At 37.1% G+C, this 281599-nt stretch overlaps 9 protein-coding genes and 2 long non-coding RNA genes across 12 annotated transcripts; 4 read left to right on the forward strand and 7 right to left on the reverse strand.

Annotated features, from left to right (window-relative positions):
• Positions 1 to 3037: 3037 nt before the first annotated feature.
• On the reverse strand, positions 3038 to 4123 carry LOC115924177 (nociceptin receptor-like). The gene has a single exon (XM_030986045.1). The coding sequence runs from the start codon at positions 4121 to 4123 to the stop codon at positions 3038 to 3040; it is 1086 nt and encodes a 361-aa protein (XP_030841905.1).
• A 7444-nt stretch (positions 4124 to 11567) lies between these two features.
• On the reverse strand, positions 11568 to 19676 carry LOC115918657 (C-C chemokine receptor type 8-like). Its single transcript, XM_030986144.1, has 2 exons — positions 17717 to 19676; positions 11568 to 15409 (listed from the first exon to the last, which is right to left on the reverse strand). Exon 2 carries the CDS (start codon positions 15342 to 15344, stop codon positions 14196 to 14198), a length of 1149 nt encoding a protein of 382 aa, XP_030842004.1. The 5' UTR covers positions 15345 to 15409; positions 17717 to 19676; the 3' UTR covers positions 11568 to 14195.
• Positions 19677 to 34410: 14734 nt separating this feature from the next.
• LOC115924178 lies at positions 34411 to 35686 on the reverse strand. The gene has a single exon (XM_030986046.1). It carries the CDS (start codon positions 35684 to 35686, stop codon positions 34769 to 34771), a length of 918 nt encoding a protein of 305 aa, XP_030841906.1. The 3' UTR covers positions 34411 to 34768.
• Positions 35687 to 48479: 12793 nt separating this feature from the next.
• Positions 48480 to 68510, reverse strand: LOC115918658 (E3 ubiquitin-protein ligase RNF4-like). Its single transcript, XM_030986145.1, has 6 exons — positions 68436 to 68510; positions 67418 to 67604; positions 66533 to 66676; positions 65643 to 65799; positions 60374 to 60479; positions 48480 to 51304 (listed from the first exon to the last, which is right to left on the reverse strand). The coding sequence occupies exons 1-6, from the start codon at positions 68442 to 68444 to the stop codon at positions 51155 to 51157; spliced, it is 753 nt and encodes a 250-aa protein (XP_030842005.1). The 5' UTR covers positions 68445 to 68510; the 3' UTR covers positions 48480 to 51154.
• Positions 68511 to 71877: 3367 nt separating this feature from the next.
• On the forward strand, positions 71878 to 122666 carry LOC590497 (protein FAM193A). Of its 2 annotated transcripts, XM_030986146.1 has the most exons (19): positions 71878 to 72183; positions 76723 to 76785; positions 90381 to 90536; positions 95918 to 96007; positions 99273 to 99576; positions 100847 to 101112; positions 101841 to 102025; positions 102398 to 102485; positions 103045 to 103250; positions 103789 to 104037; positions 104219 to 104435; positions 104958 to 105972; positions 106633 to 106777; positions 107527 to 107677; positions 108334 to 108408; positions 109316 to 109480; positions 110153 to 111440; positions 111923 to 112001; positions 119348 to 122666. In XM_030986146.1, the coding sequence occupies exons 1-19, from the start codon at positions 72046 to 72048 to the stop codon at positions 119442 to 119444; spliced, it is 4977 nt and encodes a 1658-aa protein (XP_030842006.1). In that variant the 5' UTR covers positions 71878 to 72045; the 3' UTR covers positions 119445 to 122666. The 2 variants fall into 2 exon arrangements, with proteins under 2 accessions (XP_030842006.1, XP_030842007.1); XM_030986147.1 differs by lacking the exons at positions 71878 to 72183; positions 76723 to 76785 and adding an exon at positions 83224 to 83538.
• LOC115924220 lies at positions 91040 to 94603 on the reverse strand. Its single transcript, XR_004064219.1, has 2 exons — positions 93685 to 94603; positions 91040 to 92961 (listed from the first exon to the last, which is right to left on the reverse strand). It is a non-coding gene; the product is annotated as an uncharacterized LOC115924220 (long non-coding RNA).
• Positions 122667 to 140659: 17993 nt separating the features above from the next.
• LOC115924179 (meiotic recombination protein REC8 homolog) lies at positions 140660 to 158741 on the reverse strand. Its single transcript, XM_030986047.1, has 17 exons — positions 158599 to 158741; positions 157550 to 157618; positions 156816 to 156958; positions 156321 to 156417; positions 155675 to 155786; positions 155083 to 155167; positions 154391 to 154473; positions 153308 to 153444; positions 151581 to 151884; positions 148246 to 148413; positions 147803 to 147863; positions 146222 to 146454; positions 145337 to 145448; positions 144712 to 144787; positions 142924 to 143181; positions 142108 to 142214; positions 140660 to 141645 (listed from the first exon to the last, which is right to left on the reverse strand). Exons 1-17 carry the CDS (start codon positions 158652 to 158654, stop codon positions 141560 to 141562), a joined length of 2187 nt encoding a protein of 728 aa, XP_030841907.1. The 5' UTR covers positions 158655 to 158741; the 3' UTR covers positions 140660 to 141559.
• Positions 158742 to 163361: 4620 nt separating this feature from the next.
• On the reverse strand, positions 163362 to 177691 carry LOC115924180 (alpha-L-iduronidase-like). Its single transcript, XM_030986048.1, has 14 exons — positions 177580 to 177691; positions 175624 to 175764; positions 174228 to 174421; positions 173159 to 173254; positions 170324 to 170535; positions 169764 to 169864; positions 168962 to 169040; positions 168320 to 168578; positions 167819 to 167894; positions 166640 to 166755; positions 165848 to 165981; positions 165358 to 165483; positions 164137 to 164335; positions 163362 to 163930 (listed from the first exon to the last, which is right to left on the reverse strand). Exons 3-14 carry the CDS (start codon positions 174322 to 174324, stop codon positions 163818 to 163820), a joined length of 1608 nt encoding a protein of 535 aa, XP_030841908.1. The 5' UTR covers positions 174325 to 174421; positions 175624 to 175764; positions 177580 to 177691; the 3' UTR covers positions 163362 to 163817.
• Positions 177692 to 182674: 4983 nt separating this feature from the next.
• On the forward strand, positions 182675 to 197792 carry LOC105438451. Its single transcript, XM_011666268.2, has 12 exons — positions 182675 to 183010; positions 188648 to 188705; positions 189450 to 189688; positions 190094 to 190316; positions 190652 to 190745; positions 192770 to 192909; positions 193726 to 194198; positions 194730 to 194840; positions 195055 to 195184; positions 195660 to 195761; positions 196473 to 196625; positions 197173 to 197792. Exons 1-12 carry the CDS (start codon positions 182994 to 182996, stop codon positions 197359 to 197361), a joined length of 1929 nt encoding a protein of 642 aa, XP_011664570.2. The 5' UTR covers positions 182675 to 182993; the 3' UTR covers positions 197362 to 197792.
• Positions 197793 to 215947: 18155 nt separating this feature from the next.
• On the forward strand, positions 215948 to 224549 carry LOC105442180. The gene is made up of 11 exons (XM_030986049.1): positions 215948 to 216004; positions 216672 to 216910; positions 217338 to 217560; positions 218205 to 218298; positions 218810 to 218949; positions 219549 to 220063; positions 220605 to 220715; positions 220946 to 221075; positions 221617 to 221718; positions 222138 to 222290; positions 223832 to 224549. The coding sequence occupies exons 1-11, from the start codon at positions 215948 to 215950 to the stop codon at positions 223955 to 223957; spliced, it is 1890 nt and encodes a 629-aa protein (XP_030841909.1). The 3' UTR covers positions 223958 to 224549.
• Positions 224550 to 239034: 14485 nt separating this feature from the next.
• On the forward strand, positions 239035 to 247482 carry LOC115924297. Its single transcript, XR_004064272.1, has 3 exons — positions 239035 to 239137; positions 246621 to 246684; positions 247357 to 247482. It is a non-coding gene; the product is annotated as an uncharacterized LOC115924297 (long non-coding RNA).
• The last annotated feature ends 34117 nt before the right edge of the window (positions 247483 to 281599 follow it).

Here is a 281599-nt window from a genome sequence, read left to right on the forward strand (position 1 = left end):
TGACACAATGCTTCATGCTGGTCTCGATTTATGTTGATTGATACGATGTCAAAGTATATAGACCATGTAAATTAATTATGAATATTTTTAGCCAAAACGCCGCAATTTAATAACCTTCTTTCACCTGTTCAACCTTTTGTAATTGTTTTATAGGTTTGAAATATCAGTTGTAACGGACTAGCGCAAACGACTAATAATGATTTATAGTCTTCAAACAGATTCAACTGCAATCGCAATTAATTGTGCATATTTTCTATGCAGAGTATCATCTCTGACACTTCATAAAATTTAACAAAATGGCAATTCTCAGTTTTATTGAGACCAACCTTATATGGATACTTGCTCTCAGCGGGTAATATACATTTTCATTATTCCTTATAACACCAAAGTTCACCTTTTAAGCGTTGATATATACTCTGTATAGTATGTGTTTTTTTACCTGTGAAAACACATAAAACAAAAACGATTTATGTGTAAGGTATACGTAGGACACAGTGTAAACATAGCTTGTTATATATATATACCGCTTTGCAGTGTGGAAGCAATATGAAAATATTATTTGTTTACATAATACAACAGGGCTCCAAATTATTTGATTGCTCATAATGTATACGTAATACCGTGGTTGTCTGCTTAACCAAAGAGTGTCACGCTGCGTAACATTATACTGCGTGCCTGAACAATTAGCATCGAAAGCAATTAGTATGTAGGTAAATTCCAATGTTTTTATGACATGGTTCCAAGTTGCTATTGTGTCACACGGATAAACTTCAATATGATAATGGTTTCCCTGCTGGAAAGAACACACTCATTCACACTCATTCACAGAGTGAATCACACTGTTAATCACAGTGTGCTCCACAATATTAAATTGGGGCGTTTTCACATTGTGGTCGATTCGTTTCAAACTGTGGTTCACAGTGTGGATAACCGGAAAAGGAAAGAACACACCCATTCACACTCATTCACAGTGCGAATCACAATGTGTTTCACACAGTGTTAACAGTGTGAACTATGATTTCTCACTGTAATTAACACTGTGAATGAGTGTGAATGAGTGTGTTCTTTCCAGCAGGGTTCTCTATTAGGCAAAAGTATACCACAGTGTAACACAGTAACATAAAGTGTTCAGCAGTGTTTCACATCGTGTGTCACGGTGTATCATACCGCTTCCCACATTTGCATAGTTTGTGTTATGCACCATTATAACAGTGTTGAGTATACAATAGCAAAGAGAGAATTTGAAAACCTCGTCATAGTCATGACGGAATAAGCTACGAGTATGTGTGAACATTCTATACTTATTCTGTTTTCACCATGTGAAACACTGCTAAACAGAGAATCATAGTTTACACTCATCTATACCCTATCAACGTGTAAACTCTATGTTTACTCTGTTTACATTATCCCCACACTGTGAAAAGCGGTGTTATATGTGGCTACACTGTGTGAAAGAATCATGCTATATAAACAATCATGATGTATCACCCTCATCTAATTTGATCATACAAAATTATGATTAATGAATCATATTATAGTGTAAACTAATTCATATGAATATATTTCTATGTTCAGTGTTTCCACACTGTGTAAAGCGACGCGACACACTTTTGATACAGACTGATTCACAGTATAGCCTATACGCATACAACCGTATTACCACAAAGAGCATTTGAAATACTTGCAAGTATTTATAATGCGAATTCCTTTGGTCGTCTGTTTTAATTTGGGCTGTATTTTTGTCCTTAACAAAAAGAAGTGTTCCATGATCTTTTCTAGGCCAATTAATACACAAGCCACACCTACGAGCCTCACTACAGACCAAACAAAACACATACATTACACCAAATGGCTGTGAATCGGTTGGTCTCGAGTTCTTTTGGTGGTGTGCCAAGCTAATTCTTTTGGTGACTCAGTGATAACTTATTCTAAAAACAATCTATTTGTCGGGTTAATAAACACACTATAAAATTCTTAGTAGTGCACTAAGTGAAGAACGTGACTTGATTTGCAATTAACTTCAAATTTATTACCGCCAACCAGAATAAGGGCGTCTCCGCATCTAACAATTGTTTTGCTCTAATAATAATAATTATAGAGTATTTGTAATACGCCAACTCCACATGACTAATGTGTTCGAGGCGCATGAATATGAAAAAATACACAAAAATACACACAACAATACACACACAAATGAACAACGACAATGTGAAAGTAAAGCTTAATCCACTGGAAAGCCGCTTTGAACAAATAAGTTTTGAGGGCATATTTAAAGCAATCTACACTTGAAATACTAGTAACGAATATGTTATTGCAATTGGTATAGGTGAGGTCCAGCGCATGCAAATGACCGATCCCCCCATGATTTCTTATTTTTCGGAACAACAAGCAATTGAGAATCGGATGATCTTAAGCGTCTGGGAGGATTATAAGACATCAACAAATTAATATTGTACTCTGGGGCAGATCCATGTATATATACAGCGAAAAACAAGCAATAATAATTTAAATACAATACGTTCGAAAGAAGAAATCAGGAGTCGTGAGCCCAGTCTTATTGATATTTTGAGAATGATTAAAGAAATACGATCATAAGGATTTGCGAAAAAACAACACAAGGTTGTTTCAATAGTCTCGTCCATGACATTTAACTGTGAGAACATTACAATGATGATTAACGTGATCTGAATATGATTTCTATTGGATATATATACAATAGGGTACTGAAATTCTTTGCGATAGTCTATTCTAAAACATGTAAAATTAGAAAATGATGCAGCAGTAGTAGTAATACGGAATAATAATACGAAATATAATTTAACCTTCAAAAGCAAAAATCTGGGTGACGTTAAAAATATAAACACGCCATAATGACGTTCCTATCTGGTGTTTTACCAGGGAGAGTGTAATGGATGGAGATACCGTCTCGAAAGAATTTACCGAGGGAAATATATTCAGGATTAACAAGAAATGAAACCCTCTCCAGTCATCAATTACGGTAGGGGAAACAAAAGACGCGCGGTGCTACGAATGACTTTTAAGTTGCCTCTTGGACGGTATCTCCATTAATTACACTCTCACTGGTTTTACTAAGCGTATCATTTCCTTTGGCCTCTTCCGTGGGTACAATCTTCCTCGGGCAATGAACGATCTGAAGTGTGCGCACAAAGAGCCTCTTGAAGAACTTCTTGAAGACGGGGTGTCTGAAGGCGTAGAAGACAGGATTGATGCAGTTGTTGAAGAAGAGGATGGCGGTGGTGTATATCCCCGCTAGTCGTACCCCAGGTATCGCAAAGGTCACAGCCGTCGGGACGGTACAGCAGATGAAAGCGATGACAACGCTGAAGAGGTTCTTGGTGACACTGACCTCTCGTTGACTGAGTCGCTTGATGTGCTGCTGTAGTTCAACTTGGCTACGACTGCTCCCGAAGCAAAGGAGGAGCTTTCGTTGCTGTCGGACATGCACCAAAATCTTGATGTAACAGCCGAGCACGATGAGGATATGACTCCCGATTAGTACAGCCAGGAAGTAATGATAAAAGTCACTCGTTTCTGTAAGACTCGTGAAGCATTGTTTATAGGGAGGATAATAAGCGTATTCGGTTAATTTAAAAACGTAAATTGGGATGTAGTTATATAAACACGCTAGAATCCATGATAGAATAGCCAAGAAGAGCTGCTGTTTCTTGTGCGTGTTAAGACCGACTGGTGTGTGTATGTTTTTGGTGATGACGTAACATCGGTTTATGGCTATCAGAACCAGAGTGACAGCACTACAGGTAAATGTCACATAGGTCACAGCCCCTACGAAGCCGCATGCACGCATAAATGTATTTCCATCCTTAAGGATACCATACATCTGGAACGGAAGAACCATGCAGGTCAGGAGGTCAGCGATGGCCAGGTTGACTACCAACACATTGGTCGGGGTTTGCAGTTTAGGAGTGACGATCACGCCGACGACGACGAGACTGTTTCCGAGGATACCAAATATAGACGTGAAGAGGTAGATGGCTGCGATGACGATCGAGTGAGGGTAGATATCATAGATATCAGTCTCATTATCGGTACAGTTGGTACAATTATTGTCAAATATCGAGGACATTTCTGTGTGAAGCTCCATTTTGAGATGCTGATCGATGTCACTATCCAAGCGTTGTTATATCACACCTCTTAAAGATTCAGAGACTGCAATGAAAAAAGGGAAGACATTATGACAGCATTATCTACGGAAATAATTGGTTAAATAAAATAAATTTTCCCATTGTTTCGGACCTTTTATCTTTCATGAAAATCACATCTGGACCGCCAAGGACAATGTTTGAGAACCCTTGAGATATATATAGACGATCCTACACAAAAAAATCTTCCTTTACCGCGGCGCCAGCCATCCATCAACAAACTACCCGCATACGATCTTTCCTCCGAATTGGCTCGACAAATTGCGAAGTGTGCGAATTTGAGAATATATCCGGCTTCACAAACGGGTAGACACGGGTGGGGTTTCATTCTTTTCCTCGCAAAACATCGATTATTAGAATACTATAATGTGTCCTATTGATTTGTTCTAAACATAGTATTCTATGTTCGTTATAGCCATACTTTATATTGTTCATTTCAAGCTTCATAATAAAAAGATAGCTTAAATTTGTAGGTCACGGAAAGTAATTTGTTTTTAATATTTCTTTTCATTTCATTTATTTATTCAGTACTTAATACATAATAAAAAATCAATACACATTGAAAGATATACGAAGAGATATAAACGTGTTTGAACAAAATTGGCAAAGGCTCCAATGAATGAATGAAGGAATGAGAGTACAAATTACCCATTTATTTCTATGTATTCAAATTAATTGTTATAATGACAGTGTTATTTTTGTGCGTGTGGATATTTTTAGTACATGCGCGACCATAAGAACATGAAGGACAGTCACTTCGTGAAAAGTGACGTTGTGTTCATTGACAAAAAAAACAACACTTTTTAAGAATGCAGTATGCAGCATATGAAACTACAAAAAATTCAATTTTCATGGAAACATGGTTCTGGGCTAAACATAACTGCTTTTGTAAGAGCGAATTTCCTTTGTGATGAGGGCGACGAATTTAGCCAATATTTCAATAAAATTCGTTCATATTGGGCAACCAACAAGAACTTGATTCTCATTTATCAATTCTCTGAAAAGTTATGGCAAAACTTGTGACCTGTGAAATTATATCTGAGTATCTATTATGTTTGATGCGGATATATATGCATTTAATATGCATGGAATCGAACAGAATATCCCTCGAATACAAGGTACCTGCAAGGGAACTTACCCCCAAATATATGTATACCTCTAACTTTTATGGAATTACCTTTAGTTGGCCAATACCCCTTTGTTCAAGAATACTACGCACAGTTAATTTCTTTGAAAAGTTGAAAATGCAAGCTAGGTTTCACAAAATGCATCAACGAACACTTTAGGGTTTTCTCTTGAATCATTGTGTATTTTTATGAAAGAGATAATATAAGAACACAATCTCGTTTTTTGCCATCCTGCATATAGGTTTTACTTTTATATGTCGTTTTAAGATATCCTATATATTCGTTAAAGGCTAAATAAACTTTCAGTGAGGTCATTTGAAATTCAGCCATTTTTCTGAAATATGACCGCAAACAGCACGAACCATGTTTTCTCATGTCCGATATGGAAGGAATACTATATCATTCCAGTCAGACATAGCTAGGTGATATAATTATGTGACTTGATATCACTATCGGTTGGTATTTAGATAACAGTAAATTATGTGGGTCGAAAAATATAAATATCCCGATTAAAACATAGAGCATGTACAGAGTTTACAGTGTACAGTGTTTTACTCACTGATGGGGTTACCCTGGGTAAATAAAACAAATTAAATAAATAAATAAATAAATAGTTACTGTGTGGGCACTTCCAAAGGGGTATTGGCCAACTAAAGGTAATTCCATAAAAGTTAGAGGTATACATATATTTGGGGGTAATTTCCCTTGCAGGTACCTTGTATTCGAGGGATATTCTGTTCGATTCCATGCAAATTAAATGCATATCCGCATCAAACATAATAGATACTCAGATATAATTTCACAAGTCACAAGTTTTGCCAGAACTTTTCAGTTATTTGGTTTCTTGGTGTCCTATATACGTTATAAAGGATCATAGAAGATGACAAGTGAACATCAAACATATTACATGTACCTTATGCCCTGATGCTAAGCTTATCTGTACGAGTTTATCGGAGGGATTAGACCACACTGCAAGGTCACTGGACAGGTGATTATCTCATCAACTCAGCTCTCAATTAACATAAGAAAAAAAGGATCATGGAGACCAATGATTAGGCATTGTTTTCTATATAGAGGGTGCAAGTAGCTACAAGTAGTGCAGTGGGCCTTAAAGTTCATCCGACCTATGCTCAAGTAACGTTATCAACTTATATCGTAAGACAATTATCAGAATGGGTAAATCCAAATTATTTTGTCTAGTAGGTTACCGTCCATATTAAAGGTATTACAAAGTTTTGGGAAATTTTGAAAAATGGGTGGATAGTGATTCTTTACAATTGTGATATATTTGGATGCCCCTGTGGATGTATTAAATTCATCAGAAATTTTAGCCCCTAAAACACTTCTGCTTTCGAGAAGCATTGAATATAAAGATTAACCGGTGCTCCCGGTAAATTTTGATAATTTTCAAATAGCTCCTACGGTCGTACAATGGTAGCTGCGACCATGAAAATCTCAGAGTATGTAGTTTAGGTATATAATTTCTGAACGAGAATAGCTTATCGGTCGATTTTAGTCAATGAACATTGTTTTATAGCTTAATTGATATCTTGACCTTGAGAGGGAGCTATTCAACATAAAGTGTTTATTATTTACAATTTCATAACTTTAGAGTCGATTTCGACCGCGACAACGATCACTGGATATTGTTGGATCGTATATGCTTCCAATATGTTCATTTGAACCAAATTCATGACCCCATACCAAAACTTTGTATTACCTTTAAGTATAAATATATATATATATAATTTATTTGTCTTGTCTTATGTTTTCACCTCAATTATGAATGTATAATATCATATATTCGGCATGTGCCCGGAATAGAATCTTATTAATAAACCACTTCAATGCCATTCAATCCAATTGTCTTATACCTGGTTCTATGAAGTAGATAGCCTTACACTAGCTCGGATCAGATACATACAAGCTATGCTTTTTAATAAGGCTCCCCACATGTTACATTGTATTACCTTGTATCCCCCAAAAAGAGAATTTAAATTGTTTTTTTTTATGTAAGTATGGAATAAATAAACTTCAAACTTCAAAATTCAAATTTGAAGGGAAATTATACTCTGAATATGTCGATTACAATTAATATCCCACGATACTCGGTAACGTTGGTGACACAAAATGATCAAATACCATGGATTTGTCCAAATACCTAAAACGTTTACAGGTTGTCCGGTAACGAATGAAATACTTTCCCAGAATTAATACATACCAGTAAGATGTGAACAATATACAGCATTAAAAATAATTAAAACAATAATTAAAATAATTAAAAAAAAGCAGCCTCGTTTTGAAATGAAACTAAATACTGTACAATTCAGCCAGAATTTCCACACAAAAAATCGTTCATATTGGGCAACCAACAGGAACGTAAATCTCATTATCAATTCTCTGCAAATTTCTGGCAAAACTTGTGACCTGTGAAATTATATCTAGGTATCTATTATGTTCGATGCGGATGTGCAAAATGCCTGGAATTGAACAGAATACCCCCCAAATACATATACCTCTAACCACCAACTTTTAGGAAATTACCTTTAAATGGCCAATTCTCCTTCGTCACATTTTGTTCATGATGCCTACTAAGGATTAGGGCCTTTGCGATATACATGGATTGTGTAACTCTATTCCGATATATAGTGGCATTTGCTTGTATCAACAAAATGTAGCGTTAACGAGTCACAAATAATATCTTATACTCACTGTTTGCCTAGATTCTGCTAAATGCGAAATGAGTCGTCGAATGAGGCGTCGAGTCCTCTCCTCAGAAACATTTATCGAATTATAGCCGAGCTAAAAGGATTCACACTAATCTTACACAGTTCAAATAAAAGTAACGGGCAACAAGTGACAGAAGAAGTCTCTTCAAGAACGTGTTATAAGGCGTTTACAATGCCTCTTTCGCGGGATAAGAGGAAAATTTGTTTCTGGCACATGGATCCGGTTTAACAGATGCCAAAACATGCAGTGTGTCGAATATAACGAGTTAAAATCAATTCAGTGCAGATTCCCTTTGCACAAAATTTAATGTGCTCCGTTTTGTCATATTTTCAAGTAGAAATGACGGATAAACCCGTATGAAATGAAAGACAACGGCTGCGGGAGTCTGTATTTCACCGTCTGGTGTCATGGCATTGAGCAGGTACCTGATGCAAGGGTTAGTCAACCTTAGATCTTGTGGTCCAAAAACGAAACCAGAGGAAAACACATTACTAGATCTAGCTCACCAACCGAACAAAAGAATACATATCTCTCGCTCAATGATGTATAGATCCTGCTGTGTATTGTGATGCATTATAATACCATATTGTGATAAAACCGGCCTGGGGATTCCGCTCAACAAGTAGAAACCTTAGTCTGTTCCCAAACAGAAAGTGACTCACCCATCACATTATCTGATCATTTCTTTTCTGTGTGTGGCACGACAACATTATATTAACTGTTTAATCAAGAAAATGTGTTTCAATGGACAGCTTTATGGTGTTAACAAAAACTTTGAAATATGATTAGTTTGGATAAAAATGATTTGTTTTGATAACCCCTATATTATGAATAAATCACATTTTTCATCATATAATATTTTTATCTGATTTCGGAAATAAAAACAACAACAACAGCTTTAAGGTAAAGACCAGTATTAAAAAAAGCCCCAATTTCAAAAAATGAAATGGAAGCTCTCATTACCAATCATGTGAAAGAATATGTTTTGACTAATACATGATGATACAAAATTTGCCGGGAAACCGCCTACTAATTCATATAGTTGGTAAATTTGTTTCTCTCATGGTCTGTGAGAGATATAGGGTAGTCCCGTATACATCTTTCTGTGTATAGTGTTGTAACTTTATGAAGAATGGGCCAAATTTCTTATCATTTTGATGATTCCAGAACCTTGCAGATGCTAGATGCTAGATGATTAACCTTTTCTGATCGATTCCACAACGTTTCTTTCACAATGCAATCGCATGACCATAACTGGTCTTTACCTTTAACGGTTAAAAGCCTCTTAGGCTCAAGTATATAGCATGCCATAGCTAAATGCATGAATTAAGGTTTGAGGGTTTTCACATATTTCCTGCATTACATTATCATATATGTGAAATCTTGCTAACGATGGTGGACCTGAATATCAGGTACAATTAAGTTTCATAAACAGAAGCCACAATATTGCTTCCATTTCTACTTCATTTATATGTCTGTCTGTGTATTTTGGCGAAGAATGTTTGTATCAAAGAGGAAAGAAGTAATACCCAAATTTGGACATGCTTACACTTCAAATACATTTCCATTGTAATTTTACTCTAAAGAATTCATTCGACAAACGCATTTTGAGCATCTAATCACCCACCCACGCTCCCCGGGGTACAATCAGTGTTCATAATTTTTTTTGGGGTTTTAATGTAAAGCCTGCCTGCGTGAACATCATTACAAACATTTTCAATCGAGGTACGTTTTCCATTCAGAATGTTTCTTTCAAATGTGTTTTTCTTTCTTCTGTTACCCTTGTTAAAAGCCCAGCCCTATGCAATATCCTATTCACCTACGATACTGTGACGTGATAAAGAGTGTGCCAGTCCGCACACAATGGTATAACTAATGGGGTCGGTCATAGATTTGTGTGGTTTCCAGGCAAAGTTATTCGTTTCTCTCTCTCTCTCTCCCTCTCCCTCTCTCTCTCTCTCTCTCTCTCTCTCTTTGTGTTTAAAAAAAAAATCCAGGTTCCATGAGTAAACTGATGTCGTTCACACAATATAAATTAAGAAGAAGAAGAACAAAACAAAAAATACTACACAAACAATCAGTTTCATAACACAATAATGGGGTGTTTAGTTTGGCGTTGGGTAGTAAGGGAATGGGTCATAATTTGTTTCATATTATGACTGATTTCATTCCCCCCCCCCAAAAAAAAAATCGATCGTAATTTGTGAATCGTACATGTATTTAGTTAATCGAATCATGTTATTATCATGAAAAAGATTATATTTTGAAGAATTATTTGTAATTTTCTAATATTTAAACAAAAAAACAAAAAAAATTGCGGAAAAGCAAAAGGAGAATGTGTGGGTGGGTGCGCCTGTAGTTTTTTTACGGGAAATTTGAGATGTTTACTGTTCCAAACACAAAAAGCAAACAATCAGCGAAACCAGACGTCCTTTTGACATTCTTTTCAAGATGGAAATTCCTGCAAGACTCATTATTGTATATTAGTCCGCTAATGACATAGTGGGCAACGGGGGGGGGGGGGGGGGGGGTAAATTAACTTAATAGTGTGCTTAAAGTAGATCATTGGTATGAGAGACATGGTCTGATTGGCAATGTTGACGTGTAAGAGAGATAGAGAAGGAGAGAGCTCTGAGAGAGACAAAAGAGTGACCTTGCCTGGAAACCACACAAATATGTACGTATATGTTAACGAGGGTAAACAGAAGTAAGAAAACCACATTTCTGGCCAAATGTGGTTTTCGCCCGATGGGTTTCGAGGCGACCAAACAAAATTGGTGGGGGGAGGGGGTGGAGTTCGGCAAGGATCAATCTAAAGGAAACATACCTGGAATGAAATTATTTGTAATAATTTCATTCCAGGTTGGTTTTTACTTTTTTTATGATCACTGATTGTATAGGTTAAAGATAAACTCCAGTACTGGTAAAAAAAAAAAAAAAAAATTCTCACAGAATCAAACGAAACTTACACTGAATGTTCAAGATTACAAATAAATGACATGTGCCAAACAATTTTGGAAGAAAATGTATACTGGCTGAGTAATGAGCATAGAAAGACAAGGAAATCAAGGTAGTACGTACTAGCCCCGACACCATGTGTGTTGTCCCATATATAGCTTTCTATGTTAGTGCTTGTTACTTTACCAAGACTCGGTCAAATTTATTATGATTTTGATGACTCCAGAATCTTGCAGTGCACACCAATACTTACATGCTACATGATCAACTGTTTCTGATCCTTTCCACACCTTTTCTTTCACAATGCAATCGCATTACCAGTACTAAAGTTTATCTTTAAGTATGGGATAGAACGTAAGGGGCGCACCCACTATTCTTTTCCATCACAAAATATTTCTGAAATTAAAGGGCACGTCGTTAGGTTTCAAACCGTTTGTCGACTACGAAAGCTGATTCTATATATCATATAACATGATGTATATTCTATATAACATGATTAACATTTGTGATAATTATTCGAAGTTGCAAAAAAATAGAAAAGAAATAATCTCGTTTGTGCAACAAGGTTTGGTATCATGGATTAAGAAGTTTTATTACTACATATATATTCAAACTTGATCGATTACATTCACGATACTTATTTCAAATTACTAGCATGCAACTGAACATTATGGAAACTAACAAGAATACAGTACTTCGTTGTAATTCAGCAAAAATGTGTACTTTTTGTATTTCTTCTCTGTCTTTTCTTAATCTAATAATGCGCTTCGGAATAGTTTTTCTAGATAGATGGGGCAGTATAAGTGCGTTATATTACTAGTATGATTACTGCGAGTGCCCCTTTATTAAATCAGTGGTTTTAATTGTTACCTTTCAACACAAACGACTGGACAGCGCGGTGTGTGATCACATTATAACTCAATATAAAAGAGATATAGTGACATTTGGTGCACATCTATCTTTTGAGCGTTCCCTGAACCCTGTTGCTTGACGATGCTTCATTCACATGTAAAACAGGTGCAGTGATTGAGGAGTGGTAGGAGAGGGCTGGCAGGGGATGGGGGACTGGGGTTACTCCTCTTTCCATTGAGAGATGAGAGAGAGAGAGAGAGAGAGAGAGAGAGAGAGAGAGAGAGAGAAGGAAAGGGGGTGGGGTGGGTGGGAGTCCTGCAAATTAGGCCTACTTATTCAGACTTCATGTGTCATTATGTTGGGTGAAGACAATGATGATTTTATAGCAAGTATGGCCATTTTCTCTTCTAAAGTAAACCCAATGGCCCGAATTCACAAAGCAAGGTTTGAGCTCAGACCAAGGTTTGAGCTCAAACCTCCTTTTGTTTCGCCAAACCTCCTTTTGTTCTTTACAAACCAGGTTTGTAAAAAACGCGTAAAACGCGTCATATGACGTACGAAAACCAAGGTTTGTCGACAAACCTCCTTTGTGAATTCGGGCCGTTGGGTGCGTCATATTCTGTCTTGTTTTAAAAACCAATATTTCCGGCTGATTGGCCATTCTATTAAGTTACATGAAAGTGTTATGCTTTGTTCTTGCTTAGGCCCTTCTGTTTTCGACACTGCAGTTTTTCTGTAGGAAAGCCTTTTTCGAATGATATATTTAACCGTAAACTTCTTCTGTCCTTTACGATTGGTTTCAACGGTTCTGTGATAAAACAACAATTTGTTTGCTCTAGGTTCGATACAGGAAATCAAGAGTGGTGAGCCCAGTCTTAGTGATATTTTGAGAATGATTTAAAAAATGCGATCGCAACTTCACAAGTAGTTTCGAAAAATCAACACAAGGCTGTATCAATAGTATTGTCCATTACATATAACTGTGAGAACAATAAAATGATGTATAACGTAATCTGAACATAATTTCTATGGGATATACAATAGGATACTGAAATTGCCCTTGATTTGGTTTTTCGAAAGTCTTTGCGATCGTCGGTTCTAAAACATGTAAAATGAGTAAATGATGCAGTAGTAGTAATACGGGATCGTAATCATGTAGGCATAGATATACAAAGCAGGAGAGGACTGGAATGCGAATGTATAAAGTCGATAATCGATATTAATTTGTGTACTCTATTCATAAATCCTTCATTTCTATAATACCTGTATTCATAAATCCTTCATTTCTATAATACATGCATTCATAAATCCTTCATTTCTATAATACCTGTATTCAAAAATCCTTTATTTCTATAATACCTGTATTCATAAATCCTTCATTTCTATAATACATGTTTTCATAAATCCTTCATTTCTATAATACATGCATTCATAAATCCTTCATTTCGATAATACCTGTATTCAAAAATCCTTTATTTCTAAAATACATGTATTCATAAATCCTTCATTTCTATAATACATGTTTTTATAAATCCTTCATTTCTATAATACCTGTATTCAAAAATCCTTCATTTCTATAATACATGTATTCATAAATCCTTCATTTCTATAATACATGTTTTCATAAATCCTTCATTTCTATAATACATGCATTCATAAATTCTTCATTTCTATAATACATGTATGTTGATACTTAAAATGAGTTGGCAAGCATACATTACTTTATACAACTCTCTCCCAGATCCTAATCAAATGATTGGTCATGCGCGGTCACGTGTGATTCATTTACTGAGCCTATTGCACGCTTTTTCATGAAAAAGTGTGCAATAGTTTCCAGTACTATTGCACGCTTTTTTAGCGCATGTACATGATGCGCAGTAGTGCGCGTAGAGGTTAGCGCTTAATACTGTGTGTGCATAGGCCTATTCTTGCGCAGCACTATGCGTAAATGGGTATAGAGGTAAGTGCGCTTTCTATATCTATGTGTGCTCACTAAATTAAGCCCTAAACTTGAGATTTATTTGTCAGCCATACTGTAACAAAACAATCTTGAATGAATTATTTTTACGTCAAATAACAAGGATCTAGGAGTTTCGTTGTATAAAACAAATGATGCATGTTTACATTCGTTCATTAAACGATCTACCCGCCCTCGTTGATGCTGTATGTATCTATCGCACTCGGCCTAACGGCTTCGTGCAATAGATACACACAGCCTCAACTCGAGTGCGGATAGATCGTATAATGAACTCATGCGCATGCATCATTTGTATATTATTATTAGCAATGAATACATTATTTTTAGTTATACATTTTAAAATAATTATTCATCCGATATCTTATAAGTTTATAACGTGTTTAACACCTCCATGGAGTCACATTTGACACCTTCAAAAGCAACAATCTGGCTGACGTTAATTGCATATAAACACGCCATAGTGACGTTCCTTTCTGGCATTTTACTAAGCGCAACGTTTCCTAGGGCCTCTTCCGCGGGCACCATCTTTTTCGGGCAATGAACGATCTGAAGGGTGCGCATTAAGAGCCTCTTGAAGAACTTCTTGAAGACGGGATGTCTGAAGGCGTAGACGACAGGATTGATGCAGTTGTTGAAGTAGAGGATGGCGGTGGTGTATATCCCCGATAGGAGTACCCCAGGTGTCGCAAAGGCCACAGCCGTCGGGATAGTACAGCAGATGAAAGCAATGACAATGCTGAAGAGGTTCTTGGTGACCCTGACCTCTCTTTGACTGAGTCGTTTGATGTGATGCTGTCGTTCAACATTCTGGCTACGACTGCTCCCGAAGAAAACATGGAAGAGCTTTCGTTGCTGTCGGACATGCACCAAAATCCTGATGTAACAGCCGAGCATGATGATGATATGACTCCCGATTAGTAAAGCCAGAAAGTTATGATAAAAGTCACTCGTTTCTGTAGGACTCGTGAAGCATTGTTTATAGGGAGGATAATAAGAGTATTCGGTGAATTTAAAAACGTAAATTGGGATGTAGTTGTATAAACACGCTAGAATCCATGATAGAATAGCTAAGAAGATCTGTTTCTTGTGCGTGTTAAGACCGACTGGCGTGCGTATGTTTTTGGTAATGACGTAACATCGGTTTATGGCTATCAGAACCAGAGTGACAGCGCTGCAGGTAAATGTTACATAGATTACACCCCCTATGAAGCTGCAGATACGCGGAAACATATATCCATCACTAAGGATACCATACATCTGGAACGGAAGGATCATGCAGGTCAGGAGGTCAGCGATGGCCAGGTTGACTATCAACACATTGGTAGGGGTTTGCAGTTTGGGAGTGACGATCACGCCGACGACGACGAGACTGTTTCCAAGGATACCGAATATAGATGTGAAGAGGTAGATGGCTGCGATGACGAGCGAGTGAGGGTAGAGATCATAGATGTCAGTCTCATTATCGGTACAGTTGGTACAATTCTCAAATATCAAGGACATTTCTGTGTAAAGCTCCATCTTGAGATGCTGATCGATGTCACTATACAAACGTTGTTATATCACACATCTTTAAGATTCAGAGACTGCAATGAAAAAAAGGGAAGACATTATGAAAGCGTTATCATTGTATGCCATATTAATGAAGCTTTTCTAGGCAAAGTATTAGATCAACTTGACAGGACGTTGTAAAGTGCTAGTTCACTTGAATCTCAGTCCATTAGGGTTCGAATCCCAGCCCGGCACTAACTTCCTTTGGGTTGGAGGGTACCTACATGTAGCAATATTATGTTAAGGGTAATAGTAACTGTAGGACCCTCAAAAGGAACAGCTTTGATGGTTGATGCTGATGATGAGCCTTCCCTGGGTTAACAAAATTTGTTAGTTCAAATTTCAGCAAAAAAAAAATATATATGGGCGTCCCAGATGAAACGATAATTTAGTATCCAACCCCCTGAAAGTAGAATGAAACAATTCTAAGTTAATGCTGGAGGATAGGCACTTTTATGCAGGGTAGAGGGGCAGGGGCTGTGTGGTTGCTGCCGTTCCATATTCGGGCAACCGCCATCTGATATTCAGGAAGAGAGGCGGTCTGTTTTTATTTCCATATCTTTTCTGATGTATGAAATCAGATTGTCACTTGCAATAGTGTTAATATTTTTGCTCGGTTGTTCGCAACATTATGAGATTAGATTTCAGGCCCAGGAAATATTGTGCCAATACGCAAAAGTGTCATCTAGATTTTAGATGAATTTCTGACTGATTTTATAAGGAACAAGGAAGATTCTGCTGCTTCTGTGTACGACCTTGCATTTGTCAAACATTAGAAAGATGAATAATGAATAGTATACACCTGAACATAATTATCTGCATGGCAAACAGTTCAATGTAATCTACTCCATTCCACTTTTTTGTATTGATAAACTCGACATTTACACATTCAAATCTGATTTCATTTGTTAGATGCTATCAAATAATTGCCCAAGATTATTATAGCTCAAGAACCGGCACAAATTAATAGCAGTGTCGTGGTATAGTGGTTCATTCACTTGAATCTTGAATCCAAGGGTTGAGAGTTCGATAAAAACTTCCTTACCTATTATTCAATTCATTCTATTAATTTTCGTATTCAATAAAAACAATACAAAGGTATATACCATGATAAGTATTTGCAATATATAAGAAAATGAAAATAGGGAACTAAAAAGTAAGGGCTAATGTGGAGGCATAGTTCCCCGAACAGTAGTTAAGAGATTTACATATACAAACAAAACTAAAAAAGAAACATACATGACGGATCATGACAGGGACATCGTTCATGGCAGGTAATAAAAATGGAAATAATCATTACAAAATCAAAGGTTTTAAAACAGTTATAGGTAATGCTGTATAATATGAATATGGGTACAAGAATTAATGATATTTGGTTATTTATTATTATTAATTACCTTTAAATGGCCAATACTCCTTCGTTCAAGGATACTACGCATTGATAGTATCTTTAAAATGTTGAAATGCAAGCTAGGTTTCACAAAATGCATCAACCTACGCTTCATAGTTTTATCTTAAACCATTGTGTATTTTTATGCAGGAGATAACATGAGAACACAATTACGTTTTTGCCATCCCGTATAGAGGTTTTACATGTCGTTATGAGATGACTCATTCAACATTATATTCGTTAAAGCCTAAATAAACTTTCAGTGAGGTAATTTGAAATTCAGCCGTTTTTCTGAAATATGACCGCAAATAGCACGAGACATGTTTTCTCATGTCCGATATGGAAGGAATACTATATCATTCCAGTCAGACATAGGTGATATATGTGACTTGATATCACTATCGGCTGGTATTTTGATGACATTAATTATGTGGGTTGAAAATATAAATATCCCGACTAAAACATAGTTTACAGAGATTACAACGAATATACAACTCCAAAGTTATTTGGTATTTTGGTGTCTCATACGTTTTAAAGAATCATAGAAAATGACAAGTGAACATCAAACATTACGTGTATCATTTTCCCTGATGTTAAGTTCATCCGATTTATTTGTTTACCTCAATAATTATATAATATCATTCGGCATGCATGTGGCCGGAATAAAATCTTATTAATAAACAAACCACTGCAATGCCATTCAATCCAATTTTCGTATACCTGGTTCTATGAATTAGATAGCCTTGCTCTAGCTCGTAGTAGATAAAATATGAAGGGATAATATACTCTGAATATGTCGATTACAATCAATATCCTACGATACTCGATAACGTACGGGACACCAAATGATCAAATGCCACGGACTTGCCAAAATACCTAACGTCTACAAGTTGTCAGGACACGTATGGAATAAAACACTTTGAACTTGCCAATAATCTAATCAATATCTTACCATTCCGTCAACTTCTCAATATCTTGGTCCAGACGGCACGGGTTGCTATGCAAGAAGTAATTGTCCATGATTCATTTCCGACGCAGACTAATGGTATCTGCCTATAAGAATTTCCACAAACATTGGCAGTGGTGGAGAATTGTAAGTTACAATGGGTACGTAGAGATTAGTACTGGTCGAACCTTCCCTTTCAGTACGACCCCCAATCTCATTAGTCTAGATTCGTTCTGGTATCGATGGCGTCAAAAGTGGCATTGGTATAGGTCATTAATGGAATCCATTGGCCCGACAACAACCACCCTGTTACATAATCCTGCCTTCCGTGTTAAGATTATAATTAGTTTGATGGAACGTAGGCTGTATTTACAGTGTATGAATATATCCGCTTCCAGGAATGGGCGTCAATTGATTAATATTCGTCGCAGGTAATCAATCGAATCCATTTACAAATCCGTTATGGAGAGAGAGAGAGAATGAGGCCAGAGAGGAGTTGATCAATCTAATGCTAGGAGATTCACATCGTGAGGTTAAATGGCACATTATGACTAAGCATGTCCTGAGCATGCCAATATCGACAAGTTGCTTAGATGACCATTTCTATAGAGCCATGAATCACGTCACTTTCTTTCGATCCAAACTCTGTTTTAAACTGTCCTCATTGTGTAACTATAGCCGGATGTTGATTGTTTGAGAGGGGCAATGAAACTCTCAATCGGATTGCAAGATATACGACCTCTTCCCTCTTTATATGGGCACTAAAGCCGAAGTGAACTTTCCAACGGACGCGTAGAAATTATCATAGGTGGGCATTATTATGGTTTATGTCTCAGCGACGAAACCTGTATACAAAGACCGCTAGCGCTCAAAGGAGACAAAACGTGTAGTCTCTGTAAGCAGGAGGTCTTTATGAGAAGGTTATTTCAAGAGCCCCCACCGTTTCAATGCAAAACCCTGTTCACGGGGGATATTGTAGTCTGTATACAGGTGGTCTTTCTACACAGGTGGCCCCTAAAGTAGCATCATGTTTGAAATAACTGATTAGGCTTCCTCGACAACACTGCTGAATTGCACAAATTGAAAATAAAGATAATTTTTGCCCACTTTATAAAGAGAATCACGTCTGCATTTTACCACCTTCGAGTGAAAATACAAAGATTAAAATTTCAGCAAAGTTGTTGTTCCTCGTTTATGGTGATAACACACGTGAATCACAAAACGCTCATTTTGATTGATGCCATTCCAATCTCTTCCTCTCCAGTAAAATGCAGTTATCCGTTGACGTATTGAGTAATGTCCAGGTATGGTATGGTATGATATTTATTTTCTAAATCAAGATATAAAAACCATACATCCGAGGTAGAAAAGTGCATTACAAAATCAGGAATAGGCCTAGGTTAATGGCTGGATACCAACTCGGCTTTGTACAAATGTCAAAACTGCCCTTCCGTGGGACCCTGCTAAAGCCAAAAAATAGTTCTTTATTGTATTCCGAGACGTTGACGCACATCGGTGGAGCCTATACACAGTACAGACCACGATCTAACCACTTGCTTAAGGCGATGCCACTTCAGTTCAGGTAAAAAAAAGGGTCTCAAACTTTACGTTCTTAAGGCTTCTTCACTTCCTTTGTTTAAGCGCTTCCGACTTCGGAGATCTGTTGCAGATGCATGCTTACATGACACGAACAGCCTGGTAACATTATGAGCGTGATGAACTGTTTTCAAGAATATAGCAGAAAACTCATTTAGCACCTAGATCCAGCATGTTGATTATGTAAAGGCCCCCTAGTATGATTGTTATTTCAACAAGAATAAAATGTTTCGAGGCAGGAGTCTAGACGTAGGGTACGTTGCATGACTTGGTACAATGCCTTCCACACCCATGCTCTTTCTTAGCAGTTGATCGACTGTTACTGTAAAGAAGGTTTGATGATATGGATTTTTAGACATAATTGTCTTTCAGTCTTTACCTCTACAATACTTCAAGGTGATTGCGTACATACCTGGTATAGACCTATAATCGATGAACCGTGACAGATCTATCTCGCCATGCAAGTGAGGAAAGTACCACAAACAGTTGTATGCCATTGTTGAGCATCATAATAAGTCGGCGGTACATCATTGTGCTCAAATGTCTCAGATTAGGATGTAATTGGGGGTCCTGCACTGATAAACAGGTAGTTGCATTCGGTTATCGAGTGGATCCTTTGTGATTTTATCTGCCCCCCCCCCGACAGATTTCAGATCGAGGAAACACTGCTGTCATTTTTTGTTTTACATTAGAAGTATTCATAGGTTTACCGAGGGAAGCCCATCAGCTCCGGTGCTATTCTTCACGACGGCCCTACAATTATTATTATCCCAAACCATCATTATCGCAACTATTTTCGAAAAATAAATCAAAGGCAATTTCAATACCCGGTTGTACATCCCATGGAAATAATGTTTGCATTGCATAATACCTCATTAACATGTTAGCACATTGCGCTAGGTGAGGCACAAGGCTATTCATTTATATTGCCTTAGGCCGATTTTTCGAAAGTAGCTGTGATCGTGTTCCTAACAATTGCCATGTACTCATTCAGACCTGGGTGGAGAGTGGCAAATGTGCATAAATGTCTTGCCAATGGACGTTAGTACCAGGCCGGGGTTCGAACCACAAACCTTGGATTGAGCATCAAGTGAACGAATCACTATTATAGTGATTCATTGACTTGACGTATAATACTACACAACCTAGCAGTTAGGGAATCATTTTGGAAATACGATTAATAAGATTGCACATGGAATCGCCCAAAAATATAGAGACATTCTTAAAAGATTTACATGTACCCTTTCTTCCCCCAATACGTAATTTTTAGGCGACACCCGGTACTGCAATGCAAATAACCACTGCTCTCACAAACTATTTTTTCTTAATGAACGGTTTGTATTCTATAAAAAAAGACAGATGAGATACTTTGATACCTACTGGGGCCCAAGATCTGCATACGCGACATCACTAAAATTACCCTAAAAAGTAGTAGAAGAAGAAAAAGGAAAAGAAGAAGAAGGAGAAGAAGAAGAAGGAGAAGGAGAAGAAGAACAAGAAGAAGGAGAAGAAGAAGGAGAAGGAGAAGAAGAAAAAAGAAGATGAAGGAGAAGAAGAAGAAGAAGAAAAAGAAGAAGAAGAAGAAGAAGAAGAAAAAAGAAGAGGAAGGAGAAGATGAAGAGGAAGAAGAAGAAGAAGAAGAAGAAGAAGAAGAAGAAGAAGAAGAAAAGACACAATAATCATGTATGGATTTCATAAGGAGCTTGATTTCTATCTTTGGTACTCAACAATGAGCGCCCTCACCAGTTCATGTATACTGTCCGATTCAGTCCGAGAACCAGAGCTATATATATATACACACAGAGTTCGGCTAACTTGCTACAGTTGGACATAGTAGGGAGCATATTATTGCTTTATTCAAGTTTACTACTTGTTGTGTCCATCTGCAAAGGAGTTGGCTAAATCAAAAGTCTTTGCTCAGTACTTCTAGATCAGTTGTTCATAATCTTGTTAAATTCCCACTTCCCCATCTGACATTTCATGTCACTGCCGTTATACCGTTATCTGATTTGATAAAGTACACTTTTGTTGCCAATAGAGTTCGATAACTTCTTTGTCCTCTTTTCATGAAATTATTGTTAGAATATGACTATAAATTTTTGTTGGTACATGTTCTCCGAAATTTCTAGATCCATCTGTAGTCGTGGAGATTTCATGAGAAGAGGTAAATAGAAAGTTAATACAGCCTTCCGGGCTACAGTGTAAATCCACCCCTCCCCATAAGTACCTCCATGCAGATCAGGGAGTAGGAGGAGAGAGGGAGAGAGAGAGAGAGAGAGAGAAAGATAGAGTGAGAGGGGAGTAGGAGAAGAGGGAGAGAGAGAGAGAGAGAGAGAGTGAGAGGGTGAGAAGAGAGAGAGAGAGAAAGAGATATAGAGAGAGAGTGAGTGAGTGAATGAGTGAGAGGGGAATAAAGGGAGAGGGGGAGGAGATAGAAGAGAGAGAGAGAGAGAGAGAGAGAGAGAGAGGGAGTGTGTGTGTATAATTATGTGTGTGTATGTGTGTGCGTGTGCGCGCGCGTGTGTGTGTGTGTGAGAGAGAGAGAGAGAGAGAGAGGGGGGGGGGGGAGAACGGGAGTGTTATATTTGAGTACTTGTGAAAGCAAACTATGAAATACATGTACGTATAAATACCAAAATTAATAATTACATTGATCATTTGATCACAATTGACCTGCAAATTACGAATACTGCACCTTCTCCATCATATTTTCATTATAGATTGTTTTAATTCTTCATCTCTCTCTCACTCTCTCTCTTTCTCATCATGCCTACTTTTCCCTTTTCTTCTCTTTATCCCTCTCCCTCTCTCTCTCTCCCTCTCTCATCTTGCCTACCTTTCCCTGTTCTTCTCTTTACCCCTCCCCCTATGTCTCTCTCTCTCTCTCTCTCTCTCTCTAATCATGCCTACCTTTCCCTTTTCTACTCGTTATCCCTCTCCCTCTCCGCTATATATATATATTTCTTTCTATCTATCTTTCTTGTCCCCCCTCTTTCTCTCTGTTGCGTCTTAATAATTTATGCCTCTTTTACTCACTTTCTTGCCATTTCATACCATATTTCATATACATTGTACATTTAATTTAGATGTCGATATGATTAATCAGAAATGAAAATACAATCATCGAGACTGTATAAATGATACATAAGGCTTTTAAGATACCAAACTACTGCACCGTTGAAGTTGGACTGAAACCTAAGAAAAATACGTTTTTACCATAAATCAAATAGGTCTATGTTCTTACTTATATACATGTAATTACTAGACAGTTAAACTACATACATAACAACTGTACCATTGCTTGTCGTATAATGTCATACATTGATGCATATACTATAAGGCAGCGGATGACTGTGCATGTACAGTGTGTTCAACATATGACATTCCAAGGATGCCAAAGCCAATTGGGCCGTGTACATTTCAACAGCGAGCGAACCCGAAGTTGATTTGGACATTGACACCGCATTAGAAACCCCTTTCCAGGACATTTCACAGGCACCCAACGAGAACAAAGAAATGGGCCAAGGAAACAACAAGAGCGTGAAAGCAAATTATATTTATTTTATTCTGTTTTTCTCTCTGTCTGTCTCAATCTCGTTGGAACTTCCCGTTCGGCTGGAGGGTTGACGTGAACTTTATATCTTCAGTAGACATAGGAGTTACAAACTCTAGTCGATTATAACACAAGAGATATAATTGTGTTTAAGAAAGAAAAAATAAATCGTTTCAAATACTACTTTAAAATCTACATTTATGGTCGATTTCAAGCCATTCAGTGAACAATTTTATATTCTCTTGATATCTCAATATTTGGTTTGACTTTAATTCATACTAATCCGATTAATAAACATTAATTAACCAGGGTGTCTGGTCATATAACGATTGAGATATTATTGTAGAGCAATTTAGTTTCATATCGTGTACAAGTCATGCAAGCTTTATCACTTAACATTGTAAAGACTGAACTATAATATATTGAAAAGCAGCATGATAAATGAAATGAAATGATGAGAAACATTTATGCAGCTATTCTCTGCATCTGTTCAAAATAATATATGACGGAAATAGCCTATGCAAACTAAAAAAAAACACTAACCAACTTCCGCGTGATTTAGTGAAAATAACAAAATTGCTACCATTAATTTTAGTCATTTATTTGGTAATTACCAAAGAGATTTTGTAACAATCACAGTGTATCAAAACGATTTCAAGAATGTAACTATTTAACAGATTTGTCTACTTTTTTCAACAAGATTTTCTGTTTTTTAGTTTCCTTGGATAACTTGCATAGTCACTTCAGTATATTGGGTGTAATATCAAGCAGATAATATACTTCCAGTGAATTTAAAATTGGAAGTCAGTATAACGGTATGCAAAATAATAATGTAGTTCAAAATTGTATACACAATTCTAAGTGGAAAGAACATGCTATTTTGTATCGTTTGTAACACAAACACAAACAACCCCTCTATTGAAAACACAAATTTACACATGATTTTACTTAATTAATGTTTCTAGGTATTTTACAACTATTTACATATAATTTGTACATTATTTTCTTGGATACGAGTTAAATAGCGGGCAATTTATTTCTAGTGGTTTAAACATACAAACATAATGATATGATATAAATACAGGCACAATATTCAAATGCAAACTGTTTTTTATAATTTGATTTGTTTTGTTTGTTTTAATTTGCACGTTGCATTATTCAATATAATATACATTTCAGTTGATCACTGCACATGCTTCAAATTGGCAATTATTCATCGACGTCATTACACATCAATCACAGCAACCAATAGAAATATGACACGTGTACATGTGAAATAATACGATGATCATAATACCGCATTGCTAAAAAACCATAACAAATTTCTAACTGGCATACGATGGAACTATAATGGCTTTCAATTCAGGCACAGTATTTTATTTTCATGTTATGACCTGCATCATTAATTACACAAGCATTTCAATAACTTGGCACGTCTGATAATTTACACTTTTAGATTTACATTTATCTATATATATATACATGATAATTATACAAAGCTAGCTATGTGCACGATTTTCACTCATTCATAACACTCAGAAGTGAATATCGTTGCAGTAACAAACACAATGCTGTTTCATTTCGATAAATATTAACCGTAAGACAATTTATAACGGTCGAGAAGTATGACCACTTGACGAATTCGCCATTGTTATATATAATAGGGGTGCAAAATGTATCCACATTCATCATTATCATTATTCCTATGAATATGAACAAGGCACGGTTATAATTCACTGTGAATTCTTTGATTACAGTTTCACTCGGCAGTCGGCACATCAACTGTTTTCTTAATCTAAACTGAAATGTTGCTATTAATAGCACCTTTCAAATCAAATGTAGTTACGAGTAACAGCACTTACATATCTGTTTGTACATTATGCAAGTAATTTGATTACCCAAAATAAACCTGTCATCTCTATTTTGACCACGCAATTTTTACAAGAGTCTCGTATAGGTCGAGCATGGGGTAGAACGTAAGGGGCGCACCCACACAACTATTCTTTTCCGTCACAAAATATTTCTGAAATTAAAGGGCACATCGATTCCATATATCATATACATGATTAATGTTCATGATAATTACTCGAAATTGAAGAAAAAAAAAAAATAATAATCTATTTTGTGCAACAAGCCTTGGTATCATGGATCAAGAAGTTTTATTGCTATATCTTCGGCTTGATCAATTGCATTCAAGATACTTATACATTAATAACATGCAACTGAACAGAACTAACAAAATACAGTATATTGTTGTAATTCAGAAAAAAATTGTATTATTCTGTAGTGCATTTTGTATTTCTTCTCTGTCTTTTCTTAAATTAATAATGCGCTTCGGAATAGTTTTTCTAGATAGATGGGGCAATATAAGTGCGTTACATTAATAGTATAATTAATTCGTGTGCCCCTTTATCAAATCAGGGGTTTTAATTGTTACGTTCCGACACAAACGACCAGCCAGTGCGGTCTATGATCACATTATAAATGAGATATAGTGACATTTGGTGCACATCTATCTTTAGAGCGTTCCCTGAACCCTGCTGCTTGACGATGCTTCATTCACATGTAAAACAGGTGCAGTGATAGAGGAGTGGTAGGAGGGGGCTGGCAGGAGATGGGGGACTGGGTTTCTTACCCCTCCCCCCTTTCCATCGAGAGATGAGAGAGAGAGAGAGAGAGAGAGAGAGAGAGAGAGGGAAGGTGGGGTTTATGCAAATTAGGCCTACTAATTCAGACGTAATGTGTCATTATGTTGAGTGCAGAGACAATGATAAAAGAGCCCACTAGGCAATAGGAAGGGGGGGGGGCTTCCTGTGAGTATACCCCCTTCCCTGTTACTCCAACCTCTTTCTCTTTCCTACCACTACTAAATCATTCTATATGTAACTCTTTTACATATGCCATCATGACAGAATAACCTTAATTCTCTGTCTTCTTTCACTATGAAATAGTCATTGCAATTTCCTACAATTATTGTAGCAATTATAATGGTTTCAGACTCTCTCTGTCTCCTTTCTCTATAACATAGTCATTCTGATTTTCAACAACTGTAGCAGTTATAATGGTTTCAGATTCTCACTCTTTCTCCTTGGTACATTTTCACCTAATTTACGCCCTTATCCGATCAATCTTTTCAAATCAAAAACGTTTCCTTACAAATCAAAGATATCAATCACCCGTTCGTCATCTCACCCAGCCCTTTGCCGACGCACATCCAGTTTACCGCGGATGCTTCCGCATGTTTATTTTTGCGACGCTTTAAATACGTTGTTTACAACATTAGTGGTGTCAGCCAACTGTCATAGCCATGGATCACATCCACTGTCACAAACACGAAGGCATAACAAATAAATAATGAGTCTAGCCTGAACAGCAGACGATCGTCTGGAAACCAACAATATATTATTTGCTGCGTATTCCATTCACCATGCATCGTATGCTAGCACACATTTGAAACATCGGTTATAATTAAACTCTTTAAAAGTATTAGAATGAATATGGTCTTTTTATCATCTAATAATTCCAGTCTGAATAAAATGGTATGAAAATGCTTTCTCTTTTAGCAGTATAAAAGGGCTTCGACAGGAGTTGCTGCGAGTATGACGGTTAATGATAGTCGTTTTTAAGTATACTTCGTCACCCCCAAAGTTCGTCAACCTTTTTACATTAATGACCATACAATGGTATTACCCTCTTTAAGTGCCCCAAAAGATTGGCTTTCCAATTGTCACCCATCAATTTTCCGTTGGAAGCCAATTAATATTGCGTAGAGTTCTGGAGAACATGAAGAAGTGATGGTGAATGAGAAAAGGCGTCTATGGATGATGCTATACGAATCGATGAATGCTTCGTCATCCCAAGTCTGCGAACTGCCGATCTCTTCCTTGTCATGTCATTTCATATCATTTCATATATTTTCATTTTCTAAAATTAATTTAAACAATATCAAATGTTGATATGTGTAGGTAATGGTTGATAATCAGATTGTAGAAACTAACATCAGTTTAAAGTAACTTATTTCCTTTCTTTGTCTCTAATTCATCTGTTTCCCAATCCCTTTCTAAGTAGCCCTCTCCCCTCTCTCTCCTTGTCTCACTCTATCTCAGTCTCTGTCTCTCGCTCCCTCACCTCCCTCTCTCTCTCTCTCCATCTCACTCTCTTCCTCTCCCTCTCTTCCTCCCTCTCTCTGCCTGTATTTTTTCAGTTGCCTATCTCTCTCGCTCTCTCGCTCTCTTCCTCTCGGACAGACTGGTAGCAGGTTAATGCGGCTATTTGTCACGCATTATCCTTGTAGGAGTAAATAATGTTTGAAAGCCATCAAGAGTCGTCGGATGAAATCCCTAGAAGACCCATCAACTTCCAATCTGGCTTTCAATCTACGTTAGCTTTCCCAGGTCCCGATAAACACGTCTCAGATTAACGAACCTACTCATTTGTCTCCTATACTGTACTGCTCATACTTGACAACAGTAGACTCTCAAGGATTACAAACTGTGCATTACTACTCAGACCTCCACCAGGTAATTAATATGACATGCACGTTTTGCACGTATTATTTTGTACAAAACGTTATGATGATTGTCACAAAATGTAAAGAGCACTCATCAACACTCAACGTGGAAGTGTCGTGTTAAAGTGGGTCATTTACTTCACCCTCAATCCAAGGGCTGAAGGTTCGAATCCCATCCCGGCATTAACTTCTTTCGGCAAGATAAATCCGCATTTGACACTCTCCACCCTGTTGTAAATCGATACCTGGCAATTGCTAGGGTAATAATAATTGCAGGGCCCTCATGACAGGAAGAACAGCATCAATGCTGAGGAGGTTTTCTTACATATCATTGGTTATCATTACATTATTAACAATAACAAAGAGATTCCAAATAATGATAGACTAATGGAACATTGAAGTTAAATGGTCATTACAAGGTTTGCCGATTTAAACGGATCCAGGATGGTTGGAAAGCGTGAAAAGTTTTTTTTTTTTAACCCTGCAAATTTAAAGTCTACACTTCCTGTGAAGCAAATAAATTTACCACAAATAACACCAGCCTGTGTAACATTGTTTCAAAGATGGCCGCTTCTATTCCTTTTTACCTTTTACTCCTACATGACTGTGATGCCGGAGCTTTCACTTCAAATATCCAAGTATTTGAAAAAGCACTTTGCGGTTTCATCATTTACACGACACAAGCGACATCGTTTGTGATGTGAAGAGATAGGCAATGACAAGCGATGCTAAATCTGTACAGGCTCTGCCTCCTCACTGGAAGTACCGTCTGGAAAACATATCAGTGGGGTAACTTCGACCTTTCCTACCAGTGTCATGGTCGCTTCTCCTATCTTTATACCATCGTTCCAATGCAGGGGGATAATTGGACGCGATGGGAGTCTTTTTAACGTTGCTTAAAGAGACATGTGCACTAAAGAATAGTAACAAAGAAACAATTGAAGAATTAACATGATCGCAAAGACTTTCGAGAAATCATCTCGAGGGCAATATCAATGCCCTGTATAGTACATACCATAGAAATCATTCACGAATTATGTAATACGTCATGTTAATGTTCGCAATCTCATGAGGTTATGGAGAAGACTATTTAAATTGACTTAGTGAGATTTTTCGAAAGTTTTTGCGACCATGTTTAAACAAAAATAATGTAATCCAATCCAATCCAGGTATTTAAAAAGCTCCAATATCTAGTTGCCTAATCAAAGGCGCTGATGAGACTGAAAACTACCTAAAAATGTCTGTTCATGATTCTAACTGGGAAAGACCAAAAAAGCAGTGACTGATATTTGTAAGTAATCTGAAATAGGTATGTCTTTAGTTGAGTTCTGAAGGTGGATAACTGGTGACAAGAGCGAAGGATTTGGGGAAACCCATTCCACAATCTAACTGTCAATCTGTGAGACACATTAATCAATTAGACTATATGAACGAAACCAGTCAGACGAGATCATCTGTGACCCCAGTTATCTACCATCTGATCGGCCTATGTTATCTTAACATTTCGCGTAACATCGTGACATATACTGTATACGCTATTACACATCGCGAGACCGCATTTGTCTTCATGATTCATTATAAATATACTACAATGCATCTCTGCTTACTGCGACTAATTGATTGAGATTCGATGGCTCATAGGTCATGTAGATTTAGATCATGAGAACCTCACTGATAGATAACCAAATAGATTCTTAATGTTCGAATAAAATCACACTTTCCCTCAACAAGGCAGTCGTGATTAGCTTGATAAGCATTATTGACAGGGGTAACGGCATCATCATGAAACTCAAAGGTCTGATCACTTTTCATTAAACGCTTTACGACTGTACGTATAATATCTTAATGATGGCTGTCCTGTTGTTATTATTGTGGTATTTACAGGAAAGTTGTCAAAATATGTTGACAAAAACTATAGTTACCTGGTCTTATTTACCCAAGGTGCTCTTCCTACTGGCCTTGTAAATAATTAATGTCTAAGTAATTGCCAGGTACCCATTAACACCTGGGTAGAGAGTGACAAATGTGGATTAATGTCTTGCCAAGGGGTATATTAGTATTGCGACAGGGATTCGAACTCTCAACCCTCTGATTGAGATTTAAGTGAATAAACCACTCAACCACGACACATTATTGAAACCAGAGACTGACTTCTAAGGAAAGTGAGGGATGTGGGCTGGAAGAGGAGGGGAAATGAAAAGAAAAGGTGACATCAAGCCGGCACACACACCACTCAATTTGTTCCATTCGCTATAATCGTCCAGAAACAAGTCTCCAACATGCTGAAAGGGTTAAGTCCATACAGCGAATGTCTCTTTGCTGACAATAATGTATGATCTATATGAACTTTACCCTCAGTATGTTGCCGAACACTCGTTCTATCACTATTCTATTTTCTACCTAAATAGTTCAATGTGGAGCCTTGCCCGCCATATCGCCGCAATGGATGGTTAATTATCTGATATAACCTCCACTCTTTGCTCTAGACCATTTGCCGAGACTTAATAAGCCTTCCATTTCTTTATGATACGTACAAACTATCAAAGATTAATGAGTTAACCAAAGTTTCAGATATACTACATTTATATCTTCAGTAGATAACATGTTAGTGAAACTCAACCAAACCACCATATATCTTTAAGTGGATCTGGTATTTTTGTCTCAGATTCTGAAACAAAATCCTCGATTTAGCTCATGCTACAATGATAATTATAAACCTTTGAGTCAGTTAGGAACCCCATGACTTTTACAAGCCGATCGCCTGTCCGATTATCAAGATATTTATGATTGGAAATCGAAACCAAATGTTGAATTTGCCTAACGGTCTTCATAACACTACAGTCTATTGGGGAAAACGAGTATGGTAAAACCGGTCACTCAAAGATTTTTACGTTTTTCAGACACTTCTTGTTCATTCTGAAGCGCGATTTTTGTTTGGGCTTCAATATTACACCATATCACAGACACTGATAACACGTAGGGCCATGCATCTCAGATTCAACATTGTTAAACGATGCCTTTAAAGCAAGGATAAATCACACAGCTTAAACGCTATTGCAACTGCCATCTTGTTTATGGCAATAAATCGAATCCATTGACGGGACAATTTGCTGACATCATCCGCTCATCGCGCCAATAGATTGTAAAATGCACCACTAATTTAATCTCCGTTAATTGGGGGGGGGGGGGGGGGAGGGGGTAATTTCTCCCCACTAACCCCTTTGTCAAGGATAAAGCTACTCCACCCTTGACAGATCACTGTCGGTATGACCACATCAATCTCAAATCGGTCGTTATACAAACTCTGAAATAATTTTACAATATATTCTCTTGGATAAATATGACTTTTTCATACTCCTAACCCTTTTCCCAAGCAGACCTTATCAATCTTATCAAAGTGATGTTGTCCCTCTAGCTTTCTCCTTCTCCTCCTCCTCTTGATAATCAAAACGCAGGCACAACATCCATCAGACGACAATTGATCATCATCACTTTTCGTCAGGCGGGGATCTTGTGAGATATTTGTTTTGATCTCTCCACAAAGGAAGATAAGATAGAGAGGAATCTCCCCGCGTTCGTCCTTGTCTTGTCATACTTCGCTTGACATGTTGTGTCCCCATGGGAATGTTGGCGCGAAAAAAGTTTTTTGTTGATTTCGTTTTGCACATCTGTTCGTCTGCAACATTCGTCTCTCCCGTGAGACAACCAAGCGGCATTGGTAAAATGAATAACAGACGATTCTGCACAGGCTGCTACCAATTCTTTACCGTCTTATTTTGTCACAGAATGTATCGTATCGACATGATAAGCTTGAGGAAAAAGGTAAATAATTTGGCGGCAACGGTATGCCAAACGGAAGGAAGTAAATATTGGGTAAACCCTTTGTTATTCACTGAAATTCAGGATAATAAGTTACCTAAAGCTGCCAATAAACAAATCAAATAGAACTTTCCGTTTAGAAACTCTAATTATTCCTTCTGAAAGATGAAACCTCTAGTCCCTAGTTATCATGGTAATATACAGCCTCATGAAACAAAATTAAATTTGGCTTGGTTTCAAGATTTAAAAACTATCGAATCATGAGCTATATTTGTAATATTAATTGTCATTTCTGTCTGACCGTATTTGCGACCAAGCTGTAGTGCTGCTGGCTACGATCACGCGATGTGTTTTCGTCAACCGACTTTTGTCCTCGGCATCATTTTCGTCATCCGCCTTTGCCGCGAGACCACACTACCCTGTTCAAGGTTTTAAGTCCCCTGGTATGCCTGAACCACAATACCTAATACACATCCACGTTTTAATTCAATCAAATTTCCATTAACCACACATGATATGAATTATATACCAGGTATGGACAGATCTGAAATCATCCTCAAGCAGACAATGAGTTCGCTGTTTTTGGATGCGAACGCTGCTAATCAAACTAACTACATGGTTTGGAGCAAGAAGAGCGATATATGATATACTTAAACATAATAATGAGCAACTTCCGCCGTATACGAATATGACTTATCCTGCAGGCATATCTTGTGTAGGCTCAGGTCACGACAGAGCATTACTTGGATGGTGATTACCGTATGAACTGCTTAGGTGTTTTAACAAACTACGGGCTACTGTAAGACTGTAAGTTTCGCAAAATGGTAAATCAAATATAACGGACAACTGTGTGCCTTACTCTCCTCAAAGGCATCCACAACGACCGAATAAGGAATATGGTATTGTTGTCATTTTGACAGCCTACATTGAATCATCTACAGACCTTGCCCTTTACCTTCAAGACACGCGATGTTACAATCGGAACTGAATGTCTAAGGAACGTGACATCCAAGTTTCAATCTAACCTCCAAGGTCCTGCTAAAGGTCAACTGAACATAGGTTTTTTTTTCCATCACGGCCCCAATCTCCGCAATATTTCAAACGGCGAAACACAAGGGCATTTCAATTGCCCACGCGTTCAGACGGCACATTATTTGTCTAACCATGTCTAGTGCATGCTGGGACAGCGGAAGTCGCTCACAGCTGTTTGAGGAACGGACACTGCCCTGTCAAGAATTGGGTTACTGATGATGACGTCATTACAATCAAAACAGCCGTCTTGGGATAGATAGTCCACCATTTCAGTCGAGCCCCCTCCCCCTTTTACCATCTCATGGAGCAGAAAGTAATTCTCTTTACTGTCTCTGTCATATCAGAATCACCCCCAATAGTTTGCCATCATGAATGGATATAATTTATAAACTGAATTATTTCAGTTTTAGATGGTCGTGATTTAGAAATCAAGTAACAAAATAAATGGATGCAATCAAATATAATCAGTGAGCATTTGCAGATATTATCTGACTAATGTGACGCATATGATGATATGTCTGATGATGTTTTCAATAATATATTCTCTATCCAGTGGAGTAATATACACACCCAGTGATGACAAAGCATATAGAATACATTCAGAAGATAGGCTTCAGAGCAATTTCTTCTAATCACGTGAGACCGGTTCTCATAATTTGGTTTAAATATCAACAGAAATGCGTTTTACAATTCTCATATAATAAGTTCGACAATATGCAACATCTATCAATGCCAGCAGAGCCTTTCTTTAGACAAAGCACATGAGGACTAATTCGACAACGTACAATACCGCTATGTCCTTACCTTTTATCCCAAAGACCCTTCACATGTAACCTGAATGCCAACAATGTTTGCTAGCCCTGGGACTAAGCTCAGAAGAGATTACACCCCATACTCAAGACATTAGAAACACTCTTTTTACTCGAGGCGAGTCTCTCTCTCTCTCTCTTTCTACCATCTGATGAAAGCTCAAGATTACATTCTTGTTGAATCAGGTTTGGAAGCTACTTCAACAATGTGCATCCCAAAAATTCCGTCAAACTGGACAAATATTAGTCCGGTCTTGAACGGTCTCTTAAGAAAATGGAAGGCTTTCAAACCTGAACAAAAGTCGAGCAGCATTGTAAGGGGTGGAATAAAAGATGGACCTTTTAGACCTTCAATGGATGGAGAAAGATTTGGTCAATTTCGTCTATATCCAGGCCAGGGAGCTCCGACATATCTCTAAGTGATAAAAGCCGGCCGGCAAAATGCGAATTAACTGGAGATAACTGGAGATTGTCAGTGATGTATTGACGATGGGAAAGTCTTTTCGCACCTTGTGTTGCAACCCTTTGTGGCAATTAGTTTCATGTAGAAAGGTATGCATGGAGCTAATTTTAGCCACATATATATTAGTCTTGATAGATTTAACAGTCAACCTTATGAATGCAGGTCACTTATATGACTGACTTGACTATCTGCCCCCTTCAGTACATAGCATTTTAATGAGTCAGAGTCGTTTTTCACTGACCAGTACCAAGTCATCTATAAAGGTCAAACTCATTTTTGTTGACAGATGCAAAATCTTTGACACCAGCATCTCCTTAAATAATCCATCAGTGGTTTCAAATTGACATAAATCCTGTCTGTAATAATGAGTATTGTGCAGTGTCCAGTATGTACATATTTTGTACACACCTCCGACCGAAATCTAAAATGTCAAAGTTGAAAGCAGTCATGTTTTCTTCGGAGCATTATCTGCCACATACCATAGGAAAGTCACAGGTTACCAATCACAGATCTGTTGGTGAAACTTGTTTTTAATTGTTCAATAAAGTGGCTTCAAACGCATTCTAATTCTATACAATGAAAGCTCTGATTCGTTCCCCCATATGCTCTAAATCAACCGAGCACAAACATACTAGGAACTACATAATTTCTCAGCGTGCGTCTAAACGTATCAATTTGAGAAAAAGAAACTACAGGTGTACTTACAGAAGAGGTCAACTTTACAAAATACATACATTCTTAAGGTATGATAATAGGCAGTTTCATTCACGCAGCCATTGTTGTCTGAGATGTATTTCCCCCCATAAATATTTACACTGCTTTCCTTCTCAAATAAAAATTCTTAGAGCTTCGTCAATGAGACACATTCATCAATATTCTATCTACAATAATTAACATTACGATCCGAAACCTGTTACCTTAGACTGTTATTTTTTTGCTCATAAAACAAATCAAAATCAAAATCACTCTTAAAGACGTACAGGAAATCCGTTGTCAGTGCTATCGCTTCTCCTGATGAGCGAAAATGTCGTCATGATTACATTTCAAGTACGTTTTCTATTCTGATATGATTCGCACACATTTTATATCAAACAATTTCATAACTGTCATCAATTTTAGGAGTAACGAAGACTCAAAATACAGCAAAATGTTATCGAGATAACTAATTTGAATATGGGTCACACACGCAAATATAATCAAATTTCATTTTCAGAATACCAAAGCTGCCTTTAGTAGATTACAGTGACTTCAAGATGTCCATCAAGCAATTCCGAGCTTATGATCTCCTGAGGGACTCAGCATCACTCGTGAATTCTTCCACAATGGGTCCAGTCGGTGTTCCTTTGCCGCTAGAACCCTCTACATGTGGCCTGACTTGGATGGGGATGGTCCGCTCATTGGCCTGGGCTAACTGTAGCTTGGGAGCCTCCAGGGTCAGGATGCCTTTCTCAGACAGGTAGCTTTTGACTAACCTCAGATCGACGTCATCAGGCAAGGTGTACTGACGGTAGTACTCTCTTTGAACGAAGCCGCCTTCTGGTGTCCCTTCACGGTGCTCAGCACGAACAGTCAGTTTATTATCCTTGATCTTAACTTCAATGTCCTCTGGTCGGTATGAACTCACATCAAGGGTCACCTGGAACCGTTGACTGTCGTACTCGATCTTACTCGTCTGGCGTTCACCAAGGCCCTTCGGTGGCCCTGATGACTGGCTCGTCAGAGAAACGGGTGTGACGTAATATCCTTGGTAGAGGGTCGGAGAAGGTGAAGGAGGATCGGACGAATAGATCGATGATCCCGGTGACATCCCGGGGTCCTCGTAAACGCGTCGCTCGGTTGTTTTCCTGGTCGTGGTGGTGGTCTTGACGCTAGATTGTCCTCCTGGTCCTCCAGATTGACTTGTTGTGACGTATGTGCTAGACTCGGGCTGAGAGTGTTGCTGGAGGTATGGTGGTGGCGCTTGGTTTGGCTTGATAACCGTTGGTTCTGCATTCGGGGAAAGAACAGTGATAGTTGGCATTCCCTGGTTACCTCCACTTTGCTGCTGCGGCACCTTGTGCACCTCGACTGTGGGCTGACCGAACTGTGGAGGACCGCCAGATATCACTGTCGGAGTTATTGACCCACCTTGTCCAGAATTGACGCTATATTCCACCCGGGGATGCGAAAACGGAATTCTAATTTCGATATTCATGATCGCTGTTTAGTTTCCAGTCAATGGAAAGACAAACAAATAACAGAAAACCGTCTGGTGTTTGATAGTTCGAGCAGGATTTTACTTGCCTATATCTGTCAATGTCACGTTTCCGCGCGGTTGGGTATCGTCTGCTCTTCACACAAACACGAAATGAAAAATAAACAAATCCTCCTGTCTGGGTTAGATGTGAAGTCACTGCACGCTCGTCCACGCCAACCTTTGCACACTGCTGGCTAGTATAATCCGCAACTGAACATTCCAAAGTATAACTCCTCAGTCTCAGCAAACCACGAGAACCTTCTAGAAACTTCCGGGTATTCTTGCCTCCAGCGAATATGTAAATCCGAGCTTAACACGTCCACTTCCAGTTTGCCACAGGTGTTGAAGGCGACACGATGAGATGTGTCTGGCCTATTTTGGTCAGCTATCGCCTCATGAACAGAACCAGCATTCGTCAGCTATCACAAGACTCCAAGCTAAAAATGCTGCACTGTTGCGATCTGAAATTATCTGAAAGTAAAGCGTCAAGTACCGTCCAGAGTTTACTAGCGAACTACTTCACTCAGACTTAGGAGGAATGTTCGGGCTCAAGTGCAACCGGAATGATTACACTAGAAATGTTTATCTCGAGAAATTATTTCCGCTTGAGCTTTAAAAGAAGTATAATAAAAAGTCAACTCCGTGGGCACACTGGCCGCTGCCGCCCACTAAGTGACATACACCGGCAATCGCAAAAATCTTTCACGAGATGGTGTAGAGAGTGAAAGAGTGCATCCCTTATGTCGTCTGCGCGAAAAGAATATATCCTTTACATACAGTATTCCATACGCCGGGTATACGTTGACGTGCATTCCTTGCTGCTCGCCTCATGCTACACGCTGTGGTAGCAGCGCTGGATACGGGGTGACGTGGTCCAAGTTGGTATGCGATCTATGTATGTGTCTACCGCATCATCTATCGCTCACCCGAAGGCGAGGAGGGAGGGAGGGAGGGAGGGGTCGTGGGGAGGGGTGGTCGGTGGGGTTGGTAAAGGGGCGGGGAGTAGTGTTATCGCACATGGATAGGATATTGATACACAGAACTTTACTCCCTCACTACTCCTTACTCCAAAGTTTATATTTGAAAGTGCTAAAGATCGCAATCCTGTGTTTAAAAGGGTGATGAATTCCAGTCACGGTAATGTAAAAATACTGACTATACATTGATCCTGTTAAGCCAATTAAATTAATGATTAAATAGCTGCTATGATAAAATAAGCTAAGACCTGTGCAACGTGCAATGAAACCATGCAAAGAGAACGTGTATGTAATAACTTTGCATTACAAAGGAAATTTTGACCTACCGCTCAAAAAAAAAAATGATTAAGGTGTACTCATAAGACTATAACTATAGGCCGAGATCGGTACCGACATAGCCATGTCTTGTCTTGGTATTCAACTTTTTTTTTAAAGTCGGCCAAAATATCTTGTTACATTAAGGCTTCTATCTATTGTATCGTAATTATTATCTATTAATAGCGTGAGTATTAACATTTCAACAACTCCTCGTTACAGACTTGACGTAATGCTTCTTTCTGACGTAACAAAGGAAAAGAAAACATATCAAATGCCCTTTTGTTACGGCTCATAGTAATGTTCTACTATCAAGTAACCTTGAAGAGTAGTGTAAAGAAGTTCTCCTGGTTTGAATACTTGTTTTTCCACCAATGCACAATAATTCATTAGTCGGATAGGAGAAAGGCAGTCATCTTTAAAAGAATTAGAAAAGTAGTGGAATAATTCCTTTAACAGTCACAGAAAGTGAGTAAAGATTGACCGACACTGCATGGACGCATTGAGTGTGTGAACTTGGAATGCGTCCAATGACTGTCTTCATACGAATCCCATCCTTGGTAAAACCCACTTACTTAGACAATTTAAAAATAGCTTTTAAAAAGAGCGCGAGCATGAGCAACGCATCCTTATGGGTAACTTGAACTATCAATCGTATATCATCATGATCATTTCTTTCATCTTGTCGTAACTTGACCATATCCTACGGTCAGTTTGGAAAGTAGGAATCCATTGTCTATTGAGAACAGAAAGGACGATGACACAGTGTTCAATGATGTGAGCTAACGCCTTTCTTGCTCTCAGTTGAGCCTATCAGTGAACCGATTAGGAAAATTAGTTTGACCAACGACCTCCAATACTGCGACTGGCGTTTACCTGTTAGGTTATACAAAACCCAAATAAAAAGATGATCTGTGTAGTACCGTTTCACAATGGTATTTAATCGTATTTGAATCCACTTCGTAGGGCAGTCTGAACATGATCGCAAATGCTTTCCAAAACTCAACCTTTACTGGCCTTGCACGTTACCTTAATGTTGCGCGATCTGAACATGATATCTATGGGACAGATTATGGAATATGAAATCGCCCTTGAGTCGATATCTGGGAAATCTTTGCGATTTTTTTTCTTTTCTTTTTTCAATAAATAGTTAAAAAAGCAAGATCTTGATAACTTTAGAAGTAATAAAGGATAAGGTAAACAAAGCATACTGATAAACTTCATGTGTCGCATCTAGATACTTGGTATTTCTTACCCTACATGCACGTCTATTCTCCTTTCGACGCACCATCCTAACCGATCATGTTCCCGATTAATTAGGTTAGGGCAAGGACATTTAAGGCTGGTGCAGTAAGAAGGAGGGGTAGAGAAAAGGTAATGGGGATGGGGAGGAGACGGGGAGACGGGGAGACGGGAAGGAGAGATTCACCTTAAAAATAAAAGATACAGCACAACAAAAGCACGCCGAACAGCCCCATCCTTTTATCTGTTGATATAACACTTTAGATTTATATTCTTTAAAAAACAGATAACGTAATACTTTATTGTGATGTTCGCACATTTCATTTAGTGAAATGGACATTGGACAAGGCTATTGACATTGCAGCAAGTTCAATTTATTGGGGGAGGGGGACGGGAGAGGGAGGGGAGGGGAGGGGGGGGGGCTCCAATGTAACCGAAGCTAGGGGTGATGAACGCATACATCCAAGTGTAAGTCACGCCTGGTGCATAGGAGGCATCTATACCCTATAACTGATCATCGATACAGGGTGATGATGAATAATCTTAATGGAGGGCTCAGGCCAACGGAAGATAAGAGGGGCATTGTCATCACCAACACCAATAGATCATATCCATTTTTGTTTTGCCTCCAACAAACCACCACTGGAAGTGTGGTGATAGAGCAGTTGACTTAGTATTAACTTGTCCCTCGTGTATTATGATGGCCATCGGCTGCTTATCTGGATGCATTATACACTGTTGCCCAAAACATTGTAATAAATTGTCTTATCTCTTTTCATTAAGGTATTTTGATAAAATGGTTTGTTCTTGATAGATAAAGTTCATATTTTCTCAGAACTTTATTGTTCAATCTAAAGAGTCATAGAGATTGAAAGATAACGTTCTGAGAAGAAATGCACCTTGTCTATCATGAATAAACCATATTGTCACAATCATTTCATGAAAAGAGCTAATGCAAAATTCTTGTATTCAACAATCGATATAATTTTAGCGATTTCAATATATTTGAGGGAATGGATATGAACTTTTGAAGAAAAAAAAAATGAAAAGCGTTCCTTCGAATGTAAATTTGTTTTTTAGGCATGTTAAGTATGACTAAATCATATTTTTACTAAAATTATGATGATAGAATGGTAAATGTACACATATGATTTTTATTTTATTTGAGAAGGGGGCTATTACCTTCCCCTTTCTGCCTATTTGGCTACACCACTGCATGTATACCAGGCATGCCCACGGCTGACCTGTTTCGTGTCCTGGTATCTGAGTGGTATATAGGAGGAGACACACAGGAGGATCCAGTCAAGAGTGCCACTGATTTTAAGGCTGATGAGTCCTCTCTATTTCAACAATATGATAGCCTTCTAGCATTCTCATCCGGTCGGTGGATGATGACGGATGGATAGGAAGGTGTGCCTCCCCCTCTAAGGGGCATCGCATGGGATGGGGCGTTTAGAGCCAAGGCAGGGGGAACATATGATAGGGGGATCGATGGGCCCTAGACGGCGCCCCCTCAAATCTTGCGAAAATATAGATTCTAGCATTAATGATACTACATTATTTTGATTACCCAGGGAAGCCTCATCAGCATCAACGCTGTTCTTCATTAATAATAATAATAGCTCACATTTATAATGCGCCTAATACTACGTTTCTATGCGCGGAATTATTATTACCCCGGTCTTCGGATTCAGGCTTACACGCATACAAGGTATGCACATTCTCCACTCCCTGGGGAGCATTCCAGCCATTGCTAATCAAACCACATTAGCTTTCGCATCCTACCGGGTACCCATTTTAACACCTGGGTGGAGAGTGGCAAATGTAGGTTCCTGCATTTACTACATATACCCCAGCAATTGCCCCGATTTAAACCTGGATAGAGAGTGGCAAATATGGATTATACAGCTTGTCTTGCCCAAGGACGTTAGTGCCGGGAAGGGATTCGAACAATCAACCCAAGGATTGGGAATCAAGAGAATGACCCAATACAACACGACAGATCCACGACGGTACATGACGACAGAATGAAGATTAATAGGATGGTATACCCACGTGCTTCCCGAAGGTATACCATGGGGTGGGGCATTTAGAATAGGGGATGGAAGGCACATAATTATGCTAGCCGGGAGACCTAAACGGCCGCCCCCACAAATTTCGAGAGAGAGAGAGCGAAAAAATATGATAACCTTCAAGCATTCTCACCAGGACGGTGGATGATGACGTAATGAAGACAGATGGGAGGGTATGCCCCTCCCCGTTCCTCCCAAGGGTATCCCATGGGATGGGGCATTTAGAGCCAGAGTAGGGGTAGCTCTACCCCTTTTTAGGGGGATCAAAGCAAGAAAAGCATTTTCAGGCGTTAACAAATAAAAACAACGCCTTTCATGGGCCGAAAATCGCTGGACGTATATTTCTCTCAACATTATGTTGAAATAGCAATGACAATGACCTGTTTATGCAAAAAGTCTTCTAACATTGGTCACCATCATTAAAAAGGCTGGGGAGTCGACATCGAAATTTAGAAGCACAAAAAAAAAATGACTATGGGCATTAACGAGTGTTTTTCTGTTTGTAATCATCGTCATCAGCATCATCGTCATCATCATCATCATCATCATCATCATCATCATAATAATGATGATGATGATGATAATAATAATAACAATAGTAATGATGATAATAATGATAGTAATATATATATATAGTAGTAATGCTAGTAATAATAATACTAGTAAAACTACTACTACTAATAATAATGATAATGATAAAAAAATTAAGTCCTACTTCTCTCAGTTTTATGACAACATTTCTTTATTCTAAAAGCTGTGCAAGTCATATCCATTTCTTGGGTTACAGCGCTAGAAATAACGAAGAGCTATATATATAAGCGTAGATCGAAACAAATTATTACTCTGTATTTGAAGGGCACAAATTATGAAAATCAAAACTATGACAAGGTAATTTACCACCGCTGCTTGGCTATGATACGAATTACAAGACCCAACCCTAATATTATTAAGGAATGACGTCGTAAACTCGCTGTGTTTGTTAGTCGTAACCCGGCACGCGCTGCGGGGGCGGCTTTGGAAACATAGCTAGTCCATTCAGAAATGTGAAGGGAGTTGGTTGGGAGTTCATATCTAATTTAGAAAGTAAAGAAAGAACAAAATTTCGTCGGCTGTCCGCAAAAAGGCCGTTTCTGTCATTGACGATACGTATATATCTATTACGGCCTTTTTGCAGGCAGCTGACAAAACATTACGAGGCTTGAAATTACAAGGGCTAAAGGTTTTTTTGAAATTGCAAGGGGCTAAAGATTGAGCCAGACCTTATTTTCTTAAATTGATGTATGAAAGGTTTAATGATGGTTGTAAAAGTATTTGAAATATTTATGTGTCGTTTGTCTTAGAACACGTTAAACAAAACAAACAAATCCTGCAATTTTTTAAAGAAAACGATTAGACACTAAAAAGAATAACGATTTCCAAATGAATGTGAATTATACGCAGCATAAATAACTATAAATCGACTTTTACGCATGAAGTAATTTAAAACAAAATGAATGCCAAAGTATATTTATAACAGATAACAGGATGGTTTAAATTTACATCTGCCTAATTTCAATTGTCATTTTGTTGTTGTATTTTCAACATCATGCACATTCCTTAACCAAATGTGTCGTGGCATCTATCATACGTAAATGATAACTAGGTTACTCACAGCAGGAGATGTTTTGAACCTCCGAAACATTCGGACTATGTGAAAAAGAATAGATTAAATTTAGATTAGTCATAATGTTATTACAATCGGCGCGCGTCATTTAAAACAATAAACCCTCACTGAGAAAAGTTACATGTCTCGGGTTAACATTCGGGCGGAATATGAGACAAATCGGGTACTACGCATCATTACATAATATTAGCACCACCGCCACTATAAGAATAACACTTGCTAATTGAACATCATGATATAATTTCCTCAGTAAACATAAATTCCCGACGCACACTAAATGTTATTTTATATGCAACGTACGGCATGTCCTTTCAAAATCAGATTCTGACGAAGACCCTATTCATGATAGTAATTGTGTGTGTGTGTGTGTGTGCGTGTGTGTGTGTGTGTGCGTGCGTGTGCGCGCGTGTGTGTGTGTGTGTGTGTGTGGGGGGGGGGGGTGGACTCTCAATATGCCTATTACTTATGATTTATTTGCATTTTATAAATACAATGTACACGGATTATGCACTCGATCCACTGCCCTCTTCCTTATCGTTTATTATCGCTTTATCCAATGACATGCTTCTTACTTTAGCTAAATATTGGGAATCAGTTGTGTGATGGCTCCAAAATGATGATGCCCCCTCTCTCTCTCTCTCTCTCTCTCTCTCTCTCTCTCTTTCTCTATCTCTCTCCCTCTTTTCCTCCCTCCCCCTTCTCTCTTCCCTCTCCCTTTTCTCTCTCTGTTCCCACCGTGGTTCCTACCCCTCCCTCCACCATTCTCTCTCTCTCTCCCCTCCCCCTCTTTTCCTTTCTCTCTCTGTTCCCACCGTGGTTCCTACCCCTTCTCGCCATCATAGCTCTCCCTCTCCACTTCTCTCTCACCTTCAACACTTCATCAATCTGGTGTAGTCATCACATGGATCATATTCACGTAATAAATAGGCCTACTGAGGAACATTGGAAGAGTACGAACATGTCACATCATACAACATTACCAGGACATGATAATTTCATATCCATGGTCATCTCTCTCTCTCTCTCTCTCCCCTCTCTATATGAGCCACATCATTATGTAGCTATAATGTTAATTACTCCAGTTTATCATAGTAGGCATAGGTCTTAACCTGTCAGATGATGGGACTGACTGACTGACCAAAACGAAACGAATGGATACCGTATATCCAAGATGACCGTAGTCCGTACTAATGACCTTATTAAACTAGTCTTTGCACGTCACATGTCAAATGCCTCAATGAAATATCATCGCATTGAGAGGTGGAAGTTGGACCAACAGTCACCAATTGTCGAAGATTAGCATACCACTGTGGTCAAAACCATGGATGGCCGAACGCTTTCCTTTAAAGATGAGAGAAAGGAGTGAGTGTAGGAGAGAAATAGGCTGAAGGAGGGAGGGAGGGAGAGAAAGATAGAAAGGAGAGAGATAGATAGAGAGAGAGAGAGAGATAGAGAGAGAGAGAGAGAGATAGAGAGAGAGAGAGAGATAGAGAGAGAGAGAGAGATAGATAGAGAGAGAGAGGGAGAGAAAGATAGAGAGGAGAGAGAAAGAGAGAGAGAGAGATAGATAGATAGATAGAGAGAGAGAGAGAGAGAGAGAGAGATGGAGATATATGGGGATACTTGGCTTTCCCTCTTTCATATTTCATAGAAACAAAGCTTGGTATATATAAATGTACATGAACAATAAGAGCGAGATCACTGTTGTCATGATCTACGGATTAGTCTGGCTCCATATTTGGTAATGATAAAACAAAAAACTGTTTTCAATTGATGTTAACATGATTTACTACAAATATCAATTGTTCAGGGTTACTATGGATAAAACACTGAGATACTGCCATCTGGGCCCCCGTTTCATATAACTTGTAATCAATAACTGCTGCCACAGATCTATATGATAACTCTGCTCTCAGCCAATCAAATGTCACAATTTCAGTAGCTTATAACACTTATTGTAACTTGTTATTGATAACAAGTTTTATGAAACATGGCCCTGGTGTAGGAGATAGCTGAGGCAGTGATTACACACTGTTTACCTTGCTACTGACAGCCACTTGGTACGCTGTAGGCCACACTAAAACAATCAAGTATAAACCCTTCATACTTTTTTTTATCTACATATATTTTATTCACATAATATTCATAATATTCTGAATGAGAAAACAAAAAAAGTAATGTTAAAATTAAAGAACTAGCATCATAAATCTGCTATTTGATAATAACACAATACATATCATATAATCATATCTAAAACTCTGACATTAGAAATATGGAAGGGTTGATCCACTCCCATTATCGCCTCTATTCACAATTAAACATAACTATTCTTTAAAAACAAGGGAAACGCTCTCGGCGGTCTCGCCTGCATAACGCAATTCAATATGATAAACCAGAACGTCAATGACGTAGCGCTCATCCGCATCTCACAACAACAAATATCGTAAATTTTATGTGGTACACTTTTGAACTGGTCAAAAATAGAAATTTGATGCCCTGGAAGGGACATAATTTCATTTCATTTGCATAAAGTACCATAAATAATCAATGGAGCAAAATCTCACAATTCTGTGTAGAAGTTTATTGTTCCAAATTTAGCTCTACCAGATAAGGCAAAATCGGTCAAGAAATGAGGGAAAAGAAGCAATTTTTGTTATTTTTGGAATAAATTTGCATAAATTACCATAATTAATTAATGGAGAACAATTTCAAAATTCTGAATAGAAGTGTAGTGTACCAAAGTTAGCTCTACGATATAAAGCAAACCAAATCAAAATCGGTCGAGAAATGAAGGAGAAGAAGCCTTTTTTGTGATTTCGAATAAATTTGCATAAATTAGCATAGATAATGAATTTCACGATTCTGTGTAGAAATTTTAAATCCCCTCCTAGCCCTATCATATGAAACAATCAGAATCAAAATCGGTTGAAAAATAACGAAGAAGAAGCATTTTGAAAATCTTAATGTTGATGCCACAACAAAGTCTAAGTTTGTTGACCTTCAATGGCCTTTGACCTTAACTTAGTGACCTGAAATACTCACATGATTGGAGAGACTTGATAACCCTATAGTCCAAGTTTCATTGACTAAGAACTTATACTTTCAAAATTATATCAAAAATTCAAAAACTTAACCTTAGGTTAAGTTTTCGATGATGATGCTACAACATAGTCCAAGTCTGTTGACCTGAAATGACCTTTGACCTTGACTTTGTGATCTGAAATTCTACTCACATGATTGGGGATACTTGATTACCCTATAGTCAAAGTTTCATTGACTAAGAACTTATACTTTAAAAATTATACCAAAAATTCAAAAACTTAACCTTAGGTTAAGTTTTTGATGTTGACGCCGTCGCCGTCGCCGCCGCCGTCACCGGAAAAGCGGCGCCTATGTCTCGCTTTTTGCTACGCAGGCGAGACAAAAATCAACAAATCTATTTGATCAATATAAATAACATTTATACCAACTACTATCAAGTCTTAAAAAAACTAGCATATTTCTCATAATCAACATAGATTTACAATAAGTGATGAAGGTAAACCACTCCTCTCCCCCTCCCCATTAGTAATTTTATTAAAGTCTTTTTTGTTGTTTTTGTTAACATGTATGAACGAAATGCTTGTACCTTTCATCTTGAAACTTTATCCATATATGACTCATTTTTTGATTATGGAAAAATTAACAGTCTATGTCCAGCAATCAAGTTTTGAAGAGATTTGGTAGGATTTCTGAATCTGTGAATACATAATATGCCCAGGCACTAATCCAGGAAAACTAAATTTTGGAAGAAAAAAAATATCCTCAAAATTTGATTGTGAGAGGGTAAATTCAAATTCATTGTTGCTTAAATAAAATAAAGCCACTTTTCATATTATTAATTTTCAAAATTATCATTAAATTTCATACCATGAAAAGTTGAGTTACCCCAGTATTTAAATCTTTCATGAATAACTTGTCAAAATTGGGCGATTTCTAGTCCGACCAATATGGTAAAATGTGAGGTTCAGCTCAGACTCGGAACAATAAGATAAACATACAAAATATACATATGTCCAAAGTACAGATATTTTGGAGGTTGGCATAACACGGACAGCTTGTACTTGTGAGGAGATGGTAAAGGCTTTCGAGAAATCAACTCAAGGGGTGATCTCAATACCCTATTGTATGCCCCATAGAAATCATGTTCAGATGATGTAATATGTCATGTAATGTTCATACATTGCAAAAAGTGACGTACAAGGAAATAAAGATCCCCACGGGTTGATTTCAAAACAAGGAAATGCGACCATCTATTGTTGGAAATCTCCTGCAATATTTATTCCGTACATAGTATGGTATTGCTAAAACACACCAATGTTGTGATGGTTATGAATGTAACAATTAAAATCAACAGCTACAGTATGTAGCATCTAAACAGTTACCCTTCGTTACTTACATCAATCAGAATTTCTCTTTAAATGCTAAAAAGTAAGTTGTACAATGACAGAAGATAAATAATGCAAAATTATTGTAGTAAATACATGGAATACATCAATCAAGTTTTAAATTCATGAAATGTAATATACATCTGTAAGAATATGATAACTAGATGGAATTCGACTGCGCGCAGTCGAAAATGATGCCTCCGTCATAGAGCAATTTTACCAACCAAAACAGAAGAAATATTTCAAATTCAAGTTCATTTGTAATCCATTAACAGGTTCTCAAAATATCGTGATTACAAGCTATTTTTGCATACATGAGCCATGACCTTTGACCTCATGACCCAAGAATCTACTCGGTTCATTGGCTCTGCAAGATACATACATGATCTAAGTTTGGCAGGAATCCATCAATCTGTTCTAATGATAATGCGATCACAAGCCATTTTTGCATACATAATGAGCCACGTGACCTTTGACCTCATGACCCCAAAATCTAATCAGTTCATCGGCTCTGCAAGTAACATACATGACCAAAGTTTGGCAGGAATCCATCAATCTGTTCTTGAGATAACGTGATCACGAGCTGTTTTTGCATATATAATGAGCCCTGTGACCTTTGACCTTTGACCTCGTGACCCCAAACTCTAATCAGTTCTTTGGCTCTGCAAGATAAATACATGACCAAAGTTTGGCAGGAATCCATCAATCTGTTCTTCAGATAACGCGATCACGAGCCGTTTATGCTTACATAATGAGCCCTGTGACCTTTGACCTTTGACCTCGTGACCCCAAAATCTAATCAGTTCATCGGCTCTGCAAAATAAATACATGACTAAAGTTTGGCAGGGATCCATCGATCGGTTCTTCAGATAACGCGATCACGAGCTGTTTTTGCATACATAATGAGCCGTGACCTTTGACCTTTGACCTCGTGACCCCAAAATCTAATCAGTTCATCGGCTCTGCAAGATACATACATGACCAAAGTTTGGCAGGAATCCAGCAATCGGTTCTTCAGATAACGCGATCACGAGAACGGGACGTACGGACGTACGGACGGACGGACAACCCGAAAACATAATGCCTCCGGCTACTTCGTAACGGAGGCATAACAATGTAATATTCTCATTTTTATCATAACTCAAAATTCATACACTTTTCAATTAGAATAGCCCTGCGAATTAAAGTAACAATTGCTCTTTCAAAACCTCAAGCACAATCTTATATTACCATAAGATTCCATTTCAAGTTGTACTTCATCACAAAACATGTAAAGATCACTTCAATAGGATGAAAATGTAATAATAACAGTATGGATATAAAAGATTGGATCTGACTACATCACAACTTTTCGTATAGTAGTTTTCCCACAACTATCTCTTTATTTTCTTTCTAATAAACCTTGGACCGTGACTCCCATAAGTTTATTTCTGATTTTAAACCACAGACTGAGACATACAATATAACTGCGTCTTTTATATTTAAAAGGAAACCTAATGATCTTCGGACATTTGTGTAATATTTTTTCTATAAAATGACATCAGATAATGATTGTACTGTAACGTTAAAACAAAGCGGATAATGATGCACAGTATTTGAACTTAAAAACGAAGGCAAGGAAACAAGTGGAAATGAAAGAGATAATTGAACGAAAAGACACAAATAGAGAAGAGAAAAAACAGTCAAGATAATCTAGAAAAAAAGGGTGATCTGACATCTAAATTGCACTATAAGGTACCAAAGTGTGATGTCATACTGGCCAAGTTGTCAAAGTTGCTGGTTCCAAACAAAGTGTGCTATATAATGGTGTGGTGATCACACCAGACCCAAATACTAAATTTGCCTTGCTGCAGCCCGCTGCTTGAATGATCTCGCGGTGAACCTCTTCGCAGGTTCTGTTACTTAGAACCAATAACCTGGACGACAAGCAAAAATGACATTAGTACTTTAATAGGTACTCTATGGTATCAAGGTTGCTACTGGGTTTTAGGTTAGGTTTCGGTTCAGGGGTAGGATGAGGTATGGACTGCAACTTCGCAGTTGAGACTTTGACTAGAGTAAGAGAGTGATTGAAAAGCAATGCATTTTCACTAGAGCATGAGTCATTTAAAGATAAAAATATAGGAGAAATTGTACTTCACAGAAGCACAAAATATGAAAAGAAATGAGATTAAGAATGGAAAGTAAATGTCACGACGAGATCAAGCATTACTGTACATGAACACAATGAGGTAGATGTATATTACTCAATTAAAAAAAAAATGCCCAGAAGGAAAAAAGGAGACGATCAAGAAGGGAAAAAGAGAGAAAAGATAGAGATAGTAGAGATGGTGAGAATTATGAGAACATCAACAACAACCAGACAACATTGGTTAATGATAAAACGAGGAGAATAGGATAAAACTGAAAAAATACTAATGATTAAGAAAGACAAATAAGAAAAGAAAAAAAAAAACAGAAAATAAAAGCAGAACAACAAGAGAAACTCAAAGTTTGAGCAATATCCGATTGAAAAGATATATGAATTTTTCATGTTGTCATCCGTGAAAAACCCATTGGCAACACTCTGACGTATCATGCGAGCTCTTCTCCAATTTTCCCCGTACAGAAAAGTTCATAAAAGTTCATTTTCTTAGTTATTGATGATGGAATAGATTTGTTTCATACAGGGGTTGTATTAACATTTTCGACTTTTAATCATTTTTTGCTCAAACTTTCACTGACCAGTTCCTCTCATGTTTCTGCTTATATTAAAACCATTTTAATACCAGGGTGGAGTTCCCTTTACAATGATAAAAAGCAGGAAAAGAAATAAACAAAATGAAGGAAAAGCTGAAGAAGAAGTGACACGCTTTATACTCTATCAAAACTGCCTTTGCCATCACACAAGTTGAAGAATGTGAATGCGACAAGTCTGACCGTAAATCTTTGCTAAATTGGCAATCACAGCTCGCCGGAATACCATCATGTGCACCAAGCTAATTCAGGACATTAACACTGTTTCCAAAGCATGCTGGTCCAATAAACAAAAGCAGTGACGGAAATAACTAACCACCTCGTCAGGAATAGTATAGCACGATTAAATGATTGCTCATATAAAGAATTGCTGCACCGGCGTGTAAGAATTTTGCAGACCAGTGCAAACAAGATAAACAAGCTCTATATCAAGTTATACCTACATGACTTCATGTAGAAAGAAACATATATCAAGTACCGGTAGACATTTGAGATGACATTAAGCGATTTGAAATTCCCCATAACTTGCATATTCTGCCCTTAACACGATAGCAAATACTTCCGATAACCTAAGGTAACTATTGAAATGTACGAACATGACAATGACGTATGTAATCCTAATATGATTTCTATGGGACATACAAGGGTATTGAAATGATGTTTTGAAAGATGTACTAGTTGCGATCACTTTTCTAATGAATTTACAAGAATTGTCAATAACATATTAAGAGGATCGAACAGGCGGAAAAAACAACAACTCAACTGTCTCATGGATGCATTATTACATACCAATTACAAGTATATATATAAGTTATAATATCTGTAAAGCGCTTAGACACAGTATTCCATATCAAGCGCGATATAAATCCAGATTATTATTATTATTATTATATTCTTGAAAAATGATTTGATAGAGAGCATCTAAAACACAACTTACAATTACTCACTTGAATTCATGGCTTAGGCAACCCCCAAAATAGTTTCTACAAATGTTATATGCGATTTATTACTCATATAAATATGCAGATTTATTACTCATATAAAGATTGATCACTAAGATAATCATGACTACCACAATGTATTCTGATAAGCAGACAACATATAGTTTGAGAAGCTGGATTACAGGGAATAATCTACACTTTCTGAAATGATAACCATCTCCATTCAAAAGTCTGTTTGTGGGACAGAAGTTTCTACCACCCTGATTAAAACGTGATGCAATGACATCCGGAAAATAACTTTTTGGAACTATTCTTGATATACTCTGCAGAGCTTCTGTATTAAACTTCCAGAAGATGTTATAGGAGTAGTATACACTCAAGGTATACTTCATTGTATAAACATGCAATGTTCACCTTATGCGCACCATCTTCTTCCCCTTTGAGGCTAATATGAATTGATGTTTTAGGTGTTCACAAATTGACACCATCAAAATCATACGCAGAGTACACTATAGCTCTGGGAGGGAAGGGGTGAGGCTCAACTTGTCCTCTTCCATATGCCATTTAAGTCTCATTCTGGCACAATATTGCAGATCATACCCAGCTATACATGAACATGGTTAAACTGTATCCTAGGCCCTTAGTAACACTGCACAATGACAGAACAAAAGCATCCTTAGAATATGACAAATTCATTCTTATATAGCAGTCACCTCTGTATAAAGGTTGCCTATTTGCAGCGGATCGGTGGCCACACAAGTGACACAACTCCAACCTTAATTGGAGCTGTCGCACTCTATGAGAATCATAATTTCCATAAAATGTTTAGACTGATTTCACGTCAACATTAAGTCACCAAATCTTCTGGTAGTAGTGATAAATACATGTAGCATAAATAAACTACAAAGTGGTTGTGACAAACCTTCATAGAAAGTTCACCTGTAGATATGAAAACCACTTTTATTTTTCACCCTTGGGTGACCTTTAACAGCAATATACATTGTACATATATAAATATATAGATATCATACATCTTTTCTTCTGGTTATTCCCTCATAGAAAAATTGGGTGTATCTGCCTCATGGTGAGTTTCTTACGACAGGTCGGGCATCGGTGCTGTGTTTGGATGCTCGCACGGATGCAGTGACGACAGAACACGTGACCGCAGTTCGTTGACATCAGCTGCTGACCGTTGTTCCGTAACTGAAAAGAATAATAACAGAGATGATTGATAAATCATTACTGAAAAATCAATATTTTTAGGGGAAGTTTATGGTGTGCTTTCATGACAGTTATAATATGATCATAATTTTGTCTATCCAGGGAAGCTGTTCTTCCTGAAGTTATTATCACCTGAGCAAATGCAGCGTAGCCTTTTACACCTGGGTGAAGAGTGGCATATGTGGATTAATGTCTTGCCAAAGGACATTAGTGACAGGCTGGAATTCAAACCCTCATCCCTGAAACTATATCTTCCCCAAATCAATGGTATCTCCTGTAATCATTCAAATCTCCTACAATAATTAAACAGGATCTTACTGTTTAATATACCCTGTTTATTCACAAGAAATAGCTTAATATTATTTTACTTTCACAGAAACAAACAATTCATGGTAAGAGAACACCAAATGTAGGAAGAGGGAGGGAAGATACTATAGACTTTAGAAATTGAAAGTAGATCAATTTCTATGTTACAATATTTTTGAATTCATCATATCCTCTCCTCCACAAAATACAGAACTATAAGGACTCATCTTACATAAGTTGTAGTTTATCTAAAAGTTCATGCAGTTATCAATATATCATTACTTCCACTAAAAACCAAAAATATTTATAATTTCTCACTTTAAAGCCCCCCTGACAGTACCCACCTTATGGCAAGCACATGTAGTCAGATATGAATGTGACCCATTGCCTAAATATATGTCAAGCTGCTTGATTGAACGTAACAAAGTTACTCAATCATCACACCTCAAAATCAAAGCAATGCATATTGTTGGAGTTCATTGGTCTGTCATCTTATTATCTTATTATCCCTTAGTTCTTCAATATAGCTCCTGGAGAGCTCAAAATGGCTTTCAACATAAGGAGCACTTCGCAGGTATTCTTCCAACTGTGTTCACAAGCTATGCACAGGTGAACACAGGAGGTGTAATAAGTAAATGTAAAGAGTGACAGAACATGAGGGTGTCGTAACAGAGTTATCAGTCTATCACATCTCACAGGTCATGGGGTCATCGTATGCCATGGCCTGAGGCATCGTTTAACAACGTTTCCAGTTTTACAAATCTGAGATGCATGGCCCTACCTGTCATCAGTGTCTGTGATATGGTATAATATTTGATCCCTAAAAAAAATCAAAATGATCATAAAGTGCCGCAAAAAAGTAAAAAATCTTTGAGTGACCGGTTTTACCATACTCATTTTCCCCAATAGACTGTATTATTATAAAACCGTTGGGAAAACGGTTTTTGAAATTTCGATTTTCCAATCATCAATATCTCAATAATCAGACAGAAGATCGGCTTGTAAAAGTCACGCGATTCCTGACTGACCTAAAGGTCTATGATTATGAGCTAAATCCAGGATTTTGTTAACAATCTGAGGCAAAGATACCCAATCCCTACTTTAAAGCCAAGCTTCAAGATAAACTCCAGTTCTGGTAAAAAAAAAGAAAATTAATTCTCACAGAATCAAATGAAACTTACACTGAATGTTCAAGATTACAAATAAATGACATATGTCAAACAATTTTGGAAGAAAATGTATATTGGCTGAGTAATGAGCATAGAAAGACAAGGAAATCAAGGTAGTACTACCCCCGACACCATGTGTGTTGTCCCATATATAGCTTTCTGTGTAAAGTGCTTGTTACTTTACCAAGACTCGGTCAAATTTATTATGATTTTGATGACTCCAGAACCTTGCAGTGCACACCAATACTTACATGCTACATGATCAACCATTTCTGATCCTTTCCACACCTTTTCTTTCACAATGCAATCGCATTACCAGTACTAAAGTTTATCTTTAATTTCTCCCATGAATTCTCATTTGAAGACAAACTGTCTATAATTATTTGATATCCAATGAAAAACAACACATATAAAACTACTGCAAGAAAATCGAGCTTATTGGATAAATGGAAACACCAAACTGGGGGAAAAATTGTGAAATTACACAGATACCTAAAATTAAATACAATAAAAAAAACAAGCAACAAAAAAAGAAGGTAGATAAAATGTTGCTCATTCTTGTTAGCTCTTGTCATTGAATCAACATAGAGGTACATGTACACCCCATATAGTATGCCTAGAAAACATCTCCATGTAAATTATAACAGAGATTGCTGGGATTTCTCCTTTGACATCTCTGACCTGCTTTCAGGATGACCCACGCCCCACTGACCACTAAATTGGCAACTCCACACCTTCTGACCAGGTGTGTGCGATGACAGGGTCAATCTGACCTGTTATTTGATACCAGGCTTTTGATTTGTATAAATCGAGTGAAGAACTACCTCTCAGATATAACACATGGTGTTGATGCTACCTACGGTCTATTTTATTCAATTTGAGGCAGGACAGACTGAGCATGGTAATTGATTGATATAACTTTCAATTCAATCTACTTATTGCTTTGAGGTCATATGTTGTAGGTCATGAACTCTGACCTTCTTTTATAGGAATACCCACACATAAATCTGTACTTGAAACCCACCCTTTCCATCTTGCTCAATTTCTTTTTAATTTGAATTACCATAACTAATGTATTTGTTATTGTAGTTGTAAGTAATATGTATCATACCAATAATGTTTTGACCTCTGCTTGTATAATCTTGAAATAAATAGCATATAACATCTACATGTATTATGTTTCACATTTCGCTAGCACGTGTACAGTACATCACAAATAGAAAAATTATGTAAATCACAAGCCTATAGCATATTTAATAAACAGGCCACAGTCACAGTGGTATTTTCTACTTCCTAAGAGGTCCTCAATCAAATCAATACTTCATACAAGCTAGGTGAAGAAAGTCTGGAAGGAAAGTGAGAAAGCGAAAGAGAGATACGGTAGGCTTGTGGTTGCACCATGTGAGAGAAATAGAGAAAGAGAGAGAAAGAGAGAGAGAGAGAGAGAGAGAGAGAGAGAGAGAGAGAGAGAGAGAGAGAGAGAGCAAGAGCACATTTAAATTAGCACAAGTTTGTTCTAGTTTTTTTTGTACTGTATGTAAAGTACTATGGAATCTATGGTTCATCTATAAGCCACACATAGAGGACAATGTTTTCTTACAAAAGGTTTGTCGTGTATAAATGAAGAATAGATGTGCCTGTTGTATAGATCATGATGTACCTATGTCTTTAGCCTATGATGTAGAAACCAGATACTGCTCTCCCCCTCTAATTGCAACGCCATACCTATATCCCGTCCACCTACCCCACCCCACCCCAATACCTATATCCCCCTCCCCCTGTCCCACCCCGATCCACAAACAGCTATACAAATGTAGATGTTAACTAAATTCAACTTACCGGTAATAACTTAAGTTAACTACTTTGGCTGTTAACTAGACGTACCAATATTTGTGTGTACCAGTATTTTTGTTCTAACTCCACTGATCTATGTTATATGCAACTCCTTTTAAAAGTGCATTTAAAAAAGGCCTCAATTATCTGCTTATGTTCAACAAAATGTTTCAAAGAAATATTTTACTATTAGTTGGAGGCTCAGCAAACAGATTTCAGCCTTAAAACACACCTGGATAACAGATGTAAAACTCCTTAGGATCTAGGGTGAAAGACCATGGCTGACTCCTTCGTGTCTAATTCTCAACAACGTTCTTGTCGTTCTACCTCCATCACGGTACACGTACATATCACTTTAAAGTGATATAGGAGATATTGCAGTAAAAGTTCAAAGAATACATGGAATTAGCTGAATTTGCAGATTTTAGTCATTTGGAGGAAACTGAATGATCCTACATTCATAAGACATTTTGATTTACTAGTGACAAGGAAGACCCAAATTGTGGGTTTACTTGAGCTCATGGTATAAAACATGGCTTAAACTGTGATCATGTATCATGACTAATTTGTACAATTAATAATTTTAGTCAATTACTGCCCATATACTGGGCATGAGGACCCTCACGTTTAATCCCTTGATTAAGTTGCAAGATAGATCACTTATTTTTAGTGACGCTTCCTTTAAGGTTGAGGAGTCTGCATCTGCATCCCTCCCCCTCCTAGGTACCTCCATGAAGGCATCCCTTGACTGCGGTATCTCGGGAGACGGATTGGAAGAGACAGATCTGGGATAAAACCTTGAGCCAAGATGGAACTCACATTAAAGCCACATCAATATTGACTGTTTGCATACAGACCGGAGAGAAAGAGAGAAGGACAATCAAGGAAAAGTTTCCAAGCCTCGATCATGAGATGATCCAACTCAGTATGTGGCATGATCTGTTTTGGGTTGGAGATGCTCTGAATTGTTGTCTGTTTAGGCATGTGAGGGGTGTGGAGTGGGGTGGGTGCGGGGAGGGGGGGGGGAGGGGAGGGGGGGGGGAGGGGGGGGGGGGAGGGGAGGGGGGGGGGAGGAGATGGAAATGAGTGGGTGGGATGGGAGGGGTAGAAAGTGTGTACCTACATGTATAGATTTGAAATAAAGCATTCAGGCCTTGTTTTTAACCCCTCCATACATGCAGATAATGAATGAATGAATGAATGAATGAATAGATGATGATGATGATGACGATGTGCATGATGGTGATGGTAGAGATTGCAGTGGTGGTAGTGACAATGATGATGATACTGATTTTGATGGTGGTGGTGGTGGTAATGATAATGGGGGTAGTGGTATTTAATAATTTGAATACGGAAAGCTGTGAATATTCTTGTCAAAATTATCAATTAATCCAAACAAGTACGATATTGACAATCACAGGAAGTAAAACAAAATGCCAAGGAATAAGATGATCAGAATAATATCACTTGAACACCAACATCAAATATGACAGAAAATGTCAACACAAATGCAATCTATGAACAGATAAGATTGTACAAAATTCAAAATTCAAACCAGGTGAAATCCACTACTATACATGTAATGTGAAAGGTTACTGAAGCAACCTTCTCACTTCCACTCCTATACAGGCCTAAATAGTTCAAACAATGTAACTTGCTGCTAAATTGCCTCCCTGCCCGTCTCCTTAACATGTTTCATGAAGCCGACAAGACGTCCACGCCAGGAATGTTAGAATGTAAGCCCTTGATGGATGGATGCCTGACAAAGTTCACACCTTCGGCTTCGAGGTCATTGCCAAGAAACCTGCCCAAAGCCTGATAAAAGCACCCTCCACCTGACAATTAACCAACGACCCAGGGGAGAGGACATGAACGCAACATTCCATGCTGGATTCTCACTCAGTCCAGGTAACTTATATGTTATAGAATAAAAAAGATTTTATAGGAATATTAATACATCATTGTTATATCTATGGATAAGGGAGAGAACATGAATAGAATATTTTTATACTGGGTCCTCCCTAGAGCTAATGCTAGAAATAGCAAAGTTGAGATTTGCAGGAATGTTCCTACATGTAAATATGTATATGTGTTTATTGTGTAATGACTTTTGAGAGGAGATGTACGACAATCTTTACTGGGTTCTTACTACTAACTTCTAGAAAATCAACGTCTGGAAGTTAGTTTACAAGGAAGTGGCAGAGTTAAGATTTTGTATGAATGTTCCTGAATGGTTTTACGACTAGACTCTAGGAGAATACATGAACAGAATTTCACAGGAATTTTTACTATACAATTTACTGTATGATGTGTAACATCAACGCTCTGTCTTATAAAGAGTTGATATAAATCGCAACTTATTCGCGATTGATATCAATTGCAACTATGTACATAAGAGATAGGTGACTGTAAACTTGGGATTGATTGGAGGACTTACGATTGATTTGGATGATTGGACCCAATTGTAACTCTTAACTCTGTAACTGATTCTGCAGGAGGTGGAATTTCTGACTTCCTAGGAATATATTCTTAATGTAATTGTGGCACAGATGCTACAAGATAGGCCTACTACAAGAGCCATTCACACAGGAATACATTTCCTAAGAAGTGGGTATCGTTCACAACAAATTCTTTGATCAAATGTATGGATAGATACTCTGCAGTTTGAATCCATAGTGATACAATGATGGGTGGAGATGATGCAAGAGATATTGTGTGGCCTGTCTCTTAAAATTCTTGCTTTAAAAATTCTGCATTGAGGTAATGTTTAGGGGTTCATCAGTTTGTTTTAAAAATATTATATTTGTGGAGGAACTGAAAATGGGGTAAATTTTTAGAGAGTTTATGAACTGTATACTCAGACACATAAAAGAGACAGAGCTCTCTAAACATTTAATAAAATGTCCTCTTTGTAAAATCCTTAAACATAATACCACAATGCATAAGACCTTGACTGCAGTCCCTCCATCATAGATCATGTTTATATATAAAGCATTACACTCCATTTAACAGTTTAAAATATTTATGGTGATAGAGCATTCCCAACCTCTATCACTGCGCTAAGATAGCCAAAATAAGAGCCTCCCGACTCCTCGTACCCATCCCATCATTGGACAAACAGTCGTCCTCGCGAAAGGCCTGTCTTCATCAGCTCGAGATTGCCAAATATCCCACTATTTGAACTATCCCGATCGCAAATTATCCAGTTAATTTGCGTCTTCATCAGCCCGAAGTTGCAAGTAGCGGGATATTTGGTCGAGATAATCATCCCAAGATATCTTGGGCTAGTTTGCAAAATATCCCGCTATTTGTCCAGTGCGTTCTCACCGGCCCGAAGACTCACACTATGCGCAAACGCTGAGCAAAATATCTCTAGCTAATTTCTCGAGCTCGAGTTTCAACTTTCGAGGAAGACGCAATTTGTAACTTTGGGATTATTTACCAAATCAGAAATAGCGGGCTATTCGGCAATCTCGAGCTGATGAAAACAGGCCCAAGGATTCCCAGACCCCCCTGGGACAGAGAAGACAGGTGCATGTCTTCTACATCATCTCATTCTTAACCATCTTGTTGTACCATCATGTCACGCAGCTTCATGTGTTTCTAATTGCTTCATGATGTCAAGAAGAGTTCTAAGGCTACATTCATGCCTTGATCCCCCATACTAGTCTACCTAGTCAATAGGCCCATTTAGACAGCAATATTTTTTTTCTTCTTATAGCACACATCTCCACAGGGTCTACTTATCATAGACAATTAGAAATGAAATACATGTACATGTAGTCCTATAGAACATTCAAAGGGTTAAACGCAGACTCTCACAGAATATTTAACTACTTGCCTTGTTAGGAAAGTCATATTACCACAATTTGAATGTTAAATATTGGAAGAGTCATTATGTCTCTACACGATAATAATAATAATAATAGCTCACATTTATGATTCGCCTAATACTTTGTTTCTAGGCGTAGTAAATATTATTACCCTGGTCATCGGATTCAGGTTTAACCGCACACAATGTATGTACATTATCCACTCCCTGGGGAGCATGCTTGCCAGTCGCCATTTTACAAGTGCCACTCACTCATACCAGTTCTTTAAAAAAAAATCTCTTACATGTATATCTTACAAAACAAAACAAAAAAAGTAAAAGAGAAAATGTCACTGAGTTTCACCTCATCTCATTCAAACAAATGAACAAAACACTAACAAAACACAAACAAAACACACACGCACAAACACTTAAAAATAAAAGCTATTGACAAGTTGAACTGAAAGATAATTAAAAAAACATCTGATTCTGCATGCAGTACCTACACACTAGGATAATCTTGCAACTTAGATCTTTTCAATCTCTTACTTTATAAAGAAGATGTAGATTCAAAATTAAGACAGAACGAGGAAGTGGCTTGGCATACCAAAGAAGAACTACAAAACTAAAATAAAATATCCTATGATGTGTTTTACCCTAACATCGTTTTATTTTCTTCACTGGACAGGCAATGTTACATGTAAAATAGCACCCTAGCAATGACCAAGACTGAACCACAGATGGCAGTATTGCATTTAACATGATGCAAATCTCTAAGAGTGCTCAATCTCTACAATGGCCATGGTGCTCTCATCTCTTTAATAGCACACAACAAATCACGTCATGAAATTCTTCAATCAAGAACCTTAACATTATCTAACCTTTACAATTTAAACCGATATAACCATTTAAAATTTATATGAGTTACGTTTGTTGTGTACTCCAAAGTTCCTGAAAAAATGGAAGGGCCTAGGGGCTCCTTCTCTTGAAAATTGGTTAACTACATAACAAAGTTTAAACAGCAAAGAGTAGCCCCTGAAAAAAGTAGCCCCTGAAGTGCAAAAAAAAGCCCCTGAAAGTTGAAAAAGTAGCCTCCGATTATTTCCCCAAACTTGGATATAGAGCCCCAGAAATATATATTTTTTTTGGGGGGGGTCACTGTCATATGGGGCGTAGTACTGCTCTGTAGCACAAGCTGCAGATCTACATTCAGCTGTATAGTATTATGAGGCTGTTTAACATCTCTTCTGGGAACCTAAAAGCTTGCCATGCACTCTCAAAGCTTTGTTGTGAAATAGGCAAGTAAAAAATAACTTTATGACAACATCATTTCATGTAAACTTTATGCGATTCAAATGACCACCAAAAGTTGATTTTGAAAACTTACTCAAACTAATAAAAGCAAGTATAGTTTTCCCAGCTGGCTATGCAAATGATCTAACTAGAAGGAAACTGAACTGATGAACTTTCTGCCCTAGTGTACTGTTTATTGCACAGCGCCATGGTCACCTTGCCAACAATGCTCAACCCAAAACCTAATTTCCACTTGGCAAACAGTTGTTACAGCCAAACTTGAGATGGCGCTTGAAGGGATTTTACAGTGGTGCTTCTAGAACAGCTGCTTTTAATGGCTTTTAGTAGTGGTGGTAGTCATTTTACCTGACTGCTAAGAAAGCATCTAGATACTTGGTAGTAAGCAACCAGAGGACCGAAAGCTTTAGGTCCTCTCCGCGGGACCTGGTAATGAGGATTAATGCAAAGGTCAATAGCACATCAAATTGGTTTCGAACCTGGGTCGTCGGATTACGAGACCACTGCTCTACTAACTGAGCTATTGCGCTTTTAAAGCAAGTCTAGTTTTCCCTGCTGGCAATGCGAATGAAACAGTCAAGGAAGAGGCATGTAATTAAGGTAGGACGTCATGTTACTTACTGTTGTCTCATCTTCCATACAGATAGGGCATGTGATGACTCTCTTCTGTGGTGTGGCGTGTCGCCCTCTTCCTGGACCTGTTGCTGTACTGTTAGGTGTCTCTGCCCTGATTTAAGAAAAAAATAAAAGGTTTGTAATCATTAATTTTTTATTAATCATTAATTTTTATTATCATATATGCATGATTTATTGAATAAAGAACAGATTTATATTTTGTGTGTTTATTATAAGTTTTGGTTGGTAATTTTTAGTCAGACAATGGTACCCTTAGAAACAACCGTATTAAGCGCCTAAAAAATGTTGTGTATTATCATTATTATTATTATTCATTTATCTATTAATCAATGCATTCAGCCCGCAAAATGAGACTTTGGGTGACTGTAACACATAAGTTTGCATTCAATTGGAAAATGGCAATGGCCAATCAAAATCATTAATGCATGTACACACATTTTGTTCAAAAGGCTGACCATCAAGGGATCAGAAATACCATATCAAATTTGCAATTGATCACAAAACCGTTGGGGTACAAGGCCCTGGCCTCGGGATAATCCCCAGGGGCTGGAAACTCTTTCAAGGGCAATGTCGTCCTGGCTCGAGGGCTATAAAAATCCAGCGCGTTTTTGGCGAAATCATCCAATGACGATGGAAAACGCCATTTATTCAACAACAACAACCTCCATTCCTCATTCGCGTTCAACGCTTCAAGCTGTGCAAATCAAGACATTCAAGTATACTACTACAGTTGCCTCCTGTGTTTCATCATGCCTCTTAAGAGAAGTGCCAGAAAAACTACCAATGGGAAAGCAGCCACTAGTACTACCCGAAGACCCCCAAGCTCCAGCTCCTCTGAAGGCCAGCCAGATCAGGCCCAAGTTGCTAAGCCTCCTGAGCCTGTCCCCTGTAGATCTCCACACTCTGCCTCAGTAGATGATGGAGAGTCCCTGGGTTTTGTTTAGCTGACGTTGTCTTCCTCTCTCTTTCACCATTAATCTTTAAAAAAACCTTTATATAGTCTTATCCTTCTCTTTTTTGGACTCTTGGTCTGTGCCTGATTTAGTTATTGCACAGCATAAGAGTCCTCTAATGATGTACTTGTAATGATGTATACTTATTTTTGTAATTTTTAATATGTCCTTTTTGGAATATTCAATGATGATAGTTATTTCATATTTGATATTTTAACTTATGTGACTTATTTATGTATTCGTTACTACCATTTTATGATGTATATACTTGATTAAAATTTAATATTATACCCAAGAAAGGTGTCAGTCTTCGGACTGTTTGTTCTTGATTTTTGATGTGATTTGCTTTGATTTCAATAAATCCTATATATAGGAAAACCAAGACTCACACCCATCTAACCCTGAGCAAGAAGAAGCCATGTTGGAATGGCTCAAGGCCAATGAAGCTAGTCCTCTAAAACAAAATATTTGAGGCCTATAGGACACAAAGAAAAAGGAACTTCCTGTGGCAGAAGCAAGCAGAGGTGATGGGTGTTAACAGTGAGGAGCTGATAATCTGGTATACCAGTCTGAAGACACGCTACACCAAGCTAAGGAAGAAGTACATTGACGGCTTTGGAAGAGCCCTGAAAACCTATTTTTTTTCGAGGATCTCCTAGAGCTGCTTTGTCCGTTGCTGGTTGGGAGGCTGATTCGACATGATGAGTGTCTGTTTGTTGAATTCGTTATATGTAATGTCAATTAATTTTGTAGGTGCAATTGTAGGTGCATTGGTTAACTTTCTCATAAATATCTATTTTGTTATTTATTGTTGTATTAATGTTGTTTATATATTCAAATTTGTTATGATTGTAAAGCGCATAGAGAAATTTACAATTTATTATGCGCTTCATAAATATTCTCTATTATTATTATTACATTATAGGACAGCGAACATGAACGCACGCGGCTAATTCAGTCTCTGCTTTTTAACCAAATGCCATCAAAAAGCACTGAATTTGCACATATCTTGCCAACACAATATCACCAGTTGATTTCTTCACATCTCATTGAGTTTTGGACCATCAAACGGACGCCAATTCATCTTGCCTTCGTGATATTTTGCAACTTCTTTTGCAACTATGACGAAAAAGATGGCGGCAAAGACCAAGCACTGCGTAGCAGCGTCATACAGTTATCCGGCCGCGCCTAGCCTGGGACCTTCGGCATTCGCTAGCCCCATCTTTCACAAGCCTGACAAGGAGACCCCGCAAAATTAGCGCAATGGCAAAGCCACACCACCATCAACCGTGGTGTAAAAATCCACGCCAAGCGTAGCCCTGACGGAGGCCCAGCCGACTGAAGGGTCTGATTTGACGACAGCGATAAGACAAGAATTACATAACCTTCTCTCTGATACTAGCTTCGTTACATACCTGGTCTCTGCCATCAAAACAATGCTCATGGCAGGCTCGAGCAAACCATTGCGGAACGGGTAGCTGAATACCTACAGTTCGATGCCAACATCTACACCAACAAGAGCACATCATTGGAGCAAGAGATGGAAACTACAAGTTAACATGGATGATGCCGAGCAGTATTCGTCTTGGAATTGCTTGATTTCTTGCGGTGTCGATGAGACCGTCAACAAAATCACGAACGAAGTTATCGCTCAAATATGTGAGGATAGGCTTGGGGTGAAGATCGACACCAAATCAGACATCGATCGCTTGCATCCCCTTGCAAGCACACACTAGGCGAGAACCATCCCATCCAAAAACTAGATCGGTTCTAGTGCAACTAATAAAAAACGTGAGACACCACAACGCATCATCGTTAAATTTGCAAAATATCATAGTAGAAACAAGGTCTACCGTGCCAGGATATGCACTGCCAGCTCATATAAAATCTACATGCTCTCAGAACGTTTTCAAGAATCTCTTCTCTAACTGTTCTGTCATAAAATATGCTGATGACACAGCTATATGCGGTTATCTAAAGCATGGGTCTGAAAACTAATTTCAAGAAGTACAGTTTTGTAAAATGGTGTGATCAATCAAATCTAGTCCTCAAGGTACAAAAGACAAAGGAAATCATCTTTGATTTTCGTCGCCCTTTACATTCTCATGAGCCTATTACTATTCACGGACATACCATAGACCAAGTCCCAGAATACAAATATCTAGGGAAAATCATCGACAACAACACTGAATTGGAATTCAAATTCACAAGTACTCACAAGAAAAGCTAATCAACGGTTGTATTTCCTTCGGAAATTAAGGGAATTTAGAGTTGACAATACCATCCTGGTACTATTCTACCAAAGTTTGATACAAAGTATCCTTACTTTCAGTCTCACGTGTATGTATGGGAACCTGTCAGATGAGAATGTGAAGAAGCTTGATAGAGCTAGGAAAGTTGCTCAGCGAATTACTCACACAGAGTCGCCACAATTGGTGCTCTGTATGAAAAGAAGGTTCTACTGAAGATTCCTAAAATAATGCAAGCTTCTTCTCATCCACTACATGAGCTTTTCAAGTTCAACCGTTCTGGTTTATGTCTAACATTGCCTAAAACAATACGATGTAGATTCAGACAATCTTTCATTCCAAATGCCACACACATTTTCAACAATTCATTTTGATTTTGATTTTCTTATTGAGTGTATGTACTATGTGGATGGTTTAGGTGCATGCATGGAGCCAGGTCATAATCTTTTCTCCTTCTCAGTCTTCTCTCACTTCACCTGAAGCATTGTTTTGGGTGTGCATCTGTACCATTCTACCACTTTTTTTCCTTCTTATTCATTTCCTTATTTATCTCCTTCCTCTATCTCTAATGCTGTAAACATGAACCTGACTTCACGCATGCCTGCACACATACATGCATACCGTAATTAACGGTGTATTAACCGCCCTCATGTATTTATCGCACCCCTCTTTTTCACCCTAAAAAAAAAAAAAAAAAAAAAAAAAAAAAAAAATCGGCGGCGGCAAAAGGTGCGGTTTATACACCATTAATTATGGTACATGTAATTGGTATGTTATGCTATGATCACAACCTTATTGCATGCCTTGTCATGTTAGCAAGGTCACTTTCATGATAACTATTTTTGAACAATTGTTGTCTTTTGCCATGCTTATTTTGATCAATGTTAATATTTCAAATGTTGCTATTAAGTGCAATAATGTAACCTATAGCAGTAAATGTCTTCAACTCAACAAATTTGTATATTTGAGAAGAGGTGCATTTATCTATTTAAAGGAAATAATTGTCTTTTATGATAGTTTTTAAATGCCATTCACTCTGTCCACAATGATGCGAAAACAGTAATCTTTTAATTGATGAATAATTTAGTTTGAGTGCATGCATTAATGCCAGCTGCTTGTTCTTTCTCCTTCCCGTCTTCCCTCACTTAATGATAATAATAAGAAACTTTGCTTATAAAGCGCTGACCTCCGAAGTCTCTAACTTCACCTGCAGCCTTATTTTAAGGTGTTTATCTCTCCCTTTTCTACCAATTTTTCTTATTTCTCTCCTTTCTTTTACACTGTATCTCTATTGTATTCATGTACCAGACTTCATGCATGCCATCATACATGTTTTTAGTATGTTATGGCCGCTGTCCCATCACACTGTGTAATAGCTAGGTTCCTTACTCAACATAATTTTAATTTTCAATATCATTGGGTCTATATCTAGCTTGCAAATGTTGAATGTCGATGAATCATTGTTTGTCTTTATACCACGGGCAGTCACTGTTCTTGATAGCCTGTACTCTACCTCATCTCTTCCCTCCCAGAGCTTGTTTTCTGTCACCTTCGCTCTCTCCCTCACATTTCCTTTTTTTTCTTCCCCATGTGACTCCTCTCTCTCTCTCTCTCTCTCTCTCTCTCTCATTATAAATGACATATATGCTTCCAAAGAGAAGGACATCGTTTAACAATGTTAAATCTGAGATGCACGGCCCTACGTGTTATCAGTGTCTGTGATATCGTGTAATATTGAAGCCCTAAAAAATTGCGCTTCAAAATGATCAAGAAGTGCCTCAAAAAAGTAAACAAATTCAAGTAACTGGTTTTACCATACTCGTTTTCCCCAATAGACTGTAGTCTTATGAAAACTGTTTGGCAAACGTTTTTCAAAATTTGTAATTCCAATCATAAATATCTTGATAATCAGACAGGCGATCGGCTTGTAAAAGTCATGGGGTTCCTTCCTGACCTAAAGGTTTATTACTATCATTGCAGCATGAGCTAAATCCAGGATTTTGTTTGAGAATCTGTGACAAAGTTAACGGATCCCTTTAAGCATCTACCCACCTGGCTGTCCTGTAGCTCTGCCCGATGTCTATCTCTGGAAGGACCATGATGTCGTTCTCCTCATCGCTATCGTCACTGAGGATAGGTATGATGTTACCACGTTGAGAGCTCCTCATCGGTCTCCCTCTCCTGCTCCGTCTCCTTCTCCTCCTTGGTGCTACAGGGAACAAGAAGACGTTCATTCATAAGTCATTTTGACATTTCAGTAGATTGATAGCATGTATCTATGTCAGAGAAGTACACAACTGATTTTTTAGAGGTTTTCTTCATGAAGCTCCACTGCATAAAGAGCTTCTTTAAAAAAAAAATCTACAAAGTGGCAATTTCTATATGTTTAAGAGATTTGCGAATATGAATATCTGTTGTCATTTATACCATTTCCTTGCTCTGAACTGGTCTATTGTTGGGTAGGACAATAGCTGACAAACAAGATGCCTCCTGGTCAACTACCAACTTGATGTTGGTAGTGGAATGTTGTAGTCGAGTGGTTTCAGCACTTGACTTGAAATGCAAAGGTCATGGGTTTGATCCCCGACATGGCACTAATGTCCTTTGGCAAGGCATTAATCAACATTTGCTACTCCATACACAGGAGAGAAATGGGAACCTGGTATGACGAGAGCCTTTGTGTGTGTTAGTAATTCCACATGCCCTAATGGTGACCATATGGTAGGAATACTCCCCAGGGAGTGGAGATGGTGCACATTGTACATAAATGAATCCGATGACTAGGTTAATAAAATTTGTAAAGGGCTTGCAGACGATATTTCGTTTTAATCTCTATATAAAACCAGATTATTATGTGGTAGTATTCAAATATTTATTGTTCCCATCAAACAAATTTCATTATTTAGAACTAAATAAAGGAATATGGAGGAACAGTTTTCTACCTCTCTCTTCTACTGGGGTATCTACGACAGACGTAAGATCAACGATGTCATCCTGAGAAAAATTTCTTCGTGGTCGATTTCTTGTGGTTTCCGTCTCATCCGTCAGGTCCACAATGCAGACAGGTATTGACAAATCAATCGGTTCTGTGTCAAAGAAAACAAAGAAAACAAAACAAACATTTCAAAGTAATTATTTACTTGAGGCAGGGTTTGTCCCAGGGTAAACTAAACATTTTGTGTCGTTAATTTCACCAGTTGGCCCTGTTGCATAAAACTTACCAACGGTGGTCATTTTGCCAATGATGGTAACTTCCATGAAATTTACATGTAGGTTTGATTGGCTGTTGAGTGATGTTGCCATGGTAGTTAATATTGAAAACAAAGTTACCATCAGTGGTAAGTTTTATGCAACAGGGCCAGGGTACTAAAATCTGTCATTTGTAAAGGGCTTAGAAACGATATTTCGTATTAAGCCAGATTATCATTATTTCTTCTACCGGTAAACCAAAGCAGAACAAACTCAGTAATGGTTTTAATGCAGGCTCAAGGGCATGTATGAACAACATTTCAATTGTAAAAAGCTAATATTGTTTGTTTTAAGAAAGCTTAGAGAACGAGGAGGAAATTAACATTGTGTAGGAGTCAATGCCCTGCAGGGGCCAGTTTCTCGAAACCGCCACAAGTCTTAGTTCCTGGACATCCCATAGAAACATGTGTAAATTCTGTAACACTTATGACGGTTTCGAGAAACGGCCTCCTGGCTCCCAGCAGAAGATATAGTAGAAGCCCCATCTTCATTGTGTTGAAAAAGCAAGAAGAACCACAGGGCAAAATACATGTAGAGTGTAATTCACTTAGCCTTGAGTTCTTGCCCATTTATCATACCATCTTCAGCGATTGGCGGTGTGGATGTCTGTGGGGTAATGTCCACGATCTCGACTGAGCCGGAACTTGTTCTGCTTGTTAACCTTGATGCCCGTAGCCTCGAGCGAGGGGGGTGTTCATCTTCGTCATGGCTTGTGCTCGCACCCATACGGGATGAGTGTCTTCTTTTTCTTGAGAGAGGTTGAGTCTGTGATAAAGAGGAGAGGGTTATTATTATCAATTTGGCGCAACCTGTGCCTGGGAGACGAAAAGTGAACTGAATCACTGTAACCCTCTGGTCTCTCCTCCTGGTATAACTGATTGGGGGTAGAGGGCAGATATTAAAGCCAGACTACAGGAAACAGTAACATTCGACTGAACAAGAACATTTTGCCAAGGCAATAGGCTTAGAATCTCAGGCTTCTCCATTAAATGTTGTGATTGTGATTGTAAACACAACTTGATATTGAAATGCGTGTATCTTCTTTAAGTCGGCCAAATTTTGTATTTTAATATTTCAGCACTTATTCACTCTGCACAAATCGAGTACCATTGACATGACATATATCACAACGCACACCTTTCCACAGATCTCAAATGGCATGCACACAGAACAAAACACACACACACAATAATAAATAAAATTAAAATACCAAAATAAATTATAGATAAATTAATGAACCCAAAGTAGACAATGACAATGACAAGGCCTAAATTTTAACTACCAAATATTCCTCAAATTTTGTTCATTTATCCGATCTGTGACTGTTCTACAAAATGTTTACTCAAGTCATGCATTGTCTTTGAAATTTGAGTCTTGCTCTCGATCGTTACCCGAACATGTCAATGTTACGTTGGGGCCTGGGTTCACGTTAAACTCGGTCAGTATTGACATTTTGTTCATTTGAATTTGTTAGGTGTAATTATCTCCCGGCGATGACGTCGTATTCAAATCTGACAGATCTTTCTCTCAAGTATACGCTCTGCTTAAATGTTAACTATTGTAGTTAAAACAATTCTTTATAACGATAGAACTTACCCTATCCATATTTTTCTGAGTCGGGGCCGTTCCTTCGGATTCGGCGAACTGTTTTCTCTGATCTGGCCGCGCCAGCTGAGTCAAAGTACAGTGCGGAGTGCAGTGAGAAGAACATGCTAAGTACATTTTATCGACTGTAGAGGGCATAACTCAAACATTAAAATGCAAAATTTAAATGCTAAAACTCTCTGTGATAAAAGTGCTAAATTATTGTTTGCTGCTTTTTGAACCCGCATTTACTTGTACAGTTTTGTTTGTTTCTCCTTTGTTAGAATTCAAAGGTATATGTCTATCTAAAAAAAGGGGAAAAAGTTAATTATGTATATATAGCCAAAGACAAGCAGAACGTTTAGAAACTGAGAAATTGACTAAATGTTTTAGTTCAGTCAAAATAAAAAATAAATAGAAAATTGGTAAAGGTAAATTTGTTCGTTGTATTATAGGAAAACAATGATTGGTCTTTTGAATTTTCTGTTTTCAAAACATCTTATTCATCACAATGTTGTCAGAATTTGGCTAAGTGCATTTTCCCCTTTTTCATGACGTCTTTAAAAGATTGTTATAATATTTTTGGGGGCCAAGGCACTTAGTGTCCCAAAGTTCACTGTCTTTTAAGTCTACTTTATCATTTCTGTTCCTGTTCCTAACAATTTTCCCCAGTCTCTCACTTCAAGCACGAACCTAGAAGGTCCACGCTTCAAGCCACAGGCTCATCTCCTTCGCATTCCTTATTCGCATTCCCCTCAAACAATTATTTTTTTCAGTGCAGATTTTCCAAACCTTCCCTACTCATTCTCTGCAGTTTGAACTATCAATAATGTTGGCATTTCTGGTGCGAGCGTCATAGGCGTATTGTAAATGCCCTGATGATGATTTCAATGTTAAATTTGTTTCTCTTTATTCCATATACAAGATATTGCATACTTGCAGTTGGGTGTGATGGTATGAATATTCACTTGCGAGCGAGCGAAGTAAATTTTTAAAGATTTGTGAGGTTGCAGGGCCAACAAATTACACCTTTTATTAAGAGGAAAAAACCCAATCCTGATGGAGTTATAAGCACATTCTCATAACGGAAGACTGAAAAGACCTTTGACAAGTTTATTGTATCATTAATAAATGCGAGCGAGCCTTGTCAAAAGGGGGTGATACAATTATTATTAGAAAATAAAAGGGGCATGGTTGTGTCAAAGTACAAAGGGTGGTTATCAGAGGTGAAAATGAGATTTTTCTTACACCTGAAAAGAGGCACTCACCGGGGATGAAAAAAGGCCCTTATGATAATGAGAAATGGGCATTTGTCGACGGAAAAGGGGCACCCATCAAATTTTGATAGGGGCATTTATAAGAGGTGAAAGGGGATAGGTCCCTTATCAGAAAGGAAAAGGGGCACGTATCATTGTTAAAAAAGAAATTATCTGAAGTGAAAATGGGCCTTGACCAAATATGAAAAGGGGCATTTATAATAAAGGGAAATGTGCATTTGTTGAAAGAAAAGGGGTACCGATCAGATGTTAATAGGGGCACTTATTAGAGATGAAAATGGACAATTATAACCAGGCACGTAGCCAGAGTTCGATGTTTGGGGGGGGGGGGGCACATGCATGTAATCGATCGAGGTAAAAAAAGGGGTCTAAAAAAGTTCAACCGATCTTGGAAATTTTAGGGGGGGCACGTGCCCCCCCCCCCCCGTGCCCCCCCCCCGTGGCTTTGTGCCTGTAGGAGGGAACACGCATATACGTACCCTAAATAACACTGAGTGGGGCGCACAAACCCGATTTCAGAGAGTCCAAGGGAGACTTGTACGTGCCTCCCCCCCCCCATTTCAGACAACCCTGTTTATATGTTTTTGAGTTTTCATCCCCGGTAAAAAACTTTAGAAATTTTAACGAAAAGTGCACCGTGTTATGAATTTGACTCAAAATATTAAATCCTCGTCAGTCTGTATCATCAATATCATCATCATGATTACTATTACATGATTACATGATTAAAATGATAGTTATGAAGGGAGATTTTAAATTTTAACCCCCCCCCCCCCCACTCCGGGGTCGGAATGACCGCATGCGGGTTACCAAAATGTCCGGTAAAGGGGTACTTTTCATGCACCAAAGTCCGGCTCGTTCATACACAAAATTGACTTACACACCGGACTTAGGGGTGTTTTCATTACCAGGCAAGTAGCCAGAGTTCGATGTTTTTTTTTTTTTTTGGGGGGGGGCACATGCATGTAATCAATCGAGGTAAAAAAAAGGGGGTCTAAAAAAGTTCAACCGATCTTGGAAATTTTTTTTTTTTTTTTTTTTTTTTTTGGGGGGGGGGGGGGGCACGTGCCCCCCGTGCGCTCCGTGGCTACGTGCCTGATTATAACGGAAGGGGAAGGGGCACTTGTCAAAGTAAAAAGACCATCTCTCAGATTTGAATAGGGGCATTATCGGAGGCGGGGGCACTTTTCATTGGTGAAAAGGGGCAATTATGAGCATGAAAAGGGGATTTTTTTTTTAATCGGGTAGCTTATCATAATGAAAAGGGGTACTCATTTACAAATAAAAGGTGCGCTTATCTGAGTTAACAAGGTTAGTTATTAAAATGGGAAGGTGCAACTCTCTGATAGGAATAAGCAATTATCAGAGGTGAAGGGGGGCACATATAAAAAGTGAAAAGTGGTAGTTCTCGTACCTGAAAAGGGGCACTTACTAGAGATTAAAGAGGGCACTTATGAGAATGGAAAATAGACACTTCTTGCAAAGGAAATGGGAACTTGTCGAAAAAAGGTGCACTTTTGGGGTACTTGGGAGCGCCGCCTCTGATCCACATGTCGCCGGTGTTATTGTCCAGGGTCTCATCTTATAAAGAATTGTGACTGATCCGAATCAATCCAAGTCCTCTAATTAATCGCAAGTTTGCAGTCTCTTATCTCTATCGATCTTTTATACCGTGTGAGTCGTTTTTTTTCAAATGTAAAATATACGTTACAATCTTTAAAAAAAAAAAAAACTGTATTATGCCCCCCCCCCCCCACCGTGGATCCGCCCCTGATCCCGACCATCCCATGATATATGCATCATAAAAACAGAAACGAGAATTTGAGAGATCGAGAAAAAAAATATATGATCAGCAGTAGTAAATTACTTACACTGTCTATTTAGCACATCCTGATTCATGTATCAATTTTCGACAGAGCCCCAGTAGTTTTCGCTGATCTCTTCTTTGCGTTCTAGTATTGGTAGCTGCGTAATAAAATTGATAGTCTACATTCCAAGTAATTCATCATTTGCATGAGTATATAATCGCCAAATTGTAATTCAAATATGCAATAACTCCACAATTTTTTTTTCGTATTTATTGATAGATATATTAGTAACATAAAAATTGTAATTACATGTTTAACATATTCTTTTTCAGGACTTCTCCAGTAATGTATTAATCAAAATGTATGAATCGCAACTATGTAAGTGTAGGCTGCCATATTGGCGAGGAAAATGCTAAGGAGCGCCTCTTATGTTTACAGAAAAACATTACGAATTTACGTCGTTCATCGAAGTAAATCGAGTCTTGAAATATTTCATTGTATAACTATAATATCACGGAAGTAGATTGAGGATTAATCATGAGTTCTTCTGACAGCAAACGCTCCAAAAGACGGAGAAATAAACGAGGTGGTGGGAATAGTCGTCCAGCACCTGCTACTGCTAGCAGCGGCAATGCTAACAACACACAGACTGCTAATGCGAAGGCAGATGGGCAGGTAAGCGAATGTGCGCTGTGTCTGTGTGATTATGATAGAGTGACTGACTGAGCTGAGCTGAGCTGTGTTAGGAATGTTGATGTTTCTATGATTTGCCGAAAACTAAAGGCTCAATTTGACACTCCTTGATAAAGTAGAGTCGTAGTTTAAATTGAATGACTGAGGCCAGTGAGGGATGAAAACGGTATGGTAAAACTAAAAAGTAATAAACGGTCAACAGTAGGGCCAGGGGCCAGGGGCGCTGGTCCGAGAATGAGGATCGTCCGCACAAACAAGGGTATCCTCGTAAGCGCGGACAAATCGCGTCCTAAAAAATAAGGGGCGACCGCATTTGCACCCACGATCCTTATTACCTATCTGCGTATTGGCAATGCGAAAAAAGGTTCCGTGATGATGCTCCATGAGTCGACACTTGTCTCACTTACGCAGCAGAGAGACTTTCACGTTATGAACGATAAATCCTTCAGAAGACGGACATCTCATAAAAGTAGATTGTTTTTCGCATTGCTAGCGCATGGATCGGTAACCCTACACCTGCAGAATGCCGAAGAAAAACAAATGTTCGCAGACGATCCTTATCCTCATTAATGCGGACGATCCTCATTCTCGGACCAGGGCCCCTACTGGTCACTGCAATTTAATGGAACTTGTAGTTGGACATATTGGAAGGAGATGGAACATGTCAATGAAAAGAGAGCTTGGCTCCTTTTGCTTTGCAGTGGAGTTCCACACTTATTGATATCGTTTCATGTCATCGTTTTCCAAAGTCTTGTCAAAATATCACAATTAAGAGCAATAATGCAGACTATTTTGAAGATGTGTCTAAGTAAAGAAACTTTTAAATTGTATCATTCTATGAAATAATGAGTGATGGTGTAAACTTACAATTTAAAGATTTTTTAATGAAAAAAAGTATTATCTGAAAGTAAAATGATCTGTTCTCATGTTTCTCTTTGCTGTAGCGCTGGACATAATGACTAAAAAATATGTATGTTTGTAGCAATCTGGGCAGCATTTCAAGTAGACCAGCAATTTTGTAGACATCCCTTTGAAATTGCGTATTAAACTCACACACACTTCAAAACTTCAATGGGATGTTACCAAACTTGTTCTTGTGACTATTTCGTGAAGCGATGCCCTGGTAGGCTGGTACAGGTATCTATTTTGATACCTGTACATGTAGGCTGTGCAGAAAGACTTCTGAAAATATGCTATTTTGCTAGCTGATTTACCGATTTAGTGAAGAAATAGAAAATGAAATTTACTTCCTGTTATTGCATGATTATTTTGATGAGTCTCCTGTATCTGTAAGCAGAAAATTTTGTAAATTCCTGTCTTTCTTCAATTCATGGTTCCTATTTATTTTTCATCAAATAATTTGTGTCCTTTTTCTATCTTTTCTCTCTCTATCTGTTCCCCATTATAAAAACACAACAACAACAACAGAAAAGTTATGGAAGGGGTTGGGGGGGGGGGGGGGGGAAGAGAGGGAGGGTGAAAGGATTTTGTAGATGTTTGAAACATGTAGGGAAATGTTTAAAAGAAAGCTGTCAACATTAGCGGTACCCAGATTTTTATTATACATGTACAGTCAGACCGCAGCGCGCGCGTTAATGAGGCTGAAAGCTGATTTTTATTCAGCGATATCTGGCGATCACATAACATTTACGTCTGCTGAATTTCCATGCGCTTTTCAGTGAGATTTGTAGGGGTGTACATGTAGCTGCGTTTTTGGTCGTTAACTTCATTCAAAATGGCAGCATGCAACGGAAAGTCACTCTCGAGATTTTCAGCATCAGTTTGATATGTAATTTGCCATATTTCGCAATTTGTAAACAATAATTTTTCACAACTTTTATTGACGTTATTTTTGTAACATTTCAACTGCTGTTTTGACCCGGGAATTTCACTTTTGGTTCCTGACTTTGGTACAAAATCAATTTGTCCACTTTGAGATTCGTTCGAAAGATGAAAAGTCACTGATCAAAAATATGTCAAAACCTAATTGACGCAAAATCATGTTCTTTTTATAATCATAGTAATTAAGACCCTAAAAACCCGGAAATTACCAATTTGTTCTTTTTATGATAGCGCGAAATTGTGTGATTTCCTACTCGTGCATGCTCGCCGTCTGAGCAATGGCAATGCATAACTGATTATTAAACTCCAGGGAGCTCCGCCGCGCCATCGACTGGCCAAAAAAAATTAGAAAAATGATTAAAAAAGAATTGTTGTAAATAAAATACGATGTCATGGCTTGTGAGGTATTTGATCTCGGTTCCTTAGATTGTTGTCAAGATGGCTTGCGCGCACGTGCATTACAGGCGCACGCCACAACGCATGGTTACCAAAATGTGGTATTCAGAATGTTAATAAACCAAAGCGAAACATATGTGACGTAGTTGACGTAGTTGACCAATCAGAACTCTCTATTATCACATCGGCAAAGTTGACTACTTTTTTTAATTATTCATGAACATGAGCGTGATCTTTTTTGGTTCCTGACTTTGGTACAGCGTAAAATATAATAATTTTGATATCATTGTAAAGAAAAATATTTATGCTTTATGCTGATTATAACATCTTCTTGACGCAAGAATGATTTCTATGTGAAAATCAGCCCTACTCTTTAGATAGATTTATCGTCGAAAAACCCCATTTTCAAGGCGAAATATCTGTTTCCAAAATATATCTAACATGATTGACATATAAGTATATAGAAAGTGCAACTTCTTATCTTTAAAATAAGACCCATTTCATGAGAAATGAACAATTATAAAGGCAAAAACTGCCGATCGGGAAGACCGTCTGCACTACTCATTACCTATGCGAGACACGTAAATTCTTGCATACGTGCTGAATAAAATAGAGGGTTTTCGCACCGGCTGCGGTCTGACTGATGTAGGTGATTAGATCCTAGACTGGGAACCAAATATTATATTTAAAGATAGACTGTCTGGAGTTTCTCTAGTTCTACATTGTAGGTAGTGAGTTAGAATTCACTCACTCAGGATTTGGTCACATTCACGTCTCATTTTATGTCTCACCATTGCTTTGTAACACTCACAAATTTCCTTTGCCCCCCCCCCCCCCCAGAATACAATATTGACCACCCCTACATCAACACAATGCATATACCGGTACATGTACAAGTATAATTCTTGCTACATCAACTGCTTTATTTTGCCATAGAGGGCAGCACCAGCCATGGGTATATTTGGCAAAGACACTTCCGGTTCCCACTAAGCACACACAAATACCATGGGTCGAGAACTGGAAAGATAAAACTATATTTTTGAAACCAATAAATTATGATTATGATGATGCAGTCAACATCAACGATCAAAGTCTGTAGAACTTAGCAGGAATTATAAATATGTTCTATCTGTGAAATTTAAACGTTAGCAGTGTCCTAGTATCAAAATTATGCAAGGAAACCTGTTTGCTTTCTAGACTTCACTGTCAGACATGATTGATTAACTGACTGACATTCTCTTTCCTTTGTTAATAACATACATGTACATAAAATGATCTGTGAAGGGTACACTTTTTGTATAAAGTATAAGTTTTTCAACTGGGTGCTCAGAAAGAGATTTGAAATCACTCAAAACATCGACATCATGGTAGGTAGAGAATAAGTCTTGGGTTCATTCCTTGCGTCTAGTCTTGTTTCAATATTCATGTGGATTTTCACGACTTTATCACAAAAATAATCACCTAGGTCATTCACAAACTTATATTTATCAGTATTACAAGGTATCAAAGGTTGTTTTTTTTACATGCTCATCAGAGACTTGACAACATTGAATAGCTCCTTTTGATTATCCTTATTTTCCATGATAAAATTTCTGTGATATTTTCTACAAGCTTTGCATTTCGAACTGACTTACATGTATAGTTGTCCCAACCACTATCGGCCCTAGTTTTCAACCAATGCTTTTCAGCCTTTCTGTTTTTCCTTTTTCTGTCCTGACACCGTCGGTATATCACGTTACTTGGGGACTTATAAACTATATATGTGCCTGTTTAGTAAAAACATGTATACATACATTGTACATGTACAGTACATGTATGTAGAAGTGTCGTGGTAGAGTGGATATGTCACCGGACTGTTGATCACAAGGTCCGCGGTTCAAGTCCTGCCGCAGCACTAATATCCTTTGGCAAGACATTTGCACTCCCCACCAAGGTGTTCTGTAAATGGGTACCCGGTAGGATGCGAAAGGCTAATGTGCTTAGATTAGCAATTGTGCGCTTGTAAAAATGAGGCCTGGCTGGAATGCTCCCCAGGGAGTGGAGAATGTGCATACAATACTTTGCATGCAGGTACATTTGTAAGCCTAAATCCGATGACCGGGGCAATAATATTTATCTGTAAATATATCTCTTTGAGAGGGCCTGCGGTCCAGGAAAGCGCTATATAAGAACAAGCTCTTATTATGTACATTGTTTTTGTAAGACTTGTCTTTAACATTTCATGTTCATTATGTAGTATTCCTTTTATTTAATTTCTTCTCATTTTTTCTCTCTTATTTGTAGGTACTAACTACCATACCAGTTCCCAGTTCATTGACAGATTTGGACTTAGATAACATTCCACAGGTAAGAGCAATGAGAAATAACCATCATTTATTGCAAGTTCTTCTTCTCCATGATGAAACCAAAGATACAATGGAGATCCATGTTCTTGATGTAAATTTCTTGGTAGTTCTTTATTTTTAGGAACACTTTACGTATCTTTACACAGTAGATAGTAACACTTGTTTAAGTATCTTTACACAGTGGATATGAAATAACAGGCTTACAGAAATTATGTTTTGATGTAAATTCTCATTCTTATTTTGACTCCACCCATCACTGTGTGTTGGCCTTTGAAGTACTAAAGTACTTTTGAGTTACTTTTGAGTTTTGAAAATGTGAAAGTCCTTGAGTTTTTGTCAGTTCAAGCTTATTATGACCCCTGTTTCCTTTAACTTACCCTCTCTAGACAGAAAGGGAAATAGGTTTGTAGTTGCACCTTGTGTGTTATGATGATGCCTTTAAAGGTAAAGACCAGTTATGGTCATGCAATTGCATTGTGAAAGAAACGTTGTGGAATCGATCATAAAAGGTTGATCATCTAGCATATAGCATCTGAAAGGTTCTGGAATCATCAAAATGATAAGAAATTTGGCCCATTCTTCATAAAGTTACAAGCTCTATACACAGAAAGATGTATATGGGACTACCCTATATCTCTCAATGACCATGAGAGAAACAAATTTACCAAATATATGAATTAGTAGGCGGTTTCCAGGCAAATTTTTTATCATCATGTATTAGTCAAAACATATTCTTTCACATGATTGGTAATGAGAGTTTCCATTTCATTTTTTGAAATTGGGGCGTTTCCAATACTGGTCTTTACCTTTAACACAAACACTTCCATAGTGCAGTTTCATTGTACAGTATGTATACGGGGCCCTGTTTCACAAAACTTTGTATCAATAACAAATGCTAAATTTCTCTGAATTTTTTTCTCTCAGCCAATCAAATGCCACAGTTTCAGTAGCTGATTTAGGTATTGTAACTTGTTACTGATGAGTGATAACAAGTTTATGTGAAACAAGGCCCAGAGATCCAGAGAAATGTGTTTGAGAAGAAAATGGGTCGATGGAGGAATTTGACATTAAAACACTGAATTAATTCATATTGTGACAAATAACACTTTACCTCTTGGCAGCCATCGTTCCTGCGTGCTTTCAATCAATATAATATTGTTGCATAATGAGCTCAAAAAAGGAAACCGACAGATCAAGAGATTCTGGACCCTGCCAAACAGGAAATAATATCTTGTCTGGGCAGTTCATGTGAAAGATGATACGCTTGTAGAGCCAAAATTCAAATTGTTTTGAATGAAAGGAAACTGAGAGTTGGTCAAAATGACCTAGAGATAGTCATGTAGACAGAAAGAGGAAAAAAGGGGGAAATGGGGAGGGGGCATGTTGATCTACAGTGTACATGGCATTTCTTGGCTAAAGAGAAATAGGCTCCCACAGTTTTTATGTTCTGTGCCTCTTTATTCAATAATATTGATGTCTGAATGCGAGATAGTGGGAATCATATTTTCTCTGAAAGACTTGATTTCTACACATTGTACGTGTACTTCACTTTTCAGCCTTTTAGAACAGCATGAGAAGAGTCTTTGCTCAAGGCTCCTCGGTGGAAAATATGTATAATTTTGTAACTGGTTTTCCCTCACATACTGTACCTCCTTTTCTAAAAACTCCTTTTGCAAATAATTTTCAGGACAATCATTCCATATTTTGTTGTTTGGCTTAATAACTTTTGATTCATTCAGAGCTCTAAAGCAACATCTCTTTTTCTTGGAAGACCATATGGTGTGTGATGAAAAAAAAAGAAAAATGAGCTTTAAAATCCTCTCATCGGCAACATATACATGTATGTTGAGAGGTTCAAAATCTTTATTTTCCATTAAAATTTACAATTTTTAAAACTTTTGGCAAAGATCCTACTCATGGTTATTGTTTTTAGAGACATTACAGTTTTTTAGAACAATGTAGCATTACATGAAAACTATTTTTGTTGCCAATTTGAAGAACAGCATGTGACCAATTTAACCCTGGCTTATAATAAATCCTGTCCTGAAAGTGAAAGAGTGAAAGAAAAACCACTGATTTCAACAAAAGACACAATGAACCCCTTAAAATGAATCCAAAGCCAGGTGGTATATTTGCTTGACATTCAACAATGGCAAGCTGGTGAACTTTGCTATCAGTCATGTTGATGATACACGCAAATCCAGGGACGTCATCACCACATCTACATGTACATGTAAATTTCACATCAAAACACAGAAAGTAAATACTGGCATATACATGTACATGTACATGTACATGTAAGACCCAAGAATTTTCTTTCACTAGGTTCTTGTTGCCCCCTCCTACATGTATTTTTCAGTATTTTTGTTTGAACATTATAATGATTTGAGGAAATCTGGACAATAAACAAAGATGAGTTTTTCCTCGTCTCGTTTTAACCATAGCAGTTCAGTAATTTAATTTAAAAAAAAATTAGTGTATAATCGACCAAGTAGGATTTGCATACTCTTGGGAAAACAATATCAAATAACATTGAATCCCCTCCTCATTTTTGAAAAATCTGGACGAAAAACTATGTTTAGAATTCAATTACCTTTGGTATACATGAAGAAAGTAATGGTTGCCCAATGCCAAGAGTTGCTTGTGGGTAAAATAAGTGTGTTTCGGTTATGTAGACATGTTTCATCATAAATGTATGTGTTGTACATGTAGTCATACCAGGGGGAAAAAGATGGAGAAGAAGAGTTCATCTTTTATGAATTCTTCTATGACGTCATCTAGTCAAGACAGAAAAACCAGTTGTCATGGATACTTACCAAAGAGAAACAAGTCACACAGTAAACATTTGTGTTGTGTAATAATATAAAGAACTTAGTGCTGCCTAAAATAGAAAAGGAAAATGGCATTGAACATGACAGCAATATTTCATTACAATTTAAAGGGACCTTGTTCATGGAAAAACGGTTGGGAAAATTCAAAAATGTTTGAGAGGATTTATTGTTAGAGGCTGTCGCACCATACAGTGTAGATATCTTTGTGGTTTGAGAATTTTTCCCCGGATTTGTTGCATGTTACAGGGTTAGTACAGTAAAAGGAATATAATAAGTCACATTTCATACAAAAGTTACAGTTTTTTGTCAACCTTCAACAATGTTACCAAGTCACTTTAAGGCCAAACGTGAGGTGTTTTGATTTAACCAAGCTCATATATGTGAAAAGCCAGCATCGAGTTAGACTCGTTCAGTACAATGTGCAGGACGTTATTCATCTCGTAATTCTCATGATTTAATTACATTGTAGATTATACATGTATACTGTACATGTATGTTGTTTCACTATTTCTTTTCCTGTTATGAGAGAAAAATATGAATAAACAGGAAACATGTTGAGATGAAAACTGATTAAAGGCTTATTTACACGAGAAGAAATATCATAAAAATAAAACCAAAATCAAAAAATTGTATGAAGATAACATTTTAACAAATTCATTTTGTTCCCAAAGTCATTTTGATTTGCTGTATGAAATTCACACAAAATTATGATCTGCAATGAATATGTATGAAATTGGTGAAATGTCAAGAGTTTATCCATATGTCAGAACAGACACTCTGTAATGTTTAATCTTCAAGGTTTGCAAATAAGGGGGATATATCTTGTATTTCTTTTATGAACTACTGTAATATTAAAGTGAAAGGTAAAAATCAAAGTAATTTGCTGTCATATGATCATGCACACCCAGGACAAGGACATTGTAATCTTACCTGGAGGCATACATGTGTTGTGTGTACGCTATATATTCTACACTCTTTTGTTGAGTGTACATTGTACATTCTTTTGTCAGTAATCTCCTAGATAATGGGTACAATGGTCAAGCTAGTCTAAAGGAAATTCCCCTTGGTAAACACAAAATCCACAGGTCATGCATTTTACAAGGAAACATTAAATTTACTGTACATAATGTCTGTGCATAAAGACTGCTTACGCATGTACATACTGTACATGTTCCTCCTTGAACTTGATGATATCAGTGGTACTGTGAAAAATATAATGACATTTTTGAGGATGCTACATGTATGGACAGAGGATGGTATCAAAATTGTTCAGACTTTTTGTTTTTCAAAATTTCAGCTTGCAGTTACTTTTTTTTTAATGGGAAAAGTTTGGTGGAGCAGTTGAGGAAGGGAAATTATTCATTACGTGGAATATGAAATCATATCATAAACAGTCGGATTTATTCCAGGGGATTTTGCAGGAAGTTGTGTTGTATTAAAAAAATAATATAGTTTCATGTGTATGATATTAAGCAGTATTAACAAAATCTTGACTTTAGACTTGTTTACGATTTCTCTATACAAGTATATGTAGCTTTTACAATTAACTTTGTGGGTAAGCTTTAGAGAGCAAATTATATTTCTAATTATACTGATACAATGAGAGTTTAGCGAAGTCAAGTGTAAAATTGCATACATGTATACACTGTACATGTATGTGTTGTAAGGTAAGGTAAGCCATGTTTGTCCTACCCTAATTTACAACTATTGTTTTCAATTTAAATTTTGACTAGTAATGTAGTATCAGTTACAATATTCCTGACAGGTGAATAAATATTTTGTATCGGTGCTTCACAGAGGCATTTTTTAATACATGTACATGTAACTACATTACAAAAATGGCCTATTATCCCAGACAAGATCTTACCATTTAATTTTACTAGGTCTTGGCCTTGTAACAAAGGAACTTGGAAGCATTAGTTTTTCCAAAATAATCTAACATTTTGCATGTTCGTGTGAATTAAAATACATGGCATGTAATTTGTGGGGCCTATCGTTTGTTATGCATTGTAGGCAGATAGGCAGACATGCACAATACTTCAGATTCTGAGAACATTTTCTGATGTTCATGTGTTCATGTTTTGTGAAGAGCTGTGCATGTTGCTGACTGTATTTTGACAGGACTTCTGAAAATCATGTGCTCCCTCAACACACAGATATTGCTGTGTATAGATAGATACATTATGTGTGTACGTAGCACAATCAACAATGTACTTGTCGTGCATGAATGTTTCAGCGCACATTGTGCACAATACACTGCACTCTCTATGCTAGTATACTGTGTGTGTGTTAGTGAGTGTGCATAACACAATAGCTATTGGAAGGATGACACATCCCCATACAGTTCCCACATGTCCAAATAGTACCGACTCTACCATGTAACATTGCACATGAATGATGAGCTTGTGGTCTGGTGAGCTGAACACCTCTCTAGCCACAGCCCATGTGTACTTGTAGTAGAAGCCCTCTTTTTTCCTTTTTTTCCTTTTTTTCCTTTTTGAAATCAAATTTGTATTGTTGGGTTGGTGGGTGTGTACATGTACAAGTGCATGTCATTTTCCCCCCTCCATCTTTGTTGACTATAACATTTGCAATATAGGCTGTCGTAAACATGTCATACTTTACATGTACAGATATATATATATATATATATATGTCAATTTAGTATTGGAATGATTTTTTTTTTTTGGGGGGGGGGGGGGGAGGTTTGGTGTACATGTACAGTATGTAGTGCATGTTACCATTTAACTAGCAGCCCTGTTCAGAAGCATATAAGCTGATATTCAATTATATTCTCCTTTTAAATCCAACTCATATTTTCTAAATTCTATCATCTCGCTTATTATAAAGTCTTGCATGCAAATGTGATGTGATAATTCAGTCACCACCACCATCAGGAACAATCTTAACTTAGGGATATACATGTACATGTAGTCATTACTAGAGTACAGTATTTTTATAGGAAAATTAGAAATTAAGAGTTGAGGGAAAATATTAAATGAACGCAAATATTTTTTTCATTAATTCAAAGTGAATAAAAATTAGGCCTACATTACAAATACCTGCTATGCATTTAGGCCTATACATTTACCTCCGTTTTCACGGCGTAGCCATATCATAGGCAGTATGCTGTATCTACTATCACATTAATAAACAAAAATCCATGTTTTTATCAGCAAAATGTTCTTTTTAAAATCTCCTTGTGGACTATAATAAACTCCTTGCTTTTTTCCTTATAGCCACATGTGCCCTATAGAATCCTATATTTAGCATTCAGCATTTATCCTTACTCTTTAATTTTTTTTTCCTTGAGCCCCCCTCAGTCCTCCCCTCTATGTTTTCATCCAAAGCACCGAGATTTTCCCACGACCCTAGCTGCTTTATACCCGGGCATTCGCAGACACTGCTACCCACACACCACAATACATACAGTGTGTGGCAGCCTGTATCATGCACCATACACACATTCCTAAGGGGCGCGAGTGCTCCAATGTACATTACACATGGCATATACAGACTATGCAACAACCAACGCAAGTCTCTGCTTGCGTGTATGTGTGCAATGCATATGGGCTAGTTCATGTGTGACCGTTATTTGCACTTGTGTTTACAAGAGAATCCTAGCTGGCTCGCTAGAGAGGCTGAGGGTTGTACTGTATCAGCAGTGAGGGAAGTATAATACATGTAGACATGCATTGAATGGTTCCATAACCTTTCCTGCAAGTGCATAGATATCTACAGTGCCATCGGAACGAGATACATCATACAGGGCTCCAGGAAACACCCATAGAACACTGTGTGTAAGGAACGAGGTCGAGTCTTGTGGAAACAGGAATTAAATTGATCATTCTTCACGTGAATCTTCAGTTGTACTTGACAACATGCATCATATACTGACTAGGACGCTCCCTTTGGAGTACATGGTAATACTTCTTTAATTGTAACGTAATATTAGTTTGTCTCTCTTCTGGCTTCTTGAAAATGATCCTTTTATTATTTCTACATGTATTGATGTATGGATTATTCCTGATGTTTTTTTATTGTTTCGCATACATTATTAGCTTACATTGTAATTGTACTTGTAAAGAATAAATACAACTCATGAAATTTGCTAACACATAGTTTTGACGTGAGTAAGAATCCTTGATATTAAATTTTTATATTCCAATTTAGACTGATCATGAATGTTGAGTACACATACAGTACATGTACATTTCACAGTGTTTTTATTTATTGAAGGTATCTCCAACTCTTGAAAGTCTCCAACAGCGAACAGACCCCTAGCACTTCTATGTTGTTGTTTGCATTGGAGATCATCAGTGCTAGTTTAAATATTGAGTTTGTCCTAGTTTATGAAATACACATACATGTATGACTCTAAATTACACTGCAAAAATGCAGTACACAGGTACGTCTATGCAATACATGTACATGTATGCTCTCATGAATGTGGCCTGCCAATATGTGCATATTTTTCACATTGTGGGACCCCAAATGGAGTCTGAATATAGGCACCTTGCATTTACCCATCGGAAGAATAGCAAGATGCTTGTCTGTAGTGTGAATTACCAATTTGTGTGAATCGCTTCTTCAGGCATACCAGATGGTCATTTTGTTTCCATCACATCAGGTCGTCAAGTGTGTTGACCTTCATTAGAGGGAACGGTCAGACATCTGTGAAATGCCAAGAGGAAGTGTGTGGGTTAATTTACGTAGAAATAGAACAGATGGACACAATACCTTTCCAAATAGCCTTCATTCATCATGTTTTGTAGGGTCCATGCTTACAATCATGGACGTATATTTACATTTACAAGTAGATCAATGTTTATAATATATGTATTGAGGACAATTTATGACAGCATTGTTGTTATACTGTACTATTTGCCAACCATGTAGGTTTCACGACAGATTAATTTTGGTGCTACCAACTACTTGTACATGACTGCTTCCAGAGTTATTGAGTTGCTCATTCTTTCAGCTTCAGGGAAAGAAAAAAAATCGGAGGCTACTTTTCAAGCTTCCCTGCATAAAAATAAAATTTGTTTTGCATTGAACTCTATGCAAATTTACGGGGGGCTCTTTTCTGATTTTCGGGGGCTCTTTTGGGCATTTCGGGGGCAAATTCGCCCTGAGCCCCCGTGTGTTTTTTTCACTGTTCAGCTTCAAAGCAATATAAGCTATGTTCACAGGGTACCGTCTTACTAAATGTTTGCGGAACCTCAAAAGTTATAAGCAACGATCCACCAACCATGACGAGAGTTGGCACAGGACCCCTAGTACTCAGAGCTAACCAAAAGCTGGGGAAAGCATTCAATTAGCTCCAGGACTTAAAGCTCTCCAATTTAGCAGAAACTTGCTGCAAGTTCAAAGTAATTCCCAAGTAGGCATCAAATTTTGCTACTGTGTGTGCATGATATGTACACACATGAATTCAATGTCCCACCAAGTCTGGTGAAAGCCAGTTACAATGTGTGATAAGATGCTCTTAGAAACTGCCAATTGTATATAATGGCATACCCTGCAATGGAAATCCTCTGCATTGGTAATTCCCACACTTGTCATAGGGCCAGGAATTTGACCTCACTTTTCAGTCGGATCAGGGATACTACCGAGAACTGAAACTATGTGTATATGTTCTTGTACATGTACATGCAGCTCTCAAGTAGAGGCATCTGAACATGGTCCTATCTTCTCATTTCCATTTCATTAAAGCCCTTTCCTATTGCCCTGTATGAAATAATAAATCACTTTCTTTTCCATTGCGGAGTAGAGTAACATAACATGTACAGTACTGTACATGTACGTGTCATAGACCCACCCCATCAATAATGGTTCCTTTTAGTTGTACAGTAGTCTCTTGGCGCAGACTTGAATTTGATAATTCAATGATTTGATATGATCCAACTACTCCGGAGTAGGTTTGTCGCTTTTATTGTATCTGTGGACGAGAGACCCACCCCCTTGACACATTAAAAAAAAAAATGCTACATGTAACGTTGCTAATGCAGAATGCCTCACCCACAGTCCCACACCAAATGAAATTATTAAATAAACTAAGCATGTGTATGTAGACTTAGAGTGCCCATCTATCCCTTGCCCTCAGCTCATCTACAAGTACATGTATGTTTGTCTGTCGCTGTCTCTTTCTCTGTCCCTTTCCCTTTCTCTGTCTCCCTGTCTCTCTCTCTCTTTCTTCTTTCTACTTTATGTTTGTCTTCCTGAGATGTGAAGAATCTATTCTAGTGCGAACCGCCGAACCGCCGAACCGAATGGAAGTTCGCTGAACATGGCACTTCCGAACCGAACCGAACCGAACCGAACCAAACCGAACCGAACCGAACCGAACCGAATGCAAAGGCCTGGTTCGGATGTTCGGCAGAAAAATATAAAAGTTTTTGCAAGCTAATAAACTTGTCATTTTGTACCTAATTTTCATGTCATGATTGCTCATTTTATATTTACTTTTTTCCCCATTTTCCGCCTTTGTGATTTATGCCTATCCGGTGGTGGGCGCGACTTCACTGGCGCCATTTAAATCCCAAATCCTGACCACGCTACGTCGCGATTGTAAGCCATAAACAAGAATACATGTGCGTGATCAAAATATGTTCAGCTCAAACCCCTTCAACAAAAAATTAATATTTTAATTGTAACAATATCGGACAAATTTTACAATATAAATAATGAAATATACTGTATATATATTATAGTATGGTATTTATTTATTCAGGAAAATAGGGATTTTATATTTTTCCTATTAAAAATCAAAACTTATACAAAACAGTTATTGACGAGCCTGAATTTTTATTCACGATGGCAGCTTTCATGACTCTAACATTAGACAACAACCGTCTCGGAAAATCTTTAAAAAATATCATTTATTGACAAATTGAAAACATGATTCATTTAAAATTGAAAATAAAACATGATTCAAGACGGAAATACGATTGTAAGTTGTATTTTTCTTCACAAATAATTAGGTTTAGAGCAGTTTTAATGTGAAATTCGTACTGGTCGGAAGCAGCGTGCAGAGGTCCTCCGTGCTGGTCGGGCCCGGCAGGCTGGCCGGCCCGCCCAGTGCCGACCGCCGTGGCTATAACGCTGCTTTCTATTATATTACCGAACCCCGAACCGAACCAAGTTCGGGTGAAAAATTGCCGAACTCTGCCGAACTGAACCGAAATGAACACGAACATGAACATAGCGTCGGACTTACACTAATCTATTCTTAGGCCTTTGTTATAGTCATTGGAAGAGCAATACTAAAAGTGTATTTTTCAAGGTCACTTACAGTACATGCACTATGTCTACTTTGCGTTAGTGATGTATGCTCCTTGAACTATAATGCCTTCGAATGATTATTCATTATTTTTCTGCAAAACAATGTAACGCATATTTTGTAAATCATTGTGTTTTCTGACCAATAAAACAAGATAAAAAAAGATTACACAAAATAATATGCCTTCGAATACATTTGAAGATCTGTATTTTGAATTAGGCTTCTGAGTTCCAGATGGAATGTCATCGTAATATTACAGGTAAATGCCTGATTAAAGCGTGTGCTGTATTGTGCAAATGTCAGAGGTACCTTGTTGCCTGCCACTACAATTTTCCATTTTTGTTTTCTTTCGATCTCCCTCCCTCCCTCCCTCCCTCACCCTCTCTCTCTTTCTGTCTTTAGATACATCTTTTGCTTTATGTGACACGTTCCTTTTCATATATGATTTCAATGGATATTGTATAAGATATCAGAATTCCAAACGAATATGAAAATGAATAATTCTGTATAGCCTCTTCTCCATACAAAGTGCTTAAGAAAGAGAAGAGGAAGAAAAAGAGAAATATCTGTACTGTATTAGTATTTCAAAGCGATTTACTTTTTTTGCAATTGATGATAAATGAAGTTAGCAAGTTCATGGATATTACATTGTATGTATTCAATCTACACAGGTTTGAATCAGTTAGACCTACACGTGGTTATACTGTTTCCTTACTACATGTATATTATTACCATCCTCCTGTTCCTACATGTACTCTGTACTGTAGTTCCATCGACACGGAGATGGATGATGAAATATTGATTGGAGACCGACCTTTGAAATGAAGGGTAAAAGTGAAGTATAATTTGTTGCAGAAGGCTAAGGTCAGTTGACTGTAGAAATAAGACGCAATTCTGAGCTGGACGGCATCAGTTTATACAGCTCCATCTCGTCATCTTGAGGGTAGCACTGGCATATATCTTCCTGTAGCCCCTCCCATTTTGCTTTATATCTGTCTACCCCTCTATACTTATTGTATATTTTACTACATTTGTTAGAAAAGCGATGCTAGATAATTTTTGTTTTAATAAGAAATAAAATCAGATTCACATATTGCAGTGTACATGTGTATTTGCTTATGTAGGCAATAAATATTCATATTTATGTACAGTACATACAAAGTGACAGTGTACATGTACATGTATGTACCCCCATTGTGTCGTAGCTCTGAATTCATGACATCACCATTGTATCATTTGTTTAAACTGGGATTTCCCCAAATGCAAAGGATTGCATTATTACCAACGCAAAGGGGAAAATATCTTTAAGAGTACATGTATGTACAGGTGTACATGGAAGGAATTGCATTATTCCTCATTAGTATGGCCCCATGTTAAGTTTAAGGATTCTCATGAATTATTCTGACCTATATGTACTGTAGATGTAGATATTCTCGTGCACCCCCCCCCCCTCCCCCAATCAATTTGCTGATTGCTCCCTGCACAGCCACCCTCAAAGGTTTGTGCAGATCACGGACAGACAGGTGTCTATGTTAAGCCTCGGTCACAAATGCCATTACGAACTGCTACGAACGCCTTACGAATGATTTTCAGACAATGGAAGTTCGGGAAGACAATGGTAAAACAGAGATTTGTACGAAATTATCGTTGGTACGAACCTTTGTGACCGTAGCATAATGTACATGTACATGTAAAAACTGTACAGGCACATGGAGGCTCAGGCATAGGCCCGTGGATTTTTTGCTTGTCTGATGCATGCTGGGGTTTACATCCTGGGCCTGGGACATGAATTATGTGTTACATTTCATTGTTCAATATTCTATTAGACTTAGAGGAAGGGAAAAGATAAAAACAAAACAAAACACAAACTGATAACTTATATTTACACCTATAGAAACCCAGGCCCTGTTTCATAAAACTTGTTGAATCAATAACAAATGCTAAATTTCTGTAACATCTTTGCTCTCAGCCAATCAAATGCCACCATTTCAGTAAACTGTCATTGTAACTTGTCATTGATAACAAGTTTTATGAAACATGGCCCAGGTGCAATATGGTGTGAACAAGTACACTGAACCACCACAGCACATGGAGATTTACTCATTCCTGTACGTTTCTCCTAAGGAATTTTAGAAATGCAACATGGGGGAAAAAGAGCTGTCAGTCATAGTTGAGGTTGGGGGCAGAAGAAGGGTATAGGAGAAGGGTACAGGGAAACTAAGGATACATAGTGTAGGAGGCTGACATTATTTGCTTACGGATGAGATTACGTATACAGTACATGAACGTATACATGTTTGTAGGTTAGGATTGGGGCGATGAGGGGCAACATTAATCGTCAACTTTGCAGTCTTGACCACAGATTTGACATGTAAATATATTTGTTAAAAACATTTTTGAGCATTTTTAAAACTATGTACATGAACGAGTTGAATTTAATTTGTCCTCAGTAAAATGAGTTTGTATTCAGGAATGCCCATCTTTTACTTTCCATTATATGCATAAGCCTGTAATGAAAATTTTCATAGAAAGAATTACTTGTAAGCAGTTTTGAAATGGTAGCAGCCATGCAATAAAGCAGTATGTGTACAGTACATTGTCAAATTTAAGAATTGTAGGAAACTCAAAAGTTCTAGAAACAGTGCTTTACATGTAGGAAATGTGAAAACAATTGTAGCTGATATTTGTTTTAAATTTCAAGAAATCTTGGAAAAAAACTTGCCAATTTGCAGGAGAAAACAAAAAGAGGACAGACAGAAAGAGAGATTGGCCTTGCTGGTATCCCTTTAATTTGTTGTCCCAGACGGCTTCCTGTTTGGCAGGAATTTTGCCAATGAAGGAGAGAGGATGAATCAAACATTACGCCAAGTGCCAATGTTTTCATCTTATTAAATGAACCGTAGTCTACTTTTAACTGCCAGATGTGTTTTTTTTTTTTTTTGGGGGGGGGGGGGGGGGAATCAAGGTGCATCATGAAATTCATGTGTGTAAATAATACAATCATTGTTTACAAGGGGAAGAAATTGTGCACTAACTTCGTCATTAGTGTTTATGCATGGCTAATATTGGGCATTGATATGGATTGGAGATTCGGAGGAGGGCTGTGAAATTGACACTAACATTCATGATGGTTAATTTTGTTAAATGTGAGCAGCATTTAATAAGGCTACATACATGTAGTACATTTGTAGATCAATTCAGAGAGACTATTTTCTTTGTGTTGTAAACAATTCACATTGTAAACAGCTTTGCATGACTTTACAAGTTGTAGCATCTAGGCAAGGAAGGAATAAACTATTACATGTATGATTGATGAGCAATGTTTTTTCCAAAGTTATTTTTTATTTTCTACATTTCATGCAGCACTACCACGATTGATAGCGGGTGCTGATTGCTTGATTTATGATTTAAAAAAAACAACTTTGTCTGATGTTAAAACAATTATCATTACAATAAAAATTTCTTTTCACTTTTGTCTTGCAGCCGATGAGCCAGATGCCTCGCAGTCACAACCCCTACCTGGACAGAGAGCATTGCCTGCTATGTCGCCGTGAGAGGCCAGACCCTCCAGCTAATCGCATCCCCCCTGGGGTCGGAGGAAGTGAGAAGGAAAACAACAGGCAGTTACCCATTACACAGGTAGGAAGCTGTGAGGGATGGAGAGTGGAATGGTTGGGGAAATTTCAACCTTACTGACAAGTTTGACCAGATGCCTTTTGGGACGCATTTGAACCTTTTGGTGACATTCATGCTTATTAAAGATTTGCTGATTTGAATATGTTAAATATGTGGGCATTTCCATGTTAAGTGGGTACTTCTGTGATGTAAATATGGTCAAAATTGTTTTCACCCCTAGAGCAATCAAATTTCTCCCTTTGCTTGTCCAATATCTATATTCTATATTTTTATGAGGGAAAAGATAAGTGTGATTTCATGTTAACTTTGCAGAGGTCGTAAAGTAGGACATGTATTGGGGGGAACGTATGTAACATTGGACAGAAATTTGTAACTTAAATTACCTCTGATTTATTATTTGCTCAATATATAAATGCAATGTTCATTCATGTGAGTTAAGTATCAATAAAACATCAATTTAACAATCATCTCAGATTTTGCTTCTTTTAAAAAAAAATTTTTATAGCTTTTTTTGTGAATCAGAAAAACAAATATTTAAGGAATGTTTGCAATGTATCATGTATTATTGAATGAATAAATCTTTCACACATGTTTTAATGGTGCGTACTCTATTAATTTGGTGTCACTGTGTACTGGATGTTGATGCTATGTTCATATATTCCAGGATAAAATAAAATCTAGAAGTTATAATTGTTGATGCATGTTGGAACCAATTAATAAGAATAGGGAACGTATGTAACGGTTGGACAGAACAGGCATCTAAACGTTTGTTTGAATTCTGTTTTGGGACACATATTTCATAATCAATATATTCATAAGCGTTGCATAGGTTAAAATGTTTCATTGTATTGATCATTTTAAATTGTTTTGTGTTTAGGTCATTGTAAATTCATTTTGTTTCAAATCACTGCCTGGCCAATGTTACATGTGTTCCGTATCAGAACTTCAAAAGCTGCAGATTTATGGAGAATAAGTGAAATGTGAATGGTCTTTAATTATTAAGTATAATGAAATCAATGAATTTGCCAACTGATATACGGTTTGTAAATCTGTAAAATAGATTAATTGATAGTTTTGAAATCTTATCTCACCTCTCATTAATCTTTTGACCAACTGCAAAAGCAAGCAACAAACTTCAGTGTACAACTTAAATTGTCCATGGATGAACCATTTATATAAATTTATAAAATTATGAACACCTGAATTGCAAATTCAAATTTAAAAATGATAAGATAGTAACTATAGTCACATGGAAAGAAGTTGGCACAATATAGAATAAAAGGCAAACACTAATCATTTCATTGAAATTGAAATTTCACAAAACCTTATATACAAATTTAAAAGTAGTCTAGGTGATGTCTTTAATAGTCAGTAGCCAAAATGTGTCTCGGACACAGAGCCCAATAATAACAGACTGTTAAACAATAATATTGAGCATGCATTTCACTACATGTAAGCATTAGCTTGTAATCAATTCCCATCAAGACTGGGAAAGTAGTTGACACAATATAGAATAAAAGGCAAACACTATTCATTGATATTTCACAAACATCATGTCGTTAATTACAAATTGTCTATACAGGATTTGTATGCTTTTATTCTAGAGTTCTTTTATCTGCTAACTACAATGTGTATGATATTTACCTTTTATATTTCTTAATTTTTCATAAATGCTCTATTTAATTCTATTTTTGCTCAAAATTATGATCATTCATTTCAAGTAAGTTCAAATCAAATACATGTATTTATAACAATCATTTTGATGTAATTCAGATCTGAAATTCAAAAAAGATTTGACACTGCATACTCAATGGGTTATTTTGCATATTATAATGCATCAATTCAATTGAGCATTCATTAAATATTTTCAGTAAATAATTGTGTCTTTGTGCCAATTTTCCATGAATTTTATTTGTTTTCATAACACACAAGTCTATCGAGGTGATTAAAACCTTACTGAAGTACAACGTGAGAACAATAAATTAGCACGATCCAGCCATTTAATCATGTCTCCTTTTTAACATCAATACACGCAGTTCTAGGTTTTCCTCTTACACGAGAGTCAGAGAATATTGTAAGGATTTTAAAACCGATGGTTTGGGACGATATCGGGTGTGCTGGACTTTACACAAGTTCTCTGAAGAAGTTGGAATGACTCGATTCATTATTAACCAATCTATGAGTAATAAGACATTCATAAATTGTATGGAACAAGTCATGATTCTGGGGAGAGTTCTGCAAAGGTGAAAAATTGTAATCTAGTGCTGCTGATGTCTTCCCGAAGGACAGGGTTAGGCATTTTCTTCACTATCTGTTTTCTACATTCCCGAGACACATCCTCACGTGCTGGCCATATAAATAGCCCCGGATGAGACTCCGACTCGGCCATGTACTTGATGACAAGATCTTCTCCCACAACATCTTTCACCTGAAATCAAAAGAATTAAAGATGAAAAAAATCATGAGTTTAAAATCCATTGTGCTAATTCAAATTTAAATGTATTTGTATTTTTTTTTCTTTTTTGACTTGTTAAGATTTTCTCACGTTAATAGTAATCATGCACATTTTCACTCCAAACAGATAGATATTTCCTGGTTTTGAAACATGAAGGCATTAAATGATTAACAGAAGGATTGTAAAATATCAATGCAATGATATGACTCAGGTAATGTAGATGCAATATTTTGTATAATTTAGTGTAGGCTCAATAATGAAATAATTCTTGTGTATAAAATGTCATCCATTGAAAAGTAAAATAATTTTTTTTTTTAATGCGACCTTTTGAAGAAAACACAATTTATTGAAGATAACCAACATTAAGTAATCAAGCAAGCTGTTGGTAAGTATAAATTTGTTTTTTGTTTTTCCTGATTTAGGCAACTGCAGTTGCTTTTTTTGCGTGAGCTAAATTGGGTTGCGGTTGCACCTATTGAAAATGCGAGATCGGCGAGAGTTACCAGTGTTGCATACATGAAAAGCTACATATGGGACTGTAATGTAATAATATCACTACACGTTAAAATTTAGCACTAGCAGACCAGAAGAGGAAAATATAATCGTACACCACTAAAGTTACACATGACTCATTTTCGGAAACATATTATGATCTTTTACTGTATTTCAAAAAGATTTTGAATAACAAATACGTACCATTCCACGATTTTCAAAGCCTAATCTAATTACGATCGGATGTCGTCTGCTGCTCACGTCCGACACGTACGTAAATAGGACAGAAAACATGTTCTGTCATACGTGCGTACGTGTCGTTCTAACTACCAGCAACCGTGAACGTACGCACAAACTGGACAGAAGTTATATAGAGCTACACGGCCCCGCGATTGTAGAAGTCAGCGCATGGATTGCAAGTACAATCAAACGTTGCAGTGCCTTGGTTCACTTGACTGATACGTGGATTATCCATGCGTCATATTCGCGGACGCCACGGTCCGGTTTTTTAGTTGTTACGTACGTTCGTGAGTTGGACCGAATATTGCACTCCAAATTTTGAATAGATTTTATCTCTATTTGCGTTTATTTTGACGATTTTTTTCTTGGTCTACATTTCAACCTTCATCAAAAGAGTTGCAAAGCACATAAAACTGTTGGGTGACACAACTAATAATTGTGGGAAAATTCACTCTGAACGTACGTAACACAGGTGGACAGAATCTCTCATTCAGCCAATGTAATTTTCAACTCTCTCACTCTCCCTCTTTAAAGCTCAATCGCCGTAACTATGATCAATGCCGTAATCCACCCGCATCAAAATCTCTTTTCAAAACATGAAACATCAATTTCTTTTTAGAATTTTTATTTGCATCACCCTCAAAATCACACCACTCAACATTTACTGATTGTACTTTGGAATTTTTAATAATAATCATTAAAGAAAAGAGGACAACACAACCAAATGACATTATTAGTGCATGGAATTGTCTTTTTTATTTCTTTATACCATCAACAATGAAAATAAAAACACAGAAAGCCACAGGATATTTATTTAATTTTTCTGTAAGCGCTTTATTCTTTCACACACAGAAGTACCCTATTACCGTGGAAATGCCCATATGCTAAAAATATTTAGCAAAGTGCATTCATGATGCACTGTGAAAATATGGAATGTACAGTCATTTTCTTGGAATTTGGTTTTGAGGAAGTCATACCCAGTTTGTACATCCATCACTGTAGGTGATAACACACAATCAAGGAAATATCATTTAGGAAGGTGTGATCCTTCAGTTTTCTGTACATTTCCTTGTATTCGTTTACCAAGATGATGGAGGGGGAAGGGGGGGGGGGTGGGAGGTAAAAAGTGGAACAGCTCACACATGTACAGTAAACCACATTATTCATACCCCTTAAAATTTGTTTCCCCCACTATACATGTAACTCAAGAATGAAAGATGGACTGGTTAAATTAGGGCCTTTGTTGAATACTGCTAGATGTAAGCTTTAAAATGTCACATCACAAGAAACATAAACACATACAGTACTTAAAAAATTACAAAACTTGGTAAGGGTATGAATAAATATAATTGTTGACTACAAACTCATGTATAAAATAGTATGGTTACACATCAAGAAAAAAAATCTTTGGGTATCAGTTGTGACAAGAGAAGGTGTGAGATTGAGATTACAGTGAAATTGAAGCTGTCCCTCCCTAAAAAAATAACAGAAAAGGGGAGGATAGCTCATGAATACATACAAAACCAGGAAAAAGCATGGTACCTGTAGAACCTTGATTATGCAATATGCATGCATATTGTGAGTCATATTGCATTTGCCATGCAAAGTACATCTTCATCATTTTGGCAGTGTACATTAATGCTCCCATGACTTATGTGTGAACTCTCCTTGTGAGTTGGCTAGAGCTTGCCTGTTGTGAATTCAATTAAACAAATTGGCACAAATATGTATAGAGGAGGGAGTGTACTCTCTGAGAGATAAGGAGAGTGTATTTTTACTACTTGATGCAGAGAGGTCACAGAACATTGTGATAATGTGATCACACAAACAATCTAAACGATGCAATATATCTTTAGAATGTTCAGCCTGAATCAGAGAGAATTTGCATAAATTAGAAGGATTGTACAGCCCCCCCCCCCATTTCCTAAGAACATGCCCCTTCCCCAATCAACTCCTCCCCATAACCAGGGCTCCACAATTTTATTATTTAGGGTCTGGACTTGATTTTTTGTGTGGCCTATACTGTGCCCTTTGAAGAAATTCAGATTTTTTTTTTTTTTATTATTTTTTTTTATGGAGGGGAGGGGGGGGGGGGGCCTGGACTTTGATTTGGGGCACCTGTTTACAGTGTCGAGCTCTACTATAACGACTAGTTACAATTTTATACCTTTTTCTATGTTCTTGTCTTCATGTAAAGATGCCCCTTTGGTTGTGTCCCGACTGCCGTCGTACTGTAGAGGAGGAAGAGGCTCATTCCACCAAAAACTTTGGTCCATCAGCCATTGGGGTAAGTCAGAGGATGGCTCTATCCTCAGCAAGATTGTACTTGCCACCTTACTAAGAGCAACATAATCTTGTTAAATACCCTGTTATGGGCTAGTTGGATTCAGTTACTTTTTAAAGTTTTGCTAAGAAAGAGCTTTTGGTCTGGGTATAACATTTTAGTAGGATTTGGGCCAATTTGATTTTGAAGAGAGAAACAAATTGCACTTCAGGAGTTAACCTCAAGAGTAATAAATCTTTCTACCTGTCCATAGAGGGAGGTATTGGTCTAGATTTAGTATAAATCTTAGAACAAGAGTGCAGGTATAATCTTGAAATAGGAGGTAGGCCTACATGTATGTTTCTTTACAACCATTATTAAAATGCTCTTTTGTTATTGTGATCTATTTACATATTTCTCTAGCTAGACCATTATGCATCTCTAAATGACTGCCGTATGTTAAACGTACATGTAAATTCAAACAGTTTGGTTGTGACGTAAAGCAGATTGATTGAATAAGACATTAAATTGGGGGAATACCTCTCAATAGGGAAATATGTCCAGAATAGAAAGACTACTCCTTTGAGTCATTACAAGAAATGGGCTCAGTAAACTGCACTGGTCAGGCCACCAGTGAAAATAAACGTTGATTTGATAGTAAACATATTCTTTTGTAATGGCATTTACAACATGCTTGACTGTTCATTGGTTTGTACCTGTAGTTGAACTTAATTAGATGCAGTTACTTTTCAAAGTTGACCTGAAGTTATGAGATGGCTCATATTGTGTGACAAATACATCCATTTCCCCCAAGCATATACTGCGAGCCTCTAGTACCCACCGATGAAGCATTTGTAGAGAAACCCTCCTGAACCTGAAAGAATTGTCTCGGCTTTTGTGTTCTCATTTCATTGACATTCAGGAAGTTACTTTGACACTATTTATAGTTAGTAATCAGGGAGTCACAGCGTCAGGTTTCCTTTTTCTTTTTTCTTCTTTCTCTCTGATTGGGAGGGTTAAAGCTTTAAAGTTCTTGTTGATGAGTCAACTCAAGTGCCCACAGGAGGCCGATTCCCACTCATAAATACTCTTTTAAAGAAGACCTAAAAATCTAGCATTATAAGCACACAGTAATCTTGCTGTTTGGTACTGTGAGTCTTTTCACCAAATGTTTGCAACATTGATTGTACCAATGCCATGTATGCATTTCAGGTAAAGCAAGAAGATTTATACTTGCTGTTGTAAAATTCTCCACTCACTATCATGTCTATACTGTGCTTGCTGTCTTATTAAAGACCCCCCCCCCCCCAGAATTAGATTCTTTGAAGTCATGGGTTTGTGTGATCCAAAGGAGTAACGAGCGATATAGCTCTGGAAAGCTCCTAAATAGCTCTGGTAAACTGATCAAAGAGCCCTAGTAATTGAAAAAAAAACAACATAAAATCACACTTTGTATCACGCCGAATCCTAAAGTAGCTTCTGTGGACAGAAAATCATTTTTTACACTAGTGTGAATGTTTGCAAGAGTGCTTTAAAGGTACTGTGTCCCATTTGCAGGCCCAAAAAATGAAAGTTAAATTCCAACTGCATTTGAAAGATAATACTAATTTAGAACTTCCCCAAAAAAGGCGGGGCTTGAAAATGTCTTCAAGTGGGAAAATAACGACTATTAGTTGTCAAATCAACTTTAGGGCTATAGAGCCCAAAAGTAATAGTCTTGATTTTCAGATAATTGTACCGAATGGTCATACGTTTTATGCTGCGCAAAGATTCTATCAGTTTAATCTTGGCCATCACAAGAAGTGGGTTATTGATGTAGACAAATACTCATGTACCCTTTACAACTCTTTTCATGTATGTTATTACCAAAGAAGAAAAAAAGCCAGTCAGTCACTCAATAGTGTCTGACAGTGAAGTCTAGCAAGTAAACGGGTTTCCTTGCATAATTTGAATATGAGGACACTGCTAACGTTTAAATTTCACAGATAGGACATACATGACATATTCATAATTCCTGCAAAGTTCTACAGAATTTGAGGTTGGCTGCAAAAGGGACATAGTACCTTTAACAGCTCTAGATTTATGTTGGCAGTGCACCACCTCCTGTGTTTATCAACATGAATTCAGAATAGTAGACAGCAAACTCGATGTACATGTATCTTGCCCAAAATTGAGTACTTTTCATGGAACTATCTCCATGCTCCATGTATTGTGACATTTGTCAGGTGAGGGAAATGAATTTGTAATTGACAGTGGTTGATAATTGGAAGTGCCAGTATAACCAATATCTTGTGGTATTTTCTTAAATGTAACAACCTTCAGAGGCAAAAAATGGCAGTGACATTAGCCTATGAATATGTATTATATGTCACATGTACTGTAGAACAAGGGAATGCTTGTACATGTACATGAAGTGTGTAAATTATTTGATCACATCTTCTACACAATTTTAAAAAATTAGTGTTTATGATCTGAGAGCTTGGCAAAGGCTAGTCCATTATTGCCTAACAAACCTTTTCATAGAAAAAATGCAAAAACCTACATTCTGGAAATTTGTGCCAGATATATTTCCTGTGGAGTATAAAGGAAGTTGAATTAAAAAAAAAGGAGGCTGCTGTACATTAGCATTTTTCTTATTCAGTTTCTATCCTATTGCTTGTTGGGCTCAATGTGGAAAAAATGTGTTTGATAAAAACTGTCTGTTTTCAATGTACTTTAGTCAAGTGTGGAGAACATACATGTTCAGAAATGGAACTAGGTTTTACTTTCTGATTAAAATGGTCTTGTATACTTTCATGTTATTCATCTGAATGGTACTTCTTAATTACAACAATCTCATATTCTTTAGTCTTTATGATGTGTTTTGGACTTTGTGATCTTAATTATTTTATATTCTTTCAGCACAATGGTCTCTGTTTTAATAGACCAGTTCATGGTTAGCACATGTCCCAAATGACCCTGAATATCCACATATCTTCAAAACATGAAGAGGTCCCATTTTGTACATTTTTAAATGATCACTCTTACAGTGATGGAGGTGCTACATAATTAGCCTTTGTTTCCCCTTTTCAAAGAATACTTCCACCTGTGTATCATGGAGTGCACTGCTTGTGCATAAACAAATATTGATTACATAATTTTCATGAGCACGTACGTATCCAGTATTTTGTTTCCGTTTATTTCACAACTTGGTTCGCAATGAATTTTATTTGCTCATGCTCAGACTGCAACTATGAACTGGCTTATTAACAATCCTAATTGTATTATTCGTTATCTTTTATGTTCTCAGGAGTTGTTTCTACCTTCAGCGCCAGCCCTCATCACCGGTCTCCAGAACCTGGACGGAGCATTCAGCTCCTCCCCTGGGATGGGAGGAGACTCCTCGTCCGTGGTAACCAGTACCAGTGGAGGCAAGGGAGGAGTAGGGGTTGGAGGAGGGAGCGGAGACGGGCCATGCCAGTGCGAGCCGTGTAGGGAGAGGAGGGAGATAGCAGCTGAGCAGGAGCACTCTCGTCAGCAGCTCGGGGAGTGCTGGACGGAGCTGAGTCACCTGGTGCGCTGTGTCTACTGGGAGGCAGGGACCTCCCTAACAGGTAGGCTGGCTGAACAACCTTTATTAATTTTTATACATGATACAGTCAAACCTGCTTTAGAGACCACCTGTCTACAAAGACCACCTATCTCCAAAGACCATATGTTTTGTTTCCCTAGAAAATGGTTTCTCATTGAAACAAGTACTAAAGGAACCTGTCTACAAAGACCACTTTTTGTGTTTCCCTTGGGCAGTCGCTGTAGACCGGTTTGACTGTGTAACTAAGCTTTACAATCTGCATTTTCTCACTGTATGTTGTTTTATTTACCTGATCACATCATACCTAAATTGATATATTTCACAAAATTAAACACAGGGAGTATATCCTACTAGAGCCAATGTAGCTTGAGCATAGGTATAAACTTGTTACAGGAATTATCCTTGCTCTTGCTATCAACACATGTATCTGTATTACATGAATATGCTGGTATCCTATAACCAGACAGTTTTTCAAAATTGTTAATATGTGAGGGTTGCCATAAAGTATGCCAGCTGTCTGTTTCATATTCTTGAGACAGCTCATGAGATTTTTCCAGCCAAAACTTGTAAACCACGCTGATCGCATTATCAATTAAAAAGGAGCTTGAAGAAAGGCCTTTCACCTCCTCTGACACGCCCTAAAGATAAAGTGGAGTACAGTTCATGCAATTGCATTTTCAAAGAATCTGTCAAGAAGTTATTACATCGTAGGAAAGGTTGATATGTATGCGTAGTACATTGCGAACTTACTACATCGAGCTGAAAATCAGAGTGGAAAAAAAAACCCAAAAAACAACACATTTCCATGTATAGTAGGATTACACTAATGTGGCATCAAATTTGGTCCAAAGTTTTAAAATATGGGGCATTTCAAGAGCCAGCCTTTTGATGTGACATTGCTTCTATGATAACTTCTACACAGAAATAGAAAGAATGAGAAAGTTTACAAATGTTATTTCACCTCTACCACAACTTCATCTTCTCTTTAAATGGTGGTGGCTTCCTATATGGTGCATTTCCATCATGCTCCTGGTGCTCCCACATTATTATCTCAGTCATAGCGGAGCAGCAAGGTATGTTGTGCTCCAGTATATGGGGTATCATTTACAATGTAATAGAGAATAGCAAGCATGTATCACTGCCTTGTCAAAGGATGTTAGTGAAAGAAAAGGACGTTAATGCCAGGCTAGCCTTTGAACCCTCGATGCTTTGATTGAGAGTCAAGTGAATGAACCACTATACCTCGTCACCTCCATTTCAAAAGCCACTTCTTCTGTTATCATTTTTCATAGGTGAGGAGAGCACAACCAAGCTGAGTCTGCCACGCATGAAGGAACTCGTCCATCGTCTCTGCGCCCACGACCCCCATCTACTCTACACGAGGCTGGAGGCGGAGGTGGAGGACTTCATCAAGGAGATGAGGGAGAGGCTCCTCAAGCAGCTAGACGGGGGCTTTAGGACCCCGCCTCTTGCCAAGCAGTTCATCACCATGCTCCTGGAGGAGTACGCGGCGCTATGTTCGGCTGCTCAGACGCTCCTCGCTATCTTAGAAGAGTTGGTGAGTTTTTTTGACAAAGTTAGTAATGAGGAAGTTCTTAGAAGAGCTGGAGTGCAAAGGAAAATGATACGTGAGATGTTGATTACGCAGTTGAAGTTCATGTATCACATTATATGTGAAGAAGGCCTAGAGAATCTTGCTTTGACAGGGAAAATTGTGGGAAGGAGGAGTAGGGGAAGAAGGAGGATACTTTGGATGGACAGTCTGCAGAGAGAGAGGAGTGAAAGAACTGGGAGTGGTACTAATAGAGAAGGCTAGGAGCCGAGGGTTGTGGAACAGCATGATCGCCAAAGTCAATCGATATAATATGACACTTGAGAGAGAGAGTGAATTTTATGTCTTTTCATTGAAATCATGAACTTGGTCAATTGTGATTGGTTTGCTCGTTTGATATTTGCTTTTACCTGAAAGTTTAAAAGTTATCTTAAGTTTCAACCATAGGCAAGTGGAGATTGTTGTTTGCAACAGTGCATTAACCTGGTCTTGAAGACCTTTGCTCTGTCTGCTGAACCACTATGTACAGGTACATCTGTAATGTCTAAAGCGGTTGAATTGATTTCTTACGAAAGAATTTTGTATACCGGTAGCTCCCAATGTACATGTATTCCAAAGCTTCCTGTGAAGACTGCAAAAGAATCAGTCGGTCAATTCAACCAGATCACCCATATAGTTGTCTAGGAATACAAATCTGTGAGTTTGCAGAGTTTAAATATTTCTTGGTCTTTCAGGAGAAGGAGCACCTGCACAAGTTCAACCTAACGTGGCCGCTGCACAACAAACACCTGTTCCACTCCCTGATCTACATGGAGCCGGGTCTTCATGATAATCTGGGCACGCTCATCAAGCAGCTGAGGGCCGTCGCAAGTCAGAAGGAACCCTACCGCGAAGAGAGCTACTCTAACCTACTGCAGAGGTTAGTAGTACCAGTACAAAGATACCTAGGCTGCCTTTTGAATAATATCTCAAAATTAGAATAAATCTATAACACGGTTGAAAAAGCCTTAGAAAATTCAACTCAACAGCAATTTCAATAACTTTTTTTTTTATTGCTTATGGAATATTATGTTCAGATTATATGATATGCTTTCATATTGTTTGACCGTTTCAATTTGTGGTGTATGAGGCTTTTGTTTCGGTTTTACCATCTTTCATATTATTACTGTTATTATATTGTCTGAACATTCTTAAATCAGCAATTATATAACCAATGTATGGATGAATAGTTAAACGAATAAGGATTACATTTTTATTTTTTTCTTTAAATTCTTTTTCTTCATTTTTCCAGATATCTACAGTTTGACAATGACATGTCAGTGGTAGCAGTGGTATGGAGAGACTGCCTGCAGCTTATAGAAGACTATACAGATGAACAGGTAATACAAGACTCTCTCGCTCTTTTACATCACTGAAATATATTCAAATCGTCACTTTAATAAGTGAAATTGGGTGTAGAGATGTAAAGCTTTGGTTTATTTGATCCTCATCACATTTGGTAGTGTTTGGTTTGCTGAGTACTTCAGTGTGCAGTCATTCCCATGTCTCTCAAGACATTGAGCATGTCCGAACTTACATAATGAATACTACTCATGTAAGGCTGCTAGGTATGCACATTTACCATTTGAAACCTTGTGTAACCATCGATCTTTGATTGAGAAAAATAAATAATGACCTCCCATCAGAATTTCTCTTTTCACTCAAGTTGACTAGATTTGAATTTTACTTTATGCATGTGTTCTAAAGAAAGAGAATGTAAAGGCTAGGCAAATCATGGCTGCTTTTTCTTTTGTATTTAAGCTTATTGATGAAGGTCCTTATGTGAAGGTATGAAGTGACAAGAAAATTTACCACATTGTTTGCACAATTTTATTCAGTATGCACATTTTTTTTAAGCAGAGACTTATTATCACCTATCCTTTTCCCATTATCCCTCAGGAGTTGTACAAAGGGAAGGAAGCCCTCAACCGCTCATGGGATACGGGTGTCACGACGACGAGGCCACGCCCACTATCCTGCGAGGCCACCAAATCGACCAATAACAGGAATCTGTTCCAGTGCCACTCAGCATTGATAAATCACATGGCGAATGGAGGAGGGAATCAGGAGAACAATACTAACCACAGAGGCTCCACTAAGAAAAAGTAAGTGATGACATTTTAAAACCTTATCCAGGGCAGCGTCTTACGAAACTGTCGTAAGTACAAGTCCGGCAATATCCCATTGAAATGCATGTATTAAGTTTAACACACGTTTTAATGGGATGTCGGTGAACTTGAACTTCTGAGGGTTTCGTGAGATGCTGCCCTGGGGATTTCTAGTTTTGACAAAGTTGAAATGATCAGGTTGTAGAATTGGAATACCATAGATGAGACTGGACCTATTTGTAATGTTTTGTTGTAAATGACTTTGATGTGGCTGCTTTTTGGTCATGATACATTTTAATTTAACTCTTGAACCACTATTAGAGAAAAAAGGTTAAAAGTTATTATACAACTATAATTGAGAAAACAACAATAGAATGGTACAAATAGTTTTAAGGGGCAAACAAAAGATTTGAAGAATTTTTGTGTGTGGATGTTGAGCCTCCTAAATATTACAATAAAATGTGAGAACAAATGCTAGGTAATTATCCCCCTTAGTCCAAGACAAAGAGCTATAACTATCGTTTTTTGTCTTCAGGTGCCTGTGTGATGACTGCAGTCTAAACAGACTGACCTCCAGCCTCTTGACCCCCGACCTCTACGAAGAGATTGGTCTGAAGCTGAACGAGGCAGCGCCCGGGGGCCAGCTGTCAGCCCTGGATACCTACCTTCAGTCCATCAATCCGCCTGACCTGTCTTCCACCACCTCCTCATCGGATTGCTCTTCCCAAGGCGACAGTGAAGACGTCATCCCTATCTTCTCTCGTAGTGATCTCATTCACTCCGGGTAGGTCACTTCATCTTCTAATCCACAATGCAAAAATCATAATAATTATAATAATAGTAATGATAACATTATACGGTTTTATTTACTCAGAATAGCCTCATTAGTATTAAAACCTTTGTGAAGTCAGTAAGATTACATCTCAAACATTCTAATCATATCATCTCACTATCCTGATTTACAGCTTCTGTTCTCCAAGAAGCGATGACTCTGACGACTCGGACGACCTAGACTCTGAGTCGTCGCCTTCACCGTCCCATGAGAATGCCTTTGAAGATGAAGATGACGACGGAGAAGGAAGACCGAATGAGAACTCTTCAAGGAGGGGCAGGGCGAGGTGTAGAGCATCTTACTCTGGTGGTGGGGACAGACAGAGCAATGGTGGTGGTGATGTCAAAAAGGTGCGTTTGAGTTTCACATCCTTCTTAGTCAAGGAAGCTCTCATATTTTGTTGCAAAATGCATTCTTCAAGGTCAACTGCCGAGGTAAAAGAGTTGATTCTCTGTAAAATGATATCAGTTAATGCTCATGTAGCTCTCAGCAGTTGAAGTGTTTCAGAAGAATGAAAGCAAGTTGGAAACAAAGACTATGAAGCGTGCAGTCTCATGTAATAGAGCTCAAAACAAGTACCTAAAATGCTTTTTTGGGGGTATAGGTTGTATAAGAGAAGAGTGTACTTTGAGAAACGTTTGCCCACATTCGATGATGTAGAGATGACGCAAGCAATCTAACTTTGGACGAACACTAATTTTTTCTAAAAATGTCTATTGTTTTTGTAGTCTATTGATACAGTCTTTGCGAATTGTTTCATATTCTTTAATGGATCAGATATACATTAGCAGTCATTCAAGTTGAGATAATATGAGTCACTATTGTTGGCGTTTGTGTCAAATCCAATGTTTTTTCCATCTTTTTTTTGCTAGGATTCCAATATTTCCAGTAGTCAGCCATGCGAGTGTCATGTATGTGCTGCCAACAGTCCACACCTTCCTGCTGCTGCCATGATGGCGGGCAATGTCGGGGACACCAAACCCTCGTACCTCTTCTACCCCAACCTCCAGACCCACCAACCACTAGACCTCAGCCACCCGGGCATCTCGGCCAAACACCCTCTCATCCACCCCCATCTCTACAACCTGACCTCTCAGAAACCCAACAAGATCCCCAACCACTCCCAACAAGCATTCCAGCTCAACCTCGACGCATCCGACGGGCTTCAGAACTACGGCGACTGGAACAGTGCCTACGAGAGCGCCAAGATGGTACTTCACACGCATTCTCACTCTCACTCTCACTACGGGCACGACGAGGCGCCAGACCTCATCCAGAGTGCAAAAGCAGCGATCCAGTCCAACTGCCGCGCGGAGAAGAGCGAGAACCGTTCAGCTAAGATAGTACCAGTACACCAGGGGCATCACAACTCTGAAGGGAAGACGACCAAGGAAGAGAAAGGGAAGAAGCATAGCCATGACGGCTCTGGGTCAATCAGCAATGGCATCAGCGAATGGACCAAGCAACAGAGACTAGGGCAACACCTCCACAATGACAAGGGCAAGAACTCTAGTCTAGTCGCCCAGGAGCTGTGTGCCAAGCACAATTTCCCGACAGTACCGAAGCTTCCCAACAACAATATGTTCATCTCCCCAGCCCTTCTCCAGGGTACCGATGCAACGAGCGGAGCGGTGACCCAGGAGAGTCTGGCGCAGTTCAGCTCCGGGGTTCTAACCCAGCAGGCTCTTATGACCCAGGGCATGCTGGCTGCTCAAGGGGCGGGGCTGCAGCTGCAGAATGCAGGCATTCATGTGGCTGATGTGCACCATCTCCAACAGCAGCAGCAGCAGCAGCAGCAGCATGTGCCAAGTGATGGCAAGAAGAAGAAGAAGAGTCAAGGTTGTGGGGAAGAGACGTTACCTACTGAACCCACAGTCAGATTACCTGGTAAGTTTACACTTTGGATGTCCCGTATTTATTGTTTTAAGTCCAGTAGTTCTTTACTTCTGCTCATAATCTGCTGTTATGATAATGACTTGTTGGCATGAAATTAGCATCAAGTGAAGTACAATACATACCGACATTTCTTCATGGAACACCACATACAATGCATGCAATTTTAGTTTTACTCTTATTAACATTCACACATTTAAATGACCTTGATTTCAATCAAATTGGCACATAAAGGCATAGCTTGAAGGTAGATCTAGGCCTTGTATTTTAGAGAGGGCAGTTGTGCTCAATGAACAAGGCAATGCACAAATATCTGCTAGCCCCTTCCTGGAAAATTTGAGCCAAGCAAAGCTTTTACTTTATTATGAGTATGACTTTCATACAGTGTCCTTCAAGCTCTAATGTCTTTCAAAGTCAAGTCTCTCCTTATTTAAAGCCCCACTGTACTACTTATAGCTACTTGCGCCCTCTATATAGCAAACAATGCCTAATTGGTGACCATTGGTTCCCATGATCCCCTTTTTCTTATGTTAATTGAGAGCTGATTTGATGAGATAACCAACTGTCAGTGACCTTGCAGGGTGGTCTAATACTTCCAGTAAACTAGTACAGATGGGCTTTAATCATGTTTCCTTTTGATTTCCTCTTCTCCAGATTACCTGAACGAGCAGCACCTGCACGCCTGCTCCCATCAGAACCAAATCTCCCATCCATCCGGTGTCTTGGGCGGCAATGCTGGCTTGTGTAATAGCTCCATGCAGACTACGGCTAGTACCCCAACCTCGGCCAGTGTCTGCAGGTATGTACTGCACTCAGACAACGTCCATTACTCACAATAACATGATACAGTCAAACCTGCTTTAGTGACCACCTGTCTACAAAGACCACATTTTTTGTTTTCTTTAAAATGGCTTCTCATTGAAACATGTACTAAATGAACCTGTCTACAGAGACCTCTTGTTGTGTTTCCCTTGGGCGGTCGCTATAGACAGGTTTGACTGTATTACCATATTTACAGTCAAACACACTTATACAAAACCACTCAAGGGAAACAAGAAATGTTGCCTTTGTAGCATGGGGTCTTTCTGTGTAGATGGTCTTCCTGTGCAGATGGTTGCTGAAGCAGTTTTCATTGTGTTTTGATTGTTGAGATTCAAACTTGTTTAACTTCTTTAAAATGTAACAATATTTAATAACAGATGGAAACATTGAATTCAATTAAACTAAAAGAACAGAATTTATATAAATTATCTTAAACCAAGTATAGATTACAACACCATCTGCTGGGTACCGCAAAGGTGTAAGCTCAATGTTAAGGGTCAGAGTTACCGCCTCTTGAGTTCTCAGATGGTATAGTGTAAATGAACTGAAAAGATGAAAAGTTACTCGATAAGTCGAAAATGATAGTATGTCTTGTTCATATGAACCCATGACAAATTATCAGCTGTTGACAAAAAACTCTTCACTTGTGTTACTTTGTCATGACCATTGCCACAACCATAAATCTGAGCATCACTTTTTTTCTATCAATGTCTTTCTGTCTAACAGTAGTGAGCCAGACTACGAAACACCAAACTACCAACATGACGATGACACGCCCAGTAACTATGACGACAAGGACTCCAACGCATCCAGCACTACGAGGGAGAGGGAGTCTAAACATTGTGAATGCTGCTATTGTGAATTCTTCGGTCAGGGGGTAAGTGGAAAATGTTATCTTAAAAAGCCCCACTGCACTACTTATAGCTAATTGCGCCCTCTATATAGCAAACAATGCCTAAGAGGTGACCGTTGGTCCCCCATGGTCCCCTTTTTATTCTTATGTTAATTGAGAGCTGATTTGATGAGATAACCACCTGTCAGTGCAGGGAGGTCGAATTCCTCCTGGCCAAACTAGTGCAGAGGGGCTTTAAGCCTGTATTCTTGAAAGTGGTGCGAGGCAAACCTGGCTAAAATCATTTCACTGAATCATGGAAGACTTCTTGTCAACCTTTCCATTCCATACAAATCATTGTAGTTATATGAAGAGCTGAATAAAAAGAGAATGTAATTGTAGGTCTTTTTCTTGCATATATTTGTTTCCTGTTGTTTTTGTTAATTTCTCCGTCATGGTTGGTGCCCGAACCACAAGTTTGTTTTCAAACTTCTTCAGGGGCTCCTAACCCCATGTTTTTATATTTTCATGAATTATTGTATATGTATTTTTTATGGTTGAATAAATTGAAATTGAAAATTGAAATTGTGTTGTCTTGGACAAAAGATACACTATTCTGGGTAGAGATGAAATGTCATTTGCAAACCTATTTACTTATAATATATTTTGTCAACATCAATTTCTTTCTATTCTACCCTTAGCCTCAACCTGCCCCAACGAGTCGAAACTACACAGAAATCAGAGACAGGCTGCGACTAAGACTAAGAGAGCGAAAGGTAATCTATAGTTGTTATCATTAGCATGAAATACTTTCTATATCAAAAAGGAAATCAGCATATCGACTGCTGAGAGCCTGGCTCTCAACAGATGATGTATACTGCATTCAGGCCTTCATGTAAAGCCTACCTGTGAGCGCCATGTATGGACTATTAAAAAAAAAAGCCAGGAGCTATGTGGCTTCCATGGTGCCACGACGACGAGACTGCCAGTCACTCACTAGTTAAGATCCTTGTATCACAAAAATGGCTCTTACGTGATGATCACAGCTAGGCTTTATGCTAAAATTATAACTAGAGTTATGCAATGCTTATACATGCCTATTGATTGAATGAATATATAATCAAATGTGCTGTAATAAAATTAGCACTAGGGTTTCAACAATAGCGAGCTAGACTTTTCTTACATATACATGTACCAACTAGTACAGCTTCATGAAATTCATTTAGACTTTTGACCATTATTAATTTTTTTAATATAATGATTCAATTTTAGTCCCGACAGAACCAACAAATATTTTTTCTTCAACTCTAGTGACTGCATCCCAAAGATTACTTGCCTTCTTTTGAACTTGAAATTCATTGTGAAGAGATTGTTGTTTGATCACTATGAAATGATTTTCATGTCAATAAACTATTAGCATCTTTTAAAGTAAAATGTTGATTCAAATAATTCATATTTTCTATTTTTATGGGAGATTTCATGTTCTTGATGTGGAATTTATGAAAAGTCTAAAATACTTGAATTTTTGCTTTTGATTATATTTCAAAATAAGGCTACAAATGGCTCTCCATAATATTTAAGTCCAGCTTAGAGTTAAATTCGACTTTGGATCTTTGTGAAACACCCCCTGCATGTAATGTTCAACTGTAGTCGTATCTAACCCTATTGCCTTCACTACCGCAGCCCAAAGACCATTCGCCTTCCCATGAGCCGCCAATCCAACCTCCCAATGACCTGCTACATGCGGACGAGCGCAAGGTAGAGGACTTACTCTCCTTCATAGAGGGCGCTAAGAAGACCAAGAGCAGCTCCAAGGCGGCTAAACGGCAGCGGCAGAGACAGAAAAAGGTGAGCTCCTCAGTTTTTCTTGTTCGGTCAGCCCATTTCGTAGTTTGCACCAGTTTGTGCCAGTTTGCACCAGTTTGCTTCTGAGTAGACAAAAAGTCATGCCTATCAAAGTGCGAAATTCTGTATGGATCAATCAGCCTTTTGTAGGTGCCCCAGCTTACTTATGAGTGGTTATGTATTAGAAAGGTTACGTATGACTATGAGAAATGTGAAAACCACAGAGTTGAAAGACAGATAAGCATTTGAGAAAGTTGTTATACCATTATTACATACATGAAAAAGCAAAAGACACCTAAGTGAGGTAAGATTGGTTAATACATAGGGAAATACAGTATTCCATTGTTAAGTTTTCTTTGGGGGGAGGGTCGCTTGGAATATTTATTAACTCTGATAACTCAAATAGTTAATCTATATATCATTCCTGCTTCTCATGATACTTCATGTAATTTATCAGTATATCATGTCTGTAATTCTTAGCCTGTTTACTCATTCTCAAAACTTAACTTTTTGTATTATACAAGGATGTGTTTAATGGCATATATAGCTTTCTACCGTCTCTGTTTGCTACATCCAGCTCTAGACACACCAAAAAGAATAAATGTTTCTGATTGTGGGTAATGATTGCTCATTAAAATCCAATATGTCTTTCTGTTTTCTTTAATGTCTGAACAGGCTGAGCAGAAGTCCAAGAGTGTGCCTGATAACGGTCACAAGAAAGACATCCATGTCCCTGTATTTTCTCACCATCACTTCCATCACCACCACCACCATCATATGGAGCTTACCAGAGAGAAGCAACTTGAGGCAGCATCACAGCACAACACCCACTGCAAGGCGCAACCTTCCCATCCAACCAAACAACTACATCAGGCACCTGCCAAGCAACAATCCCAGTCTCGAGAAACCCAGCAGTCAGAATCTAAATCCGTACCCACATCCAAGGGTCAACCCAGACCACAATTGGACCAAAACACCAGCTTGGTAGCTTCTCAACCTTCGTCCATGCCGATGACCTCTTCTTCTTCACCATCATCATCGGAGCTGTCCAAGCAAGCTTCCTCAAACTCCCGAGCAGTGCCAATGGTGACTTCTCAGGAGATCGTCCCCAAAGATGACAGTACCAGCAAGAAGGGCAAAAGCTCTGGAGCAACCCAACCGCAAGTCCAGGCTAATGCACTGTCATCGAACGCTGGTAATAAGAGCGTAGAGAGTAAGGCCAAAGGTAAACAGAATGGAGCTGGGAAGCAAGGCCCATCGTTGGCTCATCCTGCGGAGGCTAGCACAGAGGGCAGAGGAAAGGCAGATCAGGATACAGGGAAATCCGCCAATAGACGTGATCAGGGAGCCAGCAATAAGACAGGCAGCCAATCATCACAGCAGAGACTCACCCAGAACCAGAAGCAACAGCAGCAGCAGCAACAGAAGACTGACAAGATGTCTAGACATGACACCACTAATGCATGGAAGACACCTACTACAGGAGGACAGGAGAGGTTACTCAATGGCAATGCTAGTGACAGCAGCAGTGGCAGTAGCAGCAGGTCTAACAGTGTTGGCAACAAGAGCATCAACAGCAGGACAAAGCAGGTTGGGGCAACTTCCACCAACATTGATGATCCCCATTTGAAGAAGCAGGCTAATCTCAAGCCCTCACAGGGTACAGCGATGTCAGCAGCAGCACAGGGTAATCCAAAGGCCACTGCCACCATCCACACCAAGAAGGCCAACCAGACTTCCAGCAGCCTCAAGGAACAGCTTCCACAGAAGATGGAGGAGACAGCCACTGCCAGACTCGCCAGCAAGCGATCAGAGACCAATCACAAAATGGACACCAGGACGTCACATAACGGGGGTGGCCATGAGCAGATGACAAATGGAATTGCTCTGTCCAATGGAAGTAGCACCACCAACAAGAGGCGCAAGAAAAAGAAGAACTCTGACAATCCAAATGCATCCATTGGTGAGTTGGTCCAAAGTTTAAATTCTCATTAGTTTCATGGGATAATTCAACCACTTCCAACTTTACTTACAAACAAAAGAATAGGTGAACAGGTTATCAAAGTGAACAGTGTACTGGGGCGTTACCATAAGCACTGAGACTCATTGGTTTGATTTCTTTAAATGGTTGATTGTAACATGTATAAATGGAATAGTTGTGATTGTCATGAATGAAAAACTAGTACATGATAATCGATGAAATTTATTATATGAAATATATGTCGATATACTGTTTACCAAAAAAGTGAGGAACAAAGATAGAAACAAAAATGAGAATAAGAGTTACAATGACATGAGAAAAATCAGCAAAAAAGTTCTTCAGGGATTTGATAAAAAGTATAAAAGATTGTAAATGACTGCATCATGTGTTTCTTTACATAGATAAGGTCTTATGTTTGACTAGCGAATGTGAACAAACATTGTTGATTTTGATTCCCTTCACAGATGAGATATTCCTCCCCAAGGAGAATGTTGACGTGAATGAAATGGACGAGACTGAGAGAGAGCTAGAAGCCTTCAAAAGGTGAATATAACTACCCTCCCCTAACACTTGCACCCTGCTGTTCAGTCATGTCTCAAAAAGGATTGTACAGTCAAACCTGCTTTAGTGACCACCTGTATAGAAAGACCACCTGTCTACAAAGACCACATTTTTTGTTTTCCTTGAAAATGGTTTCTCATTGAAACATGTACTTAAGGAACCTGTACTTAAAGTCCACCTGCCTATAAAGACCACTTTTCTTGTCTCCCTTGGGTGGTCATTATAGACAGGTTTCACTGTACCAGACAGTCTGTCCTATAATCTCACATATTATTTCGTCTGTCATCCCTCTTGCTTTCCAATACACACAAATAACACAATAATACACTTCAATTATTGTGGAATAGCCTGACAACGACTACTGAGAGCCGGCCGTTTATTCAGTATGAATGTTTAACAAACATTTCTTCTCGTTTCCTTCACTGGAAACCGTTTCCTTCACTGGAAACCGTTTCCTTCACTGGAAACCGGACCTATCATGGTCCAGGATAAAAAACCAGAGATAAAACTCAACGAGCATAAAAACTCTGGAAAACCTTATTCAAACACAGTCATGTAACAGTACATGACACAACGCACTTTTATTGTAAATAAAAGTTGTCTCGTTGAAAGCTCAAGCTAGAATGATTCAATTACAAACTAATTCATGCCACGCCCTGGTCTCCGTGGCAGAATTAGCTCGCACACCTGTACGAGCTGCTTATGCAAATTACATTCCATCGGGGCACAGCCCCGGACCCAACATAAGTATGCATTCATTAACGATACAAACAACATTTGTCTGCTATACAATCGTACCGCAGACAAATAATAGTCTGTCCTATAATCTCACATATTATTTCGTCTGTCATCCCTCTTGCTTTCCAATACACACAAATAACACAATAATACACTTCAATTATTGTGGAATAGCCTGACAACGACTAGAATTCAAAGAACGGGAGCAAAAGAGAACAGAAGAGAAATAAGCAATCTAAATTTAAGTCATGCCAAATAGACTCCTAGTTAAATATATTTTAACATTGTTGAATAATAATGGCATTTCTATAGCGCCGTCTATCGAGAAATCCTATTCTGAGGCGCATTAATTATTACCCCGGCCTTACTCTTGCTGCCGTATATTACAGAGCCTCCAGCATCTCCAGGAACTAATTCATGCAAGGTATCCATTTACTTCACCTGGGTGTACTATAATGAAATCTGAAAGTTAGTACCCAACTGACAAACGAGTCCAATTTGGACTAAAACCACAAGCTCGCTCGTTTAAACTTGTTACCTTGTTTGAATACAACCGATTCTAAAGTCTTAGCATATGTTTCAGGAACTTGCCTTTCCCACTTAATACATATGCGTACAGAACACTGTCATTGAATAATTTGATTCATAACCATGACATTCTAGATCCGAAACGTTCTCTTTCAAGAAAAAGTTGAAATTCGAACAAAAGCTCGTTATAGTCAAATATGAACAGGCAAACCTGTGTACGAGACAAGACCTCGTTTTCTTTGCCCTTCTTTTGATAATTTTTAAAATCATGTCCGTAAGATGAAAACACCATCCATGCTAATAACATGTCATTAAATTCAATTGACACAACTCTTTGTTCCGGCAACACTTTGTTGGTGGTAAATAAAACAGCGACAACAAGAACGAGTGTTAAATCTGCACAAAACATATTCATCTATTGACAAAGAGAAACGATACATGTATGTATAAATCTACTGCTGTTACAAATCCTCACGAATAATTGAAGATTCCTTGTAAAATAAAAACACGAATTTCACTACCTACGTATATTTGCGGTCTTCTTTAAACCAGCTCTGTGGAAAAATATCTTTTGTAATTTCTCCCAATCAAAGCTTATGGAATAAATTGTATCACTTACATCCAAATGAATATCATGCATTTTGCGTACCTACGCTCACTTGCAGGTCAATCCAATTTTCGCCCAAGGCACAAACATGTTCTGAGAATGAACAAAGCAAAAATTATGCTTATCCTATATTTATTTAGCTGCACGACACTCTGTGCTATTTCTCAAATCTAACAGAAAAAGCCCTTTTCACAATTCCAAAGACTTAACGACCAATAATTTGTGCTCCAAACTATCGTCAACATTGCCATCTTTTGACTTCTCACTGCTCCTTCGCCCGTGCCTCTTCCAAAGCCTATTTGACACGGAAGCTCTGGCCTCCGCGGTAGCCCCTCCTGCTCTGAGGGAGTAGGCCCAAATTAAACTAGCCTCTTCCACGCATACCTTCCACAAACGAGCAACAACTGCCTCATATGCACTGGTATAACTTGACCGTTTGCTTTCTATGACAAACTCTTATTACCTTTGTTCCAATAAACTGGTCTGAATTGAATTTGTCAGATTTCTTGGAAATACCTTCCTTTGCCACATATGTTCTCGTAGAATTTCTACTGGACAATTAAGTACTTCATTAACTATTACTCATCAAGATGGTATTGCGCCTGCGATACTGATCTGACTTTCACTTCTCCGCCAACATATTACGGATAAATATGAGCTTTCAAACACAATGTCAGAAACGAGAATATAAACGAGATCTCTTAAACATTCAAACATCATCGCAACCTCCGTACTTATTGCATAAATCACTGAAAAAAAAACGCCGCGTCCTTCTTGACGACGAGTCTTGAACGTCCCTTCTCCCCTTTGCTTCGGCTCCGAAGATTGTCAAGCCATGACGATAAGATTCTCAGATCAAACCCTCGCTTTGTCCACCGCACCATGTATGGCCTTCTTGACTCCTAAACCTGGAGAGTGTAAATAAAAATAACATGGTACAACTAAAAGTCTTCAATGCGACAAGCATAAATCTGCTTCGAGGGCTTCCAAAATTTCAGTTTTGGCCCTGCATCCTCCTCACCAGAGGGCAATATTTCAAATTCTTCAATAAAATGAATAGAACTCATCACCATCCCAAATCATGGGCCCAAATGAAGCAGACTTCAAATATGGGACTATATCAGTGAGCCCTTGCTTTTAATATCCGGCACCAATTTATCAACAGTTTTGGCAATGAATCGGGGTGGTGGTACCTACCCACCAATCGATATCTCACTCTCAACTCTGAGAAAAAACATCCATACAACTTTTCCCATTACACCATCTGGAATTAAACTTCCTACTTTTGGTATTATAATGACAAACAATAATTATTCTGTCAAACACATGAGTCCCCCACTTCTGATCAAGCCTATGTTACAAGCCTCAGTTTACATATGCCAGTCGTCACTGTCTGACGTCCTACTCAATCTATCAACCTGCCTGTTCTCACGTCCAAGCCGGATACATTTTTACATTGTTTTCTTCACAAACAATTCGTATTTCCAAAGCCTTTTCTGGCAGGCGGAGTTACCACTCCATTTTATTACGATATCCACAACATTCTTGTTGTCCGTGTACCAGCGTACACTTCGCCCTTCCAGGCGATGCTCGAACAATACTTGCCGTTCTCACGACGGCTTCGAGCACTCTCCACGAGGAGCTTTGAATCTTCTCAGACTCGGACCTAACTCCCATGAGTTCTATGTTACTATTTAACTTGTCTACACTCAATCTATCAACCTGCTTGTTCTCACGTCTAGATACCCAAGCCGGATCAATTTTTACATCGTTTTCTTCACAAACAATTCGTATTTCCAAAGCCTTTTCTTGGCAGGCGGAGTTACTACTCCATTTTATCACGATGTCCACAACATTCTTGTTGTCCGTGTACCAGCGTACACTTCGCCCTTCCAGGCGATGCTCGAACAACACTTGTCGTTCTCACGACGGCTACGAGCACTCTCCACGAGGAGCTTTGAATCTTCTCAGACTCAGACCAAACTCCCATGAGTTCTGTGTTACTATTTAACTTGTCTACATTTCCCCTGCAAAAAACCGAACCCTGCCAGCATATCTCATGTTTACCGAGATAGGAGCATTCCAACTCTTTCTGTTCACACACTTGAACAACTCCCTTGTCTTTAATAGACCAGTTCACGGTTATCCACGGATCCTCAAAAAATGAAGAGTTTCCACTTAGTACACTTTGAAATAATCACTCCAATAGCGATGGAGGTACTATATAAATAGCCTTTGTGTCCCCTTTTCAAAGAATTCTTCCACCTGTGTATCGTGGAGTGCACTGCTTGTGCATAACATGAATAATGATAACATCACTTTCATGAACAATATTCAGTATTTTGTATCCGTGTATTTCACAATTTGGTCTGCAATGACCTTTATCTACTCATGCTCGGACTGCAGCTATGAATTGACACACCGATTATCCAAACACGATGTGCATTGACACTATCTTTCCAACTACCTTCGCTAGAGACCTAACGAGCCAAAAAAAATACCAGACCTTCGATCTTTAGAAATTATAGTGGAAATAGAAACCTTAAAATCGGTTAATGCGTTTCTTTGCGATTCGCACTCGTTCGTTCAGAAAATCCCAATTTAGTCCTAGCCAGGAAGTATCGCCCACTGACATTTTTCTTCAGCAAGAAGAAGACCTAGACCTCAGGTTCCTTTAGCACTGAGACACGTAGAGAAACAGCCCCTTTCCTGCTGTCATGCCCTGCAATTCCGTGTTCAAGAAACATGATTGCATTATGACCATGACCACGCCAATAACTTGACAACAAATCTCATCACTTTTAATGGTGAACACATACCCCGAGGTAGAAATGCCCAAAAGTAAAACGTTGAAAACGTGATACCTTATTTCACCGAAACCCCAGGCAAAGCCTAACATATGGCTTTCCACATTGACCATACCAATGTGAAGGTATTAATGCCAACTTTAGGCCGAACGTGAACACATAGTCACCCTTTTTATCTTTCACAATTAAACATCTTCATGTTTCTCTTTGTATTAATTGAGATTGACGCTCCTTCAATCTCGAACTTATCTGCACTGTCCTTTGTAATCGGACACAGAATTTATTACAAGAAGTCTCTCTTCAACTTCGTTAATTCATTTTCTACTCTATTAATACCTAAATGAGATGTAAAGGGAACTCGTACCCTTGATCTACTATCACAGACGTATCTATCAGCAATTTTCTTTTTTCTCCCCGAAAACAATTTCCTTCTTCTCTCGTAGTCTCCCTACAGGAAATGGTATATGCCAGCTACGAAACTCGTTTCACACTCCAATGCACGATGATCTTTACTTTCCTTCAACCTCCTCCTCTTATTCAGTTATACAATCCTTCTCTACCAATTTACCCATCTCTCTCTAGACATATTTCGAATGGTCTTTGGCAGAAAGATTATAGGGCAAATTAATCCCTAAAGGAGTTGAATGTAAGAGTAATTTGTACCCTTGTTCGATTATATCAGACATAATTATCAGCATGTATATATATATCAATACATTTTCCAACATTCCTTCTTAATTTTCTCGTAGTCTCCTACAGGAGGTGCCATTTTGACAGTTACGAAACTCATTTAACACACCGTTTTAGTACATGGAGAATCTTTCCTTTTCGTATTACCTATAGTCTTCTTCTTTACCAATCTACCAGTCTCTCTCTCTCTCTCTCGAGACAAACCTTTCCAGAAAGATTATTGGGTAAATTAACCCCTATAAACGGGTGAATGTAAGGATAATTTTACTTAGCTCTGTATTGTAAAGAAGATAAATGAAGACCTCTCTGTCGTCAACTCTCCAATGCCCTGCTTTTCCACACGAAAAACACGAAAAACACGATCCCGGCTTTCTGATTGCTATTAATATAGCTGCTGAAAAAACTTCTTAGAAGTCAACGAATCGGGCTGGCCTGGCAGTCCCGTTTGGTTGTCTCGCATGTCCGCGTTCACGAGATCGACAACCTCGGTCGGCTCCACGGTAGTTGTCTCGTTGAAATCTCAAGCTAGAATGATTCAATTACACACTAATTCATGCCACGCCCTGGTCTCCGTGGCAGAATTAGCTCGCACACCTGTACGAGCTGCTTATGCAAATTACATTCCATCGGGGCACAGCCCCGGACCCAACATAAGTATGCATTCATTAACGATACAAACAACATTTGTCTGCTATACAATCGTACCGCAGACAAATAATATTCTTCTGCAACAAATGCTCCGCAGTCAATTTTTATACGCTAACCAAATTCCTAACGTCAGCCCTGATCCAAGCATGTTACCTGACGGTGACCATGACCCTGATCCTAGAGTTGACCTAAAACCGTATTTCAACTGCAACCCTAACCCTATGTCTTTGACAAAATTTAGCTGAATTAATTGTTGCAGGAGCAAATGTGGGCTCACCCACAAAATCTGCCTTTCCAGTATACCTCAAATATTCTAGATGGGAATTGTTACCTTTAAACTTTATCATGGCCTTTTTTTAAGCCAAGTTATTATATCCTTTTATTTAGAAAATGTCTTGTAGAATAATTTGCTGCAGTGTGGTTTACTGATGCAGTTAATCTTCTTAAGTATCCACCTGTCTATAAAGATGTTTTTTTTTTCCCCCTCAAACAATTTTTTTCATGGAAATTTGCACAAACAGAACTTCTACCTAAACACAACCTGCAAGCAAAAGCCTGATATTTCTTTTAGCTCTTTTGAGATATTGTACGAGATATTTCCTCGGGCTTCATTCGCTCTAATATTGTGATAATCGGCTGTAATCACTTTTCTTCGGCATATAATGAATGTTAAGCACAGTAGACACTGATCTACAATGTAACTGCTATCTGATCTTCTAAGAATTCCCAATGATATCAGATATGGAAATTTGAACAAAACATACTCTTCCTGAATAATTTTATTATTGTCAGCTTCAAATCCTAGATAAAATTGTACACAATTGTACGACTTGTCAAATGTCACTATGATTCAGAGCCTATTTTGACTTTTTCTATTACAAGCTAGCTTGGATTCCCCTGCTTTTTCTATTGTTCTATTCAATTGACTATTCAGAATTCGATCTTTAAGAATTTGGACGCTTCAATGCTCATATCAAATGCCTCAAATTCTTCTGTAAATTGGGTTGTAGTTGGGTTGTGCAGTGTGGGTTTATTTGGGAGCAAAGTAATAAATGGTGTAAAATAGGTACCCGGTAGGATGCGACAGTCATTGTTGGTCATACAGTTTTTGAGCGTCAAGTAACGCCTGGATTGATCCCCAGGGAGTGGAGATTGTGCACACAGTGTGTGCGGGCAAGTATTGAATCCAAAGGTTATGGTAATATTATACCTGTAAAAAGTGCTTAGAGACATTTGTATTAAGCTCTATAAAAAAGATGAATATTATTATTATTATAACCTTTGTCTCTTTGTTTGTTACTTGCTCTCAGGTTCTGCATGGCCTCCACTCCCCAGGAGAAGAAGGAGAAGGTGGTCTTTAACGTCAAGGACCTGTCCCTCAAGAAGAGCAGCCTTCAGGCCCACTAAGAGAAGAGACCAGAACCATCATTCCATACATTTACCAACTAGACCAAGACAATAGGCCCAAAGCAACATGTTCACTTCTATCAACCAAGATGCTAAGATATTCTGCACTTGTGATATGGCCCAAAGACTCGAAGAGTGCGACCCCAACGAACTGTCACCAACTAGACCAAAACAATGGACCCAAACCAAAATGTTCACTTCTATCAACCAAGATCTTGCACCAATGCTAGATATTTCACACTATTGATATGGCCCTAAGACTTGAAGAATGCATCCAACTAGACCAAGACAGCAGGCCCAGAGCACATTCATCCCTTCTATTCGGGAATGGTTCCAAGATTTAGATAGCACTGATGCCAGTAATCTTCAGCACTATTGATATGGCCCCCAAGACTGGAAGAATGCACCAACATACAGTCACCAACTTGATTGAGACAATAAACCCAAAATGAACCGATCACTCCTTTAGCTGTAAAGATCTAGCTAAGATCTAGCATTAATTCCAGTCATCTTCCAACATCTTTCATACAACCAAAAGAATTAACATGTACCGGTACTCCTCAATACTTTAGTACTAATTTGACCAAGTCCACAGGCCCAAAATGAATTCCTCTTTGTTTCTTTCCCTGTTCCAAGATCCCCAAGTCTAACCACCACCACCAGCAGCAGCACTAATTCAAATTATTTGCTCAATCTTGATATAGCTCCAATACTTGAAAAATGCATGTGACTTCTCTCTCTCGATTAGGATGTATCATTCGGCTGTGCAATACATGAATAGCATACATTTTCTCAGAAGGGCATTGACTCATGTAATTTTACATCAAGTTAAAACCCTTTTGACTCCAAAACAGATGGCATTGAACATATAACAAATTGTCAGGTACTTGAATTGTGATACGATAATAGGTATGAAGGTTTGGAGCAGTAAAATTGCTTTCAGGTGCACATAGCTACGGTAGACATTTCCTGTTAAAAATAGTGATGACAGCACATTGACTTTGGTATTGTTGCCATGGAAATTGTGACAAGATGAAGAGCTGCAGTTTAGTAATTTCACAGATACTAAATTTGAATGACAATCAATTATTGTAATGTCCGATGAGGTTCGCAATTCTAGAAAAGAAAATAGGTATTTATTTTAAAAAGATGACCGCTTTGAAAATATTGAGCACTTTTAATCTAGGTCAGACTTCAAAATGACAATAATGACTAGGCCGATTTGTGTGAAGATCTGGAAAGGGAGACAGATAATGTGCATAGTGGTGACAAGTGTAAGAGGGAAGGGGTTGGATTGAATTTGCTTTACTGCTGCATCTGTCGCAAGACATATGAGAAGAAATAGTGTTGAGTTGCAGTGTGCCCACACAAGGTTTTCAATGATTTACATTCGACGATAGACTTGTTGAGTAGTTTGAAATTGAAGAAATAGGAAGATGCAGTTTGGATGGATAATTTATGAGGTTGTGTGTTCAGGAGGTTAACAGCAAATAATAGACTGTCGTCTTGTAGCCAGGTGTACATTGTTGATTTGGTTGTATTACCACTCTGTGTTTGAGAGGTGAATTGTGATGAAATGAAGCAATGGAATACGATGGTGATGTTTATTATACAGATAGAAAGAGAGAGATTGGGACATTGAAGTATAGACATTGGTGCATCAAATATATTTGCCTGAATCCCCTTGGGAAATCAAAATGTGCCGATTGGCTAGGAGACGAAACCCTTAATTGATCCAAATTATGAGGAAGCATTTCATTCCTATGGATTGTATCCCTTCCCCCTCCTTACAGCGGTGTGCCTCTGCTTCATGCTATGGGCAAGTTGATGGGAAGGTCTCTTGGTACAATCTTGTGGCAGGGTGACATTTTGTATTACGACTATTGTGGTAAACACATACTTTCGCAGTCGGGTAGGGTTGAATCCACTTCAGCAAATGTGAAATGGAATTTGTTACACCACACGTGCAGGTGGAGTTGAAATTATAGATAATTAAAGAAGTGAAGCAATTGATGAACAGGAAGATAGAAAGTGGCAAATAAGATACTGGTAACAAATTACAAATGTTTTGTTTCACTCAAACATGCTTGCACCTTTAGAAGATGATCAAGAAAAACCAGAATCATAATATTTCCTGAAGAAAGAGGAAAACAATTTTGGTCTATAATATGTGGTTGGTTAGTTGGTCTATAATGGAAATCAATATTTGAATTTTTTGATAAAGTGATTAGCAATGCAAAAATTGAATATTACACAGACACCAATTTTAGAAAATTGATAATTCTCTGTGATTTGAAGCTGGTCTTGTAATTGTTTGTAACCATTTTTATTTTCAATGGGTAAGATAAGTAGTTGTATGCCCAAGCACATACTTTCTACAATGAAATTGGGGCATTAATAAGAGAATTTCATGTTTTCCAGTAGACCTTACGATTTGAAAACTTAATCAAATTTAACATTTATCAGAAGTGTAGCAATGCGTAAATTTCTTTGCTTCACCAGTTTTTGGTAAAATTCAGTTTTGCTTGGCTGAAGTAAGATTTCTTTTTTGGTATTCATCAAAAATATTGTGACAATTTCATTTTTATTGTAGGAACTTCGAAAAATGTGATTTATTTGTAGAAATTTGAAATGATGTAAAATGAATGTGACCAATAATGCTATCATTTGTCTCTTGAAGATCCATGTTGTATGGTGTATATCTGTGAAGGGCCAAAAAGAAGCCACGCTTTTGCTCTCTTTCGGGTACACAAACGTTTCTTAGAAGTGGAAGAAATGAAATCAAAATCGCTCAGACAAGAATGGAAGGTTCCAGAGTACTTTAAGCACTTGTCATTTCTAGACGAAAAAAAGAAAGAAATGATTTGGCAGACTTGACTTTTTAAGACTTGACCACAAAGAAGGAATTTAGTCAAGAATGATGGCCTTGTGATGTGTGTTTTAGTGATAATTTGATTTGTTGGAAATGAAGATTCTGAGAATGTACTTGTCTTGGCCCGTGTTTTTAAAGCCAAGACTTCAAGTTTGTTGCAGACGTACGTACGTTTCCCTCTCTATATTTTTTTTTTCTTGACGATGACTTTTGTAGTGTGGATTAGATGATGCATATGACAAGAAATGTTGCGTTTATTATTAATGCGAAAAATTCCAGTGCATATTAGCCATTTTCATGATATGTAAACAAAATGCTAACAATAAAAGACATTGATATTGCAATGAAAATTTGGCTTCTGTATGTCTTACTTTTTTTTCTCAATTCAAATAATGAAGCAGACGATATATATTTTGAAAAAAACACATTTATTTCAACGTAGCTGGATATGTAGGCACAATAGTATATACATTTTGAAAAGAGAATATCCACATGGTTCAATGAGAATCATTTGTTAATGAGATAAATACATGGTTGAATGAAATTGGAATGCCATCAATAACAATATTACATTCACTTTGACATTCTTTTTGAATTATGTAACTATTATTTATATATTACAGTTCTGATGATAAATTACATACAAATAACATTAAACGGCTGAAACTAAAATCTTGTAGACATCCTAAAGTGATTTATCTGATATATATCAAGTATTTAAAAAAAATATATAATCAAATACACATATATTACTCTTACCTTTCATAAATTACTCTTTTATGATGCAATCAAATTTGGCATAAAATGTGACCAAGGTGAATTTGAACTATTAACACTTAGCTTTTTACAATAATACAGTCAAGTATTACCTATGTTATTAGAGATTAAAAACGACATATATTTGGCAATAAGACAAGTACTGCAAAAGTTTTTATCAAAAACTTTGTCAGAAAAAATACAAGGTAATCAACACCATTTACTAGACTAAGAATACCCCCTTACGTATCGTAAGAAGAGTCATCGTACTATTGAGAGCAAATTGACAATGTTGAGATCTTCTCATTCTATAGTTATTTCAATTATTCCATACATTACATTCAGACTTTTTTTTGTTTTGAACAAATAGAGCACTGCGGGCTCGTGATTCAAATTCACAAATATTTCATAACTTCTAAACGCACAGTGAAAACAGAAATCTTTTGTCAGGCAATCAAATTTCGATCTCTGGCTCTGCTAGTACAAAATAAAAAGTATTTGCATAACCGTCTGCATTTAAAGTCATCTAATATGACAGCAATTTCACTTTAAAATCTTGTCATGTTGAACAAGTCAGCACTGTACGCGGTAGCTTTTCTGAATCTCTTATCACTCCTTCTTTACTTTACTTTTTTTCCGATTCCTCTTTTCAGTTTCACTTCATTTTGGTGTACAAACACAATAAACAAAAACCATAGATGTGTTTAAATCCATAAAAAATGATGTTAACAAGAGCCTTCAATCGTAAAGTCGGGTATTGTTTAACCAAATATTTATATCATCGTTAGTGATATAACCGACTTTTTAAAGCAAAAGATCAATATTAAAAGGTGTACAATTTTCGAATTCTAGTCCAAATATTATTTCCCAATGATAATTTCCTGAATAGTTTGCAATTAGATTACCGTATATTCTTTGTCCCCCAATACAAGTACACACGCACTACGTCGTGTTTTCAAAAGAGGACAAGGAGAAAGAGTGAAGTAGAGAATACTAAAGAATAGAAGATGAAGAATTCATGAAGGTTGTCATCATCGATACATATCAAGGATATCGAAAATGTCAATATTGATTGATTTGTACTTTTAGTCTCAATTGCGTACGAAGGGTGCATTCACTGTTTAAAAAAAAAGTAGCTGCGCCGTGTGCCGACATATCGTGAGGTTGACAGGAAATAGACCGACAGACAATTAGCTTTTGAAACTTCTGATATCTTGAATACACAGTTATGATGACGACAGAAAACTAATTATCTTTTGTTTGGGTTTTTCCAGTGCTGTAGCCCACCAGTTCGGAGAATGTTATTGATATCGATGTTTTGAGGATAAAGAAGTACACTGTCGCTCATAAAGTTGGAATATTTTTGTTTTACCCCAATTTATAGAATTATTTTAAAAATAATTTAAAAATAATAGATCTAGATAATAGTATACATTCTCAGCATTTATTGAACAATAATTTGACAATGTATGTTTTGCGTGACTGCTAAAGCATGTGTATGCTACTTTGCTTATCAACTAGGGGACCTACGTCCTTAAGTCATAAATGACAGTAATGAGGATTAATGCCCCACAAAAGGGCACTAATATAGCACATCGACACGGTTTTGATCCTGGGGCCTCACAGTTACGAGGCCATTGCTTTGTCACTGAACCATGATTGTACGCAGCGGGGGCTAGGGTAGGGGGCGGTTTCCATAAATTAAAAAAAGAAAAAAGAAAATGCAATAAATTTTCAATAATTTATTGCATTTTACCCCGGTTCCCAACATAAAAAATCCTCTGTGTGCACATGCCTTGAGCCATAATGCATAATGCATGGCCGATCCTAGCCCCCGCTGCGTACATTCATGGTTCAGTGACAAAGCAATGGCCTCGTAACTGTGAGGCCCCAGGATCAATATCGTGTCGATGCGCTATATTAGTGCCCTTTTGTGGGGCATTAATCCTCATTACTGTCATTTATGACTTAAGAAAAATCGCAGGTTACTAATTGGCGGGGAGTCCAGGTATTTTATTACGGTCAGATGAGCATCCAGGGGCCCGTCCTAGGGCCATTGGTGGGGGCAGAGCCCCCGGAAGCTCGTTTTTTTTTTTTTAGGTATTTAATAACGGTCAGATGAGCATCCAGGGGACCGCCTTAGGGCCCTTGGTGAGGTCCGGTGGCGGAGCCCCCGTAAGCTCTGGAGTTTTAGGCATTGAATTATGGTCAGATGAGCATATTTTGATACCTCATTATTTTGTGACATTGGCAGGTCACTTATTTTTTTCTTTCTCTTTCTCTGTAACATACTTTTTTTCAAAAAGTGAGGGGGCTCGAGCCTCCGAGCCCAGCCGTTTTGCAGGCCCTGACATAAAGGCTTCTAAATAAGCATATATTTTGCCCGACTGTAAATTTGGGAATTTTTTATTTTCCAACAAATGCATTAAAAAAGGTATGACTTACACAAAAATTGAAAAAAAAATACCGGAAAATCATGTCATTTCAGCAACATTTGTAAATCACTGGAATCGAATAAGAAATTACCCCCCCCCCCATTAGTACGCCAGCATTCAGGGGCTCATGTCTTCTCACCCCTATAACATAAAACACACACACTTTCCCATTCTCTCACAATAATACTTCCACGAGATGCGCGTATCGCCAATATAAAAACCGTCATTGAATATAGGTGGCATGCGGAATGTTTAGGAAATTTAATTCCTGTTAACTTTCCTTTCCTTTTCTTTGAATGGAATTTTATATGTGATTTAATTCATGTTTTTATTATTGTTATGTTCTTTGGGGTTAAAAATGCAAACCATCTTTACTCCTTAACTGCTTCTTTTTTTGAGGGGAGGGGGGGGGGGGCAAAAATGCGTTTTGCCCCCCCCCCCCCCCCCCCTGCCACTCCACTTCCGGCGCCTATGGTACCAGCATCATACATGCGTCAAAGTCAAGTCGTGAAATGTATCGAAATTCAAATAAACACTTCGTAAGGGGAAATAAGGTGGAGAAATAAAACCAACATATTATTTTAACAGGAGTTGACATAGCAATTACAAACACCTCTTCCACTGGTTAACATGCAGTTAACAGTCAATGCCAAAAGCAGATTACGTTATCGTGTCGGGTATTTCCCTTTTGCAAAAATTCAGTTTGAGGAATTGAAGTTGAACAGAACTTCAGACTGCGAGCACTTGAGAGCTCATTTATTTTGTAATATAAATATCGTTGAGTGAAGGTCTGTTTCGGGTACTATAGTACGAGAAAGAGGAAGTTCTGGTATGTTTAAAGTGTGACTTAAAGTGAGTATTTATCTACCGGCCCGTCTATAAAAGGAGCTACAGTTCATTGTTTATCGAGAGTGTTTATCTTTATATTTTTTTATTATTTTTTAAAATTTTGTATTATACTAATGGGTGACCTAAAAAAGATGACCTTACCCCCCCCCCCCCAGCGGCTGGCTGAGTCGTTGCGAATTTTTTGGACCCAAAAAAAAAAAATGTCCCTCCTAGCCAAGCCAGTACAGACGGCCTTTAAGATGTATTATTAGAAAATTACGAATAACGAACACAAGCAAAGCAATAACAATAGCCAACATAAAAATCGGGCACGTAGCCAAGTTCGGGTCGGGAAGTAAAAAAATTAGGTTCTGAGAGATTTGGAGACATGCCTCGCTATTATTTTGTAGTCGCTCTTCTGAGCCAGAAGTAGAATTCAGGTGCATTGACTTTGGAATATTTTTACCAGCCCGTCTATAAAAGCAACCAACGAATGAAAAACAGTTTGGATTTCTGAAATGAGCAGAGGATGAAGAGTGATGCTCTAACTAAGGTCAGTTTAATTCTTATTCGTCTTTTAACAACAAAAATAAGCTTCCTTGTCGGCCTATGGATTTTTAAACAATTTTTTTCTCGTCTTTTTTTGTTCATGTGTTTGATAATATGAAAATAAAATGAAATAACTTATTTTCTCGTACATTATGAAAAACGTTATTGTTATTCTTTTATGATCTATTAAAGTCTTGATTGTGAGTTAGTTTAAACTGATTATAGATCATGTAGACATTTTGTATTGTTTTGTCTTATGTTTGGAAATGGAGAAAATGAAATCCCACTACCCCCCCCCCCGGTGTTTGTGCGTGTGTGTGTCTTTCTCTCTTGTAACAAAACATAGATTTTGTCAAAGCCCATATAAAATGTTTCGTAAAACATTCTTAATTTCTATATCGGGAATCTCAAGATCAAAGAAACATCTCCAGTGGGTTCTAGGACACCTACCCCCTGGACATCCATTCCCGGATAAGCACCCCAGTCAACTACTCCCTAGGACAACTACCCCGGACAACTACCCCGGACAATTCCCCCCCGGTATACTACCCCTAGAACAAATACCCCCTTGGACAACTACCCCCGGACAACTACTCCTAGGACAACTACCCCCAGACAACTACCCCCTACGACAACCATCCTCTAGGACAACTACCCCCGGAAAACTAGGGGGTAGTTGTCTGGGGGGCAGTTTTCCGGGGAGTAGTCGTCCTAGGGGGTAGTTGCCCTAGGAGATAGTTGTCCGGATACGATTCAGTTGCCCGCAAAATAATATTTCCGAAAGATTTGAAATATTCCAACAACAAAAAACTGTTTTGGGCCTACCAACAACAACAAGTATGATCATGGATAATAACGATGATGAAAATGATAAGGCTGATAATGACTATTGTGACACGAGGTATATAGTATCATATCCAATTCAGTCATTCCATATCACCCAGCATGCATGCACTATTCTTAATGTTGAAATAACCACCATAATTCGTCTCTTATGTCAAGTTACTTTCCTCATAGTTAGTTTTCGTGAAAAACCAGCTTTCTTTCTTGTTTTCTTTCCATTTTAATGGCAGGTATAGTGCCCTCTTACCCCCTTTTCTGATACTAATCGTTATTTCTGCTATAAAATTTTCAACATAGGCCATGTCGTGGAGTTAATATAGTTTTTAAAAACAGCATTAACAATCCATTATCTTCATTGGTCTCGATATAACAATTTGTTAAAATTGTAACCTACCCTATTTTTTTTTTTTTTTTTAGATATCCAACAAAACGACCGCACGTGATCAGAAGCTGGTAAAGGTACGTTCTACCTCTTTCACCGTGTTCGGAGAGATTATCCTCTAAGCCTTATTCCACCATCACTTTATCCAAAGACGAGTAATTTTTAATCATACAACAAGACAAGTACAGTTTGTTTGAAAGAAAAACAAAAAGATTATACATTTTCATGGAGCCAGTCCTAAACCATTTAAAAAAAAAAGAAGTAAAACGGGCTGTCTATTTTCATCAGTTCTGTACGAAACATAAAAGACGTTTAGAAAACTACATGGGGTATGGACTATGTTGCGTGTTAACTAGTAATCCCACATAATTCCCTTTTTTAATTAAACTACTAAAAAGCAGTATCCCTCCAGACAAGAAAACACTTAATAAATGATCACATCCAGACAAATTGATTATGGTTAAAAACTGGTTCTATATTCTATAATTTCACATAAGATACAATGATTACAGAATTATCAGAAACCTCTTCTGTCTATCTCAACAGTGACAGACAATTAAACTATCACTAGGCCCTTGGTAGTTACTATTAATAATCAAACATAGATAACTTCCAACAGCACATTAATGTAAAGGAGACTCAACTTAGTCACTATGGTATTAATGATTACCGCTGAATACAAGTCTCGAAATATCAGGAGTCTAGCTGTTCAGTACAACTTAAAACAGTAACAAGTCAGTTAAATATCATTCACACTGCATGAATAATAACAGTCAAGAAAATACTACTCAAATCTAAGCTAGACAGCGTTTAGATTTACTTACATAGGCACGAAATATTGTGGTTCAAGAAACCGCTAAACAAATCTCTACTTGTGTATGTGTACGGAATGCACAACACGAGAATACAACAATATATCGGTGGATCTAGACTATAGCAGATCTAGATCAGTAGACCAGGCATAGGCCTAGAACTAGTGCAATTATAAACATGTAAAATATGTGTTAGTAAGCGTACGCACTCAACAACAGGCACTCAGTCAGTCAAAATAAGGCCTCACAATGATAAACAATGCAAAGCATAAATCACAATATAATTAACGTTACGTGAGTCATTGGAGTTGAATTCAAAGTAGATCTTCTTCAAGTTCTAGGTAGATGTAGAAACTAGCTAGTCGAAAACAGTGGTCGACGAGCTGGTTGTCGATCGCGTAGGATATGCAGACGATGATCGACGCTAGGTGAATACCACGATGATGAAGACGATGTTGAAGACAACGATGATGACAACAATGATGAAGACGACGCTGGTGAAGACAGCGATGATGAAGTCGACGATGAAGACGACGCTGGTGAAGACAGCGATGATGAAGACAACGGTGATGAAGACAACGATGATGAATCAGTTAACAGATGAATACAATGATGATGCAGTCAATGTCAATAGATCAACTTCAGTGACTTGCGATGCAGGTCGAAGAATCAAATGTCGAGACAATATATATGAAGTCGATGATAAAAGGTTCTCAAACAATAATGCAGGTGAGAAAAACGTTAGATCATATTAAATGTTCTATTCTCACTGCTGGTGAATTAAAGTGTCGTCAATGTTGAACATCGAGAGAGTCAAAATATATCTTGCAAAACGTACAAGATGTAAATAGGTGAGCACGTCCACCGGGAATGGTCCGGGCACGTAGCAGTTCAATCCTCGTTGGATACAATTTTCTAGGTACAAATATCAACACAATAACAGCATGTGTGTATACCAATATTAAAACAGCTCACTGATTCCCGCACAGGAAAATCAGAAGAGCGCCAATCAACTACAGCGCGATTGGTTCAAAACAAGCCCACATGTATGTTAATAAGGCACGTGATCTAAATACTTATGAATAAATACGCGTACATCTATGTTAATTGGTCATGTGATCAAAATACAAATGAATAAACATCGTTATATAATAAATCGAGTTAAAACCAGTTCAGAGGACATGGCGTAATACCAAATCCTCGAACTCTCAATGACTTCTTAAGCGGCCATTTTGGATTAAAAACACAATATGTATACCAGTGAATTATAAATGAATGCACTGTAACATTTGTCGCTACATTAACCCCCTACTAGACCCGAGCTTGCGTAAGCTCCGAGGGGCGAAAATACACACTTAAAAATATAAAGGAAACATATGTACAAAATACATTAATATACATGAAAATAACCACTATTTATGCGACACGTTCAATGTAGTGAACCTGAACGTACCTTTGCGGCCAGTGGACGTGGCGGCCTGAACGTGTGACACGCGCAGCAGGTTGCGATTTCACCAGAGCAGGAGCAGGCGTAGGAGCAGGTGCAGGAGCAAGCGCAGAGGTTGCGCGAAGTGCTGTGCGCAGAGGGGAGGAGACGGTAGGCTCTCCCTCTAGAGGCACGTCAGCCGCGGTAGTCCTAGCCGAAACGCTTTCCAAAAATGCGGGTTTCAGTCGATCAATGCTTACAGAAACATGCTTGCCCTTTTGCTCAATAACGAAAAACTTCGGGTTTCGTTTGAGAACCTTGAACGGACCCAAATACGGAGGCTGTAATGGCTTACGGACAGCATCGATACGCAAGAAAATATGCGTACAAGTATCGAGAGACCTATGTACAAAACTGGTCTGTGGTGACCTACGTGTCGCTGTAGGCGCTAAAACAGACATATGGTCCTTCAAGCGTTGGACGTAGTCCGCGGGGTCAACAGTATCGTGTCGCGTAGGCACTATCAGCTGGCCTGGAAGACGCAACGCCGTCCCGTAGACTAGTTCGGCAGCGGAAGCTCCGATGTCTTCCTTAATAGCTGCGCGGATACCCAACATGACCAAAGGAAGGTATTCTTGCCAACGGTTCGGCTCGGGTTGAGATTTGAGAGAGGCTTTAAGTTGCCGATGGAACCGTTCCACCATACCGTTGGCCTGCGGGTGGTAGGCCGTGGTGGCTATGGTCCGACAACCTAGCAAATGAGCTAATGCAGTGAAAAGCGCAGATTGAAACTGACGACCTCGATCATGCGTAATCGTGGCTGGAGCTCCAAAGCGAGCTACCCAGTTCTCCACTAGAGCTATGGCTACTGTCTCGGCAGTGGCATCCGCTATCGGGATCGCTTCGGGCCAACGGGTGAACCTGTCGATACAAGTCAGCAGATAAATGTGCCCTTTCGAGGGCGGTAGTGGCCCAACAAGATCAATATGAACGTGTGCAAAACGGGCATCGGGGTTGGCAAAAGTGCCAAGCGGTGAGTGCGTATGACGTTGGATCTTTGCGCGCTGACATGGGATGCAAGTACGCGCCCATGTACAAATGTCCTTGTTCATACCCCGCCACACAAAACGGGCCGCGATAAGCTTTTGCGAAGCTTTAATGCCCGGATGCGCGAGATTGTGCAGATTGTCAAACAACGATCGACGGTGCGCTACCGATACATACGGCCGCGGATGCCCTGTGGACATGTCGCACCAAATGTGCGCGTCCCCTTCCGGAAGGAGGACCTTCTCAAATTTGAGCGAGGTTGACGTGTCTGAGCGCAGAGCAGCGAGCTCAACGTCATCGACTTGGTCGGTCGCGACTACACGCAGGTTAATCGAGTTCGGTAATTGCACTGAGTCAATCTCGGTGCGAGAAAGTGCATCAGCTACCTGATTATCAACGCCTCGAATATGGCGTATGTCGGAGGTAAACTGTGACACGTAATCGAGTTGCCGCGCTTCCCTAGGGGAATGTCGATCGGGCGATGTCTTGAGTGCGAAGGTAAGAGGCTTGTGGTCTGTAAAAACAAAAAAATCACGCCCCTCTAAGAAGTATCGGAAATGGCGTATTCCGAGGTAAATGGCTAGCAGCTCTCGACCAAAGGTACTATACCTAGTCTCGGGAGGCTTGAGGCGGCGAGAAAAGAACGCAAGCGGTCGCCACTCCCCTTCATGGAGTTGCTGTAACACACCACCTATGGCGAGATCGGAAGCGTCTACCGCGAGGCTTGTAGGTAGCTCAACAGACGGGTATGTAAGCATCGTGACGTTCGCGAGGTCCTCTTTGACAGCCGCGAAAGCAGAGTCGCACACAGGGGACCAATCTAACGCCTTTCGAGAGCGCTTAGGTTGCTTGCGCAGCAAATCAGTCAAGGCGGCCAGCGAGGATGCGCACTTAGGCATAAATCGGCGGTAAAAATTAACCATGCCTAAGAACCGGCGCAGCTGGCGTAGCGAGGTAGGGCGCGGAAATTTGCGAATTACCGCGACCTTGTCATCCATCGGGGAGACGCCCTGGGCATTCACATGGTGCCCTAGAAAGTCTAGTGCTTCGACTCCAAACTGGCATTTGTCAGGATGCACTACTACTCCATAATCACGGAGGCTTGTGAACAGCTGGCGCAAATGAGTCTCGTGCTGTTCGGGATTCTCGCTGGCAACAAGAATATCATCAAGATACACGAATACAAATGGCAGGTCACGGACGACCCTATCAATAAACCTTTGAAAGGTTTGCGCCGCGTTGCGTAGTCCGAATGGCATGCGTCGGAAATGGAATAACCCAAAAGGGGTTGTCAGCGCGGTCTTCTTCACATCATCAGGGTGTACGGGGATCTGATGATATGCGCGCACTAAGTCAACTTTGGAAAATACGCACTTGTCCCGCAACTGTGCGGCAAAGTCGTGAAGGTGCGGAATGGGATAGCGATCCGGGACGGTCACGCGATTAAGAGCGCGGTAATCGCCACATGGTCGCCAACCGCCTGACTTCTTTGGCACCATGTGGAGCGGCGACGCCCATGAACTGTCTGAGGGCTCGACAATGCCCAAATCGAGTAACCGGCCAAACTCGTCTTTAGCGATCTTGTGTTTGTCCGGCGCTAAGCGTCGAGGTCGTGCCGAAACTGGTGGGCCGGTTGTGAGTATTCTATGTGTGACGTCATGTTTCAACGGACAGTTCTTAAACATGGGCCGAGTTACTTCCGTGAACTCGGCAAGTAAGCGTTTGTAGACAGAATCGGAGTCTACTTGCACTATTGTGAGATTCAGCGACGGTAAGTCGGAGGCGATGCCATGTACGGACAGACTAGTGGTGGCATCCCAAAGTCGGTTGGTGCGCAAATCCACTAGTAAGCCGTAATGCCTCAAAAAATCTGCGCCGAGGATAGGCTGCGAAACATCGGCCAATATGAATGACCACTTAAACGAACGCCGCAGCCCAATACACACTGTGAGCTCACGCTGCCCATATGTGCATATGCGTGTCTTGTTTGCAGCCTGCAAAACGAGTGGCATAAGGTGCCTCTTATCAGCGGTGTTGGCAGGAATTACGCTTACCGCGGCACCCGTATCGACCAAAAATCGTGTCCCAGAATCTCTATCTGTGACATAGAACAAGCGACCGTCACGAAGAGGGCCAGTGAGGGGTGTCGCGCCCACCTCCTGGCCTAGTTGTTTTCCGCCGGCTTGCTATATGTGCATGGCGGGCGGCACTGGTGAGCCTTGTCACCCCACTTCTCATGATACCAGCAAACTTCAGAAGTGCTCGCTGATTTATAGCCGGATGAGTCGCGCTTCCTGTTGCTGCTCATGCTGCTCATGCTGCTGCTTCGGTCCCGCATGCAACCGATAGTGGTGGTCAATTCCTTGACCAATTTCGTGAGCGCAGCAACTTGGTGCTGAAGAGTATTGGGTTCAGTCATGACGCCGCGCCACGCCCACTGTTCACACAACTAAATTCAATGTATCAGTAAGAAATGTGATTATCTAATGGTAAAAAAAATATTAATAAGCAAAGGTAATCTAACTAAATGTTTCTTATCTCAGGGGGATCACGTCGGGGTCACCAATTTAGAAAACTACATGGGGTATGGACTATGTTGCGTGTTAACTAGTAATCCCACATAATTCCCTTTTTTAATTAAACTACTAAAAAGCAGTATCCCTCCAGACAAGAAAACACTTAATAAATGATCACATCCAGACAAATTGATTATGGTTAAAAACTGGTTCTATATTCTATAATTTCACATAAGATACAATGATTACAGAATTATCAGAAACCTCTTCTGTCTATCTCAACAGTGACAGACAATTAAACTATCACTAGGCCCTTGGTAGTTACTATTAATAATCAAACATAGATAACTTCCAACAGCACATTAATGTAAAGGAGACTCAACTTAGTCACTATGGTATTAATGATTACCGCTGAATACAAGTCTCGAAATATCAGGAGTCTAGCTGTTCAGTACAACTTAAAACAGTAACAAGTCAGTTAAATATCATTCACACTGCATGAATAATAACAGTCAAGAAAATACTACTCAAATCTAAGCTAGACAGCGTTTAGATTTACTTACATAGGCACGAAATATTGTGGTTCAAGAAACCGCTAAACAAATCTCTACTTGTGTATGTGTACGGAATGCACAACACGAGAATACAACAATATATCGGTGGATCTAGACTATAGCAGATCTAGATCAGTAGACCAGGCATAGGCCTAGAACTAGTGCAATTATAAACATGTAAAATATGTGTTAGTAAGCGTACGCACTCAACAACAGGCACTCAGTCAGTCAAAATAAGGCCTCACAATGATAAACAATGCAAAGCATAAATCACAATATAATTAACGTTACGTGAGTCATTGGAGTTGAATTCAAAGTAGATCTTCTTCAAGTTCTAGGTAGATGTAGAAACTAGCTAGTCGAAAACAGTGGTCGACGAGCTGGTTGTCGATCGCGTAGGATATGCAGACGATGATCGACGCTAGGTGAATACCACGATGATGAAGACGATGTTCAAGACAACGATGATGACAACAATGATGAAGACGACGCTGGTGAAGACAGCGATGATGAAGACGATGTTGAAGACAACGATGATGACAACAATGATGAAGACGACGCTGGTGAAGACAGCGATGATGAAGTCGACGATGAAGACGACGCTGGTGAAGACAGCGATGATGAAGACAACGGTGATGAAGACAACGATGATGAATCAGTTAACAGATGAATACAATGATGATGCAGTCAATGTCAATAGATCAACTTCAGTGACTTGCGATGCAGGTCGAAGAATCAAATGTCGAGACAATATATATGAAGTCGATGATAAAAGGTTCTCAAACAATAATGCAGGTGAGAAAAAACGTTAGATCATATTAAATGTTCTATTCTCACTGCTGGTGAATTAAAGTGTCGTCAATGTTGAACATCGAGAGAGTCAAAATATATCTTGCAAAACGTACAAGATGTAAATAGGTGAGCACGTCCACCGGGAATGGTCCGGGCACGTAGCAGTTCAATCCTCGTTGGATACAATTTTCTAGGTACAAATATCAACACAATAACAGCATGTGTGTATACCAATATTAAAACAGCTCACTGATTCCCGCACAGGAAAATCAGAAGAGCGCCAATCAACTACAGCGCGATTGGTTCAAAACAAGCGCACATGTATGTTAATAAGGCACGTGATCTAAATACTTATGAATAAATACGCGTACATCTATGTTAATTGGTCATGTGATCAAAATACAAATGAATAAACATCGTTATATAATAAATCGAGTTAAAACCAGTTCAGAGGACATGGCGTAATACCAAATCCTCGAACTCTCAATGACTTCTTAAGCGGCCATTTTGGATTAAAAACACAATATGTATACCAGTGAATTATAAATGAATGCACTGTAACATTTGTCGCTACAGACGCGTGTAGATGAAGAGCAATTAAGACTGAGGAACTACAGAACATTATCCTAATTATTATCATCGTCACCGCCATCATCCCAATTGGCTACCAAGGACTTCTCGAGAGAGTTTTCGCACCTTTTTGTTTTCTCGTCCTATTTCCGACCAACGTAATATATCTTGATAATAAGTGTAACATCAAATTTGCAAGGCATAATAACATTTTTCAGGCACCATTGCATGCTAATCTTTTATCATTTAGTGTTGACATAAGACACCATGTGTTGGTTTAAAGAAGCTTTTCTTCCTAGAGCTTTCATCATTTTTGTTTCTTTAATAAGATCAGTAAGATGTGATTCGTTTTCAAATGCCAGAGAGGGAGAGTCAGTTAAGCTACAATTCCCTTATCCATGTAACAGTTCAAAGGTCACATTGCAGTATGGAAACAGAGTTTCATTTTACAATTCAGCAAACCCATTTATTCTGCAATTGAATCCAGATCAGTCCGAAAGATTCACAGTTGAGAATACAAATAAAGAAGATCATTGTTTCTACCAGTTAAGTATAGATCCAGTGACGAGAGATGATGGGGGAACATATATCCTCCTAACATATAATGGAGACTACATCACAAGGGTTGGTCTACGTGTGGATTTTCTTCCCGGCGTGGCACATTGTAGTTTTGGGAGTAGTAATGATTATACAGGAGACTGGATAAAGCTGCATTGCAAAGCTTCACGTGGGAGTGTGTCAGTAGGGCAGATTCAATGCTATCAAGGAGGAACGCAGATGCCTCAATTAGATGCACCTTCTGAAAACGATAACTCATTGCAACAGACCATTCTGGTACAACAGAATCGCCACCATGTATACTGTTGCTCTTCCCAGCTGATAGAACCCAAAGATAGATGTGATTGTAATGACTCTGTATGGGACCCCTTATCCCAAGGCGAGGTACATAACCCAGGAGACCCGTGTCCAGCTACCGCACATGCGCCAACTGCTCCCCTAACCACCTCCTATCATCAAGATCATACTTCCTCAAATATGAGAGCAATAATACCAACTAAAGGTGAAGTTAAGGAAGAAACTTATCCAATAAAAAAGTACGTGATTGTACTCACCGTTGCTTTTGCAATGATGATGATACTTTTAATCGTTTATATAATGTATTTGATGCAATCTAACTCTATGCGTCATAGGAGTAACGCAATGAAAAATAAATATTCATCGTTGCTTTTGCAATTTTGATGATATTCTTAATCGTTTATATAATGTATTTGGTACAATCTAACTCTATGCGTCTTAGGAGTAACGCAAAAACAAAGAAGATATTTATCGAAAATATTAATTATATCATAAATCGCTACCATAGAGAACAGGAAATTAGTAACTATAAATCACATTCGTAAAGATGAAATATATGACATAATTATGTTACAACTATTTCCGTTTTCAAGTAAATATTCATTACAAAATCACAGAAAATAGTTTGGGTAAAAAATGTTTTGGATGATTATGTGAGAACTTGGAAACGCATAGAAATAGAAATGCTTAAATTGTTTCATGATGATCCATACATGCTCTGGAAAGCAGAAGTTCTTTTAAGTATACTGCAAAATTTGAAACATTGTCATTTGGTTGAAACTTTGAAAGATTATTATGAATATATACAGTTTTAGTTGTAAGAGAATTGAACTTAGATACTTATCATATGCATGCGCAGGATTATATTTGGTATAACAAAAGTGTGAGTTTAAGGCATAGACCTTATTCTTTATTATCATGCATGGTATGAGAGAGAAATTGTATTTGTCTCTCATTTGTATTATGATGAAAACTTTTGAAGACTTGGTTGTAGAATTTGATATCCCAATAACTGACCAACGCAAGTATCATTCCCTGATAAATGCATTATATATTAAGATTGGTCTGTTGATCATCACGATGTTCATGATAATAATTTTGATAAAATTGTTTTTGATTTGCATAGGAAGTTGAAAGTGCCTGTACATAGTGCCTGGCTATGCTTATTCGTTACTAAGTAACAAAGATAAATCATTACAGGCCAAGATTGGTAATAAGTGGGAAGAGTGGCTTGGTTTAGATAGAGATGAAATTGAATGGTCTGTTATACATAAACATAATTTCAAATGCACTATAGAAACTCAGTTAAGGTCTTTTTATTTTAAAATGTTTCATAATGCCATAGCCCTAAACTTATTTTTATATAAAATTGGAAGAAGGGATAGTCCTTTGTGTTATTTCTGTCAGGAGCTTCCTGAAACCTGAATTCATATATTTTGTAAATACACAGTAGTTGCTCCAATGTGGAAAAAGCTTGCAGCTTATATTGATAATAAGACAAAGGAGACAACACTGTACTTTGAGTTCGCTCATATTGATATCCGATTCGGTGGCAGACATGATGTATGTATTAATTTTTGTATTCCTGTGCCTCAAGAGGTAGAATTAAATTTCCAGGGTTCCCTTTCTTTTGTAAAAATGAAACAAAAAATAGCAGAGAAGAAAGGTAAATTGAGCTCTCACTTTAGGAAATGGTCACTTTATTTCTTGTAGAATTTTGGTCCCCTGGCATTTAATTAATTGTATACTTCCTTATTGTCAATTAAGTTATTCTATTGTTAATATTACTGTATTTCAGTGGAGCCTCTCCTTGACGAGTCCAGTCTCGGTTTTCTTACACGACTATAGAGTGAGGCATTTGTGTTGTGCTGTTTTGTGCTCTGTATACATCCATTTACTTTATTGATATGTTATTATTGTAAATATGTGATGTTGTTGAGTTTTATTTTCGATACAAAAAAGAAAATAAGAAGTAAATATTCATTATCCACTACCAAAGTATTTTTTTTTTTACTAAGTTCTTGATATGGACAGAATAAGTTGTTTACAGTATCTATATTCCACGAGGTCGTATACTTGTTTGTTTTAACTGCTTTATTAATGTTTACTCTCGACCTTAAACTGACTTCTATTCTGAGCAGAACGGGGCAGGATGGGGAGTTTTAAACAGAAAAAGTGTTGTATTTATGTACTGTATATATTTGGAACACTAAGTATTACATTTTTATTATAGGAACTTCGAAAAATGTGGGCCAAAAAGAACCCACGCTTTCGCTCTCTTTCAGGTACACAAACGTTTCTTAGAAGTGGAAGAAATGAAATCAAAATCGCTCAGACAAGAATGGAGGGTATTATTAATGCGAAAAATTCCAGTGCATATTAGCCATTTTCATGATATGTAAACAAAATGCTAACAATAAAAGACATTTATTTTGCAATGAAAAACTTACTTCTATATGTCTTTCTTTTTTCTCTCAATGCAAATAATGAAGAAGCAGGCCATATTCTTTGGAAAAAATCTTTATTTCAATGTAGCTGGAATGTAGGCACAATAGGTATATACATTTTGAAAAGAGAATATCCACATGGTTCAACAAGAATCATTTGTTAAAGGGGAAGTCCACCCTGAAATTAAGTTAGTTTTAATAGTAGAAAAATGAGAGAAACAAGTCAGTGAAAGTTTGAGCAAATACCGATTAAAAAAAAGGAAGTTAGGATTTTTGAAGTTGTGATCAATCAAACACAAATTGGCAACTCTATGACGTATCATGTGAGCTCAACTTCCATTTGCTCAGTACTAAAAAAATCTAAAATTTTCATTTTCCCTCAAGAAAAATTTCAACCATACATGCACCCTAAATATAATAATTGCAAATATGTTTCTATACTCCCCCTGCAAGGAACAAATATATATTCCGTCATCAATAACGAAGAAAACATGATTTTATGGAATAATATGCACAAAGCAAATGAAGGAGAGCTCGTATAATAAGTCACAGAGTTGCCAATTTGTATTTGATTGATCACAACTTCAATAATTCATAACTTTCTTATTTTCATTCAGAATTTGCTCAAACTTTCACTCACCTGATTTTCTTATTATTCTGCCTCTATCGAAACAAACTTATTTTGGGGGTGGACTTTCCCTTTAATGAGATAAATACATGGTTGAATGAAATTGGAATACCATCAATAACAAATATTACATCCACTTTCAAAGTGTTGAATTATGCAACTATTATTTATATATTACACATCTGATAATAAATTACATACAAATAAGATTAAAAGGCTGAAACTAAAATCTTGTAGACATCTTAAAGTGATTAATCTGATATATATCAACTATTTTCATAAATAATCAAATACACATATATTACTCTTACATTTCATTAATTACTCTTTATGATACAGGCAAATTTGGCATAAAATGTGACCAAGATGAATATAAAGATGACATTTGAACTATCAACACTTAGCCTTTTTACAGTCAGGTATTACGTTATTAAAGTTTGAAAACAAGACATATATTTGGCAATAGCATGGCAAAACATGGTAAAACAAGTACTGCAAAAGTTTTTTTCAGAAATACTTTCAGAAAAAATATAAAAGGTAATCAACACCCCCCCCCTCCTCTAATTGGCGCTGTCGAGATCTTCTCATTCTATAAATATTTCAAAATTATTTCATACGTTACATTCAGATTATTATTTTTGAACAATAAATGGAGCACTGCAGGCTCGTGATTCAAATTCACAAATATTTCATAACTTCTAAACGCACAGTGAAAACAGAAATTCAGAGGTTCAAGGTACCCAAGTAGAATATGGATATAAACAATTTTCCGACACAATTGTCTGGGACTGGTGACAACTGCACCCCCCCCCCCCATTAAAGAACAATAAAGAGACAATAATATTATCGGCTTGAGAGTATATCCAAAGTATAGCTGACAAGAAATTATTCTCCTTTTCTACAGAGTTTTCTTAAACTAGGATTTGCATTATAGTGAAAATCACATAACATGTAAGAGGGTCAAAATGTTGAAAAAAATATCACAATTGAAAAACTGTCTTGAAAGTATGATGGCAAAATTCCAATCATTTTTCTTTTAACTTTGAATCTTGCAAATGGCTGTGATTTATTCGCCCTATTTGTTGTGTACAAAAATAGGGCTTTAATTTTCTCTCCGGAGATCTGAAATTGTGCACATTCTTTTATAAACTCATCTTGCTGCCACAGAAAAGTTTTAGAGGGCTTGCAAATCCTTAATAGGGACTTCAATTTATTCTTTTGATGAGTCATAGACATAGCTATAGTCTGTATAATCCTGAAAAGCCTAAATATTATGAGCAAACATTCAAAATGATGCAATACCTGGTTTTATGAGAAGAGAAAAGTTGTCACATCAGCACACAAGTTTATGAAAAGCAAGATAACAAGGGAGGCAACAATGGTGCACGATTGTAGATATCTATGACTTAAGAGTTCCATATATCACTTTACAAATAAAATCTTCTGTTTTCCCTTACAGAAGGAACCTTTGAAAACAAAACTGTTGTTTTTCCCCTGTAATCATTGACAAATAAATACCTGTAATACAATCACTTTCATGACCATGTTGAAACATGAAAAGTAACTTTGATACATAAGTAAACCAGTCTTTAATTCGGCATCAATACAATGATTTATCTGAATACGACACCAATAAAAATTACTCTTTTGTCATTAAACATATATCTATAGTTTACTGCCATCTCTCGTATCAGTAATGTTCCGATCTACATCACACACCAACTTTCTGGTAAAGTAAGTAGGCACTTTTGCTTTATTGCAGTTGAGTCAAGTCCGCCACGAACCTAGATTCTATCGGTCTACTCAATCAAAGTTTGGTCCTCTCTGGATATAGATGTCTCCAAACGGCCTGTCCTGAGTTAATGTGATCAGTCGCATGGCAGCATATTCTATAACAAGATAAAAGCAAGCAAAAGATGGTGTAATCTATCAGCGAAGAAGAGGAAGGGGAAGGGGAAGGGGAAGGGGAAGGGGAAGGGGAAGGGGAAGGGGAAGGGGAAGGGGAGGAAGAGGAAGAGGAAGAAGAATTGATATTGATCAAAACTATATGTACATGAGAGAGAAAAAGACTGCAAACTTGCGATTGATTGGAGCATTTTTGATAAATTTGGATTAATCGTCTCTTTTATAAGATGGGGCCCGGGGTTTTACTTCTGGAGTGCCAGGATCAGGGCAAGATGGACATGTGAACTTTATAAGAAGTCATCATCATCATCGTAATCATCATCATCGTCATCATTATCATCATCATCTTTAGTGAGGTTAAATTTACAACATAGCAACTGCTGCAGGAACATGTGTTCATTGTGTTGTAGAACCTTTTATCTTCTTCTTTTACAGTCATAACTCACCCAAACAGACAGAGAAGATCTTGACTGCGACCGATCTGTAAGTCCTTGGTGGGACCAGGTCTTTGAAGCTGATTGAGTCTACTTCTTCTGTAAGCACACCAATGCCCCTAAGTGATTGAGAAACAAAAAGTGGTCTTACATATAAAGAAAAGATGCAACAGTTTTCCTTTTTGGCTTCACAATTGGTTTTATGAATGAAGTGACAAATACAGCCTGAAATGTTGAGGTTTGTAGAAAGTCCATCTCTTCCAGTGGGTCTCACAAACCAGGGGGATGTTTCACAAAACTTGTCATCAGTGTTAAATGACAGTTGTTGTTATAAGCTATAGAAATCCTTCATCAATGTCTTCTTGGACGGGATTTCCCTCCAAAAGGCAAATACTGTAGGATATAACCCTTTCCACAGTTTCGTGGGTTAGCTAAATAACTGTTGATTTAGAGCCCTAAAATATACGAGATCTTTAGTAGAAAGGGCAATTTTTTTGGCTCTCATTATATCCATTTTCGTGGAATGATTATATTGCATTTGATGCCAGAAATTTTAAAAGGAAAATAAGTTTTTAAACTAAACTACCAAGTACATGTTGAGAGGTTAAAAAATCAGTGTGTTTAGACCAAATTGGCAATTTGAAAGATTTTTCAACAAAAGCTATATAAATGAAATATTTTCAGAGACATTACGTTAAATTAGAGCAATTAATGTAGTATTAAATCGTAATACAAACTACCTGTCCAGAAATATGAACAATGACCCTGTTCCCCCATCGCGAACTGTATTTGAGAGTTGAGTGCTCTCAAAACATATTTCTTTCTTACTTAAGGATATTGTCTTGAGGAACAGTCGTCTCTGTTTGCGTCTTCCTCTTCTTTTTTGCCTTCCTCATTTCCTCATCTTCCGAGGTGCTTATCATCTCAGGTGCGGACGGTACAGCAGGCTCCTCTAGAAGTTCCTCAAGCTGATCCATCATGATATCCTCCTCCGGTAACAATGGGAGCTCCCTGATGTCCATTAGTTCCTCTGGGATGGCCTCTTCCATCTCCTTGAAGCTGTCTCCAGTGGGGCGGTGCAAGCTCCTGCAGGATGGAGGGACAGTTAAAGATGTTAAAAATATAGAAAGTTGGAAAGTCCTTGTTTGGTCGTTGAACCGTATTTCAGCCCCATTGGAATATTAATCACTTATAGCCATAAATGCATATGAAACAGTCATCACTTTTGGAGTTATGGTTGATAAATAATACCCATGATCCATACCTGCCAACATTTGAAAATGAGAATTAAGAATTTTTAGCGCGGTATGTCTTCGAAAATAAGAAATCTGTACACTTAACAGGCGTTCGCACATGCAGCGGCAGTGTAACTGGCAATACGCGGTAAATCTGTGCAAAAAAAGCGAATTTAATCATGCAGCCCTTCAACGCACGCAATACGTGAACTCTAACATCGCGTCAAAGGATAAAACAAGCTTAATTTAATAAGCAACACCAAAAAAAAAAAAAAAAAAAAAAAAAAAAAAAATCGAAATTTTGAAGAAAAAAACAGAATATTCCGGATTTTGGGGTCCTAAAAATCCAGAAAATGGAATATTCCGGATTATTCGGAAGGGTTGGCAGGTACACTGAATTCAATTCGGTGTAGCGATTGTCCAACACAGCTCAGTTACGGCAACATTTGACATGCATCGATCAAACTATACACAGTACATGTACGGTACGCCTCGCCATCGCTGCCCCACTCCACTGGCACCGACTCACCTCCGGTACCGCACTGCAGCGTGCGTTCACTCTGTATACCATAGTCCCGACACACTTCTTCCAAATACTGGATTAGACAATTGAAAAGTTAGTACGGTACGGTAAACTCCATGAATCCATCAAGCAAGCGTATTCCTTGGGATTGGAAGACATTATAAGTAAAACTGACAAACTTTTGCAAGTTTAGTAACCATTCACGATCACACGTCGAAGCTAACCCGTTCGCTCAAAATTTATCGCACGTGAAGCGTGCATGTTCTTGTACATTGCTTGTATGGGTGTGTGTGTGTGTGTACGTGTATGGAGAGTACATGCCAGGCTTACACACACACACATAATGCTGATCTCTACGCTATAGATCAGTGGCACAAACACGCTGCAAAACCGTCATTACAAGCCAAATGAGCTTCCGCGGCCATCAACACACACACAGTATACTATACGAGAGCTCTCACACAAATCGCGGCAAATGGTAATACAAGCCCAATTTGGCTTAAATTTCCAAAATGCGGAATCTCCCGCATTTTAAGGTCCTAAAATTCCAGAAATGCGGAATATCCCGGAAAATGCGGGAGGGTTGGCAGGTATGCATGATCATCACTCAGCTAATGCTAGCAAGCAAACAGAAGAGTTATTGTCTGGATGTTAAAGTACTGTTAAGCAAGTAGTAGTAGTAGTAGTAGTAGTAGTAGTAGTAGTAGGAGTAGTTATAGAAGTAGTGAGTGTTAGTAGTAGTAGCAGTAGAAGTAGTAGTAGTAGTAGTAGTAGACTTTCCTGATGAAAAAAGACCAGGTGGTGTGTTCCCTTGTACTAAACTCATGAATGTGTTTTGTTAGAGGGACTTTAATTTACCTATGTGCTGTTGGAGGATCTGAGTGGAAACTCTTCACACGAGAACTGTCCTTGGATTCAGATAGATGACTCGCATCTGGAGAAGGAAGAGAAAATCATGAGAGTCAAACGAGAGTCAAGATAATGTCAGGGAGCGAGGAAATTAAGATACACACAGGGAGGTTGAAAGACAGACGGGAATGAAAGATACAAAGGGGAAGATAATAAGAGACAACCCAATATAATAATATAAGAAAGTGAATTTAAAGAAAGCACTACAAGGAGAGAAGAGCATGTAGATATTTTGTCAAAATTGGATCCTCTGACAAAAAGATAAGGTCATTCAATTCAAAAGTAATGAAAGGAAATTTTTAAAAAAGAAAGAAAGGGAGAGAAAACCCTCTCAGTGCATATATTTAGCTTAATCCTGAACAGTAATGATCATTTTCACTTCATAACAAAATTTAATCTTTTTTTCCCCTTCACTTTGTACATAATTAAAGTAATGCACAGTGTATAGAAATTAAGGCCTGACCTTTGGCCTTCTATAACTCAAAAGACTAAACTAAGCAAAGTTTAACTTGAGCCTACTTCAATATAGGCCAATATCTCTCTATCTAGTAAGTATAAAGGACCTGTTATTTACCAGAGACAATGAGGGAATGGGGAGTGTCTTCAAACTTGGTCCTGGGCTGGCTCGTTTCCATGGAGATGTCTCGTAGACGCTCTGGGCTCACCGAGATCTCATGGCGCAGGACCTAATAAGTAACAAAGTTAAAATACAAAGTTTATTCAGTGACCAAAGCAAAACGGAGGCATGAGATGCTCATTCCATTTTTTTAACTTGCCCTTTAACAATTCTCTTTTTTTCCAAATCAGTCAAAGAATTGTAGATATGCCCGCAATACAAAAACGAAAAAAATCTTCCATTATCCAAAGTAAAAAATTGAACTCAAATTGCATTTATTTTTTGGACAAAATCCTCTTAAACCTTTGTTAATATTTGAAATGATACGAGTCAATTTCACATCCATAGAAGAACGTAGGAAGCTGGGACAGTATTGTGAAAGCTCACTTAACATTCCTTGTTAACAGAATGAGCTATATAATATGGATCTGTCAGATTGAACTGTCAAGTGAGCTCATGGAAAGGTTGGGTCTGGAAGAAACTGTGGTGGAATAGGTAAGAGAAGTGGGTTGAGATGGATGGGTCATGTGTTGAGAAGGGAAGATGATGACCCGGTGAAAAGGGTGTGGGATCTGCAAGTGGATGACATAAGAGGGAAAAGAAGACTGAAGATTTTTTTATGGAAAGATATGGTAAAAGAAGAAAGCAGTGAGGTTGGTCTCCATGAGGAGGATGCTTCAGACAAGAAGAAACAAAGGAAGGGTGTACCATCATGGTGCAAAAAATAGTAGACCCTCTTATGAGATAAAATGCTGACTTTAATGATGATGATGTAACTTTTTTTTGTGTGTCCCCTAGTTAATTAATCGCTAATCGACCTTCAAATCGATTCACTTGACTAACCTCTGGTATCTCCTTGAGCAGTAAAGCCCTCTCATCTTCCTCCTCCTTCTCTTCCTCCTGTCCTTCTTTGCTGGTGGTGTCCGAGGATGATCCTGGCATGGGCGGTCTTGGTCTCATGTATGCGGTGCTCCAAGCAGGTGAGTCTATATCATCTGCCTCAGGGTCTGTAGTGACTGTCCTAAGTGCAGAGTGATTCTTCCATAGCTTGTACAGGGCGTTGGTCTTCTTCAAAGCTACATGAATGAGGAAAGTATTTATGGTGTTATAGAGCTCCCTTACTACAATCAGTCAAACTTTGGGTTATTATGTAGTCTGTGGATTCTCTGCCTCAGGATCTGTAGTGGCTATCCTTAGAATGGTTCTCCCATATGCAATACAGGCTGCTTTTCTCCTTCAAAGCTATACAAATGAGGAAATTTGTAGAGCTAGAGTGTTAGTTTTGGGTTTTCATATATATCCTCAGATTAATAGAAAATATTGTCAGTTGTGATTGGTTCCTTCATAGGTCGTATAGGGCGTTGTTCCTTTAGAGCTATATATGAATGAAAAGAGTTGTGTAGTGTTAATAAGAGCTTCTAGGAAGAATCCTTGCCAATAATTCAATTCATTTTGGATTATCAGCTACATTTAAAAAAAACACAATACAAGTGTATATCAACAATGAAAACATTGACAAATGAAATCCTTAAGCAATCTCAAGGAGTCTGTTTTGGGTAGGGGTGAAGAGACCAGGTCTGTGGCATGCAAAGTTGGCTCAGTTTAAATTCATGGATAGGGTGGTTGCAAAGTTCTTCCGTAAACAAACAAAAAGTAAGAATGTAATACCCCATTCACAGTGGCCTCAAACACCGCGACAGCAGCGGGACTGTCCCGCTGCTGTCGCGGTGTTGTCTTCAGTGTGAAGGCTCGGACCCGTTATAAACTATCGCGGGATAACACCGCCTAGCGATAACGCCGACACAAACTATCGCTAGGGACGCCTAGCTACAGCAGCGGGACAGTCCCGCTGCTGTCGCGGTGTTTACTCAGTGTGAAGGCTCTCCGCTATAACACCGCGACAAACACGTGTGATTTGTTTACTTACCTATCACTGACCTCTTTTCTACAGCAATGGGGAACATAAAGTGAAATAGAAATAAAGTAACCAGTGGATTCAAATTGATTTTATTATTATGTAGGTATTATAATTATCCAAATAAAAATATTTCACACTTCAAAAAATTAAGATATTCTGACTGGAAGCAATAAAAATGCTAGTTTTTTAAAAAGTAATATGATCGAGGATACAAAAAGCAACTTGACATGTTTACCGCGCAATTTCAAGCAAGTATTTCCGGTCATATCGGGGTCACTCGCGGGTCATGAGCCATGCATACACGTGTTTGTTACGGAGGTAATAAAAATCACCCGCTGCAGCGTGAATGGGTACATGATATTTATCCCGCTGCTGCAGCGGGATAACTTTTCTACTGTGAATGTATTTGTAGCGGTGTTATGGCGGTGTCGCCGCTCCGCTACAACGCCGCTACAAATTTCAAAACCACTGTGAATGGGGTATAAGAAAAAAAACCTGAACGATACCTTTTCTTGCTGGTTCTTCAAACAGTTCCTTGGCAGATGGGTGACTGGGTGATATGAAAGTCTGAAAGATTGAAGCAAACAAATGAAAAGTGTTATCTGAAGTTTAATTGTTTCTTTGATTTAGACCACCCCCTCCCCCCCCCCAAAAAAAAAGAGGGACTACACAGAGACAGACAGCACTAAATAGAGGGAGGGAAAGAAAGCTCTTTAATACTTACAGCAAGATAAAGAAAAGGTAGAATAAGTGTGTGTGTGTGTGATAGATAGAAAGAGAAATGGAGAGAGAAGAAAACCCAAAAGAAATAGAGAGAGAGAGACAGGGGGGGGGGGGTATCAGAGCAGACATAACTTTTGAATAATCCTTTCACATTTGACTGAAAACCTATCGGCAAATGTCCCTCAGTGCAAACAAGCTCGTAATCCCCTACTTTCACTGTTCTCACCTCCTTGCGGTCAAGTTCCCCCACGGTTTCCATGTTGTGACGTATGTCCTTCTTACTCAGCTGGGTGGAGTCATCAGCAAACACAAGACGTCTCTTACGACCTCTTCGAGGGACCGGGGTCGGGGAAGCGGAATCGATGGGAGACAGTCTCAAGATGTTCTGCATCACCTTCAGGCAAAGGATAGTTCAAATAGATTGGGTCATTTCCAGGGTATTGTTACCGATCTACTGCTTGCAAAAGGTACAAAGATGCTCTTTTACTCTGATAATCCTTGAGAAGATTCTTGATAATTAGGCACTTTTCTGTATAGTCATACACTCTATTTCTCTCATTGAATCATGGCAAACTAACATTCAATAATTCTTATAAAGCAAATTGTCTTATGGGAGTACGGTAATTGTATGTACACACATGTTCTGTGCCTTTGAATTTTTCATTATGAAATATATAAATACTTGTACTAAGTATTAATTGCATGTTCATAAATGTACCAATGCATGATTATTCTAACCCCTAACTCACATTTCATTTATATCTTTACAGATCCATTGAAACTAATCAAGCTACAATGTACATGTAACGTACAACCACCATTCGATGCCTGTGAACAGCATGACCAACATCTGTATCCTTTACATTAGTATTTGTTTCCATTTTATTATGTAATTCTTATGTCTAATCATTGAGATTCAAAGGCAAGTACAACATGTATGTGTACACAATGAGTGCCTGCATATTGTGAAGATAAAGGACCATAAGACCATTACTTATGATACATGGTAATGATGTTAGGCCTATACTTTGTAAAACTATTTGAAAATAGTAGCATGTAAGTCTGTCATTTTCTTGTTTATATATATCTCAATGACATGACATGTCATTGATTTTGTAGTAAGTGTTTCTAGATTATGATGATTGTATTAAGATTTTGACAGTTCAATTGAGATTGAGAAAATTATGTAACATGTCAACTGTACTATAGAGCATGCATGCATTGTTGAAAAATCTGTTTTATGATTTATTTTATTTTGTTATCTTTGTAAATAACGAGAAAATTTTTTTATTTGTCATGATTTTCTTGAGGTTTGAAAATGTGATTACATTATTAAGAGCACTTTGCAATTAAATTGTAATAAAAGAGACAGAAAACAACACTCTCATGTCCAGAATACTGCTTTCTTTGGTTACTAGTGAGGGAGAGAGCTTGTGATCGCCTGGCATATCCACATCGGCTCAGTAATAGTCCTGAAACTCACCTGAATACTTTATTTGAACAAAAATAGAAAGCTACATTCTAGGTGGATGATATTTTTTTAAGGCGGAGGCATATAGGAGACGCAGTCGCATTTGTCTTGTTTTTTTTTTAGAGTATAATCATAGCAAACCATGAACAACTCTATTACTACAACATGTACACTACAGTACTTAACCAAAGATTGTAAATATCAGTTAAGTTCGTTTATTTATTTGCTTATATGAACACACATACTATACTAAACTCATGTCATTGTGTTTACCTCTCGAAAATAAAGTACATGTATTTTATTTGACACATTCCCTTTCATTATTTTTGTTTGTTACAGTCCACTGCCATTATAACGAGGTGCTCGGGACCAAGCCAATTTCCTTGTTAAAATGAAATCATGTTATACTCAAGTTACTGAACACATTGGTTTGTTTAAAATTGGGACTGATGAGAATTGCCTGATAATAAAATCTTGGTGTATCCATGTTCGTTATAATAGGAGTGGACTGTATAACATTTTCCATATACCCATTGACTATTTTAAATGTTCTACTGAATGGATTGGACTGAAAGGATGAAGTGAATTTGGCAAACTGAGTAGGTGCATCGATGCAGAGAAAAGAGCTGTAGGAGTAGGGTGACTATTCTACAGTGGAAACTTTTGACAATGAGGTCATGTGCAACCAAGAAATCTTAACCCCCAAAAGCTGTTAAATTACCTTGTCATTTCAGGTATAACTCAGGCCTTAAATTTCAATATTTTTAGGGCAAGGCCACTTTTCTGTAGGGCACATTCCTATATTACAGCACAAATAGGAAGAATTGGAAAGGGCACAAAAAATCTCCAAGGCCAATGAGAGGGGCATTGAGGCCAATCAAAGGGGCATCCAAGGCCATGGCCTTGGTGGCCTTGGATTAATTTAAGCCCTGATAACTGATCTCTTTATATCAAGTTTGCACTGTATGATTTAATTGAATGTACAGAGTCGTTGACTGGATGTGTGAGATGGTAGTGCTTGAGAAATCCATGAGAGTAAAGGATGAGTGATCCCCCCCCCCCCCTATTTCCTGACTATTTTTTTCTGATTTCCTCACTTATTTACTATTTTTTTCCTATTTTCTTACTATTTTTCCCTATTTTCTTACTATTTTTTTCCTATTTTCTTACTATTTGTTTTCCTATTTCCTTATTATTTTTTTCCTATTTTCTTACTATTTTCCCCTATTTTCTTACTATTTTTTCCCTATTTTCTTACTATTTTTTTCCTATTTTCTTACTATTTTTCCCTATTTTCTTACTATTTTTTTCCTATTTCCTTACTATTTTTTTTCCTATTTCCTTACTATTTTTTTCCTATTTTCCCCTATTTTCTTACTATTTTTTTCCTATTTTTCTTACTATTTTTTTCCTATTTCCTCACTATTTTTCACTGTCCACTAGCACCTAGTTATCACTTTTTTTTTCCTATTTTCTTCACCATTTTCTACACTATTTTTTCCCTATTTTTTTCCTATTTTCAGGTCTAAAAAATAGGAAAAAAATAGGAAAAAAATAGAAAAAATTGTTTCAAACCTATTTTTTTCCTATTTCCAAAACTATTTTTTCCCTATTTTTTCCTTTAAAAAAATAGGGAAAAAATAGAAAAAAAATATATTTTCGGGACTATTTTTCCCCTATTTTTTTCCTATTTTTTTACGACTGGGGTAGACATATAAGTTTGAAAGTAATCCTGACCAACTTACACATTATTTTTAAATACAATTTAGGACCTTAATACTCTTTCATTTTCCACAATTACCTTCCGAGACCAATAGGTAAATCCTAAAATTTGATGGCAAATTAATGTTGTACTATGGATGGATGTCAACAGAAGAATTGAATTAGACTGCAGGTTAAAGATGTTCATGAGTGGGTATATATATATATATATATAGTGGTTCGTGAAGTAGGCAACTTACGTTCCCATACGGATGTAAGCACAAAGGTACACTAGTACGCACAAGAGCGTAGTACCTGTTGGCTCAGTGTGTTGCCATTTATATAACCATGCATGAGCAACTTTAAGAGTTTCAAATCAAGTAACCTACTGGACCAGTTCCTGGTGTCTCCATCCCATTGGAGCTTGGCTTCTTGGAAGGAGGAGCCACCTCTGCAAGCTCCGCCCCTTCAAACTCAAGATCGGTGTCTTCCACCATCGGCACCCCATCCTGCACCCCTGGCCCGGTCGGTGAGGGGAGGAGGAGTTCCTCCTGGGACGGTATGGGGGAGAGCTGGTCTAGGAGGGATCGATGCGGAGAGGACGAGTGACGGGGCTGGAAAACGGTCCCCTTGGGGGATGGAGAGAGGATGAGCTGACCCGTACGCTGGTCCACTTCCCATAGCTGGTCAAGGCTGAAGATCAAAATGTTCACAAAGATGGACGAAGTTAAACCTCATTTAACTTTAATAGTCCACTGATATATGGAGCACCAAGTGCCAAGCTCTTTATTTTTTACAAATCAATACATTCTGAAGGTGTTGAATTTTTATTAACAAAAAAAAGTAAAAATTAATTTTTTTTTTTTAATGAAATAAAAATGAGACAATACATTTCACTTTGACATGGTCTTCATTCATTCAGACATTTTTACAACAGGATGTCAATGCTTGATGCTCCATGAATTAGCTTATAAATCAACCCACTAAAACCTGGACTAAAGTTAGGAAGCTTAACATTAAGAATACCAGCCATCTTTAGGTTTTCTGTAAGTGCGAGGTGTTATTCTTTGTCATAAGAAATTTGATGCTATCTACCAAAGATGTTAACATAGTTCTACTTTTACCCAAGAAGGACTCCAATACGCATACATGAAGTCACATCAATCAAACATTTACTATGTACATTACTGGAAAGACAACACAATTTGCAATGGTAAGATTTCTCAATATTGTTTATGTTTGTTATCATAAGGAATTGGATGCTATCTACTTGAGACATTTTTCTGCTATAACTTACAGGAGGTCCTCCTATACCTGAAAGCACATAAATCAAATATTTACTTAGTGCACAGCTAGCACAAAACTGTTTTTGTAGGAAGATTTTAAATTTAATGAGGAATTTGATGCTATCTATAGGAGATGTTAACATACTCCACTTCGATGTCATGGGGGTTTTGTACTTTAAATCACATCAATCAATCATTAACTACAGTATACATATTTTAGTTTAAGATATATAAATGCTGGACAAATTAAATAATCTGATAAAGCTAACATTTAGGCAAAATGACCATTTGGAGTCATCTCCATGAGATGTAAACATACTTTTCCATTTTCACACCATTTGATGTACTGTACATCAAATCACATTAGTCAAATGTTAACTATTCAAAGGAGTTTGATTAAAGATTATTCATACAGGAACTAATACTTTGATAAATTAACAACTTATTCTGCCCCCTATGTACCTTATGGAATAAATAATACAAAACAAATGTCACCATACTCACTTTGGTTCAAGACAGATGACCATCTTGACATTTTCACGAATACTGTTATGAAACTACATCTACCTCATGCAGATTAATAGATATTTTTTGTGAAAGTGCAGTGTGCATTGGTGAATGAACATAACTTATAGAGAAACTTCTGCTTTTAATGACACCATCAAAGTTTCCATTTCCCCTTTTTTTTTTTATTCAGGTAGGTTTGAACTATGTCCAAAAAAAAAAAAAAAAAAAAAATTAAATTAAAGAAATGGAACCGTGCCCAATTTCAGTTCAACACTGAGTCAGATCAAAATACATTCTACTCCTAAATAATTCTAAGTCCATACCAGAAACTGCTGAGTTGAGAAAGGCCCTCTTTCTCTTCATTCTCTTTCATCTCTTCAGCTATGGCCATCTCTTCATAGATGGTCGTCATGAGGTCATCATCGATGCCTTCCAAAGGGGGCAACTCCACTTCAGGGATCTAAACAAAATAGTTATAATAATAATATTCTGTTTTTATTTAGCTTCCAATACATTGATATCACGATGTGTCTAAGCGCTTTACAGATATATATATCATTACACCAGTCATCGGATTCAGGCTTAGCCGCACACAATATATTCACATTCTCCACTCCCTTGGAAGCATTCCGGCAAAATTTTCTAGCAGAAAGCAAAAACATATGTTGATTGAGAGCATTTGATTTCCCGAGGCATGTTTGTGTTCTAGTTGTGATGTTTTGTAAAGAAGATTTGATGTCATGAATTGCCCCTCTTTAATATTTAATGCAAATGGTGAGACATATAATTAAAAGATGGTGACAGTCTTTAGTTACATGCAACTCATATCTTCATTTAAAACTTTTAAAGTGTATTCAATACCTAAACAAGTTAATTTATCACTAAATTTCCAATGTATTCTTAAAGCGATACTAAACTGATGAACTTTCTGTTTTTGCAGTGCCATCTCATGGTAAACCTGCCAGCAATGCATAACCAGCTACCTAATTTCTGCTTTGCAGAGGGCTCCATGCGAGAACCAACAGGAAGCGAGTTACAGGACCATCCTGCCACAACTGACCTGAGATGGCGCTAGAGGGGATTTTGCGGTAGTGCTTCTAATATGGCTTTAAGTCGGAGACACGTATAACCTATGAAATGTATAACTGACAAAACACAAGCTTCTTAAAATACCAGAACAAGCAGTCCCTTTTTCATCACACAGGGACAACAACATTGCAAACAAAATTGAAACAATATCATGTACTGGTATACTATATACGCTGTAAGGAACAGCTGCTCCTCATTGATTAGGCAATTCAACTGCATATTTCCAGATAATTTCACCCAATTATCAAAGTTATATTACACACTGAAAACGGCAAAGTAAACACAGGTTCTGATGAATTTGTAGATATCCTACATACCTGCATTTCTTCATGACAGGACACTTCATCTCTGAGACTGATCTCTGACGCACTGGATACTAGATGTGGCGGACTCTCAAGTACTAAGAAAAAAATGGACATTAATCAAAGGGAAAATGTAACTAAAATAGGTCTATTTGAAGAGTGACCATTCAAGAAATATGGCTGCAGGTAGAACTGAATGCAAGATCTTAGTAAAATGTAGAAAAAAAGCTGGATTTGTAATGCAGTCATAAATACAAAGATATCATATTTGATAATAAACTCTGCATGCAGATCACCTTGAATGAAAGCAACAATACTTTGTACATTTATATAAAAATCATGGCTTCCTAAACCAACTAATAATCCAATTACAGAAAATATAAAGAGAACTCAATGCATTCCATCATCATGGGAAAGCGGACCACTTGAATTAATCTATCAAATCACATTAGCAGCCATGCAGAGGCCTGCATATTCATATCGACTGAATTGAACTATATCGACTTATATTGATTATATGTCATTTTTCCAAAGGTGCTTATTTCTGAAGTTACAAATTGTGAAGTAACAGTTCAACTAATATAAACATATGTAATTTAAGTTATTCAGAAGAAAAAATGTGGCAAAAAACTGAAATCATAAACTCTGACTCCATTGCAGATGAAACATAACGTCCTAAAGTGTCACAGGTCAAGAAATGGACTGACCTAATTTGTCCATCTGAGTTGGACTAAGCTCTAGCAATGATGTAGATAGCTTGGCTGTTCTGTATGGGCTCACAGAGAACATCTCCTGTATAAAAAGTAAATAAGTAACCAAAATTGAAGAGCAGGTCATTTCTATGCAAAAGACCCAAGAAGCTAATGGAACATCTAAATATTTAGCATATAATTAGCACATAATTATCTATTACTTCAAGTCATACAATTATTTTTGAATACACCAGTAGACTTTCCTTCTCATTCCATATTTTTCTACCACAACTGCAAATCATCTGTAAAGCCCGCTTAGATATTAGCCAGTAAACTGCTTAAGAACTGCCATGGCAAGATAAAATGAGAAAGTACATTTGACAATTTCTGTACCTAATAACTTTGACAGATCAGCCTTTTGAACCCATCCCCCAAAATATTTATTAAAAAAAAAAACTGCTTCTTTTTGTTCATAAAAAGTTAACTTTTGCAGTGGCTGTTGAGGCGGTTTACAGCATCATGCCTGAGCTGGACTTTATTTGTGCCACAAAACATTACAGAGTTGCTACATTTCATACTATATGGAGAAGAAAACAAAAAAACTTACAATTTGAGGGAGTAGAAGAGGGTCGGGGGTGAGGTCCCAACTACCTCTCATCAAACCAAATTCCTCATCGTTGAACAGGTTGGACTCGGGCATGGTACAGAAGTCTCCTGACCTACAGAGCAAAGGTAACAAAAGGTGGGAAAATGTATCAGTGGATACAGTATTGGTCTTTATAAGGTGATGTTCCTGAAATCTAAATTAAGATTTGGAGTCTAAAATATAAAAGCCTGATAAAACAAATGTTGGGTTTGGATGTGTTAAACACAATCATCATGCAGTGATCATAGCAGGTGAGCTGGTAATTTGTTTGATTGTGTTTAACCAGTGAAAAACAAAAATCAGTTGGGCAATATTTCACATAAAACCTCCTTTAATCTTCAAACTTTATGTGGTGCTAAGTTTAAAATCAACCTTTAGTATAAAGTCCTCAAGTTTTTGCCCTTCAATACTTAGCTTTGACTTTTTTTTCTTTTTAATTGATTTTGATTTTCTCATCTTCCATTGAAACAAGAATGTCTCATTTTCACGCAAAAAGAAAAAAGATTGGAGTTTAGGTCAATATTAATGCAATGCAAAAACTTTTGAGCACAATTCGGCGCTAACAGAACAGACATTACATGGTAACATAAATCAATTGGTTAATTACTTTGTAGATTTCTTGAGTTGAATGTGGCTGGTGTAGACATCATCAAAACTTGAAGCCCTGAATCCAGTGGTTCGCTTATGGAGCTCATTGACGTCAACTGGGGAAGGATAAGGAGGATCAATTATAAATCTCATGTAAGTTGTATAATTTATAGGCATGCAATCTTTCATGAGGTAGCCATCTGTTTGTATAGTATGTGGATAGATTTATTATTTAAAAAACATCAGTAATGAAGCATAAATGTAAATTAAAAGAAAGCAAAACCACAACATCTGCAAGTTATGGATAAAATAGTAATATAATATAAACTTATAAAAAGAGGATAACAATATGATTGAATTTTGTAGGAATAACATCTAAGAAATTCTTACAAAATTTTCAGTGTAAAGTCCTTGTGTCCCTTTCAAACACTTCAAGACACCTCAAAATCACAAGGAATATGAGACTGAAGTTGAAATTGCGTAAGTTTTAAAGTTAAAAGTGATGGATACTGACCAATGAAATAGTTGACTTGCTTCTCAAAGACTCTCGCTACACCAACCATCAGTTGAGATGATAGGTAGAGAGAGAAGCGAGGACGAGAACCTTTCCGACTGACGGGCATAGCTTCTAAGGTGATGTACTTGACGATGTCATCGCTTAAATTAGAATGAGAACGGTCACGATTAGAGAAAATATAAACATTTAATATTGAACCATATGCTCATTATGTCTTTATCTGCATGACACATAACTTAATGTGTGTATGTTTCTTGTAATTCTTTGTAATGTCATGTGTTGATTACACATCACACATATTCATCAAATTGGTAGCAAACCTACACATTTAGCAGGAGATATCATTTTTCTCTTGACAAGGAAAATGTTCCACTTTGCTATTCCCAGTCAACCATTATAGACATCACACTTAACCATGGAAATATATATAGAGGCTCATTATACATAGAAATGAACTTAGCATGATTAAAACTATTTCAGTGTACCATTTTAATGATTTTCTGTGTAAGATGTGTTAAAACAAGAAGTAGCACCTCACTCTAATGACTGGTATTCTTATTTACCACAAAACATTTTTTTTTTAAACTTCAAATAATAAGACTATGTAAACTTAAGACCCTTTGAGTAAGATATAGATATACATTCATTATAATCACTTGTACCACTTCAAGAGCTTGAGCTGGGAGAATTTTTCGAATTATTGACAGCAAGTTTTATGATTTCATATTTACCATGATTTTGGAACACACACGCTGCAATAATCTCTCTTGCTCAAAGCCACCCCCTTTGTAGCTGCAATCCTAAATTTGTGTAGAAAAAGAAAGGAAGAAAACCTAAGACTGATTCTTTTAAGTGGGGGGGGGGGGGGGGGGGGGGGGGGGGGGGGGGGGGGGGGGGGGGGGGGGGGGGGGGGGGGGGGTTAAAGGACAATAATGCCTGTATATCCGAAAGAAGCAAGTCTTAGGGTTTTGTTTGTTTGTTCTGCAGTCTATTTATTTTATTTTCCAAGTGCAAAAGAAATGATCTTTAAGGATCATACAAAATAAATAAATGAATGATTTAATTTAATAAATAAAATAAATGAATAAAATACATAAATAAATAAACATGAACAAATCAAATGGATCCTAAGAGTAAAAATCATGCATGCAAAATCTGGAGGTGAAAAGATCTCAATCCAAATTCCAGCATCTTGCAAAACAAGATGAGGTGACCAAAGAGAGAAGAGGAGACAAAAAGGACAGGACCTAAATACCAAATAGAGACATAGCAATCAAAAGAGTGGAAGATAACCAGAAAGGGAGTTAATAAGCTTAGATCAAGAATTGTTAATGGTACTGTAACTGCAAAACAATAAAGATTAAGCTAGACTTGCATCTGAATAAGAGCAAAATACATTAACATGAAAGTGGACAAGCTATTGAAATTCATGGGCAACGAAAGATCTTAGTTAGATGTAAACATATTACATGAATTTCCTGAAGACTTCAAATAGTTCTAAGTTAGATGTAGACATAATACTCGAGTTACTTGAAGTTTTCAAATAGTTATAAAGTAAAAAACTCCCCCTCCCCAGCTATTAAAAAAAAAAATCTTTTAGATAACAAGGACTGATGTACATTAAGCCAAGTACTGTAATCCAGGTATTTGATTGGCTCTGGAAAAGTATGTTATAGAATTGTAGCAGTTGTTACAGGTTTTACAAAAGAGAGCCAAAATGTTGCGATGAAGATCAATTTATGATTTTGTTTTGTTCTACTTGTTGGTGAATAATACTAACCAAATGATGCCAAACTTGCCCCCTCTCTTCTGCAGAATGTCATGAGAATAGAACATGGCTGCTCCGTCCAAGACTGTCTTGTCAGTTTGTGCTTGATCCCTTATTTAAGTGCTAAAAAAAAAAGAAGACTTTTATTAAAACCTGATCGAAAAATAAGATGCTAAGCCGTGTAGTTGTACAGGTAACATAAACTAATTGCAACTTGGTGTAGGCCTAGATCTAGGCCTAGATCTGGGACTGGTCGACAAATTGTGGACAACTTATCTAGAAAAAGGAGGGAAAAAAGTCATAGCCTACTCATTATGGTGGTGTGACCAAAGTTCGCGCGTGACCTAAGTTCGCTATCTCAAAAAATCAGTAAGATTACGAAAATCTGATATCACCAATGGAAAGAGGAACATAAAATCACCCAGAATTGAAATTTTCTTTGGAATTGGGTACGAAATTGTGAAAATATTGACAAAAGATCGGCAAATTTTGCAATATTTTGCGTCCACTCCGAAAAATGATCAACTTACCGATAAGGGTCTGAAAATCTTCAATTTGAGAGCAGATTTCCTCAAAATTGTAAGTAAAGAGTGGTACTAACTGATTGTATGATATCTTGCCTTGCAAATTATGATATTACCTTATTTTTGATGGATCACACTTTTTGATAAATCAACTGTAAACCCCCCTGCGTGAAGTTAGGTCTCGTTGTTTTTATGACTTTTTTAGATGCAGCGCGCACGAACGATCGGACATCAAATTTTTAGATCGCGATATCTCTGAAATCCTTCGACGATAACATTTTCTAGTTGAACTAATCTGTAGTTAAAAACTTCGCCGTCCCTTTGGTTATAATTGAAATCAATAAATTTGTGTAGAATATGAGAAATCGTAATTCGAATATCACATTTTGTAATATGTTCTAAAATGTCCGCGAACTTTGGTCACCCCTTCATACTCATAAGTCAGAGATCTAGGGCCTGAGAAAGTGATGACTGATGAGCAGGAAAGAGAGAACAACCCATCATCAATTCAATATCAATTGATATTTCTTATGATGAATATGAGGAAAATTATTTTAGCGATCGCCTGCCAAAACAGGCTCAATAAATTGAAAAAGTCTTACGAGTTACGTAGACCTAGCCTAGACTAGTTATAGTCTATCAAATAAAAGCAAATTAAGGTCAACCAAGTCATAGTAAAGTCTAAGACTAAGACTCAGAGAATCAGAGTAAGACTCTTCAGTCTTCTGCCTAGATCTAGACTACTTGGAAAGTCTGAGAATGAGACTTGGTACATTCTCCGATTCTACTTACAAATAGGGCCTAGCCTACAGCTTCTTTCCTCGCACCATGAAAGACTGGGATGGGCTTCCTACAAATATCATTGAGCTGCCCACATTGAAGCAGTTCAAGGAAGCCATCAGCTGCGAATAGTCACAGCATCATCATTATTTTTTTATCATTTTACTTGCACCATAATGTAGACCCTAGGCTAGTAGATCTAACTTATTAGATCTAGATCTAGGCCTATAGACTAGATCTAGATCTATATTTCGGCACAAATTCACACAAGCCGTCCACCGTCGGCAGAAGATCACCCTCGTCTAGATGCTGAACAGGCTTTGACAAGTAGGCCTAGCAGAATAGAAGTAGAAGTAGGCCTAGTCTAGACCCTACTGTATAAACTTGTAACTCACACTCACACTTCACAAATTAGTTTTCGACACCGACCTAGATGAAGTAGCTAGACTGTCTAGGCCTAGATCTACCCGGTCATGACCAGGCCTACTTAAAACGAGGACAGAAATACAACTCCATAGATTATCAACTTAAGCCTAGCCTAGATCTAGGCTATATCTATTCTTGTAAGAGGCTTAATCCTGCATCCACCAATTTCAATTAACAGTTAACTAGATAGGCCTAGACACTGTAGCCTAGACGGTAGACCTCTGTATCATCCAAGCATATGCTCCAGCGCATGTTGCCGGCTGACGATGGGGCAGCATCCCCGCATCACCCCGTTGCACATCTCGTGATCTGCGTACATGCATGTTCGTATCCGACTCGGCGAACGATGCAAGTTTGACTTTGAATATGAAAATGCAAATCGAATTAGTGAACAAGGTCTCATGTCTATAAAGTATCAGACTATCTATTTTGCCTAGATTCAACTACTAATTTCCAATATTCCATTACTGGTTAAATTAAAACAGAAGAAAAAGAGATCTACTTTAAAAAAAAAAGCCAAACTTACCCTGGTCTTGACCCAAGTTCTTGGCATTTAACAACAGGTGTGCTGAACTTGCGCAAGACCTCAATTAATTATACATGCAAGCATAGCGCGCGCTTCACAGGCCTCGGCGCGCCAAACTAGACGACAATCGGCCAATGAAAATGCAAAGAAGTTCCACGACCACGCCTTCCTGAATCATTCCTCCAATCAAACTTCGTTTCCATATTCCCGCGCTTTCACGAAATAAACAAAATCTAAATGGCGGGAAATTCTTACTTTCGCTCGCTGTATCTCTTCAGCATTCATCACATTGCGTCATGCAGCCCCCCCCCCAAAAAAAAACACACACACACACACACTATCTCTCTCCCTGGCCCTCGATCTCACTAACATAACTCATTATTACTGTAGGGTCTAATTATAGAAGGGAAAAAATATATTAGTAGTAGATCATCGTGGTGTTAGTATTCTTGTATCTCATTCTGATTATCATGATTATTACTTTATTATTATTAGATCTATTAGACTATTAGACCCAGGCGCGTACGCAGGGGGGGGGGGGGTGTTTGGGGGATTAAACCCCCCTTTGGTATTTTTATGTGTATAAACCCCCCTAAAAAAACCCAAACCCCCCCCCCCCTTTGGTTTTTTTTTTTTTTTTTTTTTAATAATTTTTTTTTTATTCCCATGGCTGACCTAAAAAAGGTGACCTTACCCCCCCCCCCCCCAAAGAAGCAAAATGTCAAATTTTCAAATTTCGAGACCAAAAAAAAAAAAAAGGTGTCCTCTTACCCCCCCCCCCCCCCCCCCCCCCCCCCCACACTTATTCAGCGGCTGGCTGAGTCGAGTGCGAAATTATGGGCCCGATTTGAAAATGTTAAAACCCCCCCCCCCCCCCCCCCCTTGAAAAAATCCTGCGTACGCACCTGATTAGACCCTATCTTTATAATTATTATCGGCAGAATTTGGGCATTCATCATTTTCAATTAAGAATATCAAAGTCCAACCATTGGGGGCCATTGGCCGAGAACAAAATTAGTAATCGATCAGAATACCTTTTTTCTTCCATAAATTCTCCATATAGACCTACTAAGGCTAACAGATTTGATTTAGGTAGTATTTTGGTGTTTTGGCGGGGCGTATCTGCACCAGCCTCAAGTACAGTAGAAAATATCACAAAGACGTTGGGACCGTGTTACATTGTTACATCAGCTAGATAAAAAAAAAATCATACAGAGCTATAGGGCAAGCAATATATCACAACTCTTTAAGATGAGTTTCAACTGTATCTTTAAGTGAACTTGATGGTTTCTTTATGGCCTATGATCCCACAACTAGGTAGGCCTACCAAAGCTCTCATCAAACCGACGGGACGTTTTATTAAAAAATTTTTTTTTTTATTCCAAGTAGATATAGTCCTGTTTCACGATTCTGGGCTAATAACTATTTTTTTTTAGTGTTGGGGGTTTCATCGGGGTGAAGTAGTGGTAAATTGGGAGGAGTCGGCCTATACAAAATGCACATGAAATAGCTGACTGGACCATTACATACAGAGAGTAAGACCAATAAATCATACTTTCCATCTATTCAACATACAATACACAATATCAGATTTTACTTGAAAATAATTTTAATTTCAGTACAAAAGTATTGATGAAAGTACACCAAGAATCAAATGGGTAAACAGCAGATGTAAATACATGTAACAAAAATTCATAGGCTTAAATATATATGTTTAAAAAATGTTGTAAATATTAAATTGCAAGAACAATGAATGAGTACGTTCCTAGTTATGAGAGTCACACTTTTATTGCATGTATTTATCAATAATATAATAGATGTTGAGGTGCTTCATAAAATGAAGAAAACATAAATTGAAGTTAATGAAAATGTTTGTGATGGTCATTTATAAGCTTGTATTTGTAATTTAAAACAACCACTCCAAGCATACAATACTAGTTGTTACATTTCAATTAAACATAAACAAATACCTTTCTTCTTCTTCTTCCATTTTGAGTACATACCTCTTTACAGAGTATTATCATACTATACTGGGGGTGTGTGGAGGTGGACCACTACACAGGGCTTTCCCCCGACTCTTATACAAATAGTGCAGTGGGTTCTTAACGTGCAAAGGTGGTGACTTTTCTCTACACGGGACCTCCATTTTACGTCCTATCCGATTTACATTCGTACAGCTGGAATCAATCGTTGCCATTCTTTGTGTAACAGATAGACGAGTATATATTACAAGTTGCGGAAAGACAAAAGAGCATACAATTATGTTAGTTATCACCCTTTCACATATCAATCCACATAATTATATAACTTATATTGCTTGTAATATACATGTGTTACCTGGGTCTCGTCTTATAAAGAGTTGCGATCGATCCAAATGAATCGCAAGTTTGCAGTCTCCTATCTCTTGTGTACATAGTTGCGATTGATATCAACTTTTTATAAGACCGGGCATCTCATATATCATCCCAAAAGATCTATTCTAATCTAATTTACTGAAAAAATATGAATATATAGTCACTTCTTTCAGCCTAAGGAATTGCCATTTCTAAATGTCGTTTTCATTTCTACACTTTATTTATAAGTACTTATTTCTCATGAATATATTTCCATGTCCACATCTAAGCTATTAATGGATAAAAAGGGACAAATCTTAAGAAAATAAATATGAGTTAAAATCCAATACAAAACATTCGCAGGTATGAATATGAACATTTTATCATGATGAAGTCTTACTCTCTTAGATACAAAAATAAACAACAAATGTAAATATCTTGAAAAAAGTTAACATGATGAGTTATAATTCTATACAATACATATGTATATTAATATATCATATATTCTGAAGAAAATCTGCCATTAAACAAGTGATTAGTTTTCCTTTAATGTTTTCCTGGAAATTTCTTTGTTAAAAATGGAGAATTTAATGTTAGATGCACATCAAATATGTACTGTAAAAGGATAGAGTTGAGCAAAGCTCAGGTAAATGGAGTTTGGGTTTGGAGTTGTATGGGATTAGAATAAAGCCCGACTCGATTCCAGTAGTCTACCGCCCTCACACGATACCAGCCACTGATGAGACTTGAAGCACCTGAAGAGAGCAACATTAAAAAGAAAATGATTAACTACAGAGAATTAACATGTTTAGTGTTGAATAAGATTATAAGCACTCTAATAATATTTGGTATATCAAAATTGTAGAAACAGGTTCCCAAAAAGAATCTTAAAAGAATAAATTCACACAGATAATATTCATATCAATGTAATATAAATATAAGTCATGAATGATTGTTTTACCCTTCTTTTCCTGATCAGGTGAATATACAAATGCAGTGAAGATGAGATCGACGGCGTTGATTCGCTTATATGTTCCCTCACTCCCTGTGGAAGAATACTCGGCTTCATAGGTAAGTATACAGCGAGTTGTGATATTAGAATCATCCCAGATCACTAGAACATCTGATGGGGTGTACTGATGAAGGTGTAGACCTGTTACCTATGAGAAGTTTAGGAAGAAAAAGGATCGTAACTTATTTGATATTTTTCCTCAAATTTTGCCTACCATAGTAAAAGTCCAATTCTTAAAGAGAACTTAAATTTACATAATTGTCAATTGTGTAGATTTTTAACCACGATTTGCACATCCCTTGAAAGACCAATGGTGAGAGCAACCAGTGGCATGAACAGCCAGCCATAGTTCATGTCCAACTAAGTTGATCTTTAAAGCCACACTATCCTACTGGTAGCTACTTGTTCAAGTTCAAGTTCAAGTTCAAATAAGGTTTTATTCATTACTTGTCAACAAGTCCGAAGACTTGCTCCATCTATATAGAAAACAATGCCTAAATGGTGACCATTGGTCCCCCATGATCCTCTTTTTCTGTTAATTGAGAGCTGAGTTGATGAGATAACCACCTGTCCTGTGACCTTGCAGTCTGGTCTAATCTCTCTAGTACAGATAAGCTTTAATAGTCTTTGTGAAACACTCCCAGTTCGTAGTTAGGACATGGCACAAATTTCCCAAAACATCCACACATCTTCTAAACATGGAAATTACACTTTGTGCATTCTAGAAAAATCGCTGCCAAAGTGATGAAGGTCCTTCATGAATACCTCTTGAGAGGAACAATTCCACCAGTGTATCAGAGTAAGATGGCAGTAAATAAATGAATGATTTTTACTAACTTTCATGAGCATGTTTCTAGCAATCCTTTTGGTGGGTTTTTCAAAAATGGTATAAATGGCCTTAATTCTGCCCATGCACATATTAGATTGTATCAACAAACTGGCTTATTCTGTGTGCAAACCAGTTTTGAAATTACCCATTTCAACCTTTTATATTCATTCATATCTTCATTCACACATGAAACAACAACAACAAAAAATGATACCATATACAAGAGGATGATCAACATGCCTAACACAAATTTATCACGACACAATCATTTATCTTTCGATTAATGGGGGGAGAAAAAAAAATCAAGTTTTTAAAAGAAGAAACACACTGTAAACCATTACCTTTTCAGGAGGTGATGCAGATCTAGCACATATATGGATGAGGATGACTCCTGGTTTGTTGAGTGAAATACTGAATGTCATGCTTGGAGGGGTGAATGTCTGTGGTCCAACAATTCGAACTGGTTCCTAATGTACACAAAGAAACAAAACTTTAGGATTAATCAATGATGATTATATAACATTAAGCGTCTGTCGAAGATTTGATACCAAAGCTTGTAAAAAAATGTACACCAATCAATGAATGATAATAATGAAATTATTTGTAGAAGATCTGATATCAAAGGTAGGAAATTAATAGTTATTCCTACTAGTACCATGTAATTTGACTACCTTCAAAAAAGGGAGAAAAAAACTTGGTTCTGATCATGAATCTCATTAAATTGCAGGGAAGGCTACTATGATAAGTTATTTGGTTTCATGGCATTTCTTTATCCGAACTCACTGAAAACATGCATATTTCAGACTTGCAAGAAGGAATTATAAAGTGCACCTGGTTTTGTCTCATCTCCTTGAACTGCTGTCTGGTAGGATAGACTGGTGAATCATACTTTCTCCAGAAGGCTGAGGGATTTCCATGTGCATTATCAAGAAGGTATTCAACATAAACCAGGTCACCAGCTAAGTCTTTGATTGTTAGTTTGAAGGGGAAGAACAAAACAAAAATGAAATTAGTGTGAGCTGCAAATCACTTTTTATCTGAATTTCATATTAGTACACGTTCCATAATCTACATGATTACGCTATTTTACCAAAGAGGTACCATGCTTGCAGTCAATGACATAAACTTTGCGACTTAAATTTCTAAAACGACATATGACATGAAACTGGTCATGTCATGAATTGCGGTTGACTCTACATTTCATTTCATGTTACCTATTTTTACATAGAATTGGAGCAGAAAAAATATGTGAATCTTTTTTCTTCTTTTTTCCCCTTTTACCAATATTTTTTCCTCCATATTTGTATTATTATGTATCCTTTGAGGATAGTCATGCTATCAAGCTTTGCTTACTTTTTCAATCCTTCTGTTTGATGTTTTCTATTAAGTACAGCCAGCCTTATTTTATTCTACATATTTTCTTTTGTCATGTGTAAATTTGAAATGTTTGTTTGTTATATATTTGTAAAAATGCAAAAGAAAAAGAAAATCAAAACAGAAATAAGTAAATCAAATCAAATCAAATCAAATATGGAAGTCATCTAGAAAGTATTATAAAAGTAAATTAATCAAGATATTCAAAGGACACACACAACTAGGGATGCTTGAAAATCATCTTCTTACCTGCCACATTTGTTGTAAGAGCTGGGTTGACACCACCGACTTCAAGCTGAATGCTATCAGTACCAGTGACGTTATCTGTGTCTGCACTGTTGTGTATGAGGATACTAGCTTGCCAACTGAAATAGGAAAACAGGAAGGTAAATAAATAACCTAACAAACATTGTTTTTAAAAGTAACACGCAGTAGACAAATTTGATTTTAACTAGCTTCTTCCCGCTGGTTCCAAGATTTTTTCTGACTTGTTTTTCATTTACAGATCAATCAATCGATCTTATTTACTGGGTGTACGCCACAAATATGTTTAAACTATTGAAATTTCTCCCAGGAAGCATTACATTTATAAAAAAATTAAAAAAGTTATTGTCCTATGGCGGACTAATGAATATTAATAAGTCAGAATGAATCAAGAGAGCTTGGGTATTCGTTTCAAGTTCATCGTGACTGTGCCATGGACCAGTGATGGCCTGGTGGTAGAGTCGCTGCCCAGCAAGCAGTAGATGGCAGGTTCAAATCCCGCTGGTTCCAAGATTTTTTCTGACTTGTTTTTCAATTACAGATCGATCAATCAATCTTATTTACTGGGTGTAAGCCACAAATATGTTTAAACTATTAGCTTCTAAATGCATTCTCAATTCTGCCTTCAAACTTGGATGATAATGCATATTGAATGTGCTGCAGATTTTTGGAGTGGACAACATTGTCTCTTCAAAGCCAGAAGGGCATTAGCATATCATTCAACAAAGAGTTACCGGTAACACCCTTCAGGCTCCGACAGACCCTATAATCCTAATCACATGGAATGGGGATGTTGCAAAGTATTTTTAACTGTCTTCTAACAATAATAATATAATATAATAATATAATAATAATAATATCGGATATTTATATAGCGCACAAATCCACCATGTAAGGTGCTCAAGGCGCTACAAATATTACCCTGCTCTGTTAGGCTGCCGATTTCGGCGCTCACAGCCTTCAAGGAATTTCTTCCTACCAGTACACATTTAACACCTGGGTGGAGAGTGGCAAATGTAGATTAATGTATCGCCAAAGGACATTAATTCCTCAGGATTAAAGAAAGGTTAAAAATAGATAAAAAGATTTCTGAATAGAAAGAAAATGTTATAAAAGCGACAACTACAAAAAACTGGGTTCAAAGATAGAGCAGAATGAACACACCTGTCAGATCCTCTAGATTGAGTTGGAGTGTGGATGGTAGCAAGGACATCAACATCTCCAGCTGAAACTGCTCCTCCTACAAGAAAATATCAAAGTATTTTATAAATTGACATCAAATAAAAAGCTTTAGAAATGACATATACCTAGAGAAATGGAGATAGAGGATAAAAGCTTGTTCAAATCTCTCCAACAGTTACATATGAAATTTGCAAAGACAGTTACCATTGAGAGACCAAGGTAAAAGAGTAAGATTACAATTATTAAGCTTACAAGTTATGATAGAGAGCAAGTAAGGTCACATCTTCAAAATAAAAAAAATACACATGCTGACCTCTGACCCCATATGGAAGGTCACTGACCTCCATCTGGTATATTTTCTAAGTTATGATGAAGAGCAAACGTTTTTTTCAAACCCCACCTACATCATACAGACATTGATCCATTCTGACCTTTGACCTGATACGAAAAGTCATTGAAACACAGACAATGATCCATTCTGACCTTTGACACGATATGAAAGGTCATCAACCTCCACCTGCTGCTCTCCGAGGAGAGAGAGCAATCCCATGATGCTCAGGACAGGTTTCTTGATGGTCTGAACACTAGGGGGCTTCGTCTCGTTCATCTGGAAGCGGGTGACAAGGGTGCGCTGGTCGAAGTAGTTGGGGTGCCAGTTGAGGAACCCATTGTCGTTGCTGAGGAGCTCATAGCTGATGTCCGTGTGTTCTCTAATCATCTTATTCTGGTGTTGAAGAATGATCTAAAAAAAAGGCAAACGACAAGAAAGAACCTCATGTTTAACTATAGCTGGACATACATGGAATATTAAAAACAGACAGCATACAGATAAGGAAAAAGGATGATAAAAATATATTTTTCCAGAAATCTTTCATTCATGTCAGGAACTTTTGTTATTGAGAACCCTCTTTAGCTTTACTTAAAGCTTATCTGCACTAGTTTGGCCAGGAGGGATTATACCACACATCCAGGTCACTGACAAGTGGCTATCTCATCAACTCAGCTCTCAAATAACATAAGAAATAGAAGCTCATGGGGGACCAACAGGCACCAATTGGGGAAGTTTTCTATATAGAGGGAGCAAGTAGCTACAAGTAGGACAGTGGGGCTTTAAGGGTGAATTACCTTGGCAACGATGGCAGCATACGCAGCGTCTGCTCTCCACCATTCCGGCCTGCTCCAGTTCACCAGGGGATCAGCCTCACTATCAAACAAAGAGTCTAAAGTGTTTGATTGAGTCCCTAGAACAACATTTACTTTGCAATTCTCAGTATTCACAACACGGTGCGTTACCTATCAGAGGCCACAGAAATTGCTGGGGTGGACATCAACTCTGCGGTACTGTGGCAGTGTTGTGGCACGGTCATTTCACCCACTGTACGGCCTTCAGTCACAGATATTTCTCCAAATTTTTAAGTTAGGATACGTGGGAATAGTATTCTGAGGCTTTACAGATTAAAACAAAAACAATAACAACATTCAATGAAAATTGTTCAAATATCACAAGAAAATATGCGATATGAATTGTTTAAAAGAAATGTACTGTAACTAGGCACACAAAGCCCTGAAATTTGCCATTTCTGACTTAGTGATGTTGACTTTTCTCATGAGGCACTGCAGATTTAATAGGCATGTCCATTGCATCCAATTGCATCATACACCAAGAATGCCCAGTATACCATTTTTTTCTTCATGAAAGGATTATCACCAAATCTTCACTCTATGGATTTGAATGCCAAATGCATATATTGACTACATATTCAGTAGGTCAAGGGTTTAAAAACTATAGCCCTTAGTGGCCTGTAGATTGTGTTAGCTCCCATGACTTAGTCTTGCGGCACAAATAACACACTTTCTAAATCGCCTTGAGCAATAATCTCAATCAAGCCCTTTAAAGCAGTCCCTATTTGAATATTATCATACTTACTCATTGTAGAATGGTGTCGTTGTTAAAGAAGGGTGCTTTAACTGAATTTCTGATATCTTGGCAAGCTCTTGGGAGAGAATTGACAGCGATGCACCTCCACCCTGAAAAAAACAAAAACAACACTGGTCAAAACTAAACCATTACAAAAACAACCTCTGAAAATAATATTTAGAGAAAGGAAAGACAGGGAGAAGTATACAGGAGCCTCGTTAATCGCTTGAAAGTGTTTTGAACAATAAGCCAGCACTATCGGTACAGATTTTTTTAAAATACGGGCATACAAAATTCATTCTAGTCAAGTTTTGTTCTTTCCGAAATGGATGTCGAGAAAAAGGAAACCAAAGGAGGCTGATTTTTTAAACAAATAATAACCACTTGGCCTATGAGTTTCCAATATACATGGAGTTGTTCATTGCCTACTTATTACATTACATACTTATTGCTTTGTTTTCTTACGAGGGTATGTGGTGCTAACACCTAGGAATTATACCTTGTGCAATTTGGGCTTTTTAACTAAGCCAATGTTGGAGTAGTGTGTATTATGTTATCATGATCAATACCTTAAGATGCAGGGAGATATAGTCCAGCCTAACGCCTTTCTCCTTGGTGAAATAGTTCATACCATTGACACAGTGATCCATTAAGGCCCAGCTTTTCTTGACAGGTTGCTTTGTGGTCGGTTCTCTACAGCTGTCTGCAGGGCCACCTAACCTCAGGCTCGGATGGGCGGCCTTGAGGCCCTCAGAGCATGCGTCATAGTAATTCAGAAATCCTTGTAGGACAAAGGAGGGATATAATAAAGATCCATTAAGGCCCAACTCTTCTTGACAGGTTGTTCTTTAGATGGTTCTCTACAACTGTCTGCAGGGCCACCTAACTTCAGACTCGGATGGGCCGCCTTGAGGCCCTCAAAACATGCGTCATAGTAATTCAAAAAACCTTATGGGACAAAGGAGGAATATAAAAAAGATCCATCAAGGCCCAACTCTTCTTGACGGATTGTTTTGTGGTTGGTTCTTTACAGCTGTCTGCGGGGCCACCTAACTTCAGACTCGGATGGGCCGCCTTGAGGCCCTCAAAACATGCGTCATAGTAATTCAAAAAACCTTATGGGACAAAGGAGGAATATAAAAAAGATCCATCAAGGCCCAACTCTTCTTGACGGATTGATTTGTGGTTGGTTCTTTACAGCTGTCTGCGGGGCCACCTAACTTCAGGCTCGGATAGGCCGCCTTGAGGCCCTCAGAGCATGCATCATAGTAATTCAGAAATCCTTGTATTTTGTGGTTGGTTCTCTACAGCTGTCTGCGGGCATAAGCCCCCCCCCCCCCTCCCCCTTCCCTTGGGCTGGCAAGTGAAAATGTGACGTACATAGAAAAACGCTGAAATTTCAAAAAGACGTTATCATGCACTGCATTTTATGGTCTCCATTGTGTTAATTGATGCCAGGAAAAAACATCACTTACAGTAGGTATCACAGCTAACTTTTGAAAGTTTCTAAATTTCACTTCCCCTGCCTATTTCCTTTTTGAGCATATGAAAAGAAGAATTTTGATACCTCATTTGTCAAATTTAAATAAGTACTTTTGAAAATACGGCCACTTACATAAGAGACGAAATGGTCAAATTTTGCGTAATTAGGCTATAACTGACAATTAGCCATTTTCAAGGTGATATAATTTTGTAATTAATTGATAAATCACCTTTCTTTTCTAGAAATCTGTTTTCTGTATGGATTTCTACATGCCTATATTTTTTCAGGTTCTCTTGACAAATATTTTTTTTTGTGGAATTTTTCTTCAAATAATTATATGAAGCCCATCTTGTTGCGTGTGACAAATGGCTATTTTTGCTTCGCCGGAACAAGTTTTCATGGGTTTTGAAACATAGCTAGATTTAAGAGTGTCTATCAAGAGGGGCTGAATTTCGGTATATCTGGGGTATATATATAGATTAATTATTTCTGTAAGTTTGAACCATCAAATTCATTTAAATTAATTTTAAATGGCATTTGAAAATGGCTCTAAACTCTTCAAGAAGTCCAGGTAGACAAAGGAACATCCCTTCACTGCTATTGTGTAAAAATGTGTAGAACAGGTGTCACATGCATATTCACCTGTTCTACACATTTTTACATAACAGCAGTGAAGGGATGTTCCTTTGTCTACCTGAGGAACTGTATATTTTGTCAGCTTTCTTTGTCCGTCATGTTCAATGTGTCAGGGTACAGCTGTATTCATTGGATTTGCACTCGAGCACCAATTAGCGGTCATTCTTAATATTTACATGATCGTATTCTCCAGTAAATTCTTTTTCTTCTCGTATCAAAATTGAATTAAAAGTATGTTTTTCTGATATAGAAAAATTGTTTCAAACTTTTCACTCTGATTTTTCACGATCTTTTTGAAACATACCCCCATCATTTTTTATATGGAAATAAAGCTTAAGATGTGCTCTTTCCAACCAGTGGATTTTTAAAACTCAAAGACAAATGGCGTTCAAGCGCATTGAGCTAAAACTAGTGATGCAAATTGGCGATCAAATAAAAATGGTGACAAACGATGTGACACGGTACGAATTAGAGGGTAAATCACAAGCAACTGTGTCGTAAGTAATTGATGGATTTTGATGTAAATGACAGGACATGAAAGACAGAATCCTGAGCTTTCGAGAGACATATAATTTTATAATATTTATTTTTTCCATGATATGAAAATCTTCCTTAATAAAGAGAGAATTTGCGTGGTTGAGCTCTGCGTGTCCCCACTCAACGCAGCTCTTCTGTGATACCTACTTACAGGGGTTCAAAATAGCAACAACAAAAAATTGGCTCACCGCTCGTGGAAAATGCTCCACATCGCATCGTCATTGGGTCAAACCCCCTCCCCCCCTTAGCAAAAAGCTAGATCCGCTCCTGCTTAGAGTCATTGATATGTAAACATGCTTTGGCCCAGTCTGTTTACAGCACAAGTTGCCCTACTTTTCAAGCACACAATATAAAGTGTGCATCAGTTCCATGCAGCCAGGGAAAAAATAAGATACTTTGTATTATTCTCAGTAGAGTACATGTGTTCAGTAGCTGTGTTATACAAATGGACACCATCATCATTGTTATTATTAATATAATTATCATTATTATTATCATTCTTATTATGATAATTATCATTGTCATCATAACCACCACCACCATCATCATCATCATTATTATTGTTGTTATAATTATCATTATTATCATTACTATTATTAACAATCATTAGAAGGTCACAGGTCCTATTCTTTTGATTTTGATTGGATTCTAAAGAAAACATGTATACAAAAGCCTGATTGATAAGAAGCAGAGCACATATTCCTGCACTCTTATAGTTCAATGAATCCAATGGGTCACTTGCACTTACCTTGTACTGTAAAATTGAGATTATCAAAGTCTCCATGATCAGGTTCATTCCAGGATTCAAAGTTCCATTCAGCGACCTGAGAAAGGCCATAACGATCTAAGATACACCACACAAAACATGGAGACACAAGTAACTATCAAGCATCATAATCAATTTTGAAGAGAAACTACCTTAAGTTTGTGATTGAAATAACTAATGGCCGACTTGATTAAACATTTACATGGGGTATGAATAATTCAGTTGTCAACTGTTTTTTGTAAACTATGCTGGAAGAAACTTATCCCAAATCATTTACAGTGATAAAGATGTGCAGACTATATCTGAGGGCACAATTTGATGAAAATGTATTAATATAAAGTCATTCAAGACCCTTCATAGACAATTAGCTTGAGTGAAGTACACAAAATTGGGTTAAAATTCTTCCAAGTTTCAATGGTTATAATATGGCAAGCAATTTTGTGAGAATTCTAGGAATGGGACATTTTCTTGTCATCCTAATAACCCCCTCCATGACATAGGTGCCATACCCCCCCCCCCCTTCTTTCCTCAAGAATTTGAGTGTTTAACAATGTGCTTGGACTAGGATGGTCTTATAGAAATAGAGACAGTTACCTATATTGAGCAGATTATATTTCCCAATTCATAATTGACATGTCATGGTTGTCATGGATACGTCACCGAAGTTTGGATCACGATGTTCGCAGTTTTAGTCCCCCATGGCACTGATGTCCTTTTGCAAGACATTAATCTACATTTGCCACACTCGACCCAGGTCATGTAAATGGGCACCCAGCAGGACTTATTTCCTTGAAATGCTAGAGCGCCGTAATGGTAGCCATGTTAAAACCGGGGTATATAATTATGGAGCACCAGGAGTGTCAAGTCTGACAGACATGAGCGCTATACAAAAACCCACTATTATTATTATTATGACACAAAGCATTTTGAGTCTAAATTTCACTCCGGAAAGGAAGACATTTTTACCCTCAATGTAAGCCAATTTCTGTGACATTTAGAACAATGATATTGTTCAACTTTAGTACACATTCTGTTGACTAGTATCACTCACCTACATATCTCTTGGCTATGAGCTGGACCAAGTCCCGCCAGGCGAAGATCTGGGTCCTGTTCTCAAAGTCGTTGTACCAGTCCGATGGGTTCCCCATCAGTTCAAAGCCAGGCTGAAGACCATTGGAATGTAACACATCAACCAGTTGGTCCAAAAGGGTAAAGTTGTAGTTGATGATGGATCCTTCAATTGAGCTGGTTTTAGATGTTTTGGAAGGAGAGAGGTAGGAGGGAGGAAAGGAGAGAAGAGGGAGAGGAAAGGGTAGAGAAAGGGAGAGAGAGAAAGAGATATAGATGGAGAGGAGGGAAAGAGATGAAGAGGGAAGGAAGAGCAAGAGAGCGAGAGAGGGAGAGAGAGAGAGAGAGAGAAAGAGAGAGGGGGGTCGAAGGAGAGAGGGTTGGGAAGGGAGGGAGAATGAAAAGAGAAGGAAAAAAAATGAAAGAACAGAAAGAGACAAAGTGAACTCTTGGAGAGAAGCTAGACAATCTTGTAGATATTGTAAGTAGATCAACAGGTAGGATAGAAAGACATCCTTCAGCACATACCTGTGGAAGCATTGAGGCATAGCGGGTCACTCACCTGATTGTCTATCAAAAGGCTAAGGTTTTGTTTAAATCTCTGCCAACCACTATCCTTTGGCAAGACAGTGATTTACGTTATGCCACTCCATAACAGGGTTTAAATGCATGAGTGAATGCTACATACCTACCAGTTCAGACACAAATGGGATAATAAATACAATGTAAACTGATTTTAATCTGATCTAATCTATAATGGCTTTTATTATCAAAATTTGATCTATTGTGGTTATTGTAACCAATAGTAACTTACTTTTATATCAATTGAACTAAGTATTCTGATACCATGCCAAGCAAGACAGGTTTACCAGGGAGCTTAAAGGAAAATCCAACTTTACGAGCAGACTACTTTAAAAAGAGAGCAGATAAATCACACAAGTAGACTGGTGAAAGTTTTGATCAAAATTGGGCAAAAATTTAGAATCTCTATTCATCTAGGTACATCAAATTGACTGAATCAGTAATGTCACTGTGGAGGTAGAGCTGGAATACTTTCCCATCTGTTCCAACACATAACATGACTGAAATTTCAATTTTTCAAAATCTATGACCCAGGAGGGCCTGTTCTCTTTAGAAGACATATACTGTATGTAGACAAGTGCCTCAAGGGAGAAGACACTTCTAGGAGAAAAGCATAAATTAATGGTATTTTTGTATACTGTACAATATAAATGTCATCGTCACAATCAACTGACCAATTTGAGATTTACAGATATTAAGTGATCTCACATTTCAAACATTTGTTATTCTGTTTCTCTTATCATTCTGCTTTCATGCAAATGAACTTATTATTACACAGGTTGGATTGCCCAGCTTACTTGATTTTAACCAGATCCAGCAACCAATGAATGCGGACTTGCTTGATGCCATCTCTTGGGACGGACCCAATCAGGGCCAGGTTCTGCTTCTCATCCTCACTCAAGAAATAGCTGTAGTCCTCTTGATGTGGAGCTGCTGGACTAAAAGGTTTTTGAAAAGATGGATTTAAAAGAAAAACAAAATTTGAAAATATCTTGGAGAGCATAATCGTAAATAATGTAGTGAAACAGCAATTATCATTATTACTATAATAATTAATATTATTATTATTATTATTATTATTTTTTAATTTTTTTTTGAGGGGGGGGGGGGACTTGAGCCACCAAGTGTTTCCCCCCCCCCCATCGATTCCCCTCCAATTTGCACCTGCTACTAGCATCTACGTAAAACTACTACTACTACTAGATCTACTACTCTATTGATTTTCAAACACCTGTGGACAAAACTCACCAGATTTTACTCAAAAATACTTTCAAAATGGGCGAAGGGCATTAATTATGGGGAAGTGAGCACTCATTTTTATTTTTTTGCCCCTGGGAAATTTGTGAATATCGCGCCTGCCGATATTTCGCTCAACATCCCCCCCCCCCCCCCGAGCAAAATAAATAATAAGGTAAATTTCTGGTCACAATTTTATGTTGCTGGCTAGAGGGGGGGGGGGGGGGGGGTGGCCAAGGCTCGATCGGCCAACCCCTGGATCCGTGCCTGCATCAAACTGTGTGTGTTGACGGGTGGCTGTCTATCTCGCATGTGCAGATAGCCTGCCGCTGACCTGTGTTAACAACCGATCACAACGATAAACACAGGTAAACACAAGTAGGCTCAAATATCTGGAAAAACCAAGGAAAATTTAATTAACAAAACTTGTAAGTTTCATTTGTTTGTTATTTGTCATCTACATTGATTCATTAAATTGTTTGTTAAACTGTTTGAAACTATCATACAGCAGGTTTTACAAAATATTGCATGAAAGTACTGCTGTACAGTGTCCCTAACTTTAAATACAGCCAGGATAATAATGCTGCTATGTGTGGCTATACCGTGTGTGACAAAAAAAAGTTTACACTCAGAAAATTGTCATTTATTTAAAGTCAGCTAGTGAACGAAAGGTTATCATACAGGTTTTGAAAGTGTGTTTTATCCCGAATCGTTTGGTATCATTTTTGTGTGGTATGTGTTCACGTTTGGATGAACAGAAGGCATTATTTGTGAGAGTGCAAAAATCGACTTGCAAAAAGTAATATTATTAAAGTAAGAGAATGAATTGAATGTATCAAATGAGAAGCATTGCATAAAATGTTTGCAGAAGCAAGTCACACACACACACACACACACACACACATGCGCACAAATGTTCTTTGATATGTGTGGCATGATTAATTTTGTTAGGGTTGTTATTTGGAGATGCAAATCGTTTTATTTAAACATCACAAAAGCATTACCGATGAATTGCTTAGATAACAGACACTAACTTAACAAACACACACGCCCGCACGCCACCGTCGGTACGGTATGCATCAGTTTAACGTGAATTTTCTTAACCTCTCTGTATTTTCTCTCTCCCTCTTGCCTTTAGCTATATGTTAAAATACTCTATAAAGTATGCACCAGATCACACAATTTCACCTTGAAAAATAAAAAAAGCTCCACACTGTGGGAGGGACGTCCCCCTCCCACTAACCCTCTCTGCGCTCGGTTGGGCTAGGTCGCTTTGCTCCCTCACGCTAAAGCATCTTGTATAATCTCACTTTTAACTGTTTTTCAAAATTGGCAGCCCTGAATTTACTAGGTTGAACTTTTTTTTTACTCTCACTGTTGACCGTTATATAGCCTATTCTACTGACTGTACATGAAGGGGTACATGAAATTCAATAGCTGGGGCAACAAGCAAAATGTAGGTAGAGCCATCATCGCAAGCTTCATTCAGGGTCATGCTAAATACGGAAATCACTCACCAAAGGCCTGTACTTCTCCAAAAGTGCTTTAATTCTGCAACATTTTTATCACAAGACACTTTGAAGGAGTGATGTTCTGATGAAGAAAGATGACCTTGGATGAAAACGGAAATGAGAGAATATGCAAACAGCAGACGATCCATCCTGAAATATGTGTCAAGAGAGGGCAGCAGACACAATGATGGTTGTAATCATTTAGACACGGATATTATGTATATGAAACATTACGGTTGACTTAATAGGCAGATCCGTCGTGAGGGCAGGCCGAATGGAACGCGACAGTTATTAAAAAAAAAGAAAAGAAAAAAGACAGAAAGAGAGGAGAGGAATAAAACAGAGAAAGATATAGAGAGTAGAAAGAGACGACGATGGAGAAGAAGATGACGACGACGAAGAAGAAAACCGAAGAATGCCATTCTCGAAGGAGGCGGGGGAGGAGAAGGAGGACGAAGAAGAAACAGAGGAGGAGGAGGAGCAAGAAAAAGGAGGAGATGAAGGAGGAAGAGGTTGAGGGGAAAGAAAGGGAAACGAATTGAAAAGAAATCGAAGAGAGAAATGAGGGGATATAATGGCGGAATGATGCAACATTCACCATAGGTCAAAAAGATATTTCACCAGATTAGAGATCACATAACAAATACCGTAGACTAGCGTGTGGATCTTTGAAGGTATATACTATCAAATGAAATAGAAAGACCCCTCCCACTTCGAGCGAATCTGTACCCCTCACTACTGGTACCCTTATTCCCTTTTGGCCTATATCCGAAGACCCAATTGAAAATAATCATTAAGAATCTCACACAGCATAGGTCATTAAAGGCGTACTGGATGGGACTTTGAAATTCCCAATGTTCAGGTGAATTAAAGTAAGCTGTCATTTAAAAATCTGTCATACAAATTTTTGCAATTAAAAATATAACAAAGAACACGTTACAAAAAAATGAGTTCTTAATTAGCTAAGAATTTTTCACTGATGTGTTTTAATCATTTGACACTTGTACAGAAAATGCTGTTCAGAGATTGAATTTTTTTTTTTTTTGAAAACATATTTTTATGTTTATAATGCAAAATGTGACAAGTGCAGGATAAAGCAAAACAAAGTATGTATTGAGGAACTGCTACAACTATGAAAAGCGTGTTATTTGCTGGCTGTGGCAGATCCAGGGGGGGGGGGGGGGACCCGGTGCAATTTTTCAAATTTTCGAGGGCCCCCCCCCAAAAAAAAAAAAAAAAAAAAAAAAAATTAGTGCTCAATACCCCCCCCCCCCCCCCCCCCCCCCACTGAGCGAATTTTCGGCCGGCGCGATTTTCAAATTTTTGAGAGCAAAAAAAAAATTAACAAATTTGCTCACTACCCCCCCCCCCCCTTCCCCCCTCCCCCCTCATTTTATTTGTAACATAAAATGAAACAATAAAAAGGTTGACATGTGCAAGGCATGGTTGATAATCAGTTTAAATACACTTAAAATAAAAAAATGTACAACATGTCTTGGATCATAAAGAACTAAGGAAAAAAAACCTACAGTGCTCTTTTACTGCGAAAGGTGCCCATATTTATTTCAAATAAACGCCTTTTAACAATTTCAAATAGTTGCCCGTTCCACATACTTATAAGTGCCTCTTACCAACTCCGGTATGTGCCCATTTGCCTCTGATAATTGCCCTATTCAAATCTGAGAGGTGCCCATTTTACTTTAACAAGTGCCCTTTTCTATTGTAATACGTGCCCCTAATTCCTCTTCAGATAAGTGACCCTGTTATTTTGGCTCGTGCCTCCTTATCATGTCTAGTTAGTGCCAATTCCTTATCGATAATTCCCGTGATAATTGCACTTATTTCTCCTTTGTATTATATAGTGCCCCTTTTCCGTTTTCACAAGTGCCTTTTCATTTGTGGTGCCCCTTATTAGCTGCAAGCATTGTCCCATTTTCTCCTCTGATAATTGCCCTTTTTACTTTGACACGTGCCCCTTTTCTAATAAGTGTCATTTTTGTGTGGATATGTGCCTCTTTTTCCTTTCACCATAAAATGTGCTCATAATTCTAAAGCAACTAAGAGCAATTTTCCCATTAATTTTCACCGAAAGCTTGCTCGCTACGCTCGTTAGCAATTAAAGTTTATTTATTTACGTTTCTTATTAAATATCTTTTCAGTCTTTCATGATTAGGTTGTGCTTAAAACCCCATCAGAATTTGTCCCCCATCTTTATAAGATGTATTTTTTTTCGAACTGCGACCACACAAATTTTAGAAATTATTACTCGCTCGCAAATGAATATTACAGACCATCACATTCAACTGCAAAGTATGATGCTTAAGCAGTATCTTGGACCATGTAAAGAGAGAAACAAACATTGAAACCATCCCTGATAATGTAATCACAATGTAGGGGTATTATACCAATGTCTAGTAATGACATATTTTCACTTTGAGGTTTCCCTTTGACGATGCCCCCTTTTCCAGAAAGTGCCCCATTTAAGTTGTTAGTGCCCCCACACTTTTATTGCTCAAAGTGTGAAGAACATTAATGTAAGCAATCAAGTATTTTTTTCATGGGTAGATGCAAAGTATTCTAGCCTCATGAATAATCAACATAGCAAAAAACGGTACGCCACAGCTAGAATATATAGGCGATATTATCTTCAATATCCGCATTCTCTTCCCTCCTTTAACAACAATAATTCCCATTATGCCATCTGGTGGTGATGCGGATTTGCTTTGCTCATTACGCCACTTTCCACGCATGTACAGTATAATATGCATCTCATTCATTATGGGGTGCAAGTTCCAGCCAAGCGCCTTTTCAGAGAAGCTCACAATGCTGAACAAACTTTCGCTGCCTACCAGGTACATTATTTGACACTTGGCTGCATAGCGATAATAATCAATAAGTAAAGTCTTGCTAAAGTACACAAATGCTGTACCGGGGATCAAACCCACGACCTTCTCAACTCTAGTCGATAGTTTAAACCTCTCGTCTTCGACGCTCCATGCATCTTAATATTTAATACAATCATTGACAGGAAAAAACCGTTGACTCCACTGTTCTTGCCAACAATCCATTAAGTTCCTTCTTTCTCAGAAAATAATAATTTATAGCGAGGGGAAAAAAAGAGGAAATAACCGTTGTTGCATCAGTTAACTTGTAATTTCGTGTGATTACCCCACCCATTCCTAGTATCTAATGTTGCGAATGAATGAAGAAAACATTAAATTAATTCTAAGTCTGACAATGGAAAAGGAGAGTGAAAGAGAGAGAGAGAGAAAGAAAGAGAGGAAGAAAGAGAGAGATACTTTGATAGATAGAGAGATACATAGAGAGAGAGAGAGAGGGAGAGAGAGAGAGAGAGAGAGAGAGAGAGTCTAATGTAGAATACAGAAAGAAAGACAGCAAGTAGTCATGCAATATTGAATCCTGTGGGGATTTCATAGAAACTCTTTTTAGTTCCAAATTAAAGTCTTTTAGATTTAGATTATTTCGGCACGTCTCATTGTCTGCTTTAGTTTTTATTACAGATTGAAAGTAAAATTACTTTCCTGCAGCGCATTTCCGGATTTTGATAAACTAAATCATTATGAATATGGTTATTTTCATTAATTGTTTTGACGTCAGTGATACGTGCAAGCGTTGCATTTACAGTTTCCTGCTAGAAATTACAACAAAATCCCTTGTTTTTATAATAAATCAAAAGAAAACTCATGAATTTAACATTATGTAAATCCTTGAAAAGCAATTTAATTGTCAACCAACTCTCGAATAAAAAGCAACGATGTTATTGCCAAAATATATCATGCGAACTTTCTGCACTTTTACTTTAATTTGAAAAGTCCAAAATAAACCTGCCCTGCTATATTTACATCAAATTCTGTAACCATCGTAAAAACTCCTTTCTTTCATGATCAGAACTCTGTATCAAGTTAAATACACAACATCTCTTTAAATAGTTGCCAATTAAGCCCTATAAAAATGACCAGTGGGCTTATGTCAATGAATTTCATATGAACATGCACTGTATTTGATGATTTAAAATAGAACATTATTGTTTCAACATGTAAGAATTCGTTTTTTAAAGTTTTTTTTAGCAGATGTTTCTGCATTTATTGATAAATCAAATACAAAATATTCAAATAACAATATGATATCATTGATTTACATAAAGAGTGACAACTGAAATACACACATACGAAAATGCATATAATTTACTATATATATAATTGAAAAATTTAAAGTATGGAGGTAATTAAAAGAATCAAGATAAATGCAGAGGCTAACTACCATAAGCATGAATGCTTAGAGGTAGCAGCCGAGAAAGAGGGAGGGGGAGGGGGGGGGGGGGTACGTGACGCTGTTATTGGAGTATGTAGGAGAATAGAGTGTCACGTTTGAATATTATGTTCAGAAAGTATCTAAAAAAAAACCTGGGAAAATGCAAGTGTGTGTGCAAGTGGGCGTGTGCAGGTGAAGTAAGTGTTCGATTCGTATTGTTCAGATCTGATAGTCGAAGCGTTTTTAGGGGTCCCGGGGCATCTTTGGGGACCATCCTAAGATTTAATTACTCTAGGGAAGGAATTTGGGATGAACGCAAACTTAATATCATCTCGTAATTGCCTGACTCTCGTCATCAGCCGTTTGTGTTCATTTCTCGTATCTGGGTGAACATCGTCGCTGATTCCACCCGTTTTACACCTCAGATTCGAACATTTTTTTAATGAAGTGCTCTTCATAAGGATTGACTCGCGATTAGTGAAGCGTATAGCAGCTTTATGAGGATTGGTCTTGGTCATGGGTTGCGCTGGCCACCTGCTTGTGAGCACGGGATATTAGGGACTTTTATATTTGCACGTCGACATAGTAAAAGTACGTCAAACGTAGCACATGTGACGTCCTTTTAAGGCACTTTTTAAGGCACTGACAGTGCCTTAAAAGGACGTCACACGTAGCAGTCCACTTTGTCGACGTGCAAGTGTTAAGGTCCCCATTCGTGGTGTGCGATGGGCGCGTTCAACCTCCACATTCCCCACAAGCAAATGAGATGCGAAAAACTGGCGGGCGTACAAAATGTGAGCAATATTGCGTTACGGAATGTTTTGCCTACTTCTGTTTACTATATAGATCGACGAAGTTTGGTCTCAGCTCATTTAAATATCCATAATCCGATTTAGTTGCTTTTACTTTCTCAGCCTCAGTGACTTTCTTTTACTGAAATCTGAAAGAAACTTGGATTGCGAGCACTTTAGAGCTCATTTGTTTTAGAGTTATCTTGAAGTGCCTGTTTCGGAATCAGAAGGGTAGTGTACAGTGAAAATCATTCAACAATCAAGAGTTCACCAAGATCATCGTCGTGATCGAGGGCAAGCTTCGAGGGCTCTCTTCGCCAGCTTGGCCAACTGTCAGATAGTATTTACCTTGGCAGTATGTCGCAGAAGGAGAGGTGAGTCGAAATCATGCAGCTAATTAGCTAATCTTTAGCATAATAAATCTAATACTGTATATTCATCTTTGATAGCAGACTGAATTGTAATGATATTTGCCGTATTTATGGAGGATTGTCAATAGTGGTTTAGACTCAAGAGCGGGTGTTAATTTCTTATTTCTTTTAAACGTTTAGCCACACATTCATGTTGGTATATTTTGGAAATTGGAGCGGGAGGGGGGGGGGGGGGGGGTGTAAATACCCACTGACTTCCTTTTTTCTAAATGTATAGAACACAAAGAATTGTTTTAAATTATTTTTTTCTCTACCAACTCATCAATTGAAACGCTGATAAAATTATCATCGTCTATTTTAAATAGGAATGGCATGAATTTAACGGTATTGAAATGAAATGAGCATTTGCTTACTATGTAATTATTGAATTACCGGTAGTCAAAACGATGATTTTTGTTTTGTTGTTGATTTAAGACGAAAATGTGCACATGAACGTTAAAAGTTATTTGTGAAAACTGATTCCTTGCCCACTTCTCACCATTTTTAAATGAGACATTATCCACGGACATAGCTTCTCGAAGAGAGAGAGAGAGAGAGAGAGAGAGAGAGATAAAGAGAGAGCGAAAACGCAAATCCAAAAACACTAGTTTATAATTAAAACGGAAATGATGATTATTAAAGATTAGCATTCTGTGTTTAACTGTATGAAAAAAAGTAAACAAACTGAATGTTCTTCCCCTACCCCCACAGAAGTATAAAGATTACTCAGCTAATTTAATTTGTTGATGTGACTACTAGTATATATGAATTATTTGTGCATGCCTGTAAGAGCTATAATGGAATTTATTATGGGATATAATAATAATAATAATGAAGAAGAGGAAGAAGAAGAAGAAGAAGAAAAGTAACGATAATGATAAAAACGTCAACAACAACAATACAAATAATGATAATAATAACAGTAATCAAAGGAAAAAGAAGAAGAATAATACAAGCACTTCAATCGTATTCAAACAAAATACATGCATTGATGCCTGTGTGTTTACTTGGCAGACGAAAGAGTATCTCCCTGAAAAATCTAGAGCAATTTCTTAGAAGTCTGTAGCATAAAGGAATGTGGAGATAGAAAGGCCGAAAGAAAGGCTTAAAACACGGCCCGGAACAGACAAAATGGTGACTGGACAGTCACGCACGAGCGCTTTTGGAAAACGGTGAAACTAGTGACCTTGATAGGATGGCAGAGACTATCCCCCTGTCCACACCCAACATTTTCCGTGATTAGGCGTGATTAGCTATACCGTTTCGCGATAGTGATACCGTTTCGCGATAGTTTTACGATGGAAAATTGTGTGTGTGGACGCTCACTAACGATACGTCGTATAACGAAACTAGTCTAACGAACTTCGCAGGTTTGGGCATCGTTTCGAACTGAAACTCAATAAAGAATCACGCCTAATCACGCCTAATCATGGAAAATGTTGTGTGTGGACAGGGGGAGTGTAACTAGTGTAACTAACTGGGCGGGGCTTAACGTGACTTCGAGCGAAAGGAGACCAGACCTCTCATTTTCGCTTCCATTTCATGACCGCAGTAGCAAACTGCGTACCTATACGACATTTCGCTGTAGAGTTTCAGGATTACTTTCTTCTGTGTGTGGACATCCTGGAATTTATACAATGATTATTTATACGACTTTTCTTGTGTGGACACTCTGAAATTTATACGATGATTCTTTATACGACGTTTCGTTATAGAGTTTCGGGATAAATTGTTTTGTGTGTGGACACGCTGAATGCCTACGAAGTTTGAAAAGCATTGGGATATAGATAAGGCTTACAAGCACTGCGTTAACAAAAAATGGATTAGGGATAATGAAGCATATCTAAGGATACAGGCTGTGGCCCAATTGGCATTCCATACCAATATAATCCCGCTGGGTATAACATGGCATCTACAAGGCCCCCCTTCTCAGAGTGTCAAAATCTGGCTTCGAGATACCCTACGTTTGTCCACCCAGCAGGCGCGGATCCAGGATTTCTTAGGGTGGGGGGGGGGGGGGGGGCAAATTTGAAACTATGCAAGCCAGATACTGGTACGTAATGGTGACCAGCAATGGCGTAATGAGCAAAATCGTTTTTTTTTTTTTTTGGGGGGGGGGGGGGAATCCGCATCATGGGATAATGACCGACTATTAATTTTTAGTGTGACACTAAAGATATAAAACAATGAAATACTGATCAATTTGCGATCAGAATTATTCCTTATTTCATTCCCCCCAAATCCCCCCCCCAAAAAAAAAACAAAAACAAAAACAAAAACGCATTACGTCGTGTTTACAAAAGAAGACAAGTAGAAAGAGTGAAGTAGAGAATACTAAAGAATTGAAGATGAAGAAAAATACATGGACAGTCATCATCGATACAAATCAAGGCTATCGAGAATGTCAATATTTAGTGATTTGTACTTTTTAGTCTCAATTGCATGCGAAGGGTGCGTGGGAGGATGGGTTTAGTTTCCTAAAATTCTTTTATAGGAACAGGAAGAACTTAAATCACTGTTCAAAACAAAAGGAGCTGCTATGTGTACCATACCGTGAGATTGACAGGAAATAAATTGATAAACAATTAGCTTTTGAAACTTCTGATATCTTGAAAATCACAGTTTTGATGACGCCAGAGAACTAATTATTTTTTGTTTGGGTATTTTTCCAGTGCTGTATAGCTCACCAGTTCAGAGAATTATTGATATCGTTGTTTCTGGATAATGAAGCTATAAATATCATTTAACGAATACCTGGAATCATGGTGAAATATTAATCTAGGGAGGGTTTTTTCTCATTTAAATATATATTATTTATAATAAAGTCAGTTTGAAACCTTTTGAAAGCATAAGAATTAAAAAAAAGTTTGGAACGAAACGAAACAGAAAATTGCAAATCAATTTCATCATTAATTGTTAACTTTGTTTTGTTCAAAATTGATTGACAGAGTATTTTGATTGTTTGACATTTGGATCCGCTACAGAGTTTTTACAAATGGGTGGCATCTTCATTGCTTAAAAACTTACATTTTTATCAGTAATTTGCATGACAGGTAATGAATTTTGAAAGGAAAAATTAGATTACGTTGCTAGGAGTCATTCACAGGTGTATGTAATGAAATGGGATAAAATTGATTTAGATGAAGAAAAAAAAGATGGTCTTATTATTTCGACTAGAATGTATTTTCTTGATATAACATATAAACTATTTCCCCTATCTATGCTTCCTTTTCGTTAAAGAAGTGATGCTTGTGACTGTTTGTCATGCATGCCATGTTAAAGGAGGAGATGTAATAGACTATAGAGAATTATTGATATCGTTGGTTTTTAGGATAATGAAGTTATGGAGATCATTTTAACGGATACTTGGAATCATGGTAAAAAAGGGTGCGTGAGAAAATGGAATTAGTTTCCTATAATACTTTTATAGGAACAGGAAGAACTTAAATCACTGTTAAAAAACTAAAAGGAGCTGCTCTGTGTACTATAATCGTGATATCGGCAAGAAATAGACTGCCAAACAACAAGCTTTTGAAACTTCTGATATCTTGAATGCACAATGTTGATGACGTCGGAAAACTAATCACTTTTTGTTTTGGTATTTCCAGTGCTGTAGCCCACCAGTTCACAGAATTATTATTATTGCTTTATTAATAACGAAGTTATGAAGATCATTTTATCGAATACTTGGAATCATGGTAAAAAGGGGTGCGTGAGAAAAAATGGGTTTAGTTTCCTAAAATACTTTTATAGGAGAGGAAGAACTAAATCACTGTTCAAAACCAAAAATGAGCTGCTCTATGTGCCATATCGTGAGATCGACAGGAAAAAAAAGATAAACATTTAGCTTTTTAAACTTCTGATGCCTTTATTAGTCAGTTTTGATGGTGACAGAAAACTAGTTACCTTTCGTTCGGCATTTCCAGTGCTGTAATCCACCAATTCGGAGAATCATCAATACAGTAGTTGCTTTGAAGGAGAAGGATAATGAAGCTATGACGATCATTTTAACGAATACCTGGAAACATGGCGAAATATACATCTAGGGAGGTTTGTTTTCTCATGAAATATATATTGTTAATGATTAAGTCAGTTTGGAACTTTTTGGAAGTATAAGGATAGCAAAAGAAATATTGGAACAAAACAAAACAGAAAGTTGAAAATCACTTCCATCATTTATTTTAAACTTTTTTTTTCTTCAAAATTGATTGACAGTGTATTTTGATTATTTGACATTTGGATTGACAACAGAGTGTTTTATATAAACGCGTATGTTGCATCTTAATTGACGGGTGATGAATTTTGATAGGAAAATGTATTACGTTCCTTGGAAATGATGTAGAAGTGTATGTAATGAAATAGTATTTACGTTCGATTACATCTAATTTCTGCATTTTTTCCAAATATAATAACTGAATAACAAAGAACATAAAAACGTAGGTTTAATCCATAATATATACAAACAATAACTTCATGTCAAAACTTTTTTTAATTTTTTTTTTTTTTTTTACATATGTACATCAATTAACAAAACTTAATATTTCTATAACATATTATTATGAATTTAAAATAGTAGCCAAACTGTCCGCTTGACTAGGATGGCGGTCTAAAAAAGAAAAAGTGTTTAAACGATCTTTGTGTATGAGAGTGTGTTGTGTGAGTGTATATATATATATATATATATATATATATATTGTGTGTGTGTGTGTGTGAGTGTGTGGGTGCATGTGCGTGACATGAGAATAGATTGTCATTGTCATTGCGTGTTTGTATGTGTGTGTAGCGAATAATGGATGTGCACGTCAGGCACGTAGCCACGGGGGGGGGGGGGGGGGACGTGCCCCCAACAAATTTTCAAGATCGGTTGAAATTTTTTAGACCCCTCCTCAGGACGTCGATCGATTACATGTATGTGCCCCCCCCCCAAACATCAAATTATGGCTACGTCCCTGGTGCACTTAGCTCTGTGTTGTATGGTGGAGTGGAAACAATGTAGCCTTTTCAATAAAGGAAACCAAGAATACAAAATAGAATACGAAATTTGCAAAAATGAGTTCCAATGTGACAAAAATTTTAAATATCAATGATAATTGATTGATAATGAGATTGATTAAGCTTAAACAAAATAAGATGGTCTTATTATTTTAACTATAATGCATTTTCTAGATATAAGATTGTCAACAAAACTAATCTATACTTCCTCTTCGTAAAATAAGTGATGCTTATGACTGTTTGTCATATATGGCATGTAAAAGTAGGCGATGTATTACACACTCTTTAAAAAATATGTACAATTGAATAAATTATTGGGTAAATTTTAAGCAATTTTGGTCACATTACATTCAATAATGGGTTAAGTTTTTTTTTACAAACGAAGATGCATGCTCCCTTTCTAACTTATAATAGGGAAATCTTTATCCCACCTTGTATAAGAGTTAACAATGCGATCATGATATCAACAAGCATTGGAAAGTCCTTGATGGCTGGTAATTTTGTCTCTAAGTGTTATGGATTGATAAGAATACGTATGATTGAAGTATTATTTTATCAAATAGTATAATTATATATATTGAAGAAGTATCGAAATGTTTTGTCTTTCAGAACCATGTCTGGGACAACAGAAACACACATGTTTTTGCACAAGACAGGGCTCCTAAAGGTAAGAGCTGCCCAGACGTCTTCAAATAGAATTAGTCATTGAATTTTCAATAAAAACTAAATATATTGATACCCTGAAAGAAAAATAGAGTTAACGAGCTAATTTTGTTTTGACACAGATGGAAATTCTCTGTTCCTTGTTTTAACACACAGTTAACAAAACTAGTAGCGCTATTTTCGAAGGAAAGACATGTCGAATCATTTAATGTCATGGAGATTTAGTATTATAGCATACCGGGGGCTGTTTCTCGCAACCGTCATAAGTCTAAACTACTTGGACATCCCAATGAAATTTGTGCTATAACATTTATCTGATGTCCACGAATTAAGCGTTATGGCGGTTTCGAGAAACTGGCCCCTGAATTTCAAGTAAACACCACCAAGAAGATAATATGTAGATCTTGTTGATATACTCTATCGCACACGACACTTTCATCAATATGAATCATCAGAATCAATATTAATGTGATTTGATTGAAGAAACATTCCTCTCGCTACGTATTTAATTCAAGCATATTATAGATTTTAATAGAATAAAGGTGATTGACCTGACTTGTCAAATAAACAAAAGTTGTAAAAATTAGGATGATTGTGTTTGTCATCTACCCATTTTTGTAATGACCTCCCCCCCCCCGATTTTTTTTTTTTTTCAATATTGAAAAAAAATCATATCGATTAAACATGTTGGTGGTGATGATGATGATTATTAAGAACACATCAAATGGATAACATGTGCACATTGCAGGACAAAGAACAACTGGTGATTTGCAAGCTAGCTTCACTTGGCATTGGGGAGCGTCCAGAGATTCATATATTCACCGATGGATCTGGAGAACCAAATTCTGTCGTCAAAGTAAGGTCCTGTGCGGCCGTCCAAAAGGGCGACCTTGTCCCGAAGATCGTCAAGGCAAAGTACGACAACTACATCTGCATCACTGGTAATGGTAGCGTGGGTAAATATACATACTTACGCACACAAACAAGGTAAGCAACTACATTAATTAGTAAAAAGGCTAAATTGGTTAAAGATATATGGTTCAAAGCAGTAGACGGAAGAAGTTTACTGTTATTGCAAACAATCTAGCACTTGCAGTAGCAAGTCTGAATTTGATTGAAAAAGAAAATAATTTCATTTGGAAATGATGATGAGTGATAGGAGAGGTTAAAGTAGTAGAGGTGATTGTCATGGTGGCAGAGGAATTAATTTATTAATTCCCATAAAGGGCGTAAAACAGGAGTATTTAAATTCATTATTTTGAAGAAAAAAGATCAACACCCAGTAATTGATAGCTTAAAGAAAGCCTCATTCGCATCATGAATTTTCAAGCTGTTCGAGACTAAGAACGTCATTAAAGAACATTTTCCCAACCGTTCTACCGATTTACGCAGGGAGCAGAGGGACGAGTGGTGCAGCCAACTACAGGCCTTGATGTCCATCAAAACCACACCCAACCAACAGCCATCGCAGCCATCGCAGCCCTATCGAGAGAGAACACAAACAGATGCTTCCTCCCATAGACCGCCCGTGTCTCGTACTCGGAAAGGAGCCCCCATCACAGCACCTGGCAACATGCATGGGATCTTTCACGATGAGCTAGACAAAGTCGTTAAGGTTAGTCCTAACTCCTTCTGTTATTGAATCATGAAAAAAGTCGACTGCTATAGGTAAAGATACCCTCTAGGCAAGAACGTGCACGTGAAGAAATATCTTAGGCCTTATGTCTTCTGTCTGCCGTCTTAGAATAAACATGAAACCTTTCATTAAAAAGATAATAAAATTGATTTTTCTGATCTTTCCTATCCTTTAAAACAATCGTGTTTATCTACATATTTTTTTCATTTAAGTATTTAGCTATTTATCTATTAATTGATATTTTTGTTTTGTTAGCGAAATCGGCTTAGTGTATATCTTCTCCCTCATACTCCTCTTTTCATTATATCGTATAGAAGAGGGGCAATACATCAGAACCTAATGAGGAGACTGACGACAGCCAAGTCTGCTGTGGACGTCATCACGTGGAGGCTGGGGCGTCGCACGACGGTATGATGGATGGCATGATATATATTTGAAAGAGATGTGAACAGTTCATTTGACAAAAATTATAAAAAAACTTCCTTATTATTATGATACAAAATGTGCCACGCACAAGAACTAAATCAAGTAAAAAGAGAAATAAACGACCATAGATTACTGAAGGATAATTAAATCAATATCTACTCGAATTCGTTTATCTTAAATATCACTTCGATCAACTACAAATGAAAACCGAAATGAATATAAAAAGTACCGTGATAAATTGACTTTAATTATTCGTTTGTCACGCTAATTCTAGTATTGTAATATAATTGAAAATATTAAAGATCAATCAATCAATCATTATGGCAAACAATTAATGACGTTTTTAGGGAAGAAAAAGCAAATTCTTAATAACATTGAATTTAAATACAAAGGGCATCATATCCAAGATCCTAACGTTGTTGCTGATGCATTCAATAAAGACTTTACTAATATTGGACCAGAGTTAGCTTCCAAAATAATGGATAAAATTGATTTTGTTGAAATACTCAAATGATAATAAAAAAACGATCCTTATTTTTAATTCAACAAAAATTCATGAGATTTGAGGATTTGTTGGTTCTTTAAAATGCTGTAAATAAAGCGGGAATGATGAATTAAGTTTATCTTTATTTAAAAAAATTAAAAAAAAACACTTTATACACTGTAAAAAAAGTTGGGCAGATGCTACTGGGTAAATCGAATTAGGGCAAATTTTGTCCGATAATTGGGTTATTTTCTCCCTACCATTTACTATATGAAGTTACCTAATAAAAGGTAAGAATAGGTTAGGTAGATGTTACTGGGAAAATCGATGTTGGGCAAACGTTGTCCAATAATTGGGTTATTTTCTACCAACGATGTAGTTACTGACGAAATAATTGGGCAATATTATTGGGCAAATTAAAGTTGGGCCATTTTTGTCCAACATTTGGGTTATTTTCTCTCAACCACTTACTACACTGTCGCTCATATAGTTGGAATATTTTTTTTACCCCAATTTATGGAATTATTTTGACAATGATTTATTCCTAATAGATCTAGAAAATAGTATACAATCTCAGATTTTATTGAATAATAATTTGCCAGTGTTTGTTTTGCGTGACTGCTAAAGCATGTGTATGCTACGCTTATCAACTTGGGGACCTACGCCCTTAAGTCATAAATGACAGTAATGAGGATTAATGCTCCACAAAAGGGCACTAATATGGCACATCGACACGGTTTTGATCCTGGGGCCTCACAGTTACGAGGCCATTGCTTGGCCACTGAACCATGACTGTAAGCAGCGGAGGCTAGGGTAGGGGGCAGTTCCCACAAACAAACGAAAAGAAAATGCAATCATTTTTCAATAATTCATTGCATTTTACCCCGGTCCCCAACATTAAAAGATCCTCTGTACGACCATGCATTATGGCTCAAGGCATGGGCACACAGAAGATTTTTTTCTGTTGGCGACCGGGGTGAAATTCAATGAATTATTGAAAATTTATTGCATTTTCTTTCGTAGGATAACGAAGGTCAATGTGTTTATTAGATATAAGCATGTGCGCGCCTGTGAAAAGGTGACCAGCTGAACGGCGGCAATCTTGAAAGATAGCCCGACTGTCAGGGAAAATGTACCGAGCGGCCATTTTGAAAGGAAAAAAGAAAAGAAAAAGGGCCTCCTCCTTCCTATTTTTCAAAAAAACAGGACGCTAAACATGATTTTTTAATATTTTTATTTGGCCTAAGCGCAAATTCGGTTGATCGTAACTCGTAAAGCGCTTTTAAGAAACAATAATTAACCGGTTTCGAGCACAGGTCCCAATACATGTAACTATTGTCTTATAAAATACACGGACGTCTGGTATGTTCCACCAGAAGTTAGGTATGTAGACAGAAAAGTTACTTTGATCTGTATTTAAAATAAAGTTTTTAGATTTCAAATAATGTTTTTGTTTACGTTGTTATAGCGCATAAAAATAATATAATTTATTGTTTGGAAATTTTGATTATCGTACATACAGCCAGCTGTCAGGATACATACGAGAACGTTCATAATGTTCAGAATGAGGATGGTTGGCGTAGACAGCAGCAAACCTCCAAGCAGGCCCTCAAAAAGACACAAGAACTGTACCAAGATTTCCATCAGACAAAAATGCTTCAGGTCAGTACCTTTCTCATCATAATTATTATCGTCGATTCTCCTGACGAGCGTTGTGAGCCATTCATCAAGAGAGACATTTTACAAATGCTAGTAAACTATTAAATATGGGGTTAATAAATCGTCAGCTGCCCGTTACTGCCCTTTGCAGTATGTTCTTGTTACGACCTTCTTGAGATGTGTCTTAGACTGTGTCTAAATTGACATATTTGCAATGATAGATAGATAGAAAGCTTAATGTAACCATACGAGTCACATTGTACTGATCGTGCAATATGTGATGTCTTGAGTCTCGTCTCATAAAGAGTTGCGATTGATCCTAATCAATCGCAAGTCCTCCGATCAATCGCAAGTCCTCCGATCAATTGCAAGTTTGCCATCTCCTATCTCTCATGCATGTACATAATTGCAATTTATATCAATCGCAAGTAATTTGCGATTAATATCAACTCTTTATAAGACAGGGCCAAGGTGTGCTAAGAAACACGCCATCAGATCTGAAACAGTATGACAGCAAAAGCAACTTAAACAAAGCTTTCATTCATTTCATTTGTTTATTTATTTCCATCTTCATATAAAAGCAATAGATCATTACAATATTATAATAAATTTTTAAATACATGCAATCATACGTGTTAACAGTATCAAAAGAGACCAAATTTACCAGTCGAAACAAGAAAAGGGGAACTAAAATAAGGCCAAAAGGCCTTGTAAAATAAGTTCCCTAAAGGTATGAAGTTATTATTTGTTTTTTCAACACACGGTAAAGTTATCAACTGACAATATAACCAGTGGTCTTTATCGAAATTCATTTTTCAGGAAAAGCCTGACCAGTTTGAGAACCTGTACGAGATTCCAGAATTTCCATGGGATCCCTTACCCGAAAGTTTTAACCGTCTCTCCGGCTGCAGTACTTCGTCCGGAGAATCCGAAGGAGGTGCTTCGGTCATGTCAGCTCCTCAGAGTCTTCACAGCTGTAAAGAACCAACAGAGAGCAGTTGGCCACCAAGTCCTACACCATCGGATGATTCAGAGCCCGAATGTTCTGAGATAAACCCTCCAAGCTTACAAACATGTTCAAGAGAACTGCCAGGAGGAAGATTTCCACACCAAAAGGAACCCGAGGCTGGTTTGTGGCTGGATGAACAGATCTATGAAAATACGTCCGTCATTCAGAGACGGCCCAGAACTGACTCTAGAACCACAAAACCATCACGATCAGGCTTTATATGGGATGACGTTAATCCCCATCTCCAACAGTTTAAAGCCACGATGATTGAAATACAGTGCAAGTAAGAGCCAAAGGAGATAAGGTCAATTTCTTCAGAATTTACATGGCAAATGTATTTCTGATTTGAACAAGCTGAAAAGTCGGTTTAAAAAACAATACGGATAATTTATATATTCGATTTAGTTATTATGTACAGTAACTAAGCAATAACTTTTACAGGATATACATCGTGAACGTGTTGAATATAATTATGAGGTCTAAAATCTTTGAGATGCTTCGTCACTTCCGATTGAATGAGATGATAATAATGCTTCCTTTCTTTGCCACTGATATAATTTGAGATTATTTTCAAATAAATAAAGAAGGCATTATGCATATCGACTATTTCCTTCAAAAATGTATGTTGTACAGTGCGCTTAAAGCAATATTATTCCTCATTACTTTAATCAACTTTACCATCAATTAATATACAACTCGTACAATATATTTCGTCTGTTGGCAGTTAAGAAAAAAAAACGATCGGAATCTTAATTACATTGGAGGTTTCTAAGTATTATTACTTATGTAATGACATCTAATTTCTTTTGTATAGGAAACTTAAAGAGGAGAAGCTATCGTCGACGGCTACAGTACGTGTCGCCAAAACTATCATCGTTCGGAACTTGTCACAGCTATCGCTCAAAGAAATCAGAGACAGTATTTTGTGAGTATAGCTTAATATTTATTGTTATTATTACAGTATTATTAGGATTTTTTTTGGTGGTGGTGGGGTCCAATTCTCCGTTTGCCTTTCTCCCTATTCTTGCTTTTTTTCCCCTCCCGTTTCATTTTTATCCCCTATCGTTTCCATTGACAGAACTTGACTTCCTCGTCTTTTAACTGAAATTAATTATTTCTTTTTTCTTCACCCTTGTCAGAGTTATGGATATTCCTCTCGAACTCAAGGATTACTTCCGGGTAGGTGACCAGTGGTTGAAGGTCAATGATAATATGCTGAAAAACGTCCACTTTGCCCGAGACTGTGTTCGAATGTCAGACAAACCGGAGGTAATCTTTTGTGCTAAATCCTGCATCAATGTGTAAGATGAGAAAATGAGAATGTTTTCCACAAAATATTGCATATTAATACATCAGTATGATCATTCGTCAGCACAATAAATCTTTAATGAAGGACGTCTAAGTTAATCGTGTTAAAGATACTGACTCATTTGCCTTTTCTTTGATTTAGTTTAGTGACATATATACTAATGGCACGACTTTCCGGCAGAATTGTTAAATGTTTAACGTAAATTATTGGATTTATGTCATATTCATATAGTTCATGCACAAATTCTACATTTTATGAAACGAACTTCATATAACTAGATTATGACCTAAAAGATAAAATACAAGATGGAATCGAAAAAAGAGGAAAATCTAAGCAGAACACAGTGTGGAGGAAACTTACGGATCGATGTCCTCCCGAGGGCCGAACGATCTAGGTCCAAGACAACAAAATGTTCTAATGTTTGCTCTTTTGCAGATCGAGATCACGCTAAAGAGAATCCCGTTTGGAGCAATCTGTGACTTCCCATGGACTTCAAATAATGTTGACGACATAGGGCTGAAACTCCGCGGAAACGAGGTAAGCCATACGCAGGCCTCTAGTGAGCATGTTCAGTTGGTTGAAACATTAGGCCGAATCTTAAACAAATCTAGTTTATCTGACATCCCTCCCCCTCTCGTATACTTTGTCCACCGTCTCATTTTTCTATTTTATGTTTTTGTTTTTGAATAATAAAAGAAAATCTAGACAATGAGGTTCACAAACATTTTTTATATCACACTATCACTTTGTTTTGAGCCACTATAGTTCATATATACAGTAAATCTAATATCTGTACACAAAATTTTGTATACGTGATGCGACGGTATAATTAGCTTATGTAAAGAACATAAATAGTGGAAGCTCCTCTTCCTCATAAAAAAATCTGGACGAGAAACTAGGAATAATATTTTATATGGTTTTGGCCGATTGTTTATTTTAATGAAATATTTTCTTGGCTGACCAAGGAGTTTACTGATGCATCGATAAACAAAATGTAATTAATCGTCAAAGGGGTCCCATTTTCTGAATAATTTTGGTAAGTGCCTCCGTTTCACACTTTCAAAGCAACAACCCCATGTGATCCCTACTTGCCGACAGGCATGACAGGTTTGTAGAAAAAAAAATGAAGAAAAGTATTTAGAATTTAACCGACATCATTTGTGAATGGTGAGACCCCTGCACATAGTCCACAGACAAATTTACCAAAATTTGATGTCATTTTTTTAAATTTTTAAATCCTCATTTCAGATTGAGCAGGTATCTCCGAAGGGTCTGGCTCATTGCAGAGGATCTCTACAGTCAAACGATATCGCGTGTCTGAACAGTGCAGGCTTGAGATGCAACTGCGTCATCACTGAAGTCAACTTTGACTGCGTCCACCCCGATGCATCCACGGAACAGGTAGGCAGATCTGATAAGATCGCCTCCACTTGACCATTGGGTCACTCATATAAAAAATATAACAGAAGCAGAGGGTCATAAAGTCATGTCGATGAAAGGTATATTCGAGAGTTATTTCTGGTGATGTAAACAATAATATTATGTCAATTAATAACCAGATGAGAAAACGAGAAAAACGTTCATTTTAGGAAATAACAAGAATTGTACCAGATCAATTAAAGATTTTGGCGGCACAAGAGAAAATAAGCTTTCGTACATTAGATTATTTTGTGGTATAGCGGTTTTTTAACGTCTTTTGATTGGTATGTTTTACCGGCTGGCTGCCAAACAAAGCATGTGTATGATTGTCATCACACGACCACGGGACCGGCGGCTTTAAGTCGTCTCCGTCTTGGTAATAACAAAATTGCCTTACCAAAGTTTACTAGTGCAACGGCTTACTTTAAAACCCGGGACTTCTCGATTACTAATTTACAGCTCCATAACAAAGCCATCCTGCGTCCTGTTGATGTAAGATTGTTAACTAATTCCCTCTTCCAATTGATAGGTATGGGAGATGATCAAGAAGGCAGACGGCATTGTCATTCTCATGCTCCATCCCGTGGACTTCCGTACCGTTCAGAGGGGTTTCGACATCGACGGAAACGACGTGTACGAAAACGTAGGTCGATCTAGCAACATGCGCAATGGAACTTCAGAGAAGTCCTACAAAATGGCTTACAACCACATAATATGACAACTGTTGGTGTAAGATCATTCACTAAAGACCCTCAAAGAAGCTACAGGGGGGCTAGAACAAGAGTGCACCAGAAAAATGAACAATTACACAAGAACATCGTATCTTAAGTGATTCATGCATTTGCGTTATGGAATTTTAGAGGAGCTACACAATGGGTGACAACAACATTATATAACAAGCTCCGAACATAATAGGTCATTTAATGAACACGATGTTTCTAACTTCAGAGGAACTACAACATGGACGCACCAGAAAAATGCAAGATGAAAACATCTGCATCTTAGGTCATTCTTATCTAAAATGCTTCATTGAACTTTGGGGGAGCTACAAAATAGCTGAAAGGGGCCTAATGGAAATGTGCATTATGGGTCATTAAATGAACACGTTGAATGAAAATTCAGCAGGGCTACAACATGGACGCGCAACAAAAATACATAATGGTCCCATCAAAGCCCTTTTCATGCAACATGCTAAATAAAGCTTTATATGAGCTTCAAACAAGCTGATGACTGCATTAAACACAAATGTCACATAGTGACTATTCAATGAATACTACTCAAGAACCTGTCATCTAGGGATTAATCACTGAACAGTCTTTATCAGACCATGGATTTTACTGGCCATGATCAGACGTTCTTTTCTCGAACAATCGAGACCCAAATAAAAAGGCTCATACAAACGAGAGATAGACATCTGACATTCTCGGGAATAAACTGTTAGCAGATCAAGTGTTCTCGAACACTGGCTCAGGCCCAATGTTCTTAATCTCTCCACCTTCTTAGTCTGTAAAATTGTATGCCTTCTGCCAATTTGTTTTGTATTAAGTACCGTCGAACTCTTTAAAGCCCCACTGTCCTACTCGTAGCTACTTGCTCCCTCTATATAGAAAACTTCCCCAATCGGTGCCTGTTGGTCCCCCATGATCCTCTTTTTCTTATGTTAGTTGAGAGCTGAGTTAATGAGATAGCCACCTGTCAGTGACCTCGCTGTGTGGTCTAATCCCTTCTAGCTCAGTAGTATTGCCGGTCTTTAAGGTACCACCAAAATAGTCCTGGACTGTTCTCAATTCGTCTTAACTACGTGCGTGCTCTCTCACACACAAGTTTAAAATAGGAAAGAATTACGAAAACATGTTGATTTTCATACAATCTCAATACTTGAATGGAAAGTTAAAAATTGTAGAAAAGAAAATGATAAATTGAGGTAGAATAAAGCCAATCTAAAACGATAACAATTTACATTTTTTACGGAAAATGAATCGAATGCTCCACTTTATACCGTATAGGTTGAATAAATGCTGTAAATATATGTATGCATGTTATATGCGCATTAACACAAAACAACTGAATATACGAAAACAAAAAAGCTTCTGTATCTGTCCTTAATAATACTGTTCCGTGCAGTGTTAACATTTAAAAAATAAAAGTCAACAAGATTACAATGACTTGACTTGTATACCTGCATGTTGCACAGATGTTAGTTACCACATAATTGATATATTTCCCGTTCTTCACAATTTATTATGGTCATGACGGTATATTATATATATATATATATATATATATATATATATATTATTTTCTTATCTAGATTGAGAAGAATTTCTAGAATACTTTCACAACTCAAAAGTATTGCAAAGAATAAAAACAAGTTTTGGATATCGATTTGTTAAATAATAATGTTAGCCTTATTGTGCAGAAGCTATGATCAATTCAGAAAATGATAAAATGATATGAAATATACATGTATATGTATATATATATATATGTATATTACCTTACATGTTGTATTAACAGGACTTCTATATTTAACCCTAAATTGTACATTAGCAGGACATCATAAAGACTGATATATTGTCCTAACCCTAACCATAGCCCTAACCCTAAACATAACCCTAGATTAAAAACTTCATAACTAATTAAACTAATGACTCATGATTAAACCTATTGGCCCGAATTCACAAAGCAAGGTTTGAGCTCAGACCAAGGTTTGAGCTCAAACCTCCTTTTGTTTCGCCAAACCTCCTTTTGTTCTTTAGAAACCAGGTTTGTAAAAAACGCGTAAAACGCATCATTTGACGTACGAAAAACCAAGGTTTGTCGACAAACCTCCTTTCTGAATTCGGGCCATTGTTTCTTGGGAGACCTTTAAGTTTTCTCTGCCTGCAAACGTACGTAGAGGGCAGTAATTCTATTGTACAATCACTAACAGGACACGAAAATGTCCTGCTAATGACCATGTCTACTTAATGATTCATTTTTGTCACTACATTATGTCCGTCTAATGACGCTGTAAGATGTATATAAATGTATGTATGAATACGCAAACATGTACTCTTTTGTTTCTGTGCCACTGAATAAAACTTATATTTTTTCTATTTATTTTTCAAACGATGATGCATTGCACAATAAAGTCAACTCATAATCTAAGTATATCTTTTTAATTTTCGTATTTTGCTAATACGCCTTGCGTTTTAACTTAATATCGATTTAAAGAAGACAGAGAGACAGTTGTAAAGGGAATTAGAGGATAGGCAAAACGAAAAAGCCATGATGACAGAAAGAGCAACGGAGGGTCTATGGGATCAATAATATTATGTCAAGAAAAGATTTGTTGAGCTTGATGAGAGAAAGGAGCGAGAGAAGGAGAGATGTAGTCATAGATGGATCGTAAGAACAGAAAATTAAAAAAATTGGATTATGTGAGGTCACATGGCGTTATTTTGTTGAATATATATATTAAAGTTGTTAATGATAATGCAGATGTGCCACAGTCTGCTTTCGCTCCGTAAACTTTTCGTGACATCGTATTCCATTTGAAAGAACATCATGATAATATAATAACAAATGATTTTTGGAAGCTGCATACCGGAGTGTTGGCTCAGTCAGTAGAGCGTCCGCCTCACAACCGGGAGATCGTGGGTTCGAACCCCGGCCGCGTCATACCAAAAGACGTTAAAAGATGGGAGTTGTTGCTACCTTGTTTGGCGTTCAACAATAAGGGATAGAGCAACGTCGATCTGGCGCTGCTCAGTGGCTGCCGGGCTCACGATCACGATCAATTGGGCAAAAAGAATTTCCGTTTCGGTTTAATAAAATTTGGAGTGGACTATTAGGCTATTATTATTATTATATTATTATATCTATAAGAGCTCTATTTGAAAGTCATATTATTTGGACAGAAAATAATAATCCAAACTTGAGAACTCTAAGAGTTACCCAAAGGGGGATAAATATTTTTTGAAAGGTGTGAGAAAGTTAAGAAAGTTTAATATCTAATTCTTTTTCTAACTTCAAGATGAGAAAATGTGAAATATGTAGGCTCATTGTCAATGGCAAAGTAGTATGGGGCTGTCTTCTCTTGCAAATTTATGAGAAATATAGTTTCTAAATTTGGCGAGCGAGCAACAATTTTGAGGCATCATTTTTTAATAGTGAAAATGTATGTTTCATTGTACCACCTCGTTCACCATATGTTAGGTGACGGTTTCTTGGATTTAATTTTAATATTTTTGGGAGAGGGCTGACCCCCTCCCCTCGCCCCCTGCACCGACCTCATAACTTAAAACCCAGATTCATTACACAGAAATGAAGAGATTTACATTTACAAATGGTTACCTATATTATTACATCCTGGATAGGGTTTCGTTGATTTTTTTGTCTCCTGTATTTGGAACTCTCTGTCAGATCCAGTTAGAGATAAGCCCACATAGTATAGTGTTAGTAGAGGTTTAAAAAGAATTTAATACAAAAATATATGTCTCCTACAGGTTAAATTTCCGGGATATGGGTAGACCTTTCACATTTCATCTGTTTCACACTCTCTCTCTTCTTCTAATTTCTGTATTGTGCAGCTTTGTTTTTGTCTTGTTTTGTCCTGTCATGTCTTGTTTATCTTGTCCTGTTATGAATTGTTTGTCATGTCTTGTCTTATCTTATTATGCCAGTCTCCTGTCCTTGTGTCCCGTTTTGTAATTCTGTTCATTTTGTATATTTAACACACATTAAAATGATTTATGAAAATAATGTTCATAGTATTCTTGGGAACCTACAAAAACAAACTATTCTTTCCAGTAGGTTCATGTTTCATTTCATAATTTTGAACTCGATTCCCCCTCCCTCCCTGGCCCATCACTTTTTTGAAAAATTATGTTGAAGGGAAATAAAAAGAAAAGAAGAAAGGGGCTCTAAGGTGGGTCTCTAGATGCTCATCTGACCGTAATTAAATGCCTTAAACCCCTGAACTTCCGGGGGCTCTGCTCCATGGACCCCACCAAGGGCCCCAAGGCGGGCTCCTGGATGTTCATTGGGTTTTTACAGACGTGTATCAATCAGATATGATTATTTAAGTCTGGGGTCCGACCTTTAAACGTCACCATCCGAAAGACGTGACTCAGTTTCGAACCTGCGTCCTCGGCTGAATCCGTTGTTAACTTTCACTTTTAGCTGGATTACAAAAATTCATTGTGCCCTGTTGCCCTGGGTGTAATTTTAATTCGATATGCGCATACATGTCTTTAATATTGAATGAAGCGATAATTTATCCAAATGTGGCATTCCGGTACACTCAAGTGATTTTTAAAAGATCTACTGCACGATTTTTAAAAGATCTATTAATTGTTAAGTGTTTGACAGCACAAAGTAACCTGCTTTGGAATGACTGTACATCATTGATCGGCTTATAGATAGGCCTACATGCAATTTACGATTATTTTGTATTAATGACGGGAGGCTTGTAACAAAAGCTATTATACAAATACACAATGTCACTCGAGGATCTAGTTGAAACTATTCGCATTGAAGGAACATGATGTTATTGAGCTGAATTTTGCCAGTTTTTTTTTTTTTTTTTTTTTTTTTTGGGGGGGGGGGGGGGTGGGGGAGGGGTGGGGGGGGGGGGGGTAGGAAATGAAAAGTCCATTTTTTAACCGCGAAAAGGGTGAACTTTTCAAGACGTCAGCAATACAAAATGAACTATTCCAATGTATTCGGCAGGAAACGTCTTTTATAGTAAAACTATTCCTTTTTCTTGTTGTGGACACTCCTAATGCAACAATCTTATGATAAGGGATATAATAGCATGTACACTGTTGGTCATAATGGTGGAATATTTATTTTTACCCCAGTTTAGGGAAGGATTTTAAAAAAATATTTATTTCTAATAGATCTAGATAATGGCATACATTCTCAGATTTTATTGAAAATTAATTTGCAAGTGTTTGTTTTGCGTGACTGCTTAATCATATGTGTGCTACTATGCTAATCAGCTAAGGAACCTACGTCCATAAGTCATAATTGACAGTAATGAGGATTAATGCCTCACAAAAGGGCACTAATATATAGCTGATCGACACGATTTTTATCCTGGGGCCTCACAGTAACGAGGCCATTGCTTAGCCCCTGAATCATGACTGTACGTAGTATTTACTAGGGTACGCGGCCCCTTCCACAAATCCCCCGAAACGAAGAAAATGCAATAAATTGTCAAAAATTCATTGCATTTTCCCCCGGCCCCCAACAGGAAAAAATCCTCTATAGGGCCATGCATTATGTTTCAAGGCATGGCCACACAGAGGAATTTTTTTACACCCTGTTTTACGACCAAAGAGGTCATTACAACAAAAAATGATTTTTTTAAAATTCATCTGTCTTTTAAAAAGATCCTTCTTCCATCGGTTTAAGAATAACAAATGACAAGTCACAACAGAATATACATAATGATTATAAATAACATTTTGGACCTCAGACCTTTCCAGACCTCAGAAAGTGCAATGACGTAAACAAATCACCCTGGTCTTGTACTGAAAGGACATAATATAGGAGCATAATTGTATTTTGTGAGCAACCTAGGTCTTTCGCAGGTTTCGTTATTCTCGTTCAGCTAATTTCTGTATCGGCGACACGTTCGCTTTTATTTACTTAGCAGATCCAGAGTTATTGAACGAAATCGGAACATGCTATGAAAAGAGGTTGGGACTTTTTCTTCCTAATTTCGCAATATTTCGCAATATTTAGTACAATTGAAACCTTTTGTATTCATCTGAACGTCACTTACCAAAACGGTTTATTGACATAGAGTATCGAGGTCAGAAAACATGTTTTTGTCATATTTCGTTTTGGAGCCAAGTCATAATAGTGCACCCATCATTCCAATGCCAGGAGAAGAAAAGGAGTAACGCACAATAAGGGTTAATGCATATTGCAACAACAATGCGGTTATGATCCGCGGGTATAAACGAAAGGGTCCTTATGGAGAATTTGATTTTCATTTAAGTACAGGAAAGATAGTTTTTTTTTATCATTTCCTCAAGCCCGTGGAAAGTGGTAGGGGTGCAATGGAGGCGATGGCACCTCCCCCCTCTTTTCGATATTTATTTTTCACTCCCAAAGCTCCTGACGTTTGCTTTTTTTAAATTAGAATTTGGGATATGTATACCTTTCACGTTTTAAAAAAAATTATGGTCATACTCTTTTGATGTACATGAATATCTTTTACCTTAAAACGGTATCAATATTGTTACACATGAATTTAGAGCTTTCTCGCCACGAGTTAAGTATTCTTTATTTTGCATGTCATCGTGTATCTATGTTTCTGTACATATATATCTTTATTTTTGAAAAAATAATTCTCTTTGGAATTTCAAAATATGAAAATATTGGAATGTATTCTCTGTTGTTCTTCAATATCCCAAGTTTGGAAGGATGAATAAATTTATTAATCGTCAAGGTTAATTCTTCTTGTCATTAGTAATGTAACCGTTATGTTTGTTTGTGGACCAAACTTCCTCTTGACTACGATAAGAAAATAATCCACGGAACGCGGGTCGCCTGCAAAAGTTCCTAAACATAATTAATAAATCAATTGTATATGATCTTCACTGTATTATTCACAAACAACTTTAACAAATATGGACGTGATTTGGTTGGTACATGTACAAGGAACCATTTCCTGCTCCTCCCTGCCCCTCCTCACACAAACACACACACACACATACACACACACACAGGTAAAACGTGCCAAATGGGGATATTCATAGTTAACTATGAAATTGGGGATATGGAATTTGAGGTGTTTTATAAAGATTTCTTTTCTTTGTTACATGTAAAACCAGATAAATGAGTAAAAAAAAACATTTTGTCAAAAAATAACAAGAATGTAGCCTCCTGTTTTTATGTGAGAATTTACCAAGCGCTGTTCATTTATCAGAATTTTAAAATCTCAGATGATACACAAAGTAGCGCTCGAAAATGTGGCGTCTTACTATGAAAATGTGGATGGCCTGGAACTCTTCCAGGAAATGGGTAGTGGGATTCCTTTCGGGTCACTTTTACCAACATTAGCAACAACAACAAAAAGTTGTCAGCTGGGGATATCCACGATTGCCAGCGATCCCCACTAGGAAGTTATGTATGCATATGATTATCCCCGTTTCACACGTCTAACAACCCCTCTCCCCACACACACCCTTCATGCGCACACATTGCCCCACCCTCATCGCGACATTCTCACACGCACACACGAATTCCCGCTACATCATGCTCCCCCCCCCCCACTCCTGGAACGGAGGGACGAATGCGTGTTCCCAAAATCTCCGGCTCGTAACAAAGAAACAAAATATATCCGTATTGACTTTACACAACGGACTTATGCTGCAAGGGGGGGGGGGGGGGGTGCTGAAAAGGCTCGTATAACAAATGAAAAAGGTCTACCCGTATTGACTTTACACACCGGACTAATGCTGAAAGGGGGGGGGGGAGGGTGCTGGGAACACGCATATGTGTTCCCTAAATAACACTGAGTGTTGGGGGAGGGGCGGGATCCTGCTAAAGCTTGCGACATATCGTTCCTATTTTCACGAAGTGACGGTAGTGAGGAAAATCCGCATGCAAATTGTATGCGATTTTCATTCACTACTATACCGTTACTTCGTGAAAATAGGGACGATTATGTAGTGTGATCAATACTTCGTGGTGTTACAGTTCAAGTTCAAGTTTTCAAGTTCAAGTTTTATTTCAATTCAAGTCCATAAAAAACATATAAGATACAGATTATATACAATATAGAAAACACAAAATACACGCAAAATGGAAACATGTCTACAAATATATCGGAATTATAAAAAGTTAAACAGCAATAGAAATGAATTGGGGAAACTGCAAATAAAACCATAAGGTTCTGTCGAGGCAGCTCCCTGTTATTAAAAGATACATATACAACTTCCAACAATTGGCTATAAAAAGTATAACAATAACAAAACAGTGTACAAAACATAGGAGACGTATTAACATGCAAATATTATTATAGATTTAAAAACAGATGAAGTATTTTTTTAGTTTAGATTTAAAAGAGTTTAAGAAAGCAGTATCACGTATATCTTTGGGGAGGGAATTCCATATTTTCGGGCCAGTGTGTCTAAAAGTAAATAAGGAATTTGTTGATGGACATTTTTCAATAAAATAGTTATCAGGATTTCTAGTATTATAATTATGAACATATTTTTTACATTTCATCATAGTGGTAAGATTAATCGGCAGTTTATCAGTTTTATGTTTAAAAACCATGAGTGATATACAATATTGATTCAATTGAAAAATATTTAAAAACTGTAGTTGTTGAAATAATGGTATTGAATGGGCATTGAAATCAGACATAAGACATATTCTTACTATACGCTTTTGTAATATATGCAGTCGTTGTAATCTCGTTGGGTATGTGTTGCCCCATACAACATTACAATACATTAAATACGGTAAAACCATTGTATTATACAATAAAATCAAAATACTTTGTGGCAAGATATGACGTAATTTGCTGATGACACCAATATTTCTTGAAATTTTGTTTGAAATGGTAAATATATGAGCATTCCAAGTTAAATTTTGGTCAATAATTACACCTAAAAAGCTAGTTGATTGCACTCGTTTTATCGGAACATCATTCATCTTTATATTTAATACATTCAATGAATCAGCTGAAATAATTTTTTGCTTATAATGAAAATATATAAAATTTGATTTAGATGTATTCAAAGACAATTTATTACTATTGAACCATTGCGATACATGCTGCAGCTCATTATTTAAAGTTTGACATAAAATATTAATATCTTTATGATGAGGATGAGTGATGAGGAATGTAACATGTCTAAAAAATCAGCACTATATTTATTTGAACATTTTAAAAGATCAATATTAAAATCACCCATAATATAAATTAATTTATTTTCTTTATTAAGTTTTTGTAAACATACATAAACTGCGTTAATAAAGCTTTCTACTCTTGATTGCGGTTTCCTATAAATTATTCCAACAATTATATTTTTTCCAATCTTATTCGTAATCTCAATAAAAAGACATTCATTACCATCGCATTGCAATAAAATATCATTTCTAATTTTAAAATTCAAAGAGTCCAAGACAAGAAAAGCCACTCCTCCTCCTCTACCACTGATACGATCAATATGAATGAATGAATATCCTTCTAAATGAAATAAAATGGGAGTATTACTTTGAATCCATGTCTCCGTGAAACCATAAATAGAAAAAGAGTAACTTAATGAATGAATAAATTCACTTATAGCTAAAAAATTCTTGGATAAACTTCTTGCATTGAAATGTATAATACTAAAATCAGAATCTAATTTTGGTAAAGACATAAATTCATCTTCCAAATAATAATTACTTTCAACAATATCGTCCTGTAAAAAATCATCATCATCATTGTCACACGCTGGATCACATTCTAAAGAATGTTTAAATGTATTTTTAAATTTATTTATATCAATTTTATGTTCATGCAATGGTGTTGAAAAAATATTTTTAAATTCATCATCGCTCAAATCAGAAAATGGAAACACTGGGTTTAAGCATATGGGATACTGTGCGTCATGTGTATCATCCATGTAAAAGGAGAACATTAAATATGACCATGACAATCCGTCTACATAAAGACAAACAACAAAACATAGGGGTACAATAAATACAGAACATAACAATTAATATACTGTAATAACAAAGTATGTAACAAGTATTTTTGTTAAATGAGGGGGAAAAAAAATTAAATGAAAAGTTCACTCACTTAGTTCAGAATGTGCCTACCCTAACCAGACTTTAAAACTTCCGTAGGTCGTCTTTGCACAAGATCAAGTGTTTTTTGTTGTTTTTGTCAGTCATTAGAATACGCCCATCTCGTGTCCATGCTGCTTTTACTTTCTCAGAGGTTCGTACATGTGCAAGCAGGTCTTGATTTGCTTTCGTCAGATCTTCCTGGATGGACTTCCGCTTACCGGCGAGCTTCCGTCGTTTGGAGATTACTTCCTGGCGCTTTCTATATGAAGTAAACTTCGCGATGATTGGGCGTGGCAGGTTCTTTTCTTGATGTTTCTGCCTGGAGCCATTTCTATGGGTACGTTCCAGATCATCCTTGGAGAGATTGACCTGGAGAACTTCATTTGCCACTTGAAGAATGATGTCATCGGTATCTTCTTCACTGCGTTCCTCGAAGCCAAAGAACAGGAGACAATTTCGCCTGGAGTATTGTTCCTGTTGGTCGAGCTTGCGTTGTAGTGTTTTAATCTGCTCGTGTTGATTTTCAAGTTGGTTTTGGACGTTTGCGATCTCCTTCGACTTGCTGTCTGTTACGATTTCGAGATCGAAGATCCTTGCCTGTTGAGTGTCGATGGTTTCCCTGATGTCAGCTAGTTGTTTATTAACGCGCTCTTCCACTAAGTCGATGAATCTTTTATCCCGAAAGATGTCCTGTATCACTGATGCCAGCAAAGCAGATTTCTCTTTCTCCTTCCCCCTTGTATTCATTTGGGCTTTGTCTGTATCTGCCATGGTAATCGTTGGTTTCGGTAGAGCTGGATTAAATTACCAACAATGAAGCTTAAAGTGTCCACAATAAAATCCTGGGTAGCAGCAGACTGGGGCAATAAGATGATTGTAGTTGACCATCAGCGCTGACAATAGATATGTTCACTTCATGCCTCATTAAACAGCAATACCATGGCATAGAAGTATACTAACTATAGGGTTTTATCGGAAATACGAAAAAGCAGGTTGGAAACGAAATTTTGCGTGTTTGGGACTATCAGCACTTTTGATCCTCTGAGTGGTAGTAATAAACTGAGTCCAAAGTTCACTATTTCACGGATTCGATGCGATAAAACATGCTCCTGGTTGTAGTTTGAGGCTTTAAAAAGCCTTACATTACTAAAGCAAGAGTCAGAAACATATACGGAATGTCAAAATACTCACAAAATAACAGAAAACACAGAGTCCAAAATCATCCAGATTCGCTTCGTTCGCCCAATAATAACATATTATTTTTTGGATATATGGGCTTGTGCGATACAATACAATCCTATCGGGGAAAACATTTTTCTTTTTTTTTGCATCATATCCTAGACGGCTCATATTGGTGTCAGTCAGGCCCCTGGAAATAAATGAAATTGTTTGTAACTACATAATTGTTGATAATAACATGGATTTTCTTTCATTGCGACTCCGTAATTGTTGTTAACATCCTATGCGCCTATAATGATGTTCGACTGTTGATCTTTATCTATAAATTGATAATGATTGGAACAAAACAAAACCGAAGAATTGCAAATCAACTTCCCCATACATTTTAATTTTTTTTCTTCAACATTGATTGACAGAGCATTTCAATTATTTGACATTAGTATCCGCTATAGAATGTTGTACATAAACACGTAAATGTGTGGCATCTTGTAAGGTGGGAAAAACTTGTAAGTTGTATAAGAGTTGAAATTTGCGATTATGATATCAACAATCATGGGCACGTCCAGGGTGGCTGGTAATTTTAAATCCCATATGTTTCTAAGTGTAATAGATTGAAAAGGATAAGTACGATTGAAGTTTCATTTTCCATTATAATAGTTCTTCTTATCAATGCTACGGTATGGCTTTCAATTCAATTCAATCAAGGTTTATTGAAGACTTGAATGGCATTCATAGACTGAATTGTATATACTTGCTTTCACATTGCAGGTTAAATATAATGCAAGTATAAAATAACAACATGAGATCAGGAAAATGGAATTAAATATAATGTGTACAAGCATAATTTAACATTTGATAGGTAGTAAAATGTATACGGAATTTAGAATGACCGATTAATATTGCCTCACTGTTAAAAATAACTTAATATTGAACAGTTCTTAAAGCAGTTATAAGCTTGGAATTGCATAGTGAAAGTTTAACATACGCGTGAGATTGGAAAGAGCACTGTCCTAAAATCGCGTAGTTTTACAAGAAAATCTTTGATACTTATTGACGCTTTGTAAATTCGTTTCTTGTGAACTAGCTAGATCTGTGGTGAGTTTTTCTCTCCGAGTAATTGGACATTTTAATATTTCAAGAGCATTGTCATATGAAGTATAATGTGATCCTAATATTATCTTATAGGCTCTTTTTTGTATACTTTCTATAACATCCTCCACATGACAATAATTCCAAATTGAAGGTTGATGTAGAATTTGAATAATATGCAACAGGAACTTTGAAGTATTGATGGTGATAAAGCGTACGACAAGAAGTTCGATGAAAGTTAGGACACGGCGGAACAATTTGCTGTTGTACACTACTATAATAAGTTGTATGAACATATGCCTAAGACCAGGGACTTGATCTTTATCATTGTACATCTTACAACATGGGTTTCCCCTTTTACGATCAGCCAATCTCATTTTTCTTTTGTTGTCTTCAGAAATGTGTGGGGGTGTATTTTTCAGAACGAACAATGCCGAATAAAGAATAAAATAAACATCATGTGAGGGACTTTCGCGTTTTTGTGTCGGTTCAGTTCACGTTTTCATTAATCTCAATGAACAACATTTTACATTCCGCGCTTTCTAAGCTTTCAGATTAAGGTCTATTCAAACAATCGTTTTCGGGTTTTTCGGTCCTATAATTGTCAATATAATAAATTCCCCGATATAATATATTAGCGGATTACATAAATATATGTATACGGTGTCAATGGGTTTTGTATTACATTTTTGTTGAGCCTATTTATAGAGACATGCATAATCATCAATATATGTTTATCACATATGAATGATAACATTTGCAACTTGCATACTGTCCTAAGTCCTAACCGATTATATAATGGAATAGTTACCATGCAAGATAAATGAGTTTTCATCTCGAAAATACTCTGACCTGGTATAGCAGATGCTATATAAAATGTCCTTTGGCAAGATAATAATCTACATTTGCCACTCCATACCCAAGAGAAAAATCAGGACCTGGCAGCCATATGCCTTCACGTTGATCATATTATGGTAGTTATCTAGATTAGATTCACTGAATAGAATGAAAAGTATCTAGAATCCCCTCATCTCTTAGATTAAAATCATGCTAGGTAAAAACAGACTTTCAATGTTAGGACTAGGTTATTGTTATCTGTATTACCCATTGCCACATCTGGTTGCATCAAGGAATAAGCTAATGAAAGGCCTTCGCTGTGAAATGCTCAATTGAAGTGTATAAAAATAATCCTAAAAAAATATCTGTTTATTTTGGCATACAAATATATTATTCTCTTTCATTTGTTGTCATGTTATGTTGCTCTTTTTTTATTACACAGAGGTTTTTTAATTTTCTTTTGCGCAATTGCGCCTTGAGCGCTTACAAATCTCATTAGTATAATCATTATTATTATTATTGTTATTAATATTATTATTATCATAATCATAACCATCATCATCACTTTATAATTTAGAAGATACAGAAATATTCCAATGAAAACCAGTATTGTACGGTTGCCAGACACACCTGGGCTTTTGTAAAAGGATAATATCAATCAGTGCGATGTAATTCCACATTGTTGTTTTTTTCTTCAAAGGAATAGCACGAAACTCCTGAACTTAAACATATTCAAAATATTCCAAACGACTGCTTTGGTTGTTTTACCTGACTGCTAAGAGAGCATGTTTATGCATGTAAATAAGCAGCCAGGGGCCGAAGTCTTTATGTCTTCTCCAGGGGACCTGGTGATGAGGATGAATGCTTTACCAAAGGGCACTATCCGGGACTTCTTGTTTACGATATATCCCCGAATTAAATTAAGCAGATTACGTTATCGCGTCGGGTATTTCCCTCTTGCAAGGGAATAAAGTTAGAGGTTTCGAAGTAAAGTCAACAGAAACTTCAAACTTGGAGAGCTCATTCGTGTTAGAAATATCTTGAAGTGAAGGTCTGTTTCGGATACTCTGGTATCTCTGGTAGACAGGAAGCAATCAGAGGGATAGTGCAGTGATAATCATTCAACAATAAAGTTTCATCGCCAGCTTGGCAATCTGTCAGATAGTATCTACCTTGGCCGTATGTCGGGGAAGAAGAGGTGAGTCAAAATCGTGCAGCTATATAAAAGCGGAATATTATTATTATCATTATGGTTAGCATGATCAATCTAATACTGTATATTCCACTCTGATTGCAGACTTGAATTTTGATGGTTCCTTATTTATATTTGTATTTTATGTTTACCTTTCGTTATGTTATTTGTAAGTTCTTTACTTATCTGTAAACATCAATGTTATAATTATGTATGTTTTTATATGACGAATGAAATAAAAAAAATAATTAAAAAAAATATATATTTGCCGTATTCATGGAGGATTGTCAGTAGTGGTTTAGAATGAAGAGCGGGACTTAATTTCCCTTTTGATTTAAACTTTTAGCAACACCTGTATTTTATGGATATTTCATGTATGTTTGTCAAACCCTAGAATGAGAAAACTAGAGAGAGAGAGAAAGGGGTGACACATGGACTTCCCCCTTTTTAATGTATACCACACATCATTTGTTTTAGATTGGATTTATCTCTATTAAACTCAGCAATTGAAACTCTGATCAATGAGCATCATCCAATTAAAATGTAAATGGTATGAATTTAACAGTATAGGAATAAAATAAGCATTTGCTCACCATGGTATCATTGAATTAGTCTTATTTATATTTTAATATTTAAAAACAATTAAAAATGAAAATTCCTGGCAGATTTCTCACTCAATTTTCGGACGAGACAAAATCCATGACCACTGCTTCTGGTAGAGAGAGAGAGAGAGAGAGCGAGAGAGCGAGAGCGAAAATGCAAATAGAAAAAAACCCCACCAGTTTATATCTAAAGCGGAATTTGTGATTGTTAAACATTACAATTCTATATGACACTGTATTTACAGCACAAACGAAAACAAAGTGAATGCTTTTCTCTTCAGAAGTAGTGAAGATCACTTAGCTAATTATTTTGTTGATGTGACTGTATTTGATTTATTTGTGCACGCCTGCAAGATCTACAGTATTTCATATGGGTTAGCAATATATCATGATATTGTTTTATTTTCTATTTAGCTTAATAACCGAAAGCATTGGAGTATGATTGACATTGGCATGACATTGTGGATTAGCTTTTAAAAAAAAGAGATACTAAAAATAACACCAATAATGTCTGCAGTAAATTCATCAATGCAACTATAACCTTGTATATTTATATACAAGTAAAAAAAAAAAAAAAAATCCATTTAATATATAGGAAACAAAACAGTGGCAAAATAAAATAAAAATGTTATACTTTTTGCTCGCCCCCTCATGTACTTCGTTGACTGTATCGAACGGTTTTGAATATTCTTCTCCATAGTTTTTGTACAATACAAATTGAATTTCCTCTGTGCAATGCGAATTCTACTCACTCAAACACACATACACCCACGCACACACAAACACCCGCATAGATCATAATAATACACAGGTTGCTGTACAGGTGTTTAGAAGTATAATATTAGCATAATATATTTCCTTTATTCACTCTTCCGACAAAGATATATTTACTTTTGAAAGGTTTCACAAGGACTGTTTGATTTGGGGACTCGTGCAAGGCGGTGTATCCCAAGCATAGTCAGGGAGACAACTGCTCTACCGACTGAGCTATCGCGCCTCACATTACAGATATTAAACACAAAAATAATGATTGAATTAGATTACAAAGTGTAACAATCCACATCTCCCTCCCCAGAGAAGTACAAACGCATTACGTCGTGTTCACAAAAGAGGACAAGGGGAAAGAGCGAAGAAGAGAATACTAAAGAATAACAAATGAAGAATAATACATGGACTTTGAAATCATCCATACAAATCACGGCTATCGAGAATGTCAATATGTATTGATTTGTACTTGTTAGTCTCAATTGCATGCAAAGGGGGTGTGGGAGAATGGGTTAAGTCTCCTAAAGCACTTCTATAGAAATCAAAACAAACTTAAATCAATTTATAAAAAAAAACATAAGTAGCTGTCTTGTGTGCCATAGATCGTGAGACCGACAGGAAATAGACTGTTAGACAATTAGCTTTTGAAACTTCTGATATCTTGAATACACAGTTTTGAAGACGATAGAAAAACAATTATTTTTTATTTGGATATTTTCAGTGCCATAGCCCATCAATTCAGAGAATTATTCAAATGGTTGTTTTTAGCATAATGAAGTTATGATGATCATTCTAACGAATACCTGGAATCATGGTAAAATATACAATAGGTAGGTTTGTTTCCTCATGAAAATATGTATTATTTATAATAAACTCAGTTTGGAACCTTCTAGAAGTATAAAAAATCAAATAAAAGATTAGGAGAAGAAGTTTAAAAAAAATCAGAAAATTGCAAAATCAATTTCATCATTCATATTTAACTGTTTTCTTCAAAATTGATATACAGAGAAATTTACACGTTACATCATGGGTTTCCCCTTTTGTGGCCCTAACATCTCTTTCTTTTTTCTTACGAAATGTGCGGTGCGGTACCTTTGACTAATAAGTTTTATATACCTCATTTAAGAAATCCAGCCATCTGATTGGTCGAAATTGGGGTCGTGATTTTAGCCATTCCCTTAAAAAAACTAAAAACGCCAAAACCGTTTAATAGTCCAAGAGTAAAATCCCTCAAAATTCCGGTTACCGGGAAAATAATAAAAATTTGCTGCGGTACCCATTGGTTTACGAGTTTCTAAGATTTTCCGTGATGTTTTAACCAATCTTTACTCAATTAAAGAATAAGGTAAGAATTCTGGGCAGATTTTTGTTTGAATTCGGCATATAAAAGATATATCGACTGCCTTGATATTCGAGGTCTGGCTGTTTTGATATCCGGCCATGATCCCTCGGCGCGCCGCCCACCCAGGCACGCCTCATATCAGGGTAATGGCAGGATCTGCGCGGTTCCCACGACTGACTTTTTTGTGAAAAAAGTTCCACATTCCCCGCCTCATTAGCTCTGTGATTTAATACTATTCAAATAACCGAAACTTAAATTCGGGGTTTTTAAAATCCTTGATAGTGCAATAATGACTACACAGTACGATACCATTGCAACATAAATAAGAAAAAAATATTATGCCACGGAGTAAAGTTTGAAAGAGACTCAACACAGATTTATCTTTAACCATTGACAATGTATTGGTGTCACAAATTTTCGCTAATAAAATCATGATGTCATCGGTTTTCTTTAAGTTTATTCTGTGTCGAATCTATTTATAGAGGCATGCATTATTCGTCAATATCTGTTTATCAAAAATGAATGCTAACACTTTCATCTTGCATACTTAACCAATTATAAAATGGAACGGATACCATGCAAGATACAGGAGTTTTATTATCTCGGAAATACTCTGACCCGGTTCAGACGATTTTACGTTTAATGTTCTTTAGCAAGACATTAATCTTCTTTTGCCACTCCATACCCTCTTAGATTAAAATCATGCTAGGTACAAACATAATTTCAATGTTAGGACGAGGTTATTGTTATCTGTATCTCCCATATTCACATCTTGTTGCATCAACGAATAGAAAAGTAATGACTTATCCTTTGAACTCAATTTTAAGGGGAACCTTTGTTGATGGAAGGCCTCCGCTGTGGAATGCTCAGTTGAAGTGTTTACAAATAATTCTAAAACAAATCTGTTTAATTCGGCATAAAAAAATATGTTTGTATGTTCATATTCTCTTATTTAAGTTGCTCATTTGTTTTTTACGCAGATGATATTTTATTGTTTCGCACAAGTGCGCCTTAATTGACCAACAAATGTCATTATCATCATTATTATTATTTTTATTATAATCATCATCATCATTATCATCATCATAATATAATTTTGAAGAAACATAAATATTTCCATAACAAGTAATGTATTGTTTCCAGACGTCCGTGGGCATTCCTAGGAGGGTATTATCAACCACCTTGTGGGTAATGCTATATCGTTTGCTTTCTTTCTCGAAGCAAAAGAACGAAACGCTTTAACGCAAACATATCTAAATATCTTAAAATCGACTGTTTGCTAATGATAACTCCTCAGCTGCCTGCAATAAGGCCGTTAGTGCGATTGACAAACATGACCTTTACGGCCTTCTCGGAGTGGGGGACGACTCTATCGAACGTCGACAAAAAAATGGAATGTTCACTTTATCATGATCCCTTTAACATAAAAAGGAATAAATTATATTTTATCAGATGGAACAATAATTAAAGATATTGAAGAAGTATTGAAATGTTTTTGTCTTTCAGAACCATGTCTGGGACAACAGGATCACACATGTTTTTACACAAGGCAGGGGGGTTTCTAAAGGTAAGGGATGTCAAGACGTCGTCAAATAGAACTAGTAATTGCATTTTCTTATCACATCAATAAATGCTAAATAATTGATAACCTGAAAGAGAACTATGATAAGAAACAGATGGAAATTAGCTGTTCTTTGTTTTTAACGCAAAGTTAACAAATTAGGTAGGGCTATTTTCAAATAAATACATGTCGAGTCATTTAATGTAATGGAGAGTTAGTATCGTAGCATACTGGGGGTTGTTTCTCGAAACCAACATACGTCTAACTTCTTGGACATCCCATTGAAACGTGTGTTAAACATGCTGTTCTACGTGATGTCCACGAACCTATGACCTAACCTATGACGGTTTCGAGAAACTGGCCCCTGAATTCTAGTATTCTAGTCTGTGAGTTGATTAAAGAAACATTACTTTCACTTTGTATTTAATCCAAGCGTTTTAATGAAAGTTTACAATACAACAAAGGTGATTTGATTGATTTTTGTTACTAGTAAATTTTAAAAATGTTGTGAAATTTAAGCTATTCAATTTTTAATAATTGAAAAGAAAACAAAAGATTTAACAACAAACCTTTCGTGTTTTTTTTTAATCGCTAATGAAAAAGTTATATCAAACGTGTTCGTTGTGATGATGATTAATAAGAACATCAAATCGATAACTTACGCACATTGCAGGACAAAGAACAACTGGTGATCTGCAAGCTAGTTCCACGTGACATTGGGGAGCGTCCAGAGATTCAAATATTCACCGATGGATCCGAAGAACCAAATTCTATTGTCAAAGTGAAGTCCTTTGCAGCCGTGCAAAAGGACGATCTTGTCCCGAAGATCGTCAAGGCAAAGTACGACAACTACATCTGCATCACCGGAAGTGGTAGTGGGACTAAACCTACATACCTACGTACCGATACAAGGTAAGCATAAGACAAATTAGTGAAAAGGTAAAATATATGAGATTTATGGTTAAAATAAGTAAACAAAAGAAGTATACTTTTTGCAAACAATCTAGCACTTGCAGCAGTAATTCTGATTTTAAAAAGAATATAGATTTGTTGGAAAGTATGGTGAGTAATATGAGAAGTTACAGTAGTAGTGATGATTGTCAAGGTAGCAGAGCAAATATTTTATTGTCCCATAAAGGGAGTTAAAACTGAATTATTCAAATTTATTAATTTGAAGAAGAATAATCAACACCCTATGATTAATAGGTTTAGAATACTTACCCCCCCCCCCCAAAAAAAAAAAAAAAATATCGTCATTTGCATCATAAATATTTAAGGAGTTCGAGACTAAGAACGTCATGAAAGAACATGTCCCCAACCGTTCTATTGATTTACGCAGAGAGCAGAGGGACGAGTGGTGCATCCAACTACAGGCCTTGATGTCCATAAAAACCACACCCAATCAACACGCGTACCAGCAATTGCAGCCCTATCGAATGAGAACAAAGACAGATGCTGCTTCCAATAGACCAGCCGCTTCCCGGGCTCGGAGAGGAGCCCCTACCACAGCACCTGGCAGCATGCTTGGGATTTTTCAAGATGAGCTAGTCAAAGTCGTTAAGGTAAGTCCTTCTGTTGTTAATCCTGGAAAAAAAACCGACTGCTGAAGGTGAAGATGCCTTCTGTTTTAGGCAAGAACGTACAAGTGAAGAAATGTTGTAATAATAAATAATTACAGTGCTTATATAGCGCCTAACACTTACTTTGTCAGAAGTCTCTAATCGCTCTACAATAATGCAGCATAATTACCCTGGCTTTAGCAGTGCAGCTGTTACGCGCGCTGCGTTTCAAAGAATAAATTCCTACCAGGTACCCATTTACTTCACCTGGGTGGAGTGTGGCAAATGTAGATCAATGTCTTGCCAAAGGACATTAGTGCAGCGGCGGGACTCGAACCGCGGACCTTGTGATCGACAGTCCGGCGACGTATCCACTCGACCACAACACCTCTACCAAGGCCTAATGTCTTCGATCTGTCGTCTTACCAAAAACCTGAAACTACTTTTGATTGTTACAAAAAATGAAATGTATCTTCCTGATCTTCCCAATCCTTTAAATCAAGAGGGGTATTGACTTTCTTGTTTATCAATATATAATGATTTTACTATTTATTTATTTAGCAATCAATTGATCTGCTTTTGTCGGCAAATTTGGCATATTGTTTATTTTCTCTCTATCATGCTCCTCTTTTCATTCTTTCCTATAGCAGAGGGTCGATCCACCAGAACATGTTGAGGAGACTGAAGAAAGCCAAGTTTGCTGTGGACGTCATCACTTGGAGACTGGGGCGTCACACGACGGTAAATAGCTCAAAAATGTGTAGAGAACAAATTCAGTGATATCGATGGGTTGAAGTCGACTGGTTCAGTCACTTGACTGGGAATACAGAGGGCGCGGGTTCGAGCGCTGAAAATGTATCGTATCTAAATTGCTTCTCCCCATCTAGTGGAGAATGTGCACTATAATAAAAGAATATTAATCCCGTGAATGGTGTAATAATAATACTGTAGTCGCTAAATTGGTTGAATGTAACTGGTAAAGCGCTTTTAAGAAACAATTTGTATGATAAATGAGCCGGTTTCCAGCATATAGGTCCAAATAAATGTAACTTGTGCCTTTTAAAATACACGGACATCTGGTATGTTTCACCAGACGTTGGGTTTGTAGCCAAAACAACAGAGAAAATTACTCTGATCTCTAAATCAAGTTTTATAGCTCTTTTTGTTGACGTTGTTATAGCGCATGAGAAGAAGTGCATGATGATAATAATAAATATTTATTATTTGGACACTTTCATTACCGCACACACAGCCCTTTGTCAACATACATACGAGAACATTCACTACGTTCATAATAAGGATGACTGGCGAAGACAGCAGCAAACCTCCATGCAGGCCCTCAAAAAGAAACAAGAACTGTACCAAGATTTCCATTTGACAAAAATGCTTCAGGTCAGTACCTTTTTTATCATGATTATCGTCAATTCTCTTGACGAGCTTTGTGGGCCTTGTATCAAGAGAGACATATTACATATGCAAATAAACTTAATAAGGGGTTAATAAATCGTCTGCAGCCTGCAATGAGGCCGTTACTGCCATGTGCAGTATGTAGTTGTTACGGCCTTCTTGCAGCTAGGGGACGGATTGAAAAATGGGATGTGTCTTTAGACTGTGTCTAAATTGAAATATTTGCAATTAGATCAAACTTAATGTAATCATATGAGTCACATTGTGCTGATCGTGCAATATGTGATGTCTTGAGTCTCGTCTCATAAAGAGTTGAGATTGATCCTAATCAATCGCAAGTCCTCCGATCAATTGCAAGTTTGCCATCTCCTATCTCTCATGTACATAATTGCGATTAATATCAACTCTTTATAAGACAGGGCCCAGGTGAGCTAAGAAACACGCCATCAACTCTGAAACAATATGACAGCAAAGGCATCTTAAAACAAGCTCAATAAAGGGTGGTGAAAAATGTATGAGAGCACACGGTAATGTTGTCGAACTGACAATATAACCGGTGGTCTTTATCGAAATTCATCTTTCAGGAAAAGCCTGACCCGTTTGAGCACGTGTACGAGATTCCAGAATTTCCCAGGGATCCCTTGCCCGAAAGTGCTAACCGTCTATCCGGCTGTAGTACTTCGTCCGAAGAATCCGAAGGAGGTGCTTCGGTCATGTCAGCTCCTCAGAGTCTGCACAGCTGTAAAGAACCAACAGAGAGCAGTTGGCCACCTAGTCCTACACCGTCGGATGATTCAGAGCCCGAATGTTCTGAGAGAAGCCCTCCAAGCTCACCAACATGTACAAGAGAATTGCCAGGAGGAAGATTTTCACACCAAAAGGAACCCGAGGCTAGTATGTGCCTGAATGAACAGATCTATGAAAATACGACCAGAACTGACTCTAGAACCACAACACCACCACGACCAGCCTCTGTACGGAATGACGCCAATCCCCATGTCCCACTGCGTACATCAAGTATGCCGTCGGTAACGGCTAAGCCAGTCCCTCCGAAGCCACCGAAGAAAAGTCCAGCCAAAAAGTTAGAAACACAATGCAAGTAAGAGCCAAAGGAGATAAAGTTATATTTCAGAATTTACATGGAAAAGGTATTTCTGATTCAGACAATCTGATAAGTCGGTTTCGAAATCAATACGGATACATTGTAGATAATCGAATTAGTTATTTTACTAAGCAGTAAGTTTCGCAGGACATCGATAAGACATAGATCGTGAACGTGTTCAATATGTGAGGTCTAAAGCCTTGAAGATACTTCGTTACTTCCGATTTGAATGAAATGATAATGGTGCTCCATTATTTTGCCACATATATAATTCGAGATTATTTTACAGATAAATAAAAAAGGAATTTTGCATTTCAACTATTTCGTTCGAAAATGTATGTTGTACATGCAGTGCGCAATATTTCTTCTCATGAACTTAATCAACTTTACCATCAATTAATATAAAACCCGAACAATGTATTTCGTATGTTCTGCATTGACGGAAATATAACATCGATCGGAATCTAACTGGCTTAATTACATTGGAGGTTTCCTAGTATAATTACTCATCTAGTTTCATCTTATTTTTTTGTTATAGGAAACTTAAAGGGGAGAAGCTATCAGGAACAGCAACAGTACGTATCGCCAAAACTATCATCGTCCGGTACTTGCCTATGCTATCGCTGAATGAAACCAGAGACAGTATTTTGTAAGTACCTTTATGATTTTTTTTTTTTTTTTTTTTTTGGGGGGGGGGGGTGAGGGGATGGGGATGGGTGGTTGTAGGTGGGGGTCTAATTTTCAGTTTGTCTTTCTTCCTATTCTTGCTTTATTCCCCCTCTCCTTTCAGTTTTATCTCTTGTCGTTTCTTTTGACAGAACTTTGCTTCTACGTCTTTTCACTGAAATTGATTATTTTTCCTTTTTTCACCCATGACAGAGTTATGGATGTTCCTTGCGAACTCAAAGATTACTTCCGGGTAGGTGACCAGTGGTTGAAGGTCAATGATAATATGCTGAAAAACGTCCACTTTGCCCGAGACTGTGTTCGAATGTCAGACAAACCGGAGGTAATATATTATGCTAAATCATTCAACATTTGTTAAGGATGAGAACAAATATAAATGCAATATTTCATATCAATACATCAGTAAGATCATTCGTCAGCACGTTGAATCTTGGTTGAAGGACGTCTGAGAAAATGATACTGACTCATTTGCCTTATCTTTGAATGAATTTGGTGACACTAATTTCTGGCAGGATTGTTATGCAATTTTGTAATGTTAATGAATGAATTTCATGTAATATTCGTGCAAGAATCCTACATTTTATGAATCGAACTTCATATACATTGCATATAGAAAATTACCTAAAAGACACAAATACAACATGGAATCGAACAAAATCAAAAGTCTAAGAAGAACTCGGTGAAGGAAACTTGCGAATCGATGACCTAAAAGACACCCCCCAAAAATGGAATCGAACAAGAAAAAAATTCGAAAGTCTAAGCAGAACTCGGTGAAAGTAACTTGCGGATCGATGCCCTTCTAAGGGCGGAATGATATATAAGGTCTAATGTAACAAAACGTTCTAATGTTTTCTCTTTTGCAGATCGAGATCACGATAAGGAGAATCCCGTTTGGAAGAATCTGTGACTTCCAATGGAATTCAGATAATGTTGAAGAAATAGGGTTGAAACTCATCGGAAACGAGGTAAGATATCGCAGGACTATATTGAGTCTGTTGGCTGAAACATTAGGCCAAATGAGGTAAATACCTAGTACATCTAGTACCCCTCCCACTCTTGTATACCTTTTCCCCCATCTCATGTTTTCAAATTTGATGTTTGTTTCGGTACGCATCGGAAACAAAATGTTATTAACTGCCAAAGGGGTATTATGTCCTGAATCATTTTTGCAAGTACCTTCATTTTAGACATTCAAAGCAGGAACCCAATTTATTCCATTATTATTATCATTAAATTTAAAAGAGGATATGTACTTTCCTACAGGCATGACAGGTCTCGATTTTTAGAATTTTACCGACGTAAATTGTGAATGGTAAGACCGTGCACAAGATCCTCAGAGAAATCTACCTATCTTTGATGTAAACAAAAAAAATCCTCATTTCAGATTGAGCGGGTATTTCAAGAAGGTCTGGCTCATCGCAGAGGATCTCTACAGTCTAACGATATCGCGTGTCTGAACAGTGCGGGCTTGAGATGCAACTGCGTCATCACTGAGGTCAACTTTGACTGCGTCCACCCCGATGCATCTACAGAACAGGTAGGCAGATCTGACAGAATCGTCTCCACTGTACCATTGAGTCACTCCTATATAGTAACATATACAAGAAGTGGAGGATCATAAGAATATGTCGATGAAAGGTTTACTGGGATTCATTTCTGGTGACAAGAAATTAATCCACATTTGCCACTCTTCAACTAAGTGTATATGGGTACCTGGCAATTGGTGGGATAGTAATAACTGTAAGGCCCCCAGGTAGAACAGTATTCATTCTGACATGGCTGCCCTATGTATTAAAATAAGACTCATTTACAGTGAATTACTATTATGATTATTATTATTATTAATGTTGTTTTTATCATTATTTGTTATTATTATTATAATCATTATTATAATCGTGCTGTAAATTCGACAATCAGTATAGCTTAAGCTCAGAAAAAATATTTACATGAGTAAGGTAAAATCCATGGCTTCCCATATAGCTTTCCGTCATAAGGACAGGTTTCAAGAATTCTAGGAAAAGAGTTTCACATTACACATTAGGTCGTTCCTTCATTCGTTACCATTCTGAAAATAATTATACAGCTGCACCGAATACCTCTCTGATGACAATTTTGCGTTTTATGAATCTCTTATATAAGATCACAAAATACCCGCAAACTAAGAACTGACATCAATGAAATCACTTACATGCTACCATTTATAATAATTCCCTGCAAACTTTTACAAATGCAATCGGTGTCTTCAATATTGTACATTATGTAAACTTCACACGCCGGTGAAATGCCCCGCTATAACACATTTGTTAATCCTTATTATGGTTGATTGGTTTGTTTAACCCGACTAAAAACAAAAGCATGTGTATGTTTGTAAGTAAACAACCAGGGAACCGACGGCTTTAAAGGTACTATGTCCCATTTGCAGGCCAAAAAAGTGAAAATGTTAAATTCCAACGGCATTTGAAAGATAATACTAATTTAGAACTTCCCTAAAAAAAAACAGGGGGGGGGGCTTGAAAATGTCTTTAAGTGGGAAAATAACGACTATTAGTTGTCGAATCGACTTAAGAGCTATAGAGCCAGTAAGTAATAATTTGATTTTCAGACCATTGTACCGAATTGATCACTTTAATTTTGGCCATTACAAGAATTAGGTTATTGATGAAGACAAATGCCCATGTACCCTTTACAGCTCGTTTTATGTATATTATTACCAAAGAAGAAAAGAAGCCAGTTAGTCACTCAATAGTGTCTGACAGTGAAGTCTAGCCAGTAAACGGGTTTCCTTGCATAATTTGAATATTAGGACACTGCTAACGTCTAAATTTCACAGATAGGACATACATAACATATTCATAATCCCTGCAAAGTTCTACAGAATTTGGGGTTAGCTGCAAACGGGTCATAGTATCTTTAAGTTGTCTCCGATGGACTTTGTAATAAGGAAAAATGCCTTACCAAAGGTTACTAGCGCATCGGCTTACTTTAGAACCAGGGACCTCCTGATTTACTAGTTCACAGCTCCATAACAAATCCATACCGCGTCCTGTTAGTGAAACTATTTCCCTTTTCCATTGATAGGTATGGGAGATGATTAAGAAGGCAGGCCGCATTGTCATTCTCATCCTCCATCCCGTGGACTTCCGTACCGTTCAGAGGGGCTACGACATCGACGAAAACGACATGTACGAAGATGTGCGATCGTAGGTCATTCTAGCAACATGCCCAATGGAACTACAAAATGGCAATCGCATAATATGACTGGCAAGTAAGATCACTCACTAAAGATCCTCAGAGGAACTACAGGGGGCTAGAACAAGAGTACACCAGCAAAATGCGCAATTACACAAGAACAAGAATTATAGTGACTATTCAATGAATAAACTCGAGAACCTGTCATCTTGGGATTAAACACTGAACAGTCTTTATCAGACCATGGATTTTACTAGCCATGATCAGACGTGATTGTCTCAATCAAACGAGACCCGAATGACAAAAGACAATCATACTCATATTACAGAGAGAAAGACAGCTGACATTCTTGAGGATTAACTGATGGCAGATCAAGTGTTCTCGAGCACTGGCTCAAATCCAATGACCTGAACCTCTTTACCTTCTTATTCAGTATCCCTACTGGCAATTTTTGTATCAAGTACCGTCGAAATCTCGAAGGTACCGTCAGACTAGTTCTGGACTGTTCTCAATTTGTCTTAGCTACGTGCGCGCTCTCTCGCACACAAGCTCTATGTACAAAATAATTACGAAAACATGTTGATTATCAAGCAGTCTCAATATTTGAAGGGAAAGAAAACAATTCGTCCTTGTTTTCACGAAGTGACGGTAGTGAGGCAAATCGTAACGCAAAGTGAATGCAATTTTTTTTCACTACCGTCACTTCGTGAAAACAGCGACGAATTGTAGAAAAGACAATTAAAAAATAATGTTAAATTTTAACAATTTTACCGAGAACTAATCAAAAGTTCACTTTATACATTATAAGTTAAATAACTAGTGTAAATACATGTTAATGTATGTAAATATATATATTTTTTAAATAATATGTAAATAATATGTAAATATTATTATACAGATGTATGCACGTTACATGCGTATTAACACAAAACAACTGAATACACGTGTATTTGCAATATTTTCAATAAGTATGTCTTCGTGAAATTATTGTTTATGTCTTTCCTTTTCCACCACCATGCATGCTATATGTATGTATACAATTATTTAAACTTGCAGCTGAGCAATATCGTTTTGTGTACGCAATTCACGGCACACAACTTAAAAGCGATCATCTCGCTCATTTTCCCTAAAGCCCGCTATACGATCTGACTGCGATCCGGTTTTATAAGAAGTCGCAATAGTATTTGATATAGTACTCAAACATTTACAATTTTAATGACCGAGGTTCTGAATATGCATATGAAAATGAAATAAAAGCTTTGGGTGGTTGCAAACTACATCTTAAGAGAAAAAAATTTGAATCGTAGTGACGTCAGACCAAATCATGCAGTCGTCTTCAATTTGTACCCGATTCGTATTTTATTCTGACATGAAGGCCTAAGTGCACTTAAATTGACATTTTTAGTGTTCATTTCATTATCAAAAACCAAACACAGGAAGATGATTTTTGTTTGAATTTCGATATATAATGTAATTGCAATTTCTTCCAAAATCGCGTCACAGAAAGGTCGTGTACTGAGCGGTGGGCTAATTTTTTTGAGTGAAATGTCTGTGTTAAACTTGAGCAATGATATGATAACGGTTAATTACAGAAACTCAATTTAGGGTGTGATAGATGGCATATTTCGTTATAAATTCTAGTGATAAGTTTTATACGTAATAAATATGAAATAAGTAGATTATTACACATCATTATTACTCACTACCTGGAGATCGGTTCACACAAATGCTACCCATCGGTATTATATATATATATTTTTTTTAGAAATAATAAATGTCTTTTCTTGAGTATTAAAGTGGCATTTCTTAATAATTCTTGCCATGCTTAATATTAGTTGATGTTCAATATCAAATGTATGTTAACTAGTTAGTTCACCATATGTAATGCATACATCTGTGTTGAATTCTAGAAAGGTGATTCCAGGTAGGGGTAAAAACATTATGGCAACATTAATCTATGCAAATAATGGTACCAGAGATTTTCTTTCTTCTTCCATATGAACACAAACATTTTAATGTAAGGTAATATTCGTATTTTTATATTTGAATGTGTGTACAATGTGTGTACAACGTATATATCAATTTATATATGTATATTCATTTGTTTGTAAAAATTATGATTACCCATAAGCCATTTTGTCCCTGAGGGAGGGGGGAGGGGCGAAATTCGGAAATGTAGTTACATACTGTAAGTGGCTTAAAATTTCTGGTTCTAGGACACCTACCCCCTGGACATCCATCCCCGGATAACCACCCCCAGTCAACTACCCCTTGGGCAACCACCCTCTAAGACGACTACCCCAAGACAACTACCCCCTAGGAAAACTACCCCCTAGGACAACTACCCTCTAGGAAAACTACCCCCGGGACGACTATCCTAGGGGGTAGTTGTCTTGGGGTAGTTGTCCGAGGTAGTTGTCCTAGGGAGTAGTTGTTCGGGGGTAGTTGTCCTAGGGGGTAGTTGTTTGGGGGTAGTTGTCCGGGGGTAGTTGTCTTGAGGGCAGTCGTCCTAGAGGATGGTTGCCCTTGGGGTAGTTGTCCTAGGGGTAGTTGACTTGGGTGGCTTTTCGGGGGTAGACGTTCCGGAGGTAGGTGTCCGGATACGAAAATTTCTTTCAATAAAATTATGTATATATTTATACATATGAATTTATGTATGCATACAAACATGTGCATTCTTCTGTTTCTGTGCCGGTGAATGAAACGTTTATTTTTGTACTTACTTTTCAAACGATGATGCGTTGCAAAATAAAGTGAGCTCATTATCTATATGTATATATATATATATATATATATATATTTTTTTTTTTCTCCATATTTTTCCCTCCACAGGGATTTTATTGATTTTCATTTGAAAACATACAAAAATATATATTCAAGGTAATTTACATAATAACATGAATAAAATAAAATTGGCTTTTCAAGATACAAGTATTGTTGAGCTGTTGAGTTAACAGAAAACTAACAAATCAATAATTCATTTCTAACACTCATGGAAAGAAAAACAAATACAGAAAAAATATCGTTTTAAGTAAACAAATTCCTGAATTGAAACCATTTTCTTGTGAATTTATTATTTCTACAATTCGAATTTGCAATATATTTTTCGTTTTTGAAGTAATTTATAATCGAAACTCTAATACTATCAAAGTCGGGCAATTGTTTCTTTATTTTGCAAGTATACACCATCTGTCGCACCACAATCAGTATACAATTCAATGCATAATTATTTGAACCTTTTAAACCAAATAATTTATCTTGTAATGAAAATGTTAATTTATTTCCGGTTCCAGTATTAATCCAGTGTTCTAACCTACCCCAAATATTTTTAACATGCGTACAATCACATAGCAAATGTATAACTGTTTCAATCTGTTCATTACAAAATGTACATTCTTTTCTTGGGACTAAATTCATTTTAAATAGTAGATCGTTCGTATATAATATGCGTTGCAAGACTTTAAACTGAAACCATCGTAAGCCCACATCAATGGTACAATTAAATCCAATAGAACAATATGTTTCCCAACTCTTATCATTCAGGTCAAAAATGCATTTCCATTTAAGAAAACTTTTACATAGTACTTTTCTTCTCTTTAATAATATTGCATAGATATGTGAACATCCTTCAATACGTTTCATAACAAATGCCATTGTATCTGGGAAAAGAGGTTGTGGCACCTTGTTAAAAATAGTACAATTGTTAAACCCTTGTCTAATTGCATCGCATAATCCACGATAAAAAAGAAAATTTATTTGAATATTATACTTTTCTTGAAAGTGTTCCAGAGAGAAAAAATCACCATTTGTGTCTAAAATATCGTTAACAAAACGAACTCCCTTTTGACACAATTTTTTATTATATATTGAGCTATTGCCTATTTTAATGTAATCATTATTCCATAAGGGTTGGCAAGAAATGTTATCATGATGCATGGACAAGAGCGTACTATAAGCCATGAACATTTCTTTCCAAAAAAGGTTCTTTGTTTTACCTGCCAGTTCCCGAAAATAATTGTTTCCCATATATAATTTTAAATCTTGCCGTTCAGGCAAGAAAGATTGCAAAAAACAGAGGATATTGCTATCTATTGAGCCAATTACTAATCTCTTAATCCAGGAAATTTTTAATGATTGGCAATGTGTGTATATATCTATCATTTTAACCCCTCCGTCTGAGTAACTTTGTGACACTTGATTTCTACTTATTTTATCAGGTTTCTCCCCCCATATAAATCTATAAAAGTGAGCATTTATATCTTTCAAAATATTTTCACCAGGATTAGGGAGGGACAAAAAAAGGTAGTTTAATTTGGATACCAACAATGACTTGACGACAGTGATTCTTCCAAGAACAGTTAAGTATCGTCTCAACCACGATGTCATTTGACTTTTTATTTCTTTAAATTTTTCATTATAATTGTGAATTATCAATTTGGGCAAATCCGTACAAAAGTCTATACCTAAATATCTGAAATAATCATCAAAAACCCAATTTAGATTTCTATCCAAAAGAACACCATCTTTCTTGTTTTTAAATCCTCCAATCCAAATCGCATGTGTCTTCTGTATATTAACTTTTAAACCAGACATTGCATTATATTTATCTAAAATGTTTAATGCACTGTTTAATTCCATTACTGATCCATTCAATGTTAGAAGAGTATCATCTGCATATTGAATTATTTTAAGTTGTCTACCAGGTAAGCTCAAACCAACAATGGAATCGGAATTTCTAAACAAGAGACCTAGTATTTCGGCGCATAATAGAAAGATAAGAGCTGACATGGGATCTCCTTGACGACAACCTCGCTCTATTGAAAATCTTGGAGACAGGTGTCCATTGATTAATACACAGGATTGAGCATTTTCATAGAATACATTAACCCATTTTACAATAGAGGGACCAAACTTAAAAAAGTGCAATACTTTTCTAATAAAATCATGAGAAATAGAATCAAATGCTTTTTCAAAATCTATAAGCAGCAATAAACCAGGAATGTCATTGATATCAGTATACAATAATAAATCATATAACAAACGGATATTCTCTCCAATGAAGCGCCCTGACATAAAGCCTTTCTGGTTTTCATGTATAAGAAAAGGAAGTACGTTCTTTAATCTGTTTGCTATACAAGAGGAACCTAATTTATACACCACGTTCAATAAAGATATGGGTCTCCAATTTTTCAAATAATGTCTATCTTTTTTTCCTTTGGGAATTAAAGTGATGACTCCTAACTTCTGTGTATAGGACATTCCGGATGAATATGCAGAGTTCAAATATCTCACTAAAAATATGTGTAATTCTTTCCAAAAATGTTTGAAAAATTCGACGGTGTATCCATCTAGACCAGGTGATTTATTATTTTTCATATTTATAAGTGCTTGATGAACTTCATCGATGGAGAGTTCTCCTTCGAGCTTCTGTGACATTGACGCAGTTCATTTACTTATATCTGGATCATTTAATATTTTATTTAAGTCTACATCAACAACAGCATTATTTTTATACAATTTAGAGTAGAATAATACAACTTCTGATATAATATCATCATGCGATGTTATCTCCTTGTTTTCAGTAGTGACCAATTTGCATATACGTTTATTCACAGCATTTCTTTTTTCTAAATTCAAAAAATATTTTGATGGTTTCTCGCCATATTCCATCCATTTAATTTTAGACCTCATCTTTATTCCTTCCATTTTTTCTTTTCTTAGTGATTCTAACTGAACTTTCTTTTCATTTAATATGACTAAAGCTCTATTTTTGTCTGTTTTTGATATCAATGCCTTCTCCAAAGCTATAATTTCTTTCTCTAAATCATATTCTAAATTTACCAATCTTTTTTTCTTTCTGGCTGAGTATAAAATTGTTTCACCTCTAATTATGGTCAACAACGTATCAAAAAATAACTGATCATTTACAGTAAATTCATATTGTGTATCTTGTCCTTCTACCTCAAATCTATTTACATTGTTATTATATGGGACAGAATAGGTCTCAATCGTTTGTTGAATGACATCTTTAATTTTTTCCACATAACTATCATCCCTTAACAACGAATTATTGAATTTCCAGTAACCTCGACCTACCATACAATGATTTAAATTCAAAGATAGCTTGACCAGGGAATGATCGGATCTGTACCCAGGTAAAATTTCTATTTTATTAACGAGTGACAGTAGTTCAGTGGAGACCAAAAAATAATCCAATCTAGCCGCCTTAAAGGGAGTAGGTTGCCGCCATGTAAACATTTTTTCCAGGACATGTAATTCTCTCCATGAGTCTATCAAATCTAGATCATTCTTCATTTGATCGACTTTTTTCTTGGCATTAGGATTATTAAGGCGAATATAATTATATGTATCTTTATCAAAATCTTGAACCAAGTTCCAATCTCCGCATAAAATTGTTAATGGATTATCAAAATCCAAAGCAAGTCTTTCAATATCTGCATAAAAACTAACACTATCGTGATTAGGACCATACAAGGATATTAATGTTATGTCATAGCTATATATCTGTAGGTCTAACGCAACAAAATTCCCTTCTTTTGATCGCTCAATCTTATTTACATTAAATTGCACCCCTTCCCCAAACAAAATAGCAACACCTCTGGCATTTGACGCTTTATGGCTGAAAAAACAATTATCTCCCCAAAATCGTTTTATAGAAGCTTCTTCCTCAGCTACAAAATGTGTATCTTGCAAGCAACATATTTGGAACTTTTTTAACTTAACAAATTCTAAAACATCATTTCTTTTTTCGCTATTTCCCAAACCTCGACAGTTCAAAGAAATTATATTGAAACTAGCCATTGAATATTAACTTTACCTCGGTACTATGAAAATCAAATCCTGTGGAGTTTTTCTTTTGTAACATCAAACAAATAACACTGACAGCACTAAGCACTAGTCCACCGAAACAGCTTACACTGCAACACCTATAACAATTACAGCGATGTCTAGCACAAACGAAACTACAAAACAAAAACACATATGTCTCTGATAGCGAGACAAGACGCAATACTAAGAAAGCCACAGGTGACCACATATTTGCTGTGGATCCCCGAAACCCCACCAATCCAACTAAGAGGGAAAATGTATCAAACGTTTCCCCCTTGAAAAGAAGGCACATCGGCTTAAAATAATCACACACAATCCTGCTTATTGTATGATAACTTTTGTTATGTCCGGGAAATGTATACACTTAATTATTTTACATATTTACAAATGTGCGACCTCCTATGATTCACACGGGTAACCTAAACACAAACTCCCCTTTCACAGAAGAGGCCAAATATAATAAAACGATCGATAGCTTGACCGTAGTACTTTTGCGGAAACGACTAGCCCTTGATCATAGTCTTAATTCGTATCATACATGTATATACATTGCTATATAATATTTCTTTAACCTGGCTTTGGATAACAAGATATAAAAACAAAGATAATTAAAATATTAACCTCCATATTCGGATTTATAATGATTATCAACGTATTTAAAATTATACAGTGGAACTGCTTCCGAGAATTAAAGAACAAGAAAACTGTATGATCTCTTGCCTTTCATAAGTCTCACATCAATATTCTGATATCTTCAAAAAAGAATTAATCTGTGTAGAACACGTTCCTTTCATATGATTAAAACTATTGATTAAATAACGTCGTCTCTTTGAAAGAGACAGCATTTTTTTAAATTTTTAATAAGAATCAATTTCTCTTCGTACCTTTTTCGGAGGTACAAGAGAACAGAACATTCAGCTTCGTTCAAGAAGATTTGTCATTTTTCTCATATGCATCCATAATAACAAGGAAAAAGATCATTAAAAATGCTCTTATATCTATTCTTATTACATGTAAATCTTTAGCAGATTATGTAACAGACATATACTAGTACTCAACATCATTTTTTAGGCATCCATCCAATAGGTACACCAATAAGTACTAAACACATAAGTTGTATATTATATATATATATATAACACGAGCAAATGATGGGTACTCTTTTATGATCTTGATCTATGTCATAGAAGTTGCTGATTGTTTTACTTTACCCTGATATATTGATTACATTAGAAAATCAAAGATATATCAAATTTAAACACTCACATTCAGATTTGCAATACTTGCTACCTTATTCGAAATTTTATAGTATTACTGGTGCTTCACAGCATAAAGAGAAATCAATTTATATGATCTCATATCTTTCCAAAATATATATATATATTATCACTTAACAAAAAGAATAGTGCTGTATCGATACACATCGCTTTTTTTTTTACGAAAGAGCCAATTCAATACATTAAATGAATAAAGTCATTTCTTTCAGCACTGACAAACAAGCAATTCAGTATTTACTTTTAAAATGAAAAAAAATAAAAATCCAGAGAATTCAAATTCTTGACAGTCATTTTGTATAGTATTCTCAAATAAGGACAATGTATTATTCATTTATCCAGTGCCGTGGGTGCTTGTCTGCTTGACATTAAATGCTGAGTCGTCCTATAAGATTCGATTGAAGTTCACCGCCTCACAAGTCATAGGTACTCGAAATCTCGTTCATATTTATAACAGGAAACAAACAAAAAACCGCACAAAACCGATTCAGTGTATACACAGCATTAATATTCACTTCTTATGTACTCGTCTCCAGGTATTTCGAACTGGCATACATTATGTAGAACAAACATTCACACCTGTCTATTTTCTTTTCTGAGGAAGACTTATTCCGATTTATTTTCTCCGAAGGCAAAAACAAGAAGAAAAAGAAAACAAAAATCGGTCCTTAGCCTCCTGACATAATTATGGCTCATGTAAGTCCTCATTTCAGGACAGTTTCCTTAATCTTACAATGTCGAAATGTAAGGTGTTTTCGTTTCTTCAGTGAATTCTGTTTGACATATGCTTAAAGCATTTTTTTTTTTACTTTAATCAACCACTTGCCTCCATGCCATTGCTGTTCCCTTTTCTCTACTTTCTAGTCGCAACTTGGTGCCCACCAGCCGGATTCTGGTCGATTTATGATCATTTCGTCTGATTTGATATGCTGTTTTCTCTAACAAGAACCGCTCTTTCTTTAACTTTGCAGGTAGATCAGTAACTATTCTAAACGCTGGGCGAGCAGGGCGGGGTGCTCCTTGATTCCTCGTTGTATCCGGTTTTTGCAACTTCTGGTATGCTGACAAGACCGCGTCGCGATCAGGCGTGATGGCAAACCGAACTATGATGGGATCAGGTGTAGGCATCCTTTGCTCCTCTCCTTGAACGTGCTGAAACGGCCGTCGGGGAAGTCGATGTGTATTCACAATTATGACGTTTTGAGCTTCCTCATGTGTAAACCCAATCTCCTCAAAGCTCTTCCGAACAACATTAGCCACACATTCATCGTTGCTTTTTGCGACGCCGTACATTAACAAATTCATCTTCCTGTCATGAATCTCCATAGCAAGCATAATCTCTCTCAACTCACTTTCAGATTCTTTCCTTTTTTCCTCCATTTTAGGCAAAGTGACATTTTCTATGGTTGTCAGCCTTGCTGCTGTGTCCGTGGCCGCAGTTTCCATATCGGCTAGCGTCTTACGGATTTCTGCTATCTCACTCTTCATTGATGTTACATTCAAATTAACACTATCAAGTTTCTCTATAATTTTGTTAATAGATTCAAGGAATTCAGTGCGACTAACAGACTCACCATTCGACGCCATAATGTCGTTCTTAACAGGGCGTGAGCTTTGTTCTGTGATTTGGGTTGCTGGTTTCTGTGCGGCACCGCTGCTAGGTTGGGAAGATGTTAAATCTCGTTTTCCGTGTTTTTGACGAAGAGAATAAGGCTCCCTTTCCAATGGTTTTTTGTTTCGACGGTTGCTCATGCTAATTCTGATATTTCCGGGTGTAAAACATCACGGATCGATGAGGTTTCGACGGATTTTATCAGCAAGTTTTAAGCGGCACAACCTGTAGCTTTCATAGCGTGACGTCACCTATGTATATATATATATATTTGTTATGTTCGTATTTTGTTTAGACGTCTTGCCTTTTACAGTTAATATCGATATAAAGAAAACAGACAGAGAGAAAGGGGATGAGGGATAGGCAAAAACAGCCACGGTGACAGAAAGAGCAAAAGAGGGTCTATGGAAGCAATAATATTATTACAAGAATAGAGATGTTGAGCATGATGAGAGAAAGGAGCGAAAGAAGGAGAGATGTAGTGAGAGGTGGATCGTAAGAACGGAAGATCAACAAAATAGCACATGGTGCTATTTTGTTGAATTCGTTTTTTTTTAGTATGCATAGGCTTATATTTATATGCATATATATGCCGCAAGCTTTTAATGGTATTGCAAATGTGCCACAGTCATATAAAAGTATAGCTTTCGCTTTGCGAACTTTTCGTGACTTCGTATTCCAGTTGAAAGAACATCATGATAATATAATAACACAATGATTTTAGGAAGATGCATATCTATAAGGGCTCTATTTGAAACTCATATTATTTGGACAGAATATAATAATCCAAAGTTGAGAACTCTAAGAGGCTGTTCACACCGGCAGAGAAAGCGCGTGCTAGACCGCGCTATCTCTGCGGTTTGGAAGGTACAACGTCGTTTCGGTCCGCCCAACAGCGAGCCACGGCGAGCCAACACTGGAGCACCTCTTGGGGGTGGTCCACGAGAGATAGCGCGGGCTAGCGCGCGCTAGAAAAAAGGGGGTGCTACGATAGACCGCGCTATCTCATTGCGGTGTGAACACCCTCTAAGAGTTACCCAATGAGGGATAAATATTTTTTTGAAAGGTGTGAAAGTTAAGAAAGTTTAAAATCTATTTCTTATCAGTAAAAATATTTTTTTTCCTTCTAACGTCAAGATAGAAAATGTGAAATATGTATAGGCTCATTGTCAAAGGCAAAGTAGTAGGGGGCTGTCTTCTCTTGCAAATTTATAAGAAATATAGTTTCTAAATTTGGCGAGCGAGCAACAATTTTGAGGCATCATTTTTTAATAGTGGAAATGTATGTTTCATTGTACCACCTCGTTCACCATATGTTAGGTGACGGTTTCTTGGATTTAATTTTAATATTTTTGGGAGAGGGCTGACCCCCTCCCCTCGCCCCCTGCACCGACCTCATAACTTAAAACCCAGATTCATTACACAGAAATGAAGAGATTTACATTTACAAATGGTTACCTATATTATTACATCCTGGATAGGGTTTCGTTGATTTTTTTTGTCTCCTGTATTTGGAACTCTCTGTCAGATCCAGTTAGAGATAAGCCCACATAATACAGTGTTAGTAGAGGTTTAAAAAGAATTTAATACAAAAATATATGTCTCCTACAGGTTAAATTTCCGGGATATGGGTATACCTTTCACATTTCATCTGTTTCACACTCTCTCTCTTCTTCTAATTTCTGTATTGTGCAGCTTTGTTTTTGTCTTGTTTTGTCCTGTCATGTCTTGTTTATCTTGTCCTGTTATGAATTGTTTGTCATGTCTTGTCTTATCTTATTATGCCAGTCTCCTGTCCTTGTGTCCCGTTTTGTAATTCTGTTCATTTTGTATATTTAACACACATTAAAATGATTTATGAAAATAATGTTCATAGTATTCTTGGGAACCTACAAAAACAAACTATTCTTTCCAGTAGGTTCCTGTTTCATTTCATAATTTTGAACTCGATTCCCCCCTCCCTCCCTGGCCCATCACTTTTTTGAAAAATTATGTTGAAGGAAAATAAAAAGAAAGGAAGAAAGGGGCTCTAAGGTGGGTCTCTAGATGCTCATCTGACCGTAATTAAATGCCATGGACCCCACCAAGGGCCCCAAGGCGGGCTCCTGGATGTTCATTGGGTTTTTACAGACGTGTATCAATCACATATGATTATTTAAGTCTGGGGTCCGACCTTTAAACGTCACCATCCGAAAGACGTGACTCAGTTTCGAACCTGCGTCCTCGGCAGAATCCGTTTTTAACTTACACTTTTAGCTGGATTACAAAAAGTCATCGTGCCCTGTTGCCCTGCATGCATTTAACCATTGCTTGACCTGGGCGTAATTTTAATTCGATATGCGCATACATGTTTTTAATATTGAATGAAGCGATAATTTAACCAAATGTGGCATTCCGGTACAGTCAAGTGAGCTCTACTGCACGATTTTTAAAAGATCTATTAATTGTTAAGTGTTTGACAGCACAAAGTAACCTGCTTTGGAATGACTGTACATCATTGGTCGGCTTATAGATAGGCCTACATGCAATTTACGATTATTTTGTATTAATATCGGGAGGCTTGTAACAAAAGCTATTATACAAATACACAATGTCACTCGAGGATCTAGTTGAAACTATTCGCATTGAAGGAACATGATGTTATTGAGCTGAATTTTACCAGTTTTTTTTTTTTTTTTTTGGGGGGGGGGGAAATGAATAGTATTTTGAACTTTTCAAGACGTCAGCAATACAAAATGAACTATTGCGATGTATTCGGCAGGAAACGTCTTTTATAGTAAAACTATTCCTTTTTCTTGTTGTGTACACTCCTAATGCAACAATCTTACGATAAGGGATATAATAGCATGTATATATTTTTTAAAAAATGATCAAAATGGAGGTTTCTGCATAAACAGGCCTAGTAATAATAATAATGATAATAATGAGATTTGTAACGCACCGAATCCACTTGAAATAAATTGCTCAAGGCGCACTGAAACAAGAACAAAACCAAAAAGAGATCATGTAAAAGAATCTGCAATACAAACAAATGAACAGAAGTTAGATACAAAAATATCATGACAATTTCAACTGAAAAAGAGAATCTAACAGCAAAGGCCCTGCACGAGCAAAGATAATTCCCCCACCTATTATTAAGCTTAATCCGGAAGTCTAAGAGCGGAAATAGGGACTTTTAGATTTACACGACGAGAACGTGGACCGCCACGTGTGATATCCTTTTAAGGTAATTTGACGTCCTTTTAAGGCACTGCCGGGCACGGCCCAGTGCCTTAACACACACGCGGCAGTCCACGCTCTCGTCGTGTAAATCTAAAAGTCCCTAATATCTTACTAATGCCCTCACTGCTGTGTATTATTTGTATATTATTACACCCTGTTTTACGACCAAAGAGGTCATTACAAGAAAAAATGAATTTATTGATTCATCTGTCTTTTAAAAAGATCCTTCTTCCATCGGTTTAAGACTAACAAATGACAAGTCACAACAGAATATACATAACGATTATAAATAACATTTTGGACCTGAGACCTTTCCAGACCTCAGAAAGTGCAATGACGTAAACAAATCACCCTGGTCTTGTACTGAAAGGACATAATATAGGAGCATAATTATATTTTGTGAGCAACCTAGGTCTTTCGCTTAGGTTTTGTTATTCTCGTTCAGCTAATTTCTGTATCGGCGACACGTTCGCTTTTATTTACTTAGCAGATCCAGAGTTATTGAAAGAAATCGGAACATGCTATGAAAAGAGGTTGGGACTTTTTCTTCCTAATTTTGCAATATTTCGCAATATTTAGTACAATTGAGACTTTTGTATTCATCTGAACGTCACTTACCAAAACGGTTTATTGACATAGAGTATCGAGGTCAGAAAACATGTTTTTGTCATATTTCGTTTTGGAGCCAAGTCATAATAGTGCACCCATCATTCCAATGCCAGGAGAAGAAAAGGAGTAACGCACAATAAGGGTTAATGCATATTGCAACAACAACGCGGTTATGATCCGCAGGTATAAACGAAAGGGTCCTTATGGAGAATTTGATTTTCATTTAAGCACAGGAAAGATAGTTGTTTTATCATTTCCTCAAGCCCGTGGGAAGTCGTAGGGGTGCAATGGAGGCGATGGCACCTCCCCCTCCTTTCGATATTTATTTTTCACTCCCAAAGCTCCTGACGTTTGCTTTTTTAAAATTAGAATTTGGGATATGTATACCTTTCACGTTTGAATATATATTTCTGGCTATGACTCACATGTAATATTTTGGTAAATGAAAACGCACCCCTTAAAAAAAAAGCTTGTTATGGTCCTCTTCTTTTGATGTACATAAATATCTTTTACCTTAAAACGGTATCGATACTGTTACACATCAACTTAGAGCTTTCTCGCCATGAGTTCAGTATAATTCTATATTTTGCATGTCATCGTGTTAAACATGTATCCGTATTTCTGTACATATATCTATATTTTTTGAAAAAATAATTCTCTTTGGAATTTCAAAATATGAAGATATCGGGAAATATTCTCTTTTGTGCTTCAATATCCCAAGTTTGAAAGGATGAATAATCTATTAATCGTTAATTCTTCTTGTCATTAGTTATGTAACCGTTATGTTTGTCTTTGGACCAAACTTCCTCTTGACTGCAATAAATAATTTTTGTAAAAGGATAATAGTTATCACTGTGATGTAATACCACATTGTTTGCTTTTTTTTCGAAGAAATAGAACAAAACTCCTGAACTCAAACATATTCAAAATGTTCCAAACGACTGCTTTGACAATTTGTTTTTGATTGGTTGTTTGACATGACTGCTAAGAAAGCATGTGTAAACTTGTAAATAAGCAGCCAGGGGCCAAAGTTTTATGTCCTTTCCAAGGGACCTGGTAATGAGGATCAATGCCCAAAGGGCACTATCACTGACTTGTTTTCAAATCCGGGACGCGTTATTTTTTTCTGCGGCACAGATTGGGGTTAGGCGCGTGTTGAGCCTATGGGAGAGTTTAGGGTTAGGGTTAGGGTTAGGGTTAAATCAAGACCTCTTAAAAAAGCCCCAATCTGTGCCGCAGAAAAAAATGACGCATCCGGGACCTCCTGGTTACGATATATCCCCGAATTAGCAGACTACGTTCGCATCGGGTATTCCTCTTCCGAAAGTTGAGGAAGTAAAGTGAACAGCAACTTTAAACTTTGGCACTCTGGTAGACAGGAAGCATTCAGAGGGGTAGTACGATATATCCCCGAATTAGCAGACTACGTTATCGCATCGGGTATTCCCCTTACGAAAGTTGAGGAAGTAAAGTGAACAACAACTTTAAACTTTGGCACTCTGGTAGACAGGAAGCATTCAGAGGGGTAGTATACAGTGATAATCGTTCAACGGTCAAGTCTCATCGCCAGCTTAGCCAACTGTCAGATAGTATCTACCTAGGGCTAGGCAGTATGTCGGGGAAGGAGAGGTGAGTTTAAATAATGCAGCTAATTAGCTCATGGTTAGCATGATAAATCTAACACTGTATATCCCATTCTGATTGCAGACTTGAATTTTGATGATATTTGCCGTATTCATGGAGGATTGTCAGTAGTGGTTTAGAATTAAGAGCGGGACTCAATTTCTCTTTCGATTTAAACTTTTTAGCAACACCTTTTGTATTTTCTGGATATTTGTTGTTTGTTTGTCGAACTCTAGAATGAGAAAAGTAGAGAGAGAGAGAGAGAGAGAGAGTGGGAGAGAGAGAGAGAGAGAGGGAGAGAGAAATGGGGGAGGGGTGTGTGTATATATCCACATTGACTTCCCTTTAGCTGTGACATCATAAAAATCTATTATTAGAATTTCTCAATTTTTTTTCTTCATTTTCCAAAAGAGCATAAAAAATAATATCCGAATGTCGAAAACCAATTGAATATGTTAAGTATTGGCTGAGATATGACCATCTGAATAAATAGATGTCCTACAGGAACTCAGTGTTATATTGCTCTGGCTCGTATTTGGTTTTCGACATTCGGACATTATTTGTTATGCTCATTCGGAAAATGAAGAAAAATTTAGAAATTCCCAAAATAGATTTTGATGACGTTACACTCCACAAAACATTTGTTTTAAATTAGATTTTTCTCTATTCAACTCATCAATTGAAAAGCTGATAAATGAACACCACCTACTGTAAATGTTGATGGTTTAAAGGTATTGGAATCAAATAAGCATTTGCTTACTGTGTTATTATTAAATTAGTCATATTCATATTTTGATGCATTTTCTAATTAAAAAGAAAAATCCTGGCAGCTTTCTCACCCAATTTTTGAACGAAACAACATCCATGACCACTGTTTCTAGCACAGAGAGAGAGAGAGAGAGAGCGCGCGCATGAGAGCAAAAATGCAAAAAAACAACAACATTAGTTTATACTTAAAGTGGAATTCGTGATTATTAAACATTACAATTCTATATGACACTTTATTTACAACAAAAACCAAAACAAAGTAAATGCTTTTTCTCTTCAGAAGTAGTGAAGATTCCCCAGCTAATCACTTTATTGATGTGGCTGTATTTGATTTATTCATGCATGTCTGCGAGAGCTATAGTCCCGGCTATAGTATTTCATATGAGTTTAATAGCAAAATATCATGATATTGTACTATTTTCTATTTAGCTTAACAACCAAAAACATGGCAGTATGATTATACTACATGCTCATGTACTTCTACATTGTGGAATAGCTTTAAGAAAAAAGAGATACTAAAAATAACACCAATAATAATAATGTCTGCAGTAATGCGACTAAAAACATATACATTTCCATACAAGTAAACAGAAATACTCCATTTAATATAAGAAACAAAACAGTGGCAAAATAAGATCACAATGTTATATTTTTTGCTTGCCTCCTTATGTACTTTGTTGACTGTATCGTATGGTTTTGAATATTCTTTTCCATAGTTTTTGTATTGATCCCAAAACAATAAAAATTTAATATCCTAGGTGCAATACGAATTCTACACACACAAAAACACATGCACCCACAAACACCCGCATAGATCATAATGATACAAAGGTTATTGTACAGGTGTTTTGAAGTATAATATTAGCATAATATATTTTCTTCATTCCCTCTTCCGACAAAGATATATTCACTTTTGAAAGGTTGCACAAGGACTGTTTGATTTGTGGTCGTAGTGGTGGTTATTTTACCTGGCCTTACCAAAGGGCACTAGCGCATCGCCTTGGTTTCAAACCCGGGTCACCGGATTACGAGACCACTGCTCTACCGACTGAGCTATCGCGCCTCCTGGGGGCTCGTGAAAAGCGGTTTGTCTTAAACATATTATTAGGGTGAACACACACACACACACAACAGCAGTCAGTTGGTAGAAATAGCAATTTTTGTAAATTTAAAAAAAAAAACTGAACAATATTTTTAAATTTTTATTTCACATATATTTCAAGCATACCTTTAATTAAAATTCTGTGTAGTTTCATTGTTATAGGCATGTGGGAAATATGTTTAATGATTTAATTAGAATATTGTCTTTTCAGCCATTGTGTGACATGGCCCGCTGATCGCCCATTGACTCGCGCTGCTATTCTGCGTGGTGAAAATGCACCTCAATGTATAAAACTCCCCTACAAAAAATGCAATACCCTCATGTGTTTCACTCATTGAATCAATTTGTGTTTTACACTCAAGGTAGCCACAATTATACTGAGGTCACCAAATTTTTTGTTACTCTGAAATTCAGTCCCTGTGGAATGTTATGGCCTGTTGAATGGCTTCTCGGAAAATCGTCATAAATCCTCAAATCTGACATTTTTTAAAAAGAAAAATATACTGTGATGTAGCTGAAAGTCTGCAGATTCTTATAATTTGATCGGTTTTTCTGAGTAATCCAAGTAATTTCTATCGCCATATTTTATTAGCATTGCAAAAATATTTGGTGTAAATATTATCTATAAATATATGATTTAAAAAATGCCAACAAAATGAACAGTTTGACTTTCCTATATATATATAATTAGCTGAAATGACCTAATTTGCATATTTGATGAATATTCATGATTTTTTTCTTCAAATAAAATATATTTACATACCTGTCTCATATATATAGGTTTCACTGATGTATCATGTTCGGTTTTGATTTGATTACATATGCGCATATTAATTAGGCGGACTTAGTTATTTTCACAACTTTTTCATATCTGCAGATTCGCAAAAATGGCAAAAATGATTTATTTTGTTGGCTTCTGTTTCAAAACGGTAATAGATATATGAATTTTCTTTTTCGTATTTTTTACCACAAATATGATACTTCAGTGTCTGATAATTTAATTTATTATTTGTGTCCGAGAAAGTGATGAATTAAGTTGTCAACTTTGTCGAATTTTGCCATTTTTGCCAATAATATTTGACCATTTCTGGCAGGTTTTTCGGCAATTTTGCGATTTCAAAAAAATGGTATAGAATCACAATGCATGGACCGATTTCAATTCTGTTTTTTATTTTTTGAAGCTTTCATAAAGCTTGATCATTTGCAATCATCAATAAACATGTGTTTGTTGTACTTATTTTTGGTGCGCTATACCTAATATTATATCTCATGAATAATGAAGAAAAAGAAGAACAAGGATAAATAATAGTAATGATCAGATAATAATGATAATGGTGATGATAGTAATGATAATGATGATGATAATAATAATAATAACAATGATGCTAACAATAAAAATTATATTAACAATAACACTAATAATAATGGTAAAATCGTTTGTCTGATTAGCTCTGGCATAGCATGGGTACTCGTGATCTCATGTTGACCACCTTTCTTTAGTACATAGGAGGAACATATAGCCTTTATTATGGAGTCAGGTGATTCTTTAATCAAACAATTTTGTTCGGGTCAGTTTTCGTATAATATTAATTTTCCATAATTCTTTTTTAATATAATTGTGACGAGGAGGAAGAGACATTAATCATGAAAACTAAAGAAAAAACTAGTAAACAATTTAGTTCATATGATGGCGAACACCAGCATTTGCTTCTTACTTTCCAGATTTATTGTGCAAAAATATTTTAAGAATCCATAATAACAACATTGAATTGATATTATAAAAAGAAGAATTAAAGGTTGCTTAAATTCTAAATTCCAGACGAAATAAATGGTGACATGGTGCAAATGAAAACAAAACAGTAACTTGAAGTTTGCGTTTTTGAGAACCAGTAAACTACGTAGTTTTTAATACGATGTTTTTGTGTTTTTATCACAAGGCATATGCAAAGGAAGGGGTGGCTAAATTTCACTTAATCATTGAAAGAAAATGCACATATCTTAAATGTTTAATATTGTCATGATTGTTGTGATATTTTCATGTGTTAACGGTTTCCTTCGACAAATAAAAATCAGGACGGTTCCTGTGATAGATTCGTTTGACATGTCTGACGTTTATTTAACAATAGAATAGAAATCAAAACTATCTTTAACGTGGGAATTTTATATTAGTCAATCAACTTTTTAACACCAGTCCAAAATCAAAAGTAATCTTGTTGAAATTGACCAGATAAATTTGCATAACCGTCTACTTTAATAGTCATCTAATATGACAACAATTGCGATTTAAAATCTTGTAATGTTGAACAAGTTAGCACTATGATTCTCTTACACTCCCTCTGTACTTTTTTTCGATTCCTCTTTTCCCTTTCACCTCGTTTTGTACAAACACGATAAAAAACAAAAACCGTGGATGTGTTTTAAGAGAAGCTTGATTTCTGGGGATAGGTGAATAATAATTTGTTAGTATTTTCATTGTCGTTATGCAAGTGTGGAAGAACATCAAAGACAATTTTTTTTTACTGAAAAGCATGGCTCTTGAAATGCCTTCATATTCTTAATATGACATGTAACAGCCTAAAAATGAGAAACACATTCCGTACCGTTTTTTTTCACAATACAATCGCATACCAGAACTCAACTTTATTTTCAATTCCACATAAATTAATTATACTATCATCCCTTTCCTTTCTTTCCCTTTCTTGTATAATCTTTCTCTTTCTTAATTCCTCTAAATACACCATAGGCGGGTACGTTGACAAAAATATCAACAGTCTATTCAGGTAAAAGCCTTCAATCGAGAAGTCGGGGATTATTTAAGCGAAAATAGAGACCGACTTTTTGAGGCAAAATTAATGATCTATGTTAATGTTTAGTATGATTTTAAGGATATAAACACTGATTGAATTTGATAAAAAAAAGTGTAAAATTCACACTATTCATATTCTAGTCAAAATGATATTTCCTATAGTGATTAATGATCTATGTTAATGTTTAGTATGATTTTAAGGATATAAACACTGATTGAATTTGATAAAAAAAAGTGTAAAATTCACACTATTCATATTCTAGTCAAAATGATATTTCCTATAGTGATAATTTCCTAAAAACTTTGCAATAAGAGTTATTACTTATTTCTCCCCCCCAAAAAAAGTACTGACGTATTACGTAGAGTGTACAAAAGAGGACAAGGAGAAAGAATGAAGTAGAGAATAATAAAGAATTGACAATGAAGAATAATAGATGGAGATTGTCATCATCGATGCAAATCACGGCTATCGAGGATGACAGTATTTATAAATTTTTACTTTTTAGTCTGAACTACTTGCGAAGGGTGCGTGGGAGAATGGGTTTACTTTCCTAAAGTACAGGAACAGGGATAACTTAATTCACTGTTCAAAAAGATATATGTAATACATTGTGAGACCGACAGGAATAGACTGACGGACAATAAGCTTTTGAAACTTCTGATATCTTGAATAAACAGTTTTGATGACAACAGGAAAGAATAAATGTGTTTGGGTATTTCCAGTGTTGTAGCCCACCAGTTCAGAGAATGATTGATCTCGTTATTTTGGGCATAATGAAGTTATGATGATCATTTTAACCAATACCTGGAATCATGGAATTTTGTTTTCTCATGAAAATGTATATTGTTCATAATAAACTAAGTTTGGTACCTTTTAAAAGAATGATAATCAAATAAAAGTTTAGAGAAAAAAAAAAACCCAGAAATTTGCAAATCAATTTCATCATTCATTTTTCACCTTTTTTCTTTAAAATTGATTGAAAGAGTATTTTACACTTTTTTATATTTTTTTTTACACATTTTATGACCACCAAATCTCTTTTTTCTTTTTTTTATTCTGAAAAAATGTGCGGGAGTGGTACCCATGACAAATAAGTTATTTTTCCTACATTCCGACTTATTTGTGACGGTTCAGTTCATGGTTTCATTCTGTACAATGAACAGTTCTACATCCCTCGCCTCATTAGCTCTCAAAATGAATACTATTTGAACAGACGAAATTTCGGGGGTTTTAAAGTCTACGATTGTGCAATATATTACCAACTACGATACCATTGGAATAAATATACTATCCATTAGAAAAACATAATTTGCGACGGAGTGAAGTTTGAAAGAGACTCGACACAGATTAATTTTTAAACGTTGACAATATAGTGTCCCAAATATTTGCCCATAGGGCTTCTCTGGGTCAATTGAAATCTGTTACAAATTACGATGTCATTGGTTTTCTTTGATGTTATTATGTATCGAGTCTATTTATGGTGACATGCATATTCATCAATATCTGTTTATCAAATATGAACTTGCATGAACTGCGACTTGCATACTCTGACCCGGTTCAGAAGATGTAATATATGATGTCCTTTGGCAAGCCATTAATCTTCTTTTGCCACTCCATACCCATGAGAGAAATCGGAACCCGGTCGGATGACAAAAGCCTTGGTGTATGTAAATGCCATATGACCTGGCGATGACCACATGATAGGAACCTAGATTCACCGAATATAAAGATCTAGAATCCCCTCATCTCAACAAACGGAATTTCAATGTATGGACGTTTTTATTGTTATCTGTAGTACCCATTTTCACATCTGGTTGCATAAGGGAATAGAAAAGCAATGAATCATCCATTGAACTCATGATGCAATGATGAAAACACTACATTTATGAAAAGTAACACCGACGGGAACCTTGTTTTGAGAAATCATTGCATTTACGCTCTCAAAACTCGGATTACTTGTTCTACCTAAGCTCAATGTTGAGGGGGAACCTTTGCTCATGGAAGGCCTTTGCTTTGGAATGCTCAGTTGAAGTGCTTAAAAATGTTTATGTTTAATTTGGCTAAAAAATATTGTTCTCTTTCAAATTTGTATATTCTATCTAATTCATGTTGCCCTTTTATGTATTACGCATATACTATTTCATTTTTATTTGCACAAGTGCACTTTGAGACTTACAAATCTTATTATTTATTATTATTGTTATTATTATTTTATTTTTATTTGCACAAGTGCACTTTGAGACTTACAAATCTCATTATTTATTATTATTGTTATTATTATTTTATTTTTATTTGCACAAGTGCACTTTGAGACTTACAAATCTCATTATTTATTATTATTGTTATTATTATTTTATTAACATTATTGTTATTTTTATCTATATGATCAGCGACCTAATATAATTTTGAAGAAACAGAAATATTCCCATAAAAAGGCAGTATTGTTTTGTTTCCAGACACCCGTGGGCATTTGCAAGATCGTATTATCAACCACCGTGGTGTACATAGTATGCTTTTTAGCATAATTGAACAAAATGCCTGAACTTAAACATATTTCAAAATCTTAAAATCTACTACTTTGTTAATGATTACTCCTGAGCTGCCTGCATTAGGGCCGTGAATGCCATTGGTAATAAAAAAATGTTACAGCCTTTTGGGGTAGGGGACGATTTTATGAAACGTCGAACGAATCCAATAAACGGAATGTCCTCTGTATCAAGACCCCTTTTATATCAAAGAAATAGATTATATTCTGTCAGCTAGTATAATAATTACAGACATTGAAGAAGTGTCGAAATGTTTTGTCTTTCAGAACCATGTCTGTGGCAACAGAAAAACCCATGTTTTTGTACAAGGCAGGGCGCATAGGCCATAAGGTAAGAGATGTCCAGGCGTTGTCAATTATAATTATTCATTACATTTTTTTTATCTTATCAATAAAAGTTAGATATATTAACACCCTGAAGAAAACTGGAGTTTATAAGAAAATTTTGATCTGAAAGAGATGGAAACTGTATGTTACTTGTTCTAACACAATACGAGATAAGTAGGGTTATTTCAAAATACTGGGGGTTGATTCTCGAAACCGTCATAAGTCCAACTTCTTGGACAACCCATAGAAAACACGCTCTTCTATGTGGTGTCCGCGAATTTAGAATTATGATGGTGTCGAGAAACTGGCGCCTGAATCTTAAGTAATCACCAATTAAGAGGATAATAATGATGTTATTGTGGATATACTATTTCGTACACTACTAATTCAAGTATCATTCATTTTGCTATGTATTTAATCTAAGCGTTTTATGATAGTCAACAATAGAACAAAGGTAATTGACTTGACTTTCTGTGAACTTTTTTAAAATGGAATTTAGGTTAATTGTAATTGTCAGCTATTTAGTTTTTAATGATTGAAGACATATACAGCAAAGACCCAACAACAATCCTTTGGTGTGTTTTTAATGACTATTGAAAGAATGACATCGATCAAACGTGTTCGTGGTGATGATGATTAAAGAATACATCAAATTGATAATATATGCACATTGCAGGACAAAGAACAAATGGTGATCTGCAAGCTAGTTTCACGTGGCGTTGGGGAGTGTACAGAGGTTCATATATTCAACGATGGATCCGAAGAACCAAAGTCAATGATCAAAGTACAGTCCTTCGCAACCGTGAAAGAGGGTAGCAAGGTCCCGAAGAAGGTCAAGGCAAAGCATGACAACTATATTTGCATCACCGGTAGTGGAAGTGGGGTTAAACATACATATATACGCACACATACAAGGTAAGCAACAACAACATTCAGTAAACAGGTGAAATTGATAAGATATATGGTTCAAAGTAGTAAACAAAGAACGTATACTATTTATGCAAACAATCTAGCATTCGCAACAGCAATTCTGACTTGAAAAAGAAAAATAGATTTATTGGATGAAGTATGATGAGTGCCTATGAGAAGTTACAGTAGTAGAAGTGATTGTCACGGTGGCAGAGTAATTAGTTTATTGATTCCCTTATTAAAAAGGCGCAACAAAAGAAGTATTTCAATTCATTAGTTTGAAGAAGAATCGACACCCTATGATTAATAGCTTTTTTTTTTTTAATCGTCATTCGCATCATGGATATGTAAGGTGTTTGAAACTGAGAACGTCATAATAGAACATTTTACCCAGCCGTTCTATTCATTTGCGCAGAGAGCAGAGGGACGAGTGGTGCAGCCAACTACAGGCCTTGATGTCCAGAACAACCACACCCGATCAACAGCCATCGCAGCCCCATCGAGAGAGAACACAGTCAGATGCTTCCTCCAAAAAACCGGCCGTGTCTCGGACTCGGAAAGGAGCCCTTATCACAGCACCTGACAGCATGCATGGGATTTTTCGTGATGAGCTAATCAAAATCGTTAATGTTAGTCCTTCTGTCATTAAATCCTGGATAATGTCGACTCCTATAGGTGAAGATGCCTTCTGTCAAAGCCTCAAAGGCAAGGACGTGCAAGTGAAGAAATCCTTAGGCCTAATGTTCTGTCGTATTACATGAAATATGAAACCTTTGATTAGCAAAAATTATATGTATTTTCCTGATCTTCCCAGTCCTTTAAAACAAGATAGCTATTCATTTGCTTGTATGTAGTTTTTTTAAATTTTATTCCACACTGTTTATTTATATATTTAATTGATATTTCTGGTCGTTGTTATCGAAATCGGCTCAGTGTGTATTTTCTCTTTTCATTATATCTCACAGAAAAGGGTCAATCCAACAGAACATACTGAGGAGGCTGACGACAGCCTACTCTGCTGTGAACGTCATCACTTGGAGGAAGGGGTGTCACACGACGGTAAATACCTCAAAAATGTGTGGTGAATGAACTCAGTGAAATCGATGTGTCGAAGTCGAGTGGTTCACTCACTTGACTGGGAATGCACAGGTTGTAGTTTCGATCCCTGACACGGTACTTTTGTCCTTAAGCTCAAGGTATCGTATCTACATTGATCCTTTCCACCGAGGTGCAGCCTGTCTTCATCATCTCGAGATAAATAGCCCGCTATTTCTGATTTGGGAAATAATCCCGAAGTTACAAATCGCGACTTCATCAGCTGGAGATTTGACCTTGAAACTCGAGCTCGAGAAATTAGCACGAGATATTTTGCTCAGCGTTCACGCATAGTGCGAGTCTTCGGGCTGGTGAAGACGCACCGGACAAATAGCGGGATATGTTGCCAAATAACGCGATATCTTGCAAACTAGCCCAAGATATCTTTGGATGATTATCTCGTCCAAATATCCCGCTAATCACAACTTCGGGCTGTTGAAGACGCAAATTAACTGGATAAGTTGCGATTGGGATAGTTCAAATAGCTAATGTTGAAGATTAAGAAATACTTTTCAGTAAAATCTGAAATAACCTCCAGCCCCACAGGGAATTAATAGTAATAATAATAATAATAATAATAATAATAATAATAATAATAATAATAATAATAATAATAGCCTAATAGTCCACTCCAAATTTTATTAAACCGAAACGGAAATTCTTTTTGCCCAATTGATCGTGAGCCCGGCAGCCACTGAGCAGCGCCAGATTGACGTTGCTCTATCCCTTATTGTTGAACGCCAAACAAGGTAGCAACAACTCCCATCTTTTAACGTCTTTTGGTATGACGCGGCCGGGGTAACACATAAATCAATTGGGAAGTTGAATTTTTTTCCAGAAGTTTAAAAACATTTAAAGCTACGTTTCTTACTTCTTACTGGTCTTAGTGAGGAAACTGCATAAGAGCAATACAGAAATTCTCCTAATTTTGCTGAGATTTTCTCCACGACTGCCACATCGCGATGGTTATAGCGGTTATAGTTAATTGAATAAAACCAAAGTCTCTATCTCTTCTTATCGGAGCTTAACTCACGTCTTCATCATTTTTCGTTGATGTCTTTTGAACAGAAGGAGATGAAACTGTAAAACCTGAACGCATTGTACAAACACCACGGACCTGTGGGGTTACACCTTACAACGTAGAGATCTCACTGGAACATTTTTCAAGTTTTTTTGCCTTCTTACGGAGTTGGTTTTTATATGGATAGAAAGGTAATGTCTGTTATGCCTTTTCTACCGAAGATGATGCCAATTTCCCGAAAATTGGTGATGGAGCTCCGAATGGTGAACAAACCACATGGAACATCTTTGGTGAATATCTGAATTCCAACTAAATGATTATATTCCACTATTCATATCTTTTTTTTTTTTTTTTTTACTTCATTTTCTGGAACACATAATCAAGAATACAATAAAACAAAGCACAATACTAAATACTACAACAAAATAGAAAACGCTTTAACTTATGCCTTCGGATCACCAAAAGAAATCAAATTTCTGTATAGGTTCTTTTAATAGCTGATGGTAGAAAGGGATCTCCCCCCTCCTCAAAAAAATCTTCAATTGCAGACATTCATATCAACAAAAATAAGTCGAAAGAGGTTTCAATGTGTGATTTATCTCTTGCAATGAATGTAAAAAGCTACTGATGATGATAATGATAGTGATAATAAATTGATAATAATAGCCATGATAGTAGGTATAGCACACCAAAAATAAGTACAACAAACACATGTTATTTGATGATTGCAAATAATCAAGCTTTATGAAAGCTTCAAAAAACAAAAAACAGAATTGAAATCGGTCAATGCGTTGTGATTTTATACCATTTTTTTGATATCGCAAAATTACCGAAAAACCTGCCAGAAATGGTCAAATTGACAACAATGGCAAAATTCGACAAAGTTGACAACTTAATTCATCCCTTTCTTGGACACAAATAATAAATTAAATTATCAGACACTAAAATATCATCTTTGTGGTAAAAAATACAAAAAAGAAAATTCATATATCTATTACCGTTTTGAAAACAGAAGCAAACAAAATAAGTCATTTTTGCCATTTTCGCGAATCTGCAGATATGAAAAAGTTGTGAAAATAACTAAGTCCGTCTAATTAATATGCGCATATGTAATCAAATCAAAACCGAACATGATACATCAATGAAACCTATGTATATCAGACAGGTATGGAAATATTTTTTTTTTTAAGAAAAAAAAATTATGAATATTCATCAAATATGCAAATTAGGTCATTTTAGCTAATTATATATATAGGAAAGTCAAACTCTTCATTTTGTTGGCATTTTTTAAAATCATATATTTATAGATCATATTTACTCCAAATATAAACATTAAATTCCAAATATTTTTGCAATGCCAATAAAATATGGCGATGGAAATTACTTGGATCACCGTTACAGCTATTTCCTCATATGTTTCACAAATTATTCAAAAAAACCGAACAAAGGATAAGAATTAGCAGACTTTCAGCTACATCACAGTATAGTTTTTTTTTTTAAATGTCAGATTTGAGGATTTATGACGATTTTTCCGAGAAACCATTTAATTCAACAGGCCATAACATTCCACAGGGACTGAATTTCAGAGGAAAAGAAAGTTTGGTGACCCCAGTATAATTGTGGCTACCTTGAGTGTAAATAACAAATTGATTCAATGAGTAAAACACATGAGGATATTGCATTTTTGTAGGGGAGTTTTATACATTGACGTGCATTTTCACCACGCAGAATAACAGTCAATGGGCGATCAGCGGGCCATGTCACGCATGGCTGAAAAGACAATATTCGAATTAATAATTTAACATATTTCCCACATGCCTTTAATAATGAAACTACACAGAATTGTAGTTAAAGGTATGCTTGAAAGATATGTGAAATAAAAATTTAAAAATATTGTTCAGTTTAAAAAAAAAAAATTTACGAAAATTGCTATTTCTACCAACTGACTGCTGTTGTGTGTGTGTGTATGTGCATTGGGTAGACTGTGTGCACAGGCAGTGTGATCACCCTAATGATAGTAATAATATAATTTCATGTTCGTGTATTGCGTATTTACCATACCAGGAGGATTCTTCTTCTTCTTCTTCTTCAAAATAATCTGCCTCCTTCACAAACAACACACACACACACATTTAATTTATTGATGTCCTGTTAATAAAAAAAAAAATATATATATATACATACATACAGTTAACAAATAAATTATTCATACCCTTACCAAGTTTTTCAATTTTTTAAGTGTGTGAAAAATTAAATTGTCCTGATTTATGTTTTCTTGAAACTAACTTCTAATAGTATTCCAAAAAGGCCCTAGTTCGAACAGTCCACATTTCACTCTTGGGTTATGAAAAACAAAAAACATCAAATTTACCAGGGTTATGACAAATTTTATTGTTAACTGTAAATATATATGTATATATAAACATAATAAGTAAATATGATGTTTTACAAATTTTCGCCCTTAGGCGGTTATTGAAGGTTGGAAATTGTCGGTCAATTGCATCTGGTTTCGCCAAGCCACTGGCCCATCTCCATGGTCTAGTGGTTAAAGATAACCACTGGTTAAAAAAAGAAAATTAATTCTCACAGAATCTATGAAACTTTCACTGAATGTTCAAGATTACAAATAAATGTCATGTGCCAAACAATTTTGGATGAAAATGTCTACTGGCTGAGTAATGAGCATAGAAAGATAAGGAAATCAAGTAGTACTAGCCCCGTCACCATTTGTGTTGTCCCATATACATCTTTTTGTGTAGTTTGCTTGTTACTTTACCAAGACTCGGCCAAATTTCTTATCATTTTGATGACTCCAGAACCTTGCAGTACACACCAATACTTACATGCTACATGATCAACTTTTTCTGATACATTCCACACCTTTTTCATTCACAATGCAATCGCGTTACCAGAACTCATCTTAATGTTTAAGGCACTTGCATTTTAAGCCTGTGTCCGGGTTCGATTCTCGGCGGAGACATTCGTTCAACCTTTCCAAAAAAAATCCAAGAGGGAGGACACCAATTGGGGAATTTCGATTCAAGTTACGCAGCCATTAATCTCTCATTACCACGAGATTTAATTTAATTCCACTTGACAAATCTGTTGTATAGGTTAATTCCTTACATATATATGTACACATCTTTTGTTCTTCTCATGCTGTTTTCACAGACAGATTTACATGCTCTGAACACAACTGCTTATAACCGACCTGCGAAAGATGGTGACGATGAGATAGTAGTCAATGGAGATCTTCAAATAAGTTTGAAACTAGAAGACAACGCTCCCATTAACAAGGTGAGGTATTAACATGGACAAGAAGCATCCAAGTAGCACCAAAGGCACACCTCAAAATGATTTCACACCAACTTTAAACTGACCGATTCTTAGTGATTATGGGTAATGTAATGTTTTGTCGGTCTGGTGTCGGTCATGTTGGTGTGACTAAGCTATTACATTACATTTGAGAAAATGTCACATGTTGGTGTAATGCCCAGATGTACAGAGTACGTTCCTCAGCATGTTTTTTCTGCTATTTTTAATTCAACATCTATACCTATGATTCATACCATTCTTATTAACCCATTGCGTTGATTCTATTTTTCATGTAGAAATAACATAACAGGACATTACCACACTGTTTTAAAGTGTGGGACATAATTTGGCAATGAGTTAGCCGACAACTTTCCAACACGCAAGGAAAGTCTTCCAGATTTACGGTCACAGATTTCAAAGAATCTTCCACAAAGCACACCCCCCCCTAAAAAAAAGTCATTTTTAAATGTACAAAATGCCTTGAAAGGGTTAAACCTGCCACAGATAATTAAAGTGGAGGTGGGTATAATTAATCCTGTGTAATACAATATTAAACATGCAGACTGAGTTCCAGATAGTTATCTTGCAAAATGCCATTGTACACAAAACAGGACACATATTTTGATTATCGCATAGATGCATATTTGTAGACTCTATGGCCCGAATTCACAAAGGAGGTTTACATTTAACCCATGGTTTAAACCTTCATTTACATAAGGCCAAATAAATAATTAAAAAAACATGTTTAGCGTCCTACTTTTTTGAAAAATAGGAAGAAGGAGGCCCTTTTTCTTTCTTCTTCTTCTTCAGAATGGCCGTTCAAAATGGCCGCTCGGTACATTTTCCCTGACAGTCGGGCTATTTTTCAAGATGGCTGCCGACAATTTTTTAAATTTTTTTTAAAAATAGTAATAGATCCATTTTAGCAGTGTTTTTTTTTTTTTTTTTTTTTTAATTAAAAATAAAAATATTCAAAAAATAGGAGGCGGCCCCAAAAAGAAAGCGGGCGGGGACGGTAAACACGTATATTTTTTTTAATGGCCTAACCCATGGTCTAAAATTATCGCAAAGTAAGCGCAAAGTAAAGCGCAACACTAGCCTCTTGTCGCTGCCTCTTCTCGCTCGCTAGAATTTACGGACTCCAACAGCGTTAGGGCATCGACGAGAGGCTAGCGCAACGCAGTCAGAGGTCCAATACTAGACGCGCGCAAGGCAAGCATACTCTTAATTTGCGCTCATTTTAAACCACGGGTTATGTAAATGAAGGAACCATGGGTTAAATGTAAACGGCCGTTGTGAATTCGGGCCAATGTCTTTCAGTTTTTTCAGAAAATTTAAAATATTAACATGTGTATAAAAGTATGCGAATGCGTACAAGCATATGGGAGGCGTGTTTGGAGCCCCACGAATAGACCTTTACTTGCGTACGTGTGCCCCTGTCACAACTATCTGGTTACAGTTAATGAACCAAACATGACCGCCTTTGACCAATCATTTGATTAGGATCTAGGAGTGAGTTGTATAATATCAATAATAGCTACATGTATAGCGCATATTATCCATCCTAGAGGATGTTCAAGGTGCCAACAAAGTACCATCATACGCTGGCTGTAGCTTAGCTGTACTAAGGCGCTGAAAGCATTCAAGGAATAAATTCCTGTATACCAGTTTCTATTTTACTACACCTGGGTGGAAAGGTTGTCTGGCCAATTTTGAGTACTTCTTGTCTCACAATTGCTACTGTAATGCCGTAAACAGTACAGCCAGCGACGTGCAGGGTGATGGACAGTTGTAGATGCCTTGAGAGATAAGGTTGCATGATACATGGGCTAGCTGTAACTAGTAAGTAGGGTATAACCTGTCTTACTAGAGCACCTGTGAATGATGTTCTAGCTGGTCTTGTACCTTAAATTGCTGGAGAACGGTGCAGCAAGATTAGGCATTAAAACAAAAATCCGGTAGGGCTAGTTCGTAGTTTAAGGTGCTTGCTATGTGTCATAATGCCGTTCTCTTCATGCTCGTGACAGCTCAACTGAACCATCACCCGAATAACATAGGGTGTGTAGCCATCCTACAGATCTATAAGATATAGAACTTAAGGGCGGATGAGCTCACATATAGCCAACGGCCAGCTACAATGGAAGAGTTTGGTACCTCACCATGTATATTACCATTGTCTGCAACATCATGCACAAGTACAAACAGAAAGAAAACGAGATGCAAGCCTGACTGGTCCCCGAACAATTAGTCATGCTGTAAATAGCCTTCGGGAAGAGTTGCTGTCTTTTGCAAATAAGGTACATTATAATGACCAACCTAGTTCAAAGCCTTCGGGAAGATTAGGTTGTGATGCTCTGTCCATGAAAACAAGAGGAAAGCGACTGCGCATTGCGACATGGAACGTTAGGACGTTGTATAAGGCAGGGAAATTAGATAACCTCATTCCGGAGGCTAATAGGTTGAAACTAGATATTATAGGTATCGCGGTAACTAGGTGGACTGATAATGGATGCGTGAAAAGAGATGTTTACACCTTTATATACTCTGGAGGAGAAAAACACCAACATGGTGTTGGAATGTTAATCAAGAAAAATCTCGAGAAACACATTCTAGGTTACTGGACATTAAATGAGAGAATGATGTTAATGAAGCTGAAAGCTAAACCGTTTAACCTAGCAGTAATTCAAGTGTATGCCCAAACCAGCGATTATAGTGATGAACAAGTAGAAAAATATTACGATCAAATAGATGAAATGCTAAAGCATTGCAAATCAACAGCAGTTGTTATTGTGATAAGTGATTGGAATGCTAAAGTCGGAGAAGGTAAGGATGGAAAGATTGTTGGACAATATGGACTAGGCCATCGTAATGAACGGGGTGATCGATTTGTAAGGAACATGATCTAGTGATAACCAACTCCTTTTACCAACACCATAAAAGAAGAACCTACACCTGGAAGAGCCCAGGAGATGTAAATAGAAATCAGATCGACTACATTTTAATAAAGAACAGGTTCAAGAATTGTATCAAGCAGGTAAAGAGATGCCCAGGGACTGACATAGATTCTGGTCACAACCCGGTGATTGCAGAAGTTGAAATAAAGCTAAAGAATACACCCCCCAGAACAGAAAGAAACCCTCTTCCGGATGTCACAGCTCTAAATAAAACAGACATAGCAGAAAAATACCTTATGGAAGTTAGAAATAGGTATAATTGTCTAGTCACAGAAGAAATAGAACAAACGAATAATGAAGTAATTGACATTGAGTAACTAGAAGTGGAATGGAAATACTTGAAAAAGAGCATTCAGCATGGAAATAAGACACTACCAACTAAAAAGAAACCAGCAAAACAACCATGGATGACAGAAAAGATTCTGAACTTGCAGGAGAGGCAAAAGCAAGTCAGAAACTCCAAATCATACAGAGACATCAATAAAGAAATTGATAATGAATGTAAAAGAGCAAAAGAGGATTTGCTAACAACTCAAAAATGTGTTAGAATTGAGCATTTCTCCAAGACAAACCAAACAAATGAAATGCACAGAGAATCATCAAGGATGGAACATCTTCCCTCTTTGAAAAGGATGATATCAAACAAAGAAGGGAAGAATATATCCAAGACCTATTTGACGATGATAGAGGTCCAGAACTTCCAATCACCGACAACGAGGGTCCAATTATACTTGAATCAGAAGTTAAAGGGATAGCTGAGTTCTGTTTTCAGGCCGCAAATGCCTTCAAAGTGCATGGTTATTGCTCTTATTCTTATCTATGACATTTATAGTGCCCTTTTAGAACCTAAAATTGCTATGAAGGTAATTTTAGACCCAAAAATGTGTGAAATTTAGCCGATACGATCATACCAATTCAGCTCCACTTTAAAAAAAAACACGGTGACCGTTAATTAATTATTTAATTAAAAATAACAATACATGAGCCGGCTAATTGTGGGTAATATTAGCAACTCGAAAATGCCAACAAAAAAGCCAACATCGGCATTGGCTGAAATACGACATAAAAGGCGTTATTTCGGTTTTTTCAACGGTTTTTTCAATTTTTTCAAAATATCTAATTTTCGTGGTGGCCAGTATTAGAAAACGTTATATTTCAGCCGTCTCTGAACCGATTTTGATCAAACAAAGATGATTTTGTCATTTAAATATTATGTTCTTTCAAATTTGACACTCAGTTTTTCATTATCTCACAACAAAATTTTTTGTGTAGCGCCCTCCGCAACAGAACTCAACTATCCCTTTAAACAAGCTCTGCATTCACTGGGAACTTCTAAATCTGAAGGCCCAGATGGGATAACACGGGAAGAACTTGTGGCCTTAAAATAATTTGGGATTGAACATCTGACTAGTATTTGCCAAATGATATACAATACAGGGCATATTCCTGAAGATATTTGTGCCAATTCAAAAGAAGCCTAAGGCAAGTGTATGTGAAGATTTCCGGACAATTAGCCTTATGAGCCATGTAACCAAGTTGCTCTAAACGATCATTCTCAACAGAATAAAAATTGAAATTGACAATGAAGTAGATAAGGAACAGTTTGGTTTTAGACCTCAAAGTGGTACTAGAGAAGCAATATTCTGTATGAGAATGATGACAGAAAGGTATATTGCAGTAAATAAAGAAATATATGTGTGCTTAATTGACTACTCTAAAGCATTCGACAAAATTCACCACGAAAAATTGATTGAAAGCTTACACAAAATCAATCTAGATGGTAAAAAGATACGTCTCATATCTAAACTTTTCTGGGAGCAGACAGCTGCCATCAAAATTAACAATGAAATTACAGGTTACACAAAAATCAAAAGAGGAGTACGTCAGGGGTGCGTAATGTCCCCATCTCTGTTCAACTTGTGCACAGAGTTGGTATTCAGGGTAATTTCAGATATGAAAGGTGTTAGTATCGGGGGTGTAAATATTAATAATTTACGTTATGCTGATGACACTGTACTTTGCGCAGAGAATGAAGCAGATTTACAACATGTATTGGATATTGTTAAAGTCAAAAGTGAAGAGTTTGGTCAAAGCATGAATGTCAAGAAAACTAAGTCAATGATTTTTAGTAGAACAGAGAATAAGCCTAGAATATGTTTGAAACTCGATGGACATATCATTGAGCAAGTCAGTAATTACATCTACTTAGGACAAAATATCACAGATTATGCCAGATGCGAAGCAAAAATAAAAAGAAGAATATAAATTGCTCGGAATACGTTTCTGGCAATGAAAGGATTATTCACAAATAGAAAGGTGAAATTTGCGCTTAGGTTGAGACTAGTAAACTGTTATGTATGGTCTGTCCTATTGTATAGAGCAGAAACATGGCCATGGAAAATAGAATAACATCTTTTGAAATGTGGATCTACAGAAGAATGATGAAAATATCCTGGAAACGAATGAAAACCAACAAAGAGATATTGCACATGACAGGGCGTAAACAAATTGCACTAGTAGGATTAGTTAAGGAGAGACAAATCAAATACTTTGGTCATGTTAAAAGGCACCAAAGCCTCTTAAAGGATGTATTGGAAGGAAGAGTGGAAGGAAGTAGACCTAGAGGGAGACCCAGAATCAACTGGGAAAAGAATGTCAAGAACTGGAGTGGACTAAAACTGCAAGAGTGCACCAGAATGGCAGAAGATAGAGTGAAATGGAGAGATGTTGCAATCAACCTCCGAACCGGGAGAAGATACCTAGATAGATAGATATGGTGGAAACAGGAAAGTACAAATGTAATTGATGTCTTGCCGATGGAAATTATTGCTGCTGCTTGACTCGAACCATGTATTCCACAGTCCGGTAGCGTATCCACCAGACCACCAGACCTCTGCTATTTGTTTAATTTGTTATTTAAAACTCATGTGTGTTTGATCATGTTTAATCACAGGATGTCAAGTATCAGCAACTCAACAGAATAGCCAGGTACAGTGAGTATTATGACTTGGATCTAAACGGCAAACCAGACGACTCATTGGTGATTCTCAAATTGAAGCAGAGTATATTGGAAAAGGATATACTATTCAGGACACAGTTCTTGGACGGTAATGGTTAGTTAAAAAAACCTCATAGGTTTCTAAAATGCCCATTTGTAGGCCTACACAAGTCATAATAGGCATACTGACCCACTGGAAGCCGCAACCCAACACTGTAAAAAAAATAATAGTCGAAATAACTCAATAAAATTGAGGAAAAGAATTGCCTTATTTTTATTAAGTAAATATTACCTACGGCATCTTAAAGGGATCCGGTAACTTTGTCTCAGATTCTGAAACAAAATTCTGGATTTAGCTCATGATGCAATGATAATTATAAACCTTTAGGTCAGTCAGGAACCCCATGACTTTTACAAGCCGATCGCCTGTCTGATTTTCAAGATATTTATGATTTAAATTTCAAATTTTGAAAACCGTTCGCCTGACGGTTTTCATAACACTACAGTCTATTGGGGAAAACGTGTATGGTAAAACCGGTCACTCAAAGATTTTTACTTTTTTGAGGCACTTCTTGATCATTTTGAAGCGCAATTTTTTTAGGGCTTCAATATTACACCATATCACAGACACTGATAACACGTAGGGCCGTGTATCTCAGATTTAAAATTGTTAAACGATCCCTTTAAGTATAATTTACTTATTTTGCTGAATAAATTTTTACTCAGTTAAATCGAGTTACATGAACGTAAATAATTTAAGTATTGTAATCATTTTAGATAATTAAAAAAAAGCTATGATAGGATTACATATTGCACGATTTGGTACCCATCTAATCTAACAAGTAACATCCACTAATCATTCACTACTTCTATTTAAGATTAATCTCTAACACTACTTCTATTTAAGATTTAACCGTATATATATATCTACCACCATCACAAACTATTACATACGCTTCAATTCGACACATATTGAAAGGCTCCAAATTTTATATATACTTGATCGTAGCATCTTAAAAGGAAAATTGGTTGACAATTTCCTGAAATATCAAGTTTTGATTTGTTTTGAACTGGGTAACAATTAAAAATTGTCTTGTCTTTGCTTAGCCATGTTAAATGAATTAGTAAATGTTTTAAAGTCCTTAAATTTTCATTCAACCACAAAAAAGAATTGTTTTATTTAAAAAAGAGTTTAATTTGGTCTTAATGAATATTCATAAATTATGTAAATATTTCTATTACGCACTGCATCGGTCCTTACTTTAAAAAGATAAGAATAATCAACATAAATTGTTTGAGTAATACGTATAATTTCTGATTTTGAGTTAAAATTACTAAATTAATACAAGCTGAAATTACTTAAAGTTCTTATGTATTTGATTTTACTTAAATATTCCACGTATGTTCTACTAAATTGAAAGTTTGAGTTAGCAAGACTTAAATTTAGTGCGTAAGTGGCAAAACTAATGTTTTCAAGTAAATTCTACATGGAAAAAATACGTACAAATTACCAATGAACAAATTCTTTTTTACAGTGAAGATTCTATGGAAGTTTGTTGTTCAACTACAAAAAGGGTTTGTCCTGAAATAAACGTAAAGCGATTTTAAAGGAACGCAATTTGTAATTTGTACTTTAATAATAATAATGATAAAAATAGAGAATATTTATGAAGCGCAAAATAAATTAAAAATTTCTCTATGCGCTCAATACAATTATTACAAATTTGAATATAAAAAACAACATAATAAGTAACAAAGTCTGCAGACAGGATGCAATGCCATCATCTCGGCCAGTTATAACCAAGTCTAATGTATGACCCGATAAGAGGGTTGGAAGGTCAACAAGGTTATGAAGGCTGTATAAATCCAGTAACTCCATATAGGCTGCAGAATCTGTATTATTGCCATGTCCATAATTATGGAGATTAAAATCACCAGCAAGTATGGTTTTCACTCTAAACATATGCAGACCTTCCAGCAAAGATGTCAATTCCTCAATGAATTTTGAAGGTGTGTATTTGTTCTTCCTTGTATAAGGAGGGCGATAGACTACCAAGAATCGAATTGTGTGTGATGGGGCATATGGACATGAAATAGAGATGTTTAAGAACTGTACACTAGTAAGTTGGTTCAGCGTCATATTAAAGCCCCTGTGCACAAGAATGCGAACTCATCCTCCAAGCTCCGTGGCACATGGTGAAACACAACGTTTGGAATCATCATGTATCCCGAATGTTTGCAAGAGCACGTGTGTCTCGGTCAGAAGCAGGTAGCCACGTTTCAGTGACAGCCAGAATGTCAATCTTCTCGAGCCTCAGAAAATCACGTAGAGCTGAGAGTTGCGCGGTATATCTATGACATTTTGATCAGGTGTCTGCCTCGTACGTGAATTTGACACTTCGTGGTTTGAGATAGGCGACTCAATATGCTTTGTAATTCCCATATGCATTTCCATTTGAAAACGGGGTTCGTCTATTATGGATGTGAGATATTCGACCCCTATGATGTGTTGCGCTTACGAGCAATGCCCAGATAGTCGAATGTCCCTAGATAGTCCATTGTTATATAGAAAATCTCTTCCAAGCTTGTAGAGAGAGTACGTACATTCAAGGGGGAGCCGAGCGGGCCTTGCCCCACCCCCCCCCCCCCCCGGCAAAAAAAGAGAGAGAGAGCGAGAGAAAAAAGGAAAAGAAGGGAAAGATGAGAGAAAGGGAAAGAAAGAAGAGGAAGAAGAAAATAAAAAGGGGAAAAAGAAGGAGATCGGGGGGCCACAAGGGCCTTGCCTCCCAGGCTGTTGCCTCCACCCCCCCCCCTGCCCCATCAACAAAAAAAAGAGAGAAGGAAGGATAGGGAAAGAAAACAGGAAAAAAAAAGAGCAAGAAGAAAAGAAAAGAAGGTGGATATCAGTTCCAATTTTCTCGCCAACAAGTTGTGGATCGGGGGAGGGCAAAAGGCCCTTGCCTCTCCCCCCCCCCTCCCCCAACCCCGCCAAAAAAAAAGAGAGAAGGAAGGGAAAGGGAAAGAGGAGAGCTAAAAATGAACAAGAAAGAAAAAGAAGAAAAGAAAAGGGTGGAAATCAGGGGAAATCAGTTGCGATTAATCCCACCAACAACGTGTGGATCAGGGGGCTGAAAGGTCCTTGCCCCCCCCCCCCGCATCAAACCTAAAAGAGAGAGAGGGAAGGGAAGGGAAAGAGAAAGAAGTAAGGTATGGGAGATCAAGTGCGATTTTTCTCGCCAACGAGGTGTATATTGAGGCGGGAGGATGCACTGGCGTATCGTACGGATTGGGTGGAGTGCCCACCCCCCCCCCCCCCCCAAAAAAAAAAAACACAAAAAAAACAAAAAAAAAATAAAAAATTAATCGTGGTATATTTCTAATTCGATACCGGTGATTTACAAATGTTGCTGAAATGACATAATTTTCCGAGATTTTTCCTCACTTTTTAGTAAATTATACTTTTGTATGCGTTTCTTGGAAAATAACGAATTCCTAAAATCACCGTCAGGCGAGAAATAGGCCTATGCTTATTTAGAGGCTTACATGTCAGAGCCCGCGGAACGGCCGGGCTCGGGGGCTTCCCTAAGAAATAAAGAGAAATAGAAAGAAAGAAAGAAAGAACAGTGGCCTGCCAGTGTCACAAAATAATGAGGTAAATGTCACGGTAATTGCATGCCTCAAACCCCTGAGCTTCTGGGGGCTCCACCCCCTGGACACCACGCCAATAAGTGTCCTGCCAGTGTCACAAATAATGAAGTATTACAATATGCTCATCTGACCGTGATTAAATGCCGAAAACCCCTGAGCTTCAGAGGGCTCTGCCCTCTGGATTCCACCTAGGGCCCTAAGGCGGGCCCCTACATGGTCATCTGACGGAAACTTAATGCCTAAGACCCCTGAGCTTCTGGGGGCTCCGCCCCCTGGACCCCACGCCAATTAATATCATGCCAGTGTCACAAATAAGCTATCAAAATATGCTTTTCTGACCTTAATTAAATGCCTTAAACCAGGGGCGGATCTACGGGGAAGAGGGGGGGGGGGGTAGGGGTTTTTACTCCCCCTCCCTTGGGCTGCCAAGTGAAAATGTGATATGCATAGAAAAACGCCATATTATGAGAAGATATTCAACTCATCTGGTAACTTAACCAAACACATGATAACTCTGGATATAACTGTGTGTTAAATTGTTACTTGATTTAAAAAGACGTTATCATGCACTGCTTTTTATGGTCTCCATTGTGTTAGTAGAGGCCAGGAAAACATTACTTACGGGGGTCAATAGCACCGAGAAAGAAAAAAATCGCCTCGCCGCTATGCGGCTCGTCATTGGGTCCAAAAAAATTGCCTCGTCATTGGGTATGCTCTGCATCGTCAATGGGTCAACCCCCCCCCCCCCCTTAGCAAAAAGCTAGATCCGACCCTGAAAACCCCAGAGCTTCCTGGGGCTCCGCCCCCGACCACACCGTCGATTTTGAATGCTTATCTGACCGTTAAAAATGCCTCAAATCCCTGGCTCAGCTCCCTGGACCCCACACCAATTAGTGACCTGCCAGTGTCATGAATAAGGTTTAAAAATATGCTTATCTGACTGTAATTAAATGCCCATACCCCTGAGCTTCCGGGGGCTCCACCCCTTGACCCCCGCCAGGCCTTTACACCTAGACCCCACGCCAATTTACGCTACGCTCTACCTGATCATAAATTCTTTAGCCTCCCCCACCTACTTTGAAAAACGTTCAGCGGGGCCTACATGTAAGAATGGGGTTGATGCAGATTTTTTGTCTGCCCCCCTCCCCTCAACGTTTTTGCTCATTCCGTACCAGTATTTGGCTCGCATAATTTCAAATTTGCCCCCCTCCCCCATAAGAAATCCTGGATCAGCGCCTGCGTACATTGGTGGTGGTGGCTGGTGATTATTTTACCTGACTGCTAAGAAAGCATAAAGGCTTGTAAGCATCATATACAAACTTCACCAGAACTGCTATAAATAAGATTTGAAGGGCGCCAAATCCACTTGACAATCAAATGCTCAAGGCGCAACTTATGCAAAAGATGAAATACATGATAAATAGACAAAGTACAATAGGAGAGGTACGGACATGAAAGGTAATGGTAATCAATTATAGGCTAACTTAAACAGATATTTCTTAAGATTATTTTTTAACACATTTTTAATCCATTTTTAATCCATTGAGGGAGAGTATTCCATAATGACGGCCCAGCATGAGCGAAGGTCCTCTCCCCCACTTTGTGTTAACCCTAGGAATAACAAGTAAGCCAGAGTTTTGAGAACGTAGCTGTCTAGAGGGGATGTAATGCTTGATCAAGCCAATATTGTACTGCGGAACAGAGCCAAGTATACAGTGAAATAATAACAGAAGAATCTTTGCATTTTTCTTAATTTTAGATCCTCTTAATAACTTCGGATCTCTCATTAAGCTTATCACATTTCAGGAGAGAAAGTCGGAGCAACTCATAATAACTCATAATTCATTTCAAATACAAAGCAGATTCAACAGATTAACAAGAATATTATTTTGAATATTCTTTACTGTGAGGTGTCACGAGTCTTATGAATCCTTATTCGTTCTGCATAGGATGCGATCATTCGGGATTGGAAAGTGTTGTACCGCATCAAATATCGCCGGATGGCTCATTAGATACAACATCGGTGGACGAAGCAAGGTATTACATCGATTCCCTTACACAATGGGGATGAGGGATGCAAATATTTGAATTCGGGGGTTGGGGTGGCGTCGGACTATTTGTCTTGTAGGGGACACATGTCTCATATATTTCTTACAAGAATAATCATGTCTCCCCAAGTTTCTGATATGCAAAACACAATTTGTCATTGTAAAAAGTCCCCCATCTGTTTTAAAGGGAGATGGGGGGGGGGGAGCATGCTCGGCAAATATCAAGGGCATTTTCTTACCATTCTTCCGGTAACGTCAACCTTGACTCGGTTTAAGCTTTTTGTGATTCATGTCACTACTCTCTCGATCCGCTCCTGGTTAGACATTTTCGTGTGAAGTTAATTACACAAGAATTGGAACGTTTTAAATAAGGTGCAAAGAATAATCATCATTACTTTATTATTGCCTAAACTGACTTTAGTATTGCCTATTAAACGAACCAATGGTATTTGTAAATACACGTCCGACTGAAATTTAGAGACCAAAACACACCCAATAAACTTGATATCATGAAAAAGAAAATTTGACATGATCCTTTTTGGAAGTTGCATTTCTTTATTCCGAAGGTTCATAATTCCGGAGGTTAGTTACTCTGAAGGTTCACAATTCCAAATATTGGTATTTCCAAAACCTGTAATAGGGTTCATTATTCCAAAAAAAGGGCCTTCCCATTATTGCACAGTCCGTGATAATTATAGAGCGTAGCTAATCAAATTGCATGTCAATCTTTGTTTTATAGTGAAAACCTGAACGAAATAATCGACTTGGATCTTGCAGAGTTAGCACAGCAACTAGGAAACCACGTCGCAATAGTTGCCCTTAATCTTGGGTTCAGTTATGATCGATGGAAGCAATTCAACGACATGAACAGAGATGGCAGTTTAACCGGAACTATGAACATGCTCTTCGATTGGAGAAGGGACACGCTAAGAGAACTGCAGAGGCCGTCTCTAAGGAAAGCGTTAAAAGAGTCAAAGTGTTTAGAACTTGCCGAAACCATATAAATATAAGACAGTAGCCAAGCATTCTTCCACTCATGTTGACCTTCTCAAGCCAAATGATTATCACATTTTAAATTTGCTTGTAAAGTGTGAAAAATTTAACCATTAGCTGCTAATAATATTTTGTATTATACTACGAATGAATAATTAGATATATAAATTATATTCCTGTCGGCTGAGTCGAGATCACTGTAGCGAATACAGGTGATAATGAAAAATCAGATTCCGTGATGGGTTAATCCTTTTGATCCAAAATTGGAAATTTCACCTTTCTTGACCATGCATGGGCATCAACCCATCCAATGTTATATGCCCAGTATCAAGAGCGTGTTCTGAAACTGCGGAATGGGATGGAAGTCTCAATCTAAGGGCTCTTTTTGTGTTCTTTCAATTGCCCATTCAGCGGTGCAAGCTATATGTTTATAGACAATACCTTATAGACAATTAGGTTGGTAGAAATCTCAATTACATGTCATTGGCACTTCAACCAATACAACTTTTCTGTTTTATATCAACACTGTTTATAATGTTCCTCTGGATGCGCTGATAATGATGTTCAATCTATAAATATAATTACTGGGATATAGTGATGATCATGCGAAATGCTCCTCGTATATTTACTTTACCAAGAATTAAAACGTGCCACAAAAAGAAAAGTTTAAGTTATTATGGTGCAAAACTATGGAATGAATAGCCGGTAGAAACTAAATATAAACCAATTTACTATACTTTCAAAAGCAGTTTATAATATGTGTAAAATCATGTTTGACTTTTAATAGCAATAAAAAACAACTGATTTGTTTTTCTTCTACTTTTTTAAAATGTTTTTTTCTGTTCGTATTATTTTTCTAAATTAGGGCTTGTTCGAATTTCTCCCCTTCTAACCTTTGTGTGTACATATACGTGTATGTTTTATTTAACTTTGTATGTAAATCATGTTAATCTATAATCTATGTTTTTTGTGAAATTGTGATTGCTTTTTATATGCACGGCGATGCTGAAGAACAGCCATTGGCTGAAGGATGCCCTTGTGCTTGAATAAAATAAACAAACAAACAAACAATATACATTGATACTTCATAAACAAACCTATTAAATATTGAACAGAACAAAGACATTTAGATTATGGGTAATAGTGCAGGGGTGAAAGTTCGTGGGCGAATCCAGCAATGATGTTATGGTATATCAGGATAAATCAGTGGCATCGTAACCGGGAGGTCCTAGTGCAAAACTCTATCCTTATGGTATACCCTTACTTCGTACACCATACAGTCCAATAACGTAATTCAAACTTTGCATGCCTCACTGATACTTGTCAACAAGAACCGTCTGTAACATAGCAGTGCTTGTGCAGAAACTTGTAAATTGTTCTGCGTAATATAGTTCGTCACAATACGCCTCCTGGAAAGGAATCTGTCACTATTAATTGAATTGTGCATTTGAACTGTCTTATTCTTTTAAAATATTTATTCTGGCCCTTTATCTTTGCTTGACCTCTCATCAAAATGTATTGATAATACGTATTATATTCTATGACTAATCAATATGATGATTTCTTTCCATAAATTTAGGTTCGTACTTTTATAATTTTCCTTTGTACGTTCATTATCTTTTGTAAGGTCCTATTTCATTATATCATATATTTTATTGTACATTTAGCATGCGCAGCCTGGATAATGATATGATACTTTGTATCAAGCGCAGTAGAGTATATTCATGTACTAGCTGCGTTATATAAAGAGGGACAAATATTGTTTATATTTTTATAATTATTATCATTATAACTCTTTATAATTAAACTGAAATTGGCACAGGTTCGCGCTGTCTTTGATACAAGGTATGTGTTATATTGATATATATTTATGTTAAAAAAAGTAATATATTGAATGCTTTAGCGCTTAAATATGACCGCTTAGCTACAGCCGGGTTAATAATATGATACTTTGTAAAAAGTGCAGTAAAGTATAAGTATATAGTAGCTGCGCTATATATAAGGACATATAATTGTTATTAATATTATTGTTATCACTCTTCATAATACTGACCTATCACAGGTTTGCTCCGACTTTGATACTTATGATGGATTAATATTGCATTGGTAGAATAAATGGGGTCAGCTTTTTTAGGCTAATGGCCCATTTTGTAATCCTTCACACCCGCTGATTATTATTATGTATATAACATGATGATGTTGTGTTAATAAATCATTTCAATGTATGCCTGTTTTTGCTATTCATTCTCCATATCTCATGAAACATACAATCATGTATAATTGTTATAATTTGAACCCCTTCTGTGCCTGTACTTTTAACAAAGAGTTTTAGAACTGAAAAGTTAGCTGCCAAATTTAGAGTATTAAATCTTTGCTCAAGTTGTTAAGTTTGGTTAGGATAGTTTTCACATGCAAACACCCTTGTTAAATGTACGGTTACCATATCATAAGCCTCGCGATTTCTCCTCTTTCCCCGTCTAAGTAGTTGTTCAACTCATTTTGTATTCATTTGATTAAAACAAGGAAATAGATGTTTGTTGAATCTGTATCTTTTGAAAGAATCTATTTCAACCCGAGCTGAGAGTAGGATAATAATATTTCGGAGCACGATTTTCTCTCGTGATATAGAATCAGCTGAATAGATGTGAAGTAAATATTGATCATTCAGTCTTAAAGGGACTTGGTTACATTGTTCAGATGAGAGATAGTCGTGCTAAGGTAGTGACTTCGATGCTAGATGTACAATTAAAGATAATCTGAAAATTTGAGTGAAAACGGACCATTATTCATGGTACAAATTGGGAAAAACTGATCTGATCGATTCCTCAATTCTCCCAACTATATTATTACAATTTAATTACATTTTAGGTGAATGGAAATCGTCACAAAGCAATAAAATGGCTCTACATTCCATTCCAGACATTTGAGTGTTGACAGATTTCTTTATAGCCTGTTTTATGTCTTTTTTCATGGAAAAACAGTTGGGAAAATTCAAAAATGGTTAGGAGAATTTACTGTTAATCACTGTTAGAGGGTGTCATACATCGACTCCTTCAAAGAAAACCATAGATATCTTCGTGGTTTGAGAATTTTTTCAGGATTTTTTGCATGTCAGAGGGTTAGTACAGTAGAAGGAATATAGTAAGTAACATTTTATACAGAAATTAAGCATTTTTTTCATCAACCTTCGACAATGTAACCAAGTCACTTTAACATATCTGCTTAAGAAACCAAGCAAAATAGTAGATCGCAGGGAGGGAGCTCACGGATAATTATTTATGGAAGAAAACTTCAAGTCTTTCGTCTTCTTTGTGCATCGCTGATCGTCAACGAAACGGAGTTAAGTCTTTTGTCAACTCTGTTTGTTGCTATGACAGGCATCCAGTGAAAAGGAGTTCGTTTAATAAAATTATGGAAATGTAAGCATTAATTTTAAAAAAACAGAACTTTGTCATGAAAGGGCAGAAAAATGAACTTTCTGGAAGATGTTGTTTTCTCTTTGAAATTCAGATATCGCCCGCCAAGTGACTTCATGATAAACTCTCTTCAAATTGTTTTTAATCACTCCTGCGTGAAATATGCACCATATGAGTTGCATCAAATAAAAGAGGAGGATCTAAGCTTTACAAATATGTGTCATTTACATTATTCTCGGTTTCGTTTTTTTTCTGGGACGCACTGTATATACCGGCTATCATCGTGTTAAACATGTGTATGTTTATCAATCGGAAAATAAATTCTCTTTGAAATGTCAAAATATGAAGTATTGAGATGTATTCTGTTTTGTGATTTAATAGCCTAAATTTGGAAAGATCAATCAGTTTATTATTTTTGTCATTTGTTATGTAACCGTTATGCTTGTCTGCCGGACCAAACTTCGCCTAGCTTGACTACAATAATAAAATAATCCACGTAACGCGGGTCACCTGAAAAACTTCCTAAGTGTTATAAGTTGGAAATCGGTTCAAGTATATACATATATTATGTATGATTTTTTTTGTATGATAATAACAATGTCTTTGTTCTCTTTTTTTTAGCAAGGGATATCGCATTTTGGTCAGGTTCTCCTTCCTTTGCGTTATCAGCACTTATGCATTATAAAAATGAATTCTGCGATGTACATTTTGATGTTCATGGTTTATGATATATAAACAGCGGTTTAATGATAACTTGCCAATCTTACTTAATCTTGTTTTTTTAATTGTTTTTTATTATTAGCTGGAAATTCGACAGAGGGCGATGAATGAGTGTGAGTGGAAGGGAGGGGGTCTTTATACTGCCCTCAGCTTTCAGCAGTTTGTTTTATATTTTGTATCAATTTGTACAAACTTACGGATCAGCGCTAATACTCGTGCCTAATCGACAGTTGAGGACTGCAAATTGAAGCCATCTATATTTACACAGAGTGCATGTTTTCAGTTGGTCACAACATGGGGTGTATTCATTTGTTCTGTGCTTGCCCGACAATGCAGAATGTTTGCCCAACTCGAACCGGGTTAGTCAAACTCTCCTTATTCAATGGCGCTGGTTCAAACCCTCAAACTGTTCCCTCTACGTTTGACTACATCATCGCATCCAAGAAATGCATAATGTCAAGCAATGATAATATCGCAAAATGTCCTCTTTCAGAACGCATGAATAGTTATAATAAGAGCAGTGGCGTTCGCAGGATTTTTTCAAGGAGAGGGGGGGGGGGGGGGGTTAACATTTAAATAGAGCCGAAAATTTCGCAACGCCTCAGCCAATCGCTGAATGAGCGGAGGGGGGGGGGGGTAAGAGGATATATATTTGACCGATCGTCAGTTTGTTCCATTGGGGGAGGGTAAGGTAACCTTTTTTTATTTTTTATTTTTTATTTTAAAAATAAAATTAAAAAAAATAGAAAGGGGGGGGGGGGGTTTCCTCCAAAACACACATATTTTAAAAAAATGAAGGGGGGTTTAATCCCACCCCCTCCCCCCTCCCTGCGTACGCGCCTGAATGAGAGTATGGATGTATGTAGCGCCTGTGATGTCTCTAAAGCAATGTATACACATAATGAACTTTTACCCCAATCATGGATTGCAGGCTTGTTCTAGCCAGGCACCTTTTCAGAGACGCTCACAATGCTGAACAAACTATCGCATCCTACCAGGTACAACAAGATTTAGCACTAGGCTGGAGATAAGATGTGTAAACAATTAATGTCTCGGAAGTGCCGTACCGGGGATCAAACCCACAACCTTCGCAACTCCTAGTCGAGTGTTTAAACCTCTGGTCTACTACGCCTCTACATGAAAGGGAAAGAGCAGCTGTTTAGTAGATCCATGCTTCTTTGCCAATACAATCACTGAAATGAAAAATAAACCTTTGCCTCAACTGCACTTTCCCATAATCATTTATTTTATTTCTTTCTCCTAAAAATAAACCTCGAAATTCCTATTGCACTAAACAGGTGGTTTATGGCGAGTAAATAAAAAAGAATATGTTAAATGATGTGATATGTTATTAACATATCACATCATTTAACATATTAAATCCCTCTCCCCTCCCCCAGCCAAACAAAGGTAAGGAGATTAATATGACTTTATTTTTAAATTTGTTTAATCGAGAAAATTATGCTCTCTCACCAAAAATAAGTGAAACTAATACAATTACAAAATAGAATTTAGAAAAATGGCAATGAATAAAAACAATGCAATTACCATTTTCTTCCCCCCTCATGCACTCTGCATTATTCCTGGTTGTGCCACTTGACGGAGGTTTAACGTGACCTATTATGTAGAAGGGATAGGCCTATATGGCAGCGAAGGGCTAAATTACAAGGCATGTTCAAATTAGATTAAATGTCCCGCCCAAAAATGATTAATTATTTTGGTACGCGTAAAAATGAAAGTCACAATGTAATATGAAGGTAAATAATGTTTTCATGCAACACTCTTCTTTTTAAAAAACTTTTATTAATGGTCACATATTCATGTATTTTTGTCTTAAACCCCCATTGAATTACTTATAGCTACTTGCGCCCTCTATATAGCATACAATGCCTAATTGGTGATCATTGGTCCCTCACGATCCTCTTTTTAATTGAGCGCTGATTTAATAAGATAACCACCTGTACATGACCATGCAGGGAGGTCTAATTCCTCCTGGCTAAACTAGTACAGTGGGACTTTAATTGTAAGTTTTGTGTAAAATCGCGCTTTTGTGTAAGATTGAAAATATCGAATCCTATATATGCAGGCACGCATTTCTATATTTTTGTATTACTTTGATATGTGTTTCATGATGGGAATATAAAGCAAATGAAATGAAGAAAAAACTAAATTAAATTAATGCTGAGTCTGACAAGGCAAAGAGAGAGTGGGAAAGAGAGGCAGAATGAGAGAGAGAGAGAGAGAGAGAGAGAGAGAGAGAGAGAGAGAGTCTAAGGTAGAATATAAAAATGGGTGACATCAAGCAGTCATGCAATATTGAGTCCTGTATGGATTTTCTAGAATCTTGTTTTAGTTCCAAATTAAAGTGTTTTAGATCAAGATAAGTTCGGCACGTCTCATTGTCTGCTTTTGTTTTTATTACAGATTGAAAGTAAAATTTCTTTCTTGAAGCGATTTAATAAATAATTTTGATTGACAAGCACAGTATTGTGCTTGTTGGCTGATCCTTACTCACCTTCTCAGTTGGTGGAAGTGGGTTTTGCCCATGTACAATACTGTACAAATACATATCACATAAATCCATATTGATGATGATGATGATGAACAGCATTTGTATGGCGCCATATATTTGTTTAAAAAAACATTCAAGTCAAATCTTGAAACCAAGAGCCATTGTACAAGTGGGACTAATATTATACAGACACGTGAACTTTTATTTCGCATACTTGAAATCGTGGCTGTAGTTCTTCATCTCCGCGAGGCATTTATGATTGCACTAGTTTCTTCTAATTGTGGAGAGCAATGAGTCTAAAGTCTGACAGACAGGAGCGCTATAGAAGAACCCTTTATAAGTATTATTATTATTTCCACAATGCTTTGTGAGATTAACGTCTAACAAATCTAGATGAAATAAAATATTGTCCCACTGTTTAATATTTGTCCAGTATTTTTGTTTCTTGCGAAGCTACTGAGATCCTGATGATATGGTTGTGATACAAAGAGAGAGAGTAATAATGTTTTACGGCGTCATTTGTTAACATTATTTTTTATTGAAGAGACCAAAACGAAATTTAATTCTGCAGAAATGAGGAGGTAGAGAACATGGGCATTTTCTGAATGCCATTCCAATCATTTTAAAGGGTTTCTTTTTAGAACGCACTTGAAATGATACAGGTTGTTTAATATACAATACTGTCCTTTTTGAGAAGTTCATACAACAAGAAGAAATACAGGACTACGAGGCATTTCGGAAAAAACCCTACTTCATGATAAAACATAGTACCGAGTGCAAAGTGTGTGCAAATATTCAAATACTTATCGTATTTATTGACTTAAAGCAGAAAGTCAAGATTTGTATAAGGGGAAACAATGCTACATAGAAATGAACTAAAAATAAGACAAATCAGTTAAAACGGTAATGATAAGGGGATGGCCCTTTTTGCAAACATGTACAGCTTGCTGTCAATGTTCTACTTTGCAAGATTTTGTATGATTTAACCTAAGGTTTTGTTTTAAAGGATCCTCATTCCGAAGGTTCGTATTTGAAAAATGAAAAATGAGAAACGTAAAATGAAATAGAAATTTGTGTCATTTTCGAAATTACAAGCCTTCAGGATAATGAATTTTATCATTTCGGAACTATGAACCCTTTTTTCTTCGAAAATCGTCTACGAACCTTCAGATTAATGTAACTTCGTAATAACAGAATACGTTCAGAATTATGAACCTTTTCTCAATTTCTGAATTATGAATTATAGTATGGGAAATTGGTGTTTCGGAATTATGAACCTTCGGGTAAAAAAAAATCTTCTGATAAACGAGCCACTTTATCTTGTTTAATAACTTTCATATTAAATATGTTATGAATATACTTTTTATGTCATATGAGTTTCATCATTTTTCATGATTTTGAAGTTAGTAGCGTGATTTTTGTTTGTTTGTATCAATAAATTTACCATAGCGTTAATCCCACGTTCCTTATTGAAGCGTGAATAATAAAGAGAATTTGCATGTAATTTGCACTTGCACGGTGGTCTTGTAAATGATAAAGGCATGGATCATGCTGATAAGGGGAGGGGTGTGGAAGGGCCGTATAGTCCTTTTTTCACGTTCACCTCTCCCCTCTCTCTCTTACAAATTTCGCTATTTGACTCCCCTAGCTACTCCATTGGACATATGTGTTAGAAAGCATTGGCATATTAGTGGTTATTGTATATTTTTATGATGGAAGCAAAAATAACGATAATAATTATAAGGATTATTATGCATTAAGACAATCAATGATAACGCCATTAGTAGCACAGCTACTAAATGAGTACGTGTATGATCGTACCATTATACCGGCTGTAACTAAGACGCCATAATAATGCGCAAAAACGTTCAAGAAAATTCTTCCTACCGGGTATTCATTTACTTTGCCTGGGTGAAGATGGGCAAATGTAGATGTATATCCTGTCAAAGGACATTAGTGCCCGCGGCGGGACTCGAACCGCGAACAATTGGATCCACAGTCCGGGGACGTATCCACCAGACCACGACTACTCAAAACCATATATCTTGATCAATATTTACCCACCCCCCTTAAGATTTGGCTGAATACCAGATACAGTGACAATATTTGCCCCATTCCATTTTCAATATTATGTAAACAATAAATTCTCGTTGACATCGATTTTATGACGTCAATTAGATAAAGCATGCTAAAGATTATGTGATTTATTTAGTGTTTACCTTCAAACAAAGTCCCTAGATCGGTACCGATAGTACACAGCATACTATGGCAATCACAATATCCGGGTTCACAAGTTCTATCTATATCGATATTTCCTCTAACTAGGGATATTCATTTTTTTTTTTGCCTTGATCAATAATACAATTCTTTTAATAGTGTGTACAATCATTTTACGCACCATGCGGACGCGCTCGTGGTCACAAAACTGTAAGTTTACTCGTCATAAACTAAAACGGGTAGCGGGAATCCTCACTTAAAGCTATTTTCCGTGCGGGCGCAATTTTACTTTGAAGTTACGCTAGCTTGTAGCTTGCTCGGCTTGTAGATTAAAACTTGGAATACTTTTTGTTCCTGTCACGTGTGAACGGTCGTTAATGGATCGCTATTTATGACATCGTATTTTCTCTAACTTACAGTTAAAGTTAAACTTAATGTTCACACGATCCGTGTCAACATTGCTGAAATGCTGGTCGGACACATTATATCTTCAGTGATTTGGGGCAATACTCACCCATTCTTTCTGTAGATGGTTGAACATTGTTAGAGGTTATACACTTTGCGTGACCTTTAATGATGCCCAAATCATTAATCGATTACAGTTAATGAGTTGCATAATCTACCCTATTTACACTTCACCTTCACCTTCATCATAATTCAAGCGAACGGGTGATAATGCTCAATGATATATTGTACTTGTTTACTGCGTGCTCTCCCCATCAGCGAGTCGGGGAAATGTTGGGGGCACGGGGGCACCCTATCTGAAATAGTACACAAAGTCAAAATAAAAAAGGGAAAATTGGGTAAATAATTATGTTTGTATGTCCCCGGCACAATTTTGGAGTTAAAAAGAACCTATACTTTTGGTCTAGTAGATAACTAAATATGTATATGGTTCTATGCTCACCCACACACACACATTCTTCAACAAAGCTCGCGAAATCTCCAACGACCGCTGGCTCTGTAAAATCCGTTCTGATGGGGAACAACACCAAGATTACCACCACCACCATCGCCACCAATGTGACAAACACCCAACAAGGGCACACACATCTCCCATCCACCTCGCAACATCTCCACCGATTGCACGCTCCCATAATCTTCTATTCGACAAGGAACGATACCACCACCACCAGCAGCAGCAGCCTCACATTCCAACATATGGTGCTACACATTATCCCACACTGCTAACAAAACCTCACGAATCGCGTGCTTCTTCACCACAACTACCACCAACACCATCGCGTGCTTCTTTACCACAACTACCACCAACACCACCACCCTTATCACCCTAACACACCACCAATCGCACGCTCCTTTAAAATTCTATTCGAAGGGGAACACCACTACCACCACCACCACATACAATCACATGGCGCTACACATTCTCTCACACACACTTCCACCAATCGCGTGCTCCTTTACCAAAACCACAACCACCATCACCTTCTTTACACATACAAACGTCATACACCCCCCTTATACGCATACATTCCCCCAACCTTTACAGATCCTGGATAAGTCCACTCCAAAAAATAATCTGCTTTTAATAGATGCAGAAAAACAAGGGAAACAGAGCAAACAAAAATTGAGTAAAATTTGATAACTAATAAGGAAGTTATGCATTTTGAAAAAGTATGAAAAAGTATGGAACAATGGAAATCACTACACATGCATAATTATGCATGTATATGCAAGATTCATATTATGTTGACTTTGATTATAAACGAAAATACGGTACTCTGAGCTGCTGAAATGTGTTCATTTGTTTTAGTCATCATGTACGCTAAATCAAAGTTAAGAAAATACGGTACTCTGAGCTGCTGAAATGTGTTCATTTGTTTTAGTCATCATGTACGCTAAATCAAAGTTAAGAAAATACGGTACTCTGAGCTGCTGAAATGTGTTCATTTGTTTTAGTCATCATGTACGCTAAATCAAAGTTAATAAATTAAATAAAAAATACAAATATTTATTTCATAAGCTGCAATATTTTGTTCAAATGATAAAACAAAAGAGAGAAAGAGAAATAAAGAGAAAGGAACAGAGAGGAAAAGAAGAAAGAAAAAAGAGAGAGAGAGAGAGAGAGATTGAGAAAAGGGTATAAATAATGTTCATTACAAGGGCATTGATTCACAATAGTTTCATTGAAGGTATCAAAAAGAAATTTAATTCTGCAGAGATGAGGAGGGAGGGAACAAAGCCATTTTCTTAATGCCTTTCAAATCATTTCAAATAATTTTTTCTTGGAATACATTTTAAATGATTTAGGTTATTTAATGTATGTATTAGCATTAAGTCATTGAATCAGAAAGTTCAAATTTGTATAAGGGAAAAAAATGCTGCAAAGGAACGAACTACAATACGGCTGTAAATGTACTTCTTTGTAACGAATTTCTTCGTAATATTTAATGTCGATGGTGTAGTATTTACTCAACTTAGCGATAAGGCACTAGTAAGGGCAATGGACTGTGTGCCCGTAAACCTGCCGTGCTTCTCACAATATTTTTACCATCTGTAACCATCTTAAAAACTCCTCTCTATAATTATAATTGATTTAAACAACAATATAAACAAACTTTTTTATGGAATATTTTGTAGCATAACATTACCCTACCATAGGATTAAAAACAAAAACTAAATAAGTTCATGAATAATAAAGGACGTGGTGTTGTCAAAAATTTAAAATCGTGTTTACTCGACATTCTACCAGCATCATGTGGTAGTGAAATAGTGAAATGCATCGAAATGTATAAAAACATTTCGTAAGAAAAAAATAAGGTAGAAAAAAACACAAAAATATTATTTCGACAGTTGCTGATATCTAGCAACAACAAACACGTCTTCTGCTGGGTAACAATTATGCCGAATAGGTCATCATTATATTCCCCGAGTTAAAAAAAGCAGATTACGTCATGACTGTAGGCCTGCGCATGTTTTATCGCGTCGTGCAAAATTTCAGTTTGAGGAAGTAAAGTTGGAAAATAACTTTAGAGCTCATTTTTGAAATAAATTTCTTGAAGTGAAGGTCTGTTTAGGGTGCCTTAGTATACGGGAAGCAAACAGAAGGGTAGTACAGTGATAATCATTTAACAATCAAGAGTTCACCAAGATCATCGCCGTGAGGGCAAGCTTCCACACAAGTCTGTAGTAATCGCCAGCTTGGCCAACTGTCAGATAGTATCTACCTGGGGAGTATGTCAGAGAAGGAGAGGTGAGTCAAATAATGCAGCTAATTAGCTAATGGTTAGCATGAGAAATCTAACACCCTCTCATTGCAGACTTGAATTTCGATGATATTTGCCGTATTCATGGAGGATTATCAATAGTGGTTTAGACTTAAGCCGCGGGACTTATTTTCTGTTTCGATTTACACATTCAGCAAAAACTTTTGTATGTTTTGGATATTTCGTGTTTGTTTGTCTAACTCTAGAATGAGAAAATTATAAGGGAGAGTGGGAAGGAGAACGAGAGAGAGAGAGAGAGAGAGAGAGAGAGAGAGAGAGTGGGTGTATATACATATTAAATTCCTCTTGTTAATGTATACAACACAAACATTTGTTTGAAATTAGTTTTTTCTCTACCAAACTCATCAATTGAAACGCTGATAAATAAGCATCGTCCACTTTAAATGGTAATGGTATGAATTTAACGGTATTGAAATGAAATAAGCAAAAGCTCAATATGTAATATTTGAATTTGTTAATAGTCAAAACGATGATTTGGGTTTTTTTTTGCACGTGAACGTTAAAAGATACTTGTACAAAGTAATTCCTGGAAGCGTTCTCGCACATTTTTAGACGAGACTACATCCATGACCACTGCTTCTCAAAGAGAGATAGTGAGTGAAAATGAAAATATAGCACATTAGTTTATACTTAAAGCGAACTTTAGGATTATTAATCATTAACCTTCTGTATTATCATACTGTATTGAAAACACAAACAGAAACAAACAGAATGATTTTCTCTTTTTTTCTTCCTCCAGAAGCAGAAAAGATTATTTAGAAATTTGTTGTTGTTCATGTGGCGATATTTGATTTATTTGCGCAGTCCTGTAAGAGCTAGTGTTTCATATGGGATAGCAAAATGTCATTATATTGTACTATTTTCTACTTAGCTTAATAAAATAAAGACTGGCAATTTGATTATAAAACATGCATGCATGTAATTCTACATTGTGGAATAACACCAATAATGTCTGCAGTAAATTCATCAATGCGACTATGAACGTATATTTTTCTTATGTTAGTTGAGAGCTGAGTTAATGAGATAGCCATCTGTCAGTGACCTCGTTGTGTGGTCTAATCCCTTCTGACCTTGTAGTACTGACGGTCTTTAAAGAAAACGAAACAGTGGCAATATAAACTCTCAATTTTAAAATTTCTGCATGTACTTTGTTGACAGTATCGAATAGTCTAGACTGTCCTCTGTGCAATGCAAACACCAACATACACACACACACCCATGCACACACAAACACTCGCATAGATCATAATGGTACAAAGGTCACTGTATATGTGTTTGGAAGTATTATATTTTTAAATGTTTCTCAAGGATTGTTTGATTTGGGGTCTCATGCAAAGCGGTGTATCCCAAGCTTATTATATCTTTTGGATAACAAAGAAGAAGAAAAAGTAGAAGAAGAATGAAAAGATAAATGATAGTACTGATCAGATAATGAAGATATACTGATAATAATGATGATAATAATAATAACGATGATGATGATAATAATAACGAGAATGGTGATAACAATTAAAATAATAACTATATTGAATGATAATGATAAAATCGTGTGTCTGATTAGCTCCGGCACAGCCTTGGGGCTCATGACCTCAACAATACTTTTTTGTAGTACATAGGAGGAACATAAACCCTTTATTATGGAGTCAGATGATTCTGTTATCAAACAATTTTTGCTCAGGTCAGGTTTTTTTTCCTTTAACACATATATTGCTTGAGATGTGACGAGGCGGAAGAGACATTAATCATGATAATTAAAAACATCTATCAGAAAAGTTAGTTAATATCGCGATGGCGAACATCGGCATTGTCTTCTTACTTTCCAAATGTATCGTGGAAACATATGTTAGTAATCCATACAATCAACATTGATTATAAAAAAAGAGGAATTAAGGTAACTTAAAGTCTCCATTCCAGATGAAATACATGGTGACATGGTAAAAATGAAAACAAATCCAGTTACTTGAAGTTTGCGTTAATAAGAACCAGAAAAATACGTATTTTCCAATACCGTATGTTTTTGTAATTTTATCACAAGGCATTTGCAGAGAAAGGGGTGGCAAAATGTTACTCAATCATTGAAAGAATTCAAAGAAAATAATACATACCCTTATCTTGAATATTTAATATTGTCATGATTGTTGTGATATTTTTAACATGTGTCCGCCTGAAAATCAGAATTGGTCGCGTGATAGATTCGTTTGACATGTTCGACGTTTATGAAACAAAAGAATCGAAATAAAAACTATTTTATATCGTAAGAATCTTTTATCAGACAATCATATTTCTAACACCCTCGATCTCTGGCTCTACTAGTCCAAAATAAAAAGTATCTCGGTGAAACAGACCAGATAAATTTGCATAACCATCTGCAATAATAGTCATCTAATATGACAACAATTTCGCTTTAAAATCTTATAATGTTCAACAAGTCAGCACTTCGAATTTCTATCACTCCTTTACTTTTTCCGATTCCTCTAAGCAGAAAAAGAGAAGTAGAGAGTAATCAAGAATATAAATAAAGAACAATACATGGATTGTTATCGTCGATACATATCACAAATGTCGTTATTATTGATTTGTACTTTTTAGTCTCAATAACATTCGAAGGGTGTGTGGGATGATGGGTTTAGTTTCCTAAAGTACTTCTATAGGAACAAAAAACAAACTTAAATCACTGTTGGAAAAAAAAACAGAAGTAGCTGTCCTGTGTGCCAAATATCGTGAGACCGACAGGAAAAAGATTGACAGACAATTAGCTTTTGAAACTTCTGATATCTCGAATGCACAGTTTTGATGACGAAAGAAAACTAATTATCTTTTGTTTGGGTATTTCCAGTGCTGTATAGCCCACTAGTTCAAAGAACTATTGATATCGTTGTTTTAGGATAATAAAGTTATGATAAGGATCATTATAACAAATAACTGGAATCATAATGTGCATCTAGGGAGATTTGTTTTCACATGAAAATATATATTGCTCATAATAAACTCAGCTAATTGAAACATAATAATCAAATAAAAGTTTGGAGAAAAAAAAAAACCGGGAAAATTGCAATTCAATCACATCATTAATTGTTTTAAACTTGTTTTCTTCTTCAAAATTGATTTAAAGAGAATTTGGGATTTCCCTTTTTAACCCCCAAAATCTCTTTCTTCTTTTTTTATTCTGAGGAAATGTGCGGGGGCGATACCTTTGTTCGACATTCCTCGCCTCACTAGCTCTCAGATTGAGTGCTATTCAAACAATAGAATTGTTGGGGTTTTTTAACCTTTGATTGCGCAATAATGACTACCTATATATAGATAAAGAAGAACATGTTCTGCAGCGGAGTAAAAAGTTTTAAAGAGACTCAAAACAAAATTGACAAAACGCGCGGTTAACAATGTAAAGGTGTCACAAATTTTTTCGCCTATTGGGCTTCTTCAGGTAAATAGAAATTTGTCACAAATTACGATGTCATCGAATTTTTTAATTACATTTATCTTTGAGTCTATTTGTATAGACATGCATATTCAATAATATCTGTTTATCAAACATGAATGGTAAAATTCGCAACTCGGATACTTAGCCTATTGTAAAATGGAATGGACACCATGCAAGAAACATGAGTGTTATTAGCCTCTCGGAAACGCTCTGACCCGGCTAAGAAGATGTTATATACATATCCTTTTGCAAGGCATTAATCTACATTTGCCGCTATATATCCAGGAGAGAAATCAGAACCTGGTAGGATGACGAAAGCCTTTGTGTTAGTAATTGCTATATGCCTTCACGGTGACCGTATGGTAGAAATGCAGCCCGAAATAAGGCGGTTAGTGCCATTG

This window comes from Strongylocentrotus purpuratus, unplaced genomic scaffold (assembly GCF_000002235.5).
Source record: "Strongylocentrotus purpuratus isolate Spur 01 unplaced genomic scaffold, Spur_5.0 spur5_scaffold_15, whole genome shotgun sequence".
Taxonomy (NCBI): domain Eukaryota; kingdom Metazoa; phylum Echinodermata; class Echinoidea; order Camarodonta; family Strongylocentrotidae; genus Strongylocentrotus; species Strongylocentrotus purpuratus.

Bases quoted from the DNA above. Each gene is read 5' to 3' on its own strand.
- LOC115924180 (XM_030986048.1), bottom strand. From the start codon at position 174,324: ATGGGGAACCCATCGGACTGGTACAACGACTTTGAGAACAGGACCCAG. The intron at 169,041-169,763 runs GTAAGTATGATA...TTTGTTTGATAG, and splicing joins ACGACACCATTCTACAATGA to TGAGGCTGATCCCCTGGTGA. The intron at 165,982-166,639 runs GTAAGAAGATGA...TAACAATCAAAG, and splicing joins TCTTACAACAAATGTGGCAG to ACTTAGCTGGTGACCTGGTT.
- LOC115924177 (XM_030986045.1), bottom strand. From the start codon at position 4,123: ATGGAGCTTCACACAGAAATGTCCTCGATATTTGACAATAATTGTACC.
- LOC105438451 (XM_011666268.2), top strand. The intron at 190,746-192,769 runs GTATGATGGATG...TCGTACATACAG, and splicing joins GGCTGGGGCGTCGCACGACG to CCAGCTGTCAGGATACATAC. The intron at 195,185-195,659 runs GTAATCTTTTGT...GCTCTTTTGCAG, and splicing joins GAATGTCAGACAAACCGGAG to ATCGAGATCACGCTAAAGAG.
- LOC115918657 (XM_030986144.1), bottom strand. From the start codon at position 15,344: ATGGAGCTTTACACAGAAATGTCCTTGATATTTGAGAATTGTACCAAC.
- LOC105442180 (XM_030986049.1), top strand. From the start codon at position 215,948: ATGTCTGGGACAACAGGATCACACATGTTTTTACACAAGGCAGGGGGG. The intron at 220,716-220,945 runs GTAAGTACCTTT...CACCCATGACAG, and splicing joins GAAACCAGAGACAGTATTTT to AGTTATGGATGTTCCTTGCG. The intron at 221,076-221,616 runs GTAATATATTAT...TCTCTTTTGCAG, and splicing joins GAATGTCAGACAAACCGGAG to ATCGAGATCACGATAAGGAG.
- LOC115918658 (XM_030986145.1), bottom strand. The intron at 66,677-67,417 runs GTATGATAAATG...TCTTTGACACAG, and splicing joins ACCGCCAATCGCTGAAGATG to AACCGATTGATTTGTCAATA. The intron at 51,305-60,373 runs GTAAGTAACATG...TATTCTTTTCAG, and splicing joins GTATGGAAGATGAGACAACA to TTACGGAACAACGGTCAGCA.
- LOC115924179 (XM_030986047.1), bottom strand. From the start codon at position 158,654: ATGTTCTATTCTCATGACATTCTGCAGAAGAGAGGGGGCAAGTTTGGC. The intron at 153,445-154,390 runs GTATGTAGGATA...TATTTTGTTTAG, and splicing joins CCTGTCATGAAGAAATGCAG to ATCCCTGAAGTGGAGTTGCC. The intron at 147,864-148,245 runs GTGAGAACAGTG...TCAATCTTTCAG, and splicing joins GGGAACTTGACCGCAAGGAG to ACTTTCATATCACCCAGTCA.
- LOC590497 (XM_030986146.1), top strand. From the start codon at position 72,046: ATGAGTTCTTCTGACAGCAAACGCTCCAAAAGACGGAGAAATAAACGA. The intron at 72,184-76,722 runs GTAAGCGAATGT...TCTTATTTGTAG, and splicing joins ATGCGAAGGCAGATGGGCAG to GTACTAACTACCATACCAGT. The intron at 111,441-111,922 runs GTGAGTTGGTCC...TTCCCTTCACAG, and splicing joins CAATCCAAATGCATCCATTG to ATGAGATATTCCTCCCCAAG.
- LOC115924178 (XM_030986046.1), bottom strand. From the start codon at position 35,686: ATGAATATCGAAATTAGAATTCCGTTTTCGCATCCCCGGGTGGAATAT.